We start from the raw sequence: 288,358 nt of genomic DNA on the forward strand, positions 1-288,358 counted from the left end.
CTTTGACAAAAAATCCATAAAAAAATGTCATCTGTGGAAGCCGTAATACTGTAAAAAGTACGACCAATCATTTTAGCCGACCCGGCTAAAATAACTGGATGGCCTACCTGCCTGTCAGCCTTCCATCTGTGCACAAACTTATCTCGTGCCCTCATTGGTCATGTGCGCGTGCGTGTGTTGGAGGAGGGGCTCTGTAAGGAAGTGGCAGATTTTCTCCGGTTGTATATTTTCTAATTCTAGCGATCTCGAGCCGGTTTCTCAAACTTACCTACCCTACCTTTAAGTTTGAAGTATTCAGTGGTTTTGGCAGTGAGGAATTTATACTTTAGAAATATCTGGCACACCCGGCTGAGCAGTCTCTGGATAGTTAAGGATGCATCAGTGTGATAAAAATAGATGTACTGGATTGTTGTGCTGCTTCTTGCTCATTAGTGAGCTTTTATTTATTATTATCTCATTTATTTAAAAAAATTGCTCTTTTTAAATGCCTTGTTATAAATACATGTTTTAAGGGGAATGTTTACAAAAAGTCCTGTTTACATTGATACATAAATAAGATACAATCTACAAATGATTATTATTTATAATTTCCAAGGAAGACATTTCAACTGGAAGACTGACAAAGACTCAGCTAACAGCCAAAAAATGTGCATAGCAATACAACATCGATGCATAACCATCTTAATAAGGCATTGGCACATTCAAGTTCAATCTAAGACACGAGGAGTGTAAAGCACTATAGTAATAAATAGTTTTCTTCTATTATTGCTAGTGATTTAAAAAGCAGTGTTCATCTCAGGACAAAATATCTACAACTCTGACCATGATTTATAACTTCCCTAGATTCGTTGGAATCAATAGAAATAAACATAATCTAGCCTCTATTCAAAGATGAATGCATATATATATATTTTAAATATAAAAACTTCTATTTTTGTAACTCATTGTCATCAAAGTTTTGATTAAAGCAAAAGTACTTCATAATCATTCTTTGAAATCAAGGTTGAGGGCTTGAAAAGACAAAGATATCACAAAAAAACTAAAAAAAAAAAGAAATGGAAAAGATTCAAAACATGTAAACACTGTCGGGGGAGAAATAAACAAACAAATGACACGCACAGGAGGAAGCGTCTCCAGCAGAGTGTGTAAGCTGCAGACGGCAACACTTTGCAGCAGGGTGGAGAAGGTTGGAGATGCATGTGTCCTCCAGTAGGGGGTGCTAACACACCTGATCATTCTCATCCATGCTCACACTGCTCTTACGACTGCTGTCCTTGGAGGTGTCGGGGGAGACGGACGAGAGCAAAGGGTCCCCCCCTCTCACCGGGGACAGGGTGTCTTCCATGAGGATGTCGTTGAGTTTGGAGCCCAGCTTGCCGTGCACGCTGTAGGGACCTTCGGGGTAGTTGGAGTGGCCGTCGTTCAGCTCCAAGGTGCCGGTCGGCTCTGCAGTGCAGTCTGGGAGGTGCTGGTGGTTGGGGTGCAGCGTGTACAGCTCCTGGCAACAGTCCTCCAGAGAGCGCTCCTGCTTAATGGACCGGGCCGCCAGTTCAGACGAGCAGAGCGCCGAAGACGTGATGACCAGACCGTGAGCCCGCGCCTGCATCTCCAACTCCTGCAAACACATAGACTCACAGTTTAGTCAGTGAAGTGTGACAATTTCTGCCATAATATCTTTCATATTTACACTTTACACAGGAAATAGTTTAGCTGAGGTGTACGTTTTGTTCTAAATCCTCCCCTGACTATGACCGACGAAGCCATCTTTCTCTCCTTTCTCCCTTTTTAAAAGCATGTTTTTCCCCCCTGATTCTAGACGTTGCTCTACTACCACTCTTTACTCAAATGTAAAGACCCGATACAATTATCTTAGTTACTGCACCTTAAATGCACAATGTGTTCATTCAATCGATTTCCGCTGAGCCGAATCCAACAGACCCTGATGCCTCCTGTCATGTGATCAATTAGTTACAAGAGTCTAAACAGACGTCTGCTTCCTCTCATTCGTGGCCTTTGCTGTCTGTTCCCTGAAGCTTGACTTCTTTCATAAAAGGGTAACAGTTTCTTCTGACTGTCTCTTTTTCACACATATATGCAACACATATTGTAGTTTTACTTTTACTATCAAATAACCTTGCAAATAGCATTGCGATAACCTCTATGATTGTACCTTCCGATCACTACACGTCATGAAGCTTTGTTTACCTGTATCCTCAACAGCAAATGACGATTAGCATGCTCGAGCTTCTTCTGGCGAGTCTCCACCTCTTTGGCCCTCTGCTGCTCCCGCTGTAGTCTCCTGATGTAGTCCACTGACGCCTTCAGGATCGTGCCTTTGTTCCAGCGCATGTCCCTGAAATCACAAAGGAGGCATTATCAGAGGTGGGAAGTAGTGGAGTACAAATACTTCGTTACTGTACTTAAGTACATTTATCTGGTATCAGTACTTTACTCCACTATTTATTTTCTGACGACTTTTTACTTTTACTTCTTACATTTTTAACACAAATACCTGTACTTTCTACTTCTTACATTTTACAAACAGGCTGGTTACTTTAGTTTTAATCTGCGTTTGGTGGCGTGATCATTATTATTTAGAGTCATTGCGTGCCTATTGATTTGAACACGATCCGTGTATCCATCATTTCCTGGTCTTCTCTAAAGAAAAGGGACCAATGAAAACGTTGTCATGTTGCCGTTGTTCAGCATCGAAACATTCATTAGCTAACAATGACATTATTGTTCTATTAATAAAAAGGTAGGTCAGTTACTCTTTAAAACAGATGGTAGTTATGGGTACTTTTTACTTAAGTACATTTTGAGGCCCATACTTCTTTACTTTTACTTGAGTAAAGAAGTTTAGTCAGTACTTCTACTTTTACCAGAGTATTTTTAAACACTAGTATCAACTTCTACTTGAGTAAAGTATGTGTGTACTTTTGCCATCTCTGGGCATTATGAGTCCATCCTACACACAGTCTCTTATATCCTTTAGATTTGATGTCAGACAATCGGCAATAAGCCATCTCTATTCAGAAAGAGAATCTGACAGAGACAGAGGAGGATAATGAGGAGGAGAAGAGCGGCTCCGGAGGTCAGAGAGGTGACCAGCAGTCAGAAGTCTGAGCTCTCTGCAGAACTGAGAGCAGCATCATACATGTTTACAGGGGAGGTCAGAGAGATCGCTGAAGAATTGAAGGTTGCAGGGGAAGTTTTGCAGTGTTCAAATCGATCTTTACTATACTAACCGGGAATGATCTGCATCCAAAATCGATACTGAGGTGTGTAGGTTGAAGCAGTTGGAAGCCTTAAGGGCGGATACACATCTTTCTGTCTCTGATTATACGATTGAAGAATTCAAACTTAAAGTAATGCATTTATAGTTGTTTTTGAGATTGTTTATGCAAACAAGTCCGTCTACCATTTGTTTTTATAATTATTCAGGTGTTCAGATTCAGATGTAAATGAAGGTCTCTTTGTAAAAGGAGGTCCCTGAGTTTGTGTGTGTGTAGGTATATGTGTGGGTGGAGCACACAGCTGGGGTTAAGCAAAACAACCGTGGGTGGAGAGACAAAACAAAAGAGGCTGCTGGGATCTTCCCAGAGCCACAGGCAAGGTCAGAGGGCAGAGGGAGAGTGAGCTTTAAGTGGAGCTTTAAGTATGCACACAGAAAGTATGATAAATATAGCCATAATCTGACCAATTAAATCATCATTTTGTGGGTATTTGTATTTTAGGTGTTCATTCCTTTAACCCTATTGTGATTTATCATTATGTCACTTGTATAACCAAATAAAGAAGTACAGTGTATAAAATAAGAAACTTACGGGTCATTGGATTTAGGAATTAAGGTTCCCAATTCCTTGATTCGATCGTTGATGTTAAACCGCCGTCTTCTCTCAACTAAAGGAAAGAAAAACAGAGGAGAAAAGGTCTATGATAAGCTGTCGAAACAACATCTGAAAATATATTTTTATAAAGCAAATAAGCATATGACACTAACTACATCTATTAGTCTTTTACATTTACATTAACAGAGTTATAATTAAGAGCATTTAAAGTGCAATTAAAACTCACTCTGATTATGGTTATCCTTCTTCTGCCTTTCCTTTGCCATCGCCCTAACTTCTGATTTAAGAAAAAAAGGTTTGATTAATGATAATAGTTTTAATTCAAATATAATCAACTGTGCAGCGCAAGTATAACACATGTGTTTAAAGATAATGAGCCGTACGCACCCCCAGGGAACCCTTCAGGACTTTGATAGTCGTCGTATGTTCCGCACGATCCAGATTTATCCAGCATGTGCATGAGGGCCGTGGATTGTGAAACTGTAATAAATGTTGTTTTTAGTATTAAAATGTGCAGAATGGATAGAAATACATTGAAAGACAGGTCAGTCATGCACACTTCCCACACAGAAAGTTATTTTTAAAAGGCTTCATTATGGTGTGCACTGAAAAGCAGAGCAACATGTGGGTTGTTCGAGCCATTATGTTCTCCATGCAAGAAAAGATTAATGGATGTATGTTTTCACAGATCTAAGATCTGTAGACATTGGATGTATTTTGATGACAGTAGCCCGCTGCTTAAAGGTCTCCTGTTATGCTATTTTTAGGCATATATTATGGGTCTCAGATATTAAAAAATATATAAAAAACATGTCTGTGATGTGTTTTGCTCAAAATACCAAACAGATCATGCATTTTAGACATCCCTCATATCCCTCTGTTTCAGGCCTGTTAGAGAACTGCAGGTTCAGGGTCCTTAGCATAACAAAAGAAAAAAGAGGAGGGGGAGCTAATGCCTGCTCAGAATTCTACGAGATACAGCTAAATGCTGCCGTGATTGTCATGTTCCAACCCACATCAAGGATTATTTCTGAAACAGTATGGAGCTCAAATGCTTTTTCTCTTGTGGGTTTACAAGGTGAGTTCCTTTTTTTATTTCCTGATTTTTTACACATACTCTCTCCAGTACAGGTTAGCTCTGAGTGTTAGTGATGCTTGCTAATGTAAACAAAGAACATATTACATCCAAAACACGTCAGGCATTCTTGCCGATAGCAACATTTCTGACGCAAATCTGGATCAGCTCCATTGTTCCCCCGTTTTTAGAGATTTGGGTACGGAGGAAAAGAGTTTCTGACACTTTGTGAGTTCCCTGACACACATATTTATGTATAAAAGACATCAAAAAGTGCATTTTGCATGATAGGTCCCCTTTAAGTTTTTGTTCAAGAATTGCTTTGGCTGTGCTGCTTACCGGAGTATTCCCTTTTGACGTTGGGCAGGTTGGCGGGGCAGGAGTTGCTGATGGGCAGACCTTGCTGGGCCATACCCTGATTACCATACAGGTCCATGAGGTTAGCATTCACAGGGATCTGAGGGGACACAGCAAAGACATTAAGCAAGGATCACCCCCCCTCCTCCACTGTATAGATAATAATCAGCATCACAAGATGAGCATGATGGGAAGGGTGGTGGCAGAAGACAGGGCCATTGTGCAGTCAACTTTAACATGTGTTGTTATAAGCAAATCAGTGTAATGACACTGTTTCAGGAATAGGTCTACATTTTGGGAAATTGACCTATTTTCTTATTGACTTAAGATTGAGACCTCTATAATGTGTACAGCAATCAGCTGATTAGCCTAGCTTAGTTTATCAACAAGACAGGAAACAGGGACACAGCTGCACTGGCTCTGTGCGAAAGTAAAACAAAATCTACCTCAGAGAATTTCTATAGCTCTCAATTTTGCACACCAATTAAAACTGTGAAAATTATAATTTTTTTAGGTTATGTGAGAGACTTGTCTTTTGGCGAGTGCAGTGATTTCATTGAATCTTCGGTGGTAGCCTGACAACCTCAGAGTGACGAGAAGACTCCAGGAAGTGTTCTCCAAAATGTGAGACTCTTTCTTTGTTAATTTGAGCAAACAGCTAAAGATAGTTTGTCTTGACTTTCTGTTATTGCAGAGATGTCAATTTAGCATTCAAAGGACTGTAGCCAATAAGATTGAGATTTAGTTGATTTATGTATGAAAGCTAATCACACACACACACACACACACACACACACACACACACACACACACACACACACACACACACACACACACACACACACACACACACACACACACACACACACACACACACACACACACACACACACACACACACACACACACACACACACACACACACACACACACACACACACACACACACACATACGTTAGCCATCTGAAGTCCTGGGTCCATCAGGCTGAGGATTTCATCACTGTAACTGGACTCCAGACTAATAATGTCATCAATGACATCATCCATCTATAAAAAGACAACATAAAAGGTCAAAAGACATACAGATAAGGCTGAGTAAAGGAACAAAATACATATTCTGTGTGTCATAATGAGGAACACAGTGAGTCACAAGCAGTCACCTCTTTCTCGCAGTTAGTGTTGAGGGTCAGTAGGGCCATGGGGCTGTTGGGGGCGCTGTTGCCCGGCCCTGGCGGCATGCCCCCGTGGTCCGAGGACTGGTTGTGGCAGGGCAGGCCCAACACCTGAGAGCCGAGCTTCCCCAGGTAGCGCTTCACCTGCTGCTGCTGCGAGCGCTGGATGTGGTACTTGGTAGGGTTCTCCAGGTGAGTCTGGACCTATGGGGGAGGGGGGGGGAGGGAAAGTGGAAAACAGGAAGAGATATGTGTTATTTACAGAATAGATAAGATAAGAAGTACTTTATTGATCAGAAGTGTCCAAACTGCGGCCCGGGGGCCATTTTGAATTGGCCCGCAGCAAATTCTAAAAGTATAATGGAATATGGCCCACACATGAAACTTGTGCTTTTCCTATATTGTGCTTCTTAAATATATATATAACACAGTATTCATGTTTTAAGAAGCCCACTTTTCAAATAAATTCTGTCAAATAAAGTTGAAAACATTTTCAAACAAATCTTAGTTGATACAAAAAAGCGCAATAACTGATTTACATAACAAGCTTGAAATACACCCTTCCTATTTCTCCTTATTATAAGCAAACTGAGGTTTCTGTTTTAAGGAATGAGCTGCCACCAAAAAAAATGAAACCCTATGGAAATCTGTGATGTAGGCATGTATTTTCTTAAAGCATATTCAAGTATCAAGCATAATTTACATTACATTACATGTCACTTGTTAGACGCTTTTTATCCAAAGCGACTTACATACTCAATACTGTGGACAATCTCCACAGGAGCAATTTGGGGTGAAGTGTCTTGCCCAGGGACACAACGACATGCTGACTGCAGTGGGGTTTGAACCTGTGACCCCCTGATCCGAACACCAACGCACCTTTACCTACATTTGATTAATGTTGTTAACTTATAACTTAACTTATGAGGCAATATACCTGACATGGTACAATACAAATTAAAAGAAATAAACAAGAAAGTAGAAAATATACATGTTGAATTACAAATGTACAGTAACAAAATATATAGATATAATATATAGATATTCAGTTTGGTTACAGATGCAACATGAGAAATACATTTTTTTGTCTTCGTATGCTTTCATTAGTTTAAAAAGTCTAAACATGTTTAGATATATAGAGAATAAAAAGGATAAATAAATATACCTCAAAGTCTGTATTGCACCGTACTAACTCCAATATTAAAATAGACTTGGCACAGAGATCAAATCCGGAGATGCATTATTCATTTTTCTTTTGAGACGCTTTCAAGTGATGTTATCTCAAAACAGTGTCAGTACAAAACCATTTCTACATTTGTTGTTTTTACGTATTCATATAGTCACTACATAATTTAAGTGACAAAAATAACACGCACACCCGTCTCTGCACTTCCCCGGTTATAGATACATTTGAATTCTGAGGATCATTAAATCCCACGCAGCATTAAAGATCCAGAAAAGCAAAAACAAACTTCAGAGAGTGTTTGTCAGACTGTCACACATTTTAAATGGAGCAGTGCTGCTGCATCCCAGATGAGTCTATATTTAAACCAGCTGTCTATTGCGTGAATCTCTAATTTATGGAATAACGACAGTAAAAAGTTCATCAATAAATATAGATACATAATAACTGTACAAACATGCATCAGCACTGACACTGTTTTTAAGATTAAGTCACATACTGTCATGTTATTTTTCACTTATAATAAAAGAAAATACCACAAAAAAAGATTGTTGATTGTAAACATACCTCATAAGGTTGGTATCCGAGCAGCTCAAGCATCATTTTAAGTAGAGTGATCCTTCCTATTTAAAAACTCCTTAAATTTCTATCTATTTCCTAACTATCTAACTTCTATCTAAACTAAGAAGTTCTGGAGCTGCTTCCCTCTCGCCTGCACAGGAAGACTAAGCCTTGCTGAGGAGAGGCACCACCAGCTCATCTTTTAAAGACAAGAAAGGTCATTAGTTATGCATATCAGGGAGGCACAATGAGCTTTTTCAAATGTGTGTTGTTTTATGTAAAATCTGAATTTATCACTTGATGTCAGGATGTGCTGCTAACAGTTAGTGTCTTTGTTTTGCGAGGCCACCTCTTTTACTGAAACTTGCCTGGGGCTGTTGCTTTGCCGCAGCCAGTTTTCTCTTTTTTTTTAACCCTGTGGATGCTAGGCAGTTCAACACAGCCAAAAAATAATAACGTTTTTGTCTGCAGTAGCTCGCCTCTAAATGTCATTTCTAATCAGGAACAACAGGCATAAACGTCTCAAAGCCAACAAATAAGAGGCTACTTTTATTTTTACGTTAATGTATTTGTTCTGCTTAAGCTCAGAGGATTTGGGTTTATTAACAGAGCTGACGGGGTCACAGGCTCTTGGCAAACTCTAAGCTACCGCTGACATTTCCTCTGCTTCTGTGAAAACCCTATTGGACTGCACTCTACAGATGTGGTTATTATATCTCATGGAGCCTGATCAAAAATAAATAAAATGCTTTGACACATCTATTTCTGAGCATGGATACTCAATATGTGTGAGAACTGACTGATCAAGATAATAATGTGACTCAAAACAAGTCCAAATGTGCGCTTAGGGCTGATCAATATATCAATATTATATAGAAGTTGTGACATGGACAGCATATGGTCTTACATTTTGGATAGTGTAATATGTTTTACTTTTTTAAAAGACTCTTTTACAGTAAAATTATGCATTTCTCTTATCTTACTCAACTGTTACAGAGGTTTTATAATATGTTATTCAATTAGCCATTGTCTCCAAATGTCATTGTGTAAATATTTTGTGATGGTACCAAACAACAACCATACAATATCGTCTCAATATCAATATTGGTCAGAAATATTGTAATTTCTCCATATTGCACGTTTGTAATGGTGCATCTGTGTATCCTTTAGAAAGTTTATGACCTGTCACACCTGACATATCTTTGATTGTACCTCTCATACAGTATGAATACATATTAGGACTAGTCAGGTCAAGCCAGGTTATCCGTCCTTATGTCTGTCTGTGACTATCGCATTTTTCCACCTCTCATCAGAACAGAGAGTCTTTCACAGTCCCTTCTCCATGCTCAGAGACAGTATCATTGTTCTGCAGGGGGATACTCATGTGAGAGGTGCGTTAACATTTATCACGTAGGTATGACGTCATTACAAGGTTGTAAAGCTGACACCGCTGAAGGGGACATATTTACAGCACGTCATCCTCCATTGAGAAGAACCATGTCACGCTTTGGGCTAGTTTGAAACAATGAGAGTCTTTAATGTTGCTCACTACAACCCTTTAGTCTTTACTTTGTTCTCATTATGGTGCTTAACTCCTCTGTATCCTTAATGATGATTATATTTCAAGGATCATTTCCATAGTTCCAATAAAGCAGACCTCTGTAAAGCCACAGTCACCACTGGCACGCAGGAATAATTTTAATACAAAATGATTTGCTTCTTACATTGTGGACCACCTTGGCGCTAAACCTCAAAATAGACCTAGGCTGCAGAGTATTTAAAAACCTAATCCTGATGGATAATACTTAAGCCATAAATAAGCAATCCAATTATTTGCATTCACATGCGTAAACTATGGCTAAACAAACAGTGAAGACTAGATGATTACTACTAAACTATAAACTACACTACGACTGAATTTGGTTGGAGTTATCTGGAACAAAAGTTGGCACAATTCCCAATTCCAATTTAGATTTCTCTCTCATGTTTTTTTTGTCGTTGTTGTTGGTATTATCTTTTCTGTTAATCATTTGGTCCATAAAATGACGGGGAAAAAGTTGTTATGTAGTGAGAAAATATATCTAAGGAGATAAAGAAAGCAGGTCATAATCACACTTGACCAAATGGAAACATGCAATATTCAATAACTTCAACATATTGTTAAATACCCAAATAGACTGAATAAGAGGAATTGAAAAGGTTATATATTATACTTTTAAGTCTAGACTGAATACAAAATAGGGATATAAAGTGTTGATTGTGGATTATTTTAAGGTTAATTACCTGTTAGTTTTGACTAAATCACAGCCATGACCACACAAGGCAATTATTCCCCTTTTAGTCAAAGCGGCATGTTTTAATTTGCAGTCAGCTGCTATCATCATAAAAAAATATGAGTTAGTGGAAAGCATACAAAAAGGAAATAGTTTATCTTGTCCGTCATCAGTTAGTTCCCGCCATGGATCCAACACTCGAGGTGTTCCCAATTGAGCTCCAGGATTACTGAGTATTCTGTCCGACTCTGTGTGAGAACAAAAGAGTAACCAGCAACATCAACTTTCCTGGTTTGACTCTGAAAACTTGCCAAAAACTGCATCTGACTTTGAAGACTTAAAGCAGGGGCATCCAAACTTTTTTCACCGAGGGCCACATACATAACAATATACGAAGGGCTGCGCCACTCACTAGAGGTATACTGCCTCATAAGTTAAGTTATAAGTCAGCAAAATCAATCAAATGTAGGTAAAGTATGCTTGATACTTGAATATGTTTTAAGAAAACAAACAGCCTACATCACAGCTCTCCATAGGGTTTAATTCTTTTGTTAGCAGCTCATTCCTTAACACAGAAACCTCAGATTTCTTATAACAGGAGGAAATATGAAGGGTATATTTCAAGCTTGTTATGTAAATAAGTTATTGGGCTTTTTTCTTATCATCTTAGATTTGTTAGAAATTGTTTTCAACTTTAATTGACTGAATGTATTTGAAACATTTGGCTTATTAACTCATGAATACTACTGTGTATGTAATATATGTTTGCATATATATTTGAGAAGTACAATATAAGACAAGCACAAGTTTCAGTTGTGGGCCATATTTCATTATATTTTTTTAATTTGCTAAGGGCCGATTCAAAAGGGCCCAAACAACAAAATAGTTTGGACACCCCTCACTTAAAGGCTCACCTCACGTCCTGCCTTATGGTAAACTGGTTAATTATGAGAAGTTAATCAATTCATTAATACAAATAAAGAGATGTGCAAACTCAGGTCTTCTTGGAAACTTGGAGTCATATTTTTTCCTGGTTCTTTCTTTGCAGTTTTGTGAAATACTCGTTAACTTTCTTTGGAAACCACTGTTTTGAATCCTAAAGCATTTTTTGTATGAATTGTACTGTATTTATGTACCCCACCCTGGGCAAGAACACACTGGTTCCCAACACTTTGGGTTGTTTTGTACTTTCTTTTATCTATTTATGACACCACTTATCACAAGACGAATGTTGAAAGTGTAATGCGTGTGACCTTAAACACCACAGCATTAGACACTTAGACATTCAAAGACTAGGGACGTTGAATTTCTTTTTTTTTTTAGCAGATGTGGTTTTCATACTTTACTATTTTATAAATAATTAAACAACACTGTACCATTTATCTTATGACCTGTTGTCAACCCATGCTATGAGGAACATTTACATCAAGATTTGTGTTACAAAGACCCTGAATCTTTCATTTCAACTTTGTTTGTGTGGATTTACAGAAGAAATTCACAAATCCGCACAATGGATAGCTGTTCATATCTAAACATTGAAAATGATTACAATGTACAAAGGATTACTTCAGGAGCCCAATACAACAGTCAATCTCTTCTCTCAGTAAGAATAGACACAAATATGTCCTTAAGGGCATTTTGTTCACAAGACAAAGCAAAAGGTGTCTCAATAAAAGAAAAGAAAGACATACAAGTTTGTCTCCTAATCAACATGACTGAGAAGGTTACGTTTGAAATGATTTGAAGTGAAATGGATCAGTCCTTTAACCAAAAGAAACATATCAATTGATGCTAAGCGATGGTTAATTGAAGTTAAGGCTTAAGGACATTCTGAAGGGGATTATTATATATGTTTTTTTCAATATTGAGCGATTAATAGAGAACGCTTCACTAGTTACGCAATTATAAAAAAGTGGTTAAAAATCATAAATTGATTCAGTATTTAATATTTTTTCTTTGCTGGTTAAAGTCTCTTAAAGACTTTCATTTATTTCATATGACAGTTAATGAGTGTTTTATTAATTTTTTTAAACAAAACCAGCAGTCTTAATACATGCACCTTGGGTTCTTTACATGTTTCACTATTTTCTGACTGTATAGACCAAATTATGAATGAATTAGGCCAAAAATAATGAGCAGATCCATTATGAAAATATCGTTAGTCATTAGTCATTCATAGTCCTAAAATAAACTAAACAGTAAATCTCTGACATTGACTTAACCAGCTGCATTTCGTTTTATCCCTACATTCAAATGAGCATAAGTGGTTTCTCAAGCTTGTTTTTGTCCCGAGGGATCTCCTAAATTATCACTCATTATTAGATGATCTCACTGCTCTGAGTTCGTTATCGCCCCCGGGGGGCCGCAGACCTCGGGGTGGAACATCCCGGCCTTGTCGATACATACTGTAGCTTTTGTGAGTATAACTTGGTCTTAGAGAGAAAAATGATCTGAGTTCAAAGACCCCGGCCAGTGTAAAAGGGTCCTTTTCATGGTGTGTTTACAAGAGTGGACACATTTGCACAGACTGGACTACTACAGGGTCTTTGTCACTGAACATACCGTATGTATAAGGAGTCTAAACATGCTGCTGTGTGTGTGTGTATAGCCACTGGTTTAACTCCTAGGTACATCTCTTATACCAATCATCCAGTTCTTCAGCTTGTTTAAGAGCCAATAGGCAGAATAATGTATTATCGAGAGATCTTAGCGCCAGCAGGTCTTGAACTTTACTTTGCCCAACTTCAGTAAATGTACTTGTTCGAAAATACACTGTTTGGAAATGTGACGTTCACTGCTAACTCACAGCAACTGCAGCCATAGCAAACAAGAAAGCTTGTTGTTTACCAGCTCGTTTTTAGCCTTCCACAGCCCCGAGGGCAGCGTCTACTTAACCCTCAAAAAGAGTCAGAAACACGCTGCAAAAACACACACAAAGCAGACTGCTGTGCTGCGAGAGGACGCCGGGTGAGAGCTCACAAACACTGATCTGTGTTTTTTTTTTGTATGTGCATGCTTTGGGCATTCCATGATGGTCCGACCAGGATACATTAACAAGAATGCCCCCATTTGCTACACGGGCTAGAAGAATAGGCCACTTTGTCTCACAGTTAAGCTGCTAACATGCTCTGTGGAAGCTGCAGACAACAACTGTGATGCTAATGTGAGCAGGAACATCACAGCAACCTGCTGTCTGCTGCAGCACCTGACCTATTGTCATGCTATTGTGCAAAAACACAGCTAATTACCAACGGAGCATAAACCTTGTGTCCTTAAATGATAAATGTTGTGGTACAGTTAGCATAGATGCTAAGGAAATAGGGTTTGACTATGTGGTTTGCTGGTTTACGGCTGTTGTATAACTAATAATACATAAAAAATGACTGTGACTAAATGACCAAATTAAACAATATTAGCTTATTTAAAAAAGCAATGCAAGTAACATTTTACTTTATGGTACATTTCAGAAAATGATTGCACTACAGACTACACTATGCACACTAAATATGTTAAAAATATAAAGCATAATGCCTTTTTCTTTTTTAAATCACAGATAACAAAAAGTGAATTTCTCGCAAATCTCATGTCATTAATTTACAAATCCAGCTAAATGAGATATCTGTGGGGCATCTTTGTATACTCTGATGTGTACTGGTCACGAGCTCCACCGATAGTATAATCCAAATGAAATGTTGTACAAGGGTAGAAGAGTACTTTGTTCTTTTCGTGGCACCATAAATCCTTTGAAAAAGAAATCATTTTTTAACCCTTTTAGGAAGTTATCCTACATAAATTTCAAAGCAGTGTTTTTTTTTTTTACTTCTCTTAAATATGCCGTGGAATGGAGGCAGTGGGGGCTAATTACGAGCATTCTTCACTGAATTAGCGTTCGGTGTGTGGTAAGGCTGTGCTCGCCTTCGTCTTGATCCCTTAACTGATCCCTTACTTAGTCTCCAGAAGGTCAGAGGTCACTTGGTTAATTAAGGGTCCAATCAGTCTGTAGATAAACTCATCTGAGCTTAATGTTTGCACTTTTTTAAAGTTCCAGCAGCTCCGCCTGGTACCCCTGAGCTGTTCGTGGACACTGCTAATCTACCCACAGACAGGGGAGTAGGTTAACCCAGCTCAACAGCGCCAAGCTTCAACGGCCTTTTCATTTCAAGGCCTTCAGTCAATGAAGAATGTCTGTAAGCTCTCGCTAAAGCAGAGAAATTACTCTAACTTGGTGTATTGTACACAGGGCGAGGGTTCGGGGTGGGGGGGTCCTAAACCTCTCAAAGAGCAGTAGATTATGGAGAGTAAGTAATGTTTATGCTTCAGAAGCAGGGCAATGTTTTCAATGGAGATACTGTATTTGTCCTTCTCTGCTGGCCCATGCTGCACACATCCAGGGTGATGAAAGAGGGGCTGAGCAAGCAACCATGAAATCTCTGGTTGTGTTGTGGATCAACAGAGATTACTCACTTTATCAGTGCTTTGTTTGACTCTTAATGTGAGGCTAAACAATTAGAACTTTGATGTATACTCTAATTAATTGAGCAGCAATGTGTTATATACCTGATCCCCAAAGAAGTCATTATTCACTGACAAGAAACTTTTTGCTGTGGTATGACAGTCAGATTTTTGCACCAAGTATTTCAAATTTGTAGCAAAAGGCAAAAATCCCCTTAAGTGTCATATATTTTTCCAAAATGGAAAACCTTGCATCCATGATTACACAGCTTTTTGAAAATAATGGTAGTGGAAATCAATGCAAAAACTGAAAGCTTCATTTGTCTCTTTCTTAGAAAATGGAAAACTCACAGGAGGTAAACACATGCACACAACAATATACGTGTGAGCATGTGTTCTCAAAACAAACGTCCTAAACATTTCCATTACATTTGTAGTAATGTAAAAACCAACTGCTCCAAAAAGGTACAAAACTGAATTTGAAGCAATTCACTTAAAAGCTTTGTCACTAACCCCTGCAAAAGAAACCAAACAAAAACGTTTTTGTGCAAATTACACACGTTTTTTATATCGATAAGCACTCAATTACATGAAAATCTACCATGCAGGTCAAAAAGATGTGACCGTAAAGCAGCAATAACACAGAAATCTGTGTCCACATGTTCACCGCCACACAACACATTTCTATCGATGTTTCAACAAGGATTATAAACTCTCTGAAAACACTTAAATAGTAGAAAAACTTACCAGACTGCCTTTGTAAAAATTATCCCTCAAACAAAACAGTGTCTACTCGTACAGAAAATCTCCACAGTCTCCTGTCCCTCGGACTGTGAGGGAATCAAAGCTATGAAAAGATGTGAATCTAGCTGAGCAAATAGGATTAAAGATGGCTAAATCCAAATGGCTGGAAGCACAGCATGCATTAAAGAGGAATTCTCTCAGGAAAGATAATCCCCATATACGCATTTTAACACACTTCACTCACTCCTGAGTTTTTTTACACACAGTCATAGTAAAACCACTATAGCCTGACTGTCCACACACACACACACACACACACACACACACACACACACACACACACACACACACACACACACACACACACACACACACACACACACACACACACACACACACACACACACACACACACACACACACACACACACACACACACACACACACACACACACACAGCATCTAATAATACAGCGCTGCCTGGTCCATACAGACTGTAACCATGACACATGCAACTTCTCATTCCAGACGTGGAAACTTTACACTGTATGAAATGTGTCAGCGTGCTAATCATACATGCTGACATATATTATTTTCCTACCAATGTTTTTTTTACCTTGAGCACCTCCATTGGCACCTGGGCAGCAGGCGGCAGACTGGCAGGGACGCTGACATTGATGGCAGGGGTCTGTGCCGCTGTGGTTTGTGGGTAATGGCAGGCCTCTTGTTTCTGCTGCTCCCGCCGCTCCTGCTCCTGAAGCTGCTCCCGCATCAGCTGCTGCCGCAACAGGATGCGTGATGTCATGGCGGAGGAGCTCAGCGGGGGCTTGGAGGAGCCGTGCTGCTCCGAAGGGCTGCCGCAGAAAGAAAAAAAGATGCCAGATGAATGAGCAGAGACAGCGAGCGATGTGGAGATAGTGATAACACAGAGAGGGTAGAGAGGGGTCAGACAGGGAAGGAGAGGTCAAGCAAACGAGACGAGAGAGGAGGAAGATCAGAGAGCAGCAGAGGTAGAAGAAGATGAAGGGAGAGCAGATGGAATAAAAGGTTAATATGAGCGAAGGGCAGAGATCAAAAACATCTTAACTGTAGAGCTGCAGAGATTTGATGATTAATTGATTTGGATTTGCTAAGATACTGAGTGAGCGTATATTCAGACTCTGCTAATCGGGGCAGGGATTTTAAAAGCACTAATGTCAAACTTTTGCAGGTTCCAGCCTGTCATGACGTTTTTGAATATTGGTTTGAGAAAAACAAGCACTTAGAAGACATAGCTATGGCCCTAGGAAATGTTGATGCTTTTTTTTTGACATTTAATGTATTATCAAGAATATAATTGGTAGATTAGGCCCTGTTTTTATGCTATTTCCAAGACATAGTACAATTAAACCACTCAGCATTCATTAAAATGCTATTTTCAACAGATAAACTTTCTGATTCTGAATCAGAAGCAGAAACAGGTTTATTGCCAAGTGGGTTAACACATACGAGGAATTTTCCTTGGTGTACATAACACAGTTAAATAAAAACAATTTAAACCTATTATAAGTTAAGATATGGGCAATTATTTACATGAAATCTGGATATACTATAAAACTACGTGCAGTATACTATTGCAAAGTACTTCTTCGAATAATACAATGAAATAAAATATGTACAGTATTGTTATGGAAAGTGGATGAGAGTACACAAATGTGCAAAATATTTGGAGGGTTGTGCAGAACTGGCAATACTTAGATTAAATAAATAAAAACAAGAAATACTTTGGATAGTGTGCATCGATGCAATGTAATGAAGATGTTTGAGAGCTCCTAGTCTTAAAGCTTTTTTACATTAGAGGAATTAAACCTCAACAGAAAAGAGGAACAGGTTTCATAAAAGGTTGCTTCAGTTTTCCCACTCTCTTAAATTTAGACGGCTGCTCCCCAGACAGAGTCCTAAAATAGAGAGGCTCTGCTGAAGCAGAAGTTGCCGGGATGAAGCCTTCATCGAGTGAGCGATCCTTTTGACAAATCTCAGTAAAACGTCTGGCCAATCCAGCTGTGCAGTAATCGCACTAATTAGCCAGTGGAGTCAAACACAGCTTCGGTCTGCAGCGTATTCACTGGGTGTTGAACCCTCAGCATACCATCATTCTCCCCCCAGTGCTGCACATAATCTCATTGTCTGATTCCACGCCCACTGAACCCTGAGCAAGAGCGAAAACACGCTACGGTGTAACACAACGCCACATTTTCTGACTGTTATCTACAGTCAAATAAGATTAGGTATTGCCCTTTAGCAGAGACATCTATCATTCACTCCTGAAGACAATGCTGATACAGATACATTGATTATTGATCCTAGATAAATCAATTAACAAGTCGTTTTAATGAGGGAGTTAGAAGCAGAACAAAGACTGGGGTTTTGTCTCTAAAAGTCCTGCAGCAGTTTGGGACTCTCAAATGTTTTTGTGTCAAGTTTCTTTGTACTTCCCCCGCTATAGAGAATCAGGTTTAGTGGTTATATGTATAATTCCTTTGTCTGTGTGACTTTATGCAATTGTGTTTCCTTTCATCAGTTTCAAACAAAAGTGATTGGATCTAATGTCAGCTTTTTTTTTGTTAATTTCCACTGCCAGAGCAGAAATCCTTTGATTTGTTTCTTTCTTTTATCTGTTTCACTGTTTGAGTGTTTGAATTTTACACAACAGTAGTTTTATTTCCTTTGCCCCCTCGTGTGTAGCTAGAAAAAACATAAAAAGTGAATTTCTTTCAAAAAGCCCACATTTTTTTAATGCAAAATATGATGATACGATATTTACTACATTACTTCCTTAATTACTTTTAATGTGGAAAAAGTAACATTTTGGGATACTTTAACTTGGAGTATGTCATTTCATTCTTACGTAGATATTCAAATACAAATCAGAGGCAAATAAAGAAATGACATGTTGATTATTAATGCAAAAATAAAATTAACAATACAATATGATCCCTCCCCTCGGTCATGAACCTTGGAGTGACCTTCACTAGCACTTTTAAATTCGACAAGCAGGTCAGCACCGTAGTAAAATCCTGCTTTTTTAAAATAAGACTATTGGCCAAAACCAAGTCGTATTTATCTTTTAATGACTTAGAAAGGGTTATTAACGCCTTTGTAACCTCGAGACTGGACTATTGTAACGCTCTGTATGTGGGTATGGACCAGGCCTCAATTAAACGCTTACAGCTAGTCCAAAACGCTGCTGCACGTTTGCTGACTGGCCACAAAAAGCGCGACCACATCACCCCTATTCTGGCCTCACTACACTGGCTTCCAGTTCGGTTCAGAATTGATTTTAAAATCCTTTTATTTGTTTTTAAAGCACTAAATGGGCTGGCTCCGGCCTATATAGCTGAACTGCTCCAGCGCTACACCCCAGCCAGAGCTTTAAGGTCTGCTGACCAGCTGCTGCTGGTAGTGCCCAAGACCAGGCTAAAAACCCGCGGGCACCGAGCCTTCGCAGCAGCTGGCCCTAGGCTCTGGAACACTCTGCCCCTCCATTACCCCATTCACACCAACGGTGTTTCAGGGCCGGTTTGGAGCTGGAGCTTGAAAAGCACCGGGTTTTCCTGTTCACACCGCAGCGGAGCAGCCTCTAAGCTCCGGAATCCGGTTCGTTTCGAGCACCAAAAAGTTGTCCGTCTAGAAGCAAGAACCGCATACGTCACGCTTACGTCGGAGGGGGGCAAGATTAACCTGAGCTAACAGTTAAGTCGAGTACGGCAAATAAAAGTTGTAACAAGCAGTAGTGCTGAGCAAAGTGACTAGAACGCAACCACACACTTGTAAAAAAAAAACACGCTTTATAAAGTTAGGCAACACTAACCAGGCTTCTTGTGATTCTGTTTATTTGTACCTTACTTTGACCATCCGTTCGCTGTTATTGATCATTGTGGAGAGCAGGCAGACGTTTTGTTTGTTATTATAGCAGCTATCGGATGGAATCAATACATGGGCTGCACAGGTTGTCATGTCCGACTATCACAAGTAGAATCATAATGAAAAATACGCCGGTAAAAAGTGCCTGTAGAAAACGGCTTAGCAAGTAGTCAGTTTAGCTTCGGTTGCTATGCTAACATCACCCATGTTATACCAGAGAAACTTTCATAACAGCGTTGTGATGCCAAACAGCGTCAATTCAGACTGACACCAAACAGCGTCAATGCAGACTGACACACATTCACTTAAGGGGAACTGGGGATATGTATCAGCTGCTTGTGTGACAGTCAGACAGTGAATACTTTAGAGCCGTGTGAGCTAACCCGGAGCTAACGGGAGAATACACTCCCGTGGAAGAGCAGCCAGCACTGCAGCGGTCGGTAAATGCCGCTGAAACACATTAATAAACAATGAACCACGGCACTCTGGAGAAAAGTATAAGGTTGGAGAAGTCGTTATTTAATTTAATCTGGCTTCGTATGATTAAAAGCAACACGATCATCGACCCGACGCAGTCCCCGGCCCGTTGTTGTTGTGAGGTGAGCTTCGTAAGGGGAGAAAATCAGCGACGTAAACTGTGACGTCATGACGCAGCAGCGGCAGCACCAGTCGGGCTCTGAGCGGTGTGAAAAGAGCCGGAGCTAAACCGAAGTATCGGTTCTGAACCTGAAAAGCTCTAGCACGGAGCTTGAACCGGAGTTGCGTTGGTGTGAAAGGGGTACATGTGAGGTCGGCCCAGACCCTAGGGGTTTTTAAATCTAAACTAAAAACACATTTCTTCTCTCTGGCTTTCTAGTTAGAGCGGAGCACGACTCCTGACTTTTCCGTGTGTTTTATTTTTATTTTGTTTTTAAGATATATCTGTTGTAATTTATTGTCGTTTATTGTGATTTGTAGTAATGTGATTTTATTACATGTACAGCAGTTTGGCTCGACCAAAAATCGCTTTTAAATGTGCTATATAAATAAAACCTGATTTGATTTGATTTGATGATGTATTATTATACTGAATAAAACTGTTTCCGGCCAGTTTAAAAAATAGTTTGAATATTTCCACCTTGACTAGCAGTGATTACAGTTATTTATAGCTAAATGCATCAATAATAATAATGCAATATTATAACATATATTTCTGAAATAATGTCTACTTTTACAAACTCTGATATTCACTATAATTAAAGCTTAACCCAGTGTAATGTCAATTAATGCTAGAAGCTCTGTTAGAACCATAGGTTAGAACACAAGTAATTGGATTACACAGGATGTAATTTGTCATAAACCAAGCCAATGGCAAATATAAATCAGTGAGCTGCTTTAAGCGCTAGAGGAAAAGTGAGGAGTTCATCAAAGTTATTATGATTCATAGTGTCGGAATAATAATATGCCTCTACCGAATGATGTGCCAATACATCAAGAAGATGTTGAGATATTTCACTAGATAAGTTAAAACTTTAAGTGCTGGTGGCACTAGACAAAATGTCAAGGATCACCAAAGATATTATTAATTATTATGTGGGCACAATGGATAACTACCATATGCAAGACTTAGATTTTACAGTTATAATGTGAACTTTCCAGTGCTCTCTGGTGGATCAAATATGTAATAGTATCACTGTTTTCCCTTTCCAGTAGTGTGTTATATAGGGGTTTCTTGCATGTAAATGGTCTGCAAAGGCTTGAATCCCAATTTCTCTCACACACACACACACACACACACGGCACACACACACACACACACACACACACACATACACACACACACACACACACACACACACACACACATACACACACACACACACACACCTGCCTGAAATGCCTTGATTGGACTCCTTTGTTTACTACCGCAACATAGTGACGTCACTATGTAACGTCACTATGTAACGTCACTATGTAACGTCACTATGTAACGTCACTATGTAACGTCACTATGTAACACTCGTTCTTCTATTGGCTAGCACTCCAACACATTGTACGTGATAGGCTAAGGGGCGGGACATCACAACAGAGCCGGCCAGCTAACCAATCAGGACAGACTGGGCTCTGGTTTCAGACAGAGGGTGAAAAGAGGTGCTGCAGCACAGGCAGTATGAGAAAAACAAAAACCTTTTTTAACATTAAAGCATGGAAATATGTCACAGTAGAGGCACCAAATACAAATATGAACCTAAAACTGAGCAGCATATGTCCTCTTTCATTATATTTGTGTTTTTTCCCTACTGGAATTTCTTGCCATGAAATCAGCTGTAATACAAATCAATAAATCTCTGATAAGCAGGTCAAATCAGGCATGTTTATCAATCGTCTCCATTTAAAAATAGTGTGTGTGTGTGTGTGTGTGTGTGTGAGTTAGTGTGTGTGTGAGTTAGTGTGTGTGTGAGTTAGTGTGTGCATGAATGACCAGAAGCCTGTCTACAAAGCAAAGCTCCACTTCCCTCTCTCTGTTCCTTCCTTTCGACTGTTTGGTGGCTTTTTGCCAAACTGACCACTGAAACACATAAAAAGCTCTTTTGTCCCTTTAAAAAAAATGTTTCTCTCGTGTGTGTGTGTATGTGTGTGTGTGTGTGTGTGTGTGTGTGTTCACTCCTCTCATGTTTGTGTATCTCGAAGGAGAAAAAAAAAAATAACAATGGCAGTACAGTGCTGAAGAGCCCCACCCACCCAACCCATGATTCCTCTGATTCGGCTCACTACAGCACTCCATCACACTCCATTATTAGCCAACTGTCAGAGCTGAGGCTTTGATGAAGGTATTACTGCCCAACAGCACTCAGGGAGATGAAGAAGCTTTGCATCCTGAGTGAGGAGAGGCTAAAACACAATGTTTAATGTAGAGAATGACGTCTGATCTCTGTCCAAACTCTGAGCTGGTGGAAAAATAAAGTGCAAAACAAAACAGACACCACTTATACTACTGCTGGTAACTGACTGGAGCTAATAGCGCTGTCTAATGGACACTAATGGTACAACAACAACTTCCTCTAAAAACTAATGGCAACACATTAAAACCATGTATTTACTGTTAGAAAAATCATTTTCAAACTCTTTTGTGATTATCCATTCAAAAAAGAGAGGGACACAAAATCTTTATTGGTTCTCAAAATCAATGACAAATGTAAACATTGTCTTAACTTAACAAACAACTTAAAATGATATTGATTATTAACCAGGACCAGTTTAAGCACCAACTGTTCAACAGAAAGCTCACTGCACGCGGAGAAATCTGCTGACGCTGTTATCGTATTTACTTTACATAGTTCTCTGCGAACTGTACATTTTGTGTATACTAATACAAAGTCATGCAAGCATGCAGAGACGCCATACTCACAAAGGGTCAAATGAGCAGGGTCTATGCACTTGCACTCCTACGGCCTCCATATTTAATTTTTTTTTTGCACCACCCGCCCTTGGAGAGCTATGAAAGTCATGCCGGTGGTGCAGCGCTGAAAGTGTGTCAAAGGTGGGAGTGTCCGGGGCCGGCCTGGACTCTCCAATCGCCTCACAGAGGAGAGGAGAGGAGAGGAGAGGAGAGGAGAGGAGAGGAGAGGAGAGGAGAGGAGAGGAGAGGAGAGGAGAGGAGAGGAGAGGAGACGAGACCACTGATACACACTGCCCATCAACTAGCTGATTTAAAACACACACACTGTGTCCCTTGGAGGCATGAGTCCTGACTGGTCAGTGGACGACGTGCAGCCAATCTGTAGTCACTGCATGTATCTCCAAAATGACAACTCTTTGTAAGCTAAAAGCAGTGGTGTTTTGTGATATGTGATAAAGGATTGGTAATAGATTGTGTCGCCCTGGTGTTAAGCAGTATTTACATTGTTACTCTACCTATTTTTCTATAAAGTGAAGATTTGTTTACCTACTTTTGATACATGCTTTGATAGAATAACTGTATGCTGTTGAAAAAACCCAAAAAACAAAGTTTAAAAAGGAAATAGATTGTGTCCTTTCTCACTGTTATCGCTCAGCAAATGAGATCGCAGAAAAGCTGTTCTGCAACTAGCTGTAATGAACCTTTCTTCTCTTGTTTGTCTCAGAGGCTGCAGGTGGATCACAGAGGAGATCAGGCCCTCCTGGCTGACTACCCCCCCCCCCCCCGCTCAGCTGGAACACAGCGCAGTGATTATGTAGCTACATGACGGTAAATTGATCCACTCTGGCTTCCCTGCTGATCACTACACCCCAGCGTGCTGCAGCTGGCATCACCCCGCAGGAGAGAGATATCCAGCACATCTGTGACGACAAACATCTGGATGCAACTGTTCATAAATGAAAATGGATTATATGGTTCAAACAAAACCAAACCAACATAGCATATTGTTATGTGCATTCTACAAAAAAATGCAACAAGTCTTGTTACTAGAGCAGTAGAGAATTTGACTTAAATTAATCAGTTTTTAGCTTCAGTTGCCAACTCTTCTTAAAGTCTAAGACATTTTATTCAAGCAAAATCCAAACATTTGTCTGAAGTAACAATACATTTAGCATATTTTGAGTTTTTGAACACCTTGTGTTGCAAGAAGACATCTGGAGACATCAAATACAAATGTGTCCAACAAATTAAAAAGTATGTTTGACAATAACAGCGATAACTAATAAGTTGCTCTTAGGGAAGTAGCTTAACCGGCCCCTGTAATAAACTAGCCAATTCAAACGTGCTACTACTACACAGTGCCTAACAATTCTTCTTGTCCAGATACAAATCACACAGTGTAAAATAAAGTACCAAAAGTACATACAGAAACTCTAAAAACCACATGTCTCTACAAATTGACAGCGCAGCTAATCTGAATCTATCTGAATAGATTCAGATTCAAGAGCAAAACTAAATTGGGTAAACTGTAAAAGCATCAGGAGAGATAATCAGATACTTTCCAGGAAGCCAGGACCACACAGAATAACTTGAACTTGCCGGGTCTTATTTTGTAATAGCATACCGCTCTGTACAATAAGTTTCTTCATGCAATGCGCCTCATACAAGTCATCCTCCCTGCTCCTCACAGTTGTTCCTGTCAGTAAACTCTCCTGAGGGCTCAGCTCTATCAGTGGCTTTATCTATTCCTAACTGCGGGAGGAAATTCTTAAAAAAGAATCCTAATACTCAGAATTGAATTCAAATGTTCTCTATGAAGCGCCATGAATGCAGCCCCCGGGGGACTATAGACTTGTGTAACTCGTGATTTCACATGTTTGCCAAATGCAGCGTCCTGCAGCTAACAGTGGTCAGGTGGTCTGGTGCTCCTGGATCACAGGTGCAAGGGGGCGTGGCCTGAAGAACAATAGGGAAGTGAATTGTTTGGTCCTGTGTTGAAGCAGAAAGGCTTTTGGAGATAGACAGAGGAGCTATGGATGATCTAGGCTGCACACTCGGCAGATGGAAAAGGCATTTGGATCTTTTTTTGATGGTATACCTTCATGTGAAGAAAAAAATGGGAGTCCTTTTTTTGAAGAATATTGGGAATATAGCAACTAGAGGACTTGGGATCAACTAGGCCGGACTCCTAATCAAGATCTATGTGCGGTAAATTTCAGTCTTTTGGGTTTTTTATGCATTTCTACAGCTCTTTATCTATACGTTTCATTTAAAAGGAAAACATACTGTATGGCAATTTTTTGTTTTATTTTACATTTTGGTTGGACTCTGCGGGCTCTATAAGGAGGCCTTGTTTGAGTTGAACTATCTTTGTTGTCAACCTAGTAGACATGAACCTAATGGTCGGGCAGGGGTTTGTTTTCTTAAAATGTTTTGTTATTTAACATTTAGTACATTGATTCCTAGCTTGTGTTGTTGTCAGCAGGGCTTTAAAGGCCCAAAATACTTTTTAATTTCCTTTTTAAATAAGGCTTTTTGGTCTTGGAGTTTCCTCATTTGGACATCTTCTTTCGAATTATATTTAACTATGCTTAAAGGTGGGGTAGGTAATTTTGGAGAAACCAGCTTGAGTGTGCTAGAATTTGAAAATACACAGCCGGAAAGAATCTGCCACTTCCTTACAGAGCCCCTCCTCCAACACACACGAACGCGCACATGACCAATGAGGGCACGAGATAAGTTTGTGCACAGATGGAAGGCTGACAGGCAGGTAGGCCATCCAGTTATTTTAGCCGGGCTGGCTAAAATGATTGGTCATGCTTTTTACAGTATTACGGCTTCCACAGATGACATTTTTGTATGTATTTATTGTCAAAGCACTTAAGATATTCATTGCTATCGGGATGTTAAGAGCATTCCATGGAATATAACAAAAAGTGTATCTCGAGCCGGTTTCTCAAACTTACCTACCCCACCTTTAAAACCCAATCTGTTTATTAAACAGTTGTTGGGTTTTTTGTATATATTTTATTAAATGCTCAATAGTGGAGGATGTGCTACCTCTCTTCACAAATAAAGCAACAGTCTTTAATCCTTATCACAACATTTCTGAAATGAATAAATAAGCCGATTTAAGTCGGTTTCTTAAGAAGAAATGACAAAAAAGTTGATCAATTGCTTAAACAAAGTGTCTTCTGTGTTGTGGTGGTCAAAACATGAAATTTGTAGACTTTACATTATTGGTTTCTAAGATATACTTCGCTTGTCATTGTTTTTACTATCTTCTGACATTTCAATAGATTAATTGAGCAAGAATTCAGCAGACTTAATCAATAATGAGCTGAGTTATACAGCCCTACAATATTTAGCAGGAAGCAGGATGTTGTGTTGGAAGTGCTGTTTCAGTGTTGTTGCAGTCCCTACTGGTCACCAACAGAGGCTGACAAAAATCACACATTTAAATTATTATTAATACTCTTGAAGCAATGCAAAACAATTCCAAAGTTTGTGAAAATGATCCAATGTGGAACTGTAAAGTGCTTCAAGAAGCCACAAGTAAAGGTTAGGACGCAGCAAAGTGATCCTAACTGCAGGACAAGTAGTGAGGACGGACTTTTACTGCAGCCACCTGTCTGTGTCATTAAGCTGCTGTCCCTATTAGCTCATGCCTGAAACCCGTCACCTTCAGACATCTCTGTCTACGATATCCCCTCGGGAACAAGCTGTTCCCAACACTGCACTTTCATAACCCTCAACCCACGATTCAGCTGTCTCTCACAGGCAGATATCACCTCATTTTATTCCCAAATTCATAATAACAAACCAGCATTTAAAGGCAATCGGGCACAATCTAATGTATTTGATATTGCAATATGTTCATATGAGGTCATCCAGGCAAACCATATGGAAATATAAGAATGAAACCTCAATATTCACTTAATACAGACAGATTTGCATGTATGGCAACCTGTCCAGTATCATAAGTAGTCATTGATCGATCATTTGATCACATTATCAGTCTTGATTGTTTATTCTTTGATTGAAAATGTCCTGATTGTGTGAATTTTAAAAGGATTGTTTTTTTAGCAAAGCCCTTGAAACTGTCTTTGTGTTTATATGGAATGAACCATTATTAACATTTTATTAAATGAAGCAAAGTTATTGTAAGATTCTAAGTAATGTATTATAGCATTTTTTATGCTGATTCAAAAGGTGTCACCCATCTATGTGAGAACATATCTGCTTCTTTTTTTATACATGTTGTGCTTTCTAATGCATTTTCCTCATGCATTAGAAAGCACAAGACTTCACTTTGCATGCCAAGTCAGCCAGAAAATAATGAGGCTTCAACTCTCAGTTTCAGAGTTAACACATCCACTGCTAAATATACATCTTATTCACACTGCAGTAGACTAGCTTCACTGTCTGTCTCACGTCTATGTTCGGCACAAAAAGACTGGCACATCGTCTGCAGCAGGCTGAGCGCTCTCTCAAACTGAAATAAGAACACAAATATGTCTTTGAAATGATTTTGTCACACCTCAGATTTTAAATTTGGAAACCACAGGGGTAATAATGACGGGATATGACCAATAATCAATGGAACTAATTATATCCATTATGCGCAACAATGTCTCGCAACACTGTCATCGTGACTGTGCTGGATCATCCTCATGTGATGGGAAGAGGAAGTGGGACGCCTTCAATCGAAACAACTTTTCAGACAACTTCACATTTTCCAAAGTAACTGGCATGAAATAATCTGTGATTCTTCGCTCGCACTGAGACTGGCTGCCTCTGCTGCTCTGCCTGTGACAACACAACACAACACAGCTCAGATTGTACGCGTAACAGTATAATGACATTTCACTAATCAAGTAATTAGTTTAAAAAATGCAGAACTGGGTTAAAGGGTAGGGCTGTGCGAGAAGACAGTTTTTTCTTCTCCGTGAGTTGGAGTTGTTGCTGAATTTAGAGGAACGTAGATTAACTCCAAATCTGCAACAAAAAAAAGTCTCAAGAATCAACCAGAGTCTACCAAACGTCTGTAATAAGAGCTCTGTCTGAAAACAATGGTGTACTGTCCTCTCACAATGAAGCCATGTTTTTCTACTGCTGAACAACCTCACAGAGACACGTAGATCCAAAAAAACAACTGATAATGAAACACCATTCTGTTAATAGAGGTATTAATCTCTCCCGTCCTCATCACTCCCATCAGCAACACAGCAAAGTGGTGAGTTTCACAACATCTGCGTTAGATCACAGCTGAAAAGTGTTGTGTAATCTATTAAAATCACCCAGAAAACAGTGTCATGCTTGATCGTCATCAGTCAAAATAGACTTGTTTTTTCTTAGTTAGTCAGTACCTACAAATTATTCTGGTATTTATCTATATTTAGAATGAACTTTGGTCAAAAGTCATTCATCAAAACATGACGTTATTACAATTGTCAGCTACTAAAAAGTGCATAAAATAAGTTGTATACTCTATTTTGGCAATAACTTTCATTTTCTTTCTTGTTAATTGAAGAGAGAAATCTTTCTGACAACTCTAAAGAACTGTAATTAACAAGAGTGATATCTAAGTGTACAAAAAGTCATATGTAAAAATGTAAAGTTGTGTTTTTACGGCAGTCTCGTCATCACTAAGGTGCTGGAATATGGATTTTGTTAACTTTGTACAGAGCCACACTAGCTGTTTTTCTTGTCTTTATGCTAAGCTAAGCTAACTGTCACCCGGCTCCAGAATTATATTCAATTTTAGGACATGAAAGTGGTATAAATCTTATCTAACTCAAAGAAGAGTTTCCCAAAACTGTGTCTTCAATGACTTCCTGAGACCCCTTGATATATATTAGTATTATTGCTTACACCATTAGCATCTGAACATACATTAGACAGCAATGTGCAATACTTCCAGAAAAAAGGTGAAAGGTCAAATGAGACCACAGAGACCTGACTCAGCCATTGCTGATTGTTTGGAGTGGCCTCAACAGCAGCTTTCTGATAAGTCTGTGTGTTCATGTCCATATGAACTTCTAATGTTTGTAACGTTTATTCTACAACAATGTTTGTTTTAGTCAGGATTAAGAGGCGACTCTCCAATGTTTACTTTCAGCATTGAATTTCCAGCTCTTCAAATAAATACATAGAAAGCAGACACTGGATTCAAGAGCAGGTTGTGTTAGGTTACACTTTTATAGCTCTATCCGCCTCTTAATAGTTGATATGAAATGTAAACATCTCGCAGTGTAGCTTCTCCACAAAAATATCTGCACATGTTCCACTGTAGATGGTTGTTATGTATCCTACGACAATTTACTAAACACAGTGACACAATATTATTTGACTAACCAGTTATTGGTAACCTACAGATTGCATTTGGCTATGAACATTTCCATCAAGAGGTAGGCTGTTTGTACACTTTCTTTAAAGTAGTAGCCATACAAACATCATCCCACCCATCAGCTTTATCAACACATCAGCAATGAGTGAAGTTGAGCAGGATCTCCTCTGAAAACTGACCTTTCTCTCCTCTACAAGCTAATATTTGAAGTAGATGTTGACAAGACAACACCCAAGTGTTGCATAACTTCATGCCAGCAGGATAACCATAAGGAATGGGAGTTGAATCCCGGCATGGAGATGAGCTCCAGTAACATCTGTGGAGAAGCCTGCTACATGCACGCACTGTGGAACAACAGCTCAGAACAGAATCTGGAGCCCAATTATCACCTAAACACCAAAACCGCTCCGGCGTGGGAAATAACTGTCTCAACAACTGACCTGTTTAAGAGTTGACTCTTCAATTCGTAATACGTTTTAGGCTCCTCTTGAAACTCCTCTCCAACCTCGAAGTCGGGAACTATTCCCGATTCGGACTGCATACTTGCAGATGTCAACTTTTTTATTTAATGGAAACGTCAAACCCCTGGAAAAAAACCAGACGGTGGATATTTGTGGCGCCGTCCTTCGCTCCGTACCGACCGCTGTCAGCCGCCTCTGTGCGGGACCCGGAGCTGTGTAGTCCTCCGCCGCAGCGAGAACCGCACTGCCAACGGGCTGCACGAGACCAACGAACTACGACTCCCAAGATGCACCTGGGCTGTCAATGTCAGCCTGGTTTTTATTGGCTACAACATGCGAGGGGGATTTTACACAGCCTTATTTGCTCAAAACGATAGTGTCGAAAAGTTTAAAACCTTTAATAATAAATGATAACAGCTGGTTAATGATGGACATTTAGACTTATTTTGGGTTACAACAATGCAAATGCTTCCTGCAGTTCCCTTTTTTTAATGATTTGTTATCGTTTATAGACCTCCTATAACGACTAACTGCACCAAAACAATACAAATATATATTTATAATATGACTGCAGCCTAAACACGTATCTACCTTATTAAAGTGTATTATCATCCAACATATGCCGGTTTAATTTTAGCATGACGATACAACATCAATACGTGATCAATTGTCATAATTATGCTCAATGCACCAAACATGAGGCTATATTTAGGCCATATAGTGACCTTGAAAAAAACCGCTTCATGCTAATGTAGATATCATGATCATCATAAAAAAGATTCCAATAAGATGACATTGCATGGCTTCACCACTTCACGTTTACTTTCTTAATAAATGAAACACTTCTGCACCAGAAAAGCACAAAATACTACATTCTTTAAATTATTGATAATTATTAACCTTAATATTGCATTTCTCTGATCGTCACAGCAGTTTAATCATGCAGGTATTTCCCCCAAATCCCCACAAACCTGGTGACTCTGTCGACCCTCATGCCTCGGTTCCCTCGCTGTGTTTCCTGTGCAGACAGACTGACCTGCCTCTGCTGCTCGTCTCGTCCTCAGACCCTCACTCTCCTCTCTGCTCTCCAACTTTGGTTTCCTCACTGGTTCCCATGATCCAATCCACCACTCGGGGGCAGTATTTGATAGAGAAGCCAGTGTTGTGGGCTCACTGTGGGGCACTTTCTATTACAAAATGGAAATTCTAGTTCAATATTTGCATTAGCTTCATCCTGCTGAACTGGTTTAAGTCTACTAATGCAAATATCATCCAAATGTTCTCCTGTTGGAAATCTCAGACTTCTAAATAATATAAAACGGAGCCTCAAATGGCATGCTCATAATTGAGCAACATAACTGGAATAGGAAACAGTTTACCAGTGTTTGTTCAAGATATTTTCTTTGCGCCGAAAGCTCAAAGCCTGTGAAATGCAAACAGAGTTACAGTGAGAGCGGGAGACATGATGCATACATGCGGGGCTTCACGTTCAGTCAAAAAAAGACACACAATAGACTAGACAACATATTATTCTGGGTGTTGTAGTTGGGTGAATAGCGGCACTGATTACAACGGGCCTCCAGCTGAGGGAGGCCCCCAGAGTTTATAGACTACAATGCCCTTTGTAATTACTCAAGTATAAGTATTTGATACTCCAGTTCAAATTGATCTGTCTTTGAAGAATGATTTTGTTGAAACTCTTGCAACATAAAAGATCCTTGGTCACCTTTCAACCCAGAGATTTGGACCCAGTGTTTGTGTTATTTTCTATACTACGAAACTAAAGCCTGTCCCCAATTTCCATAATTTACTTTAGCTCTTTGTTTCATATTATTATATGTTGTTGGTGTATCCTTTGTAGTTGTTAAATGTCATGTCCACACAGTTTTTGAAACTGACAACAAATCAGTTTTAAGGGTAAAACTTTAGCTTGATTTTTCTAACATTGGGTCAAAAATAACCAATACAGTGTTTACACACCGTCTCTTTATTTTGATGGGTTACTGACTGGTTTTTCTCATGTGTACTAATCTTAAATTAACCTAGTATCATGTTGATGCTATATTGACCTGAATTAGATTACAGCAGGAACAAACATGCCCTTTAGACATAATGGAAACAACAGGACGCTTCTCATTAAACATGTATCTGTGCGAGACAAAACCTATAATCATTCAACAGGTTACATGTGATAAGTGATTAGTCCCCTCACGTGCAATCATTTCCCACTAGCTTTTACAAAGTGCCACGAGAACATGTGCCAACAAATGCAGTGTTAGACAGACTGACAGTGAATGTCTAGCATCATGGTGGCCGTGTGCAATGAGATAACTGAACACAAACATAGACAATGTTGTGCAGATTTTAATGAGCAGTGACAGCCGATGCAAACAATGCTGGCTAATAAGGCAGAGCATTAAATGTAGGTCAACAAAAGCAGGGAGTGCAACAACAGTCCTGTTATCTTTTTTTGAGACGGCTGTCATGAGTGACATGCAGCCGTTTCCTACAGAGCATTTCCTGTATGTTGGACTCAAAACAAGATCCTGGATTGTGAGCAAAAGGTATCCTGTTGATGCAAGACATAAGGTTTCATGTTGACAGTTGTCTAATAATCAGATTGCCTTGAAAGAAATGGAGGAGTGGTTTTGGTCAGAAGTGAAAACTAATTCAACACCATGAATAGAATACTGCATTGTTTAACCTCAAGTTTGTTCCTCTTTGGAAAAATGTAAAACTCTGTTGTTAGAAGAAAGTTAAACCTGAAATACCTACTGTATATTCTTCTTTAAAATCTCAACTGGTAACTTGCAACATTTTCAAGAACAGAACACATGTGGTGGGCATATTGCTCAAAGAAAGCCTGTTTCTTTGTTTCTATTTCAAAACCTTGTCCCACAGTGTTTGCTTTTAGAGGCTTGTCCTTGTTTTCAAACTTTTCTATCACATGAAATCATTTTCCCATTAATAGCAGCAGTTTTAGATTCCATGTAAACAAGATTTGCAGCACTCATATTCAAAGCATTCCAGTTATGAGACCACAAAGTTATTCATTGTTGTTGTAAAACTCCCTCCGTTTCTATTGTTATGGATGCTGTGGGAGCATTTGCATAAAGCATCTGCCAATCAACATATGACTGTGATTAAATGGAGACGGAAAAGTAATTGCACACACATTCAACCATGCATAAAAAAACATAGACACAATGGCATAGTTATCTCTAATGGAGTAGTCATGAAGTGGATATTGCATTTTTGCTATTGTGCAAAATAATAAGTTCCATACAAACTTGCAAACTTTCATCAACTTTTGTAAACAATACCCTGGAGATTTATATAACTAACATGCAATAAAAATGAAAAGCAACCTACATCGACGTACATTCTTGATGGCTTGAAGCTTTTATTGTGAAATGTACAGTAAATGTTGATATTGCTGGATCTGATGAGAGTTTTACATGCTAGTTATTACAAAAATAACCCAGTGTCTTATACTTATCCCCTCAATGTATTACAAGTGCAACTTGCCATTGATTGTATAATGAAATTCCTAATGAGGGTAACGAGGGAATCCTACTCTTTTGTTTAAGAGAAGATTTTTTTTTGTAAGGAGGCGACTCAGAGGACAGATGGTTTTGGGGGATCTTAATGAGATACTTATTCATGTCTGATGTCAGAGCAAAGGAGGGGGGGGGGACTTTCTTTGCTTACAGACTACAGCATGTTAAATGTGGGGACATAACAACATTATTTAATTTATTAGTTAGTTTAATTGTTAAGTATGTTTGTCAGTGAAGCAATGGCTTACTATCTTAACATGTATTTGCGCAACATAATTAAATGTTGTTTCAGGGACTTTAACGAGTGAGTGTGCTTGCTTCTTTAGGCAATTACCAGAGGAGTAAAGAGTAAATTCTTGTGATGAATATTTTAGAGGCTCCGTCACTCCTCAGCTGAAATGAATATCACATGTGAAACACACACCAATGGGTTGCTTCTATAGTATTGTGTCTTTTAGATTGCATGAGTCAAAGATGTTTAATGATGTGGAACGATATATTTCCTTAATAATTTACCTGGAAGCAAGATAACAGCCACCAAACTTGTATTTTTAGTTTATTCTGCATATATCCTCTGCACAGTATGGTGTTAACAGTCATTTTTAAAACAGATTTTTTATTAAATATGCTAACGAACAACATGTTAACATCCTCCTGTAAACTAAATGTTGACTTTGACCCATATTTCAATTTAGGGCAACTGAGGTTAAAGCTGTAAAGCCTTATTAAAAATGGCTGTGTTTTTTGGCACATAAACATGTGGAAAATCAGCCTTTGAGTCAGGGAAATGCATCAAATAATTTCATTTGTCACTCATTTTCAATGTTCATTTATGAATAGTGATTTTCTTCCAGATGGTGTTAATCGTCATACACATTGTGATAAAATCATGTTTGAAGCATCAATGGTTACCATTTCCTGTGTTTTGTCCGTTATCTCACACGCTAAATCCTCAGCAGCTCACATTTTTATCACTTATATCCTGTTTATTGACACGGGTCAATAGTAAGGAAAGGAAAATCCTTTATGCAAATACTGTGCATCCAGGAAGGCTCAAACATACATAAAATTACCTGTTAGCTCAATTTTTGGAAATCCCCTTTAGCCTTAATTACCTAAAGTAAACACAACTTCATACAAACTTCATAATACATCTTCAAGAGATATAGGTCAAATAATGTAATATACTAGAGCACTGAGGTTGATTTTCTGTATGTACTTGCAGTAATTGTACAAATGTAGGTCCTATAAACCAAATAAAATAAAACTTAAATGTTGCAAGACATTCCCAAAGTCATTTTGTGAACACATAATTTTGAAAAAGTAAGAAAACAAAAAGATTTAGCCTGAAAATCGACACCGCTTCCATTTTCCCTGCCTTGCTACCCAATAATAATAGCCTGTAATTGTTCAATTTAAAGTAAGGCTAGGACTCTTCTAACCTTCTTTTTCCTCAAACTTTCCTCTTCTTTTCTTGTACATACAATAGATTATGGTGGCCAATAAGTATTTTAATGAAAACTCTGTCTACACTAATTACAAAGTCATTTGGGGGGTGCAATCTAAAGCAATTCCTTCTTTATTGTTGTTTGTTGATCCAATCTTGTGTTTCCTATTTGTTTGCCTGTCATATGGTTGGCTTTGACATCATTGTATTGGGTTGTGTGTAATGGTGACATTGTAATCATTTTTTAATTATACAGAAGCTTATATTTTTTAATAAGTTGTCATGGGAGCAACCAATAAGCATCCACATAACCAATAAACTGATGTTATATGATTCAACAAGGATTACAGAAATTAAATATTGAGTGCAACAGACATAGGCCAATGCCCCCAAATAACCTTTGTAGAAAATTCAGAGACCACAAAATCCACTTAAAGGTCACTATTGATCAGAGGAAACAAGGAGCCAATATTTAGGCCTGTCATAAGACAAATAAAACTGTTCAATACAATATATTGTGTACATGTAGTGTATTATATTATATGGGGATGCGGCGCCGCCTTTAGCCCCTCATGATTCATTATTATGAGGATTCAGTGAGATTCAGGCCGGCCGGCAGCTGCTGGATGAGAGGCAGAGGGAGGGAAGGAGGGAGCTAGGGAGGGAAGGAGGGAGGGAGGGAGGGGATGCGGGGCTTGTTCACATAATAGCCGGCGGGTGAAGGCGTGGTGAGTGTGGCTCAATACGAGTGTGTGCGCTACAGTAGTACCGGAGGATGAACATGGACAGCGGCTGCACGGCGGCTCCCCTCCCCGGCAAAAGCAGCTGGGGAGAAAGCTGAACGTGGAGAGATCAATATGCAGGGGAAGAGATATCTTATCAATACATAAACCGGATACAAGGAGTGCAAAGGTAAGGCGATATATATATGATGTGATGGAGCTGATTCAACCCGCCCCACTGAGCTGAGGGGAGACAAAGTAGACCGAGTCATGGACGCATGTGAACCGGGGAGGGAGCATGAATGAAAATTACATTGGGTTTGGCTCTCTGCAGCGACCGGCGTTTTTCCTCAGTAAAACGTAGAGAAGTGAGGCTTTATTTGACATATCTGTTATAGTCATGGGGCTCAGGTGGAAACCACCCTTATACAGTAGCCCATAGCACATTCATTGTTCTCCCTGCACAGTGGAAGCTGGCCCTGAGGTGGGCTAGTCTCATTAAGGGATGCTGTGGACAATACTGCTTGTATTTAACAGTGATAATGTGGGTAGTGATGTTAGATGGGATTATTAAATGTGATTAAGTGAAAGAAAAAGTAGTTTTATAAGCTATTTGACTGGTCTGATATGGGGATGCAGGTTGAATAAGACGCTGGTTTAGGTAGAGTGACATGGTGAATATGTGAAAAAAAAGCCTGGCCAAAGCATTACCTAATATTTATGTTTCTGATGTTTTATCATTTCCATTTTCCTATTTTGTATGTGATTTGTGACTACTGGTGATCAAGGCCAAGCATTTTTAGCCATGTCATACAAGAGCATAGTTGCAATAGTTTTAATAGGCAAAGGTATCCTCCCTTTTTACCTCCATGATTTGAATGTTAACTGCATTGTTCTGGCAGATTCTGCATATCCATTTGTATTCCTTTGGTAAAAACAAGGATGAGCCCTGCAGAGGTTGACACTGACCTCCTGATGTTATCTCTCAGTTGAAGGAAGAGACTCTTGTCTGTGTGTATTTAAAGCATTGTAAACAGGAATTGTTGTGTGCCTGTATGACAGACAGCGTGAAACTTTGTCACTGTGTGTCCGAGGGGATGTCCTGTAGCATTTATCACACACGTCAACTTTTTTATGGGAATTTTCTGACTCTTTTAGGGTCATCAATGTTCAGTTTCTGGCTAATTCCTTCAGTAGACAGCCAAATCTCAGCACCCAACTCAATATACTTCTTATGGACACACTCCTCTTGTCAGTTTGATAGCCTAAAGAGACAGGTGTCTGATGCTGCTGAAAAATATCTTCAGTTGGCAAACGTCCATATAGGAATCAAAGCCTCCTGAGACTCTCTGAGAAATGTGCTAAAGACGGTGAGGGAGAGAGAGATCTATTTTTGGACAGGCAAGTAATCGTGTAGTCATACACTTTACTCAGAGGGAATAAATCTGATATATATGATAAGATGAAAGCCGAGCAATGGAGTGAAACAGGTTGGCAGGTGAGGGTTTGTGGTTATAACTTTTAGTCTTGTGCAGCCTACCTGAGAATCTGGGGAATCCAGTTTCAACATATCAGCTGATCCTTAAGATATGATTAAGGTAAAGGCAATACATGTACATTCATTACATTCCTTAATATCCTTATGGTGTTTTTCACTAGGCTGCAGACACACTTCGTCCAGATCTTGAAATTTGGTCCTGTTCCATTTTCTCCACCCATTCACGTCCGTGCCTCAGTGCCTCAGTGCCTCAGCTCTGCAGAAAGTCACTGCAGTTCTCTGTAATGAAACGCTGCAGTTCTGTAATATCAGGAGTGTGAGTGGGGACAGCTGTGAAACCTAGAGAATGAGGGCAACTGGTGGCAAAGCTCTTGTGATTGCTTTTAGACTAGTGTGTGTGTTTTGAATCATTCTCTACTGCTTTCAAGGAATTTAAATTCTGCGCTGTGATGCTGCAGTTAGACTGTTTTGAACTCTTAAATCTGTAACCCAAGCCTCTTAATCTTTAAGAACTTTGATCAATCAAGTTGGAGAGTTTTTTTTCCGGATATAGACTGGTTTAAGAGAAAAATCTCCTTTGCTGCCATGATCTCCTTTGATGACACCCAACTCGGATTCCTGTAGTAGTTATACCTGATAGCTGAGAGGATGTCAAAGTTGTCACTGTTAGCATCTTAGCATTGTGCGTTGCTGTCTCAAAGTACAGCCTCACATATGGCTTTAATGTGTTAGTCTTGTTTATTAGAAATGTTGATCTGGGTCAAGATCCTACATTTTGAATTTCCCTGCAAACACCTTTACAGATTGATCAAGATTGTACTGACACTTAGATGTGTTTAATTCTTAGCTGCTTGAATTAAAATACACACATCTTTCCCTTTCCTTGATTATTTATCTTGTTTAAACACATTCACAATCGCTCAAAGCCATTTCTTACGACAGCAGCCCAAATTCGGTGACTTCAAACACTGTGCAGCTCAGAAGAAAAACACATAGGGATGGGAGCTTTAACTTTCCTTAAACAATCGTTTAGGCTGCCTTGAACATTTGTTCTTATTTAGCTTTTTATACTACTAGGAGTACGACCCTCCAGAGGCTGAAAGAAGCAGATTTGACCACTACTGTCACAATGGCTGCTGATAAAATATTATGGTCTTGCAGTTGTAGGACAGCCATGACAAAATATATCACAATGTCCTAGGGTTTTTGTGGACGTCCTTTTTCTGGGGTGTGAATAAGAACTGCATGATGACATCATTCGCATGAATCACTCCTCTGTGATGCCCGCCCTTGATTCACCGAGATACCTTGTTATAAAAACTAAATTAATATTTCTTTCAGGTTTTAATTTCTCCATAATATCCTTAGCCTCATTGCTAGCACGTATTTACCGGATATCACAAACGGACAGTCTGGTTCTCTTTTTAAGGAGATGATTCTAGACTGATACCTTTTGACCGCTGACAACATGAGTCATGATGAGATATCAGATGCGGTTTCAGATAAACCTGTGCTGTTTCCTTCAGCCCACAGCCTCTGTAACCAGGGCTTCTCGCTGTGTACTCGCTGTTCTGAGCACTCCTGCCTTTGGTGTTTTATTTATTATTTCTGGACTGCCAATACGCCTACTAATCAAGCATCCTGTCCTTGGGCTTCTTTTAAGAGAGCTAACATGTTCTTGCTTCAATGTGAGACCAAAAACAAAATGAGGATTTCAGTTGAATCAAGATAAAAAAAATAACCTCTTTGAACCATTATTGTCGTCATTAATCACCCTGTCAGGGGCAGAGGTCAGCTATCATTACAACATTGAAGAAGAACTGTAATATCTCATGTGACCAAAACACAGAACGTATGTTTCCCTTGATCAACATTGTATTGAGTATCATATCCTGTTATGGAGTTAAAAGGTTTTTATTTGTCTTTCTATGGGCTTCTTCTGTTTGGACAATGGTCTGATTCAGCCGCAATCTATTAATCGTTGAGTTTATCATTTTATCTTGTCAAAATTGTTAAGAATAATTGCTTGGGAATTTACAAACTGGAATACTTTGCATCTTTTTGTGATTGCTGAGAATGTCGTGCAAAGAACATGTAAGCATGGAGAAGCAGACACTGACTTGTGTGTGTGATACCAGCTTCATCAATAATGCATGAAGACGGGAAACTGAGATAAGACGGACTGCAGTCTGGACATGACATTTAACCAGCGTGACGTATTAAACACTGACAGCCAGTTTACTCAGCAGACAGAGAAATCCTCCTGTTAGCTCATGGACAACTCCAAGCTTGATTGGGTGCTATTTCTCATGAAATGGAAATGAACATTGTGCTTTTTGTAGGATTAACATCTCCACATAGTACCAGGCTAAGCTTTAATGAACATGAATACTCCTTGTTTCTTTTTTTAAGGGGGCCACATCTGCACTTTCCCCAAATCTCCATTGGGATATTTGACTGTACAGCATAACAAGCTGTCTATACGCCAACCTCAGGCTGCAGACCAGAGACGGACCAGCACCCTGCAGCGTCTCTGGAGAAACAATCACAGAGACTGACAGCTCTTTCATCTCCACCCTCCATGTCTCTTTTTCATGAAGGTTCAATGCTCGTCTTAACCCCACAGGGTCCAAGGCTGCCCTTTTGATTCAGGTTGAATAGGTTGTGTTTGGTTGAGTAACCAGTGCTGTCTGCTGTGCTGTGACCAATACAAGTACATCAGGAGATGACAAATGTAGATTTTAAGCAATAATTAGAAGAGCTGCAACGAATAGTAGACCAATCGATCAATAGAAAGCAACTATTTTGACACCTTACATGAAAACATACCAAATATTTGCTAGGTCCAGTGTGATGATTGGCTGTGGTTCTGCTTGACGCCCATTTTGTTTTATTTAGCGGCAACTAAAAGATCATTGACATCCACCTGCCTTTTTTTCCTTCTCTACATTCACATTATAATTTTTTACATTTGGATTGTCTGTGTTGTAGTTTTATTGTCTTTTTAATCTATGCACACGACACCTATTGCTGTACGTTCTGGGAGAGGTATCCCTCCTCAGTTGCTCTCCCTGCGGCTTCTTCCATGTTCCCCATACATGTTTTCGGGTTTCTTGGGAGTTCTTCCTTGTATGCTGCCATGGTCTAAGGACAGAGGGTGGTGTATGCTGTATACACTGTAAAGCCCCCTGAGAAAAATGTTTGCTGTGTGATATGTTGCTATAAATATAAAGTCACAGTCTTGTTTCAGCAAGCTATTTCTAGAGGTGTTTCCAGCCCGTTTCACTATACCTTGAATCGATTTAAACATAATCATAGGTTTCATCTTGTGTGTTCTAGTTTGTAATTATTGTGTCTTTATTATACTGCCAGTTTTAAATCACAGCCTGTAGTGGCGGCTGTGTTGTGACAGAGGAGCAGCAGGGTTAGGGAGGGTTGCTGGGTTGCTGTGTCAGATATAAATAGCAGTTCTTGTAATGATTATAGCCCTCAGATGATTAATAGGGTAGATTTCTAAAAAGCTCGGCCCCTCCTTCCACTCACTTCATCTATATTGCATGTACAACTCATCCCAGCTGAATCTGAGCTAATAACTGCTTTTGGAAATTCCTCAATGGGGCAAGCTTACTTAAAGGTAGGGTAGGTAAGAATGGAGAAACCAGCTTGAGTGCGCTAGAATTTGAAATTTCCAACACACACGAACGTGCACATGACCAATGAGGGCACGAGATACGTTTGTGCACGAGATGGAAGGCTGACAGGCAGGTAGGCCATCCAGTTATTTTAGCTGGGCCGGCTCAGATGATTGGTCGTGCTTTTTACAGTACTACGGCTTCCACAGATGACATTTTTTTATGTATTTATTGTCAAAGCATTTAATATATTCATTGCTATCGGGATGTTAAGAGCATTCCATGGGATATAACAAAAAGTGTTTCTGAAGTGAATTACCTACCCCACCTTTAAGAGGCCATTTTCTCCATATGAACAACTTCTCCATATAGAAAAAAACAATAATCCCGGCACCATCTAGTGGCCAATATATTTACTGTACATGCCAGGCCAGAGCCATGTCATGCTTATTACAGAGACGTATAGTGTGACCCCACCATGATGCAGTCATGACTAAATCAAGCTCAAATCAATGTAATAATACTCCTGGTGATTGTGAGCAGCAGCAACACTCCAAATGAATTGAACTCATTGAATGTTCACCTTTAATTTACATCATGAAAGAGAATTTACGACTGTTGTGAAAAGAAAGATGCATCATTCAGAGGTTGTAATTGACAAAGTGCTCGCTAAAAGATTACAGATGGTTTAATTTAAAGAAGTGACGGGGTGTGTCACATCCCAGTCAGGAAGCAGGGCAATTTGTTTAATCGATTATTAGTGCGAGGTGAGAAATAGATAAATGGGAAGTAGAGTGTATGTAGAGTAAAGCCTCTTTGAGTTGTTTCAATCACTTTAGTGCCTCAGGAGGAGGAAGTCAGAGACACCTGATACCCAGATTCAAACTCAATTTAGCCACAGATCAGCACACAAGTGATCGAAGCATCTTAAATGTCTCAGTAAACTCAGTAGCATATACTTAACCACCTTATATTGACCGCTTATGTTTCCTGTCTGACCTCCATTGTTCATATTAAGAAGCAGTAAATCCTACAGTGTGGTAAGCAGTCTGATCCTGCCTGCCCTTATTCAGTCAGCTGTTGATTTCTCATAACATTAAATAATCCACTGCTGCTCAAAGCTAGGGCCTGGCTGCTCAGTTAATGAACTGCATTGAACAAGTTGCTGTTTAATCCTGATCGTCTGGTGCCACTAATAATCTGGACCGGAGAGGTGACTCTTGTAAAAGGATGAGTTTTGGTCAGGGATGCGTCCACACCTGCACTCTCTCTTTCCCTGGAGAGGTTTACCAGGTACAGCAGCCGCCCCGTGCTCTCCAATAAGTTGTGATCAGCCTCATTCTGTCACATGAAAAGGCTTTTTAAATCTGTCTGAATTGTTTCTTTTTAGTTTGTGAGTAGGTTCTTTGTTTTGAAAAACTGCTTCAGCCTCAATCTGTCATTTTCTTTCCCTGGCTATTTGATTTATAGTGCAGACTGAGTGTCTTAGAAGTCAGGCTGAATCTGTGATGAAAATCGTTGTGTGAAGGGCACTGTGGTCAGAAATATCTTGCACAAGCAAACAGGAAAGCTTCTTGCTTCTTCATCTTGTGGGTACGAGTTACAGAGAACTGGCTCTCATCGATGCAGAGTTTAGTCAGAATCTGAGGTTGTGTGGTTTGGGCCCTTACGCAGTAATGCTGTGGATCTTGTTGTATAAATGTTAAAAGAAAAGAGTGTAAACTTTGCAATTATGAAGATATTAGCCATGGTCACAGAAGTACTCCGTTACAAGAGTCCTGTTTTTTAAAATCGTATTTATGTGAAATGTGTATTTCTATCAAATGTACTCTAGTATCAAAAGTAAATGTCCTAATCATTTAGAAAATGTTATGTGACTATATATTATATAATTATATGACTGTGATGATTGCATTCATGTCTGACCAGTATTTTAATTTCTGAGCTGTTGGAGGAGAACATTATATATCTTTGGGTAGTTTAATGTGTAGGAATTCATATTCAAAGTAAAGCTATCAAATTAAGTTGATCAAAATGTACAATGTTTCCCACTGAAATGTATGTGCAGTGAAAGTATAAAGTGCTGTGTTTAGTACAGTGCAAGAAATGTACTTTCATATACTGGATATTTCTTTGAATTACTGAACAGCTTGACAGACGGAAAGACTCAAAGTTAAATGTGAAAGGTTCAAAACTGTATAAATCCTTTCTCTGGTTGCTACGGCACCAAATCCTTAAGACAAAGGTTTTATTGTCACCAACAACATAAGTGGTTTTCTTTCTTTTCTGTATTTACCACCAAGGACTTTGCTCAGTTTGGCTACTGATAGTGAAAATTAACTCTTGGACAGATATTTAAGTGTAAGAAACCGGCTAAGGCCTGATATGTATCGGACAGCTTTAAAAAAACAAAACATAACCAACACTCGGGACCGTATGTCATTTTGCCTTGTGATGAGGAATCGTCTGCAATCTGTGTCACAAGATTTGAGCTTCCTCTTCCTCTCCCCTGCAGATGACCGAGGGCAGACTGTGCCAAGTGCAGCTGCTGGAGGACAGGAAGCTGGAGCTGCTGGTTCAGGTATGATGCTCCTTACTTAAAGAGGTTATAATCAAAGGTTTAACAACTGATCAAATGATGATAATGCGTAATGTGAAAATGGTTTCTGGTTTTTATAAACCCAGTTCCCCTAAACTCTAATCAGCATGTTTTATCTAATTAAAAAAAAAAAAAACGTATGTCCGCAACTCTGCTGTTATGAGGTGTGAGGTGTGTGGCGCAGTGGATAGAGCCTTGGTGTTGGGATCAGGGGGTCACAGGTTCAAACCCCACTGCAGTCAGCATGTCGTTGTGTCCCTGAGCAAGACACTTCACCCCAAATTGCTCCTGTGGGGATTGTCCACAGTATTGAGTATGTAAGTCGCTTTGGATAAAAGCGTCTAACAAGTAACATGTTCATTCTCTCTGTTCTCATAGCGTTGCTTTTTGTTGGTTTTTTATGAGCAACAAGCTATAAAAACAACGTTACACTACCTGCTCAGACCCAGACAGTATGTTAACATACTGAGTGTTTTGTAACTAAAACGCCAGATACTTCCCTCAAGAGTTGGTGGAAACCAAACCACAGATAAGAGCACAGAATATTGAACTTAATTCATCAGGTATCCCGAGATCACCAAAATGAATGTGAAAATTAGCAACTGTTTTGCTGCGTTCTGCAACTTCAACGATTTTTTTTTAATCGATAATAAAAAACGTTATTTGTTTCTATAGTGTAGTGTTGCCAAACCTCACAAACAATATATGTGGGCAACATGATCAGTTAGCGTATATAATGATCATTCTACAGCAAATCGTAGGTATGTGCGCTGTTGAAGTGTCCTTGAACATAACACTACATCCTCAATTTCTTTGCTATTGTCTGCACCCTAGTTAATCTTCCAGTCTCACTTCTCTTTAGACGGAAGCAAGCAACAGAGAAAATTATTTCCTCAAGTATTCACGTCACCTGTATCAAATCATTTGTACTCAGGATGCTTACCTAATATTTTGAATTACATTAGGTATCCTACTAAATCTAAATCTTCCTCCACAGCAAAGGCTGCTGTCGTACGAACTCCTCGACCTGGTGTCCTCACACTTCAACCTCAAAGAGAAGGAGTTCTTTGGAATTGCATTTTGTGATGACAAGTATGTGAATTATTGCCTACATTTCTTTTCAATGGTCTGAATATTTACAGATGTCCATATGTGCGTGTGTGTTTAATGCTTTCCGATTCTTCCGTCTGTTTGACTTTTGCAGTGGGCAGCGTAAATGGTTGCAGATGGACCGCAGAGTTCTTGAACATGACTTTTCCAAGAAGTCTGGGCCCATTGCCCTCAACTTCCTGGTCAGGTAATAATTGACTTTTCTTATGCAAATCACATGATCTCCAGCAGGGAGCACTATGTTGTTAACGTGGAGTAAAGCTGTGAGCTCTCAACACAATGTCCTGTCTGTCATGATTGTCAAACTCGGGTTTTAAAAACATTGACATTGGTAATTGTCAATCTTTTGCACGTGATTATAAATCCTCACTCTCACCCACACCTCACACACATCAGATTAGATTAAATAATCTTTATTCAAATTGTTTTATCACTTCAGCAGAAGGTTCACTAGACAGTAATATATACAGTACATATCAACAGCAGAAAAGTTATGCATCAATGGAGTATCTAAACATGAATACACAATATGAAAAATACAGAATAAACTAGATTACTCTATAATAAACCAATCTCCTACTAAAACATAAAAAATAGACATAGGAAAATCTATACATTACAAAAGTGTGCAAAATAGCTACATCACACAAACACATTCACTAGGCATGGTAAAGTTCAAATTGTGATTTTCTATATTAAGCAGCAATAACACCCATTATCTCTGTTTAACCTTTTAAATTGTTCTGCTTTTATCCTCCGCAGGTTCTATCTAGAAAGCATCACACAGCTTAAGGACATCACCACGGTGGAGTTATTCTTCCTGAATGCAAAATCTGCCGTCTACAACGTAAGTGTTTACCTCTTGTTTGTGAAGCCATGAAATAGACGCTGCTAGTTGCGTTTTAGCTCTCCGATGATTCACTGTCTGTGGACCCTCGCAACTCATCAGACAATAGCTGCAGGGCACGGTTTGTTAACTCTGCTGCCTGGAATGTAAACTACACAGAAAGAAAAAAAAGACACAATGTTTCAATTTGAGAATAAGCTGAGTTTCATGTTGTGCAACAGAGAAAATGTTCTATGTTTGGATTGAGAAAGATTTCTCCACATGGACTTCATTGTCTCCATCCTGTTAAAATTTTTCCATATCGATCTATTTTGTCTCTCAGGGGATTATAGAGGTGGAGAGTGAGAACGTCTTCAAATTAGCCGCAAATGCTTTGCAGGTTAGTGCTTTTAATAGTCTCATACATACATTAATTGCCACATCTTTTATCCCTTTATCTGATAAGATGTATTTATTTATCTCTAGGAGGCGAAGGGGGACTACACAAGGTAAGTGCATACTCTCAGCTGGGCAAGAGGTATTTAACAGCAGCAGGACATGTTAATAGAGAGCTCTTAGCGAAGGCATTCAATCGTCACAGCAGAAATCAATAGCAGTGTTATGTGAGGTTTACCACAGACTGCTAAGAAGATTGCACCGTGCAGCTAATGAATATCATAGTGCTGATAGAAGCCATGTATTGCAGAGCAGCGACGGCTTTAAATTGCAGAGAGCAGCTACCATCTGTGCTGATATTACACGTGTAGTGCTCAGAGGGAATACTGCAGGTCTTTGTGCAGGTCGCCACCTGGCTCTGACCAGCTGATGCAGTAATTTAGGAAAACAGACATCTTTGTTCATATGAGTAGATTCTTTGATATGGTTGCTGCCAGGCCTGAGCCCAGTGCCATTAGGGAAACTGAGGTTGTGTGTTACCTTTGGGATTTTAAATAGATTTTAAAGCCTTCTTATTTAAACCAAAGCTTTTTGACTTATATTTGCATTCCAGTGCTGCTTAGCCAAAGAAAGTAAAGGACTAACTAGTGCCGTACTAAAAGGATATTCCTGGCAATGTAGAGAGTGAAATGTACCTCACATGTAATTGATTGTGGTGGGAAAAGTATTCTGATCATTTACTTAAAAAAGGTGGCAATACCACAGTGTGAGAATACAGTATCAAATACTAAAAGTGCTCCTTGTGCAGATTGGATCCTAGTGTTGGTGCAGCTGTTTCCAAGTAGAGATTATTTGATCTACTATATTGGGCGGTTATTCTTAGCCCTTTCATATTATTTAAAGTAACTCCAGCTGTCAGATAAATGCACTGAAGGCAAAAGCTCACACATCTCTTCTGAAATATAGTGAAGTAGAAGTTTTAAAGTTGCAGAATATTAATATAATCACTTAACATGTGCTACAGTAGGTTACATACATTACAGGTTATGGCCTACTTTCCTGACAAAGAAATGTGGAAAAACAGGGATTGTCCACTCAACTTCCCAAATAGTTTTCACAACTATTTGTCTTCTCTGTTTTAGTGATGAAAGCACAAGAGCTGAACTGAAGAAGCTACCAACTCTTCCCACCAAAGTCCTCAAGGAACATCCGTCGTTTGCATACTGGTACGCTTTTTTGAAAAGCTTATTTGATATCTTGCCTATAACAATGTCTTTTATTGCAGGCCTGTAGATTACACTTCATCACTAAAGCAATAAGTGTATGGATGATTAACATTACATGCAGTGGCAGGTTCAGTTTTATGGAGGAAGTAAACTTCATTGAGCTAACTAGCTGAAAGTGTGTTTAATTAGTAGGGTTTAACGTAAGCCAGCTAGCCAAACAGTCCTCTACACACAGTGTGAGGCAAGACAACAAATAATTCAGAGGAGATAAAATATATGATAAGCAAGATAAATGTAGGACTGCTACAAGGACTTTTATTGCACTGTTTCATTAAAACCTAATTTCCCCCTGGGATTAATGTAGTATTTTACTTTATTTGTGACCAAATAAGTATGATTTCAATGTATTGATGGATTGGTGGTAAAGGGGAACATTTTAATTAAAAAAACGTTAATTATCTTTGTAAAAAACTGATTTGAGTTTGGTCAAATGTATAAATCTTGTTTTAATCTATTTAACTAACTATATTGTTTATCGATGTATTCAGTTATATTTTCTGACCACCGTTTTGCATGTTGTCAGTTACGGGGCTACATCTGTTTAAAGTGTGAAATTGTGTTGTTTTTTTGTGACAGTGAGGATCGCGTAATCGAACATTATAAACAGCTGAAAGGAGTCTCCCGAGGAAAGGCCATTGTTCAGTAAGTACTGAAGAAAAATGTGTATTTACTGCAAATGGTTCAACACCAGTGATTAGATGATGGATGTATTCGGCTTTAAGTTCATTAATCTTCCCCTCACCTCTATTAGCGCCCCCCTTCTCTCCGTGTCTCTCCGGCACTCCTTTTCTCATCATCTGATAGAAATCAATAGCTCCTCTTCAGTGAATCACACTGATTCACTGGACTGAGGTCAAACACCCAGTTTCGTTTTACATGTCCTAAGTAAACCCCATGCAGCTGTTCTAGCCTGTGCTTTTAACATCAATTGTTTTTGTTCTAGGTATCTGACGTTAGTGGAATCGTTGCCCACGTATGGCGTGCATTATTATGAAGTGAAGGTAAGTCTTCCGCCGTGATGAATGGGAAATGACAGCTGTTGCACTTGAAACTGAGTCAACCATCAAGCTGTGCTCTTGCCTCACAGGATAAACAAGGGATCCCGTGGTGGCTTGGAATCAGCTATAAGGGCATCGGCCAGTATGACCTGCAGGATAAATTGAAACCTCGAAAGGTAAACATTCCCTGCTGCTCCATCTCTAAAATGGCTGCTTTCCTTTTCCTCTGCTTCACTGATCTGACTGTGGACATGATAGCACAGGGGTAAGCTCTGCTGCTGAGCCTGGTGATTCACTGGCTCTAAATTCATGCATCATCTATTTTACCCCAACAAAGGATTGGCTTCAGCTGCTGCGGCAGACGAGGCCAGACTTGAACAATTGCGGCAAAATCTAGAGATCTCTGGCCGTTTGTTTTAATGAGTCTTTTTGCATAAAGTGTGAGATTCATACTAAGAACCTGCTTTTCTCGTTACATTGGTGTCGTTTTAGCATGTTAGCTTATAGCAGAAACACCCATGTGAGGGATCTATCTGCTATGTCCATTTTGTTACTCCGGTATCTGCAGGGTGCAGCAAAGCAGAAGTGGAGGAAAGTTCCAAACAATTCACATGAATCTACTAGCACTGTCTTCCTGTTCATGTCTGGTAATCGCTCGACATGGTGCAATCCATTTTTGTCTTCTTCCAAATAATTGTGCAAGCTGTGTGCAGGCAGCGGTGTGTGCTTTGAAGAGAAGAGGAGGGAGTGAGTTGGTGATGTCAAAGGGAAAGGGGCAGGATATGAGGCGTTATAATGCATGCTCTGAGAATACCTGAGGAGACAAGTCAGGAGCTGACAAGGAGTAGGGAACAAAGTGTGTGTTTGTGTTGACAGCAAAGGATTTAATAACTTAAACAGGACTGTTTTTCTGGTAAGTCTGCATACTTCTTTGCCGGGTTTAAAGTAGTACTGCAAATAGACTGAGCTTTTCTTAAAATAACATTTGTATGGTCATTTAAATATTGAATCAACAGTCAATCTTTCAAATTCTAATAGTAACACTGAATTTTTGTAAATTGTTACTGCGTGTTTAGCATGTAGCAGCATTGTGATACAATATACTTCTCAAAGCAGCCACATGTTGTATTGTTTTCTACGTGCTGGTAGTGTTTAATTTCCCAGACACACAGTGAGTCACTGACCCAAACAGGCTGTTCATATCTGGCTGTGTTCAGGGAACACCTGGGTTATACAGGGATAGACGCGATGAGCCATGGAAAGTGCTGTATACTGCGATGAGTCTTTGCCTAATGTCCCCTTGTGGCATTCTTTGCTGTCTAACACCTGCATTATTGCAGACTGTGCATGCCAGGAGGCACAGACCGTAATGACAGTTCATATTACAGTCTGGCTTTTTAAATGATTGTGGCTGAGCGAAAACACCTGCATTCACTAGTCTTTCTAACAGTTTTATTGCAGTAATGCTACTGATTGTTTAGAAATAAAATATGAATATTCACCAGGACTTAGGGCACAAAAAGATACATTTTAAAGCCATTGTACCTTACCCACTCCTCTACATTTCAGTTTGAGAACTACCGAGGCGAGCATATCTTCCATTTTCCTAATGAGATATTTTGTATTTTCACCCCCAGCTTTATCAGTGGAAGCAGCTGGAAAACTTGTACTTCCGGGAGAAGAAATTTGCCGTAGAAGTTAATGATCCACACAGGTAAGCATTAGGAGAGATAGTTCTTTGTTAACCTGCTTTTAGTCAAATATTCACTTGTTTTGCCTACATTTGTTTAGTCTCTTATTAGGTGTTTCTCTTCAGCTGCATCTAAAGAGATCAGTCATATTCATGTTACTTCTAGTTACATTTGGTTAAAAAATCTCAACCTTCAATCCTCTTCCGGTGTGTTTCTTGCAACAGGAGAGCAGTAACCAAGCGCACCTTTGGGCAGACGGGCCTACTCATCCACACGTGGTATGCCAGCCATTCTTTGATCAAAACCATATGGGTCATGGCTATTAGCCAGCACCAGTTCTACCTGGACAGAAAGCAAAGCAAGGTTAGTGTCATTCATCAGTCACTGCTTCATTACATTTGAAAATTACTTTCAATTTGTGGCTCTAATCTTTGGTGCAAACTCTGTGTGCAAATATACATTATGGTGCATATGTATATTTTCTACTTTCTTGTTTATTTCTTGTCTTTTAATTTTTATTGTACAATGCCATGTCTTTTTATGCTGCTGCAACACAAACATTTCCCAAATTGGGATCAATAAAGTACTATCTTATCTTTTTTATTCTTTTAGGGTAAATTAGTAACAGCCAGAAGTGTGGAGGAAATTGCCATGGATCTCACGGAGCACGGAGGAGCGAAAATCAACAGACTGGGAGACGCAGGCCTGAACAAAACCTTAATAACAGCCAGCAATGGCAGCCTGGTGTCTACAGGTTGGTAATTATATCACTTCATGAAGCAAGGGTCTATTAAGTTCATGTTTGTTTAACCAAAATTATTATTATCATCTCAGATCATATCCATGCTCCCAGGTATCTCTGATTTTAAAAAGTAAAGGTGTTATATTAAAAAGTCAGCTCACAGTGTCATGACATAAAGGTTATTTTCAGATGTAAGCTTCATGTTTGCAGGAATAGTAAGGATATTGTTTTCACAGGTTCTGCAGACTCTGAAATGAGTGAAGAACAGAAGAAAGAGAAACTCTCTGATCTGAGGAAAAAAGAGCAGGAGATCCAAGATATTCTGTCCAAGAAAACAAAAGAACTGAAGAAGATTTGCTTGAGAGAGGCGGTGAGAAATCATTTTGTATAACACTTCTTCTGCACTGGTGCTACATTTAACAAGGCACATACACGCTTTTCTAAACAACCATATCCATTTTCTCCCCTTATTAAGATCGATGCTTTCTGCTGTTACACTCAGTTCAATGTGTTGTAAGTATTTAAGGGAACTTGTTGTTTGTGTTTTTCAGGAGATCACTGGCAAGCTGCCGAAAGAGTATCCCCTCTCTTCAGGAGAAAGACCGCCACAGGTCAGACGGCGAGTTGGCACTGCTTTCAAATTGGATGACCTGTTCCCCTACAATGAGGTCAGTAACAGTTTTGTCTATATGATACATTTGACTTTAAAGGATGAACTTGGTGATATTTTACTTGTATTTAGTTGTCAACAATCCAACAAAATGATCACAACTAACAATGAATTTATTAACAATTAACTATTCTACTTGATATATCTTATTCCTCTTTGCCATGGTGCGAAGTTGTTGTCTATTAACGATTACAACTGCATTCATGAGCAATGCTGCACTGTTCTGGTGCTGCAAATACTTGCTTGCACCCCAACATTTACAGCAGAACATTTTTTTTAAGTAACATTTGCTCCAACTGTTTAAGGAAATTATGTTATATTCTCGTAAAATTGTAATTATATTTTCTTTTTGTATCCATTTTTTAAAAGATAAGTACTTGGAGCAATGTTAATTTAAGTCTCCTTATTACATTTTTTGACATTTATAAAATGTTCAAAGCACCTGCCTTGCCCCTTAAATTCTCAAATCTACTAATTTGCTCGACATGACATTATTGCATCTATAGTAATAAGAAAAATGTTCATAAATAACGTCAACTTTAAGAAATTACTAATTAAGGTCTTCACCTCAACTTGACATGGAGACCTAATCTGATTAACTTTTGAACCCATTTTAAATGAATAGGATAAAAAAAAAGTTGACAGTAGTAGTGTGGTTAAACTATGATTTACTCATTGTTATCTTTCGGGATTTGCTGCAGGATCCCATTCTGAGGAACCTGGAGAGCAGGTTTGCGCTGCAGCAGAAGATTGTGGAGGCGGCCAAGAAGCTCGCTAATGAAGGAGAACTGTGCAAAACTGTGAAGAAGAAGAGGAGGAGAAACTGTTTGGATGCCATGCACAAACTCCAGCAGATCGAGGATGAGATGAACCAGTACCGCATCAAGAAGGGGAAAAAGCCCACGCAGCGGGCCTCGCTGATCATTGCAGGTATGCTGCAGCTTGATCTGTGTTACGGATGATTAAGTTATATTCACAGTAAATGGAGAGAGTTATTTTCTCTTTTTCCAGATGAACTCGTCCGTTCAGACTGCAGCTCGCTGGCTAGTCTCCCGCTGGATGATGGTGAGTCAGACAACACACATTATGGTGCATTAAAATCAACCTGCTAGTATAATACATATCATTGAGACTACTTTTAAAAGAGGGGGTGTCAGTTTTGTTAACAGTGGGTTTCCTTTGTGTTCAGATGACTCGGATGGTGTCAGTCAGAGGCCACGCTCGCGGTCCGTCCAGGGTTCCCCTCAGCTCAGTCCGATGCGATCGCTGGGAATAGAATATGATGTAGATAGACGTGGATCTCCGAGGGAAAATCATCTAAACAAGAATCACAGCAGGTTTGGAAACGGATTTACTTTCCCTCTCGTGCGAAGTGTGTAACTTGTTTAACAACCTTTGATTTAATTGAAAGGCTGTTCTTAGAAGAAAGCAATGATATCACAATTTGGCAGGGTCTGTAATATTTGCCATGTCATGTTTGCAGCCTCATTCCTTTCGTCACGTCATACCTTTTTTCCTTTTCTTTTTTTTCTTTTATCCTCTCCACACCCTTATAGACTAGCTTTTGAAGGCCAGGATGCTTCCCACTACTACCAGAATCCAAGAGAGGTCTCCTCCACCCACAGTAGTCCATATAAAACCCTTCCCAGACCTCTTAGAGATCCACGCAGCATGCCTCCCACCCCGGTTATGACCCGCAATGCCTACAGCAGCAGCCAGCTCAGGTGTGATCCGCTGCGCCAATTTATTTCCTTTTTTTCCTTACCCTTATCCCCACTTCCCTCTAACCTTTACCCAAAGCTGTCATGCAAACCCCTAACCTTTATTTTGATGCATACATCCAGAAATGTTATCCATTAACTGTAGATGTTGCTTCTCCAGGTCCGAGGGGTCTCCTCATTGCTTCAGGCATCGCAGCGGGAGTCTGGAGTCGCAGCCTCGGCTAAAAAAAGATTCTGACTCAGAGAAGCCAGTTTTTATCTTGTCACCTTCCCACCGCAGCAACAGCACAGAGGTGTTGGAGGATTGTTCGTCCTACACCAGCCAGTCCAGCCTGGACTACTGCGGGGCGCCCAACTCCCACTACAGTACGCTCGACTCCCGAACCTCAACCATGCATCGTCTCCACAGGAAGGTGGAGGTGTATGGAAATACCGGGAGTATGCCCAACTTGGTCCAGAACCCCTCTGGTTCTAGTTACTCATGTGATACCTCATCACACTATGCACCCAGTGCCTACTATGTGGACATGGAGCCTTACGCTAACGGTGCCTACGTGTATGAGAATGACGTCGAGGGCCACTACAACGTCAACCCTTCCTACCAAATAAATGGGTATAACGGACATGACAGATACAGGACTTACAGCAGCGACCGGGCAGATAGTATTTCCCAGAATCCCTACGCTACAGTGAGGCCGCCGCGAAACAGAGAGGGGCCCAGGAACGAGCTGTTGGCTAAGAACATGCAGAAGGCCCTGGTGGCGGAGCATCTGAAGGGCTGGTACCACCGAAGCAAGGGTCCTGGGGTTGGAGGGAGGGGGATGCTTTATGATTTTGACAGCGGCTCTCAGCTCAGCCTGGGATATCAGACCATGCCAGCAGCTTTCAGCCACTCCAGCAGAACCACCTCCTTTTCTTCAGGTGAGATTATCACTTTGAGCAGTTTAAAACATTTACATGTATTGAAAATATTTATCGAAATAAAACCTGTTTCTGTTCTCTTCTCAAGTGCATAAAAAATGTATTTATATCTACTTTTTCTTTTTAACACAAGCCAGTAGGGTCTATGTAAGCATCCTGCACGTGATGCTTGTTTTTGTTCTATATACTCCCTTATCTAAATTCCTGCCTTAAAAATCAGCTAACATACTCAATACAATTGTAATTGTGTGTGTTTCAGTGGAGAGTTTCACTTTTTTATCGTTCAAAAGTTTCCCAAATTGGGATCAATAAAGTTCTATCTTATCTCTTTCCAGGATGCCAAGACGTTAAGTCTTTGACTGCGACTGTGTAAATGTAATTGAAAAACACTAGAGGCAAGAACAGTCATAGTCACAGTAGGAAAATCATCTTTGTTTTTAGGAAAGATAAGTGCTTGGTGGTTTATACTGCTGATCCACCAGCCCACAATATAAATATGCGGTAGGGCTATTAGTCGACTTTTTATTCAACATCAAAACGTACTGTCATGGCTGAGATAGTGTTTATTTGCTTAATACAATCTACTGTATCTATCAGAAGGATATTTTCAGAAACTTGTCTTACCTTCTTGATTTAAAATAATTAAGTGTACTGCACATTAAAACTGATTAAGTTAAGTAAACAGATATGAGATGCACAAATTGAACTTGTCATTTATTAAAAATTAAATTGGAAGATATTGGACTAACAAACAAAAATAAGTTAAGCAAGTTTTAGCACTATGTCATAAAATGTAAAGTCTCCATGTAAAGTGGCAGGCACAGGACTGTAATGACATATTGCAGCAGAATCTTGTGAAGGGCAAACAGTTTGTTTTGCAGTGGTGACATAAAGATAGATATAAGAGTGTTTCCAATAACAACAATTACTCCCAACTCCAACATTAGCTGAGTGTTTTTGCCTGTGTCTTGTTTGCAGTGTCCTCAGTGGAAAGCGCAGGCAACTGGCGCAACCAGTTGGCAGTCGGCCTGACAGATTACGAGACACCCGACACACCTCAGTACACACACCCTGCAGCGCCGGCTTCTCCGTACAACCGCAGTCCCTCACACAGCAGGTGAGTGATGCACTTTCCACACTGAGCTGTGGATGCAACAGGGAGTTAGTCAGTCACCAGGAATTAAGGGGATGTTTAGTTTAATTATTAGTGCAATGAAAGTAGAAGTACTGGTTAGTGTCTAAAGGATGCAATAATTAGCCTGCTTTTGTCCCTGTTGATGTTTAGCAGTAGGTACAGATGTCAGTTCCTCTCCTGTTTCCTGTAATGCATGATGCAGTTTGAGGCCTTTGTTTAGTGTGCTGCTCTGCCCTTGGATAAACATCACATTGTATTACTGTGTGATGAGGTTTTATCTTATGTAACCTGAAACTATTTAGGTAAATGTAGAGAATGTAATCATGAGGACCTTTCTTTCTTTCTTTCTTTCTTTCTCTCTCTCTTGACTTATGATTAATGCTCATGTGTGCAGATTTCCTCCAGAAAACAAAGTGTCTGAAACAATGCCTAAAAAATCAGAGTCAGTTGAGGTGGTTGGCTCTGAGGCCGCTAGTACAGATGAACCATCAGACAACCTTTCTAGCACTTAAGGGTGAGACCAGCGGACTGCTTTGTGTCGTGGTGCCAGTCATCTCCATTTGACATCCCATCTTCATTCGTGTGTCACCTGTACTGTAGCTTGTTTATTCAAGTCATCCACATTTTCATATTGTGGTTTCGAGATCACAGCACAGCATCGCATTTGCACAAAAATGTACCACTCATTATGTTGATGATCTTTCACCTGACAAACAACCCTCAGGAATGTCCTCTTCGTTCTGTATATCACATAATCAAACAATAAGAGTGAGCAGCACTGTGTGGCTGTGCTTCAGCAGAGCAGTGTGTTGAGTGTAATACTAACTAGCTCATTAGGACAAATACAACATGCTATTCAGAACATGTAGGCCTACTATTTATTGCGGTCACCATCTTATCTTAGCATGCTAACTTTTGCTAATTAGCACTAAACACAAAATAAGGCTCAGGGACTGTCATTCATTTTGCAGATATTTGCTCATGAAACCAAGATGTTGGGCATATACACTTTTTTCCCTGATGCATCACTGAAGCAATAGCAATTCAACTAGAAGGGGAAATGAATGTCAAGAAATATCACTGAAGGAGGACCCCTGGTAGTATAGGGAGTATCAGTAAGACTGAGTCCTAGCTGCAGCGGCCCAAGTTTGAATCCAGTCCTTGGAATAAAGCAGGAATGACAAACAAATATCATTAAATATCTGGACATTTCAACTCTAGGAAAGTTCAGGGGGTCACTTAAGTCACAAGGCCTTATTTTCCAAGGACAATAAAAGTATAAGGCACATTTTCATGGCAATCCATTTGTTGACATATTTCAAGCTGGACACAAGTGGTGTACTGACTCTTGCAGCTTAGCAAGGCTAAAATGTAACACACGTTCATGAACCCTAAATCATGTTGCATGCCATCACAAAGTAATGTGGACTTTTTGATGTATTGCATTTCCATTCCTGAGTTTTCTTTTTTTCCACAAACAGCAGTCACTCACTTCTTGTTTAACTACTACTCCAACAGTTGAGCTACAGTCAGTTTGACATGTTCTTTTCTCACTGCCTGCACAGATTTCACATGGATGGAAGCTACATGGGCATCCACTGAAGAGGACCAAACCAAACTTTGGCACAAACAAAGCCATGGCCAGCAGCACATGAAGGAGAAGAGGCTGAAACATAGGCTGTACACACACTTTTTGTTTCTGCCTAAACCCCGTCTTGGAAGATGTTTCGTCTGTTTTCGGCAGAGTCTATGTGTACGCTGTCCTCATGTTAAACCTCTGAACACAGTGATGACACTCTTGAATGACTTTTCCCATGTGCCTTGGATTGGATGGATTGTACAGGCAGATGAGAATGTGTCAAGGAACTTTAAGATGTTGCACAACCACACTGGATTCAAACCCTTTTGTGTTTTAAAGAGGAAAAAACAGGCGACATGGGTTTTTACTGGAATCCAACTCCATGTGGAACTAGCTACCGCATTATACAAAACAGTAGGTTATAGAATAAAATGTTTTTCACCACTTTCATCTCAGTAAAGTAACATAGTCTTAATTATAACATTCAAATAGAAAACGAACATGTTCCCAATGTGACATTACAAGAACCCATTATTATTAGGCTGTGTATTTGATGACTTAACATTTCTTCCTTTCATTTAACTTTTATTCAGATGTATTATGTCAATATTGTTTATAAACCATTTTGTCTTTGTTGGTGGCGTGATGTGTTTTGAAATGCATGGTAAGATTTTTTAAATTTCATTTACAAGAACTTCTTTTTATATTAACAGAAGACCACTGCCGTAAAAAAAACCCATATTCATGTCTCGTTTTCTCACATATTTGTACAGTCAGTGTGTAGTTACATGTTAGATGTTGTCATAAAATATTTTCCACTGGGAACAAGGATGTGAATAAATACATGTGACCGACAGACGGCTGTTGTCACCTTCATTGAGAGGTTTGTTTGGGGGGTAAACAACCGGGTCAGGTTCTGTTATGAGTAAAACCTTAAAGGCAGGGGCGTCGCCTGGACCTGAAAACATTCGGGGCTTAACCCACAGTGGCGGCGGCACTACAGTGGAATATTCTACTGCAACACTCCCCACACGCACACACACACAGTACAACCACGACTGTTACAATGAAGGCTCGATAATCAGCTCAAGGCATATAGGCAGGGGTAAAGTGGTATTTTTTATGAGTGGGGGGCTCACCTCCTCTAGGGGGGTCCGGGGGGATGCTCCCCGGGAAGATTTTTTTTTAAATATTGAAGTTAAATGCATCAATCTGGTGCACTTTGAGAGCAAAATGAAGAGATCTATGGATACCTCTCTCAACACCCATATGAAGCAGAACTGTAAACAGATGTACTTTTTCTTTATGGATATTTTACTAATCACTCCCCTTTTAAACTCTATTCTTGTTTTACTGCCATATAGTATTTCATAACTGTTTTTCCTTTATTCTCTTATTTTTTTTATAACTATAATGATCATATGAAGGTGTGCCGCGGAAATAATCTTTTGAATAATTTGTGACCAAACCGTTTGAGACCCACTGAGATAACTTAGACTAAAGTGAACTATATCTAAACACTCAGAGAGTCCTTTAGCTCACCTGAGTCTCTCAGTCTGAGAGGAGAGGACTCTCCTCCAGCTTCTTGTGGAACAAACAGCTCCTTATGTCCGTTAGTGCAGCTAGCAAACCAGATGCTAACAACACGGTCCATGCTGGCACCGGTCCCTCCCTCCCCCTCTCTCCCTCTCTCTCTCTCTATCACACTAATGGCGCTTTCCACCACACGGTCGGCCTCGGCCACGCTCGGTACGGCACGGTACGGCTTGGCCGCGTTGGGCCTTAACAGGGCCGACTCACTTCATGCTGCGCTTCCATTACAGTTTAGGAACTGCGGTAGTTACTATAGTAACGCAGTGTAGGCGGAGCCGTGACGTCATCTTCAACGAGAACCCCAGAAAAACAACACAGCCGTTAGCTGTTAGCACTCAGAGCTCACAGCTCCTTATATATGTTCAGAAACTCGACAAAAGTTAAACAAGTACACACCACAGACTGCCTGTGTCATGGTGAATACAGTCGCTGCTTTATTTATGTCTGTATAGGCCGTTGTTGTGAGTGTGGACGGTCGGAGCATATACTGCGTTAGCTTAGCCAATCTCCATCTAGAAAACACGCATTTTAAAAGGTTTTTCGCCTGCCGTCTGTCTGCAAACTTGCCAAAGCATTAATTCATGGTTTTTACTAACCGGTATCAGTATGTTGTTACTTCGGCATCATTTTGAAACGTGTATTACAATTAAATCACGGTCAAATATGTCCATCTTGTTGTAGTTGTAGCCCCCTTGCCAGCGATCCTCTCTCTAGTTTAGCATACTCAGCCCGACTCAGCCCTGTTTGTTGGCCCCGATAGAACCACAATTTTGTCGGGCCAGAAAAGAGGTGAAAAAGTGGCCCCGGGCCGGGCCGGGCAGTAACTAGGCCTAGTGGAAGCGCAACCAAAAACGGGCACGGCACGACACGGCACGCTTAAAGCGCGCTCCGCGCCATGGTGGAAATGCGCCATAAATGCGCTATTGCCACACACACACAGAGCCGAGCTTGAATGACACAAGCACACGTTTATTTCCATGCAACTCTCTGATCTGGTGTCATGCCTCTGTTGCATTCACTGAACACGGGAAATTACAGTGCTGCCGTCCTCTCTTGTGTCATGATGAGGTTCACGTAAAGCACGGTTAATGTATTATATTATTGAGGGAGAATTGTCCGGGGCTAGAGAAAAAACATTCAGGGCTAAAGCCCCGGATGCCCAGGCCAGGCGACGCCACTGCTTAAAGGTATAGCTAAACCTTTTGGTATTCACTTAGTTGCTGAGATTTAGATGAGAAAATCGACACCTATCTGTCAATCAAAATATGAAGCCAAAGCTAGTAGCCTGTTAGCTTAGCTTAGCATAAAGACTGGAACCAAAGTAGCATTTAGCCTGGTCAAGAGATAAGAATATTTTTCAATAGGTCAAACTCCTTTTATAATTTTACTCCTAGATTTGTATTTCTTGTATACATAATCTGTAATTTCATGGCACCAGGTAATTTAAACTAGCAACATTTAATAATAAATAATAATAATACATTTGATTTATATAGCACACTTTAAAAACAACGTCATCTCAAGGTGCTTCACAAAGCTAACTGTGCTTTGAGTAATGATCTAAATAAAACTCTGAGAGAAGAAAATGCTTTCTCTACAATGTTAGTATCCATTTCCCTATTGAGAAATGACTTCTTAATTACCGCTTCTGGCTGGATCTCATTTGTTTGTTGTGCAGCACTTCAGAGGTTATGAGATCTGGGAGACTGGGAGGAGCTGTGCTCGCCACCGGCCCCGTTTAAATGGTCCACCTGCTGCTGTCAATCCCACACTTTGCCTGAAGCAGCTGTCATCCCAAAAGATCCTGACAGCCAAGCCAGCTGGGAGCAGGGGCTGAAAGAAGAATGTAGTATGCTCACTGCTTGTATTTTAAATATCTTCCATGCCTTTCACAGCGTTTAATTTTAGACTCCACATGCGGCAGGAGCCAACAGTTCCTAGCTGAAGTCAAAGTCAGAGGCTTCTCAGTTCGCTCTGTTCTGAGTCATAGATTGGACATAAGATATAGGCTACTTCCTTTTTGATTTCAGTAGAAGAAAGAAGCAAATATGTCAAACAGTAAAGACCTTGAGGATCTCAATGAAGAGGATATTGATGAGGATGAACTTCTTGCTATGCTTTCGCCGGAGGAGCTTAAGGAGCTCCAGAGTGAAATGGATGTTATTATCGCCCCAGATGAGAGGGTACCGGTGGGCCAGAGACAAAAGGACCAGACGGAAAAACTTCCAACAGGAACGTTTGACCACCGATCGCTGGTTGGTTACCTCTACTGGGAGAAAGAGTCCAACCGTATGCTTGAGGAAGAAAGAGTGCCTACTACTCTGCTGCCCAGTGAGGTAAGAGGTCAACATCTCAAATGGTTGGGTGCAGATCAATTTAAAATATTAGTACTGACTTAAGAACCATACAGTCCCCTTTGTTAGATGTTAAAGGCAGGATTTCTAACTTGTGCCTGATGTTGTTTTTAATCAGAGAACTTTGAGGGAGGAAAAGAAAGAAGAAGAAGAAGACGTGGAGTATGAAGTGATAGAGGAAGTCATTGAGGAAGAAGTTGTAGATGGTACAGATGGAGAGGAAATTATAGAGGAGATCATTGAGGAAATTGTTGAAGTCGTTGACGAGACGGATGAAGCGGATGAAAATGAAAAACGAGTGGAAGAAGAGATAAAAACAGAAAACCATGAAAATATAAACAAGCATGTAGATCAACTAGACACTAACACGGAAAATGTATCGGAAAACAATACAGATGACAATCAGCCTTTATCAGACACAAAGGAGAAGACTGAGAGCGTAGCCCAAAGGCCCGGCACATCACAAGTTGAAGAGAAAGAGGAAATTAAAACTACAGACTCTTCGCTTCCCAAAGAGGCAGCAGAGGAGCCGGAGATACAAGAAACCAATGATAAGCTCCCGCAGAAAGAAGAGAGAACAATTAACAAATTAAATATACCGAAGCTAGCATTCAATAATATAAAAATGACATCAAGACCCTCAGGAAATGAGACAAACTTGGAGACGACTCTTGACAAAGTCCGCAACAACAACCCCTCTATCACTGAGATTAATTTAAACAACATAGAAAACATTCCCAAAGAGATGCTCTTAGACTACGTCAACGCTTTGAAGAAGAACAGACAAGTGAAAACATTCAGCATAGCCAACACCGGTGTGGATGAAAATATCTCTTTCCACCTGGCTAACATGTTACGAGAGAATCGAAGCATTACCACTTTGAACATCGAGTCTAACTTTGTAACCGGAAAGGGCATCGTGGCCATCATCCGCTGCCTCCAATTCAACGAGACCCTCACAGAGCTGCGTTTTCACAACCAGAGGCACATGCTGGGTCACCACGCAGAGATGGAGATCTCACGCCTGCTCAAGGCCAACAACACCCTCCTGAAGATGGGCTACCACTTTGAGCAGGCGGGGCCCAGGATGGTGGTGACCAACCTTTTGACCCGGAATCTGGACCGCCAGAGGCAGCTGAGGAAGGAGGATCAGAAGCAGCAGCAGGCCATGGAGCAGAAGAAGATGATGCAGATGTATGAGAACAGTCTAAACCTGCCTCCTGGTTTGCTTGAGATGCTCGGGTATGTATCGTCTATGGAACTCCTGCAGGAGCATGGGTTTGTCCCACCCTCGTCTGAACCGAGCAGCGAACATCAAAAGCAGCACGAGACAAAACAAGAGCCCCAGAAGAAGGTGAAACAAAACAGCACTCCCAAACAACCCAGTGCCGAACCAGCAGGCTCTTTGAGGGACGTCCAGCTGAAGAGGACTCCCAAGAAACGTGACCCTTTTCTGGACCTGGACCCGAGGGATAACAAGAGACCCCAGCCAGCTCATTTCCAACTGAAGAAAACTCACCGGGCGATGGATGTAGGCGATGGAGAGGTGATAGATGAGAGACCAAACCTGACTGAAGTGATTAAGACTTTGAAGCCCGTCCCTCGCAAACGAGAGCCAGCTAAGATTGACTTCACACCCCGTGATGATCTGCTGAGTGAAATTAAAAAGAGCAACGTGGCCTATTTGAAAAATGTGAGTATACAAGAAGTTGTAATGCGAGCTAAATTTGTGTTGATCAGTAATTTAACCATTTGAAAATGTACTGTTGACGGTGTTACATTTCTCAGATCAGATGAGTGTTTGCCATATGAATATATTCTCTCACTTGTTTTAAAGCGTATAAGTTGTTGTCTGTGTGTTGTTGTGTACACCTTCTGGAAATCTTAGTCATCTTTTTATTCTTTTCTTTGTCGCTGCTTGCAGGTGCCGCTCCCCAAAGAATTGGAATCGGCTGAAACAAGTCTCTTCTGAGGCTGAAACTTGCTACAGCTGTTGGTTTTCTTCACCATACTGTATGTTTATTTTACATATATCATATAGTTAACTGCAAAATAAGAGTGAAACCATACTTTTATTACACAAAAATAAATATTGGATGGTTGTTGTTCCACACTAAATACTGATGCTTTAGTTACTCATAAAAAAAGCTATAAATGAGTAAGAATGCCCCATATTAAGCTTTTGCCGTTGCTCATATATTTCTTGACATTGCTTGTTAAAATAAATGTAGGTTTATAGGTTTGTTTGATTAATGTTAGATGTATTCTCGAGCTATCCTGTTCAATATATTTACTTTTTGTTATAAAAATAATCTTCTCTTTGCCTGGGTTTCTCTTTCTTCCCTTCTTTTTCATTTGTATTATAAGGAATAGATCTGTGTCCAAAGTAAATGGATCCCCTGAGAATCATTGCCGTTTTCTATTTTTCAGATTTTAAAGGTAATTAGTCAAACTGAAATAAATGTGTATAATCCACAAGGGGATATTCATTAGCGTTATAAATAAGCTTTTAATTTCAGTAATATTCTACAATCTATCACTTTGTTTCTCACAGAGATGTAACCCAAATAAGGCGGCCAAAAAACTACTGCGTTTGATGTTAAATATATTTCTATATTTTTATACTGAGAATGAATAGGGACAAGAATGCAACATAAATCAGGTCATCTTTATTTCTCTATAGGACTGCCATGTTTTAAGTCAAGTTCTGTGAATTAATCATCAGTCAAGAATGAAACAGTTGCATAAAAACAGAAAATATATAATTTAGCATCCGTGTAACAATCTTCCTGAACTGCCATCTGTGAAAGTAGCACAAACAAACAGTTAATCTGCATATGTATAAAAGCAACAGGAAACTGCTCATACTTTCGGTATAAAACAAACACTTAACAGATTACAGATGACACACTGAATTTCGTTTTTCAAAACGAACATGGTTTTAATCCTAACAGGAAATGGGGAAAATAGGGCAATTTAATTAATTTAATATGATCGTATCCTGTAGCCATTTTATATATTTCCGCATGCCATATCATGGAAATAAAGACACATCAGAAACAACATACATGTACATATCATGACATAATAGTCAAACAATAAAGCTGCACTTGCCATTCATTTTTCAATATTGCATAGCTTTGATCAGAACACTCAGGCCAGCCTGCAAGGTCAAGAAGTGTGTACACACATCTTTTGAGATTAGGAATATTTAAACTTCCATGACCACATAATTCTGTCTACAAACAGGTCTCATATCAGTATTCAGCTCCTGGAGTGACACAATGGGAGTTATTGCTGTTTAATAAGCATTTAACAGTTCACTGGGTGAATCAAACATGCTTGCAAACTGCAAGCATCTGATTATTTTTTTAAACAAACACAATTGACACTAGACATTGTGTTCAGACATTCTGCTTCAAGTCAGTCGTCACGTGGAACAAAGTGCGTTGTGGACAAGGATAATGATGTGTTTTAGGAACATTTCTTTTACAAATTAATGACCTTTGGTAACTTTTTTTTGGTGCCCATTGTCTTTCAACATCCAATCCACGCTGTGATTGTGCAAATCATGTTACCATCTATCTGTGAGTAAAGTATAAGAGAATTAAGTAAACCAAAATGGATATAAAATATGGGAATGCCAACATCAGTAACATGACATGTTTACAGGGTAAAAAAAAACTCCACACATGGGACTATGCTAAGGAGGTTTTAATCCATGCTGTATGATACCGACTCCCCTTGGCACACGTTTGACTATAGCCTTAATCTTTCATTTTGCTTTCAAGGAAATCCTGAATCTTGTTCATTTTCTCCTCCTGCTGATCCAGGAGATCCATGATGATGCCCATGGGGGTCTTCTTCAGCCCAACACCCTCAATCTTGTTCTCCATTTTGTTCTTCATGTTGCGCAGTCTCAGAGAGGCATGGATCAGAATTACTAAATAAAAAAATAAAACATGTGAGGTTTTAGAAATACATTTCAGTGTCTCAACCTTATAGGATTTTTAACTGGAATACAGCTAAGGAAAATAGGAAAACAAAAATGTGATACTGTTGCAACTAAAGCAGGAGAAGGGATCAAAGTGTCTTTTATTCCCATGGCAGGCAGATACTGAACGCATGACATCAGCAAGTAAATGTAGTTGTGTCCAAATCAACAACCCATAGCAACCCCTCAACACAAGCCGCAGCAGGCAGGCCTCCTGGGAAGCGATCAAACCTTTTCACCTATCGGCCATGATGTTAGAGTGGCTACATTTGCTCTAATGATCCAACCAATCCATTTACTAAACCACCCTGCTGACTGCCTGACTCAAAATGTGTTTAGCAGGCTGAAGTAAACCCACAATCATTCATCTGAACGACAGTACAGCTCGATGTGTAATGCTGACTTTATTTTGCAATCTGTGTCATGTGTGAATGCCTGTCAGTAACACTGTACATGCCGTTCAATCCCTACAGTGAGTCAGAATGAGAGAGTGCTTGGAAAAACTTGTTCACCCACAGGAAAATCTCTGTTACTCATCCCTGTGTGAGCCACCATCTTCCCTAACAGTTTAAAGGTCCCATGTCATGGCCATTTCTACTGATCATAATTCCATTGTTGAGGTCTACTAGAATAGATTTACATTGTGCAATTTTCCAAACTCACATTGGTTTTCTCATACAGCATCTCTGTATAGTTTGTGTATTCACTCTCTGTCCTAAACGGCTTGTTGGAGCTCCTGCCCCCCCCTCCCTGTGAGCCCAGTGTGCTCTGGTCAGCTCGCTGCTACGAGGAGCTGACAGTGCGAGCTGGATTACTGGTGTGGTTTCCTGCTTGCTGCGAGACAGAGAGACATCGCGAATGGATGCGGGAAGGGGGGGGGTGCTGAGGGGGCTGCAGCAGCCCCATCTGCGAGGCTCCACTAGCACCCGCATCGCACCCCCAAACGCGGCGCACCTACAGTGTAAGCACGCCACAGTTTCGCCGCGCTGCGAGGCTCCACTATTACACCCCCCCCCCAGCGCGTCACATTTTCGCCGCTAAAAGAGTGTGTGTGTGTGAGGAGCTCCACTGATTGGTCCATTTGGACCAATGGGTCCATTTGGGTCGTCGTTACATCACTTAGTACCAGGAAGAAAAAGATAAATCTCCAACGAGGCGTTCTGGGGCAGCATAGACAGGTCTTTTCTGTGTTAGAGTTGTATTCGCTACAGGGTGTACTTTGAGGGTTTGTGACTTTGCAGACCGTTTACATGCAGAAAAACCTTCATAACACACAAGGGGACGGGTAATAACCGGAAAAGCATGACATGGGACCTTTAACATATAACATTAGCCAATGAGTGTTTGGGATATACCGTAGGGAACGAAGGTTATAATTTTAATCAGGTTAGGCCAAGCACTAAATCTATAATGATGCGCATTAGAGTGAATTAATATCTGTGTCACATCTGTTAAATGAATGTGTTGCGACGTGAATTGCTTGTAAAATAACAGGTGTCAAGCAAGGAATTTATTTGATGCCTTAAAGTTAGCAGATATTTTATATCAAAATCGCAGAGCATACAGAAGGAGAGAAAGGAATGTGTGTGTGAATACTTACGACTAAATCTAATTGTACAAGAGCCATGCCCTAAAACCACAAGAGGGAGTGTGTGGGAACCTAAAGAAAACAATGAAGAACTACACAGCTCAAAGTTTCCATGTTATATTTTGTTGTGTACTGTACGTGTCTTTTATTTCCCTGGTCAAGCAGCTACAGTAGAGGTTGTGGCAACAATGGCAAAACCCTTTTTTTCTTTCAACCTCAAACTTGCTCAATATTGATCTTGGAAACAGAATTGTTGTGTTGTCACATGACCAAAATTCCATATTCATATGGTAACAATTAAAAGCCATCTCAGCAAACTTGCACCATGGGAATTTATAAGGACACTAAATAGAGCATATATTTCATATTTATATAAAATGTGGGAACGTGAATGTAGTGCACTGCATGAGGAGGGCTCTCTGACAGCATTAATAAGATGTCTTCTTTGAAAACGTTTTTTTTTTTTTTTTTAAAGTAAACAACGTGACTTACACAGCAAGGGGAAGGTGATGCCAAACATGAAGACCAGGACGCCTCCACACAGCGACAGCAGGAAGTAGCTGGTGACCATTACACAGACGACAAACACCGAGGGGTTCTTCTTCTTGAAGTTCTTCACCATGACCTGGTTCTCTCCGGCCCACACTGAGCCCATGAAGACCAGAGCCACCACAGCTCCTCCCAGAAACATGCCAAATGGGTTCAGGAACCTGAATATTGTAACAGGAAAGTGGCATATTGTACATGACGGTGTTGGCATTGTTTTAATAGCACAACCTAGTGGTAACAATAACAATTGCTAACATCCGGACAGCTGTTATGAACCAAAAGAGGGCATAGGCCTGCATTAAGGCCTATACTAATCAATACATCATGATCTATTCAAAGACAATTACCAAACCAGCTTGAAAGATGCACAGAAAATAGAAATTCTTGAATTGATATCTGACGGTAGGAGATCCAAGATCCAATGTAACATCACCGTTTCTCAAACAAACTTAAAACCCCGGTAAGTAACATTTACTTTAATATACAGACTACAGAGACTAAGGGTGATCACTTGCAAACATCTGACGTAAGCTCAAAAGTTATTATTTAACTGATAGTTGATGCTACTGAATACGTGTACATTTAAAAAGAACATTTGCTATAGGCCTAGAAGAAGACATATAAAATATAAAGGCTTTAAGTGGGTGTGCCACAAAGATCGCCTCAACAATACAATAGTTACAGAAATAGCATGATGGGTGTGGTGGGTAAAAGGTATGCAGTTAAACACCCAACCATAGATGCTAGCTAGCCCAGCTAGCATGCTACCATGACTTACCCTACAATGAGGAAAACCACCACAGCCGCCGCGAAATAATTGGTCTGGTAGTACATCAGATTACTGATCACTCTGTTGTTCCACTTCGTTAAATCTCCAAACTCGGGTTTGGCGAACCGGTCCATCCCGGGGTAGAAATCATCCCACTGTCTGAGGGGTGCAAGCTCCATTTTGGCTGCCATGTCTTCAACGTGTAGTGAAGCGACTACAAGAACCTACCCACAGGAGCTAGCTGCGTAATATTTTTGACAGGCCAGCTGATCACCGTCTTAACAACAAGCCGTACTCTCGCTCGAAATCTCACGAGAGTTAAAGTCTCAAGCGTTTTACACTTGCGTTCTAGAATGCGCAGCTGCACCAATCAATGCAAAGACTTCCTTGATGATTACAGTATACAAATAACATTTAAAAAAGGGATTTAAGAAACAATAGCCGGAGTTGTTTATTTAGAAAAATACAATTAATACATTTAAAAGAACACTAATACAGGTTTATTTGTTAAAAAACATTTAACTTATTTTCAGTTATATATTTTAACATTAACGTAGGGGATGAACAATAGCAAGCTTGTTTATTCAGACAAATTACATTTAAAAAAATGGAATACTAAAATATACAGATACGTACAGGTTAATTAGTAAAAACAAGATTATTAGAGTTATTTTTAGGAAAATTGTTGATATTTAAATGTATTTAAATTCTTAAATGTAACCACGCCTTTTGTTAATACATACAATATTTAAGGTTTTGTGTTCTCTTTTTTTTCTTATTAAATCACTTTAGTTGTAGGCTATCAGTATTTTTTTATGGCAAAATGTAGCACACTTTTTATATTAAAAAAAAAAACAACATATTTGATTCAAACGTTCTGTCAAACACCTTGTGAACTCAATATATAATCTGACACGAGACCTTTACCTTAAACATGGACACATTTAAAGATCAGTTAGTTGGGTTCGAGTAGAAGAATACAATTGCTCCATATGGCCTTTGGTTCCTTTGCGCAGAGTGTGCATGTTTGACCCTCGGAAACATGGCAGACACAATCGAGGACATGGGACCGTGAAAGTATGGCGGATGCCGAGGAGCCGTAAGTCTCAATGGACTAAAAACATCATTTAATCGTAGTTTAACCCGCGCCGTTTGTCGTTAACCCGGCATGCTTGAACCCTGTTTTACTCTGTTCTTGCAGGGAGAAGAAAAGAAGGCGAATAGAGGACGTGACTGAGAAGTTAGTGACGAATGCTAAATAAAGGTCTCTGACTGGCAGCAGGTTTGAGCCGCGACTGCTGGGCCAGGAGACAAGTAAAATAAAACATTTCTGGAAGGGACAGCCTTAGAAACCCAGCTGGTTGTTTGTAAAAATGTCTCCGTTAACACAGCGTATCCATTCACAATACCAAACATAACGCAGACACCCTGCACTGCACCAATCCTGCATCCTCCTTACAAGGCACATCCGGAATAACAATCCAACTAAAACTTTGTACGAACTTCATACTACATACTAATCCTAAAAAGGTTTTGAGTATGTAGAGTGCAAAGCAAACTCAAACAAGTAAACATAACATTACAACATGTGATACAAAAATGGCCCACAATGCAATGCACAAAGTACAAATGGAGCAGCTATTTGCATTCTATGCTTGGAGCTGAAAGTGTGTATGAAACATCAAGTTCATAATGATAATGACAGTCCAAATATGCATATTCATGTGTGACAAGTCAGGTATTTACAATGTTCCTGTTGGTATAATCCATTAACTATATTGATTTCTTATTTTTTAAATGCAAGTATAGTTCATATTGTATTCAATTGGTATGTATTGTGGAAATGGGACAAGGCACCTGTTAATGAGGATTCTCAGGAAAATGGGATTTCTTAATAAACTCACTGCATTATCGTCAGTTAGTCATATCTTAATGAAGGGCGACTTTCCCCACACACATTTTCTAGAATATGATTTAGGGACCCCAAGAATATTGAATAAAAGATGAAAGAGGTGCCAAACAAATGGTGCTGTTTGTTTGCAGAAGTATTTATGACTATTTCCTATAGGATACAATCTTGTGGCCTCTCAATGCCTTGTGGTGGTCCTGACTAACATTTTGGGAACCACTATCCAACCAGACAGTCAAAACATCTAGGTTGTGTAATCTCAAAAGATTAAAGTTGTCTTCATTTAAATAACCAAACTATCCACAAAATAACAGTTTTAAAAGCTGCCAACTGCTTTCTTTCACACCCTTCTTCACACATCCTAGTTACAAATGTGTGTAATAAGTGGATCATGGCATTTCTAGAGGAATAAGTAGGCAGAAATGTACTGATCTAAGTTATGGTGCAAGGTCAGTATATCTCAGTGTGTTATGTGTCCAGAATGGCTGTAGTTGGAGGACACGGGGACGCTGGTTGCGACTGGGATGGCCGGTGGAATCATGTGAGGAAGTTTTTGGAGCGACCTGGACCGTTCACCCATCCTGACTTTGAGCCAAGCACTGAGGTAACCGAAATACTTTCATAGCAAAAGATCATAATAACCAAGATCAGTATTTTCATATCTTAAACTGAATCAGTTTAGAGTGAGAAAGCTTATATATTTACATTGTCTAGTGACAAAGATATTTCAAATCGCAGTATATTTTCATTTCTTTATTATTGTGGTGTTTCTTTTATCTCAGTCTCTACAGTTCTTGTTGGAGACATGCAAGATTCTTGTCATTGGTGCAGGAGGACTTGGGTGTGAACTCCTCAAAAATCTGGTAGGAAATACCTTATGTTAAATGGACTTACTTCTGAAGTGTAAGCTGAGAAATAAAATGTATTTGCTTTCTAAATCTTGTTGTGCTTTAGGGCCTCTCTGGGTTTCGTCTGATTCATGTGGTTGACATGGACACGATTGATTTGTCCAACCTCAACAGGCAGTTTCTTTTCAGGTAGGCTTCACTTCTATTTTCCTCAATATTACAGTTTTCACAGTAGTGTATTATTTAAGAAATGCATTGTGTGGTAAAAAAATAAATAAAATTATTTAAAGGTGGGGTAGGTAAGTTTGAGAAACCGGCTCGAGATACACTTTTTGTTATATTCCATGGAATGCTCTTAACATCCCGATAGCAATGAATATCTAAAGTGCTTTGACAACAAATCCATACAAATATTTCATCTGTGGAAGCCGTAGTACTGTAAAAAGCACGACCAATCATTTTAGCCGGCCCGGCTAAAATAACTGGATGGCCTACCTGCCTGTCAGCCTTCCATCTGTGCACAAACTTATCTCGTGCCCTCATTGGTCATGTGCGCGTTCGTGTGTGTTGGAGGAGGGGCTCTGTAAGGAAGTGGCAGATTTTTTCCAGCTGTGTATTTTCAAATTCTAGCGATCTCGAGCTGGTTTCTCCAAAATTACCTACCCCACCTTTAATGGTTTTAATAATGAAGAGTACATGATATGATTAGCTTATAGCCCTCGATTGAAAATAAATGAAAAATACCATGTCCTTTGCATCTGCAGCTGAGAGATTTAATCAATTTAAATCAAATTACATTAAGCGTCTCAAATGTCCTGTAATTAATAATAGTTTTTTGCATCCCATTAGGCCCAAAGATGTTGGACGACCGAAGGCAGAAGTGGCTGCCGACTTCATCAACAGTCGTATCCCTGGATGTAGAGTTGTCCCGTATCCTTTCCATCCACGGTTTTCACAGCTGAAAAACATATCAGATATAGTTTACAGTGTATAAAATATCTCGACTGTGGTATTTTTTCCTTATAAATAACATGCAGTCACTTTAAGAAGATCCAAGACTTTGACGAGTCTTTCTACAGGCGTGAGTGCTTTTCTTAAACAATCTATACTTCAGTTTAGTTTACAGAGGAAGTTTGTCAGAGGTTTAAAATGCTCATCTTTTCCCAGAGTTTCACATCATCGTCTGTGGACTGGACTCCATCATAGCCAGACGCTGGATGAACGGGATGCTGGTAGGCAAAATATTTGACCACTTTATATACCTCTGCATATTAGGAGGGTATTAGTGTAACTAGTGGTGAGTTAGATCAGTGTTGGGGATGTTACTTTGAAAATGTAGCAATTATGCATGCTATCAAACTATATTTAAAATTTGAATTACATGTAGTTCAGCACTCCCCAGCACTGGCAATGATTGACGTTACCTTCTCCAGATATCCCTCCTGAGCTATGAAGAAGGAGTCCTGGACCCCAGCTCCATCATCCCCCTGATAGACGGAGGAACGGAGGGCTTTAAAGGAAACGCCCGGGTCATTCTGCCCGGCATGACCGCATGCATCGACTGCACACTGGGGCTGTACCCGCCACAGGTCACTATTCGTCTTCTAGTTTCACATACAAATATTTGTATGATTAGAGAAAAAACAATTCTTCTGTTATTTGAATCATAAGATTTGTACATACACTTTCACATCTGTTGTTGAACTTGTCTTTTGGGGGGGAGACAGCATCTGTGGTGCACAGGAGGAGATATTTAACATTTCCATCTGCACCAACAGCTGTTAGTTTGGGGGGGGAGTATTCATAGCTACCACCAGCACAGCAGTGACTATTTAGCACTTCTGATCTTGTCAAAACACAAAAAAGAAACTGTAAAAACAGTAAGAAATGTACTTCCTCATGTAACTTTATAGTTTTAATATTGTAGCTGTTTGATTTCACTGTGTAGAGCAGCAAATGGGCTTCTACTGCTCCTATAAATGCATTTGTGCTTGACTTAAATGTCTTTCTCTCCACAGATTAACTTCCCCATGTGCACTATCGCGTCAATGCCTCGGCTACCAGAACATTGCATTGAATATGCCAGAATCTTACAGTGGCCGAAAGAAAAGCCATTTGGAGGTAAGCTCACATGTTCTTACCTGTTTTTAACAAATCTAATCACGTTAATTAACCTTCGATCTGTGCAAATTATTACAATTACATCACATAACAACTTACGCTAACTACAAGGGTATTTTCCTCAACCAGATACCAGCTTAGATGGAGACAATCCAGAGCACATCGCGTGGGTGTTTGAAAGAGCCCAAGAAAGAGCTGCAGAGTTCAACATTACAGGAGTGACATACCGACTCACTCAAGGTGAACTTGTAAATTAAAAGACAATCATTTATTCAATGCTAATGTAATAAATTAGCCAGTTTTTCCCTGATAATGTGTTTCATTAAAATGGACTACTCTCGAGTTCACAAGTATGTATAACTGCGTGCTGGAATTAAACGTGTGACTGTTTTTGTGCCACAGGAGTTGTGAAGAGGATCATTCCTGCTGTGGCATCGACTAATGCCGTCATCGCTGGTATGACACTCTGATGTTGTTGAGGCTTGCTGTTCAGACATGTTGACAGAAAGGAAATATATGAAAACATTGTTGACGTATCTTTGCTGCAATTTCAAAATAAGTAGGCCGTTGGCTAAGCCCCCTGTAGTTACGGATACTAATACTGTCAAGCTAGCTGAAATGTTGTTGTAAATTGATGCAGACATAAAACACGCTTCTTATATCTATGCATCAATCAAACTATTCCTTGTAGTTATATAAGGTACTATTTAAGTTAATTAAATAGTGCATTAAAGAAAGTTACACGGTTCAATTTATTCCTTTATTTGCTTGTGCAAAAATTAGTTTTTGACATGTGAAGAAGTCATTATTTGACAGGCCTGCTGTATCTAGTTACAGTTGTGGACATTTCTTTTTGGAGAAGACATTCAATATATATTGTACCAAAACAATTGCACAGTTCACACAACTGAAAGTGGCCCTTTGATGCTCATGTTCAGGTTTATATTAGTATTCTGTGCCTGACATATTTACATGCTTTAATGTTCAAAAAGTGCTTTTTTTTTCTCATACTGCCTGTGCTGCAGCACCTCTTGTTACCCTCTGTCTGAAACCAGAGTCCAGTCTGCTCTGATTGGTTAGCTGGCTGGCTCTGTTGTGATTGGCCAACCGCTTAGAGATCTCGCAAGCCAATAGAAGCGCTAGTGTTACATAGTTACGTCACTATTTTACAAAAAGCATAATAAGGCCTCTTTAATTTTGTTTGTGTTTTTCTCCATAGCTGCCTGTGCCACTGAAGTTTTTAAAATTGCTACCAGGTAAGAAGCAGAATTTAATCTCTCAGCCCAGTTGATTGGTCAAATGAACACCCCTTAACCTCAGATTTTATTTTTCAGCGCATATATTCATTTGAATAATTACCTGGTCTTCAATGATGTGGACGGACTGTACACCTACACTTTTGAAGCTGAACGAAAGGTTTGTTGTTGTCTCAATAACCGATACCACCAGTGACCATGTTGTCAGCAATCGTTGTATTCACTATGTACGGAGAATAATAATCTATTTGATCGGCAGGAAAACTGTTCAGCCTGCAGCCAGGTGCCTCAGGATCTCCAGTTCCCTCCTTCGGCCAAATTACAGGAGGTTTTAGAGTACCTAACAGAAAATGCCTCTCTGTAAGTATTTGGAATAAAACACTATACTACACTATATACTACACTGACTGATTAAACATTCATTCTTTACAGACAAATGAAATCTCCGGCTATCACCACAACTCTTGAAGGGAAGAATAAGACGCTGTATTTGCAGGTAATATACATACTGTAATTGAGTACCTGAGAATGCTGCTTGATGTTTTGTCAGCTACATTTCATTATAAACCACAATTAAATTACGAAAACATTTGTATTCCAGTCTGTTAAATCCATCGAGGAACGTACCAGGCCAAACCTTTGCAAGACTTTGAAAGGTAACCTGTATTATTCCCTGTCAGTCCTAAGTGAGTTGTAGCTTCTGACTATCTTTGAAACATATCATATAAAATGATTTGTCTCTCCTGATGCAGAGCTAGGCCTGTCTGATGGACAGGAGCTGGCGGTGGCAGATGTCACCACGCCCCAAACGGTTCTCTTCAAGCTCAATTTCCCCACCTGAACACTCAGCACTGATGTCAAAGTAACTGCATCCGAATGCAAACACCAGGTTTCTGTGATGTTGCAGCAGCACATTTGCGATGTAAACATTGACTGAGGTCTGACCTCCAGGATTGAATATGAAATCCTTACCGATCCTAACAGATTTCTTTTTCTATTTGTAACGTTGTTTCCTTGTTGATGTATATGTGCTGTTTTGACTTCTGTTCTAGCTATTTCCCTGTCAATCTAATGAGAATAATAATGTGCACTAATCTCTAATAAAGTTGTATTATTGTGGTTATAAAGGTTGCCTCTTTGCCAGATTGTTTGGTAACATCTGTTTACTTAGAAGCAATGAGGATAAGATAAGATAAGATGGACCTTAAAATTCACTTGTTATGGCAGCAACGGAATTGAAAGGATGCTTCACTGGTTATCTTTAATGTATCAAAAAAGCAATTAAACATAGGAAGTCTTATGTAAAGAACAAAAACACAAATACAAATATCCTTGTTACATTGAATTTATAAATCTTAAATGACATTAGTTTCAATCTTCTAATATGAATCACTTAGCAATTAAAACTATTTTATGAACAATTAATCTACTTTTCTAGTGAGACTTAATTAAAATAACAATGATACCTCAGTTTTATATTTACTTTGAGTGGTATGATTTGCTTCATTAGTGGGTTTGCAAAATTAAAATGTCATTCCGGTGTTGTGTCAAATTATGCACCCCCATCATGAAATGCCCCGCTTGTCACGGGAACGCGCATTTCTAAATGACACGTTTACACCTTAAAACGATGTTTAAAACGAAAAGTAAACGTTCAGGGTTTTTATTAATGGTCATTTTCAGACTGTGAGTTGTTTAGTGGTTGCTCATATAGTCTTGATTCTTGTGGTTAAACTTTTCGCTCCGTATTTGATGGTAGTGGTGTCGAAATTCATTCGTCACTTCCTTTTCAGTTTTTGTTTTTTTTAATCTATTTTTTTTGTTATTATTGTTACGTCCTGTCTGTATACACGTGCTTTACAATGTATTGTTTAATTTTACATATTTGTCATATAATAATCAAAATATATGTTTACAAATGTTACATAGTCTTTGTCCGCATATTTTTGCCACGTTATGCACCCCTTGCTCCATTCATTGGTACTAGTCCTACAACTATACCCTACAAAATGCTTGAGGGTGGGAATAATACAAACATCTTTTTGGGTGGGGTGCATTTTATGACAGGCCTGGTTATCACAATATGCCCCCCCTTGCTATCTTACATAATAAAAGTGTCACATTCATGAAACTTGCTCCATTCATTGGTACTAGTCCTACAACTATACCCTGAAAAATGCTTGAGGGTGGGATTAATACAAACATATTTTGGGTGGGGTGCATTTTATGACAGGCCTGGTTTATCATCCGAGTCAGAAATAAAACAAATATGGAGTGAGGGCTAGTCCTGCAATTGTCCAACACATTTACATACACACAGTATGTATGTTGAATGAAATAAAGAAATAAAGTGACATATTATCCATACTAAAATTGTGTACATTATCACACATAAAATAAACATTCATTTTGAAGATTAGAGTCCAGTGACATGGTAAGCAATCAAAGTCAGTGTGAACAACATGTCATATTCATCTTTAACCCTTGTGTTGTGTTCGAAAGCTGTTACCGTTCATGGTGTTCTCGGGTCAATTTTGACCCATGATTTATCTCCATCTCCAAAACACTCCAAAATAATGACTATCATCCAATATTGTTTTAACTCCATCATAACCTTTAAATTACAACAGGATTGTTTGGTCATTATTTTTGAGTGTTTTGGAGATGGAGATAAATCATGGGTCAAAATTGACCCGCGAACACCATGAACGGTAACAGCTTTCGAACACAACACAAGGGTTAAAGATGAATATGACATGTTGTTCACACTGACTTTGATTGCTTACCATGTCACTGGACTCTAATCTTCAAAATGAATGTTTATTTTATGTGTGATAATGTACACAATTTTAGTATGGATAATATGTCACTTTATTTCATTCAACATGTATTATTAATTACTGTGTGTATGTAAATGTATTGGACAATTGCAGGACTAGCCCTCACTCCATATTTGTTTTATTTCTGACTCGGATGATAAACCAGGCCTGTCATAAAATGCACCCCCCCCCCCAAAAAAAGATGTTTCTATTAATCCCACCCTCAAGCATTTGTTAGGGTATAGTTGTAGGACTAGTACCAATGAATGGAGCAAGTTTCATCAATGTGACACTTTTATTTTGTAAGATATTAAGGGGGGGCATATTGTGATAACCAGGCCTGTCATAAAATGCACCCCACCCAAAAAGATGTTTGTATTAATCCCACCCTCAAGCATTTTTCAGGGTATAGTTGTAGGACTAGTACCAATGAATGGAGCAAGTTTCATGAATGTGACACTTTTATTATGTAAGATAGCAAGGGGTGCATAACGTGGCAAAAATATTCTGACAAAGACTATGTACATTTGTAACATTTGTAAACATATATTTTGATTATTATATGACAAATATGTAAAATTAAACAATACATTTTAAAGCATGTGTATACAGACAGGACGTAACAATAATAACAAAATAAAAAGATTAAAAAAAACAAAAACTGAAAAGGAAGTGACGAATGAATTTCGACACCACTACCATCAAATATGGAGCGAAAAGTTTAACCACAAGAATCAAGACTATATGAGCTACCACTATACAACTCACAGTCTGAAAATTACCATTAATAAAAACCCTGAGCATTTACTTTTCGTTTTAAACATCGTTTTAAGGTGTAAACGTGTCATTTAGAAATGCGCGTTCCCGTGACAAGGGGGGCATTTCATTATGGGGGTGCATACTTTGACACAACACCGGGAACCTGAAGCAAACAAACAGGGTGTGTAATCTCACCTTTGCTGTTTGGCAAAGTGACAGCCAAATAATAATAATAAAAAAGCTGTTTTTCAAATGTTATCTTAAGGGGAAGGCATGACATATCTCGTGAGTGAGAAGATTACTCCCTCTGTCCGCTTTGTGACAGGATGTCGATCCGCACTTTAAGCTTCTTATGGCGCTAATGAAAGTGGCCGCACATTGTCCGGGGGACAGATGGTTTCTGTCTTGATTAAGTTTTAATTTTCCCGACGGTTAAAGCTGCCAGGCTCGGAGGGCACAGAACAACATATCTGTCACTTCACATCCTGTTTGTGAGAGTAGTTTCTGCAGGTAGAGCAGCTGAGGTGTGAAGCTGCAGGGTTTCTATGAACCGACGTGTTGGCTGTATCAGCTGGGGCGTTATATACCGGAGACAAGAGATCTAGCGACTTTTTTCCTCCCTCGTACTCTGAATTGGGAAAGAAAACTTCTGAAAATGGAGGATCATATCTACACTAAACTTTTGCATCCTTCCCGAAACGATAGTTTTATAGAGTAGCCCATGCATGATGCAAACCCAGAAACCGATGGAGGCTCCAGCAGTGGTTTATCATGCATATCAATAACCTGAACAGAGGTAAGTAGTTTCATATTTTTAAAATGAATAGCAATCACTGCCAATAGTCTGGAGAATGTCAACAGGCCCTGTGTTTATTTTTGATATATCTGATGTTCTAAAATGTTAAAAGGCTGGCAGAGTAACTTTGAATGGCATACTATTATCAAGCTCGAATAATCGTTATTATTTCAAGCTACATTCTTGACATTTTGCTGGTTCCAGCTCCTTAAGGGCAATCATTTGTGTCGCATGATTGTAAATCAAATATTTGTTTTGTTAGTTTCAAATGGCCTTTCTGCAGAGTTATTGATATGGACACAAATACTCTTTACCTGCAACTCTAAGCTATAGCCAATATATAACTGGTGTTAAGTGGTGAAAGAAATTCCTCAAGTAAACTGAGTGAGCAGTGATGTTTTACTCTGTCATCTTTGTCCTGCATTCATTATTGCTGCTTCAAAGTCAATGTCCCAGTTTTTCTGTGACTCATGTGGAATACAACTTGTTCTGGAGGGAGAGTTTAGCTTTGAATACAGAGCTGTTTTCAGCTGAAGGGATAATATGAGTCAGACATGAGTGCAAGCTACTCTCATCTGCCTCGGATCGGCCTTTTATTGGCATTTCTTTAATTTGCCTTGGCTTGGCCCAGTGATGTGAGAGTCATGATTGAGCAAATAGATGCAATGATTGAATGAATCATATCAGGAGTCGGGAGATATCAGAAGCATTTAAAAAGCCATATTAATTGACTTAATGGTCCCACATATTGGTCTAATTCTGATTGAGTGTGCATGAACCTCTTTCTCTGTGCAGGCGAGATGAAGCTGAACATATTGCCTCGACCATTACACTGGAGCCTCCTGCTCCTTTGTGTAGTAAGCCTCTGCAGCCAGCTTGTGTCCACTGGCAACCAAAGCTCCCGAGGACAGACAAGTGAGTGTCAGACCCAACCAGACCTGTCTCACCCCCTAAGGGTCTCATTATGGCTCCTGGTCACCACCGTGGTCGCCTAGTAGAGAACTTAGTTCAAGCAACGTAACCTGAAACCTTGTCATTAGACACAGAAGTCAATATGGAGGGTGTCGTTTTTTATGTTTAGACAGATCCCAGTAGTAAGACAGATAAGAAAATGAATGTAAAGGCCCTGTAAAGGGATTTGATTGACCACATACCTAAGTTATTGCAATCAAAGCAATGGTGGTGGAAGTATTTGTATCCTTTAGCTTAGTAAAAATAACCATAAAATAATGTGGAAGTACTCGATAACAAGTTAAAGTTAAGACCTTTTTAGGGTTGCCCAAGCAACCCAAATATATATTCAGTTATTGTTTTAAGGGTCCACAAGCTGGAACATTTTATGAACCACTGGTTTAATCCATATTATTCCATTGTATTTCATAAGCCTATGCAGTATTTTGTAAAGAGTACAATATTTATAACTCAAATGTAGTGAAGTAGTTTAGTGTTACATTAAAACTGAGATGTTTCTTTGTTTTGAATAATTACAGGTTCCATTTCTTTTCTTGATTGTAGTCTGATTTTAAACAACACTTTATTTATGAATCACCCTTCCATCCATGCAGGTGTTATTGGTCAATCAAGCACTTTAGGTTCAGCAACAACAAGCACGCATGAGTTTGATCTTTATCTTTTCTTTTACTTCCGCTTTGTTGCACCTCTTAATTTGGAAGGTCTCTTTAAGTGTCTCTGCATGAATCACCAGCGGTGTGATTATCACCAAAAGCATTTTTCTTTTTTTGGTAAAGTAATGCAGCAGCAGATGTTGGACAGATATTTCTGTTCATGTGGTTTATTTTTGTAGTTTCTCTTTTGTTAGATAATCTAAAACTAATCAAATTCAATTAGGTATCCGAACATGCCGATGGCTGCTAAAATGTTTTTACATTTTATATGGGTTTTAGTGTGACATGAGTGCTGATGCTTGTTCATCCACTTGGTGGCGCTGTGGCTTTAGAAACATCAACACTAGGGTTGAAGTACTGCTTTGCTTATCTGACAATCTGAACGAGTGTAACCATATTTATTTAAATGTAACAACTATCTAAGCCAAGAAAACGTGAGAACAATAATGTCATTTGTTCCGGCTGAAGTCACTCAAGTTGCCTCTACTTACATGTAAAGTAAAGTATGAGAAATTGTCACCTTTTCCTCTAAATTATCTTCTTCAGGGTCATCGCAGGAGAGGACAGGGACTTGTGAAGTGGTTGCTGCTCATCGTTGCTGCAACAAGAACAAAATTGAGGAACGCTCTCAAACAGTCAAGTGCTCGTGCTTCCCAGGACAGGTGGCAGGGACAACAAGAGCTCTGCCCTCTTGTGTTGAAGGTAATATTACTGGGACCCTCTTCTTCCTCTCTCAACCTGAAATACTCTGGCATGACATGAATATATTATTGTTAAGAGTACAGTCAGTTTCAGCAGAGTCCACTGATTAAGGGGCTTTTGAGAAGTTGACCTCTGATTGAGATGTATTTTTCCCCTGCAGTCTATGTTTTTACCAAACAAGTGTATTTTGAAGTCCTTTCTTTAAAGTGACCTTCGGCTGTGGTGTGATTCTCTCCAGCCTCCATTGTTCGTCAGAAGTGGTGGTGTAAAATGGAGCCTTGTCTAGATGGGGAAGAGTGCCGGGCTCTCCCAGACCTCACTGGATGGTCATGCATCTTTGGGAACAAAGTAAAGACCACAAAGGTAAGGCCAGCCTCGCTCTGAGTCACACTGTACGGAGGAAATAACACAAAATGGATTTAGTTTAAGGCGTGGTATTTATAGATGCTAAAACTCAGTCTTATGGTAAATCTTCTCCTTTTTTATTGCAACACTCTTGTGCAAAACAGGGCCGACAGACTTGTGAATGCTCATCATAACGCTTTATTTAGTAAGCTCTCCTTTAATGCCCGAAAGATTCCACAATCAGGCATAATCATTGCTCCCATTGGCCATATCAACCGTCTTGCTCTCTGCCAGGCACAGTTGGCTCAGAAACCCTAATTCTATAATCTTGTGAATGATGGGGCCAAGAGGACAAACAGGAAATAAGCTGTAAACTAATACTAAACAGTAAAACCCATGTAATTAAATCTGACGGCCAAAGGAAACCCCACTGTGTTTGGAAATGCATTTTCTTATAAATTGCCTTTTTGTTGAACTGTTTTATGTGTATGAATCCTGGGGGGAGCATTTTACAGTGAAACAGTGGAAAGTTAGCTCTGGCGGCATGCGGCCAGGGATCAAAGGATGCCCAGTAGTCATGCGGTGCATCAGATTATTCTACTGAACAGAAAGGGTTAGAACAGGGAAGAAGGGCTCAGTGTAGATACACTGGTACACGTAAAGGTCTTGCATCCAAATATTGAATTACGTAAGAGTGCAAAAGTATTAACATCATTATATACTTGAGGAAAAACACCCAATTTTGCTGAATTTCTGAATAATTTACAATATATAAAGTAATTATAGATATTGACACATTAATATGTTAATCACGTTAGTGTTGCAGCTGGTAACGGTGGAGCTAATGACTTTATATGCTAAATGAAATGGACATTTTATCATATCCCTCAGCTTAATTTAGTTTAAAGTATATTGAGGTTGAAATTAACGAGTTGTTGAAACTTTGTACTTTAATATGTTTTTGTTTTTAGGTGGCACGGTAGCAAGACAGGAGCCCAATCTAATCATTCGAAGCCTGTCCCGACCTGCTGCATCACCCTAACTAACACGGGACTCTGAGGACAGTGAACGCCCCGTCAGATAGAGCAAAGAACAATATAGATTTAATTAGATGAGCTTTAAACCGCAGGAGCTCATTATTTTTAATTTCCCTTTTGCTTTAAACACAATTTTGGTCGGGTTAATCCCACGGAGCGGACAATCTATTAGCATCTGACTTGAGATAAAATGTCGCAGCGCCCTTTCCCAGTCCAAACAGACAGCAACTGCAATCGTCTGTATCATTGTTTCAGTGCTTGATATGCTGGGCACATTGTGATGCACTCAATCAAAGTTTGGATGGACCTGCTGGCAGACACTTAAAAGAGAGATTTTGTGGATTTTCAGGAGGCAGAATGTGAATCCAGTTTGATGCTTGTGACTGTCTCTGTCGATCAAAGCAGGAGACCACAAATACTGAGATATTTATGATTAGCATTTGTAAACAATGCTTTTACTCCGAGCTCTGTAAAGAGGTCAGGTCCCTTTGGACTACTCCTTACCAAGAAGAGGCACTCTCCCAAGCACGCCCTCACACAACTACACACACACACGGAAAGGCTGCTTTTCGACTCCACTGGTTGGACAGGCCACCTGCAAGGCTGTGATGGCATGAAGCTCTGATGCAAAAACAAGGACTGTTTGAAATGCTAATCATGGGGAGAAAGGGGAGAGAGAAGAGGGGCTTCTTCACTGCTGAGAGTATTTACATCATGCTTTTGTTTGTCTCTCTAAACTGAGTACTCCTGTGGAGGGAACTTTGCGTATAGTAATGATGGGAAACATTGGAGATTCTCTGCCTTGAAGCAAATTGTAGACAATAACAGAACAGAATATTTACTGTTATTACCATTTCATCAGTTGTCTGAGTAATATTCCTTCTGGGCCCGCCCTGATTGCCTCTCTTTTATCTCTTGCATTTAGTCAGACACTTTGCATTTTACCTTTGCATGGAAGAGACATTTTAAAATATCACTAACACTGTGGCTGCAAATCATCACATCTGTGGCATCAGACTTGTATGAATGCCACATGCTGTGAGAGTTGAATGCAGCTGAATGCTAAGCAGCCTTCTCAATATTTACTAAATACAATTATACATTATGTCCTGGTGGTGACAAGATTCTTCCCATAGCTGTCATGCAGTGCAAGTCACTTAATGCTTGGCTTTGCTTTATGGACAACTTCAGTTTAATATTCAATATGCATGTCATCAAAATCATGTCATTTTAAGATTCATGTCATGATAGTAATGTGATTACTGGGACATTTTGAAAACTTCTCCTCTATATCAATTATGTCATTCACAAATAGAGTAACATGCCTTTGGTAATAAATAAAATGTTCTATAATGCGTTATAAACATGATTACAATGTATTCAATCTGCTTATAGCACTGTATACTTAAAATAAGCACTCATATTTACAATGATTTATACCAGTAGGCAAAATACATGATAAAGCATTTTATAATGACTTATAAGGTCAAGTATCATCATTTGTCATATTTACTGGTTAATCGCTGACGTTGTCCAGTTAATTCTATTTTTTATTACTAACCTAAAGCATACAATAACCCCTTATAATAACTGACAACAAGCTTGTTATGTATTTATGTATATATGAATTATATATGCCTGTATTAGTTCACTTAAAGCACATAATGACATAGTAGGAATAAAGACATTGTATTGTATAATACATTACATTACATGTCATTTGTTAGACGCTTTTATCCAAAGCGACTTACATACATTCAGTACTGTGGACAATCCCCACAGGAGCAATTTGGGGTGAAGTGTCTTGCCCAGGGACACAACGACATGCTGACTGCAGTGGGACTCGACCTTGCTACCCCCTGATTCGAAGTCCAGCACACTACCCACTGAGCCACAGCCTCCCATAATAACTGATTATAATGCGTAATGAAAATAATGCATTGTATTACAACTATGTAATTATACTACTCTATGAGCCTTGCACAATTAAATGTCAGTGAGCAACAATTATGAAGGATTATAAAATGCTTTATTATATGAAATGGTTATTGTTAAATAGCATTATGTAAAAGTCAAAGAAGATTATAGAGCAATGTTTATAATGCATTTTAGACATTTGCGTTATATAAAGTATAATGGAAAACTATTCATATAAAAAACTAATTATGTTCATGGGCTATGTAAGCTTCAGCATATCAATATGACTTTTTATGGTATTGTATGTACCCATCAGAAGCTTTGATCTGACAACAGTATTAAAACAGGAGATGATAAGATCAGGTAAAGTAAGAAGATGATGGTTGAACGTACTGTTTACAGAATACTTTGGGTATATTGAATCTGAACGCTGACTGAATATAATACTATTCATAGGGCTCACGCAATGATAAAAATCCTTGGTATATAAGGCAATCCATTTCAATCATCACAAATGACTGCATGGCAATAAAATGACCTTACATTTGAATTAACACCTCTCAGGGGCTTGGCAAAGTTACAGCTGTTGTGTTGTATGGCACCCTAAGGAGTGCTGCAATGACCTGTGCTTAAACCGTAATTACAGTATTGTTTCAGAACATCTGGACCAGATTAATTACTCAACATATCACTCTCCCTTTCACTGCGTAAATCATTCAAGGCCAGACATCATCATTTCATTTGTGAACTGCTGCTTTTCTTTGTCTTGTGTGATTGCTTGTTCAATAGCTTTAGGTTTTTGAGCGTCAGTGTGACAGAATAAGAAGGCTGAATATGTGACAATATTCAGACCATTCATTAAGAGTCATAATGAGAATAATCAATGTGGTTTTTCATGATTTGTCACTTAAGATTCTGTTCAGTTTTGGCAATGACGCTTCTCTTAAATGCAGGAAGGATGTATACACAAACTATGTACAAGCTATTTTACCTTCTTCATGCAAATGGAAAGAGAATTGTACTTTATTAAAGATGATTTTGGTTACTGATATAACTTCTCAGGCTTGACATTGAAGTTTACAGGGAGGGTTTAATATTTTACTCTAAGGTAAAGTCTAAAGTTTACTCTATTTCCCCGCTCATTGAACCATTCTCCATCTTGTTTTTATTTGTATCTGTAATGTACAGAAAATGCAAAGCTCATTAAAGTTGAAGGTCCCAAGATTCCCCGACTGGTAATAAAATCTAAGTAGATCTGGACAAAAAAAGCTTTGGAAAGAAAATAACTAAATCTGCTTACTGACTTTACAGAAGCTGCAGAAAAGATGAAATTGAAAGGGAAACCTTGATGTGTGACTACCATATAAGTACCATCCTTACTGTACACTGTGATTACTTTTTCACAAACATTGAACTCATTTGTTATTCCTGTGTACTGTAATGTATACTGTCATATTTGTATATTGTCTGTAACCTTTACTTGTTCAAATAAGAGATTTTGTTTTTAAAATTCTCAACAAGAACAAACTTTTGGGAACTTTTCTTATAAGGTAAAAATATGTTATGCCCCACTGGGGTTTATGTCAACGATGACAGCACCCACCCTCAAATGAGTGCCAATATTCCTAAAATACCCGCAGCACTCACAACTTTCATTTTCAAAGGAGCTGATGTGATATTTTTTAAGATGACTTTTAGATGTGTCTGAGATAAACTCTGTGATTTATACACATTTAAGGAGGTTCTCACAAAAGTTTAAGAAATCTTTCCACGCTGCTTGATTAGCTTTTAACTTTAAAATAACCTTAAATCCAGTCAAAAGAGCGTTATCTCTGTTAATCTGGACGAATTGAGAAGAAACCCTGTGAGAAACCCGTCATAATACATGACTTCAAATACAGAAATTAACTCCTACATTTGAACTGAAAGCAGTGAGATAATTAAGGTTGGAGTTATGAGATTCTCTTTGCAATGGAATAAGAACAATGTTTTACAGATGAGGCAGATGATTAAAGGGGCCCTATTATGCGTTTTGGGGTTTTTTCCTTCCTGCAGTGTTCTATAGGTTTTTGTGCGTGTAAATGGTCTCCAAAGGCTAAAATCCTGTAGTTCCCTCCACAGGGAGTTTCTCTCCCACACAATCCCCCCGTGCCTGAACCCCCCGGAGGAATGACATCACTATGTTACACTGAACCTGAAAATAAGCATAATAGGGCCCTGTTACATATCAAATTTTTCCTCATTTTATCCACAAAATAAGACCGAACACATTTAGAGAAAAGTTTGAACAATTTGATTAGATATGAGTCTCTAACTCCAAACCAGTGACAAATAACACATTTTGTGGCAGCTTATTTGATATCAGTTTGCAGGTGATATGTTGCAGAGACCCTTCCCTCTCTGGTGACTGTCTATTGGGGACAGTAGTTCATTTTCACTAATAGAAAATAAACTGTCCTGGGGCACATGAAAAACGTAATGGAAACACTGTTCAATTCCACTTTAACAACTTTTTCCTCATACGGAGTTGACACTTGTAATAAAATGTAAACACAATTCTCCTTGTCTCTTGCTCTCTCTATCTGTGTATGAGTGTGTGTGTGTGAACCAAATTAGCCTTTTTTTTACTGCAGGCAACTATAGGCGACTCAGAGCAATAGACTGAGAGTAGTTTGGTCATGGCTGAGGGGTTTCATCTAGTTGCTTTGGCATTATGTATACAAATTATCGTGTAAAGAAATTAAAAAAGTGTTGCTTCATTAAAACAGGAAGCTAACCAATAACACTCTAACGAACAAACATTAATTGGATTATATTAATGTTATCAGCTGCGTGTTATGTATTCATATGCATCCATGCCTTATGGCTGCATGTTACACTAATGAAAGAGACACTGTTTTCTGTACAGGGAGGCGAGAGACATTGGCAAAACTGCACTGAGAATCATTTTGTATGTTTTTTAAGATTTATCAAAAATAATTTCATGTTTTTCATACAAACTGGGATATCTTGAGCGAAAGAGTATAAAAGTAAAGGTAGGAGATAAAACTGAATGGCCTGTAAAGATCAAGGTTTTATTGCAATGTCGATCATAACAGCCAAACTAAAGTCACTTTGTTTGACATGAGGAGATTAACATTAAGTTAGTAAAATATTTTTTTACCCCAAATAAATAATTTGAATAATATTTAAAACTACACTACCGACAGAACTAAGTAACATCATATCTCTTAAGTAATTTTCCAAATATGTAAAACAGTGGTTACTGGACAATCAAACTTGCTGCCTGGAGTAAGGTTCATATCATTGTTTTTCATGCTCTCCGTGCATATTCGCTTTTATCATTTCTTATGTATGTGATTTTGTGTCGGATGCATGCATGTTAATGGATTTTTAAAAGGGCTTTTAACTAGTCCTATGTGTTTTATATGTGTTGCAATTGTGAGTCAATTGTGCTAATGTTTCTTAATCCATATGTGCTTTTACCTGGGTTTACGTGTTGCCATTGTGTTCATGTGTTTTTCTGTGCCTATGAACTCATGTATGTTTTGTTTCAATGCCATCAACCTGCCAAGAACTGCATATGAAAATGAGCCTCAATGGCTAAGTGCTCATGTTATTTAATATGCATTGTCGATTCTTAAATAAATAAATACAAAAACAAAAGAAAGATAAATAATTCCTAAATGTATTGTGTGACATTTTGGTAAATACATTTGTTTGCTTTCCATTCTAATGTTTGCTCTTTAAATATTAATATTTATCTGTCAACGTATGGTTATATGGGGGTTCATGTGCAGGACTATTTATTTTTCCTACTGTAGTCTTGTTACCAATAATAAGGTTGCCAGGCAACGAACGGAGACTCCAGGAAGTCACTGAGTTCACCATCTTTTACTAAATCTTCTTTAAAACTGAGGTTTTTGTACTGATTAAACAATCTGGGCACATTCACATCAATAGGATTAACACATTGTGTGGTTGCATTATTTACTCTTCTAAGGATTGGCCTTCATACCACTTCATCTCAAAGGGTTTTGAGTCTATCAATACACAATCAGGATTGAAGTAGTTTGAATCGTATTTAATAGTAGGGCTTCACAATTGTGATTGCGAAGCCCTACTTGTTGTTTTAAGTACTTTTCATCACAAATACCTCTACATTGGGTTAGGGTTAGCATTATTTTTGCCTCGTCTTGGTTAACAAAAGGATGATCTATTTTAAAGTGGACCTATTATGCTATATTGGAAAAATATATTGTAGGGCCATACCTATGCAAAACATGTCTGTGAAGTTTTTTGCTTAAAATACCAAACAGATCACCCATTGTAGCCATGCCTCATACTGCTCATACCCCTCTTTCCTCTGTCCTTAGCTTGAAAAAAAAAAAAGAGGAGGCGGAGCTAATGCCTGATCAGAATTCTACCGGAGATAAAGTTAAATTCTGCTGTGATAAAACGCCATCCTGTTCTAAACCACATCAAGGATTATTTCTGAAATAGTATGGAGCTCAAATGCCTTTTCTCTTGCGGGTTTATCACAAGGTGAGTTCCTTTTTTTATTTCCTGCTTTTTAAACACATGTGCTCTACAGTACAGGTTAGCGAGGCTTGCTAATGTAAACAAAGACGAGATTACGTCCAAAACACGTCAGGCATTGTTTCTGATAGCAACTTTCTGTGGGTCCGCTGCCGATTTGACGTCATATCGGCAGCAAATCTGTATCGCTCCTTGTACCCCCGTTTTTAAAAGATTTGGGTACGGAGGAAAAGAGAAAGGGTTTTATTTTCGGACGCTGCGTGAGTTCCCCTACAGACCGGGGAACGTATGTATAAAATACATCAAAAAGTGCATTTTGCATGATAGGTCCCCTTTAAATAAGCATGTCTTGGAATCATAGACTGTATATATAAAGCTTGGAATGCACCCACGAATTTGCTTCACCGACTAATTAAGCCACACCCAGCGTGCATCATGTTTAAATGCTCGTGTTGGATCAGCCAGTCATTTGAAACATGTACCCCCACTTTTCAACACACTTTTACCCACGTTTTGAGGTGATTTCTACCTTTACTCAGTTGTGTGCAAATAATCCCTGATGCTCCTGCAGAGCCTTTTTTTGGGTTTAAATTATTGAAAACTTTCAGGAAATCAGCGGGTCGGTGGCGTGGACTGAATTTATATTAATTTGAGGATGAACGAGCGGAGAAGTTAAACCTGGAGCCCACTGTGGAGGACCCCGCGGTGCACGAGCCTCACATGATGCTGCAGACAGGTGAGTACAATAACAAACTCATCTAAAGTTGTTACTCACTGTTCAGATGAGAGCATGCCTGTTAATGTGTGTGTGTTCTCGTGTGTATATACAGTGATGCACCTGTGCCAGGTGTGTTTCTTGCTGTGTGACTGTTGTTGCACGCGCTGTGAAGTTTGTAATGTTTACATCTTTGTGGCCATGTTTATGTATGCTGCTGTTTATGTGGCCTTGTACTGCTTGGTGGGCCCGTCCGTTGCACTTCTCTTATTTGTTGGTGATTTTTATTTGGTCATAGTTTGTGACTTAACTCCTGTAAGGCTTCACTGATTGTATATTTATAATTGAAAGTCTTTTTTCCATAGGCTGCTGAGTGCAGTATATACATAATTACATTGTATTGTTGGTTTGGACATGAAGACTCTTGTTGCTGATGTTGTCCCACATGTGTAAATTGACATTTAGTGCTATTCTTTTTCAACATTTGTGTGTTATTGGATTTAACATTTGTATCATGTAATCACGAAAAAGTATTTACTATGAGCTCATGTTTACTTTACATAGTACAAAATGTGCTGTAGTTCTCCCTTTGGTTCATGTTCACATGATATGTCAGTTGTATACAGTATGAGAGCAGGGTATCTGTTGCTATTCTTCTGCATTTTACCCAAAAGTGAACAAGCAATTTTGTAAAGCAGCATCCCTAAACTTCCCAATAAGAAACCTATCACTCTAAATATTTGCAATGCTGTCACTGATAGTAAACATTTCTCCTCCACTCTATTAACATTTTATTGAAACCATTTTAATGAGTCTTGACGCTACTTTCGTCAGTCTTGATTGCTACTTTCTTACTTCATTGTGATGTCAGTGTCTCTATTTAAGTGTGGAGAAAGTCGGTTAAAGCATGCATGCGATCCAGGTTAACAGTGTCAAAATAGACACGTATTTCTAACCTGCTAGAAGTACATCTGCTGCTTCAACAGTATTTGGCTGATGTTTGCTTTGGCTTGGTTGTAAATGAGAAAGATAAGCTGTAATTTCCTTGCAAGTCTGTGTGCATAGCCTAGGAAGTAATTGTTACACTAGAATATTTCATTAGTCTACATGTTGATGAGCAGCCTGCTATTTTTTCTCTCTCTCTCAAAGGCATTGCAAACTCAAATGCTTACCAGCATGCTTTCATTTTTTAAGAGGAAAACAGAATAAAGGTGTGAAGTCCTCTAAACGTGTACATGCCCTCAAAGGGTGCAGTTCAGCACGGGCCATGTGTTCACCCTTAAGATCAGGCCAGCTTAATTTCCTAAACTATTTTTAAAGTGTCTTTTATGGGTAATTGTGATGGACTGTCAGTTTCCATTAGAGTCAAGTGTAAAGAATGAGGCCTTAGCAGTAAGAAAGAAAATAACCCACAGCAAGTCACCACAGTCTGGGAGAAGGATGGGAAATGAGTCGCTCGCTGCTCATTTAACGTCCTTCGCCTCAAAGGATGCCGCTCACATTGTGTCCTTGTCAGCCATGAAACAAACAAATTAAAATCTTATGCAGACCGTTTATTGGTAATGAACACAATAAAATCCCTATCTTAAAATGTTTTAAGGATAGTCAGGGAGTTCTTTAAGTATCTTCTAAAGGTACAAACCTGTTTATATTCAAGGCTGAGACATTAGAAACCAAACTTGAAGTTCTTTTTTTTAGCAGCACTAAGTTCAACTCCATTTTTTAAGAGACAGGATTGTAAGCCAGCAATTCAAATATACCAATAATAACAGTGCACAGCCCACTAACTCAGCCTGGAGGCATTGTCATGTCATGGTGAGTGTGTGTTCAGCTCCTCCAAAAAGCTGAAGTATAATACCCAACCCAATACCTGTAGTTATTGTGTATTTTATGCTGTGTTGTTCACAATGGCTTGACAAAAGGCAGGGGGAGCTCATCTTTAATTCAAGGCAGTCTTTCTCACACAGAGATAAATCCTCTTCCCAATTTTAAGAAGAAGTAAAAAAGCCTCCAAGTATTCATTTTTCTGCTTGGCAATTATTTAGCCTACCTGTATCATCTGCAATTTCAGAGAAGGATTCCATTTTGTGTTTCCCTTAGACATTTAGCTAATGCTCTTACCTAAAGCAACAATGAGTTTCTTAAACTAGTCCTCTTTCAAAGTAGCAGCGTTCAATCCCACAACATATGGAGGACACACTCTTGTCACAATGATTTCCAAAATATCACTTCAGGTTCACAGCAGGTCACATTCAAATTAGCACAACAGGAAACTTAACATTTTGTTGTATTTTGTCTTCATGCTGAAGTGTGATTGCATTATAAAACCAATTTTAGCTCTCTGATTTAATTTACACTCACATTCGTCAGCACGAATATCTGTAAGAAACGTCCCCGCAAAAACACAACATGTCTTCTGAGCGCCTCCGCATTGGTTTGACATGACTTGATATAAGTCGGTGCAACAGACACTGTGCCGGTGTCATTGTAAATCTGTCTATGCTTGCTTTGTGTGATCAAGTTGTTATTCCTTTGTGAGGACCTAACGGCATGAAAGGCCTGGCGTTCTCTGCATGAATCATTTAGATGAAAGCCTGAGGAGGAGGGGGGGGAAAGGAGCATGAGGCACCTGATGTCAACTTTAATTAGAATCCAGTTTGGTCTGCGTTACCTTGACTTTAAAATCTCAGAATCCTGCAGGGGCCAGTGGAGACAGTTCTCGGTTACAGGGTGTGATTAGACTGCTTAATCATTACAATTGCTTAATGCCTCAGAGAACTACTGCAAAGAGGAGTCACTGACTTTTATCACGTTGAATGCTTTTTATGCACCGTATATATGCAAACATTGCCGTTTCTTATACATAAATCCGACGCAGATCCACTGTTTGCCTGCATTTCCTTTTATACACTACTAATGGATCTAAGCACCAAGGCATATTGAGCATGGATCTTCTCTCAAGCAGATAATTATCGATGTGTGGGAATTTTTCTTCTTGATACGATTTATTTCAACACTTAAAGATAGGGTAGGGTAGGTAAGAATGGAGAAACCAGCTCGAGTGTGCTATAATTTGAAAGTACGCAGCCGAAAAAAATCTGCCCCTTCCTTCAGACTTCCTTAGAGCCCCTCCTCCAACACACACGAACGCGCACATGACCAATGAGGGCACGAGATAAGTTTGTGCACAGATGGAAGGCTGACAGGCAGGTAGGCCATCCAGTTATTTTAGCCGGGCCGGCTCAGATGGTTGGTCGTGCTTTTTACAGCGCTACGGCTTCCACAGATGACATTTTTGTATCTATTTATTGTCAAAGCATTTAATGTATTCATTGCTATCGGGATGTTAAGAGCATTCCATGGAATATAACAAAAAGTGTTTCTGAAGTGAATTACCTACCCCACCTTTAACACCTTATCATCAAATCCTGTTGCTTTAAGTTGCACCATGATGTTCATGGAAACGGAGGAGAGACTTCCAAGTGCAGAGAAAGGAGCATGACTAGACTGTGTGAGTGTTTTGAATGAAATATGTCTTCCGAACAAATCCACAGGAGCCTCAATTCCCAGGACGTCCCTGGTGCATCATAAAAAGAAGTCAGGGCACATCACCATCACTTGTGTCTTATTTCTCACTGTTCAGCAGCTTGATGTGAGACATCAGAGCCTACAGCGGCAGCCTAGAGAGCCACTCAGAAGACTGACAGAAAATGAGATGCTGCTCGCTGCCATCTTGCACATATTATGCTCATTTAGCAATCCCATGTTGGACAGGAAACATTATGTCAAAGGCTAGTTTGAATTGCAATAGCCTGAAGCAAAAGAAAGCACGACCTAAACAGCATTTTCATGTATTCATGCAGCCGCTGCGCCTTTGGACAAATGTTGTAATTTCAGTACAATGGATGATGGAAAGTGTTCTGTAATTTGGCATCTGTGTTTATGCTGCACATTCACAGTCCAGTCGAGGCCCACAGACAGCATGTGCAACGACTGAAATACAGCAAACATTGAATACTTGGCATTCAGATGCCTATTCATTTAGTATTAACCATTAATACAAACACACATTTTCATTACAGCAGAACTTGGTTGTGTCTCCTCATTTTGGTTTCTAACTGATTCAAATTCACAAACTGTATGGTAATTTATGGGGTGAAAATGCCATAATGACAAGTAGTAACTATGCAATTTCACTGTAGTTGCCATGCAATAAAGCTTAACATGTGTTAAATTGAGAGAAAAACTCCCCTCGCACGTCCAGTTTAGGCACTGATCAACTTGCTTTTGTACCATATTTTTCACAGTGGGTTTCTTTGATAAGTCTTTCCTTAAAAAAAAAAAAGACATACTGGTTTTGGGGTTTTGATATCATTTAATCTCAGCACTCCATGCGTCACTTTGATTCTGTCAGACACAAGAGCGCTGCCTGTGCAAACTGATTGTGAAAGGTTTTTAAACGTTTTGTTCTTAAAAAGGAAAAGATTTACAGCAGCATGTTGTATCTTTAGAGTTATTTCCGTGACCCCTACAGATTCTCCTGTTAGCCCAAAATGTCCAAACGATTTCCCAGGGGCAAAAACTAACGTCTAATCCTATATTTCTATAGCCTGTGGAATAGACTTAATGTATGTTCTTGCAAAGACTAGAACATCATGGGTATAAATACTGAACCCAAACATTGGTTTTGCTAAGGGTAACCAATTTCTCTCTCCAGGCGTTTAGCAACAATAAATTTGAAGATGCAGCGTTGTCTGGATAATGGATGAAAACATAATGCTTTGGGCTTTCTCCCTAAGGTTTGCACAATATCGAGTTCCTCGACATGGAACCAGGAATTTGAGAACTAATGGGAGCTGTCATTGTTGAAATCACTGTTTTATATAAGTTAAACTGACGCAAGTTAAAATGTCACTCACAAGAACAATGGTAGATGCAAGAAAAAGCGATAAAAGAAACCTCTTCAATGCATAAATAAACTGTGCCATTTTAAACAGAGGCTCTTTATTCCTGTTCCAGGCTTTCTTGACGTTGGCAGATCATTGGTCAGATCCAGCTAAATAAATACTTTAAAACCAAATTAGGCATATTTCATCCATATATTTATCTAATGAATAGTACAAGTTCTGCATTGCAATTTAACTGACAAACAGTGCTTGGAAACAAAGCTGAAAATAAGTGGACAGTGGGAAATAATGAAATAAGTTAAAGGTCCAGGAAAAACTTTCATTTCTCCAGAAGATGGATGTCACACAGCACCAGCAGTTACCCAGAATTCCTCCTGGAATAATTCCAGAGGGGCAGAGGCTGTGAAAGCTCGGGCCGGCATCCCACTGCGATACTACATCAAAGAGTTGTAAATAAAGGAGCGAGTCCATTCATCTGTGTATAATAATTTTTCGCTCGATATACCTGAGTGTACAGCAACTCCAGTTAATACACTTGGTGTCTGGCTCTAACGTGCAGCTCTGAAATGGGGGGATGTTTTTGGTAATTATGATTTAATGAATAGTTTAAGGTTTAACCCAGATGTAGATTACAATATTGAGACCACTCTCATATGTGTCTTTTTAAAAATAAAGCTACAGTCCTATAATACACTTGAGTATGCTATAATTAAACACAATTAAAAATACTGCCAGTCTCATACAAAAACTTCAGCTCTTGTGGACATTTACCTGCATGTTTTCTAGGAATATATATATTTTGTATATCTTACCTCTACCACATAAATGACTGTTTAGTACGGCTCTGCAACAAGGCTGGATATGTATTTATTCCCTGCTAGTCAATAGGATTTTTTAAAAGAGGTTTATTTTAGTTCAATTGAACACATGATGTACATGTGAGCTTTATAAGTGTTAGTTGGCTAGCTTTTTATGCCTGTCTCATACATGACCCCACGACCATTGCTGGGCTTTGAAGCAAGTCCAAACCGTGAAGTTACAACTTAAGGATCCTTCATGTGATGCCTGGCCCCAAAAATACTTTTTCGCTTAGACCTATACATTGGAAATAGGTGGGTTTTTTTTTCTGGGTAAATCAGCCTTCCATTATGAACACTCAATGGTTCAATTTAAATCATCAGTTCTTTTTAAAGTTGTTAAATTCACTAATGGGTCAATCCATAGTTATTTTCCTCTGCATAATGAAGTGCTGTTGACGCGAGCGAGCCAAAATGAGCGGTTGGAACTACACAGACATGAGAGTGGTTTTAATCTTCAACTTTAATATTAAAGTTCTTGTTAAAGGAGCCCTTATATGCTCTTTTTCAGTTTCATATTTGTATTTTGTTTCTTTACTGTGACATGTTTACATGCTTTAATGTTCAAAAAGCTCTTTATTTTTCTCATACTGCCTGCAGCACCTCTTTTCACCCTCTGTCTGAAACCAGAGCCCAGTCTGCTATGATTGTTAGCTGGTCGGCTCTGTTGTGATTGGTCAACCGCTTAGAGATGTCCTGCCTATTAGACTATCTAGTATGATGTGTTGGAGCGCAAGCCAATAGTAGCGTGAGAGTAATATATGGCGCATTTCAACTACAGCGCGGTTTAAGCGTGCCGTGCCCGGCCCGTTTTTGGTTGCGTTTCCACTAGGCGTAGTTCCGGCTAGTGGGTACTTTTTCACAGTTTTCTGGCTCTTCAAAATCGAGGTTCTTTCCGGGCCAACAACCGGGCTGAGTATGCTAAACTAGTGAGAGAATCGCTGGCAACTACAACAAAATTAACATATTTTACCGTGATTTAATTGTAATACACGTTTCAAAATGATGCCGAAGTAACAACATACTGATACCGGTTAGTAAAAACCATGAATTAATGCTTTGACAAGTCTGCAGACAAGACGGCAGGCGAAAAACCTTTTAAAATGCGTGTTTTCAGATTGGCTAAGCTAACGTTGTATATGCTCCGACCGTCCACACTCACAACAACGGCCTACAGGCATAAATAAACCAGCGACTGTATTCGCCATGACACAGACAGTCTGTGGTTTGTACTTGTTTAACTTTTGTCTAGTTTCTGAACAGATATGAGGAGCTGTGAGCTCTGAGGGCTAACAGCTAATGGCTAATGGCTGATGTTGGTTTTGTGTTTCGCATTGAAGATGACGTCACGGCTCCGCCTACACTGCGTTACTATAGAATCTAGATAATACCCCAGTTCCTAAACTGTAATGGAAACGCAGCATAAAGTGAGCCTGGCCTAACAAGGCCTAATGTGGCCTAGCCATACCGTACTAAGCCGAGCGAGGCCCTGCAGTGGAAAAGCGCCAATAGTGATGTCACTGTATTGCGGAGGTAAACAAAGGAGTCCAATGGAGGCGTTTCAGGCAAGACGGGGGTGTGTGGGAGAGAAACTCCCTCTGAAGGGAACGTTGGGATTTTAGCCTTTGCAGACCATTTACATGCAGAAAAACCTACAGTATTTAACACACTATAGGACAAACCTAAATTTGTTCCTTAAATGTTAAAACTACATTTTTAATGAGTGTTTTGGCTATTTTAGCATCAATATGTAATCATAGTATTGTATAATTTAGCACCAGTGGCAGTGATGCACTTAGAAAAGTTACAGGAACATTGACTTTAATGAAACTTCAGCACATCTCAGTTAATGGCTTCATATTTACAATATCATCATTTGAATGATTTGACACAAATAAGGCATTTCAAGTATCGAAAACAACCTACAGTACTGGTATCACATTTTTGGTGAATCAATCATTTCGAGTGTAGCTGACATGTTACCAATTTCGACTGGTATAGCCATTTTAAGAGGTGATTTAAAGGCATACAAGAACCATACAAACAAAATGATAAACTGTACAGAATCAAGACACACAAGCTGTATTTGTGAAACGTCTTACTAACAATGCCTCTGTTTTATCTTAATATCATGTCCTTAAACTCATCACACTTTGGTGGTGTTGGGTTTTGTGGGTAACAAGAGGGAATATCAAGAATGCATTCAGGTATTTCAGTGATCTTTTTCCATCATAAAGTTCATGTAGACAAGAAAAGGACAAACATTTTATGTACAATATTTTTCCCCTTTACAATAAAAAAGAAAAACCTGAGGGCTGTCGACTACTGTTCTTGCTCGTCCCATGTCCTTTGATGTATTCCTCTCCGTGTTGGCGCTTCATAGTGATTATCTGTCTTATTGATATCTGAGGAGAGGCGTCAGATGCTCTTCTGATATTAATCCAAATGCACAGACATTCACGTTCCATCTCAAAGTTTGAAAGAAATGATGAAAATATATTCATTACAAGGTTACGATGAAGTTCCCCGCGGGCATCTTGGAGCGTCAGTATTTTCAGAAGCCTTGAGCAGGATGTGCTTTATGTATTCTACAGCTTTTTACACTTTAATCTGAGAAGTGTTCACATTTCATAATGCAACAATAAGTTCATTGTCTTTGTGATAATTGGTCCTGTGACAGTGCTGAAACGAGAAAGAAAGGCATATTTAAGTTATGAATATATATAACAGAAATTATAAAAATGGTGTCCCCTTATACAAAGCTTAGCAATATAGACATTTGAGAGAAATTAATTAGCTTACGAGGTCCCGGTATAAATAAGAGGCTGACCTGCTGATTAACTTTTCCACCAAAGGCGTTCCCTCGAGTCCTTTCTGCAATCTGTTAATATGTTGATGTTGTGTATGGCTGAGTGTTCTGACAAGAGAAAAAGCAGGAGGAAATTAAGGGGTTAGAATGCGTTGTTAACAAGTCAATCGGCAGTGAAATTTGATCCAGATACTGCTTTGTTTAGGCCACAGCGAGTGTTGAGCGCTGTGCATTTTTCTCGCCCACTCCTTTGCCATAACGTCTTATTTCCCGCGGTCAAGAGAGGTTATCTTACCCTTGTGGTTTTGATCTTGTTGCCGGCGTAACACATCCAGCCTGAGTTGTCAGGGAGCGTCTTGCATTCCTCCCCCTCCAGGCAAGGCTCCATCTCACACCACCACTTCCCAATTACTATGGATGCTACAGGCAACAAAGACAAGAGAAATGGTGATGCAGGTGCCTTTCACCCTAACAGAGTGCAAAACCATATAGCACGAACTGGCACTTCTCAGATAGATGGCTGTTAGGCGGAGTTGTCTATTGATAAGATGTCATGTTAAATGCGTCAGTAAGTAGATTTTCTGTATATGTCACATGTATGTGCTTTAGACAACTTGTAACAAAAGCAAAATTGGTGAGTATTACAATGTGGTTTCTCTATTCATTGCAGTTACAAATGAATGCGGTGGGTGGAACTAGGGTTTTCTTTCATTGAGTGAGTGGAAAGGTAGGTGTGACTGTGACTTGTGACTGTGACTTTAATGCACGCCACATATCTGCCGTCAGGAGAGAAAATTGCCTTAAATACAGGGTAAGTAGACAGTAAATGGTTTGTAATGTGTGACAGAGGAAAGGAAACTGTCGGAGCCGACATCGAGCAGCCTCCTATTCCCCCGGTCCGCTCAGAGATTTCAGTAATATTTGCAAAAGGATTCAAGATAAAAGCTGCAGGTGAGGTTTTCCTAAAGCCAATATGTGCTTTAGTTGTGTCAGACCCAAACACCAAATCCATTTCTTACAAGGGATTGATTCTGCGCTGCAGACATTTGTCAAAGCAGGTGGAAAAAACATGAAATATCTACAAGGAACATATGTAATCAACAGCCGCTTTTCTCTGCACCTCTTTGCTTTATTTCTGTTCTCCTCCCTGAGGTGTGCTACATTCAGCAGTTTGACTGTTGGAGTAAATCTTACCCCTGCAGATACCTTCTGCTGTCTGTCAGCAGCAGGGTTTGATTGTGACATTATCCCAGGTAATGTTAATCTTATCTGGGACAAGGCATTGCATGGCTGACTTATGTTTTTTTATTCCAACAAATCTCTGTGTCTGTAGAAAACATAGCAGATTCGACTGTCAGGATTTCACTTTTTGTATAATGCATTCTGTGTTTAGTTGAATCAATGATAACAATTGAATCATGTGTTTTTCTTCTATGTGGCAAATGTAGTTTCTCATGCAAACTTTGGACAGCATTATAGTAAAACAAATAGTTTCTGTCTGCTAAAATACTCACCGTCGACACATGAAGGTCGGTTCCTCGTGGTTCCCGCCACCTTCCCCGGCAGACAGGAACACTTGACCGTCTGTGACCGCTCCTCAATACGATTCTTATTACAGCATCGGTGAGCAGCCACTACTTCACACGTGCCTCCCTCTGATAAGAAGAAAAAATGATTTCAGTCAGATGTCTTGGGATGATCAAACAGGGCTCTCTGAAAACATCTAGACCCCTCAATGTGTAGACAATTGTGGCTAAACTCATTGTAGGCTGGTGTCAGTGGTCAAAAGTACATTTACTCAAGTCCTGTACGTACTTCAGTAGCCTACCACTTAAATATACTTGTGCATTATCACGTTTATTGCAAAAGATTTAATTTATTACATGTTACAGTACTTGTTACTTGTTACTTTATATGGAAATATTTTAGTTTTTATTCATTCATTTAATGTCCGATTTATGTAATTGAACGCTGAATATGTATGAAGTTTGAGACAATATCAATTATTTAATTAATTAGATGGGCATTTTTCAGTTTTTGTAAACTCATTAATTATAAAAAAACTGGTGTATTATTTGGGCCTACAAATAATTGGTACATTGGTAAACTATGGTTACTCGTATAACCTTTTATACAATGCAGTTCTCACACAGAGACATTTTCCCTCTTCACTTTTCTGAAAAATCCAAGAAAATCCAAAGATGAAATGTTTTTTGTCTTTCAGTTACTTTTGTAGGATTTTTATTTAAACACATTTAGTGTGTCAATTTATATTTACATTGCAGTACAATGACTTTTTATAAAAGCACAAGGTCAGAATACTTCTTCCTGTTTCTCCTGATCAAATATCTGCTTATAGTTGTGATCACTTTTAAATCTTAAGGCACCATAATGTTTGTCCTTTATCTACAGTGGGTATATTCAGAAATGCTTTATTTGCAACTCGAGCAGCAAAAAAACTGTTATAGCTGTACACAAGTTTGCTGTAAACAATAATAATAGTTCTTTACACTCTGTGATCGAGTTAGACCCCTGCAGCTTGTTGAATGTTGATGAAGAGATGTGTGAGAGCAGGCAGAATAAATCTATTCTCAGGAAGAGACGCCTGCTTCAGGGTTATCATGAATATGAACACTGGCTCCATCACGCAATTATCACCGAGCTACTGGCTCTGCCCTGAAGGCTAAGAGGACTGGACTGAACGGACTCAACCCACCTCCACCGCTGCCCCCCCCCCCCCCCGCTGCGATCAGACTCTCCACATATGAGAGTTTTGCAGCAAAGGGCCATCCAACAATTACATACACCCGTCACAAGATCAAGGAGGTTGTAGAGAGAAAGAGCAGAGAGGGACGAGAAGTAGCCAGTATTTTGGCAGTCAAGAGATTTTCAAGTCATGTTTGACAATGAGCTGTGGGTTTGTGGAATGTTTCATGGCCGGATTTGCATATATCGCTTTACTTCATTTGAATATTTTTGGTTTGTGGGACCCTCCTGTTGTTGAGCAGTTTCTTTGAAGTAGAAATGCAGTTAGTTAGAACAACAAACATTATATCACTGCGTAATTTAATCAATAAAAAAGCCAAGTGGTGATATTATTTAGTTTTTAGTTTACCATTCCCCTAATAAGCATTTCAAATTGGCATATATACAATGAATAACGCACAATTACATAGTATTTCTTAGTATTAAACGTTATAACTTATTTTATGAAGCATTCATAGCTGACATTATGGAGAACTTCACTCCGTTGTAATCCTATGAAATTGTAATAAGTAATTGATGGTACTGTTGTGTTTCTATGGAGAGATGGGTGCAGATTGGCTAAGTGGAAGCGATGACCTTGATGTCACGTAACGCTCAAAATAATCGTTGAGAGCTGCGCTCATGATTCTTGCTGACCTTGACGAGCAACCAATCCGATAACAGCTGAATGAAGCAGCACAAGCTAGCAGGGATTGTAACCTTAGAACAAAACATAGTAGCTGTTTTTACCACGAGGCCCTGTGCCCAACCTCGCAAAGAGCTAAACACATATCATTTAAATGCAGCTTTTTAGTCCAAAACCCAAGGAGTACTATCGTATATAATGACAAAGAAATAAGTGAGGCACCAGAACTATTCAGAACTATTTTCATGTCAATCAACTGACCAATAAATTGACTAAATATATATATTCAATGTTTATTTACTGCCTACAAATGTTGAATGGGAGCTATAAATTAAGCGTTTTCATTTCACGCATCCTGTTTTTATTTATTTGCCAAAACAACAGCTTGCCATTGTGGAGACTGTTTTGTTTCATGAAAACACAGTATTTGTTCAGCCCACAGTTTTTAACCAGCCAAACTAAGCCATGAAGTAGATTAAACTCAGAGGGGACAGGGAGCGAGAGTCGAGTGTCAGTTTCTGGATATAATTGAACCATCATCTGAGCTCCTGTGGGGATTAACCAACAGGGCCCCACTTGACCTGCTTGATAGAAGTAGATCAGGGGCTCGTCTCGCACTTCTCTCATTCCTACCACATCTCATTTTAGGAAAATCTTCTTTTACGTCTGTAAAACGTTGACAGAAATCAGATTATAATAAACTTTATTGTAGTTCATGTAGGATTCAGTGTTACTTCAGAGTTGATAGCTTAATGAGGTGAATGACAAGGAATAAGAAACAGAACTAGTTTCAAGGTGTTCATAAGATAACGCAGTTTTAAGAAGCGTAATTATTAGCCGAATTTCCACACAGCAGATGAAAATAATTCAGAAAGCATGTCTTTTTGATGCTCCTTGCCAAGTATGCCGTTGTCATGACTTCTGGCTCTTTATTTCAGAAAACATCAACAGCCTTTGGTTTAAAAATGAAAAATATCCAGATCTTGTTTCTGGTCCTTGAGACTGTTGCCTGCTGTCTAATGCTCTCAACAAAAGGGCATGTCTGCACAACGTTAATCGTGATGTACCAGTGGAAGCAGTGGGGCATCATTTGAAAACAACAGCCCACAGGGGTTTGTTCTTCTTAATGCTTCTCCTTAATTACGTAAGACAGCCCTAGATTTCTCTTTGATCTATTAAAAACACACTACGCAACTGAATTAACTTGCATTGCTTGTTACTAGCAAACAGGGCAAAGAATCGAGATACTCCTATATTTAGAAATCATCACCTCCGAAGAATACATTAAAATGAAATAAAAATGCAAATCAGTGTGCATGGTGTTGCCAGCTGGCAGGTGTACTGGGTACCTTTTTTTAAACAAAAGCAATGCAACACGGATGAGCAGTCTTCGAGTTCACCCATGGTTTCAGCCCGCGAGTACAACACGCTTCATGCTCCGAGACCCCATCTTTGCATTATAAATATTTCAGAGGGCGATGGAGAATAACATGGGTGGAGATGAACGTGCTCATCAGGTAAAGGCTGAAGCCATGCAGGGGTATAATTGTTTTCTGTATTTCCATTTCCATTATCAGTGACAAAGTCAGTCTCCCAAACGACAGATTCCGCTTGTGAGTATGTGTGTGAGTGTGTGTGTGTGTGTGTGTGTGTGTGTGCTTGTGTTCTCTCTCTAGCAACATTTTTGATTGACAGGGAACAAGGGTCCCACAGAAATTGTCCTCCAGAGGGGCCAGAGGTCACACAGGAGCAGAGGGTTTCAACTGGAACTGCTCTGTTTTTGTTGCCATGCTCTGTGCTCCTGCCTCTTTATTACTCTGAGGTGGAAAAAAAGAAGACCGCATGCAACCTGCGACCAACAGGGCGCATCTAATTTTTAAAGGCAAAAAGAGTCATAACTGTGTGCTGCATGAGGCAGAAGCTGTCGTGATATCTGTGGATTTTTTCCAGGTGTTTATTTCATATGATGATTTAGTTTCTGTGCTGACATCTTTCTGTTTTATTTGTTCTGGCTGTAGGAAAAATCCTCCTCCACAAATGTTAGTTTTGCAGCCCTGGGTCCACATGCTTTGACTCAGATTAGACTTGACTTGTTCTTTGACCATGTGGGTTTGTTCATGAATTGTAAGATTGAATGAATTGCCTAGAGATGTCATGTCCCATTTTTATGAATTAATATGAATAGTGTCATCTTAATATTTTTGATAAATTGAATTGCATTTGAATTGTAAAGTGCTTGGCTCCAATTGCATGTTCTTTCAAGAAATACTGGAAGACATGAACAAATTACACGGTTTTGTTCATTTGGTTTCTGCGATATTTAAATTCCCATGGTAGTGGAAAGGAATACATGATTGTGACTTTTCTAATTTGGTTCAATCTAAAAAAAAAAACACTGGATCTTACATTTCCCATTATGCAATTAAATCAAGACTTTCATATGATTCACCACTTCCCCCTAAATGCCCGGTTCTTCCACTGTCTCCACAGACATACACTTTATAAGAGGCAAAGCATTGAAGAGAATAGAAAAGAGGACCCAGACTGACTGAGAGGCTGACAGCTTGTGATTGCGTCAGGTGATGAGAAAATTACTGACTTCAATGCAAGTCATTCATTCTTGACCAAGGAGACGGCCGTGAAGGAACTATGACCACAGGGTTTCTTTGTGATATTTCTAGTTTAACTCAAAATAACTTCATGTCATCTCAATTCATATCATCATGAATAACAGTTATTCTATAGGCGTTTAATACATACAGTAATGCAGTTATAATGTTAAGTATACCAATCCCACCAAAAGCTACATGTTGTAGCTGATGGAGTCAGTTGATGCACAGTACATACACTTTTTAATTGAATTTGTCCATATCATGACACCTTATGCTTCTGCTCCACTACATTTCAGTAGGAAATAAACGTTTTATTCGGCTAGATTTATTTTACATGTTGTATTTCTTTTTTTCTCAGGCATACATTTTCTTCTTATCAAGTTGTGCTGTACCCCTTTCATTTTACTTGAAGTGCAAATCAATTCATTTCAATTACTTTTTTCATTTTCTAAAACTCTAATGAAATGATGTGCTTTGAACGCTTTTGTTTTAAGATACATTTTGTACTGTAAAAACACATTTATTCAAGCCATAGTTTTTATGACCCTATTGTGTTCAAAATTGTCTAGTTTAGGACTTACACATTTATAGCCCAGTCTGCTCTGATTGGTTAGCTGGCACACTCTGTCGTTAATGGTCAACCACTTAGGCTCGTGGTCGGGACATCTCTATCACATACAATGTGTTGGAGCGCTAGCCAAAATAATTGTGAGTGTTACATGATGTCACTATGTTATGGAAGTAAACAAAGGAGTCACATGGAGGCGTTTCAGGCAGGGCGGGAGTGTGTGGGAGAGAAACGTTTGGATTTTAGCCTTAGCAGGCCATTTACATGCACAAAAACTTATCAAACCCCAGAAAGCATTACAAGTTCCCTGTAAGGCAACAGAAATAATAATGTAATTACAGTTTTACTTAATTAATTACATTCCAATGCAGTCCTTGTTAATTGTAAGAATATTATTTACAAAAGTGTAATAGCACTTGTAATTGTGTACCCCAACTGAAAGGACTTCAAGGACTTCTCACTTTTACCCCTCACTTATTTATTTTAACATCCAAGTCCAGACCCCCTCTGCTCACAAATATCATGTGATATGATAGAAACTTCAGAACTCCAGCTACTAAACAGACCCAGTGGTGAGATTGATTTCATGACTACATCCCGTCTGTTTTATATTTAACTTTTAGGAAATAATTTGAATTGTAAATGTAGTCGAGGAAGCAGTCAGCTTTAAGTTAAAGAAAATCCACAAATAAACCTTGTGTTGAGTTTGTTTTTCTAAAATGCTCTCCCCAAGGTCAAGAATGAATAAATTACCTCAATAGCAGGCCTGTCTAATGATGTTCTCATCATCTGATGCTATAGCAGGCTGTCTGACTCTCATGTCTTACTGTAACAACTCTGGAGCTTAGAAAACATACTTAAATAATTTAACGGTGGACACTCAATATCCTATACGGGTGATACCTATTTTCAAAATATGTACATTGCTTTCCAACAAATATGTAAAAGTTGCATTTCTCCTCATCTTGTACCCATTTTCCTGTCTGTCTGGGCCTTCTATTTTATTCTTTTGATGCCTATCATCATTAAATGACTTATGTTCTGTCTGCAAATAAAGATGTAACACTGATGACAGTTGCTGTTCTAACGGTGAGAATAAAATAGCTTTTGTAAAACCTTTACAAACCCTGTGGCACACAACACAACTTTTCACAGAGGGATCGGCTTTGTTCAAGTCTCTCCCATGGAAATGTGTCAGAGCACTTAACTGTAATGCCATTATCTATACAAATGACAACACCTGGCATCAGTAGTCCCTCAGCTGCTGGGTGGAGACCGAGTGCTGTTGAGTCGACCGTCTCTGGCACAATGACTCACGCTGGAAGCCAACAACGCTGAATCAAAATCGGATGAGTTATGGACAGCAAGCCCGAATGAAGGGAAATGCTGTCAAACCATGCATGACATGAACGCGTAGCGCCAATTCAGAATTTCAGTGAATCTGCGGTTCTGCCTGCCTAATGAATGTGAGCAGGGTTCACGTGGGACCAGTAAATGACTCTTCAAACGTGATGTAACAGCCATTGCACAGAGGAAAATGGTCAGTCCATCTCAATAGAAATGTCAGCATGCAATAAGTATGCAATGACTCGCTGTCTGCTGTAATGAGCCCAGATTGTGTGGTTGTCTCCGGAGACTCTGATAGCAAGTATACCGTCTGAAAAGGCAACTCTCTTCTGCCATCTGTCCCAGGCGTGCGACACGGTGTGTGAATGAAACATACTATTTGTGCAATTTATAGAGGGATTCTGAGCATCCATCATTTGGGTAACAACTAAAAATCCAAGTGAAATATGTGCTTTATTAAATGTAGCAAATGACAAAAAGGATAGCAGCGAGAGTAGTCACTGTTGCGCTCGATATACAAACCCGATGGAAAGCCTAAGGGACTCAATTTAGAAGGTAACCTGCCTCTCTGGAGCTTTGGATCCCAATGATTGGCAGCCACTGGCAGTATTTGCACATCCTGTACTCAATGTGCGCGCTTGCACACACACAATGAAGTCCCACGTGATGATACAACCGATGAACTGTGTGACATTTGAATACTGGTGGTCTTTATAACCTGCGGTAAATTATTTTGTATCTAAAAAGTCATTTACAAGCAACAGCAGGCTCTAATTTTCAAACCACAGCAGTACGTGTTTTAAAGCAGCATGCCTGTCACCTTTTTTAATGGAAAATGCATCCAAGGTGACCCATAATAGGCTCCACTTTTTCTGTGCATGCTCTCTGCAGACATCCAAGCCAGCAGGCTACAGCAGTTGTGTCGCTGACAGGAAAACGGAGAGCCAGATTAGAGGATGTCAAATTAATGCAGTTGGGAGACAGTGAGAGGTACAAAACATGTGACTGCATGGTGTCAAATTGAATGAATTTTTTTTCTCTACTTTCTGTGAAAACATCTGAAGGCCCCGTAATACTGTTGTTATTCCACAAATAAATGCTGCGGTGAAAGTGAGTGACATATTGCTCGATAAACTGCGAGGCAAATTTGTTTTAGCGCTGACAAAAATACAGAGGACTTGTGTGTTATCGTAAATGATTGCAAAACGCTTGAGCAAACTTGAAATGTTTAGAGAATTAACAATTCTTGGGAAATAGCTAAGGTGTCAACACGTGAGGATATTTATACTTTAGAAACTAGATTTCTTGCTTTATTGTAAGTGCTTTGACTTGCTTGTGCACATGTATTTGTTGGAGCAAGAGTATGTGCTTGCTGGAGAGAAAAATCTGAACAATTTTACAAAGCATAGAAAACTACCAATTGCTACTCTAAAAAAAATCACTGTCCATGACAAATAAAAAGAGAATATCTTGAAATATGGCTGGCGGTTTTGACAGCATGTCACACAAGGAGGCTGCAAGATTGGTCCTGTGCAGTGGGCCAAAGATGGGTGATACTCTATTGAAATGCAAAATGACTACTCGCAGAGCAGAGCTTGTGTTGTTTTAAGATGCATGAAAACTGCATGGAACAGAGGAAGCAGAGAGTAGTGAGGATTTGTTTTTGCATATGCATGTATGCCTCAAAGGCTGTCGTGTGTCTGTTTCCACACACAACACAGGCCCAGAACACTGAACTTCTGATCCTGATCAAAGGCATTAAAGGCTTTTCTGACTCAAAACAAGGGTCTGCAGTAGTAAAACTTCCATGGTTATTTGGTTTTTATGTTTGAGATCTGTGAGCATTGACAATGGTTTACTGTGCAACAGCAATCACACGGCAGCTTTCATGTCCATTGAACACATAAAAAAGGCACATTTGATCCTCTTCTAGCACGTATTCTGAGTTCTGGGGAAATAACAATGTAAACCATGTCTTCCGTCAGTGTGATGTCATTCATTTTTAAATGTCAAGCTGTTCCTGTCCTTCGTTTTAGCCTTTTTTTCTCTGACTGGAAAACGTCCAGAACTGGTATTTAATACTTTTTGATCGCCTGTGCTGATGAAAGAGTTACATTCAGAAAGAATAATGGAAATGAAGATGGAGTCGGAGTTAGAGAGCCTTTAGAGAACAGCTGCTAGTCTCTGATGTGACGGCCTTCTCACTGCCTGCCAGACAATCTGCACAGGGGGCAAATGTGCCTTCAACATGTAAACCGTGCCATAATGCATAATACAAAGGCTAAACGACCTTCCATGCTGTATGATGTTCTCCAAAGGGTTGCTGGTGACGATGGTGAACACCTGCAAACTGATAAAGGGAAGGCAGGGTTTTGTACTTATTCAGTGTGATGCAACACTCTCTGGAGTGTCAACATTTAATCACATCTTCCTGCTCTTAAGGCAGGTATAGAACATGTGTCACTTTATGGTGTACTATTTACAGCACGTTTTAAAATGTACAGATTTATGTGATGTGTGACTATATGGTATCTGACTGTAATGGGAACTTATCCAATTGTATTTATTTGATTTCATTTAGTAATTTGATCTTCATATTTAGACAAAATATATTTTCCCATATTTGACCCCCATTACTCCAATCTCTCCTGGAAAGGTAATGCGATCCTTATTGTAAATACGCCACAAGACATATGGCACACAAAGGAGATGTTAGTGCAGGGGAAAATCCTGCAATAGAGCCTGATAAACCCAATATTAATTACTTTGCTGATTTCTACCCTCCCCCCCTGGAACCAATTAGTAAGTTGAGATGCTTCTTTTCAGTTTAATGAGGTCTAAGTAGTGATAATGAATTTCATTTTCCTGCCAAGCATTTCAAATGGGCTAAGGCATATGCCATATGAAATTATATCTCAAGCAATTCCCATTCTGCAAGAAGTATTTATTTCTTTGAGAAAAATCTGAAATAAGGAAAATGGGGCACATTTTTACCGATGCAGAAAATGAATTAATAGTGCTTTTTCTTCACGCTGTTGTCATTTGGGGATGGTTGGGTATTGATCACGTGACATTTCTCAGAATTGACAGACCTAGTTTTAGATCGATACAAAAAAAATGAATATATATACATCTCATAACTAGGTTACCATATCTTCAAACTTGTATCTAAATCTTGTTATAAATGGCCAACAGGGAAGTGACAGAAACCCAGTTTGTGTTCTAAAGAGCTGCCACTCCTTAAATATTCTCCACAAAGGGAGAAGGATAAGGCTAAAAATGAGGTCAACTTGTTTTGTCTCTCGAAGAAAAGGAGGCAGCGACCTTTGCCCATTTCAGAGAGCATATTTGCAGGAACAAGCCTCAGAATACATTAGACATGAACTGTCTGATACAATATTTACAGTGGGGACACAACGCTATCATTAGTTTAACAGTAGTTTTTGTTTCATGGGGGGAAATGTTTAATTAAAGAGGAGCCGTGCTCACACATGAACCCGCAGAGGCTTGTGCAACCACTGACATCTGCAATTACTGTGAAGTGTGGTGACGGTGGGATCCTCTCCATTGTCAGGGCTCGTTTGGAGATAGAAGTGGTTGGATTGTTTTTTTTTCTGTTATTAACAAGAGAAATTTGAAGTGTTCTCATTGTGTAGGGAACAGCATTCACTGTAGTCTGTTATCCAGTCATTCGGTGGGTTTATCGCTGTGACTCCACATGTAGGGCAAATATACACAGTCCACGTATGTATGGTGCTGTATAGTGCTTCAGATTAGTGGTTTTCACCCTTTTGTCATTGAATGCGCTCAAATAGTCTTCTTTTGCTTAGGAAGGTTCCTATGTGAAATGACCCGGGAGTATCCGAGTGGCAGCCATGATAAGAGCTGCTCGTATTCTCCTTGGTGCTTCAATGCTTCGTCTCTTATCTCCTCTACCATGAGGTACACTTGTCCATCCTTTACGAAAGGAGAGGAGAGATTGCCGTCCCACAATTCCCTGAAATAACATTATGTAAACATCAATAACATTTGCAGTCGCATAATTACCTAGCCAAAGATTCTCTTGGAAAAATTGTTGTTTTTTCCTTAAAAAAATTCTCCTTCACATCTTTCCTTGACCTCACAGCGTTTTGCATAGAGTTCAAGGAAAAGTGGTTTGGAAAATAGATAAGAAGGCGTTTATCTTTGAGTATTTGATTGGTTTCCTACAGTAACAATGACTTCTAGCGTCTGCACAGATTATCTTATTTGTACAACCATTTTGAAAAAAATACTACAGGAATTCCTTGAGTATAGTTTGAGCATTAGGCATATTAAAGCTTAAGTGCTTGCAGTATTCTTGTGAATGTAAATCCTCACAAATGATTGCATTCATTGTAAATGACTATGGATACTATGGAAGCCTGTTTGCGCCACAGGAAAAAAATATATTGACTTAGCTATCTCAATATATTGACTAGCTATCTCAATATATTGACTAGCTATCTCAATATATTGACTAGCTATCTCAATATATTGACTAGCTATCTCAATATATTGACTTAGCTATCTCAATATATTGACTAGCTATCTCAATATATTGACTAGCTATCTCAATATATTGACTAGCTATCTCAATATATTGACTAGCTATCTCAATATATTGACTAGCTATCTCAATATATTGACTTGGCTATCTCAATATATTGAGTTATATATATTTTATTGAAACAATTATGTCAAATACAGAATAAGGCACATAGACATCAATGTTCATCATATAAGCGGTACAACTTTATATTAAGGTACACAAATTAACCATCAACTAGTTGTTAATTAACATGCATATTAGCAGTATATTGGCTCTTTATTAGTCATTATAAAACACTTATTAATGCCTTATTCTACATGACCATATTCTACAAGTAATATGCCCTTACAGTAGTTGAGAGTTTTTCCTCAATAACCCTCTAATTAGTCCTTATTTATTGCAAGTAAGGAAGTTGTTGTACATGAGCTTTGGTCTTAATATGCTCTCCTCAATATGTCTAAATAACTCAAAATTAGGTATTTCTATCTAAGAATATGTTCCCTATTTTAAAGTGAAGTCTTGTTCATAACCAATAAGCTAGTCATTTGACTCTAATGGCGCATTTCCACTACACGGTCGGCCTCGGCCACACTCGGTACGGCTCGGTACGGCTTGGCCGCGTTGGGCCTTAACAGGGCCGACTCACTTCATGCTGCGCTTCCATTACAGTTTAGGAACTGGGGTAGTTACTATAGTAACGCAGTGTAGGCGGAGCCGTGACGTCATCTTCAATGAGAAATCCAGAAACACAACACAGCCGTTAGCTATTAGCACTCAGAGCTCACAGCTCCTTATATCTGTTCAGAAACTCGACAAAAGTTAAACAAGTACACACCACAGAGTGCCTGTGTCATGGTGAATACAGTCGCTGCTTTATTTATGTCTGTATAGGCCGTTGTTGTGAGTGTGGACGGTCGGGGCATATACTGCGTTAGCTTAGCCAATCTCCATCTAGAAAAACACGAATTTTAAAAGGTTTTTCACCTGCCGTCTGTCTGCAGACTTGACAAAGCATTAATTCATGGTTTTTACTAACCGGTATCAGTATGTTGTTACTTCGGCATCATTTTGAAACGTGTATTACAATTAAATCACGGTCAAATATGTCCATCTTGTTGTAGTTCTAGCCCTCTTGCCAGCGCTCCTCTCTCTAGTTTAGCATACTCAGCCCGACTCAGCCCTGTTTGTTGGCCCCGATAGAACCACAATTTTCTAGGGCCAGAAAAGAGGGGAAAAAGTGGCCCCGCGCCGTGCCGCGCCGGAACGAGGCCTAGTGGAAGCACAACCAAAAAAGGGGACGGCACGACACGGCACGCTTAAAGCGAGCTACGCGCTGCAATGGAAATGCGCCATTAGTGACCTGAACAGGTTCCCTATTCTAAAGTTGCCTCCTCTTCACACTTTGTAAATACATTATACTGATCATACTGTGTGACCTGCTTGTATGCACTTACACAATAGGTGTACTGTTCTCTCTGTGTTGTACTGTCTCAGTGTGAACATAGATTAAACAGCCAGCCAAACTCTTTTGAGAGCCAGGGAATGAGCAGCCATGCTCCTTTATTGACTTATTTGCAGTCCACTGACATTCAAACGGAGTGAAACTATAAAAAAAGAAGTTACAAGGCACTTAATGATCTCATACATGCAAGTGTAACATACACAGATTACTTGTAGAATATGGTCATGTACTGTAGAATAAGGCATTAATAAGTGTTTTATAATGACTAATAAAGAGCCAATATACTGCTTATATGCATGTTGATTAACAACTAGTTGATTGTTAATTTGTGTACCTTAATATGAAGTTATACCGCTTATATGATGAACATTGATGTCTGTGCCTTATTCTGTATTTTACATTGTTTCAATAAAAAAATATATATATAACTCAATATATTGAGATAGCTAAGTCAATATATTGAGATAGCTAAGTCAATATATTGAGATAGTAAGTCAATATATTGAGATAGCTAAGTCAATATACTGAGATAGTAAGTCAATATATTGAGATAGCTAAGTCAATATATTGAGATAGCTAAGTCAATATACTGAGATAGCTAAGTCAATATATTGAGATAGTAAGTCAATATATTGAGATAGCTAAGTCAATATATTGAGATAGCTAAGTCAATATATTGAGATAGTAAGTCAATATATTGACTTACAGGATTTTTAATCCTTAATGAAATTGAATGTAATGTATTAAAAGCTGTCAAATTACGTGCCATCTGTGACGGCACCTTTCACGATGTATTAACAACGCTTAAACAAAGTTGTAATACTGTGGATATTAGGTTTAACAAAATAGACCTACTGGGCTCAGGACCCTTAGACCAGTAGTGGAACGTTTTACATGTCTTTATACAAGGGACCCCAAAAAGGCAGAAAAATACCAAATGGAGGAGCACAGAGACCCCAAAGCAAACAAAGAGTGTACGTACGGCATGATGCTGTTCATGTCAAAGACACCTCGTTTAACATGTGTGTATCAGACCCATTGTTTTATAATCTGTCTCAAACCCAAATTCATATGCTTCTGTCTCCAGTCTCTTACTTGAGATTTCCAGAAATTATAAAAATAAACAACATGAACAATTTGGAAAAAGCAGCTTTTGTCAATTTTGCATCACAAAGGGTTTTTTGTTTTGCTTTAATTTTTTACAATGAATATAGTTAGTACATAGTAAATGTATAGTTCATTATCACCCAGATTCAGGGCTTTAAATGTGGGTCTTTACATATTTGTTTACTAATCTTCCCTTCTTTAAATCTATACCCTCATTCATGGTTTATCAACCCGCCCCCGGTCTAATGCAGAGACACAATTCACATTAATAAATGTTTTACACTAATTACCCTAACATCATCATTACACTTTTATCAACATGAAACATTTATGTAATACATAAACTGTGTTAAGAAGCCTCATTTATTTTCAGCTACAGATAGTTCTTAATGTTCTGCAGGCTCAATAGCTTTCCAAAATATTGTTTATTACGAGCAAAAGCTATTATTTATCCTGCAGTTTGCACACAACAAAAATAATAGTACGTGTGCTGAGCTTTTTTAGGACTATTTTGGGATTAAAGCAAGCTGAAGGCTTTTATCAGGTCTCAGGGTTTTCAGAGTCAACTATCCTTCAGCTATTTCAGCTGTCATCACTACATATTTAGAAAACTGCCACTAAACAAAACAAGGGGAATTAAAATCTCGCTAATGACCCCAAGAGGATACTCTGCTTCTTCCACCCGGAACAAAGTGGTTTGAAATGATTAACTAATAATGTCATACTGAGGGAAAATGTGTTCAGCTGTTAATAAAAAGCAAACATATCTTAGCTACAGGCTCAGCTTTATGTGCAGTCATGATAATTTGTTTTGGCCAGGGGGTGCAATTCATGGTAGCAGTGTGCTAACATAAATGAAAGTTTTAACATAATGTGGATTGTAACATTATATTTCCCATCAGCTTTTGTGAATTAACATTTGGTTTAGAAAGTAGCTCACTCTATCATGTTATGCAAATAATTACAGCTTTAGTAGTGGAGAGTAACACATATTGATATAGCACTAATAAAGATGAGTGGAGATTTCTTGCTGAAAGCCTCTAAAGATATGTAATGAAAAATGGTATACATTATGAGATTTACGACAGGGGAATAGGGTAAAGAATGTTTTTAGTTTTTACCATTATTAATAGTAGTTTAGTTTACAAGAAATCCCAGCAATAATTTGTAGCTTAATTGGTGTTAAAGTGGCCCTATTATGCTCATTGCAGGTTCATATTTGTTGCATGTGTCCATGCTTTAATGTGATGCAGCCCCTCGTTTCACACTCTGCTCTGATTGGTTAGCTGCTTAGAGATGTCCCGACTCTTAGCAAATCACGTACAACGTGTTGGAGCACTAGCCAATAGAAGCACACGCATACAATGATGTCATAATGTTACAGATCTAAACAAAGGAGTCTATTCAAGGTGTTTTGAAGGCAACAGGGTGAGTGGATCCACATGCACAAAAACCTATATAACACACAATAGGAAACTTAAAACTCCAAAAAGCGTAATAGGGCCCCATATAAAGGGAAATACTACAGTGGAATTTATGCACATTTTAATAATACATATCACAAGTCAATTGCTAACATTGGGACAATTATTTTTTATTATAAGTGTTATGTTTGAAAATCCAAATAAGTGATTATCTAATGCTAGCTTTTAGTCAAATTAAGGAAATCTACAGACACAAAGAGACAAAGTGACCAATAAACAAATCTTTCCAAAGGTCTGACCAAACTCTCAACATTTACCAGTGAATAAAAAAGTGACACTCCACTGTATTTGGATTTGGAAAGAATCCAACACATGTATAATGGATATTTTATATAATTGTTCCCCCTGTGATTGTCTGTCTGTGATACAAGCTGTGAACTCTGTCTGCGGTTAACACGCATTTTATTAATGCTGGGGGATTCTGGATAAGACAAGAAACAGCTGGTAGTCTTAAGACAGAAGCTGGCTGATTAATTGAGCTGTGGGCCACAGAAATTCATTTCGCATATAAGCGTTGTGACCACAAGCCATAGCCCCTGCACAGAATTGGCTGAAAGACTTCAATTAAACATGCTGTTTAAACAAATATCCACAAGCTTGGAGGAGCTCTCTCTTATGAATAATTCATAGCCTAGAAGAGGAAATAAATGGGAAATACTGAAATATGTAAAACCTATTTGTAGCCGTGAGCATACAGCAATAATTAGGGCACTGATTGTCCTCAGATTCATTTACTTAAGAATTTATTTTTCTTTCAGGGCTAACCAAGGAAATGACAAGAATAGTTTATTTCTGGTAAAATATACGATGCGCTGGCAAAGTAATTAAGCTGTGCTCCCTTTACTTCAGAGACTACAAAGCAAAGGATATTCACTTTTAAGAATATGGAGGAAGTTTCGAGTATTTATTGGGGCTTTGACGTCACAGTGGCATGTTTAACAACATCAGGACAATGTGAATTTTGAGCTCCAGATGTGGAGAGGCCTCGGGCGGAGGCTGCACGCCACTTCCCATTGGCACTGCAGCAGAGCAGCAATGACACTAGTGTGAGCATGGTTGAGAGGAGGGCTAGGGGAGGGGAGGAGGAAGATGTATGTCAAAATAATGTGCCTCCAGGATGCATTATATAAGGCTATTATATTGTCAGTGTCTAAAACAGTGCATAGAGGATACAACCTTTTGTTTGTGACAGCTGAAAATCCATTTTTCACGTTTGTTTCATTGTGAGCTTTACCAGCGAGTGGTTTCTTTTGTTGCAGCGCACTGAAGGAAAAAAAAAAAGCCCTGATCCTCTACTCCTCATTAAAGCTCCTGAAAGGGAGACATGAGGGATTTAAATGGTATTTTCGCTCTGGAAAGAAATACAACTATAGGAGCACCCCCTATTCTAGAAGAAAAGTGATATTAAAGTTGCATAATGTTAAAATTACACCCATGTTGAAAAAGGTACATTTTTAAGAGTGGCTGAGGAGGGGCTATAGCTGCTATAGAGGACTATCACAGAAGATAACAGTGTGAGGCGAGAGGAATACAGTGAAATGGATATCACACAGAGTTAAGTATTTATGACTTAAGTCTGAATAAATTATAATATACAGTGGATACTTACAAGTGAGTTACTTCTGCTTGTATCCCCGCTTCTGCTGCTCTGCATGTTATATCATGCTGGTTCACTCGCAGCTACACTTTTACAGCAACCGCTAAGTAAGAGATTATCCGCACAGTGTTGAGAATCGTTGACCTCTCTGTTATGAACAGGTTGACCTCGCAAAGCCGATTGTTGGTGGGAGTGAGTCCACGAGGGAGCAAGGCCACCTCAGGCAGTCTCAATGTACTTTTTTCAGTATTCTGTGTTATCACCTGCGCATGAAGCAGTGCATCACGAATGGCACAATTTCTTCCTCAGGATAGAAAAGACTGCTGCTCAACACATTCAGCTCACCTTTGTTCTCTCTGCAGCGTGTTTCATTCTTTGCTAAATTTCATAAAACTGAGATTGTACTCCTGTAAAAAAGTGTGATTTGTTTCTGCTGCAAAGCATGTTTTCATGTTTTCAATAGTTGGATCAATGGATGCAGTTAGTAGGTTTTATTTTGTCTAAAACATTGATGTTCTAAACAATGAGAATCCTCTTCCTGTGATTTCCCCCGGACGCGTTCAGGGGTCGAGAAACGCATGACCCCAAAAGGAACATCTCCGCCCGGCACTTTACGGATGCATGACAAACACAATCTGTTTTTCTTTTGTGCACAGTTCACGGTCTTTGCACCAAATAAATGCAGCACCTTATGAATCATACCGCAGAGAGCAACACAGCCTGTACCAGGAAGGCAGAGAACAGCCATAAGCGTATCTGAGAGAGTGGCAGGCAGCAATCTGTAAGTAGAGCTGTAGGCTGGAAAGCAGGCTGCCTTTTCCGAATCACTGAGCACACACAAGCATCTACTCAAGGGTCATCCAGCTAATGGACTTATGGACACGCATTCTTTGCAAAGCGGCTGTCAATATCTCAGTCCGCGAGTGGAACCGTTGCCTAAATGCTGTCAAAAGAAATAATCACAGAGGATTCGTTGGCAGTGAGCAACACAATGCTGCTGATAAATCTGTAATATTCCTGTCTTGTATGCCTTTTCACGCTACAGGTGTTTTCATTTCCAACTAATAATTTATCCTGAGGTTGTGTTTGTTGACAGAGTCTGAACGTCAGGTCGCAATTTAGCTGTTCCCCAAGACACTCCAGGTGATTGAATTGGTTTTCTAAAAAACATCCTCCAATAGATCTAGATGTATATTGGCAAGGACACAAGTGATCCCTCGGCCTCTGTAATCTCGATTTCCGCCGGTAATACCAGTCACCGTGAACTTGTGGCATTTCGCTGCCTTTAATGATTGGCCCAATGGTCTGCAACCAATGGCCTTCTTGCCACCAATTCATGACCCGTCAACCCCAATCCTGCCACCAATCCAACAGGCACACAACACACAGCAGAGAACAAATCTCCCGGTGTCAGAATCAATCCAGACAGGCTTCCCATCCTCCTCTCATAAAACTGGCATCTCATTTATCCAGGAGTGAGGAGTAGCCATACTATGGTAAATCGAATGACAGGGTATTTACACTTTTAGTGGCAGAGGCTCCTGAAGGATACAAATCGTTCACTTTGAACCATTTTTTTTCCAAAGAGGAACCTGAATGCACATTTAAAATATGAATTCCATTTCTGTTTTGGTGATATAAGAACACTTTCTAGAAGATGTGTTAATTGTGAGTGTATTAGAGTACTTTTTCTTGCTCAATACATGTGTGCAGACTTGAGTAATTGTAAAAATGAAGGTATTGGAACAGGAAGTCTTCTGACTCACTATATTGAGAAGACCCCTTGCTGATATGCTGGAGGTGCACCGGCACATAGAGGAAATAACAGACACCAAGGACCTGCATGCTCATACAGCTCCTTCTCCCTTTGAAGTTCTGACAGCTTTCGGCTTCCTCTCCTCTGTTGAATCCTGAGATCATAATTATTTACCATAACCACGGCACACATCCGTCTGATGAAAACAAAAGTTCGACCGCAATGATTCGGTCATATTCTATTCAGAGCAATTTCACAGGGACAGCAATCGCACAGATCAAATTGAGAAGGAGCAGTGTAGCATGAATATCAACGGTAATCGCTCAAGAAGGAAAGCACAAAGGCAATTATTGTCTATCTTTGTGATCTTCAGAACAGAAATCATGCTATCAGGGCCACATCTTAATGAAAAATAGCCGGTGTATAATGTGTTTGTTAAATAATTGGTTGTTTGTCTAAGCTTAACAGCTAATATATCAAAATGAAAGTAACAAATAAAAACCCACAGCGAAATAAAGTCTCGTTATTTTCTCCGAGCTTGTGACAATCTAATTAAACACATGAGCAACCACACCCAGGATGCTACAGCACCAACAGTACTCAAGGGGCGATGGCAGAAACTAAAGATGATGACACAAAATAAATATTTGCTTCTCATTTTGATGCTTTTTAAGACACTTGTAGTACCTAGAGAAAGAAGGGGGGGGGGGGGGGGGGGGGGGGGGGGGGGGAAGCAGCAGAGGACTCACCGATCATGTGAATGGTGGTTCGACCAGGCCGCGTCCCATGGTGCGTTTGGATGGTGTCGTAGAAAGTGGCCTGACACAGCTGAATGGCAGTCACACTGACCCAGAGGCACAGGCACATCAGCCAGGACATGACAGGACACATCTGCTAAGGACCGAGTCAAACAGAATACATCACGTTCTCATCATATGACCTTAAACCCCCCCCCCCCCTAAACATGCTCACACACACTTCTGCAGTCGCTAATAAAATAAATGAATACATTTCGTAATTTTGCACAGTTAACTTCTGTCTATAATTGGTCTTTTAGTCATCGGAATTTATCATTTGCATGGTTATATAAGTATGACTTCTTCACTGTTTCTTCTTCCTAGTTTGCCCTGTCTTGTCCCGGAGCCACAACGCTGCAAATGTGGAGTGATCCTTGGGGAGTTTTTTCCCCATGCAGCAGAGATTTCCCCTGACAGGCTGACTCCCTTCAACTCCTGAGCTGTGCTCCTGCCTCAAAACCTAAATCAAACTTAAAGAAAGATAAGAATTTGCGAGCAGCTGGCTGCCGAGGCTTTTCTGTAACTGTCAGAATAATGTGACGGTGACACAGCGGTAATGGGAATCAAAAGCCTTGTAATGTTTTCACCATGCCGTTTAGAAAAAAAAGAAAGAAACCGAACAGTGAGGGATGCTTGTGGTCATATAGGAGAAGGGTGGCTGTGATGGAAGTCCATGAAGGAGAAAATAAGTGTTTCAGCCCTGAAATCATTCTCCATTTATTCACAGCAGCAAAACAATTTACCATCATTTTAAAGGCTGTACTTCCTACATATATATATATGTTATATATGTATATAACATGTATTTCTTCAGGATATGATTTAAAAATCATGTTGAATTTTTCCAGGTGCATAAAAACTTGGAAAAATAACGTACAGCCTCGACTGTTAAGGTGATAAAAGTAGTGCGTTCTCCAGATTAAACTCCTGATTGCAGAATACTTTTTAAGCCCTTTTACATCTTCAATGTACTTTTAAGTAACACTAAAAAAGAATGGGAAAAAGCTAAATGGATGATCAAACACCTTAAATTAAATTGCAAGACTTTTAAAATCTGAGTTATTCTAATGTAAATATCAACAATTGGCTAGAGAACATATTGTGCATATTTCAGATTTAAATTCAAACTGATTTATATACAAAATGTATGATTTGCCAGTTTCCTGCAAAAGAGGTACATCTCTTGACAATGACATGATTCATTTTTTTGCCCCGAGTGTAAAAAAAGAAGAAAATCTTACCTGAGCAACCCAACAGAGAGAGTATAAATATCTCAACAGAATGACATAAATCCATCCATAACGCTGCTCATGATGATACCATCCAATAACTCTGAATTAAGCTCGAGGAGGGAACTCCAGTGACTCTGCCTCCCTGCTCCTCACTTTGATAGCAACAGTCCCGTGATTCAGAAATGACCGTCAAGCCGGAGTCAGAAAATAGATTTACAGCTCTTTCAATTCCACCTTTGAAATATCACTGCTTCCCCTTGATGATCTGCTCCCACTGACACTGAATTCATTTGCCCCTTCGCATTTATAGGCACATGCAGAGTGCTCCTTAATTAACTGTAGTGGAATCTCTTCTTTCACCGTCTGCATCCTTCCAGTGAGAGGCAGCCTCTGAGCAGCGGCTCTCGCTGAGTCCCCCCTCAGCGAGCACTAAGAAACAAATGTTCCCGTGCAGCCTGGCTGTGTGTAAAGACTGTATCACATGTCTTAAAGCCAGACTGCCTCTGGATTAGATGGCATGGGAGGACTCCACCTGATCATATGCTTCTGACAAATGCAAATCAGGGAAACTGGCACCACTCACAGCGCTGTGACCACATGATTAACAATTATTTACATTTAGAATGGATTGCTATTTCTCCCACGGGGAGATTTCCTTTTATTCTTCTTCTTTTTTGTTCTACTCTGCACTACATGAAGACAACTAAGAATGCTTAATATTTTGATTAAGGATTGTTCCAAGGAACTTGTACAACAAAGTCAGGATGATGTATTTCAAGGGGAGTAGACGTAAAGCCAAAGTCCGTAGCTTACCTTTGTTGTTGTTAGAAAAAAATACATTTATGAAAGAACATGTTTTAACAAGCTGAGCAGAACAGAAAATTGAAAGTGGCTTGAAATAATAATGTCCTTTTTAACTGCAGGTAATCTTCACCTATAGATGGGGAGCTCTTCCTTGTATGATGGAGATGGAATGGTGATCGTAGCAAAGAAGGAGATGCGAGTGCTGTTATTTCGAGTAAATCAGCGGCAATCTGTATGTGCAGGAAACTGCTCAATCATCCCACTTCCTCGCCACCTTCACTACATGGTGAGCCCTACTTTTGCATTGTGTCTGTGAGTTTTTTTTTTTTTTATCACCACCATGCAGAACATGCCCAAGGCCTGCAGCTCACACTGCCATCTCTACAGCATAAAGACTTCACATTTTATTGTGATGCTTGCTCAGCAAGACAGGGTGCATTCCCAGTTCAGGAAGGAGTGAAGAATACCCAGAGAGAGAAGAACAGCAAGAAACTGCTCGAGACGTAGGCTCTCTACAGCACGGCATTACTGTCTCAGGCTTTGGCAGGGGATTTGGGACATAGGAGGAAGCCAAATAGCATAAATTGCTGAGTTGTTATGGGCGGAAAAATAGATTCTGAAGATGGGGTAATATGTCTATACAGATAAGTGTTTTACACTAGCAAAAGTCAACTGTACAACACTAGCTCTGACCTTTTAGAGTGTGTTTAATTCAACGTCTAAAAATATGTTCCTGATTGAGATTCCCTTTTTTTACACAGAGGGCTGCAACTATTATTTTCATTATTGATTGATCTGCAGGCTTTTCTTCATTAATCAATGTTCAGTTTGGTTTTTAAAATGTCAAGAAATGGTAGAAAATGCCAATCCCAGTTTCTCAAAGTCCAAGGTGATGTGTTTAATGAATGGAGGGATTTTCAGACAATAGCCCCCTGCGTAGATATGCACAGTCCCCATCATCTATAATAGGAGCAAGACATATTTTGTAGTTCTTAAGCCTCTTTTGTAGTCGTTTTGTGACCCTTGTACACATCACTGTTGTGTGTGTGTGTGTGTGTGTTTCTTCTATTTGTTGTCATTTTGCTTCTCTTAGCGGTTGATTTGCCCCGTTTCGTAAAGGTTTTGAGCATCTTTGAGTCTCTTTGCAGCTGTTTTGGTCTCTTTGTATTTATTTGATGTTTCTCTATGGTCAGTTTGAGTCTCTTCCTGGTTGTTACGTGTCTCTTTGAGTGACATTTTGTAGTTGAAGGCCAGGAGGGGCCCTGGGCCTGTGTATGGTAGGCCAGTTCAGTAATCCATCCATGTTTAAATCTCTTGTTTCGTCAGTCCAAGCCCTAAAGATATTCAGTTTTATATAATGCATAACACGGAAAGCAGGAATTTTGTATTCATTATTACATTTAATATTTTTTTAATAATAGATTATCTTAATAGTTGCAGTTTTTTTTCCGATTATATGTCTGTATTTTGCAGCTCTATTTGCTTATAAACTAATTTTGTAATGATTCCAATTCTGAAAAAAATGAAAACACAATCGCCACTGAATCTACATCTATCATTCTCGCAGTGCAACATACCAATCAAACAGACTTTTTTTCTGACCTGCAGACCACCAGTTTCTGTCGAAAGCAGGTTCATGCACTGCTGATTCAATGGACTCCTCCCTGAGAGGTTCTGACGGCTGCTCTCTGGAAGGTAACCCTGAAAAAAGGGGGATGTTTTTTTTTTAAAGAATGTTCACAAGAGTTGTCTCCTGAATCTAAAATGGTCAGTACAGACAGCCCATAAGCTCCCAAAGGCTTCTGCCCTGAATGTTACATACCTACAGTGATGAGATTCTCAGGGACATATCCAAAGCATCGTGCTTCTTTCTAACATCTGCAGGAAAACAACAGAATGTCATGTATTTTACAAATAATGGCAGCAATATGGGTCTACTCTTAACGCCTGTCTGATTCCATGTCAAATTTCCTTTCCAAATAGCATGCCTGCAAGATAAGGTGTTGGTTGCTACTTTAAGCCGAGGGTGGCTAAGCAGAGTAAAAATGTCAATAAATCGTTGTGTTTTGCTCAGGGTGGGAGAGCAGGAGATGTTTCAAGAAAAACTATGAAGCAGTTTTCTATTTCGCTCCCCCCCTCAGCTCTGCCTTCCCTCGAAATAAGAGGAATTATAAAGGTTTAGCTGCCCTTAAAAAAACATCTGACATTTTACGATGATATTAATGTTGATTACAATAACAACATTCCCAGGAGGCCGGTTTTTATTAGACATAGAGAACATGCCATAATGTAGATCATGTCATGCATCATCACACAATGCCTTTTGAACAAGAGAAGAGGAGGGGGGGGTTCTTGTAGATAAAAGTCATATATTTCTTCAGGCACCCCTGCTACAATTGTAGACATCCTCACATACACCTTCCGTTAATACAGGCTGTTTGGTGGCACAGCTGTGACAAGTGGTGTGAAAACAGTTTCAAAGATTCAGCAAAAGGAGAAGATAATATCTTTCTGTTGGTTTAACAACTCGAATATCGCTTCTCTGAGATCAATACATCACTGCCAGGAAATTACTAACAGTGGAACAGTGAGGGATCCCTTTCAAGTGATTCATTTGCATTTTCATTGAGTGTTTTTGTTTTCTGAAGCATTCTCGGCTCCTTTCTGGAAAGGTCAATGGGAAATGGTTGGTGTCTACTTTATCAGCAAGAGCCAACTCTCAAGTTCAGCCAAGTAAGAAATAAGATTATCTTTATAGAAGGCGGTGTGAGAATCTGGCCTTTGAATCTAATTCAGTAGAGTATTAATGTCTTAGTGGGTAGAATCAGCCCAAACTGCTATTAAAATAGCTGAAGTCTTGAGCGGGAGGATTTTCAATTCGCTGAGCCCCTCATGTTTAATGCAAATTGAGTGTCTCACCTTTTAAATCAGTTGATCTTAACATTTAATAGATTCTTTAAGGATATTAATCTTTTCCATTATATCTTTGTCGTGGATAAGAGTGAGGCACATTTCTCTCAGGCTATACAACTCATTAATTTTCCAGACACAAACCTTTCTACACCTACTGTATGGTGTGATATGAGAAAACTCAGTGGAAGAAAGCACAATAAAACAGTTTGCCAATGTAACGCATGCCTATCTGTTTTTAAAGCATATCATTTAAAACTGGAAATGTATTCTCTCATACATTATTTCCTGCTTCAGATTGACATTTACTGAAAGCTACGCTATTTGATCCGAGTGTTAAGCCAAATGTCATTGCATGCGCATTATGGCGAATTTCAAATTAACAAAAAGGAATACAGTAATGCAGTGTCAGGCAGAAAAATATGGCGCTAGCATTTCAACACAAGTAGCCATTCTTCTAGCCCAAACTGCTGATGACAGTCTCCAGAGAGAGCAGATGCTGTTGCCTTCTGGCTCTGGGCTTCACCGTTCCAGTAACTGCCTCCGTGCCCCCTGAGGTTTGTGACTGTAAAACCAGCTCTCTCACGGCATCCAGGTGATGAAAAAACACTCATACAATAGGTGGCTTTTCCCACCTTTTGAAAATGTCATCAGCCGTCAGCGGTTATCTAGGTTAAGTGCTCGCGACTATGTTAATAATCAAAAATGCATGTAAGCCAAGTGGAATGTGCATTTGTATGTCTTTGAGTCGGCTATGAGAACAATAAATGGGGGAGATTACAGCTTTTTTGAAGGATTTTGAAAAAACTGAGAACATCTTTTTCTCCTTAAAGTCAGACAATCAATCATTTTCATTGCCTTTTAGTCTGTCCTCATCTCATACGGTTGACATGGCGCATTGAAGTCATGTCAGCTCCATCACATCACATGACAACACTGAAATTGTGGTTGTTCATGTAATTGAACTTGCCAGTCAGTCTCCCTCTGATGCCGGTATTCATCTCCTGAGATGAGAGCACAAATGCCCTCCAGATGTTTACATTAGCACCTGAATGGCATGAACATAATAATTTGGTCATGTTCCTGTAACGGCCGTATGTTATACGTCAGGGATGCACACACCAGATAACACTGGTGTAAATATGCCTATATTCTGTTTTCTGATGCTGCCAAATACCAAGCTTTAGTTGGAAGACTGGACACAGAATTGCAAACCCTTATTAATACAAGGAAAGAAGATTGTTTTTTTGTAGTATCAGGTGACTTCAGGATGAAATCAGTAAGAGAAAGGCCATACATGTATCTCTGCGGTCTTGAAGGGATTCAGCAGAAATCTCAGTCTAACCCTCCTGACAAGGTGAGAGTGTCTCATGCAACCTTTTGTGGAAAGCACTCTGCACCACAAATGGACCCCGAATGGATTGATACTTGTGGTTTTCACTCTAAAGACGGCTCATTTGGGTTTACTATGGACACCCCGGCACACTCCATCCCAGTAGAGTATTTGTTCTTGGCTGAATGGGACTTGAATAGCTAGATAAACCTCACCAGCAGAGGTCGGCTTTACTATAAGTGAAAATGTTATTTCTGTTATCTGATTGATGTGTTGTCAAAAACTGATAGATGGTAATGTGAACGCTCCTACAGATGAAGGATCCTGTGTTTGCTGACTGTGGAGACAATATGATGATTTCTTCAAAGATAAGCATGTATTAAAGGATGACCTTATAGGTGTAGCTGTAATGTTGGCAAGCTCAAGAAAGCCTCTCCATTAATAATTGCACGCTTATTCCACACAGTGAATAGCTTTTTTAAAACCTGGTCATAATGTAAGGTGAACATAATCCCCTCTAGGCACACATTTGAGTGTATTGAAATAGTCTCAAATTAAATGTTCAAAAATCATATTCAACACATTAGTGGTGAGTTTAATAGCCTATTTAAAAAAGAGATGATAAAACGCAGATGATATTTGACCGTGTCTTTTTCTTTTTTTCCGGGGCATTACAATTTCGAGGACACGTGAACTGGCACTTAATTTGACAGCTTGGCTTTTTAAAAACGTTTCTATAAAGACTTCTTCAATGCTTTCTTGCACTGGAAGAACAAAGAATTGTCTACTTTTGAAAACGTTATAAAACAACATGGGTAAATAGAAAGGTTCCCTACAAAGCCGTCTGCACAAGGGGGATTAGAAGATAGTCCAAGTGAGAGAATTACTGGAAGTCTTTTTTTCTTTTTTTATATATTTTCCTCCGCTGCTCAAGTGAACTTAATTTCACCATTACTATGCTCACTTTTTACACCCAGAAATAATAGGAAAAGAGCTAATATAAAAACTGAAATTGTGTTCTTTCCTCTGTAAAGAGAGATGATTGCATATCAAGTTGGCTGCTAGAAGTACCTCCTGTGTATGACTCCTGTGTGGTGGGAGAGGAAGCATTTTTCTTCCAACCAATGGAAGAGTGAGTCAGGTTTATGACTATGGGGAGCAGAGGGTGGCCTTTATTTCCCTGAGAAGAGTCATTATATTGCCCTGCAAATTTATGGCTTGCTTCTGGAGAGAACCTACCAGCAGAGTGCCTGTCATTTCTCTTACTATCTTATGCATTATTGATAAGTCTATGGTCCTATCATCCATTGTGTGCTATTGCCATAACTCAACAGCAGAAAACAACCTATACAGTATACAGTATATGTGTAGAGTGAGTCTCTGTTTTGTTCTTCCTACTGTATTTTACATCACTTTTTACGAGGCCTTTCACCTGTTGGAGGTTTTATGACGATGACAGGTAGTGTATCAATGACTTTGACCACACTTAAAGAAAATACATCATACATCATAACAAAAACATATTCTTTGCATTTGTAACGGCAAACATCAGAGGAAATATTTAACACACACAGACACACACAAAATCACCTTAAAGAATTCCCTGATGATGCAGAATTGTCATTTGAAGAAAGATAAATAGTTGGCTAATCAAATGAACGTCAGTGTCACAAACCAGTTTACATGACCCTTGGGTTCACATTAAATTTGACGAGACACAGACGATGACTTGAAACAGACGTGGGATATAATGAGCATAATAATCCACTGCAAGCAGCTCAGGATTCAACACAAGGCACAAGAGTAGTTTCTTATTCAATAATTCAGGTAAACCGGGCTAGGAAAATGTATTTCTTTTATAGTCATTAAAGGTGCATTATGTAAGATATGCCCACATGCTCCAAAGAAATAGGCAGAGTTTCACCTCTACTGCTGAGTCCATGAAATCAAAATATACAGTCATCAGTTGTAAAAGAAAAACAGCAGGGCAGGTATAAACGAATTGACGAAACTGCTGAAAATCTAAGAGGCGGTTAAAGTAACACTCATAATCTTTATGTGTAATGCAAGCTTTTAGTTTATGGTGGCCATCTGTGTTAGCCATCTTAATGTGCCACTAACAGGGAGCTGAACAGATCTGTGTACGTTTTGTTTATTGGCTTGGTTCCAAGGTGCCAGAGATGAGAGAACGAGTGTTTCCGTCGCTGTCTACTAGCTGTGAAGTGGTCGGCGTTAATGCAAGACGTTTTCTCGTTTCTGCCTCTTTGGATCTAATCTAAGAAACCAATTATCATAATGCAACATGGAGGTATTATATGGGCAACTCTTTTTCTGAGTCTTCTGGTCTCAGGGCAGACTTGCGCTACACTGACTCACTACTGCTTCTTGGGAACAAAAGGTATTACAAGACAGCTAGTTGGTTCTAATATCAGATATCTTTGCAACACCTTAGATATACATCTTTGACACAACGTCATAATTGTTGCATCTTCAGATTCTGATGACAATATTGTTGTTGTTTTTGTTTGAATGTTTTAATTTAATATTCTGTTCATATCACTATTGCCTCTTGAGAAAACGGCTGGTAATACAATACAAGACCAGCCAGGGCTAGTCAGTTAGCATGCTAATTTCAATAGATATCTTGGTACACCATAAAGATATCTTTGACATAACATCAACACTATAACAACTTCACATTCTGTTGATGCTGTTGTTTTTTTTTCATATTTAAATGTAACATTCTGTCCATATCAATATTACCTCTTGAGAAAAAGATGGTATTTCAACACAAGACTGTCCGGGGATAGTCATGCTAATTTCAGTATATCTCTCAAACACATTACATAAACGTCTTTGACATAACGTCATCATTGTCACAAATGTCCATTCTGTTGATTTGTATGTTTCAAATGTATATTCTGTCTATATCACTATTGCCTGTTGAGAAACAGGTATAAGGTATAACAATGCAAGAGTCAGCTAACATGCTAATTGCTGTAGATATCTCTGCAACACAATATATAAACGTCTTCAACATGACTACATTATTGTCAAATCTTCACACTCTGTCAATGTTTGTTATTTCTTTGAATGGTTTAATTTGTAATACTATACTAATCTTACACATTGCAGATTAGCAATTAGCAAAAAGCAGCTTTTTGAATTATACAAACATAAATGAGATATTTGTATTTGATTACCACTGATTATCATGTGCAAATGCTAATGGGCTGTGAGAATAGCCCACTGCATGACAATAGCCAGAAGAACAGATTAATTGTGTAAGTATGCTTTCATTAATATGTCCTGAAAAATGGTTCCTATTAGCTATGTACTCAGCAGGAACATGGGGAGAGAATAAGAGAATCATGCTGTTAAAGTAACAGCCTCTCGCTACAAAGGATGCCGTCCTTTGACTCTGTCCTTCACCTGGCCGTGAACGCTGTTCAAAGAGAAAAGCAAGAAAAAAGAACGTCCAGGCTCAGACATCTTTCATTTTCCTTCATCAAAAGTGCCAGTAAATCTGCCATCTTCGCACATATGGAAGCGCATAAATTGTTGCTGTATGTATCGGCTGTGTGCAACTACACACGCACTTATACATCAACATCACTGCACAGTACTAGACAAGTTAATCAGCGATGCTTTATTTGGCACCTCCCACATGTGCTACCTCTTTCTCTGGGTCTCTTTCTCCAAAGCTCCCCTCAGTGAAGGACCCTTCAGACCTGCAGCAATCATCCTATTTAGACAGCTGAGAGGGCTGCTTTTTGAAACATGGTATTGTATAATGCAGCCTGCGCTTGCAATCATGCTCTTCACTTTCCTATGATGAGGTTAATGTCAGCCTTTTGTGTATATTTTGCTTATTTGCTTGTTTTTATATAAGCAATTTAAATCAACTGCATAACAGGTTGTTTTTAATTTTATAGTATCCGAACATGTTTTCCCATAAGTCAAATGATTACTTAATCACATTGGCCTTGTTTTTTGTTTTACTGCCAAAGCATGCTGTAAGATTTTAAATCATTTTCACATAAACTGTACATATTGAATATTTGATTTCCCTTATTTGATAGTAACATTTTAAGCTGTTCATGTGGCGATGCATCCTGAGCAACAGTAACAGAAGACTTTACAAATGTGTTTATTAGCTTCCCACTTTCTGAAGCTTGGCCAATCCATCACCACTGAACGACCTTATGAATACATTTCAATACATTAAAGCTGATTGGCTGCACAGGAGTCAGTTTGTGAGTTATGTGGTTTGTCATTCTGTTGCATTAGCTCTTAACTCTTCTCCATTAAAAAGATAGATAATGCAACTGCTTGCTGAAGAAAATCTGTGTCGAATAATTCATTGTGGTGTAATTTTCCACTTGAGAGAAATAAAGGAAATAATTTTGGATTCTTACTTTAGGCTTCAGTAGAGCTTACAGACTCATTGCAGAACCAACAAATAATAAGAGGTTGATCATTGATTTGTGTTGCCTGGCAGGAACAGGAATGATGGAAACAAAACAAAGAAATTAGGAGTGTTGAAATGATGTGGAATAAATCGTACACAAACACAGAGATGTCCTTAATAATTACATTACATGGACTAATGCATCTAAAGCGGCAACCAATGCGGCAATAATATCCAATCAATACTTTAAATAACTTCTTAGATACCCAACCTGCTGCAGTGGGGTTGCCTCCGAAAGCAGTTGTTACAGATTTCTGTATGCTTTGCTGGTAAAGTAGATCCAGTGGCAAGGAAATACTCAGTGTCATTTAACACTTTAGTGGACACCAAAACAGAATTGTGAAATTTGACATCAGTTACAGTACAGAGTCCAACCACAAATAAAACAACTGAACTCCAATGATAGACTGATTTTAAATAGGTATTAATTAAATTAAAGCAAAACGTACATCAATGTACAGTTTGAAGATTAAGCTAGCCATTTTTTACTGTTACTGTATCTCATCACACTGAAGGACACTTTTTCTAACCATTTAATTGATGCATTACTGGAACTATGGCTTTATTCAAAATACGTTGCTTTAGAAAGATCCTGTTGCTTCTTGTGTGAAATATGAAGTCAACATTGTAATTATTTTCATAAGGCAAAGGGAACAAAAGGTGAAAGAACTCACTTGATGAACGCTTCTTTAATACCCAACACGTATTTAATATAGATGTACATTTGGCTGATGACAGTGTGTTCATTTAAGTGAGGACAGAGTGTTTTTTCAACGCAGAGTTTAAAAAAATAAAGTGTCTAATTATGATTATGATGTTTTATGCCATTCTGCACATAGAGTTCTGGATCTCAAGGTTTAACGCATAATGTAATTTCAGCCCCTAGGGGTTTCTCAATCAAACAAATAAAAGATGGAGTTTGGTGATTTTATTGCATTCCTTCATCGTTCAAGAAGTTTTTATTAGGAGCTGAATCATTTGCATTACAGTATGTCACCATTTCTAAAACAGAGATTGAAACAGTTTAACACTGAATACATTAGGTTCACTTTGTTTCTTTGAGGCTGTTTTGCTGCTTGCTGAGCTTGTTCTTCTAATAGCTTAAGATTCAGAACGCCTGTTAAAATGTTTAGTTAAGTGTATCGAAAAGAATGTGGCTTGGAAACATTTGTGGAACAATTTATATCTAGTTGTAGGTGCGTCGGCATGTTTTACATATAATATGTTATAACCATATTTCTACAAAAACCTTTGTCTTAGAACAGCTTCATTGGATTTCCTTATCTTGCTTTGTCAATGAGTTATTTAGAAAAATCCTCATTGCTGTGCTGCTTTAATTAAACGTATTCCTGTTGTCTCAATTAGGCTTATGTTTCGTTTTTTAAGCAGAAGTGACTGGATAAATACAGCTTAGAGGTGACACTGAAATAACTAAACAACTCACTGTCTCTGTAAATTAGTGATGTGACGTTCGCGAACGATCCGATTCTTTTGAACGGCTCTTTGGTACGAACGAAGGGAATCGAGTCCTACTTGGTGAGAGCCGTTCTTTTTATCGTTGGTTCACTGCCTGCCATAAATCCACTCGCCTTTAAAGGAACTTGCTTTCCTGAATGCAAATTTGACATAGATGATGGCATAACGCATGCTGCTTGAGTAGTAGTTTGGCTGAGAGATGTAGCAAGTTATACATTTTTCTGCGAGTAAAAGTAGATTTCTGGCAATACAGTCAATCATTATCCTGGTGAATATTTCGCAGATAAACCTATTAACCCCGCCCCTTAAAAAAAAAACGGCTCTTTTGAACGGCTCTCGGAAAGGAACGGAGCCATAACGGAGCCAGACTATACTTTCAGGGATCATTTCTATAGTTTTTTAAGCGCTTTGAGCACCAGGAAAAGCGCTTTATAAATGTAATGTATTATTATTATTATTATTATAAGATCCGGCTCCCTTCAAAGAGCCGTAATTCCCATCACTACTGTAAATCTGCTCTTATTAAGACTTAGTTTAAGCATAAGGTTGGTATTGGTCTTTATTTTTTATTGTCCATCAAATATACTGTCCCCAAATCCCTGTTTTAAAAATAATTGGATTTTATGCGTGGACAGCGTTATGGTAAAGATCTGGTTAGGTGTAGTCAAAGACAACACTTGGTTATGGTTTCAGGAAAAGTGTGTTTGGCTCAAATCATGCTTTATTTAAAGGTTAAGTGGAGCTTTGTTGTCATGGTGGTATAATACACAGTTGAATAAGTTATTGAATAATCCTGGTCATGCGTTTAAAGCAATGTTAAGTTGGTATTTTGTTGAGCTCAAATTCCTCCATATGCTGACTTTGTCACGCTATAACCTCCCTATCTACACCTACTTTAACTACAGTAGCTGCTATGTTTCCTTTTTTTTGACCAGCTCTCGTAGATTTCACAGTAAGTTTGTTAGTAGTTTTCTGTTTATTTCTTTAATTTAACTCTTGACTATAAATGTCTTCTTTCAGGACTGGGCAGTAGAGGTGAAATGTTGCCACACATTTCTTTGAAGGATGTGGCCAGGCATTACGCATTGCCCCTTTCAAACTGATATTGATTTTGTAAGTGGACCTTGTTTTGAGGTGGCTAAAATACATTTTGCTGCTGCCCCCATCCACAGCAGTAGAGGCTCTCCTGCTGGCACTCCTGTCTGCTTCTCCAAATGAAGGCTTGTCGCCTGCCATCCACTGTAATACACTGACAGAAGTACCTCATACAACCCCAATCCAATCTGAACTTTCCCTTAAGTCTGTCAATTGGGCCTGTTGACAATAACACAAATATGAAATATCAACAGCTTTATCTTGGGTTCAATATTTGTAGTTTATTTTTAGTCCTTTCTATTTTTGAAACCCACAAACAAGAACACAAGATTTTGAATGACTTTCTTTCCAACTGCTATTGACAGCTTCTTTTGCAACAAAACTGTTACCACACTACATGAAACCCGAAAATAAATCCATATCGTGTGCTGCACACAAATGTATCCCTTTTCTATTGTCATTTCCTTCTGAGAGAACCCATCGGCTCCACTTAAAGTACATTTTATTGAGTTGTCCATATGGTTTATAGGTTTCTAAATGGCTCCACTTCTCTTTCGGAAAAAGAATGGGAATTTAATCACACACCTTTGGCGGGCTTAGCGAGGCAGCTGCGACAGTCAACAACCTCGTCATGGCAGACTCAGGAGAGACTGCCCTTGAAACACAAAGAACTCCTGATGACATTGATTCCCTTCAGCTACTGTAGTGCTTGTTCTTAGTTACAAAGGACACTGTGCTCAAAATCTTTTTAGCTCAGACAAGCGACAATACAACGACCATAGTTCTCTCTGGGCATCAAAATAAGTCATTAATGCAAACCACATACCAAGAAACGGCCGTCATCACCGCTCCCTGCTCATCAACAATTTTGGTTCAGTGTAATGATACATTTAATTATTCTGGGTCCCTGCCAGAAAATCGGCAGATGACACAATTTGGTAACAGAATCCCAGTATTACAAGGTTCCCAATGTGTAATTACACAGCTGTTATGGGTGAATCAGGTACTGTATAAAGGCTTGCAGTTGATTTGTGCCATCATGTTTCATCCTGCTTTTCATTTTGAGGCAAGGACAAGCCGATACGCCTCAGTAGCTCTTATAATTATTTCTGCTCCTCTCCCTTTTCCATGCCCAGTCTCTCTGTCATGCTCTCAGTCTCTGCACAGGCCTGGGTGTCAATCCCCGGGGACATGACGCTGGGATGCCTATCTCAGGCGTCTGCAGATGGGGATTCGAAGTGATCTTACTTTCAATACTATTTTCCAAATCAAGACTGAGGAATTAAATGAAATCGTACAATGTTATCTCTCCAGTCGAATTTGGTCACTCAAGTGTGCTGCCCTGATATACTGATAACACAAGCCACTTACTTTTTATCATCCACATGCCACAGATTACATTAGAGACTGCGTGTGTGCACAATGTGTAAATGCTACAGTGCCTGCGGATAGTTTGTGTCATCCAGTCCTTTCAGCTCTTCAATCAAAAGTGTTTATGTAGCAGTGTAATTCAGTGTGGTATTCAAAGGATAGATTATAATCCACAGGACAATCCCTTGTATTCTTCCTGTAATATGCACACAACAGCTCCACCGTCCCCAGACATGCAAGCTTTAGTGGTTGTCTGTGTTCACCAGATAAAGAGGAACAATGGTTCTAATAGGCAGCTGAGAGTCTCCACAACCAGTGTTTCAGCGGCGCACATTTGTTCTCACAAAGGCTAAATGTATTTTGAGTGGCAGATTAAGGATATTGGTCAGGGGCTGTGCATTGTCAACTCTGAAAAGTGGGGTAAATGTGTGTTTCGATGATAATTCACACATTCTTATGCTCGACGGCGGACTGAAAAGCCGTAATGTTCTCGGTTTTGGGAAATGTGTTCCACAGATTGTTAATTATGGGCAACATAATCTCATTAAGTCCCTTTTGCTTTGCGACTCAATTTCCTTTACAAGAATTAGTCATGATTGAGTACTTTAGGGTTTTAACTTCCTCTTTTGTTCTAGTTGAAAAAATGACTGTCTTCATAAGAGCCTGTTATGTCCAATTTGTATTCCAAAGGGATGCTTGATGTCCAGCAGCAGCAACAGAGCGCTGAGCGGGGTCGAGTGTCTGTAATACCAAGCGGTCATGGCGCGGTAAAGAAATAAACATTCAGAAATGGTTTTCATTCAAAGATTGTTGAGATTCACTTTTCTAGAATGGGTTCAGCTAGAATATTTTCCCTCTAAAACATCCTATATGTTTTCAGTTCAACACAATAGTGGTAGAAGAAGTATTCATATCCTTTACGTAAAGCTATGCAATTATTAATAGAAAAGTATAAAATGAAAGGAGTCGCTCATAGAGATAAACCTATAGGCCTTGCAGCTGTCCCTGGCTCTTTGAAATTTAGCTCATATTTGGTAGATTAATTTTATTTTTTTTAGCTGCTTGGCTTAGAACTTTATTGTTCTGGTTCACTCTCACTGCTTTCATACAGTAGGGTTGTTTTCAGTTAAAGAAGCTCTTAAAAACCCAATGAACACAACCAGCTCATCACCAAAGAGCAAAAGTACTCCTTATGCAGATTAGCTACTTTAAGATTTGTTTGAATTATATGTGTATATTAGATTATACTTATTATTATTATTATTATTATTATTATTATTATTATTATTATTATAGATACATTAACATGTGAACAGTGGGTTCAGGCTGAACTATATAACATGTTATAATGAAATACACTATGAGGCAGTTTGGGCATTAAACAATTAGTTGAAGAAACAATAACAAAAAGAATGACTGTTTCCAAAATATGGTTAATTATTTTACTGTATATGTTTTATCATCTTTTTAAACTATATATATTACGCTTTTTGGACATATTTAATTTCAATAATGGATTGTGTTCCATGAGGAAGTCATATGTTATATACACAATAAGCACATTGCCTTAGTGTTTATTTACCTGTAGTGAAATCATGATATTTCAGCAAATTAGATGCTGAAATAACTAAACAAAAATTCTACTTGAGTGACTTTATATATTTCGTTTCCACCTCTAATGTTCTTACAAGACAAACACAATGAGCACAATCATCTACAGTATCTGAGCGTTTCGTACAACATGTATCCCTCTTCTGACTCAGGCTTCCCTCCAGGGATTGGAGACGCTGAAACATAATCAAAATGTCCTTTGTATTTCCCTCTACACATTCAGATGTTGACTGCTTTGCGCTACAGAGAATCTATTTTTCTAAAACATCTAGAAAATACGGATAATTTTACACCACATAAATATCAAGGTGACCATGATCGATGTTATAGTTGCTGTTTGCAAAGATTATTGATTTTGAGAGTAGGGTACTCTGTGCCTTGTGTTCTCCAAATGATCTCAGTAAATCTTGTGTTTCATCAGGGGCGACAGTTAGTTAAGGCACACTGCAGGACACAGTGTCTGTCTCTGGACGCTGTGATTGAGTCCTTGAGAATCTCCTTGGATAGAATGACATGGCAATTGCTCCTTTGTCGACGTGCCCCGTGTATCCATGTTAGCCGCCCCGGCTATTGATGTTTATTTTAGACTAGCGATGTGTCATTAATAGCTCGGTCCACAGGGCCGATGAATAAACTGTTAAGTCTCTGGTATTCACATGACGTTGACTTCCCTCCGAGTGCAAACATTATGAAGACAGATTAGTTCTGCTGCTGTGGCTAAAGAAGATTAGCAGAGATTATTAACAAACATGTGGGATTAAGTAGTTTTATCACTGTTTTATTTATACAGACCGCACCAAGCATGTGGTTAAGGAGGGGGTTAAACTTGGGGTTCAGCTGCAGCGTGGATAAAAACATCAGGTCTCTAACGGTAGCGATAGTCATCGGTAGTCATCGGTAGTCATCACGGGGATTGGACGCAGAGCTGCCTGGATTTAATCTTCCTGGTCCCAATTAAAGTCAGATTTACACACATCAGTCACAGTTCATCACAGTGATTACGCTCAAGCTGTGCAGTGAGGATGATACAGAGTTTAAGGGAAGTGCCACTAATTGGAGGTCTTCACTATCTCACTTTGAGTTCACTGATTGATATTTTCTATTGGATGACAAAGATTACATATTTGTCACTTAACTGAATAATCACGTTGATTCCAATAAAAGAAATAATGGGCATTTGCTTACACTAAATGATGGTTTAGTCGCAAAATGCATATACTCTCTTTTTAAACTGACATGTAACCACATTTGTATTTGTTGTTGATATTATATATATTTTGCAGTTTTTAGTATTGTATGCACAAAGTTACTAATTGACTGTGTACATCTACTTCATTTCTGTATTAAGTACACATTTGAAATGTCTGTAAATTTATTCCCATTTTATAAGTATGTATACCTTTAAACCACTACATTGTATAGGGTATTATTGTACTTTTTACTGCACTTCATTTATCTGACAGCTACTGTATACCTTCTTCATAGGAAAGAAACATGTCACATCCTGAAGTTTACAAATAGTGTTTATTGTTAAAAGTTCACCCAAAACAGTAATTTTTTAATGTCACTTTGAACTCTGGGTAATTGTGATGGCCATTTTCCACTATTGTCCCACATCTCACAAAACCACACACTAGAAGACGGACTGATGAAAAGAAAAAAAACCACAATATAAATCCATAACGAAAATAATCAGGATTTGATGCCATATATAAAATAGTCAACCATCAGTCAAATGAAACTTAGACAATAATGCATGAGTAATATTAATACAGCAATATACTTAATAATAGCATATACAGTATATCATTAGATAAGGGCTATTTCTCAGCAATAAGTGCTTTGGATACGTTGGGTACATTTGCTGATATTAAGTATATACTTTTACACAAGTTACATTTTTAATACAGTACTTATACTTGTAATGGCACATTTGTACAGCGTGTCGTGGTACTTTAATTGAAGATGTGCACACTTCCTTCATTATGGCACTTGATGTATTTACAACTAAACATAAGATGCATTTGTGGCGGTTTTAAGGTCAAACTTGACCTTGTTGTGTCTAAAACTGAATCAAAATAACCACTTTGGTTGAATTACCCAACAGTAATATATTTTAGTTGATTGAAATGAAACCAATATCCAAAGAACAGACCACCCAAGCATAAGCCATGAACTTGCACAGTGTATCTGATTTTCAGATAATGTTATCTAAGGTTATAAATTAACGTATTGATTACCTCATTTAAGCAATTTTCGTCCATTTGAAAAGGAAGTCAATATGCACCTTGCAGGGACATGATAAGAATGGATCATTTAAGCATACATCCCTAATAATGGCATTGTTCTTACCCTGAATAGCTCCACTTTGTATCTTTTATTGCAGGTGCTCAAGGCCTGGCTCTAAGGAGCTGAAATCATGCAGTGTGTTAGAATATAAAGTCTGACCTGTGGTGGGATGATGCGACCTGATGTAGGATCGCACATCGGATGTTTCTCAGCCGTCAGATATTTTCTCAACGGCGTCATGGATGAGGCAGAATAGTTGATTTTGTTTTAATAAGTCCTTCACAACACACGTAAGCTAAATATGTATCTGCAGAGAAACAACTAAAATAGAATACTGAAATATTTAAATATTTGTAAACCCGGCCTTTGGCTATAGTATGATGAATGTGCCTGTGTTACACTTGTCTTTCTCTGCTCTTCATCAGTAAGGGTAGATAAAAACATTCAGTTATTCACCGGCACGTGCAAATGTTTTGGTTTTTAAAAAAAAGAAACCTATTTTAATAAATGCGCACACTGTTCCCAAGACTTGTTGGAAAGTTAGATGCTTAAACATGTTCATAACCTCACACTGAATGTGTATGTCTGTACTAAAGTGATGCAGAAGTAAAACAACTTTCCAGATCCCCAGGGCACTGAAAACATATTTTACTGTCCATTAAAACTTGAAGAATTATCAAAAGTGGGAGTTACATTTTAGGACAGCAAAAGGGGATTATAGGGAAGGTATTTTAAGAGAGATAGTGTGTAGACTTAACCACATAAATTGAATTTTCTCATACTTTAATTGCTTTGCCCTTGGCGACCCATTCATAACAGCAGCCAACCCATGGGAGTGTCGCAACCCAGACTTGGAAAGCAAAGCTGTAAAGATCTAACCCTTAAATGATCATCCCTGATGTTTAATTGCAATTTAATGCAGTGTAATAGCAAAGAGGTGCTGCACCTTGAGTTCTCATATGGTAGTGTCCAGTGCCATCTAGTGGTAGTAAGATGACGATAGACAGTGGTGATAAGGCTCTGAGTTGTTAGGTTTTACTCCTTTTATTTTATCCGTCCCTTCGGAAAATACTTTATATTCGGCCACTAAAGAAGCAAAATAATAAGAAACTATATTTGTTTATAGAACCATTATTATAATTGCATTGGAAGGGACTGCAGCATGTCTGTGATTTATGAACAAAAGCCATTAAATGTACAGTTGGCACTTGATATAACCACTAAAATGCTATATGCTGAGCTGTGTGGAAAAGGTCCGAAGACTCCAACAACCTCATCAAAAATAGAGAAAAATAATTGCTATCAATAATACCCCATATACTGCATTTCCTGCTGTAAAGCCTGCAAAGTGTTATCTTTCTACATCCACTAAAATAAAATCATACTCAGCATTTTCATCCATCTGTTTCATGCTTTGTTTCCCCATCCCGAATCATTTTGAGTTGTACTGCCTCTTCACAAGTCCTCAGCTCCGCAGCCACATCCTGCCTGAGCTCCTCGTCCAGTTTCTTGTAGTTGTAGTAATGCATGATGAAGAAATATATGCCAGGCACCAGCATAAACACTCCACACGCGTAGTACATGTATTTGTAATCCCCATAAATATCAACCAGCGCCCCTGAAAGAGAAGATGCACACATTGAAGTTACTTTTTTTTTGTTATCCCTATTTTTGTATTGATTTATAATCTGAATTTCAAACGTATTTGTCTCCATAGTTTACAAACCTGACAATGGTGGTCCAAGAAGCACCGGTCCACACTCAATAATAGTGACAAGTCCAACTGCACTGGAGAAGCGTTGAGGTCCTACCAGGTCCATCAGAACTTCAAAAAGCAGAGCAGAAAGCATCCCAAACGCAAAGCCAAAGAAGACCGCATAAACAACCTTACCTGAATATCCAGGTAACAGTGGGCAGACAAGGTGGCACACACCGTTGTAAAAAACGGCAAAACTGAAAAAGTATTGAATCCGTGGCCGAACCCACTTGGTGTTACCAAGGATGCCAGTAATCGGTCTGATGAACATGTCAGTTAGAGCAAAAATAGAGAGTAAGAAAGCTGCTGAATATTCATCGATCCCTTGATGTTTGGCATATGGAGCCAGAAAGACCACAGGCGCGAAAAACCCAAAAAACAAGACAACATTACCAACGAGATAAATGAGGAAGCCCCGGTGTTTGAAAAGCGAGAGATCTATGAACGTTTCCAGACAGCCCTTACTCTGGCTCTCATCTTCGTTTTCTTTACTCAGAAGTTTGTCTGACTGTGTATTTGCTTCTGAAGAAGCAACTTTCTCAGCGGCTTCCCCGTTGCACCCCGCTGGTTCAGCCTTGGGTTTGGGTTGGGCATGTTTATTGACTGGTCTCATCAAAGCCCCAGCTATACAACAGTGCAAAACAATGCCTCCTAGGATGAGAAAGCTTCCTCTCCACCCAAAAGTATCAAACAGCCACTGATTTAGAGGCGCCAGAGTGAACAGAACAACTGGACTTCCTGTCATGGCGAGCCCGTTGGCCAGAGGTCTTTTGATCTGGAAGTAGGTTCCTATGATTGTCAGCGATGGCTGTAGGTTGAAGGCGAGGCCAAAACCTATTGAAATAATACAATAGAATCAAATGTAAAGACAAACATTGAACACCTACATAAATAAATTACGTTTTTTGTATCAGCAGCAACTCTATCAAAGCTATTTGTTGACATTGAGTGTTACTTCTTTTCTAGAGAGGAATTCAGATTTAATGTAAAGTATAAACAACATCTTAAAAACTGCACCACAAAACCATCATGTCTACCTTGAGGGGTTCACATTTAGCTAATCTAAATACATCGTAGTTATTGAATATTATTTGGAATAATGTGGGGTTTAAAAAACATAAAGAATGTCCAATCAAGATAAATCAGTGTTAATATAAATCAATTATTATTAAATAGTTAAAGGCTTTTCTGAGACAAAACTACACAATTACTTTGGTAAATGCAAACAAAATTGTTTAGAGCTGACCTGATAAGTTGATTAATTGAATTGTCAAATGATGTATTGGTATAGGTTTTGATAATCTATTAGAAGTTTAAGTAACTATTAAAGAAAAGTAAAATGCCAAATATTTTCTGAAACAACTATTTGAAGATTTAACGTTGGATTTAGGGATTTGTTAGAGACTTTTTCAATATATTTTTTACATAATTAATTATTTAATAGAAAGTTATTTGCAGATTAATCAGTTATGCAACAATCATTATTTGCCTGTATGTCCTTTGGAGTCTTTTACCTTTTTATTTTCTAAATTAAGTCATGCAATCCACCCAAGATCTGCATCACAGTTGGAGGATCATCTCAATGAGATTAGGGTTTTAAGTCTGCAAAGTTTGTGTACTTGCTAGTATTAGCAGGATCATGTGTTAAGGCGTACAGTACATGCAGGCACGTGAGGATTTTCTACATGATTTAGACTTTTTTTTTTAAAGACAAGGTCATATCGTAATGCCCTGCGGCACCGTTTCAACAGGACATGGATATTTCATTGTGACCTAAGTAAACATTTACGCAGTGCACAGAATAGCACAAGTTAACCCCCAAACTGGACTGACCCTGATACTCATAAAACTCCTGCATCCTCCTGTGTCAGCCGGTGATAACAGGCCAACACAAAGCAAACATCAGAGGACAGCAGAAACCTCTAGTAAAATTCCTAAAGATCTAAATCAACTAAAGCTTATTTAACATCATGAATTAGTCAAACGAAAACAAAACTTACCTCCAATTATTCCAACGCAAAGGTACAGATGCATGATAGTTCTGCCAAAAGACGCAAGGATCATGCCAGTGCTGACCAGGAGCCCACCGACCATAACCACAGGTCTGCTGCCATAGCGGTTCACAAGTACACTGCTCACAGGTCCTGTAGAGGGGAGACATTTGTTATTCCTTGGAAACTTCTTTCCTTAAGTTGTACAGCACGAACGCATTATCTGTATGGTTTAATAAATTACCAGCAATGTCAATTTACATTTTTAAAGAGGTATATGATTGCAACTGACCTCCTGCATACATAGAAGCGAGCATGACTGAGGACAGCCAGGCAATCTCACTGTAGGAAACTGAGAAATATGCCTGGATCTCCTTAAAGTAGATGGTGAGGGACTTTGGAAAGGCATAGGAGAATCCAATGGAGATGAAAGCGCCAAAGACAACGACCCATCCCCAGCCTCCATCTGGTGGTGTGTAGCCCAGTTTGCTTTTTGCTGCAGGAGGCATGTTTGGTCCGACTGCTGAATAGTGGAAATGGGTAAAAGAAGTGAACACAGAAACAAGTAAAAAGAAATGCACATTTGAAAAGCTGTTGCTCACATGATGCAGTTTCTAAAATGTTCTACATTTCACAAGAGCTCACCTCTGCTTGATCCTTAACACTGTGTTGGCCAGGCTATGCACCTTGTTGTTGTACAAGGCTGTGGCTGCCTCTGAAAGACCCTGCTTTAAGGCCTCTGATCTCATCACGTGCGCATGCATGACAAATAAGACTGACCATACATGGAAAAAGCAATAACCCTCCTGGAGTAAAAAGTTATTTTTTTAGCATTCAAGAACAACATAACTCCCTTGAGCCTCAGCAACAGATGTGCCGTCAGAGCCTTGTGGGACTTGTGGTCGTTGAATACTAACAAAATAAGCTGTCTTGTGTCTTAATTAAAATGATAATGTGCTTATATTGAATTAGATATTACATTAGACACCCATTTCGTCGAGTATATATAAAGAAAGCCCCACTGTCCTGTTTCAGTGTATCAGAAGAAGGATGATGAAAAGAAGTGTATATTTGGCAAATAAGGACATTCTCATACATCACAAGCTAATAAACAGATGCCCCTTTATTTTATATATCTTCAATTAGCCAATAAACAATATCTCCTGTGAGTAATTGTTTTTGGGTAGGAGTTCACCTTTGTTCCACTGACATGGCTTAGGAAAAAGCCGCAGAGTGGGACCTCTCGCAGCGGTTTAATACCCAGGAGTGACGTAGAACTCACCACGCCTCTTCAGACATAAACCCCCCTGGTCTGCTGCATGGTCTGCTGCTGCTCTCCCAACATTGATTTACATTTTGGATTCAATTTAACTTTCTCTCACTAAATAAGTAAATGTGAGGAAGTGACATTTACTTATGAGCGTTTGTTCTGAGCAACCTCAGCGTTTGACCTCTGTTGCACAATTGCGTGTTGTGTAACACATGCATAGGTTAGCTATTGTTAGCTAACTTACTGTATGGTACAGGTAGATATAGCAGCTTAATGTTTAGCCAGTAGTTGTTATTAGCAAGTTCGATGATGTTGTTTGGTAGGTTCCGTGTGTTTGCTCATGGTTCCCCGATGAGAGCATGTTTAACCAGATTACCAAGTTATTTAAACTCAACAGTAAGAGTGGCTCCTGCACTCTGCAGAATTCAGCATCGCACCTTCAGCTCTAAGCCTGCAGGTGTCAAGGTAAGCTTCTCTCTTTGTTATTATATAACTGTACAGAAAAAACACAAGCATTAATTAATGAAGGGTCTTCTTTCATAAGAGCTTAAGCCAGTAGCGTAGGCAGACATTTACTTTAGGGCGGGCCTGTATAAAATAGGGTGGGCCAGCTTTTTCCAGGGGGGAAAATGACTTTAAGGTAGGCCTGGCCTATAATAATAATATATAATAATGCCCATTGCCAAGCATCGTTGTAGCATTTCCCTCCGAATAATGGTCGAAGACTTGACTGATGATATGAATTTATTGAAATCTCCAATATCAACGTAAGAGCTATAAAGACACACAAATAACAAATACATTTAGGCTCCATCCGTATTAGAATCACTTTAGCATACTACCAAAAGTTAACTGTAAACAGACAGCAAAGCTACAAAACAGCATACAAACGAATTAGGACAGAACCTACATTTTTATATTATAGTTAATACCAACTATGTGCCTCTTCGGGGGGTGCTAAACTTAAACATAAACTTTATCCTTTACTTTCTCCGTCTTTATAATGTAGATTAATCTCCGCTCCTTTTCTCCGTCATGTTGTTTCCATAGCAACAACAACTTCCTATCAACAGCGTAAACTCGCCTTCAAAATAAAAGCATCTAAATAACACAGGAAGTTAACCTAAATTACATTTAAGACATATTTACTGCAACTAAAGTAACAAAAACAATGTAATATCCTTTTCAGTTTCACAGAACAGAAATTGGGTTATTTACTCTTGTATTGCACTAGGTAACAGCAACAATAGGCTGTAGCATTCAAACCTGCTCATGGTCTTGCAGTGGTCCTCGCTTTTTTTTCAACTCGATATTTGTTCACTTGAATTTCACTTTGTATGCTTGGATATTCTCAATGGGTGAATACAAAAAATTATAATAATAATAAAAAATAAAAAAATTACACCGAAGCTTTCTCAGGGCGGGCCAATGAGTAAACTGGGCGGCCCTATGGTGGCTATGCCACTGGCTTAAGCCATCAGTGCTAATGCTTTTCAGGAACCATTTCGTTTTTCACGAATGTAGCTAATTAACTAACTAATTCATTTGCCAAAATTAGCAGACGTTGAATGGTAAAAGTGCCCAGTTGAGTTTTTGTTTGTTTGCTACATAAAAACAACCACCCTGCAACTATAATAGTAGAAGACAAGAATCAAAGTGAGTACAAAAGTAGCAAAGTGGTGCGTCTGGAAAAATCCAAACGGTACCGCGTGCACCGATTAATGACAGGTTTAGTTATGGACTTAGATATGTCTCATAATTATTTGTGTGAACATTTCATTTCATTTCAAACCTTTATTTATCCAGGTTGTATCCCATTGAGATCATTGATCTCTTTTTCAAGGGAGACCTGGTTCCACATTAAAATAATTTGTGTTTAAATATGTGATTTGTAAATGTAAAACACCATCCACAAATGCATTTAAAAGATTTGCAATCTCACAAATAAATTTGCAAATGTAAAACGGATCTGCAAATACGCAAAATATTTTTACAAATAAAAAAAAGATCTTTGAATATCTCTTTAACATTTACAACTTTCGATCAGGCATTTGTGAATCCATTTTGTATTTGTCGAATCTCTGCTTGTGGATCGTCTTTTTACAGCCCGTCCACGCGGCGGCGTGCGTTGAAGCGTCAATGCTTCTGCCCATTCACTTTGAATGGGGTGATGTCACACTTTGCCGAACTGCATTGTGGGAGCGTCGCTTCGCTTTGCTCGCGTTGCTCACTTCAAAAGTTGAGCAATGTTCAACTTTTGAAGCTTCGACGGAAGCGTCAGCCAATCAAATCATATGCCAGTACAAGCTCTAGCCAATCAAACCGCGTGCTTTTGTGTCCGGGGCGGGAGATTCATGTGATTGGTTGTTGATCGAGCTTCAGACACGCCCGCCGGCAAGCTTCAACGCATGCCGCCGTGTGGACGCTGCGTTACACACACAGAGTTTTGAGACAAACTTGCCGCCGGTCTCGGCTAAAATCTACTCGTGTCACTCGGTTATTTTCGGAAACCACGTAATGGCCTGCTGATGACGACATTTCCACATGGTTTTCAAAGTAAGAGCATGATGGTTTGTTTAATGCGCTGTTTTTTTAATGAACAGCGGAACGTTAGATGCATTCTTTATCACCATCATCATCATGTTATAGTGATACAGTTAGTTTGTGTGAATCTGTAGAAAAGCATTTTTCCTGACTTATTTTTTTTTAATTTGGTGATCATTTCAGCTGTGTTACAGCTTTTGGCATGGAATTTTGTAAGAAGTCTTCTTTTGAGTCAAATCTTTGAAATCCATTGTCTCTTACATGTTTTGTATACTCTCGTGATGCATTTTGCACCCTTTGGACACCTTCGTGGCAAAAATGTACACGCCCCAAAAAACTGCTATTAAATCATCATGCATCAATATTTGTTTATACTTTCTTTTTCATGAATCACTTAAACAACTTCTAATGTGCTCAAAACTACCAAACATTCAATCATTTTCAGGATTTTAACCCTTCAAATGCCTGTTTAATTATTTGAATTATTTAATTTCTCTTAAAAAAAAACACAAAAAATGAAATTGATTCAATATAATAATTAGTAGGGGGATGGGGCTTTGGTGGTTATTAGAGTCTTGGATGTATCAAAGATTAGCAACAACATTGATTTGACTGCATTATTATTGTTTACGCAGTATCAGATACTACCTCTGGACACCTTCGTGGCAAAAATGTACACGCCCCAAAACTCTGCTATTAAATCATCATACATCAATATTCTTTTCTACTTTTTTTTCATTAATCAATTAAACAACTTCTAACGTGCTCAAAACTAACAAACATTCAGTCATTTTCAGGATTTTGTGTGTGTGTGTGTGTGTGTGTGTGTGTGTGTGTGTGTGTGTGTGTGTGTGTGTGTGTGTGTGTGTGTGTGTGTGTGTGTGTGTGTGTGTGTGTGGTGTGTGTGTGTGTGTGTGTGTGTGTGTGTGTGTGTGTGTGTGTGTGTGTGTGTGTGTGTGTGTGTGTGTGTGTGTGTGTGTGTGTGTGTGTGTGTGTGTGTGTGTGTGTGTGTGTGTGTGTGTGTGTGTGTGTGTGTGTGTGTGTGTGTGTGTGTGTGTGTGTGTGTGTGTGTGTGTGTGTGTGTGTGTGTGTGTGTGTGTGTGTGTGTGTGTGTGTGTGTGTGTGTGTGTGTGTGTGTACACAACCAGCACGCACCTCCCCTCCCTCTCCGTGTATATATGTCTGTGAGAATCTGTAAGCATGCACGGATCACTTCATGGGTAAAAAAAGGCCATCTTTTGACGGATGTGTTTGATGTGTCTTTGAAGAGGTGCTTGATTACTCAAAAACAAAAAACAACTTTTAGTGTGTTTATGCACCTGGCTGCCAAAGATAAACAGTTGCTACCACCTGAGAGAGCACCAGGTCACATGCTGCAGGACCTGCCGGTCTGCTGCTGGAACTGACACACACACATATACACACACACCACTCTCGGGGCCCCCTGGTAGTGACACGGCTCCATAATGTAACTGGCAAACATGTAAGAATTTCATGCATCGGCCTACAGTGGGAAAATGTTTGAATCTGGTGGAATAGAGTAGAAATACCAAATATCACTACTTTTCTTTTAAATGAAATGCTGACATTACAAAATGCATGGTTTTATACTGCAATGGCAGTGAGATCAAAACATGTGGTTTTGAATGGAAGTCAATGAGGCATTTTTGGCCACGAAGGTGTCCAGCTCGCTCACTCGTGCGCTCGTGCCACACACACAGAGCCGAGCTTGAATGAAACACCCAGAAGTAGGCTACTTGTACTGTACTGTAGCATATCATTTTCGAATCAATCATTTTTCAAATTATGATTTTCACATATAACAAAACCCATACATTTCTTGGGGTTGCTTAGCAGTTGCTAGGCCAATTGTTGGTGTTGCTGTAAAAGGACACGATGAATATTATAACATTTAATGTAGCCTTACTATGAAGGCTGACCTAAATACTGTGCTTTTCTACAGATTACCTTACCACTGCACTGGTAAGGTAAAACTAGGCCGATTAATAAGATGTGAAGTGCTTTGTAACTTTGACCCGCTTAACTGAATGCACAAAAAACAATGAAGAAAGTTGAACCGTTGAACCAATAAACTAACACAAACTAACTGTATCACTATAACATGATGATGATGGTGATAAAGAATGCATCTAACTTTCCGCTGTTCATTAAAAAAACAGCGCATTAAACAAACCATCATGCTCTTACTTTGAAAACTATGCGGAAATGTCGTCATCAGCAGGCCATCACGTGGTTTCCGAAAATAACCGAATGACACGAGTAGATTTTAGCCGAGACCGACGGCAAGTTTGTCTCAAAACTCCGTGTGTGTAAAAAGACGGTCCACAAGCAGAAATGTGAGATCCACAAGCGCATTTTTGATCGACAAATACAAAATGGATTCACAAATGCCTGATCGAAAGTTGTAAATGTTAAAGAGATATTCAAAGATCTTTTTTTTATTTGTAAAAATATTTTGCGTATCTGCAGATCCGTTTTACATTTGCAAATTTATTTGTGAGTTTGCAAATCTTTTAAATGCATTTGTGGATGGTGTTTTACATTTACAAATTACATATGTTCACACACATAATTATGAGACATATCTAAGCCCATAAACATAGCTTTAACACCAGCAGAGAAACGACATGTTCAAAATAAATAAAGCAAAAGCCAAACGTCACCTTTATAAAAGTTGTGAATCTGGAGCACCGGCGCGTGCAGAGCCAAGCAGCAGCGCGTCCTGTCCTGTGAAACCGTATTAACTTTAGCTGAGTGGCTATAGTTTACAGTGACATGTCATGTTCCTTAGGGGTCATCAGAAATACAAGACCCAGCTACAACCGTCAGAAGTGACAGCCGTGACTCGTTAATACAAGTGGAAATATAAAGTTGCAGTGTTACATCATGCTAAATATAGCGCAGCTTTCTAATAACTGACTCAAACAATTACCAACCTGAATGATGACCTACTGAGTCATACTCAGTCATGTGTCATCATTTTTTACTGATGGAAAGCTATCAGGGTTTACATTTTCCTTTATTGACACGTGTCCTACCTTTAGTGTTCTTGATTATGTCATTAGTAAAAGTTATCATCTGATTAGCGATATGCAAAATATAACTTTTTTGTATTTGTGATATATCTATTTTCATCTCTTATTGTGTTTAAATGTTCTGTTGGGTTCAGGGAGTGTACAGTTTTCCAAGTAGGATTCATTGTTCCCCTTATAGCATTGGTTGTCAAACAGTAATAGGATCCCTTTTAAAACAAAGATGGCTAAAACACTTTGTAGTACATACTATGAACCTGGACTGGGTAACATAGTGATATAGTTTTTCAAAAGTATTGTTTTCCCTGAAAGCAGTAAGTTACAAAAGAGGGAATTCAACCTCTACCAGCTGGAAATCTCTTTTCTCCATTATTAACCAATGTTCTCATGTACACTTGAATGAAAGAAGTATTCTGGGTTGAAACTAAAAACAATAAACGCAGTTGTCATATATTGCTTACTCTGTTTCAGGTGCTGTATGATGGGCAATGTCCCTTATGCGTCAAAGAGATCTGGTTCCTTAAGTTTATGCAGACAAACAGGCCTGAGAAAGTAGATTTCATCGATATCTCCCTGCCAGACTATGATGGAGGGAAATACAAAGGTGTCAGCTACGAGATGGCCATGGAGGAAATGCATGTGATTGATCAGAACGACAAGGTAAGCTTATGTTCAAATGGCTTTCTTTTTTGTTGCATATTAGTATAAATCTAGTGTTATGCCGTCTGGCTAACCTTTTTTGTTTTGGCAGGTTCACCGTGGAGTCCCAGCGTTTTCAGTCATGTACAGTACATTGGGCTTAGGCTGGGTGGGTCGCTTCTTGATGTGGTCACCTGTGAGGCCCTTCGCGGAAATCTGCTATGAAGCCTTTGCCAGAAATCGCTTAAAGTGGACTGGACGTGGGGAGGAGTGCCAAACAGGACGCTGTGAGAAGAAAAAATAATGACTCCTGAGTACAGAAAAAAATAAAGTGTATTTATATATTTAATTTATCCTAAAGAAGAACTGGATAAATACAATATGGTTTGTCCTCTTCAACCATCATTGTATCACGAACCTATCTGTAAATGTTTAAGACTGTTCTTTGATGAAGGGAAATATTGGGTGCCTTATTAAAAGTGTGTGTTGTGAAGCCAATGCAACATTATTTGACTTGTAACACTCTACGTTTAATTAAACATACTTTCATCCATGATGAAAACATTTACGAATTTACAACCGTAATAGATGTTTATATTTGAAAACAAGGAAAAACGTAGTTCTACAGGCTATTATGTTAAGCATTGCATCTGTATCCAGAGAAATATGACAATAAAGAATACAGCTAATTAAAGAAAGGTTGACACAATCTAACTATCAGTTATTCAAACTTGTGTTCTCATCCTCCAAAACTCTGCGCTTTGTAACTCAATCTTCTAAAATGAACATTGGTATATTGATAGCATAGAAAACATGACGGTGGAGAGAATTTCTCTTCTACAGAACAGAGAAAAATCGCTGAAGCAAATTGAGATACATTTTCTGTTTCACACAGCCTCTTAGGTCAGTTGGTTTCAAGCAGATAGAGAACCGAAATGTCAGGAAGCTGCCACTAGATGTCATTGTCAGTCTGAAATAATATATAAAAGCCCTAAGAGTGGAATTGTTTCTCATGAATTGTGGTAAGCGGCAGGCATGCTTATTGTCCAGATAACATTTGACCAGTTCAAAAGGTGTTCAGATCAGAAATCCTCTATTAGTCCCACAGCAGGGACATTTACATCCTTTCAGCAAAAGTGGCATAGCAGGTACAAATTGTTTTTGGTTTATCGCCGTGAGTTTGCAATGCATAACAGCATATGCAATCAAAGGTTAAATGAGTTGTAATGTTGTAAGGCAGACACGTTTGATTTAAATACATTTTCCATTATGTTATCTTTTCCACAACAGCAATCTAAATGACTCAAAAAAAATTACAGGCTGCAAATCACTGTATACTGTGCACAGGATATTGAAACATACATGATAATAAAATACATATATATATTAGTCCAACAATAACTGCAGGGTACAGTTATGTTCTTATTACAGTTGGGGAAACAGAATAACAATGGGCTAACAGTGTTATGGAAATGTAATTTTGTTGTAATTCTTCATTTACAAATGAATGGCTATAACTACTTATAACTTCTGATGTAATACTCGGCTTTAGGAAAGCACAGTAAGCTAAATGTAAGTACCCATAGTTTCAACTCTACTTTTTAGGTTGTAGGCTAATCTAAAACATTATGCATTTTATTAAAAACCACTACAGACTTGTTATTCTTTTGTATCACATGTTGTGGCCTAAACCCAGCTCTAAGGGGTGTGTGTTGTGACGTAAGACGCCAATAACATCATCAGACTGAGACCCTCCCTAATGTTAGCCCTGTGCTTCCACGCTTGCAGTCAACAGTGACAGCACATGACATAAAGCCTGTGCGGACTAACAGCTCATTGGTCATGCTAGTCCGCCCCCCAGCCCAGTTCAACCAATAGGATTAAAGCATTGCACGGCAGAACGTTTCAATGAGAATCAAAACAAGGAAGACATCGTGGTTCTCACTGTTTGTCAAAAGTGGTGTGCTGGATTTAGAAAAAACATAGATTTGCTTGAAGAGGAATGTGAAGACAGAAGAACTTGGTGTTGCATTTCAGGTAAATCTTCAGTGTGAGCCTTTATCTTTCATTTATTGTCAAGGTTAGAGTCGCTAAGCTACTTTGGTTCATGACCTTAACCTACTTAAGTGGAAACAATGTATGTGCATTGCCAAGCTGTTTCTATTTGTGAAGGCACCACCAAACTTGTATTTAATGCACTTTATTTTATAGTCATGGTGTTCACTCATATACTGATCGTTTATCTGTGTTCTTACATTTCCATATCACATTGCAGACATAGTAGATAAATGGGCAGAAGGGAGAGAGTTGTTTACATGTCATGTTCACTGATTTATTTGCTCTTAGGTTTCATGTTACATTTATAATGGGACACAGTTCTAAGAAAAAGCTGCAAGTGCAAGGTTATAGTGTAATATAATGTTTGTAGACAATCAGCTCACCCTGAAAACACACACCGTTACAAGTGACTTTTGCTCCTAAAAGAGGAGATATCGATAAAACAATTACCAATGTTATTATCTGAAGTGTGTGGTTTTACAAGCTCATTCATTTGTTGAAATATCATGTTCTTTATACATTATTGGATTTAAGTTATTGTACATGTAGTTTTACATGGAGAATGCATAACTTGATCCCCAAACTTTAATTTAGTGCCACCAGCAAGAAGACATTTTTTGTTGTCATTGAACTGTCACTGCAATGTTTGGATCATGAAATATTCAGGAATGTATGTTCCCCTAAGGATGAATGGTATTAACTGTTATTCCTAGATTTTTTATCAAGGACCAACACATTCAATTTCAATTATCAGCCTCAGCAGTACTTTGTTTAATGCTAATTAGCAAATGTTAGCATGCTTACAGGCTAAACTGAGATTGTGAACATGGAAAACATTAAACCTTCTGAAAATCAACATGCTACATTGTCATTGTTATTGTAATGGAGCTTGTTAGAATACTGACATTAGCAGATGTTCAAAGGATCACTTTGGCAATATAGTGTCATAGAGCTGCTATTATGGCTGTAGACTTTTTCTAATGCTTCTGTTTTGTGTTTTCCCCTAGATTCCTGTTAAAGACAATGCTACAACATAAATCAATGCAAGCTCAAGAGTGACATTTGATTGATTGCTGGGCACCACATCAGGTCAAACATGGGTCGCTACCTCGGCACCAACTTGTGTTCGAGTTCTGTGAACAAGACTTTGAGATCATACTGCAAAAGTAGGTACCTAATGAGCCTTCTTAGAAAGTACCATTGTCTCGCTAGAACACCGCCCGGCCTTGACCTACACAGATATTCACTGCTGACACATCCGCATCCATCAAGATTCACAAAAAGAACTACTTTAAAAAATGTAATCCACAGTGATACAAGCTCTGCCTCTAACAACTTCCTCAGAGATTTTACCAAAGAGCTTAATCATCTCCAGGTTGTGCGTTTTTACTCATCTTCCAATAGGAATACATTGAAACCTGAAGCTCCAATTGGGATCCTGGAAGAGACTCAGAAGAGTTTTCTTTTGAGTTCACTGGGAGGACGTTTTGGTCAATCATTTGAAAGATTGTCCAGACACATTAACATTTATTTCAAGCGAAAGGATGCTGAACCTTTGGCTGAAAATGACAGCCTTGTTGCCATTACTCCAGAACATCTTGGCAGATCACAGAGGCGTAGTATAAGTCAACGGGCGGCCAGAGAGCGAAATATATCGGAGGGCAAAGACACAACGCAGCCCATCAAAATCACAGACACACAGGAAAGCTCAGGAACAAGTCCTTCCACACAGGACTACTCTGGACTGCAACTATTTCATATCAGCTCTTTGGCAACCAAATTTGGTGAGAGCTACAGTTACGTTGCTAGTCACATTAACTCAGTATTTCCTGCAACAGCTCAAATGCAGGACAATTTGGAAACCATGTCTTCCACTAGGACAAACAGGAGGCTGGACAAGAGACAAATGCAAAACCCTTCCATCAAAGAGTCTAAGGAAGCTGAAATTCCTCAAGTCCAATCAGGTACTAATCAGGCAACAGTGGAACCAACCAGTGTCTCCAGCAGCTGGGAGGAGAGCTACCAACACTATGCAAGACACATCAATACTTATTTTGGTGCCAAGGTTACCAGAAAAGAAGACCATGATCTGTATAGGAGAGAACACATTTCTGTACAGCAGAAAAGCACTTATAAAGAACCCTTTTCAACACGGTCTACCTCACAAACTCAAAGTGCTTTGTCACAACTGGTGCCAGACGAACCTGCCATCGATGAAACTGGAGGCCTTTTCCACAGCAGCAGTAATACCACCAACTTTGGGGAGAACTACTCCCAAACAGGCGGTTATATCAATCAGTTTTTCTTTGGTCAAAGTAGAAAGGGTGAGGGTGAGGACATTGAAAGTAATCTCATAACGCCATTGGACCTTGGCTCTGCTACATCTGAAAGACCAAAGACTGCTTCCTTTTTAAACTACCTTCGACATCCCACAAGTGCCATCCCTGACTTTCTGGGTTCTTTGACCAAGACTCGTAAACCCAGACCTGCTATGACTTCACCGCAGCCAATGATGAATCAAAAGGTAAGTTGAGGTGACATGTTTAGTTATGTTTCAGTTAGAAACTGAACATATACAAAAAAGGAATTGTTGTCTAAAAAGCTGCACACTGTGTTTCAAATATCATGCTCTGACATGCCCTTCTTTAAATTGTATCGCATTGCTGGTGCTGTTACAGAAGCTACAAATAAACCAAACATGTTTGCATGTACATGAGTTTAATCTCTGGTTGCATGTTCTCAGTTTGTCCTGAGTCGGAGGCAGGCAGAGGAAATGGCACGAGGGTTTATTGGCACTCTGACCCAGACTTCATCTCCAGAAGATCTTACTGCCTGCTTGGCCGCACTCAATGAACACCTCATCTGTTACCCATCATGCAAAGCTGTAATGTGGCAGGTGTGTTGGAAGTAAAGCAATCACATTTACAAATGTTTAACAATCATAGTTTGACCTCAGTAAATTCATAAGGTTTGTGTCCGTTTTACAGGAGAAAATTGCAGTCACATTGTTGAGGAAGAGACGGACCTTCAGCGATAATGAAGAGCTTCAGAGCGCCTTGAGAGAAAGCATGGCGCTAATCGGCTACATGGATCCAGTCAAAGGTCGTGGCATCAGAGTGCTCTCAATCGATGGTGGTGGCTCAAGGTAAAACAAATGAAAGATTTCTAATGAATGAGGGCCCTGTCACATTACAGAGTGATCAGCACCAGAACAGCAATGTATGATTATTTTCAGTATCTAGAAATCCCTTAGTGTACTTCTCAATAATAGGTTGGAGTAATTTTTTTGTTATGTCCAAAAAACACCATAAAATAATAACAAAATGTCCATCAAGTCTTCAAATTGCATGTTTCATCTAACAAACAGTGATATATGTATAAAATAATTGTTTGTATAGTATCGATTAATCAATTCATTGTTTTATTATAACCCAGAGCACTCTTTACGATGGTCTCGATCTTGTACTTTTATACATACTCTACCTTTTCAACTCTTATATAATACATGTCATATTTTGTCTTTTTCCAGAGGTGTGGTGCCTTTGCAGGTATTAAAGATACTGGAGGCTGAGACAGGCAGGAAGATCCACGAACTGTTTGACTACATCTGTGGAGTGAGCACAGGTAACAAACATCAGAAATACCAACATTATGCTGTTCTTACAACATCTCAGTTCTTCAGCGTGTATCTCACTGGTGTTCTCTGCATGTCTTTACCTAAGGTGCTGTTCTGGCCTTCATGCTGGGTCTGGCTCATTTCTCTCTGGAGGAGTGTTCTGAAATGTACCGACGTTTTGGCTCTGAAGTGTTTCGGCAGAACCCGCTTGTTGGCACCGTGAAGATGGGATGGAGTCACTCTTATTACAACACTGAGACCTGGGAGAAAATACTACGGTATTCAATGAATATATGTTAATAACATACACACTGAGTTAAGTAAATTATCAACATATTAAAAAAATAATACAACCATGTCTGAATGCTCTGTTTTTATCCTGATTAGAGAAAAGATGGGAACTAGAATACTTATCGAAACGGCCAGAGATGAGTTGAGTCCCAAGGTAAGACACCATGGTGGTGGATTTGATTCAGTTTTACCATGAAAGCACTGATGATTTAATGTTGGATTAATGTTGCCTAAAATGCTAAAGCAAAGCCCACTACTGTGAGTTACAGAAAACATTTACAGGATTTGTTTTGCTTAAAGTTGCAGTTCGCACAAGTTTAGATTTTATTTGTACAGATTATATTGTTGGCATCTTTCAGGTTTCAGCAGTCAGTGCAGTGGTAAACTGGGGTACAAGTCCGAAGGCCTTCATCTTCCGCAACTACAATCACAAACCAGGCTCTCTCAGCCGCTATGCAGGAGGCTCAGCCTGCCAGATGTGGGAGGCAGTGAGAGCTTCATCAGCTGCCCCAGGATACTTCCAGGAGTTTCCTTTACAAAGTGACATTCACCAGGTAGGAAACTGTTGTAGTTCTGCATTATTTTATTCAGGATTTCCGTGAAAGTCTCAAAATGATACAACTAACGATAGAGAATAATTGTGGTAAATGTGTGATAAGGGAAAAAAATACTTTAGGTAGGGAGGGGGCAGAACCTTCTTTCACTTTTAAACAACAATACTTTTCCTACATTACATTGTTCTTTGGTATCTGTTTCAATGCAAGCTTTAAGTACATGCATCATTTAAGATCCTTAACCTCATTTGATGTTAAGTGGGAGCTATGCCCATTTTCGAAAACTTGTCCTGTACACTTTTTGATTCTGTATGTATTCATAGGATGGAGGAATAATCCTGAACAACCCCTGTGCCTTGGCTATCCACGAGAGCCGTCTATTGTGGCCCAACCAGCCCTTCCAGTGTGTGCTGTCCCTTGGCACCGGCCGCTTTGATAATGTCAAGAGGGGACCGGCCACCTCCACCAGCCTGAGGGCCAAAATCAGCAACCTGATCAGCAGTGCTACTGACACCGAGGGGGTCCACACCCTATTGGACGATCTGCTAGCTCCAGACGTGTACTTCCGCTTCAACCCCATGTTGAGTGCTATGGTGTCCCTGGATGAGAGCCGGCCTCAAGCCTTGGACCAGCTGCAGAGAGACACCCACAACTACCTGGAGAGAAACCGGCCCAAACTGGCGCGGCTCTGTTTGGTGCTCGGGGCGGAGCGTTCAGCTGCTAGCAAAACTAAGGACTGGATGAATGAGAGGGCCTGGGAGATGAAGCAGAGATGGGTGTGAGTAGGCACAGTATAGGGTATGTCTACACAAAGATGCGTAACCTGTGCACAGATGGACGTACGAACAAAAAAACACCCGGATGTACTGATTCAATTTGTTCAAGACCTCAAATGTGTTGCTTCAACTCAAAGGTCGTTTTAGCCTCGTTAGCACCAGGGAAATGTCAGTCTGCAACTTTGTTCACCACTTTTGGCCAGACTGATATTTCAACTACTTTTAGTTAAATGGCTGCTCAATATTGTGCAAATATTCATGGTTTGTAGAAAATGGAGCCTATTGAATTTAGTGAGCCTTTTTTTCCTCCTTTTAACACAACCATAATGTGATTTTGAGTGAAATGCACAGAAAATGTGTGCAGACTTAGTGGCAACGTCCGGGTCCGGAAGGTGAAGACATTGCAGTGCCTTACACCTGCATTCTTTATAATGACCAGCAGGGGGCGACTAGTTAAAACAGCAGTCTGGTTAAATAGAAGTCTATGAGAAATGACTTCACACTTGATTTATTACCTCAGTAATGATTTTCCGGGTCTATACATTTCATAAGTGTACATGAAACTGTTGTCATATCTTTATGCCTCAACTCTATTTTCTATTTATCAGCACTGCAAAAAAGGGTTTTCCTACACACACCTTTTTGTCTTAGGCATTTTTCTGTAAAACTTATAACATGTGCTGAACTCACTGTTACAAAGCCAGCTATTTAGACAAATTGTATTAAGTTAATATCTACTGATCAGTAGAACAACTTAGCTTTGAAGTTGTATAAGGAATGTGTCAAGTTTATAAGACAACCTCCAAAGCAACAGGGAAGCCTTGACGACTTGTTGAGATAGACACACAGAACAAATATGCACAATTAAAAAAAATATATATATATATCTGTATGCACTTTTTAACAAAGGTATGTTTAACATGCACATGTGAAATAATTCAATATCCCATTATTAATGGTGCACTTATTAGTGTTGTGGAATGTAATATTAGCTATAAACTATACATTTTCATGTAACATTACAGCTTATGTTTGATGTGATTGTGCTTGTGGCATATGAGTATTTATTTAAAAATAAATTAATATTTATGAAGACCCTTTTCATTGTTATTAAAAATGTTTTCCTTTACTAACTGCTTGAAACCATCACCACGTTTTGAATACTCAACCCACTGTCACCGTGGTCTTGGCTAATAATGTACGATTTTATCAATGAGGGAGAAGCCATCCAATCATTTGAATGTGACGGGTTAAATCTACTCCATGTGTGTGGAAACTGTGCCCTCCCTGTCAACAATGGACAGACTTTGTTCCAGACAGAAACGCTTTGTGTGAGAGTGTGTGCTTTCGTGCCAGCCAGAGTGGAGATACAAGGTCAGTAACCCACCCCCCTATCTAACACACTCTGCAAATCAACAGCACAAATGAAAAAAAGCACAACAAAAGAAAGAGAGAAGGAATTCTCTCTTAGCAAGCTGCAGTCGATCTAAACCTGATCCACCAACTAGTGCATGACATTTCACCAGTTTCATTTCTTTCCCCATCATTGTGGAGATGACGTCATACTTCTGTGTGGATTTCACAATGGTTTTATTATTATAGGCTCAGGCCCTGTGACCCAAGCTTGGGCCACGTGAGTCTCTGTTATCCCGCCTGTCACCTGCTTTAAACTGATGGTGGGACACAAACAACAGAGCGGCTGGAACAGGTGATGATGATGATGATGATGATGATGTGAATCTACTGTGACAAGATGAGAAGAGAGTAGGAGTCTGCTTTCACTGCAACAAGTGGAAAAAGGGATCAAGGAGCAGAGAAAACACTTAAACTTCACTCAAAGGTAGGACCCCAAACAATTACTACATTCTGCATGTTAATTACAATTGTTTTAGGATATAAAGCAATAAGTATTGAAGTGGATCAAGACATTTTAGAGTAGCATTGAATGTGACGCCATGCGAAGGAGTGAGTTATTTCTTGCAGCTGTCGCTCAAGACGGCTATCAGTGGAAGTCCAGGTTTTAATGATGTCATAGTCTGGGTTGAGAAGTGGGATGTGTCCACAACTCCATCAGCAGATTTGTATGAGAGTGAGCACACGCTTGTTAAGCTCTAACACCTGACATTGAGACGACTGGCATACATTTGCATCACTTTAGCACTGTTTCTATAAAAAAAAACGGCATTCCTCCTGTAGGCTTTTCTCAGCTGAATGGCCATGACTGTTTCCTCCTCTGAGGATATGCATGTGAAAGTTCAAATTAAATGTCTTAAAAAACGTAGGATAGGTTGTTACTGGTATTGAACATTAACAATTCAGGGGGTGTGAGTGCATTTGACTTTGTGAACTACGTATCTTGCTTAATAATGTTAAGAAACAAAATCAGTCTTCTTATAATCTGGGCTGACTATTTAAATGTCATTGATTAGTTCACCACTTTTGTCCAAACTGAAATATCTACATGAATGTAATGGATTGTGATCAAAATGATTATATCATAATCCTCAAATGATGAATTGGACTGAATTTCCTGTAGCGTCACCACAAGTTGGATGTTTGTGATTTTGACTGAAATCTCTTAACTAAAAAGATTAAACCTTTTTTCGACATTCATTTCCTCATAGGAATCAGATAACCTTATTTGTCTCAAGATGAATGGGAATAACTTTCAAAAACCCTTTACATTTCCTTATTAGTTCCACCATCATATCAACATTTTAATTGGTCCAATACTTTGATTTATGACCAGATAACTTCAAAACCACTGAAGTTACCCTCAGTCTCAGATTATTTTTAGTTTAGTTCTTATTGGCAATGTGGATATGCTAACACATTAAATAAAAATGATAAACATAACATAAATATAATAAAAAGGATACTGTACCTGCTAGACATTAGCATGTTGAAATGAGCATTTAGCTTCACGCGTTGTGACTAAGCACAGTCTCCACTAGCACAACTTCTTCTATTTACAGGATGTTTTTGAGATAAAGGTTGGGTTTACTCCTACCTAACCATAAAGTCTGAATCACAAGTTTGATAAAGAATAATGTTTTGACTGTGTCAGTGGTGATGACTCAATGTAGCACAGTGTCCTGGAGTGTCTCTCCAGCCTCTTCTTGTTCTCTTCCTGATGCAGTGACGTCAAAGTGCAAATGATAGGTGCTCCGAGTCTGAACAGGCAGCTTGTGCGGTCGAGTTCTCCCTCCCACATGCCATCTGCTTTTAGCCAAACCCTGGGCACACGTGCCAAAGGAGACCCGCGAGCATAGAGACCTTCTTGTCATCACTGAGCTGGCTCTGTCCGCCTCTCGGCCTCTTCACTGTGCAATCTGGTGCATGGCACTGATCACTGCTCACTGCCAGGCCAATGTATGGGGAAAAAAGCCCATTCTGAGAGCCAAGAAGCTAAACATGCCACTTCTGCTTTTGTTTTCCCTGTGAGTCAAGTCAGCTTGTCAGTTGTGAACACAGAGGAGGGGATCAGGGCCAGAGGATGCAGAGCCATGAGAGTCTTAATGATTCACGTCTCAAGTGGTCAGACACTCTTTCCAATGAGCATCATATTTATCCTAAATTCTTGAGAATAAAAATCTTGTTGACAAGCTTAATTTAATCTGTAGGCAGAGCTATCTCATTTTATACCCCCTCCTTCCCCAGCACCGAGCTATTGTTTAGCACATCAGCTGGTTTGTATAAGCAGCCCCGTGTGGATGCCTGAGAGCCCACACAGGTCGGGACTCTGTCGAAAGCAGGCTTTTGTTTAACTATAAAAGCTTCTCCTGTGACTTTGGCCTGTTTCTAGAAAAGAAAACGGCTTTCCTTCTGTAGGACTTTCTCAGCCGAATAGCTATGACCTGTTCCTCCTCTGAGGCATGTGTATGTGTGTGAAGATGTCAAATGTCTTACAAAACATAGATTAGGTCCTAATTGGTATTGAAAATTCAAAATACAGGAGGTATGATAAGGGAGTTTAAGATGTGTAATTTCCCATCAGAGAATGTCAAACTCTTGTTTAGAAAGATGTCCTTCCATTTTTCAGGACTATTGCGCTGGAGTCATGTGACTGTCACCACATATCTCATATGTGAAATTAATATGAGAGAAACAAACATTGCTTTCATACTCTGTTCCCCGGTTCTCTCCAGTCAACAATGAAGCCCACATTTTGATGTCATCAAAACCAACAGGAATGCTCTTGTTGCTTCGATAGATATGCATCAGGCTGAAATGAAAAGCCATGCTCTTTTTCAGTACAAATCATATAAAAGTCCCTAACTGTGGAATTAATAAATCCTAACTTTTACAGCTTAAGGACTTCAGTTTGTTAACTGTGTGAACAAACTTTGTGACTGTGTTTGATTGAGAGGGATTGTTCAGACAGGCTCATGGGAGCTGGGTCAGAACAGTGAAGGGATGTGGGTGAGGAGTAGGTGGTGTATGGCGCTCATTCATTATTCATAAGCTGGGTAGGCATGAGTGTAAGTGGCAGTGACAGAAACTCTATTACTGAAGTGTATCAACTCCTCTAGGGTTCTTGAGCTGATTTTTGAGGCTTTAATTGGTATACTGCACAAACAAGAATAATTTGGATTTATCGCTGCATTGGGGAAGCCACAGAGATGGGGAGGAGAGAGCCCTGATTTGACTTTAAATGAGAGAGGTAGGTACTGACAACTTTTTGTTCTAACACGACTTGTGGTTCATTGCATATTACCACCAGTATTAATATGGTGAAAGGAATTATAAGACACTTTTTACTCCTGTTGATAATAAGCTGTGTGAAGATAATATGATACAGCAGTGTGATTTAAGTTGTTGAGATGTCAGTGGTGTAAATAATTAAGTACATTAACTTAATCATTCTACATTTTTAAGGTACTTGTACTGTGGTGTTTTAATTTGATGGGACTTTATTTTTATTTTCCACTACGTTTAAAAAATGCTTTTTTTCTCCATAGCATTTACAGTAGTTTTGTCAAAAACTGTGAAAATGCTTCATTTCATTTCAAACCTTTATTTAACCAGATTGGTCCCATTGAGATCATAGATCTCTTTTTCAAGGGAGACCTGCAGCATATAGGTTCCACATGAAACATAAAACAATAAAGGACATCATACATTATATTTACAGGATACATTTACATAGTTATAGACATTTACAAGTACCCATAGTATCAACGAGCATTTCATTTAGCCTAGCTTTAAAAACATGCAGAGGAATGAGATTGCTCAGTTTCAATTCTTGCTGAAGATTGTTCCAAGCAAGTGGAGCTGCGCACATAAAAGCTGTCTTACCTAAGACAGTCCTTGCTCTACATCTAACAATACTACATCATGCGATCTCAGACAATAGCTGCTTGCAACTCTCTGTGTTATCAGAGAGCAGATATAATACGGGAGTTTACCCAACAAAGCTTTATAAATAAACGTGTACCAATGACTGAGCCTCCGTACAGTAAGTGATGGCAAACCTGCCTTGGCATACAGGGTACAGTGATGTGTAAGTGCTTTACAATTTGTGACAAATCTCAGTGCACTGTGATAGGCGGCATCTAACTTGATCAGGTAATGGGCAGGTGCATTCATATAGATCAGATCACCATAGTCCAGCACAGGTAAAAAGGTCACAGTGACTAGCCTTTTTCTGGCTTCAAAAGAGAAACAGGACTTGTTTCTGAAAAAGAAACCTAGCCTAACCCTCAGCTTTTTAAGCAGGTTATTGACATGAAGTTTAAAAGTAAGACAATCATCAAGCCAGATACCAAGGTATTTATAACAGGCAACCACTTCTAGTACTTGTCCTTGCATATAAATTACAACACATTATTACATATTGAACAACTGATTTCCAACTGTTTTGTTGTATGGCCTCATACTCTGGGTCAAATGTTTCACAAAGTGTTGAAAGGTTCACCTAATAGTGATGCCCCTCTATCTGTTTGTCTCTCAATGTTTATTCAATTATCCAATATGTAACAAAAAGAGAAAGCTTAGAAATAAATTACAAAAAGTATACATATTTATGTAGCAGAACCTTGTTACTCTTCTTTTTCTCCAATGAATCATCTCAAGACTCGTCATATCGACCTTGGGCCTCGACTAACAAACTGCATTAATTAGTTAAAATATTCACACCACAACAAGAAACAGTAAACATCACACTTTTGTGCATGTTTTATAACAAATTTAATTTGAATTCATATATAATGGAACAACTATCAGAGGATCAATTCTTCTTCAGAATGAGTGATTTTACTTTTGATAACTTTATTTACATGCTGATAGTATGAAGAGCTTACATTTGTTGTAAGAAATTGTGTATTTTCGCAGTATTGACATTCATTTGAAAGTATTGTACAGTAGATATCTTCTTTTTTCATTCATGTTGTGAACAGCAGAGTTGGTGAAGTAAATGTTCCTGTGTTTCCATGCTCTGTAAAGATGGGGACACTGGTCGAACCAGCGCTGCTGTTGCTTCTATGGCACAGTGTTTGGGCTTTTGACATCCCTCTGGAAGGTGAGTGTGTAACTAAAATTGCACTTTGTAATTTGTGATTTATCTTGTATTACCATTGACATTTCTAATACCCTGAGCTGATTTATTTCTCTGTCTGCAGTGAGGCAGCCCCCAACCATCCTAAGGCAGTCAGTGAAGGATCATATTGTAGACCCTAAGGACACCATGGTCATAGAATGTGAAGCCAAAGGAAACCCTCACCCTATGTAAGAGCTTATATAGCCCAGTGAACTGTGGTATTTATATCTGCAACACACCTCATTGTTTGTTCCTGTCTTTCTTTACAATTTCCTGAAGTTTCTCATGGAGGCGTAATGGGAAATACTTGAACGTGGCACGTGACTCTCAAACATCGATGCGCAGGCGCTCAGGGACGCTGGACATCTATGCCTGGAACAATCCAGAACAGTACGAGGCCGAGTATCAGTGCATCGCCTCCAATGAGTATGGATCGGCATACTCCAGCAAAATCAGACTACGACTATACAGTAAGATCAGTATTGGGGCTGTAAGGGAATATTTGTTTGTTGCTATTTCTTTATATGCAGCACTGCACAGTGACCTACTGTTATTCAGTGACACTACATAGGTACAATAAGGTCTTTATTTTTCTCATACTGCCTGTGCTGCAGCACCTCTTTTCAACCTCTGTCTAAAACACAGCTCAGTCTGCTCTGATTGGTAGCTTGCCGGCTCTGTTGTGATTGGTCAACTGCTTAGAGATGACCCGCTCCTTAGCCTATCACGTGCAATGTGGTGGAGCGCTAGCCAATAGAAGCACAAGTGTAACATAGTGATGTCACAGTGTTACGAAAGGTAAACAAAGGAGTCCAATGGAGACGTTTCAGGCAGGGGGGCAGTGTGGGGAAGGTAAACTCACTGTCAAGGGAACTTTGGGATTCAAGCCTTTGCAGACCATTTACATGCACTAAAAACCTTTATAACATACTACAGGAAAGGGAAACCCCCTAAAACGCATAATAGGGCCTCTTTAATCGTTTTTGGACAACAATGGAGTCTATGGTCCATAAACTAAGTCAGGTTCCAGCTCCAGAGGCAATACATGTCAGTAGGTTCAACTCATAAACACATTATTATACGGTAGTTTATTAACTGCTCACACATCTACCTTTTGTAGGAGCTCCTGTGTGGCCGAGGGACATTCTGGAGCCATTGACGGTCAGCGCTGGCTTGCCTCTGGTCCTGTCCTGTGACCCGCCACCAGGCCCGCCCAAACCTGAAACCTACTGGATGTCCAGCTGTAAGTGTTCCACCATAGCAACAAATTATTCAATGAAGCCTTATTATGCCTAAACAGGGGGACATTTTAATGAAATGCCAAACACCCAAGCTATTTTAAAGCTGTTGAAATGCTTCTCCAGTACTTGTTTTTTTACACCTTGTTTTATTTCAGGCTCGTATGCGAGACCATTCAACTGGCCCATCCAGACGGCTACCCCCACCATGCAGCCCGTGCGGCCGGACCGCAGGATATCCATGGGAGTTAACGGAGATCTGTACTTCTCTAACATCCTGTTCAACGACTCTGCTGTTGATTACTGCTGTAATGCACGCTTCCCATACAGAAATGTCATCCAGCAGAAGATGCCCGTTGTTGTTAAAGTTATTACCAGTGAGTATGACTGTCTGTCCACCAGAACTTGGCATTAATTCAATATGAGAAGTCTTTAAATGGATTGTGATGAAAAACATATGACAAAATATTGTGATAAATGATTTTGTTGTCTAAATTGGTAATCAAACGCTATTAAATCAATATAGAAACACACCAGGTCCAGGCTTGAGTTGAGTTGTAACGGTTTACACTCACATCTGCTCTGTTCATCTACTGTATACTACCTTGACTACTAAACAAACTGACACTAATAACATTCATTTGTAATGTCTTTTTACTATTCAATCCCTGTGGAGTTGTGGTTAGTTTACCTATAAACGGGACCTTTTGTTTTATTCCAGACTATATCCTATAAAAGACTACTCGTTGGCTCCAACTAAACATACTAACTGTGGTGAGTGTGGGCTCTGCTTTAGCTCTCATCTCTTTTTTTCTGAGTTAACTTGGTTCACAGTCACACAGGGTTAATGAATGCTTGTGTTACTAGTAGTTCTGGTTTGTTCCTCTGCAGCTCGTACAGTGGCCGAGGCTGCCCCCACCTGGCTGTCTCCCACCGGCTCTTCCAGCTCCATACTGGTCCTGCAAGGGGAAGAACTGCTCCTGGAGTGTATCGCTGCAGGAGTGTGAGTGTCACCCAAAGATCACAAGACATACTGTCGCTGCAGGCCTTTTATTAAAAATATAATATTCAATGCAGCTGTTTAAAAGAGCCAGAGTGTTTGTTCAGTTTCTCTTTAGTATGTCTTGACTTTGAATTCTGAAAGCCTTGTTTATCTTCATCAAGGCCAACTCCTCATATTACGTGGACCAAGAATGGTGACGACCTGGGAGTGACACCACGAATGAGAGTAAGAAACTTCAATAAGATGATTCAAATCCCAAAGGCCTCTTTTGATGATGTGGGTGAATATGGCTGCACTGCCACCAATAAGCTTGGATACATAGAGCACACAATAACCGTCAGGGTCAAAGGTAAGACATACTTTCAGATATGTTACTGACTGCACAATAATGTGGAAAAAACTAAAATTCTTCTGTCTGACAGCCGCTCCTTTCTGGCTGGAAAAGCCCACTGATTTGGTCTTGGCTCCGGAGGAAAATGGACGCCTGGTGTGTCGTACTGATGGCGCTCCTCGTCCCACTGTCAGCTGGTTCATCAACGGGGAACCCATTGAAAGTATGTGTTTTAGAGATCATCTATCACTATCACTATCACTATCTTTTTGTATGTATACATGATTAACCTTTAGTGTTTTTTTTCTTCTCTAGCTGCTACACCGCAGGCTAACAGACAGGTCTCAGGAGACACACTGAATTTACGCAGTGTGACCGTTGAAAACACTGCGGTCTACCAGTGCAACGCTTCCAATCAGTTTGGCTACTTAATGGCCAACGCTTTTGTTAACGTGTTACGTAAGTGACCACTCTTTGAATAACATTTACAGTGTCAAACATTGTTTTCAGTCAGCCATGAGTTGTGGAAGATTTTGAAATGTATACCAAGGGTTCATCAATTTAATAAATGTTTTAGTCGTTCACACAAATACATGTATACGTTTATACCTTTTGATGACAAAACGTTTATGTTAAAAAAAACATACAGGTTTGAATTTTGTTGTACTATTGTTGTATTTTAGATGCAACGCCGCGTATTCTCGGTGCCAGGAGTGACCTCGTCAAGGTGATAGAGGGAAGACGTACCCTCTTAGACTGCCGCTACTTTGGCTCTCCAGTGCCTGAATTGCGATGGTGAGAACACACACTGTATGACATTTAAATGCAAATAGTGTGTTTACACAACTGCTCACAGCTCGTGTGTTTGTATGTGTGTGTTTATGGGTCTGCTCACACAGGTCCAAATATGGACAGGGGGCTATTGAAGGAAATCGTTTTAGGACGCTTGGTAACGGGACTCTGGAGATCAAAAGCACACAGGTAGAGGATCAGGGAACCTACGTGTGTATAGCCAGCAACGTCGCAGGAAGAGATGAGAGCCAAGTCCGAATAGAGGTCAAAGGTGAGTGTCACACTGTTTCATATGAATAATCCTTTAATTTCTTTATTTATGTGATCTATATTGTTTGAAACCCCTCTTCTCAGAGCCCACTCTAATTGTTACAAGACCACAAAATATGAAAGTCATGCGAGGAACAGATGTGCGCTTTGAGTGTGAGGTAAAATCAGATCTCACTACTCCTGTCACAACCACCTGGATGAAAGACAAAAGACAGGTCACTCTTGGCTGGAGGTACGTCTTTTAGTTTATCAATTCTATTAAGGTACACACCAAAAGACCATTTTTGTTTTTGTGGAAACCCTTGACAATTATTATTCTCTTGTTACCTCAGACTCTCTCTGGATGAATCGAATCTGATCATTACTAATGTAATCAGAGGCGACGAGGGCAATTACACTTGTGTCATCAAGAGTGAACTGGAACAGAAGTCTGCCTCAGCACGCCTAATGGTGATGGGTATGCCATGCTTATATTAAAAGACATTTCAGCAACCATGAGACATGTTCGGCTCTTTGTTTGTTCACATATTTTTCTTTGTAGACCGTCCAGATCCTCCCACTAATTTGGAGCTGTCAGATCCATACGAGCGCACTGTAAGACTCAGTTGGACCCCTGGAGACAGCAACCACAACCCTATAACAGGTAAGATCTGAAAAACCCTTTAAGCATTATTGTTTTGAGGGAATTCTCGTTTTATTTACCAGACATTTTCTCCATTTATTGTTTGCTACAGAGTACTTAGTGCAGTTTGATGATGATGACTGGTTGCCTGGCAAGTGGAAAAACCTCTCGACGTACCCAGGGAACCTCAACTCTGTCATTCTTCATCTCACCCCGTTCACCTACTACGAGTTTCGGCTCGTCGCTATTAATGACATCGGAATGAGTCGCCCTAGTCGTCCATCTACGCGCTTCCAGAGCAGCGGTGCACGTGGGTTTCATTTTCCTGAAATTCATTATTGTTATCAGACACATTTAAGGCTAGCAAAATATTATGTCTAACATATAGCACATTTATTTTATATAAGTATATTGTACTGTATGTTGCACAATTGCAGGCCTGGTTCTTTTCCAACAACTAGACTGTAGCTTGTAATGTTGAGTTTTACCTTCAAAGCTACTGATCTCAACTTTGCATTTGTTTCCCTGTACAGCTCCAGATATAGTCCCAAAGAACTTGAAGGGTGTGGGTACATGGAGGAATAACATGGAGATCAGCTGGGAGGTAATTAACCCATCAAAAATGTAAAGTTACAGTCTCCCCTTCATCATGACTGTTGAATATTTTCCTTTACAATGAAATCGAACTGTGCTTTCAGTCTCTGAGCTACAGAGATTGGAACGGGCCCCATCTGAAGTATCTCGTGTGGTGGAGAAGGAGAGATTCCCGAGAGGAGTGGAAGAATGCCACCACTAAATGGGTGAGGTACTACATCTACGATGCTGATACCTTCACTCCTTACGAGATCAAAGTGCAGGCTGTCAACGACTTCGGCCTGGGTCCAGAGTCTCCTGTTGTCACTGGTTACTCTGGGGAAGACCGTAAGTACTCAAATCCTGCACTTTGCGATATAGAAAGGACGTTTGACTTGCCCTTCTGTAATTACATCATCTCATTGCGCTCTCTTCTTCTGCAATATTTATATATATATAATATTATATCATATTTGCAACTGTTTACCTTAAAGAATACGTCTTACATTTGCCTCAAAGTAGTGCCTATTTATTTTGCTGTTTTTTTTTTTATGTTGTGTTTAATTTTGATGGACACTTGACATTTATTTTCCTTGAATTGTTTACCCTCCTATTAGTTATTCCCTACTTTTTAATAAGAAGCTGTTCAATAACCTTTTTTCCAATAGGTTATTTGTTAAAGTATACACTTCTATGTTTACAGTTACTACAACTGTAATCTGAATCTTAATCAACATGGTCAATCATGGTTTGAGATATCTACACAACTCAGTGTGATTTTAACACTCATCTTTTTGTGTATTTTCTGTTCACATTTTGGCTGAGTTTTCCTTCCCATCACCTCTTTGTGTTCACTGATAAGCAATTACCTCTGTCCTCCTCAGGTCCCTTAACGGCACCCCTGAACCTGAGAGTGTCTGAAATCGAGAGCACTCAGGTGACTTTGCACTGGGACTCTGTGACACGCGGCGATATGCAGGGAGAACTGAAAGAATACAAGGTGCGTCTATTGGGAATTTAATATTTTACTTATATCATATTATTAGATTGATAGACGACAATATACCCTTATGTTATAGGGCAAATGTACGTCATCGGTGGATTCCACTGTTTATGATGGCAAATCAAATGACTTCAATGAGCTAGATAACAGAGCTTGTTTATGTTTAAGTGTGGAAAGTAGTAATAACCATTTATGTATTGCCTTGTTGAGGCTGTAAAATAAGGGCTAGACTAAGGTCGGGGTCAAGATTACAGTTTAGTTGAAACTGAAAGAGATGAAGAGACCCAGACAATGTATAATCATGTGACCGAAGAGGTTGGATTCCAAATCACTGTAAGCACTGAGTTTAATAATGCTTCATTAAGCATGAAATTCACAATATTATTATATGATATAATATATAAATTCACAAAGAACTTGAACTTGATATGCTTAAGACACAAAACCATATCCTGATAGCAAACTCAGGATCAAACTGTTATAAACACTATAACACTTAATGAATAATTGATTATGTAAAAAGACATTCCCTAAATGAGACAAAATGACAAAATTCAATACAAACAGGTATTTAATATTCACTCCATGAAAATTCATTGTATTGTTTGTTATCTCATATAACACTTCTAAAAAAATAATGGTTAATTTTAAAGAAGCCCTATTTTGCATTTGGGTGATTTTCCCCAGTCCTGTTGTGTGTTATTTAGGTTTGTGTGCATGTAAATGGTCTGCAAAGGCTAAAATCCAAAGTTCCCTCCAGAGGGAGTTTCTCCTCCACACTGCCTGAAACGCCTCCATTGGAATCCTTTATTAACTTCAGTAACATGGTGACATCACTATGTAACACTTGCACTTCTATTAGCTAGTTATCCAACACATTGTACGTGATGGGCTAAGGGGCGGGACATCTCTAAGCGGTTGACCATTCACAACAGAGCCGGCCTGCTAACCAATCAGAGTAGACTTGGCTCTGGTTTCAGACACGCAGTATGAGAACAAATAAAGACCTTTTTGAGCATTAAAGCATGTAAAGTGTCACAGTAGAGGCACAGAATACTAATATGAATTATTATAGGGACTCTTTAAATGTTAAAAGCGGAGCCGATAGTGTTACTTGACAAAGAGAAAACCTTTTGAAGATAAAGTGTCGTTTATTGGCATGCAGAAGTTATTTGACCAAATAAATAATATGCAATGTTATAAAACAAATCATGAGCATACATAAAAATACCTTTTTAAAATACCTTTTTAAAAGACAGTGTGCAGGAGTTCATAATGAAAATGCTCAGTGTGTTGCTTCTCATCAATCAGGCTTACTTCTGGAGGGACAGCAGCCTGCTGAGGTGGCAGAGAGTCAACAGAGGGATGAAGTCTAGATCTTTTTTAGTTAATGATCCGGAGCCGTCGGGGGTCCTAACTGAACTCATCCCCTATAGCAACTACAAGCTGTATATAGTGGTGGCCAACAATCGATATGAAGGGCCGCCCAGTAATAACATACACTTCTCAACGCCGGAAGGAGGTAAGAAAAGTCACTCATTAACCATCCAAAAAACAAGAGCAAAAGCACATTGAAATCATGAATGAATGTTTACTTCCAAAGTTTATGTGTGCTGTCTCCTGCTGTGTTTTTGTCTGTAGTACCATCCACTCCCACATCCTTTAGGATCCAACAGCGACATCTTGACAGTATTTATGTCGACTGGGACCTGCCAGCCGAACCCAACGGTATCATAACTGGATATTTACTCAAGTATCAGACAGGTACGTCATCCAAGCCTCAGGAACATTCAAATCATTTAGCATATTGCCTAGAAGAAACAGCAACCTTTAATAACATAAAACAAAGCTGTTAATTTCACTGAATCTGACAAATAACACTTCGGTCCCTGGTAGCACATAATAGCACAATTTAATATGCACTCAAAGACCAAAATACCACTGAAGTATGTTATAGAAAGGTTAATGAACACTTGTGTGGGCCCTTTCCGAGCAGGTAAGCTACATAATGGTGTTGTTGTGTGCACTCTACCTGCATCAAGAGACCTCTAAGCACACTTGAATTCCCACTCTCTCCACAGTGAATGCCTCCAGGGGAGAGGAGGAGCGGGTTGAAGAGTTCACTCCAAATATAACAAGTTTCTCACTCCGGCGATACGACCGCTACACCCGATACAGATTCTCTGTGGCCGCACAAACTCGGCTCGGGATAGGGGACTGGCATACGGAGGAGTCACTGCATTACACCACAGAAAGTAAGATCAACACATATGATGGCCTGCCACATAAACACATGTAATGATGGCCTATGTATTTACATTTGTTTGTTTATGTGTGTGTCTCAGTATATGCACAGGATCAGGTGGACATCACCACTCAGGGCTGGTTCATCGGGATAATGTGTGCTGTGGCTCTCATCGTGCTCATCCTACTCATCGTCTGCTTCATCAAGAGGAGCCGAGGGGGGAAATACCCAGGTACAGCGGTGATACTTTATATTATATTACTTTATAATGTCCATGAGCAACACACTGTTTCTGATTTTACAGTGTACTTTGCTTTAATTTCAGTACGGGAAAAGAAAGACATTTCATTGGAACCAGTGGATGACAAAGATCAGGAGGGATCGTTTGACTACAGGTAAGCATTACAGCAGACAGTTGCTGGAATAAACACAAATAAAAACACATACTCAATGCAAACTTAAAGGTGGGGTACGTAAGTTTGAGAAACCGGCTCGAGATACACTTTTTGTTATATTCCATGGAATGCTCTTAACATCCCGATAGCAATGAATATCTTAAGTGCTTTGACAAAAAATCCATCTGTGGAAGCCGTAATACTGTAAAAAGCACGACCAATCATTTTAGCCAGCCCGGCTAAAATAACTGGATGGCCTACCTGCCTGTCAGCCTTCCATCTGTGCACAAACTTATCTCGTGCCCTCATTGGTCATGTGCGCGTTCGTGTGTGTTGGAGGAGGGGCTCTGTAAGGAAGTGGCAGATTTTCTCCGGTTGTGTATTTTCAAATTCTAGCGATCTCGAGCCGGTTTCTCAAACTTACCTACCCCACCTTTAACTGATGGAACAAGAGAACAAATATTTTAGCACATCTTATTTACCAAACTGTTTTCCCCAAAACTTTTTTATTTTCCAAATTGTGTTATATCTTGTACTATTTTAAAATATAGTAGTATGCTAATACTCAACACTGAATATATAATTTATCATTATGTTTCCTATAACAATGTACAGAATAATTATTAAAAAATGACTTATATTTGTGCATTTACATCCATTTGCTCTGTAGCTGTGCATGAGCTGTGTGTTTGGGGATTTCAATCTTGCAACCCTTATGTCTGGTGCACAGGTACAAATCAAATCGGATGACAATATTTATGGCCTTATTTGTGATAACTCATAATCATATTATTTTCTGTTTTTTTACCTTTCTATTTACTCTCCCTTTTCTATCTAAACCTTTATTCCCTCCCAAACCTCAACCCTGCTCTTTTCCCATGAATCACTCAAGGTCTCTTGAAAGGTAGGAAATACTAAATATTGACACGTTGAATGCATGGGTTGTTATTTATTCATTTGTAAATGCAGTGTGTACTCTACAGCCTTACAAGTAGTTTATTTATAGCAGAATATTTGAACTGTTTCAATCATGTTATGAGTGGATCACATCAGTCCGGTTCTGAAGTCTTTACACTGGCTTCCAGTCGACCAAAGAATTGATTTTAAAATACTATTGCTAGTTTTTAAATCACTAAATGGCTTAGGACCGAGGTATATAAACGATCTCCTGCATAACTATGAACCATCCAGGGGTCTCAGGTCCTCTGGGTCGGGTCTGCTCTCTGTTCCAAGAATAAGAACTAAACATGGAAAAGCAGTGTTTAGCTATTGTGCCCCGACAATCTGGAACAAACTGCCCGAATCATGCACGTCCGCTGAAACACTTCCTATTTTCAAATCCAGACTAAAAACATATCTATTTGCCGCTGCTTTTAATTGAGCTGTTCATACTCACACTGCAGTATGCCTTTTATTCATGTATTCTGTACCGGCTGTGTTTATTTATTTATTTCATTATCTTTGCTTTTTTATGCCTGTTTTTAAATGCCATTTAATAATGTGTTTATGCTGTATTTATTCTTGAATGTCTTTTGTTTTTATTTTGTAAAGCACTTTGAATTGTCGCGTGCTGAAAGGTGCTATATAAATAAAATTGCCTTGCCTTGCCTTGCCTTGGATGATCAATGATATGAGATAAAGTAATTATTAACAAATAATGATCTAATACAATCTCTCTTCATATTTTAGGATAGCACGTATCTCCACTCTTCCTTACCCCCGACGGTACGTACAGTACATTAAAATGTTTAATGTTTTTAAATGTTAGGGTTTATCCTTTCTGTCTTCCTGTGCTGACATAATGCACTAAGATTAGGGTCGGTGTGATATGGAAAAATGATAATGATATTGTTGACCCAACACCTCAATATTGGTATTGTGAGAATTTTATATGGGTTGCTTTTCCCAAATATTTTCTAAATAATAGTCGTTATAGATTTAGATAATATTAATTACAAAATTCAAATGAAAGAGCAGCTGGACAGTCTGATAGGTTCAAAATGTAACATCTATTGACTGAAATGCAATTTAAACCCAGGGGGAAACACTTATGCCATATTAAGATATCAAAAATCTTAAAATATGTGCAACTCCGCTTGTTTGGCGGAAGTGTACAAATGCGAGGAGGTAATTCTAGTTTGCATTGTTTTGTAGAGAGGAGGAAAGAGGGCTTCAAAGAGGCCAGCCGTCTATAGAAGCGATAATGAAGCGATCAGACAGTGATGACAGTTTGGTGGAGTACGGCGACGGAGGCGAGATACAGTTCGACGAGGACGGCTCTTTCATCGGCCAGTACACAGGAACCAGGAGAGATGTCAGGGAGTTGGACTTTGGAGGAAGTCTGGAGCTCCACTCTCCGATGAATACCATCTACTCCCTGGCGTAAAACTCAAAGTCGAACTACCTTTCTCTTTTTCAGAAGACTTTGCCGTGTTTGTACCAGCCACCTTTAATTAAAACGTTGGGGTGCTTGTTGTTTGTCAGCAGGAGGGAACAGCTGGAGCCTGAGGTGCTGTAACCCTCAGACAGAGCGACTTTCATGCATTTAAAAAAAGAAAATGGTGGAATATTTGGGACAAAACTAGAGATGAGATCCTTATTCATCTGATGGAACGCAAGCTATATGTTTTGTGATTCATTTCTTGTAAATACAACAGCTGTGTGTTGTGTGCATACGCATGAGTTCATGTTCAGTTATCCTCACAATGGAGAAACACTGGCTGCACATCAGAGAAGACAGAAGTGGATCAATTTATCATGTTGATAAAAGACGTTGCCGAGACCAACTTAACTATTTTTATTGCATATTTTTCTTCAAGCTAATTTCAATAATGACATTTGTGTGTTTGAAATAGGGGCAGCAAACCATATTTTAACAATCATAGTGGATTTGGATTGCATACTTATTTTGTATGCATTAGTTTATGGTGTAATGTGAGAGTATAAAGGTGTGGTCGGTGATAGGTGAAGGACATGTCCAGGAATCATCTGCCACTTGTGCTCTGCTCGAGGGCAAGAGGTAAAACCAATATCAGGAATCAGCAAGCAGCCATAAACCAGCGCTAAAATCAGCAGTTGCTCTTGTTTCTCTTTGAACCTGCTTTAAACTCTAAATCATAATTTTTTATGTCATCATTTAGTTTATTTGACCCCTAACATCATCTATGTATTACTACAGTTATGTCCTATATGTAAATAAAGTGGAACATATTTATTTCTACCATGTTTGATATGACTCCTGATGCTAAATGCAGCTACTCTATAATAAACCTGATAAGGAGGTTATTCAATCTTCTTTAAATATAATAACTGGTTTTGAACTGTTTGCAGGTGTCTATGTGTAAACCCTCAGTTCATAACATTTGGTGAAATATCAGAATCCCTAATTTGATTAAAAGGTCCCCTATTATACTGTTTTTCATCAATATATTATAGGTCTCAGATATATACAAAACATTTCTCTGAAGTGTTTGACTCCAAATACCTTACCTTGGTTGGTGATTGACTAATGGTTACACAAGCCAAAAAATCGTTATGAAATCATAAAGTGGCCAAAATCTGATCAGCTCATTTTCAGACAGGTTTTTATATAAATGGATCAGGACAAAAAGTGAGTGAATCTTTTTTCCTGAAACTTTCAGAATCTCTTTACACGGAGGGGACACATGTTTATGTATACAATTCATGAAAAAGTTGATTTTGCATAATTGGTGACCTTTAAAAGTTCAAATGAATAGTTACAGGAAATATACCACACTTATGTCACTGCCAACTTATCTTAGCATCAAGACTATAAACAGAGAGTCCGCTAGCCTGGCTTGTCCAAAGGTAACACTTCCCATTATGTATTTTATGACAATTATTACTGTTTTACAAGGGGATACAGGGTCCGGACTATTTATTGGCCAACTGCTGTTGTTTCGCTCTGTTTGCAGTGTTTGGGCTAAGCTAAGCTCAGTAGCTGCGGCTGTAGTTGCATACTTAACATACAGATGTGAGTTGATGTTTCTCATCTATATCTCTCGTTCTTAGAGGGAAATAAGCTTATTATTCCAAATGTCTCTCAGACTGTTGCTGCATGAATTTGTCTTGCATACAATACACTGTAAAGCCACACCTAGAAAAAAAATCTATCTTTCAATCTTTTTGAACTCTGGTCATTTTGCTGAGATAACCTGCAGTTACGTCATCAGAGATCATATAGTTTAATCGTAAAGGACATCTTATCAAACAACCATTGAGGTTTATTAGGCCTCTGATATGATACTTTAGCCCCTGATATTGAGTTTTTATTATTGCAAACCCTCTGATTAGAGGAGGGAACGACCGAATCCTAAAGTACAGATTAACATGCAAGGCTTTTCCTTTGCGTTTCTAGTTAATGCAAAGTAAAGGAGGTTTAGACAGCAAACGGTTCTATTCATGACTAAGAATACAAATATGCACGGAAACAGTATCTAAACATCATGCTTTTAGATTGTGCAATGATCAGCCTAGGTATATATCAAATAGTCCTGTAACTGATACTGAAAGGTCTTGTAATGCACTGTTACCAAAAAGTGCTATCGTTTTTCAATCTTGTAATTGAAATGTAAAACTGTTGCTGGTAACCACTTAAAAATGTGAGCATTTGCTGATTTCCTCACTGTGGATTTCACAAAACAAACATGTAAAGACAAAACTTAGAGCTATGGAAGAAAAAAAAGATTGGCCATGTTAAAAAGAAGTTTGACATTTCATGGATGAACTGATTGATTAATTCAGCAAATCATCAGGTTAACAATCTAAGACAAACAAGAGCAATTTACATCCATAATTACCCTTTGAAACCATTGTAATCCTGAAGTCATATAAAATACAACGCATCAGTTTATACTTTTATCAAGTTCATCTTATCTGCATGAATTGGTCAGCTGTCCTGATCTGAGACACTTTACAGAGGCAAGTTTAACTTTAATGCTCTGATCTCGAGTTATCAGACAATAAAAATTGATATGACATTCAAGTCAAGTCACGGAAAGCGGCTCTTTGCAGTCTAATATGAATTTTACAGTGACAATTATTGTCTCTCAGGAGTATTCATGTCACCTCACTGTCACGTAGCCTTTGTCCCTTTCTTATCACGTCTATAAAAAGGACTTCCAGGAGGATCCAAGGAACATTCAGCCGATCGACTGTGAACCGGTAAGTCAGGAGCACACAGAGATTTTAATAAACTACATTTACAGTTTAACGTGTTCAATTGTCAATGTTTACATTTGATTTAACTAGTGCTTGTTTAAATGTATGTTTTGTTTATTGAACTCCACCTGGGGAATGATTGCAACATTTCTTTTTACCCGAGTATTACAATAAAGATAATTCTTCTGAATACATGTTTTGCTATGTGCGGAAAATACCTCCTACAGTAGTAATGACTTTATATGGTTAACTAGATATAGTTGGCAACTATAATGCAAAATTCATAAAACACAATTATTTTTTAATTGTTTCAGCTCTGTGAAATAGGCTCAGCGGACACAACATGGCTCGTCTAACAATCTTAGCCGGTAAGTTTTATTATTTCAATTTTGTATTAATTTAAAGACAGTGATTGTGTGCAGAACATTTTGGAGAAATAAAACCTTTTTTTTTCCTTTTAGGGTTGTCCCTTTTGATGTGTCTCCAGTTGGGTATGCATTCATTATATAACTCATATAACTTTATAATACATGTACATTCAGAGGTGGGAGAAGTACTGAGATATTATACTTGAGTTAAAGAAGTACCAGACTTTAGGAATACTCTGTTACAAGTAAAAGTCCTGCATTCAAAATGTTACTCAAGTAAAAGTACAGACATATTAGCATCTAAATATACTTAAAGTACCAAAAGTAAAAGTACTCATTATGCAGATTGGCCTGTTTCAGATTAATATATATTAAATGTTTTGATTATAATTATTGATGCATTAAAGTGTTATTAAAACTGGTAAAGGTGCAGCTGGATTTAATTATTTGTATGCTGCAGGGTAGCTTGTGAATGTCATTTCAGGTTTAAATAAAGTTAATTTAAGGGTTGATTATATTTCACACTATTAACCCAAATCTGTGAAGTAACTAAAGGTACAAAGTACATGTAGTGGAGTAAAACTACATGATTTACCTCTGAAATGTAGTGGAGTAATAGTTGCATAAAATGGAAATACTCAAGTAAAGTACATGTATATCCAAAATGCATTTAAGTTCAATACTTGAGTGAATGTACTTAGTTACTTCCCACCTCTGTGTACATTGCTTCTAAATAACTTATTCTAAATATATTCTCCTCTCTCTAATAGTGTCTTCAACCAAACTGGTGTGCTACTTCACCAACTGGTCCCAGTATAGACCAGGTGTCGGCAAATATTTGCCCGCCAATGTGGACCCCAACCTCTGCACACACTTGATTTACGCATTTTCAATCATCAGCCCTTCCAACGAACTGGCCCCCTATGAGTGGAATGATGATGTTCTCTACAGATCCTTCAATGAGCTGAAGAACAGGTGAGTTATTAATGCAGGACCAGTAATATATCCTGCAGTCTTATCAGCTGTTATTTAACAACAGCTAATCACATCGGCAGGTGGGTGGAAGTTACATGGTGTTTAGTGTGACTGGTTAAGTGGTATCCTTCAGTCTCCATATGACGAAATTGTCAAAGACTAATAAACGGTTAGATGTATTGCAGTGGTGAAACGTTAACTGAATGGACAGAAAGTAACAAGAAACACCTACAAACAAAAGAAGATAACAAAATAAAAATTGGCAATAGCAAATATAAATACTAAAAGCAAAGAAAGCGTTTTAAGGAGAAACTTGTAGCAAGTGAAGTATGAGATCATGAGTAAAAGGCATATTCCTGTACATGCACTTTTACATGTAATGCACATTGGGTTGTGTGAAATTATCATGGGCATTGTTTCATGTCATTAAGTATTTGTACATATAAAGAGTGCTTCTTTGACCTTATCAGCAAACGGAACGATCTTACCTCCTCTTTCACTAATACATTTTATCTTCATCTCTCACAGAAACCCTAGTCTGAAGACTCTGCTGGCTGTCGGCGGGTGGAACTTCGGATCATCACAGTGAGTTGTCGTAGCAACTTAAAATCAGCTGCTGTCTAGAGAAAATGATGAGTTAGGCAAATATGCAAAGAAAAACAATATCGATATAAAGCCACTCTTATAGGGACACATCAAAGGTCCTTTACATGACAACACAATAACATGTGATCCAGGATGGTCGCGCTATGGCAGTAGGCAAAACTCACAGCCTACAAAGCACAGTTGGGTGTCGTAGCTACTCCCCTAGAGCAAATGTCTTCCTTTGTCTTTCGTCCTTCCTGTAGTGTCATAAAACCCACATCTGTTATCAGACATACATTTACATGCCATTCCCAGGATACAGCAGTTACATTTAATTAGGATTACACTGTATTAAGCTTTAATACCACAATTGCCATAACAGAGTCCACGAGGAATCACAAAGCTGTGAAACTGCTTTATCTCATATAATAACAAGAACATCATGAACAGTGTTGCTATAAGTTCTTTTACATTTACAGATTTACCATCATGGTTTCATCCAAGCCCAACCGCCAGAAATTCATCCAGTCTTCTATCAGATTTTTGAGACTGCATGGCTTCGATGGGCTGGATCTGGACTGGGAGTATCCCGGAGCACGAGGCAGCCCTCCAGAGGACAAGAGGAGGTTCACAGTCCTCTGCCAGGTCAGTATGGAAGACCTCCCATAGCAGCACTAATGAAATAATCCCACACAGAGGTGGAAGAAGTACTCAGATCCTTGAGAATTTGTACTTGAGTTTATTACAAATTATATGGTCTGAAAATATCCATTACAAGTAAAAGTCCTGAATGCAAAATGTTACTTAAAGTAGGACTACAGAAGTGTTTTCAGCTCAATCAGCTTTCACAGTATTTCATTTGTATACAATATTAAATTATTCTGTTTTTATCACTAACACTAGCATTTTGGGGGATTTTAAGGTTGTAGTTTGTCAATATGGTGCCAATTTTAAAACACTGCACATTAGTAGTACAGCTGAATTATATCACATTGTGCATATCACGTACATGTCAAAAGTAACTGTTTAAGTGGAGTTAACGTACAATATTTGCCTATTAAATGTAATGGGATAGAAGTATAAAGTAGCAGAAAATGGAAATACTCAAGTAAAGTAGAATTATGTCAAAAATAGTAATTAAGTATGGTATTTGAGTAAATGTACTTAGTTGCATCCAGCACTGATCCTGTAGAATGAAACATCAAAATAGCACCCTGATTTAAGATACTACACTACAGCAATGTAATATTATATTGTACATTATCCTCAACTATTTAAATCTTGCTTTTAGGAATTACTCGCCGCCTATCGAAAGGAATCCACTGAAACCAGAAAACCACGGTTGCTGCTCACAGCTGCAGTGGCTGCTGGGAAGGCAAACATCGACAATGGATATCAGATTGCTAAAGTTTCAAAGTGAGTTCCAGTGACGGCGAGTCATTTAGCTTCAAAGTTGAAACCAAATAAATGGTTTATTTGTTGTACTATGTGACATCATGCTTGTGTTACAGGTTTTTGGACTTTATAAATGTCATGGCTTATGACTTCCACGGAGCATGGGACACGTTCACTGGTCACAACAGCCCTCTGTACCGTGGCTCTGCCGATCAGGGCGAAAACATCTACTACAATGTGGTGAGTAAACTCTTTGACAACATGAATGTGTCATCCTCACTAATCAGAAGCTGAATACTTATATGTCCTTGTCTTTTAACTATTAAAATGTTTTTGTCTCACAGGACTTTTCCATGAAATACTGGAGGGACCAAGGAGCTCCTCTTGAAAAGCTCTTAATCGGTTTCACTACATATGGACGCACATTTCGCACAACAACAGCAGGTAACGGTGTTGGAGCACCAGCCAGCGGAGCAGCCGCTGCCGGGCCCTACACCAGGGAAGCTGGGTTTTGGTCCAACTATGAGGTCAGTCAAAGTTCAATGAAGAGCAACACTGAAACACAATTTCATGATTAAATTAACTCAGTGCAGATTTAATTAGTACAAGCCCTCATGAATATATGTCTAAAAGCATGTGGAGGATGTTTAATTACCACTTCCTTCCATTTCTACAGATCTGCACTTTCCTCAATGGAGCCAGTGTCAAGTGGATTGATGATCAAATGGTGCCCTATGCCGTCAAAGAAAATGAGTGGGTTGGGTTCGAAAACAGAAGGAGCTATGAACTCAAGGTAATAAAAACATATCTTCCTCCACATCTCATTGAGATAATGAACAAGATAAAAGTAGCATATAGATATACCACTCTACCACTACTCTCCAGCTATGCACTACAGTAGGAACAGCTGATGACAATGAGCACAGCACAGACAGATGTTAATGCCTTATATTGAGCTGGAGGTGGCACTGTAACTGGAAACTATTTATTTTGGCAAACATTACAGGTTTCTTGCATTTTTGCTTCAGAGAAAAACACTACAAAGCAGATCAAGCTATAATTAACAGTACGGTAATCACAATTATCACGCAGTAAACTGTGTGTCCTCTGCAAGTCAATCTCTGCTCAGATACTAATATACAAGCAGGGTTACATTAAACAAGCTTTAATGGGGAAACAAGAGAAAATCTTGTACATTCAGTTAATTATCAAAAGATCTCGGATCATTTTTTTTTTGACATTGCCAGACAAATATATTGTAGTTCAAACATGTGGCTTCGTTAATTAAACCCTATTCTGGCATAAGGTCTTGATAAACCTTTCAGGGCCTACAATTGTGCAGGCAAATAACGATTGCTCATGTATCATTTTACCTTTTAACTGCTTTATTACTAAAATATTCTTATCTTTGGAGGCAAGGTTATCTCAAATAATAGCCTCTGTGTTTTCTATTTATGTTTGAGGGTTCATGTGATCAGACACGTATTCACTCTATGAATAAAAATACAAATCATATCGTTTAAAATAACAACATTTGCATTTTAGACTGAAGAACTCTCTATAATTCATATTCCATAGGCAAAGTATATAAAAGATAACAAGTATGGAGGTGCCTTCATCTGGTCTCTGGACCTGGATGATTTTGCTGGACAGTTCTGTGGCGAGGGAAACTATCCTCTCATCAGCTATCTGCGCTCTCTTATGGATTCAGGTAAACAAATATCTCAACATTTCACTATCTCCTTAGGAAGTACTGTACAACCTTCCATAATGTCTTTAATTTAAATGTATTGTTTTTCTTCTTACTAGATTTCCCACCTCCAGTTCCTGAAACCACACTTGCACCAGAGATCGCTACAACCCATCCCGTCGTAGGAAACCAAACAACTTCTGCCACTGCTCCTACAACTCACACTACCAAACCCACCACCACTCCCACCACCACAACTGCCGCTTCTGGAAGTTTTTGTGCCGGCAAGCCCGACGGCCTCTACAGAAATGACAAGAAGCCCGGCACCTTCTATCAGTGCTTCCAGGGAAGAACATTCCTTCAGCATTGCCCAGCTAATCTCATTTTCAGTGAAAGATGTAACTGCTGCGACTGGCCTTAAATGATGCATTAAACAGAAAGGCTTCTTTTATTTGGTTAAATGGTTATTTGGTTCTTTTATTTGGTTAAATGTGTGTATACAAACCTCAGACTGCACAACACTTTACTTGTTATGCTCACTGTGAAGGAACAGGGTAAGCCCTATGAGAAAAAGGTTATACATCAAATGGGGGGTTAACCCTTTCATGTAGTGTTATAGGCTGAAATACCAAAGTTCATGCCAGAGGGAGTTTCTCTCAACACACTCCCCCCCTTGCCTGAATCTCTGTGTGAACTCCTTTGTTTTTCTTCCGTCACATTATTAAGTAACACTCGTGCTTCTATTGGCAAGTGCTCCGAATGTGATGGGCTAAGAATATCTCTAAGCGGTTACAACAGAGCCAGCTAGCTAACCAATCAGAGCAAAAGAGGAGCTGCAGCACAGGAAAGTATGAGAAAAATAAAGCCCTTTTACACATTAAAGCATGTAAATATGTCACAGTAATAGCACAAAATACAAATATGAACCTGACAATAAGCATAATATGTCTTCTTTAAAGTATTTAAAGAGATAAAGATGGGTAAAAAAATCAACAAGTGACAAAAAGTTAACTCTAGTTAAATGAACTTCAAATCAAAATAAATTGCCTTAATCTCCAATTCCAATATGATGCTGCCCTAAGTCAATGGCAGGGGAAAGAAGACATGCCTCTTCTTTAGGTGTGGCTTTCCATTTATCCATGTGTATGTACTTAGGCTGGTAGGATTCAGCATCATGGACTGTATTTACTATATATCGCTTTATTCAGTCTTTACGGCTCTTCAAAGCCCTTCAAAGTCAGCATTCACACATTCACACACATTCTTAAAGAGGATGCAGGGGCAAAGTGTCTGAGTGTCTTATTTTGTGATGTCAAATAAAATAACATAACCTTTAATATGCCTGGTGAAAGCTTTGGCTGGTAGTAACAGCTGCCACAGATAGCATATTAGGTATTTATTTGAAGTAAATGCTCTCCAAATAATATGGAAACCAATTTGTTGACATGATTATCTTACCATTGCAGTCTACTTTCTACTGCATTGTACATTGAGACACAGAATTGGCTTTTAAACGCCTCTCTGTTTGTACAAAGGAGGATTCATTTTCCAGCAGGAAACTGAATGTTAAGCCCCATTAAAAAAAAATCACAACATCTGCAAGAAACAGCGTCTGAGCCTCTGAGGGCTTCTTAACATTTAAAAACCTATTAATGTGTCATACCCACTTAACGGGAAGAAACTCAGCTATCAGACAATATTAACCATTTTTAGCAAAACGAAACATAAGGGTAATAACAAAGGCTCTGAATTAGCCCTGAGCGAAAACACACTAAGCACAGAACTCACGTTACAATACCCTTATTACTTATCGTATCTGCACAAACATGATATCGATTAGCAAGCTGAGATTGCACAGATTCGACAGGTATTAGTATCATTACTGACCGATCCGAACTCGCGACATGAGAACCTAACAAAGACATCACACCACGTAGCATTAGGTAGCCAACACGGCAATATGTCTTACCTTTGTTGTTTTCTGATCAAAAGTTGTCTTTAATGGTATTAAAACGATAAAAACACTGCTGAAGGTTAATCCATAGGTTCTATTTCGTATATGGCTTCGCCCTCTAAGGCTATCGCTATTGGGTAATCCCCCTGCGCACCCGCACAGCACTGAAACACTTGTAGTCCACGCCCGCCCGCAAGGTGGGCCCCACCCTCGGGCTCCCTTCCGGTATAAATAGGAAGGAGGCCCGACAATCTGCTCCCTCTTTTCTTCAGCACCCCGTTACTGAAGCACAAGAGACACTTCAAATTGCAGAGTAAACATGGGTGACAATTGTGTGAGAGATTGTCCCTCATGTGGCTCTGGGTTCATAATGAGTTATGACTAGCACACAGTGTGTGAGTCCTGCCTGGATTCACATGCTGTGTGCCCTCCTCGGCCGGGGGGAGACGGGCACAGTGGGTGCATGCACCTGCTGTGCCCGTCTCCCCTCGGGCGACAGGAAGCGGAGAGCGGACGCTCTCGCTGCTGCGGCCGAGGAGGACGATTGGCCCATCCGGGCTTACGAGCCCGCAGACGGGGGCCTCGTGTCCCTGGGGCCGAGTGCCGGGCAGGAGTCGTCCGACTCCTGCCCCGCCTCCCTCCACGGTTCACCGTTCAGTTCTGCCGAGGCAACCGCCTCGGCGTCAGGCTCGCCCTTCTGCGGTTGCGGGGGCTCCGTAAAGCCCACGTCTCCGCTCCTCCGCCACCCCATAGACAGGGTCTCCCGGCGGCGAGTCAAAGGGGAGTGAGGCTCCCCCACTCCTGGTCTGCTCAACGAGAGCCTCCGAGGAAGCAGAGCCGGTTCTGACGTTCTGGGGGGTGCTGCCTATAACCTATCGGTTAGTAGGGGCTCGTTGCAAAAGCAGAGTTCGCTAATTACGCCGGCTGCCACTAATCTGTTGATTAGTAGACAGCAAGGCTCGCTGCAGGAGCCTGTCGGTTTTAACCTATCGGTTAATAAACTGCAGAGCACGCAGCATTCCTCTGTCCGAGATACGTCTCCTACACACGGTCATAATAAACCCATGAGCGCCGTTGTAACGCCTCATGTGAACAGCACTGCATACACCTCCACTCATCCCCTGAGCGCGTACGCCTCATGATGAGAGCCGGAGTGACACGCAGCGTGTGGAGGCTCCCTCACAGCCCTTTCGCTCCAGGCCCACCTTGGGTTGCCTCACGGGCAGCGGCGGCGAGGGCTCTGACGTGGCTCGTCGCCATGACGACCACAACACATCTTGAGCATGTGCGCCCGCTCTCAGAGTGTTTCTCAGAGTGGCAGCGCGTGTGTCTGATGGACAGATGGACGAGCAGGCTGGCTGATCAGCAGAGGGTGCACCCTGCAGTTTGCCTCTCCCCCCCCCCCACAGTTCAATGGGATACAGGAAACACTCCTGCCATGACAACCACGACAACCACGACACATCTCGAGCATGTGCGCTCGCTCTCAGAGTGTGTGTGTGATGGACAGATGGATGAGCAGGCTGATCAGCAGAGGATACACCCTGCAGTTCGCCTCTCCCTCCCTCCCTCCCGCCCCCCACAGGAAATTCCTGCGTTTCTCTTTTCAGGGAATATCAGACCAGACAATCGTCTGCTGTTTGGATGTTCCCTGGCTCCTCGCATTTTTTGTGTAGAGAAGGCTGGAGCCACTACACAGAGGAGGGATGAGAGTGAGGTTTTTCTCTGGACGACCTGCTATTTGCTGGCTCGCTCCAGGGAGGAAGTCGCTTTACAGACGTTACATCTCGTATCGCATCTGTCAAAGCCTGGGTTTCATAATGAATTTGGAGAAGAGCTGCCCTCTCCCCTCTCAGACATTCATTTATCTGGGAGTGGAATTAAACTCAGCCAGCAGAGCGCGGCTCTTGCGGCAGCGAGTGGAGGAACTGCAGCTCTCCTCCGGCGTGTCACAAACCCGCACAGCCCTCTCCTTGAAGCAGCTGCTCGGCATTGGCGTCAGCTGGTCACGTGGTGATCCCCATGGGTCTCCCCCACAGGAGGAGACTCCAGAGGTGGGTCATTCGCTGCAGAAGCCTGCTGTTTTAACCTATTGGTTTATAAACTGCATAGCTCGCGGCATTCCTCAGGAGGGATGAGAGTGCTGTTTTACCTGGACGACCTGCTATTGCTGGCTCGCTCCAGAGAGGAAGTTGCTTTACAGACGGTACAGCTCGTATCACATCTGTCAAAGCTGGGTTTCATAATAAACTGGAAGAAGAGCTGCCCTCTTCCCTCCCAGAGTATTATTTACCTGGGTGTGGAATTGAACTCAGCCCGCATGAGAGCGCGACTCTCACAGCAGAGAGTGGAGGCACTGACAGCTCTTCTCCGACGCGTCACACCTCGCAGCGTGGTGACAGCCCTCTCCGTGATGCAGCTGCTTGGCATGATGGCAGCTGGTCACGTGGTGATTCCCCTGGGTCTCCTTCACATGGGGAGACTCCAGAGGTGGTTTATTCGCCTGCGCATCGACCCCGTGCGACAGAAGAGGCGCATGGTGGCCATCCCTCCTTCCGTGGGTTCAGACTTAACCTATTGGAAAAGTCCCCACGTCCTGTCAGCGGGTGTGCCCCTGGGCAGAGTTACGTCACACATCTCGGTGTTCACAGACGCATCTCTCTCAGGGTGGGGAGGAACGTGTATGTCACAGGCAGTGGGGGGACAGTGGCCGGCTCACATGTCCCTCCACATAAACGTGCTGGAATTGCTCTCCGTACGGAGATTAATCCAGTATTTTGCCCCGTTGCTGCGGAATCAGCATGTGTTGATTCGCACAGACAACAAAGCCGCGGCAGCCTACATCAATCGCCAGGGCGGAGTACGCTCAGCGCAGCTTCTGAACACAGCCAGGCCGCTGTTGATCTGGGCGCGCGCACACTTGCTCTCCATCAGAGCAATGTATGTTCCCGGCGAACTGAACAAAGGGGCAGACCTCATGTCCAGAGGAGGTCCTCGCCAGGGGGACTGGAGCCTCCATCCCAAGCTGGTCTCCCAGGTATGGAGCCGGTTCGGGAGAGCAGAGGTGGATCTGTTCTCCGCACGTGGGAACGCGCAATGCGCCCTCTGGTTCTCCCTGAAAGCGCAGGACCACCCCCCCCTGGGGGTGGACGCGTTCGCACATCGACCATGGCCCAGGGGACTGTTGTATGCTTTCCCACCAGTCCCGCTGATCCCTCGGTTCCTGGACCTAGTGCAGGAGGAGCGACTGTCAGTGATCCTAATTGCCCCGGAGCGCACGGGCGCTTCCTGGTTTCCATGCCTACAGCGTACGCTGTCAGGCAGACCTTGGGAAATTCCGTGGCGCGGGGACGCTCTCTCGCAGGTGGAGGGAGCGATCAACAGTCACCCTGTGATAGGCCAGCACTTATGGGCATGGCCCCTGAACGGGAACACTTAGAGGGGCTGAGCCTCTCTCAAGATGTTGTACGGACCATTCAGGGAGCCAGGGCCGCGTCTACCAGAGCGTCCTACACAGCCAAGTGGACAGCTTTCCAGCGTTGGTGTGTAGAAAAAAGCCTGGACCCCATTACGTGCCCCCTGCCTCACGTGCTGTCATTCCTCCAGCTGTTGTTGGACAGGAATTTGGCTTTCAACACAATCAAGGTGTATGCTGCTGCCATATCATCTTGTCATGTGGGTTTCGGGGTCGGGACGGTGTTTAGTCACCCCCTGACGAAACGTTTTCTGCGAGGAGTACGGAGACTCAGACCTGTGTCACGCGCACTAGCGCCTCAGTGGGATTTGGCTTTGGTGTTACGCACACTAAGCAAAGCCCCATTTGAACCTTTAGATCAGGTTCCCCTTAAGATGTTATCAGCCAAAGTAGTACTACTTTTGCCTCTAACATCAGCAAAAAAGGGTGAGTGATTTGTCTGCTCTCTCTGTGGCTCCGTCATGCCTCCGGATCCAAGGAGATGGCAGTTCAGCTGTTTTACGCCCTAACCCGGCTTTTATGCCAAAGGTCATCACAAGCTCTTTTAGGTCAAGAGTGATCACCCTGGATGGCTTCTTTCCCCCTCCTCACAGGTCGGAGGAAGAAGCCACGTCTCATCTCCTCTGTCCTGTGCGCGCGCTGTCCTGCTATGTGGCGCGCACGGCTGCCTTGCGCCGTTCTCAGCGCCTGTTTGTGCATCACAGAGAGCGCTCGATCGGGCAGCCTCTGTCTGCACAGCGGCTGTCACACTGGCTGTGTGAGGCTGTGTCACAGGCATATGTCTCCTCTGGGGTGGATCCCCCGGAGAACATCAATGCGCACTCCACCAGAGGAATTTCCTCCTCCACGGCTTTGCACGGAGGAATGTCAGTGGAAGACATTTGCAGTGCTGCATCTTGGTCTTCTCCCTGTTCGTTTATTCAATTTTATTTGAGGGATGTCTCCCATTCCTCTCTGACACACCCTGTGCTGAGTGTCCTGTCAGAGTGAGTGACGTCAGGGATCCAGCTGTGCGCCTTTCTCCTGCCTCGGCACATGGAGAGTGGCCTGTATTTCCCTCTTATGAGAGGGACGTCCCCCTTTTTCCCCTGACACATTTCGTACGGAATGTCTTGTCAGAGTGAGTGATGTTGGGGACCCAGCTGTGCGCTCTCCCGCCTGTCTGCACGCAGAGAGCTGCTATTCCCCCTCCTTTCTGTCACTGGGCAAAGTGTGACCTTCGTCTCTACTTTCTCACAGCGGCAGGTATGTATTATTCCCAGCCATTTACATTTTTTTACTATGTTCAATCTGGATTAACTTTAAAAAATTTAAAAATGTATATTGATTCTGACTTTTCTACATTCAACTCACAGGTTTGTCATTGCTTTGAGAAAAAAGATTATTAATTTACCCCTTTTAGAAGGGAAGTTATTGTAATTTGTTCTGGGAATGTCATTTTAGAGCCTGAGACCTGAAGGACCAGGGTACGCAAAAATCAGGAATGCAGGTTGAGGTGCAAAAATAAGGATTTTATTTACCCAATATATGTACAGTTTTAAGATGGGTAATAAAATCAATTAGGTTTAAACAAAAAGGTGTAGATATAAACAGACACAATCTAGCATTTAACGCATAAACAAAACGTCACAAAAATGGGTGACATCCTGTGTGCTCTTCTGCCCAAGAGCAACTCACATACCCCCCCTCATCTCCACACTGCAGGAATTTATAGCACTACTGGCCAGTCCATTGTTGCGTGCAGGGGGAACAGGCTCTAAAAACGGGTGGCTTACATGGAGTGGCCTCTTTAAACACCCCTCAGGGTTTGAGAGGAATGGTGTAGTCCAATTAGCTGACACATCTATAAAGGCAGGTGTTTTCCATCAGCTCAGCCTTTTGCCAGGAGCAAGGTGAGCTGTAAGCAGAGATGGGGTCGTTACTAAAAAAAAGTAATATATTACATATTACATATTACTTTAAAAAAAGTAATATATTACACTACTTCGTTACTCTCTACATAAATTAACTCGTTACTTTACTCGCAGGGCCGGCCCGCGCCTCCCTACAGGCAGATCACGCAGACTGCTAAAGTTTCAAATGTTCTCTTTAGTTCAGTTTCCATTGTCCCATAAGACTGATCCAGATAGCTCTGACCATGGCTGTCCTCTGTCTCCTGCTATCTGTATTTTGCGCAGTATATCTCTGAACGATGCGATGGTGATTCCACTGTGCAAATGGGCAACATTTTCTCTACTATGAAGGATGCTACAAGCCTGTCCATCTCTGCTTTGGTTACCGGTTTGCTGCTTCGGAGACGGCGGCGCACTCACAACATCCTCACTCTGGGTTCGGGGGTCCTTAGCTATTAGCTTCACCTTAGCATGTGTTCTTTGCAGGTGTTTGTTGAGGTTTGACGTGGTGTTTACAGCAGTGGATAACAGCTTCTGGCCTGGACACAGTTTGCACCTCACCGTCACATTCCTGTCTATTCTTCGGACGAACTCAAAATAATGGGCATACCTCCACCCCTCGAAAGTTATCACTGACTCAGCCATGTTTATGCAGCACTGCACGTGGAGATGTGGACGCGCAGATTACGTACATATAAACCTGCGGCGGAAACCCCTCTTGTCTGTCAGTGTGATTATGACTGATTTCATAAAAGTAACGAAGTAACGCGTGTCAGGGCAATGTTAGTAACTGTAGTGTGATTACTGAATTATAAAAGTAACGCGTTACACTACTCCGTTACCGACAAAAGTAATATTATTACAGTAACGCGTTACTTTGTAACGAGTTACACCCAACTCTGGCTGTAAGACACTGACAATAGGATTACACACAACACAATTAACAATAGATATTTTAAACAAGATTGCGTGCACTCAATCTAGCAAAAATAAAGCTGTTTCAAATCAATGTGTCTGTCTGATGTAAACAAAAGCATAACCTTTAGGATGTGTGTTCGTTTGTGAGGCTTGTAGCCCTCACTTAAGACGTTAAGAAGTTGTGTCACTATTGACTAACATCTCTGTTCTGTGAGATGCTTAGCTGAAGGATATTGATAGACCACAAAAGATCACCCACAGATTGCTGGTTTGGCATGTGACAAATGACCTTAAACAGCTTATCTTATTTGACATGTATGGCGCAACAGCGTAGAGTCTAAAGTTGGGACATACTCTTTCTAAATTCCTTCCTGGTTGATGATTATCACTGTTTGTGTAGTTTTTCAGGAGGAAATAAAAGCTACTCAGTGCTCAGTATTCGGAAAGATCTCATCCAAGCACAACCATGAATCGGCTGATTCTGATTGCAAGTAAGGCCTTACGAAAAGCATGACGTGTTTTTTACTGTTTTACCTGATATTCACTGACTATTTTTGCTTTGAAGGTCTCTGTCTTTCCCTGGGCAGTTTGGGTGAGTTCACATTTGATATTAATACTGAACATATTTGGTAGCAACTTAACAAAGTGTACTTGTTGAATGTGAAGTATTAATGAATCTCCAATATTAACGAAACAATAGTAGTCTCCTCCAGACTGGTGTGTTATTTCACCAACTGGTCCCAATATCGTCCCGGCCAAGGGAAGTTTATGCCTCAAAATATTGATCCAAACCTGTGCACCCACCTGATTTACGCCTTTTCTGGTATAAACAATGCGAATGAGTTGGTCACCATAGAATGGAATGATGATCAACTCTATAAATCCTTTAATGGACTCAAACAGAGGTCAGTTAAACAATGTTGTATCTTTTCCTTTTTTATCTCAGTGAAATGTTGCAGGCAACTAAATGTATATATTCTCACAGTAATCCAGACCTGAAGACACTCTTGGCAGTCGGAGGCTGGAACTTTGGAACACAAAAGTGAGATATTTAGCAAAACACAATAGCTAAAGATCACTGTATTGCACTTCCTCAAAATCATGTTTTATTTCCCTGAAACTTATACCCAGATTCACAACAATGGTGTCAACACAAGCTAACAGAAATGCATTCATCCAGTCTTCTATCAAACTACTGAGAACATATAGTTTTGATGGACTTGATTTGGACTGGGAATACCCCGGTGCAAGAGGAAGTCCCCCGGAGGACAAGCAGAGATTCACGCTGTTATGCAAGGTCAGATCACAAATGACTGTTTTGGTGCACAACAAGTTGTGTTTATTATGAACCAAAATGGACTTCTCCATGATTTATGGTGTACAGGAACTTTTCGAGGCGTATCAGGCTGAGGGAACATCAACTGGCCGGCCGAGTTTAATGATCTCTGCTGCTGTGTCTGCTGGGAAAGGAACCACTGATGCTGGCTATGAAATTGCGGAGATTGCGAAGTACACCAACATGTGACTCAACACATTTTCCCCATCAAGCTTTCATCATGTTTTGGTTGACTTAATCTCACATGATTTTCACCAGGTACCTGGATTTTATTAATGTGATGACGTATGACTTCCATGGCACCTGGGAGAGTGTGACTGGACACAACAGCCCCTTGTACAAGGGATCCCATGAGACCGGGGACAATGTCTACTTAAATACTGTGAGTACAGAGAATCATATTTTATCTGCATCGCAAATGTAAAGATGATATTCAATGTTAATGCAAAATGTCTCTTAAAGTTTCTTTTTTCAATGCACATTTTCAATTTGCATTCAATTTAAAGCCACGCCCATGCCAGTGTACAATAAATTAAATACATAAGTATTGTAAAACAGATTTTAAACTTGGCTGAGGTGGACATGATGGCATTCATAAATCCAACAAAGCACAAAAGAAGAAAACATTGAAAAATAATAATTTACTTGTAGCATGTTTATATAAGCATCAGATCTGTGTTGAGCGATGAGGAGACTAGTGTCCCTCATATCATTACAAGATATTTCCATTTCATTTAGCTTTGTTTAAGGTTTTACAATAGTCAAGTCATTGTCTTCTACAATGGTTTGATTTGAACTAGATAATAATAAAAACTGTTCATCTCAATGAGCCCAGCTTCTTCTAGTAAAAGTAGAAGATGGAAACGCCATTCATTTGCATTATCTGGCAGATTTCTGAACATTTCTGTTAAAAAATTTGGTTGGAAACTGTCCATTTCTTTTTATACACATTTTAGGACTTCGCCATGCAATATTGGCGGGACAACGGCACACCTGTCGAAAAGCTAAATATGGGCTTTGCAACATATGGCAGGACATTTCATCTGTCTACTCAATCCAGTCAGGTTGGAGCGGCAGCGAGCGGTCCCGCTTCTGCTGGGGCTTTTACAAGAGAGGCCGGCATTTGGTCCTATTATGAGGTGAAACTGGAAACAATTACATGAATGTAACCCTCAGTCTTTGTTGTATTAGTAAGTCTATGTTACTGATTACATTTAACCCTCTTTTCAGATTTGCACTTTTCTTGAAGGTGCCAGTGTTCAGATGATTGAGGACCAGAAAGTTCCATATGCCGTCAAACAGAGTGAGTGGGTTGGATATGACAACAAAGAAAGTTTTGCAACTAAGGTATTCCTTCTTTTCTACAAAAATATTTATACCAAATATGTCTTTCAAGTTAACAAAAGTTCAATGTCTAGGTGCATACATTATTAAAGTGTTTCTGTGGCTATTTATTCAGGTCAGTTACTTAAAGGAAAACAGATTTGGAGGAGCTTTTGTCTGGGCTCTGGACTTAGATGACTTTAATGGGCAGTTCTGTGGACAGGGAAACTATCCCCTCATCAGCTCCCTCCGCTCTCTTATGGCCACAGGTAAGTAGAAATGATATTTTGCAAGTGAAAATATGTTGACAGTTTATAACTTCTTATTATTGTTTCTACAGATCCTTCTCCCGCTCCTACTGGAGAAACCGCCCCAAATCCAGTGACTCCGTCTACAAACCCAAATAAGCCTCAGCCCACCACTCGTCCCACCCTTCGCACCAGCCCTCATCCCAAACCAGATAATTTCTGTGCTACAAAGCCTGGTGGGGTTTATGCCAAACCTGATGCCCCAGGATCCTTCTACAACTGTGGTCACCAGGATCATGAACTGCCCGGCTACTCTGGTCTTTAGGGACAGCTGCAAATGCTGTGGCTGGCCCTAACAGCTGGCACATTAATTTATGTTACAGAAGGTGTGATAGCTTTAGTGAATATGAAAGTTCATTTTAAAATAGAACTCAGGTTCTTGTGAGACTATTCACTTTTTATTAAATTGAAGATCTACTGTAATTAATTCCCATTAATTACTTTTTTCTGTCTTAAACAGCTGATTCAACCTTTCTCTAATAGATTAAACACACAATTGTTATCCTCAAACATGACTTCTGGGTTTCTTTTCATTATACTGCAACATAAAATATAAATGTCTATAAATATGCGATTTCTTGGTACAGAGTGGGGTCCAGGTAGAGACGGTAGGCAGGGCTCAGGCAGGATTACTGCAGGAAACAGGAGTTAGACAACTGGAATAAACAACTAGGGAACATGTAAGAGTCTAGAGCAGGGGTGGGCATTTTACGGCCCGCGGGCCACATCCGGCCCGTTGGCCGGCCTTGGCCGGCCCGTGTGAGGTTGATCATAAATTATAACATAATGAAAAAAAACAGCAACCTTTTCAAAATAAAAGCAACACAGCTGTATTGCTTGCATGGCGTAAATACTTTTCTAACTGTGTTGCTTTTATTTTGAAAAGGGCGCTGCTGTTTTTTTTATTTATTTACGTAAACGCTTATGCCGTGAACAGCTACGAGTGATGCTGGCCGGCTAGTCCTCGAAATGTCCGCTAAGGGAAAAAAAAGAAAGATCGATACTGAATGCCGCGTTTTCAACAAGACATGGACCGCTAAGTATTTATTTACAGAAGTGAAAGGTAAAGCTGTGTGTTTAGTTTGTGGTGCGCAGGTCGCTGTGTTCAAGGAGTACAATTTGAGTCGCCACTATGCTATCAAACACGCAGATAAATACAAGAACCTGTCTGAGGAAGAGCGGGCAAAGGGGTCGGATGCTTTGCTAGCTAAGCTGCAAAGCCAACAACACATTTTCACAAAACATTCCACATCCAGAGATGCAGCTGTCAAGAGGAGTTATGTCTTAAAAGTTAACCGTTTTCGGAGGGAGAGTTCATAAAGGAGTGTTTGTTGGACACTATGCCCGGAGAAAAAGGAGGCATTTGAGAAAGTGCCGCTCTACATAACTACAGACTTCAAAATCACGGAGGAGCTGGCAGCCATGCAGTCAATGAAAGGGACAACAACAGCGAGTGATTTGTTCACGGAGGTAAATGCATGTGTGTAAAAAAGTTGGGACTGAAATGGGACAAGCTGGCAGGCGTGACAACGGATGGTTGTCCAAATCTGACAGGGAAAAATGTTGGACTATTGAAGAGAATGCAGGATAAAGTGACAGAAATTAACCCTGAGCAGAAATAGGTATTTTTGCATTGTATTATACATCAGGAAGTGTTGTGTAAGTCAGTGTTAAAAATTAACCATGTTGTTGATGTTGTAACTAAAATAGTTAACTTCATCAGGGCAAGAGCATTGAATCACAGACAGTTTGTTGCACTTTTGGAGGAAAGTGAGACTGAACATCGTGACATACCCTACCATGCAGCTGTCAGGTGGCTCAGCCTGGGCAAAGTGCTGAAAAGAGTATGGGACCTGAGAGAAGAAATTCAAGACTTCTGTGTGAAGAAAGGAAACGACATCCCACAGCTTTCAGATGCAGACTGGAAGGCAGACCTTGGTTTTGCTGTAGATGTGACTGCACTAATGAGTGAACTAAATGTCAAACTGCAAGGCAAGGGCCTTTTTGTACATGACATGTACAGTGCAGTGAAGGCTTTCATGAGAAAGCTGCAGCTTCTCTCAAGCCAAATGGAGGACAACATTCTCACGCACTTGCCAACACTGAAGGAAGCCACACCATCAGCTGATCACCTCCAGAGGTACTCATCCATGTTAGAAGCACTGCATGGTGAGTTTTCAAGGCGATTTAAAGACTTCAAAACAGTTGAGAATGAAATGAACATGATCTTTTCCCCATTTACATGCCATGTGGATGATGCACCCAGTGATGTTCAGCTTGAACTCATTGACCTGCAGTCTGACACACTTCTGTCAGAGCACTTTAGGTCAGTCTCACTGCCTGAGTTTTACTTTTCCCTGAAAGAGGAGAACTTTCCACACATCAGGAGACGTGCTCAGAAGATGATGGTCCTCTTTGGATCTACCTACATATGTGAACAGACATTCTCAGTGATGAAGTTCAACAAATCCAGATACAGATCCTCTATCACTGATGATCACCTCTCAGCTGTCCTTCGCATATCCACCTCAGACATTGAACCAGATTTCCGTGCACTTGTTCAAGCCCAAGACAGACTGGATTTTTCTCACTGAACAAGTAAAATTAACTGAAAAACAAAAATCAAAAGCACTCATTTCTTTTTGTATAAAGCTGATTCATTTCTTATCTTTAACATACTGTAAAACACCTTTTCAGTATTGGTATATTGAGCAGAATTAAGTTCAACTTATTTTTGATTCGGCCCCCCAACACAGCTCGAGTTTCTGAAGTGGCCCCTTGTAAAAAATAATTGCCCACCCCTGGTCTAGAGCGTGACCGACTAACTGTGTAGCAGATTCTACGATCTGATAGCTTTTTGGAGAGTCGGAGCTAAAGCCCAGCTGATTGGGATTGACAGCAGCTTTGTTCCTGACACCTGCACACCAGATCTCCCCCATGTATTCAAGCAGAGACACACAAACGGATACAGAGGGGGGGGAGGCTAGACAGAGGCAGAGGGCCTGACAGGGCATCTGAAATGAATTTAAAGAAGATTTCTCCTTGCTTTTCCACCAGCTGGTGGCTCCCTAGGTCACCGCCCAGCTCAGTTTTGCGTACATACTGGCGTGGAACTAGTGGCCCTGTTTAAAATACCAAAGATTTTTTCCAACTTACACAGCAAACTGCTGCATAATTATAGTGGCAATCAGTGACTAGGCTGTTGTTGTGGGAAGTTAACCTTTATAGTTGCACCCTCATTAAATGATGCATGACATTAAAATCTGTCTTCACATACTTTTGCTCACAAGACAGGTTCAACGGAGTGTGTTTGTCATGCGCTTGCTTAGATGTGTTTGGTGCCCATAAGCTATAAATAAGTAATGATTTAATATAATTGCAGGGGTGTGGCAACATACACTGGTGGCATTTTAGTTAAAAAACAGTATGCCATAAATTACATACCAGCCTAGGTTTGTCCTTAATCACACCCAGTGAGCAGAATGTCTTTACACGCATGTTTGTCCTCGTATCTTCCCAGCTGCACTTTAGGTCCGTTTTTCCTGTAATCCACACACACGCACAATGTAAACACTTGTTTAAGTGAAGGGAAAAAGGATCTTGATCCGGGCCCGATACACTGCCTGAGTCCCTACGCAACTTCCTCAAGCTGCCGCTCACCTGCAGCAGAGGCAGATCTCCTCCATTCCAAACTACAGCAGCAAGGCATTATTTCAGGTCCAGGCCTATCTCTTCACCAGCTCCGCAGGCTCGCAGATCAAGCTACAGGTGGCGTTCCCCAGCTTGAGTCAGCGGCTCCAGCTGGCTACCCGCAAACCCGGATGCGGGAGGAAAAAAGGACAAGAAAGTCGGGCTCCACGGAAGCTCCTCTGGCTTAACGGCCCGTCCACACAGCAGCGTTAAAAAATCTTGGAACGCTTCTGCCCATTCACTTTGAATGGGGTGACGTCACTTTGCCTCACTTTTCGCCAAACTGCATTGTGGGCAGCAGAGCGGAGATTTTCAGGATTTTCAGGATTCAAAGTTGAGCAATGTTCAACTTTTGAAGCTGAGGTGGAAGCATCAGCCAATCAAATCCCGTGTATGTAAATCTGACAGTCCAAGCGCTAGCCAATCAAACCGTGTGTATGCTGGGAGAGACATACCGCAGGTCATTTCCTCATATTCCAAAAAATGGAGGAGAAATTAGCGGTAGGGAATCACCCGGTGCTTTATGACCAGTCCCTATTTACCTACATACCGGGATATAAACCGGAGGAGCCAGGCATGGAGGGAGGTGGCAGAGACAGTGGTAGGTTTTCGCCTGTTTGGGGAGTTTATATCCAGTTTACTTCGGGATTTTTTGCTTCGTATGTCGGGGGTGGGAGATTCATGTGATTGGTTGTTGGTGCCTTGCTCGCAAAAAATCCCCAAGCTTCAGATACGCCCACCTCCAAGATTTTTTTAACGCTGCTGTGTGGACGGGCCGTAATGGAAAATCTCCCCGGCTCGCTCCAACGCTCACCATAGCAGCCGCCCCCGGGTAATAGCTCGATCAACACCCTGCATCTCTGGCTTACTTCATGCAAACAATTGACGGCGCAGGCCTTCAGTCTCCGGGCATCACCGGCATCAGGGCCGCTCAAATCATCGCATGCGAAGCTTCACCCCATCTCCGGTTTCAACCATCACAGCCCCTCCCGTAGGTAGGGCTTAGGCCTACATCCGATAGCAGCTACATCTCCTCCCGGCTAGTAGTTCGCACCGGACAACAAGTTGCCGTCATTAGCGGCTAGCAGTTTCACTGCACAGCTCCGGGCTCTCGCCCCCTTCTGCCTACTGCTCATCAGCGTGTCCATGTTATTTCACTTGTGTGAACCAACAACATCAATTTACGTCATCTACGTCAAAGATCTTCTATTCTCACCAAGATGTTACATCCCCCTTCTTTTGAAAATAAAGTATTGCTGCATATCAAATTACAATCATATGCTTTAAAAAAATATATATATATATATTATATATATATAAATTGAAGTCTAAGGCACTATATCAACCACTTGCGCATAAGTACTGTATCACTGAGGGAATATAAGCTGGTAAATCAACATTTAGTTAATTCTTCTGCAGTATAACCTTACATTCTAAACGGAAGAGCTCACCTGTTAAACCAAAGATGTTTTGCTCTGCTTGCAGAGAGTCACCCCCCTTTTCCTCGACTACGGTTGGGAGCTGATATGACAACGGTACAATGCTTCCTCTTTCCAGCACGGATGATTATGCAATCAAATAATTAGCGTGCAGGCCAAGGCTAGCCCTCCAAAGCAGATATTAATTTCGGTCTTAACGTTCCCACTTATCCTTCCCAGTGGAACTCCTTCAGCCTCAGGTGGGAGTCAAGTAAAAAAAAAAAAAAAAACACAACGCGTGCACCGGCTACATGGGTAAGTAATATTAATAGTTGCTCTCCTCAGTCCAAATCACCCACTGCTCAGGGAGATCCCCTCATGCGTTGCCATTTACGCCATCTAGGTTCAAATTAGGGCTGTCAGTCGATTAAAATATTTAATCGCATGATTGTCCATAGTTAATCGCAAATTAATCGCACATTTTTTATCTGTTCTAAATGTACCTTAGAGGGATATTTTTCAAGTTTGTAATACTCTTATCAACATACGAGTGGACAAATATGCTTTATATGTTTGTTTATTATCATTTGAACAATGACAAATATTCTCATGAATATTAAACACAACAACCTCTGAACATTACAAATATTCGCCTCAATTCAACCCGGAACCTCTCTCATACTGGAGACACTGTGATGGATGCAAAATGCTAATTCCAAGCCCTGGAAAAGTTATGGAAAACAATATTTTTCCCAAAGTTTTGGAAAAGTCATGGAAATGTAACTAAAGTTGCATCAAATATAATTTATATTTGATCTAATCGCCGAAATAGTAATACTATAATGATAATAAATACTGTATCGTATAATGAAACGTAAAATGGCATTTAACTGTCGAGGTATTTTGCTGGTGAGAGATTTGAGTTGTTTTAGCGTGTAGAAGCTAGCAAGCCAACTATTTGATTTGTTTTAGATAGGCACAACATGTTTCATATGCAGACCTTATTTTCCTGTTCCATGTTAAAATAAACCATTTTCAGTGGTGTCATGGAGAAGTCATGGAAAAGTCATTGAAAATCTTTGGTGAAAAAGTGTATGAACCCTGTTTAAGTCAAGTGCTCGGCGCAGTTGTCGGCGAAATGTCGCTCCTCTGTTTTCATTGAAACAGCTCCTTATATCCGTTAGCGCAGCTAGCTAGCACTAGATGCTAACAACAACATTAACACGTAAGGTGTGCCTCGCTCGCGCCACACATACACACACCCTCCCGGGTGTTAACGAGTTATTAACGCGTTAACTTGACAGCCCTAGTTCAAATACAACATTACATAACATTGTAACACCGCTCAACTGGAAAGAAGAGAGAAAGAAGAAAGAAGAAGAGACTCCTTTAGGAGCACGGCGTTCCTAAATCAAAGAGGAACTATACGCTCAGTCACACACCCGGAGTCCTAGGTATCACACCGAGCTTCATAGTAATGAAACGTCCTCTTAACGGAAAAACTGCCGTGCATCCACAATAACGTCAAGCTGTATTACAGCAAATCATCACTAACGGCAGTTGCTCTCCCTCACCGGGCAACTGTATATCGCCATGCGGATAATCATTGGCACGCCATCATCTCCCGTCTTCTGGACGTGGCGTCCGCCGTCCTTACAACGATCGTGCATTTCCCCGACTCTTTAGGATGTGCACGGCACATCCTTTGTTTTGGGGGGATTATCTGCAGGGTGAGCGAGTCGCAGGTCCCGGGCCCACTCACTAGCGACTCTTTCCGACACGAGATCAACCGCCATACCGGCACGCACAGATTTCCACCTATTGCCTTACACATTCATAATCATACCTCGTTTGGTTTCTACCACTAGCTCTCCCTCCATCATTCTCATTTCAGATGATATCGAAAAACTGTCCATAATCACTTAAGGCGAGACACGGCAGGCAAAAACATCGTTTTTCCTGCACTGGTCAATTTTGAGATTTTGTGCTATTTTGATTCCATAACATGTTTTCTTTCAGGCTTTTGGAAGGAAAACGTACAAAATACACATTTAAGTGTTTATTTTACTATAGTTTGTCTATTTGCGTCTGTAGATTTCTCCTACATTCACCAAAAGTTAGCATTCTAACGTAACATAAAGTACCGCGATCGCTGTTTGCACCATGTCTTCAGAGGTATCGTTGGAAAGCTCCGTTTCTCCTGCACAATCTCATCGGATCCAAATATGGTCATTTCCTTTGTATCAGCAACCAATCGTGAAAGTGCAAAGGGGTCTTAAACCAAGAAACAAAATCTCATTGGCTGGTGTCAATTTCTGACAACGTGATTCGTTCAGATGCGTCACGTGGTGTGCTAAAGCACTTCCTGGTTAGCTTTCCGCTCGAAATTTAAATCTGAAAATGGCAAAATAACGGAGAAAAAAACATTCACAGAGAAGACGACAACAATTGTCACTTGCACAAAGCAAGGTTATATAAAAAACAAATGACCCCGAACATGAAATACCTTCACGGAGTGCGTCGATGCGCAAGCTATCATCCAGATAACAGGAGGGTTTAGCTAGCGTCACACTGCAATCTTTAAAGGTCGTTTTCTCAAAATGAGTTTTTTCTCCTACTCTGAGTTCGAGATTTCCACTTCAGTAGCAGTTACATACACCAAACCTTCCAGTTATATTCCTATCAATATTATGAAGGCTTTTACAGAAGGGTTTGGTCATATATAATTCATAGCCTGAATTATATAACATTTTATACCTAAAAACATGGTGAAAATTGATATTTTAGGGCTGTTGACAGTATTTTCTGATTTATGGAGTGATACAAAGAGATATCCAAAATCCCTTCTGTAAAAGCCTTAGATACTAATATGACTACAAAATGAAACAATAATTTTGATCCTGGCTTTATCCAAAGTTCAGATTTCGGTTCCTGAAATGTGTTAAAATATGCGCATATTTCATGAGATAATGGTTCATTTGGATATTTAAACATGCTATTTCAGAAAACTTGTAATACAAAAAACAATTGCCTTATTGTAAGTAATTAACTGGAGAAATTTTTAGCTGATATCTTTAAGTTAAAAAGATTACCCTATTCACCTGGGGTGTCTCGCCTTAAGCAAGCATTATAAAAATTGAATTATCCCCAAACATCGGGGCAGTCCTTCTAGGGTAGGTGCAGCTGCCTCACCTCCCTATTCAAAAGCTCAGTGTCGGCTATCAAAGATCTCTAAAGCTTACTTCTGGTAAGATCTGCATATAACTGGTGGTGGTGTCAATTACCATATTCAAATCCCAACAATCAGCTGTCACCATAGTGCTCCCCATCATTCGTTTATTTTGTGTCTACTTTTTTTGCTTCTGTTTTATCATGCTCTGTTGCCTCTTAGCATTTTTTCTCAAACCTAGTTCACAGGTCATGTTTCATTAATTACCTAAGTGCAATGTCATATTCATGCCGTGCGTTTGCACTTCATTCAAAGTCACTGTTCATGCTCATGCGCATTTCATGCATCTGACCCAGGAAGGGTCTGCGTCTCAGGCTTGTTTATAAGCCGGGATACGATATCCATGCATCACCGTACTCAAGCTAACGGCTCACATGCATTACGCTGCCTACACCTCCTTCACTCACCCGGACATCAGCTCCGTGCTGGCAATCCAATAATCTCTCAAGCCTTAACTCGGGTAAATATGCATATAACTGGTGATGGTGTTTTATAGCATATCGGCATATCACTCATCATGTCACTGTCTGTACATAAACACGCGTGACATTCCATGTCTCATTACCCATGCTAACAACCATGTGCATTTCAATTCTGTATACTCATCATTGTCTCATTCTCTTGCTAAAACCCATGTGTCATTCATGCATTCGACCGGAAGGGTCTGGGCTTGTGTCAAGTCAGGATATGATCAGATCATCCATGCATCATAGTAGGCCTACACCCCAGCCCATCTCATGTTTAACTCCCTTGCATTTCATGCACTCATAGCCGATTAATATTCATTTCACCATCCCCTGCTAAAACCCCATGGCATTCCATGCACTCTAAGCCCGATATATATTCCGAGTCTCCTTCCCCTGCTAAAACTCCATGTGCATTCCATGCACTTACTCTAAGCCCGATATATATTCCGAGTCTCCTTCCCCTGCTAAAACCCCATGGCATTCCATGCACTCTAAACCCAATATATATTCCGAGTCTCCTTCCCCTGCTAAAACCCCATGTGCATTCCATGCACTCTAAGCCCGATATATATTCCGAGTCTCCTTCCCCTGCTAAAACCCCATGTGCATTCCATGCACTTAGTCTAAGCCCGATATATATTCCGAGTCTCCTTCCCCTGCTAAAACCCCATGTGCATTCCATGCACTTACGCTAAGCCCGATATATATTCTGAGTCTCCTTCCCCTGCTAAAACCCCATGTGCATTCCATGCATCTCAGCCATCTCATACATTCATGTGTCCCTTCATGCTTTATCCTCGACCAGGGCCTGGCTCGGTGTCGAGCCAGGCTCTAATTCATGTGTCATCGTTCGGCTCTAACGAGCTGAAGGTCCGTTCCTTTAGAGTAACTCCACTCTTAATGATATGCTATTCAATAAACTCTTCTTCTCTCCTCCTGTATTACTCTCATCATATCCCATAGATCTCTGCATCCAGCCCATATGGTAAGAAACCCGTACATTTCATTCCATAATACTATTTCGTTTTGGGGGGTTTCATCGGATCGGTTCTACCTTCCCGAATAATACTTCCTGCACAACGGGGCCTAATCGCCAAAATTACCATTGCATTAATTTGTGCATCTGCACAATAAATATGTATTATTACATCAAAACCGTCTCTCCTGATTGAATAGTCATTATACACGATGGGCCTAATGGGGAAACATGTTTTTTCTCTTTGTGTTCATATCCACATTGTTTTATTATTCCGGGAGTACCAATTGATTGCTGTGATACTAATATTTTTTCTCATATTTGCTGGTAAGAGAAAGTTTAACAAGCACTCTTAGTATGAATACACATTTTCCTTTTATAGTTCACAAGTTGTATTTAGGGAAACACAACTTTTCAATGTCATTATGGATTATAAACAACATTGGAAGATATTGCTTGTTTCAGATTTTGAATGCTTTCAAATACTGCTTTTCGATGCTTTAGCCGTTCAAGTCTTTGATAACACCACCACTGATAGTCTGGTAAACCACACTATTCAACAGCACTTCAATTTCACCACTGCTGACGTAATTCTTCAAGTCTTTTTTGGTGGCGTCTTTTTAAAATTATTGGGCATGTGCGAGAGTATTTCAACACGGCATAACACCTGCGCTTCTGTTTAGGAGGCGTAACCTATTCAAATATTTTTTAAAAGCAGCTGCGTCTGCAATTTAGTATCAAATGGAATTCATTATTCAGCCCATTTGGGTAACAGCAGATTTGGATGTTCTTCTCAAATGTTTCTCTTGACATAAAATCAAGAGTTAATAAAAGACACATTTAATAATATTTTGCTGCATGAGGCCAAAACTTCTTATTGATCACACCTCACCTTTCCCTTAACTGCAGTCCAGATTTGTTATGCTCTAGCGCCAGGTGTTATGTTGCAACATTCAGTGCAGCAGATGCAGTGTTTAGAAAGTTATATCCAACTCTAACTTTTGAATACTTTTACACATATTGATTTTGATGCAACATTTACTTAATGTTTTCACTTGTAAACTATTCTCTAAATACAATTTATTGTATTCCTGGTGGCACAATCTGCCATTTTAAACAAAATGAAATGTGAATTGTTGAAACTAGTTGGCATACTCACTGTCTGAAATGTCAGCATATTTAATCTAATCTAGTCAAAGTGTCTTAAGCATGCATTCTTTTGAATAGCCGGAGCATCAATTGTTTGCATATAATGTTCTTATTGTACAAAAAGATCCTATTTCCATTTGCTTTACCTCGTCAGTGAACATTTCCTGATGAGTTTATGGTCTCAATTGCTTTTTTGCAGTTTTTCTCAAAACAGCATAATGTTTATATTGTAAATTATGTTTGTGTAACCTATGTGCTTTAGAGCATGGCTACCTTGTCAATAACAGGAAGCTTCCACTTGGTGTTATCTAAACTATGTCGCAGAGCCAGTATTCACGAAACTAATCCACTGTAATTAGTTCTGCTCCAACGCCTGTGGCTATTGCCAATTTGAATAATTACACCTTACTACTTTAAAAATACCTGCCACAAAAAAGCTTTGTTTCCTAGCGAAGCAGATGTTGTCATAATAATTTGGGTAACTGCTGTTATTTGGCTTTTTGGAATTGTATTTGCTATTGTTGGTGAGCTCTTTATTTAAATTATTGAATTAAACAATTTGATCCCCCACAACCAGATAGAGTAACAGATATAGTAAAAAGAAATATCTCATTACCCTAGACAAATATAATCTATTCTCACCTTGTTGATATGTTATTGTAAAAACAATAATGATTTTCTTCCATCTATCAACCTCTTCCTCCAGGCTTGTGTGTTGCTGTAAGAGGGAGGCTGAAAATAGAGAGGAAAGGAATTACGTTTTCAGATATCAATCTGAACAAGTGTACCCATCTGATCTTTGCCTTTTTCTACATTACATAACAACCCTGAGTTAGTCCTCCCCAGCAGTGTGAGTGACATACAACATTGACAGTCCTTTATTTAATCAAAACCAAGTCATACAGTGCTTGCCATGTAAATAAACCCCTTCACCTTTTCCCTATTTTATTATGTTGTCCTCCAACTGTCCAGATCCTCCTCGATAATCTATACTCAATTAATCAATATCCCATAATGACAAAGCGAGAAGAAGATTTACGAAATCTTTGCAAGTTTACTAAAAAATAAGGAACTTAAATTTTATTTATATAGCACATTTTTAAACGATTTTTGGTCGAGCCAAAGTGCTGTACATATAATAAAAATACCCTACAGTAAAGACACTTTACAGCAAATATTTTGCACAGTTTGTGCAGAATATCAGTATGAGAAAACGACACCTTCTGTCCTTTAGACAGTAAAATAGTAGTCAACCCCTTACTCAGTACCTAGTTGAAGCACTTTTGGGACTTTTAGCCATTCTTCCGAAGTTCTTTCTAAGCCACTCATGTTTTTTCATGGCTGTGTGTTAAGGGTCATTGTAAAATGTACACTTCTTTTTTTATGCTTTCTCTGATCATAAAGCAGTGATCTTTCAGGTTCCTCATTTCTGTTTCTGCCTCAAACACATCTTTTGATATCAACAAAAACCCAAGTCTTTCTGTAGCTTAAAGTTGTTTTTCAATATCTTCTGCACAAAGACTTTGCATTGTTTAGCATCAGTCGGATAAAAAATAAAAAGTCTAAATCTCCCTCTATGCCATCTCTTGTGTCTTCAAAGTATTTAAGTATTGGAATATCCTCCATGATGATGGAGGGGAAATCATAAAGTAGAATAATAAAAAAGCACCACCATGATGGTTTTGAGTACTTTGTCAGGTGATTATAATTATGTCTGCCTGTCTTTTGACATATTTCTTCACTATAAAGTGTCAACGGTGCAAGATCTGGTCACAAAACTTTACAGGTTTGTAGTGAAGGTTGAGTTTAAATGTTCTTTTATTAAAAACATTTATAATTCTGAGATTTAAATCTGGGTATTTGCTCTCAACACAGCTTTGAGTAGCTCTGAGGCCTGTACTACGAAGCCAGATTTTCCTAACCTGGATATGTTTGAGTTAGCCGGTTGGCCCAATCCAAAACATACGCGCTCTCGCTAAGCGGTCCTACGACGCTGGTTATCAAGTGGATCGCTCAAGCCAGCCGTGTCCTATCTAGTTAGGTGCGCGTTCACATGAAAGAGGTGGTATTTGGAGCATTCGACCAATCTCAAACATGGACAAGCGTACTGACAGCGCAGCGTCATACTTCCTGAATGAAAAGTGAATTAATATTAGTCAAATATGAAGAAGTTAAACTTTAAACATCCATGACTTAAACACTTTATCCAGGATAAAAGCCACATAGCTGGTGAATACAGCTGGTAAAAGAAAAAGCGTTTGAATGCGTACATTAACAGGTTTATGATATCACTGCCCCGTCCAAGACACGAGTGGATCTGACTTTAATTACATTTGACTCGAGTGTTTCGTCAACTTAATATGTTGCTTAAAATAATACTTCTGCATACAGTATGTGACACTGTGAGTGTTGCACGGCCAGATACGGCTCAAGAAGCTGACTCAAATAAGGAAATATATGATACATTATGATGTGATATGATATGAATGATAATGGGACTCATCGACGTCTGCACTCACAGTGCCGCGGACTGTACGTAATGTTACTTTGATCCGGTTACTTATGTTGTGGCAGATATTTAAGTAAGCTTTCTTAACGCTAATGTTATAATAGTCAGATTGCTCTGAAGATGAGAGGGGATATTCTATAAATGTTCACGTTCACACAGTCAGTTGATTTTTGCCGGCCGTCTTTCCTGCAACGGCAGTTTTTCTGTATTTCCTCTATCCTGTAATATGAGTTGATAGCTTTAAACTCCGCACACGGAGCTCTGATTGGTCAGCAGGCTGTGCTTTCACTGAGTTGATCTCTTAGGTTGCGGTCGAATAGTCCAAAAATCAGCTCCTAAATTCTAACCCTATCGTCTATTCCTATCGTCTATCCCTTGACCTCTGAGTGAAACGTCACGGGGTTAAGGGATAGTGGATAGGAGAATTCAAAAGGATTTAGGAGAAGAGACTGCGGTACTTTAGAGAATCCGACTGCACTTTCACTATCCGACGTGTTTATGATGCGCCAGCAGAGGTCATAAATGTGCGTCTGCTGCTGTGGGGAAACTATGGAAACTACAGTTTTCTATACAGCGGACTACAACATGGATGTTTAATAAGAACGAGGGACTACTGTAAACTCATCTAGAGACTCTGCACCGTGCTCTGATGATGTTGTTTTATGCTTTATGAACGGGGACAACAGAGAAACATATTCTTCATGACCAAAGTTGGAATTGAAATAAAAAAGGAAAGTGAAACTTATGCTACTGTGTTACCTTTTATACTGACGGTATCTCGGCACCGAAACCGTAGTTTCGGATACACACCGGTGGTTTCTGACTTGGCTCGTTGTCAGCCGGTAACCAGCTGTCCAGATATTTCAATAGTATGAAGCTGCAGCCTCGGAGGCTGCACTCCTCTCAGGACCGCACTCGCAGGACCGCACTCTCAGGACCCTAGTTGTTTTGCAACATCGCCACCTAGCCGATTGGATGACCGCAAAAGTACAACCAGCGAGTATTGAGTCTCATACACTGCGAGTCTCTTTAGACATTGTAATGCTTGTTATTAACCATCTAAAAATGCATGAAAATATGTTTCTCTTACTGAAATTACATTATTATTATTATTAACAACAAGTTGTTAATATGTTTTTGATTTTTAATAACAAATGTATTTTGTATGTCAGATGTAAAAAGATAGTCTTTTATATTTGTCTTATCAAATTTGACATACAACATAAATATATATATATATATATATATATATATATATATTGTAGTAATAATGATATAATCTATTTATAATTGTAAATGTATATTGTATGTAGACATACATTTAGATGTATATTTTGTTAAAAGAAAACTGTTAATTTAGTTTTTGGGAGAAGGGGTGGGGTTAAATAAGTGTAAACTCCTTTGAATCAATTTGATACTGCTTATGTTTCTACAGTATCATAATTCTCTTGTTTAATTTCATTATTATATATATATTTTTTATTGTATTACACGTTCGAAATAAATCAAATCAAATGTGTCTTTGAAGAGGTGCTAGATTACTCAAAAACAACTGTTAGTGTGTTTATGCACCAGGCTGCAAAAGATAAACATGCAATTTGACGAGAGGAATTTCAGTGCAGAATACATTTTTATTTATTGGGCACTGTGGATTCTTCACTGGGGTGAGGCGGGGTCTGCTGTTCCCTCAACCACCAGACAACAGCTCCAGCTGCAGTACCCCGGGAAGCCCTCTTCTGAGTAAAAACCCTGTAATGTTCCTCGCCGTCCACTTCCCCGGTAGCCTGTGCCAACGTCCTTATACAGGTTGTCGCACTGAAAGCACCTGGAAATTTGGTAGGCCTTCCTGAATTCCTGTTTGTGTCCCTTTGAGAAGACATTCCAGTTGACGACACCTGAAGTAGAATGTCATAAGAAAATTACAATTCAGACAGAAAAACAACAAAACCTGACCTTACTCTTAGTCAATCAACTTCATAATATTCTAACCTACAGAATAGGCCGACATAATAACTGACTAAAACACCTCATGCAATATTACAAAACATGTCAAAATGATGAGACTGTCTGATAAACAGTAAACAGGCAGTCAGCACAGTTAAGATTATTTACAATGAATTCAAATAGTAATACAATGACTATTAAAGAAGCATTTACACTGAAGACAGAACTTAGGCTACTGCTGATTTAATGTAGCGGACAGACAGATCATATTGACATGCTTTTGTCATCCTCTGAAGTTTAATTAATTAGCTGACTATAATTAATGATCAGTGTTGGGAAGTTTACTTGTTTAAATGTAGTAGGTTACAGATGACTAATCACCCTGTTAAAAATGTAATAAGTAATGTAACTGACTATGTAACTATTTGTATTGATATTCTAATGTTAATTATGGTTATTTTATGTTTTTTGTGAGTCACTAAATAACATAACCATAACATACGGTTTCATTAAACAAATAAACAAAAAGGCTAACAGTTGGTTTTGCAGCGAGCCATCATCATAGGCTAACAGATGACATTTAGCACGTGTTGCTTGTATTGCTGTCCAATTGAATACACCAGAATAGTTGTTAACTTCAAACAAACAACATAATTCACATTACTCACACTCTTACTGTAATTAGTGATTAAATCAACAATTAATGTAGGACACCTAGTTGGGCTTGCCAAAATCACGCTACAGTTTCATTAAACAAATAATCAAATATACTAACGAAGCTAATGCTTTTGCTAATAATGCTTTTGCCGAAAGCTATAGCTAACGTATAATTGTTTTTAGTGCCTTTAATACCGTTAGAAGCTATCATAAGCTAACAGATGTTTGTTTGTATTGCCTTAAGACTATCATAGTTAATGTTAGCTAATCACACTTCATTTCAAGACACCGGAATTCTTATTAATGTTAAACAAATAAAACTTTAAAAGCACTTCACACTACTCACACTCTCTGCGTTGTCGTTCATATTCATGTCTCCTGCTCACTAGGTGGCAATGTTGCAAAACAACTAGGGTCCTGAGAGTGCGGTCCCATGAGTGCGGTCCTGAGACTGCGGCCTCCGACGCTGCAGCTTCATACTACTCGTTTATTCACGTTCTTCAATTACATTGACACTGGGTGTTTCTCAATCGCGAGTACGCTTGCTTGGTAGCACATGTCTGCCCAGCATCTTGCTTCAGAAGCGAGGCAAGAATACTTCCTGACATTTGGAAAACAAAGAGTGGAACAGGCTAGCAAGTGTGCAGGTGTGCGTCATATGAGAGGCCCCGCCTTACATCTTCCGCCACAGATTTGGGGAAATTGGTCCGTGCGCAAAGCATTGTGGGGATTTTAAGACGGCGGAGTCTACTCATGTGCAGCCTCGATATTTCTCCAAACGGAGTACGCCGGGCTCGGTAGATTTCCAAGTATGCTGGAGATTGGAACAGTACTTCGGCGGCACTCGATGACGTAGTATGCTTGAAATAGTGGCTCTGCAGCAGCTTTACTCGCGATTGAGAAACACCCAGTGTATTGAATACATACAAACTAGACACTATTCCTTTTCTGACCACTTTCTCTATACTTTCGTCCAGTGTTGTAGTCAAGTCACCAATTCACGAGTCCAAGTCACTCTCGAGTCACCACTCTTCGAGTCCGAGTCCAAGTCCGAGTCACCAAGGGAGAGTCGTAGTCGACTCCGAGTCCAAGTCCGAGTCACCCAAGGAGTGTCCGAGTCGAGTCCGAGTCCGAGTCATCATTACCTGTGTTCAAGTCCGAGTCCAAGTCCGAGTCACCCAAGGAGTGTCCGAGTCGAGTCCGAGTCCGAGTCATCATTACCTGTGTTCGAGTCCGAGTCCAAGTCCGAGTCACCTAAGAAGAGTCCAAGTCAAATCAGAGTCACAAGTCTTCATGTATTAATCTTCGTGGATATATGTGTTGAAATGTAGCTGCTCCTCTACATTGCTTTTATCCTGTCATGTTATATTAATCTGTCTATTGAACTGCTGTGAAGCCAGTTTGGCTACAATTCTTGTAATAGGTGCTATACAAATATAAAGCTTATTACTAATATTAATATTATTATTATTATATATAAATAAACTATGTTTAAAATGAGTTACCTTTTAGAGAAGTGATTATATTTGTATGCCAATATTTTTCTATGGTAAAGTTTTCGTTTTGCACTTTTATTTTGATAGTAATAAGATCGGGACTCTTATTTTGAAGGAACTTTTACCGGTTAAATCGGTTTACTGATAAAGATTTAGCCCCAGAAAGCACATGGCTACTTAGCATGCAAAATGACGTCATTCTGCAGCCTATATGTCTGAACTCGATGTTTAGAGTAATGTGTTACGGAGCCTTCTCTTCAATATTGTTTCCACATAGAGCATTTTTCGCTGCTCTTTTCCAATGTGGAAGCAGAATGTGTGAAAGCATACAGCACGATGCGGGGTGTGTCTCTAGACATCTTTAGACTGGAATAGCGGGGCCCAGTACGTGAACTCGCCTCGCAGCCGGTGCACACGCCAGGATAGAGGACATCAGACTCCATAGAAAACTTGCTCGAGTCCGAGTCCGAGTCCAAGTCGGAGCGTCAATGTACAAGTCGAGTCCGAGTCATCGTGGGGGGGAAAAATTCACGAGTCCGAGTCCGAGTCCAAGTCAGCGTACGTGATAATTCACGAGTCCGAGTCCGAGTCCAAGTCATCGTGCGCGAGAATTCACGAGTCCAAGTCCGAGTCGCGTCAATCAGTGCGCGAGTCCGAGTCGAGTCACGAGTCCCGAAAATCGGCACTCGAGTCCTCCATCTCTGCTTTCGTCTCTCTCTTCATACCTCCGCACTTCGCCTTGGCCATCACATTTTTCACACACCAGACTTCCAAAAACCCACAACCCCTTGCGGCTGCTACTCTTAAAGTGACAGGCCAAGCCTGTAACACTACCCCCACTCTGGATGATGATAAAACAACCCTTAACATCACTCCAGCATGTAAACATTATAAAAGGAAAGCATGAAACATTAATGGCAACACATTCCCCACAATAATCCCAATTTCCCACAGTCCTTGAAGGTGTCTTCCTTGCTGTGGAAACAGCTTGAATCATGAGGCAATGTCCATAAAAATGTCCACGAAGCATACTGCATAGATCCTTTTTTTTTTTAACGTTTCAAAGGTGAATAAACACACATACTGACATGTACATAACATACTGTGATGTAGTTAATCAACCCAGTTAAATTCAACACTGTGTGACTTCACTCTATATATGATGTGGCTCTTAGGCATTACAATTGTACCATCTGTTTGGTTTCCCTAACAGAGTTGGGTGTAACGCGTTACAAAGTAACGCGTTACACACTTTGTTACTTTTATCAAATCAGTCATAATCACACTGACAGACAAGAGAGGTTTCCGCCGCAGGTTTATATGTACGTAATCTGCGCGACTTGCACGTCCACATCTCCACGTGCAGTGCTGCATAAACATGGCTGAGTCAGCGATAACTTTCGAGGGTTGGAGGTATGCCCATTATTTTGAGTTCGTCCGAAGAATAGACAGGAATGTGACGGTGAGGTGCAAACTGTGTCCAGGCCAGAAGCTGTTATCCACTGCTGTAAACACCACGTCAAACCTCAACAAACACCTGCAAAGAACACATGCTAAGGTGAAGCTAATAGCTAAGGACCCCCGAACCCAGAGTGAGGATGTTGTGAGTGCGCCGCCGCCGACTCCGAAGCAGCACAAATGACCGGTAACCAAAGCAGAGATGGACAGGCTTGTAGCATCCTTCATAGTAGAGGAAATGTTGCCCATCGCATCGTTCAGAGATATACTGCGCAAAATACAGATAGCAGGAGACAGAGGACAGCCATGGTCAGAGCTATCTGGATCAGTCTTATGCGACAATGGAAACTGAACTAAAGAGAACATTTGAAACTTTAGCAGTCTGCGTGATCTGCCTGTAGAGAGGGGCGGGCCGGCCCTGCGAGTAAAGTAACGAGTTACTTTATGTAGAGAGTAACGAAGTAGTGTAATGTAATATGTAATATGTAATATATTACTTTTTTTTAGTAACGACCCCATCTCTGTTCCCTAACCAGTTACATCCTGCATCAAGTGTCAAAGCAGTAAAACAGTATCCACATTACTCATTACCACAGGCAACTAAATGAAATAGAGCCACAAACTGTGGATGTATAACAATATAATTAAATACCTTTAGCTTAAGAGCATAGAATTACTCTGGAACTTTTTTTCCTTTACTGAGTTAGGAACAAACCTGCTGACACCCTGACTCAGGTTAAACTTTAACAAACCCTAGTGACTGACCCAGTCACCTAACATGTCAGGAACTCTGCGGACTCGCTGGGGTCTCTGTAGAGGGGTGGAAATCCGTAGGGGACCACTGGCCGGGGCCCTGGAAGGGCGCTGAGTCCGAGGAAGTCTGTCATGAAGCCAGCTGCTGCTCGGCGTAACTGGCAGTGAAGAACCTGGGTCCTCGAGGGCCTCCACAGCTGGATCCTCTGCGTCTGATGGGGGGTCCCACAGGTGGAGAGGCCCGATGACTGTGTCAGATGAGTTGAGGTCTGGCTGAGGGGGCGGCACCTCGACAGGCGCCCAGGCTTCTGTGTCTTTGAACACCCAGCTGTTGTCTAATGGGGTCCTGGAATAATAAGGCTTGAGCTTGTCATGGTGGACAACTTTGACTTTGGCTCTGGGGCTCTTTTTGAGTCTATAGATCAGGTCATCCAACATGCCTACAATGAAGTAAGGGCCCTCGTAGGATGGCAGAAACTTTCGTACCTTGTTTTTAACCCTTTTGGTGCCTTTAATCAGGTGCCAGACTGCATCTCCCACTTTGTGTTGGGTTTGACAAATGTTTTTGTCATACTGTTTTTTAGCTCGCTCAACAGATTTCCCAAGAGCTTCTCGTGCTAGCTGGTGAGACAGCTCCAGACGTTCTCTCAGTTTCATGACATATTGAGGGGGGGTGTTAGTGTCGATATTGTCATTGTCAGGTGGCAAACCAGCGACCAGGTCGACTGGCTCAGTGACTTCTTTTCCAAAAAGCATCATATTTGGTGTCAATCCGGTGGAGCTGTGTCGAGTTGCTCTATAAGCCATGAGTGCATAAGGCATCATGAGATCCCAGTCCCAGTGACATCTGTCTGCAGTAGTAGCCAGGATTTTCTGCAGAGTGGCATTAAAGCGCTCTACCTGTCCATCAGACTGTGGGTGAAATGGGGTAGTTCGAGTCTTGTCAATCCCCAGCAGCTCGCACATCCCCTGGAAAACAGCTGACTCGAAATTTGTGCCCTGGTCACTGTGCAAGCACTGGGGAGCTCCGTACCTACACACCCACTCAGAGGCGATCTTTTCTGCCACCGTGGATGCTTGCTGGTCTGGGATTGGATAGGCTTCTACCCACTTACTGAAGTAGTCTTGCACTACTAGTATGTAGCTATTGTGTCTCTCTGTTTCATTTAAAGGGCCCATCACATCAACTGCAATCCTCTCCATGGGGGCACCGACTCGCACCGTGCCCATAGCCGCTCGAGGAGTATTCTTCGGGCGAGCTTTAGCAGCACAGCTGGGGCAAGTGCGGCACCAGAGTGTGACATCGTCCTTCATGTTATACCAGAAATATCTGGTTTGCAGGCGTGTGAGAGTTCTTTCTACTCCAAAATGGCCTCCCACAGGACCATCATGCATCTGCTCCATCACTGAACTGCGGTACATATGAGGCAGCACAATCTGGGGGTAAAACGTTGTTCCTTCAGTGCTATAATATTTCCTCATTAGCACTCCATCTTTCTGGTTAAGTCTATTCCACTGTGCCCAGTATGATTTGGTAGCGGGGCTGAAGTGGGCTATGTCTGCATATGGCAGCCGGCCTCTCCCTTCATCCATCCACTTTTTTACTGGTGCAATGTCAGGGTCAGATTCCTGAGCCATTCTCAGCTGTTCTTGAGTCCACCCAGAGAATAAACTGGTGTTGGGAATATCACTCACCCAGTTGATGCTTGGATTTAGCAGGTCATAGTTGTTATTGTTGTCACTGCAGGCATCCTCTACCCCCACTGGAGGAAACTCCGGCTCAGCTACCCCCACTAGAGGTTGCTCTGTGTGAGTATATATGGCAACTTCAGCTGTACTGTCTGTCAGGTCACACTGAACCCCCTTATGCTGGTGTCGCTCGCTGTCATGCTCTGGCACTGTGCAGGGGCACGACTCCCTGCAGGGCCTCCTGGAAAGTGCGTCTGCATTTTGGTGGTGTCTCCCCGGTCGATGAACCACCTGAAAATCATACTCTGCCAGCTTCTCTAGCCAGCGGGCCAGCTGTCCCTCTGGTTCTTTTAACCTGGTTAACCAGCGCAGGCTGCTGTGATCAGTCCGGAGAGTGAATGGTCTGACAAGCAGGTATTGTCTGAAGTGACAGGCAAACTCCACGCCTGCCAGAAGTTTACGTCTGGTGGTGCAATAGTTTTGTTCTGTGGCTGACAACCTCCTGCTTCCATAGGCTAGCACCCTCTCCTCACCCCCCTGGATTTGGGAGAGGACTGCTCCGATTCCCCAGTCACTAGCATCGGTGTCGAGAAGCATCTCGCCGCTGTCAAGGGGGTAGCCTAGGACAGGAGCTGTTGACAGTCGTCCTTTCAGCTCTGTGAATGCCTCCTGGCATTCCTCTGTCCAATTAAATCGTGCATACTTTTTGGTCAGCTCGTGAAGAGGTTTAGCTATCGTAGCAAAGTTTTCCACAAAGCGTCTGTAATATGATGCCAGGCCCACAAACTGACGTACCTCAGAGATGTTACGAGGCGTAGGCCACTCTGCCACTTTCTTCACCTTCTCTGGATCAGTAGACACACCCTGGGCTGAGACAATGTGGCCAAGGTAACCCACCTTCTCCCGGAAAAGGCAGCACTTTGACGGTTTCAGCTTCAGGTTAGCTCCTCGTAGCCTGGCGAACACTTCACTGAGCCGGCTTAGCATTTCGGAACCGTCCCGCCCCAGGACGATGATGTCATCGAGATACACCAAGCAGGTCTCCCACTGCAATCCCACTAATACTCTGTCCATTAGCCTCTGAAACGTGGCCGGTGCATTGCACAGTCCAAAGGGCATGACGTTCCATTCAAATAGCCCCTTGCGAGTGCAGAAAGCTGCGGCTTTGCGGGCCCTTGGTGTCAATTCCACCTGCCAGTAGCCTGAAGTCAAGTCTAGTGTACTGAAGTACCTGGCATTGGAGAGTGTGTCCAGAGTGTCCTGAATACGTGGCAGGGGATAGGCATCTTTAATAGTCCTTTCGTTAAGGGGTCTGTAATCCACACATAATCGCGGGCTTTGGTCTTTCTTCCTCACCATGACAATAGGTGCAGCCCAGCTGCTGTTGCTGGGACGAGCTACACCAGACTCCAGGCTCTGCTGTACCTGCAGATCTGCAGCAATCTGTTTGTCTCTGGCCATTCTGCATGGCGGCTGCTTCACAGGCTGCCCAGGAGTAGTCTGTATGTCGTGCTGCACTAAGCTGGTGCGGCCAAGGGCAGTGGGCCCGGTGGAGAAGACATCACCGAACCTCCGTAGCACGTGAGCTAGCCCGGCTCTGTCCTCCTCAGACAGGTGAGCACAGCTCTCTGCATACATGTCCTGTAGATGACTGGGCACAGATATAACAGGAAAGTCATTGGGGTCTGATGTTACTGGGGACTTGGTCGGATGGAGATCCACTTCTCCCAACACCTCCGCTGGCTGAAGAACTCCGACCACCACCCCTCTCTTCAGAGTAACAGATGCAGGACCAGGATTGTAAATCCGCATGGGAATGTTGGAGGAATGCCGGGTCTGTACAACAATGTGGGCTGCCAGGACGTGCTGTCTCTCAACAATGCCTTTAGTGGGGGTCAGCATCATATCTTTGTTAACAGCAGAGCGGAGGCGGGCAGTACCAGGCACCACATACTCACACCCCGACTCCAATACTGTTGTGCGGGATACCCTGACGAGGTGCACTTCAGGCTGTCTGCTGGGTTTTGAGCGAGGCACTCTCTCACCGAAGAGGGTGATTTCCCTGCGACCATAGTCCAAGTGAGCATGTGACTGCAGCAGAAAAGGGTGCCCCAGGATAACCTCTGTATTTTCAGCTGTGTCTGCCATAATAAAGTTCACATTGGTTACCTTGCTTCCGGCTTGAACTGGCAGGTTGACTTCCCCTCGGACAGCGATGCCCTCGGGACCGATGCCTTGTAATACTTGTACGATGGATGGCTGGATTTGAGGCCTCGTTTCAACAGGAATGGCGTTGAAGTGGCGGAGGGGGAGTACATTCCTCCGAGCGCCAGAGTCGAGCAGAGCACACAGTTCATGTCCCTGTATCAGTATCCGGATACTCATGTCATCATCAGAGCCTTTATTGCATGTGACCACCGTACCTGAGTCAGGAGCTGGAGTGTTATTAGGTGCATGCTGTTTGCGTTTTCGGGAAGAGGGACAGTTCCTTTGTATGTGCCCCACACCAGAGCAGTTGTGGCAGATGACTTCTCTAGAGTTCATTTGTACAGGTTTAGCTCTGTTAGGCGACCACTGCTGGTTAAACCTCGGTGCTTTACTCTGGGTGCTAGCGGGCTCCGCAGCCCAGTCTTCAGCCACCCCGAAAGCCACCATACAGGCGGAAACATTAGCATTTTCGTGCACCATAGCTGCCCTGGGTCTCCGCTCTGCAGCATTGCGATAACCAGACTGCATTAGCTGTGTGACGGCTCTGGCAGCCCGTCTGGTGGCTTCATACCTGTGGGCTATCTCGTAGGCTCTAGCCAAGGTGCGCGGCTTATCCTCCAGTAGTCTTGGGTTCACTTCTGCATCGGCAAGGGCGTTGGTGAAAATCTCCACACTGATGACGTCCTGCTCCGGCTCATTACGGTCAGCATACACAATTGAAACTTTTTCATAGATGTCGTCTCTTAACAGGTGCAGGGCCTCCCCCGGTCCTCTGACTCTCTGTCTCAGTTCAATGCCTATGGCAGCAGCATGCTCTGAACACGGTCCGTAGGCCGCCTCAATCTCACTCACCATCCGCTGATAACTCCAGCGAGTAGATCTGGGGTTCTTGTGGATGATGGCAGCCGCGGGTCCAGTCAAGCTGAATCTGAGATGCACAGCCATAGTCCTCTCTGACCAGTGGTTAGCCTCAGCACATCCTTTAAAATGGAAGAGGAAGTCTCTCCACGAGCCAGCCCCATCAAACTGGCTTGGGCGTAATGTTGGTATTCTCTCTCTGTGTCCACGGTGTTCATCTTCATCACTTCATCACACTCACACTGGCCAGGTGCGGTCCCACAGTGCACAGCTGAGCATGTGTGAGCTTGTACTTTACAAGGCAGTGTGGCAGGCTGCTGCATACAGGGTGTTAATGGTGACACTGGCGGCTGAAGGCACTGTGAATGAGCTGAGTAACTTGGGATGGTCGGCATAGAGTGGCTATAGTCCATGGAGGTGAAAGGATTAGCTGGTTTAGCTGAAGTTGATACCATGCTCATTAAACGGTCACATTTTGGTGGAAAGGGGGTTAGAAACTCACTATTTGGCTGTGCTTGCTCCTTTGTCGGCATGATGAAAGGGTTAGTTGGCGCCAGTGATGGTTCTGGCGGCGTGGCGTAGCTTGCGGCTCCGGCTAGCGTTAGCTCCATGCTAGTCAGAAAGGGGTTGGTGCAGTCCCCATACCCAGTATAATCCATAATTGTCTGGTCAAACATGTCCACCTTACTTTGACCAGCCTCATCAATATTCACCAAGAATGGATTAGAGCTTTTCCGTGGGCTTTTTCCGTTAGCTGCATCAGCTTGTCTCAGTCTGTGATTAGCATTAGCGTTAGCTCCGAACACTGCCATTAAATCCACTCCACTCTTCTCCCCCGTAGAAAAAAAAAAATCTCGGACGAGCCCCCAATGTTACCTTTTATACTGACGGTATCTCAGCACCGAAACCGTAGTTTCGGATACACACCGGTGGTTTCTGACTTGGCTCGTTGTCAGCCGGTAACCAGATATTTCGAGGGGAAAAAGGATGAAGACGATGCGTTCGGGTGCCGTGGGAAGAACCTCCGTTTATTCACGTTCTTCAATTACATTGACACTGTATTGAATACATACAAACTAGACACTATTCCTTTTCTGACCACTTTCTCTATACTTTCGTCTCTCTCTTCATACCTCCGCACTTCGCCTTGGCCATCACATTTTTCACACACCAGACTTCCAAAAACCCACAACCCCTTGCGGCTGCTACTCTTAAAGTGACAGGCCAAGCCTGTAACAACTGTATGAAAAGATCTTAAATAAATACAAATGTATTTATTATAAACGTTAGTCCTTAACATCTATCACTGTGTATATCACCATTCAAACATATTTTAAAAGTTGAACAAACCCCACACAGCTCAGTAAAGCAGGGTTGCCAACTCTCACGCATCTGGCGTGTGACACACGCTTTCACTCTCAACCTCACGCTCTCACGCTGCCCAAACTATTCTCACGCCAAAAACAAGAATACGAAGACTAGAAACGGTTTTGAAAACGTTTGTCACGTAGTGATCGTCTTCCCAATAGAACATCTTTGATAATGTCTTCTGGGCAATCAGAATCACGATAACGGCGTGGTGTTGTTGCTGGAAGTCCCGACGGAGAATACTTTTGCGGTAGTACATCTCTAGACATCGATACAACATTACGTGTTGATAGAAATCAACACGTAATGAAATAAGACCCCACGGTTTGATGATTGATAGTTGTGTGGGCTGTCTTTCATTTTGACACACAGAACAATGGGGGCTATCCACCCTTATCCACAATGTAAAGTAATTCACACAGCCTCTTCCCTCTTCGGAGCAGCACTGCTGCAGCAGGTTCAGCTTTCAGAACAAAGTAACAAAAAACTAATATGGCATTCATTTTTTTAAATGTGTAGTAATAGATTTATTTATTTTTCTTCTCAAGAGAGTACCAGAATGTGTATTTTATGTTAGTATTTAAAAATATCTCCTGGGGGAGAATCCCCCCAGACCCCCTGCAGGGGTTGGGTTTTCAGCATGTCAACTCTTTCACCTGTGGGGAAATTGCAGGATTGGCTCCAGGTCGCCCTTTTTATTTACTACAAGACAAATGTGCCTTTTTATTTCATACAGTTCAATTTGGATTGAGACAGACAGGGAAATAATCTAAACCTCACGCGTGGCGTTTCACTTTCGGGGGGAGCGTGTATGTAATTACATTGCAAATACTGACTTGAGCCCCACCACTGTATGGGTTAGCCCTACCATAGATTACCCAACAAAAATACTCTGGAGTGCATGCGCAGATCTAAAATCCAGTAGAAATGATAAAAAAGTAAAAGTCTGCTGCTTATTGTTCTACTAGGCCAAAATAGAGTCAAAGAGTATATGAGAGTGAGAGTGTGTTAATTAATATATTTGGCAGTTTGGAGTAAGTCTGTAGATTTGTTTGTGTGTGTGTGTTTCATGTATAGGCCTCTCACGATAATTAATTTTGTTGGATACATTTTCCCGGAAATTATTGCGATAAACGATAATATTGTCGGCACCGTTGTATGACCATTTTAGACCACTGACATAATGATAATATATAATAATAATTCAAGTACATCCTTTCAAACTGCTAGTCACATCCTCATGTAAATGGCAATTTATCGCGGTCAGAAAAGTTATCGAGTTCATTTTTATTTATCGTACGATAAGTCAATTAATTGCTTATCGCGACAGGCACACAATAAAACAGTGGAAACAAACATGTTTGACTTTCATTAGTGAATGAAACTGTGTGCCCTTTATAGTCTGTGTCCATTATTGTGTATTTGTATATATTGTATATATATCCTATATATATGCTAAGGTCCCGCTGCTGACACGATAGCAGTCATTTTGTGCGCATATGTGTAATTAAACCGAATTAAACCCATGATATCAAAATCTCACTCCAGCCAGGTACCCAAAGTTGGCAACCCTGAATAAAGACTGTGAAATGTTGACTTTATTTGATCATTTCAGTAAAAACTAACGTTCATATTTCTCTTTTTGATTATAATACTGATGAACGTTCAAAACAAAGCACTTTGGCAACTTACCACATACGTTTTAAAATGCTTAATAAGCACCGTAACTTTCATGATATAATTTCTCGTTCATAATCGGTTGTTTCCGTGAATGGCCAATTGTTGTGTGACGGCAAATGCGGCTGCCGCAAGGCATTGTGGGGCAGCATTTTCTCATCTCCTTTAGGTTAGGGAGGTCCAGTGGTTCCTAAGCTAAAGGAGGTTATAAAGGAAGTTTGAAACCTCCTTTCCTTTCATTTAGAGAATTCGAACGGCACTTATCATGGCTGCCACTGAGGGACTTCCGGGTCATTTCACTCCGTTAGGAAGGTTCCTAAGCTAAATGGACTATTCGACCGCAACCTTAGCCTGCAACCTAACCTCCTCCCGAGGAGGTTAGCCGCTCAGCATAAGTTACCATGGAGATCTAGCCCGCTAAAAAGAGAACCAGCGTCGTAGGACTGGAAAGCCCAAGTTTTCCCTGAAGTCAGCCGGCTAAGCGAAAATCCGGCTTCGTAGTACAGGCCTCTGGTCTCTAATGACTTCTTAATGCTTGCCAGTTAACACATGCCTGTACTCCTTTTTACATTTTCTTTTACCTCAAACTTTGTCCTTGTACACACACATATTTTCATTAACCCCCTGAACACTTTGTTTGCATCAATGATGAAGATCTTTACTGGTTCATCTTGTTATGACCTGGGTGGTCATAACAAAGAAGAAGAACATTAAAATAATTAAACAAAATAAGCTAAATTAAAGGATTAACTTAAAGGTAGGTAAGAATGGAGAAACCAGCTGGAGTGCGCTAGAATTTGAAAGTACACAACCGAAAAAAATCTGCCCCTTCCTTCAGACTTCCTTACAGAGCCCCTCCTCCAACACACACGGACGCGCATGTTGTAGCAATTTAGCACTCACACAACAGGAAAGAATGAAACAGAGAGGAATCAATAAAACACAAACACAGATATAGCTGATCAGTAATTATTATTTAGTTGTTGCAACAAACAAACAATAATGGGGAGTACATCACCTGCTGCCACAGCAGCCAATCGCGGAACTGCCCCCCCCGAATACAAGAAACACAGGGCAGATATACTTTTCTAAATGACACACGAACATGTTCCCTCAACATGTTTAACGCACACACATTGTCAGTTCTCCTGAACTTGGACATGTTCCAACCTTATACAGTCATATATGTTGCATCCTCTGAGTTCTACATGATCCCAGATTTCATGACCTTATTTAGCAGCTACCACACATGCCAATGTATACAACTGCTGGTGAAGAGTTTCAGCTGGTTGCCTATAGATGGGCCTCCTTCCAGCAAACCAAATGAACAACACACCGTCCACTATACTGTTGCTTAATACCATGTGACATTAATGAATATACCAGAAATACGCTGTAATAAACATTCTGCTATAACACGCACATGACCAATGAGGGCACGAGATAAGTTTGTGCACGAGATGGAAGGCTGACAGGCAGGTAGGCCATCCAATTATCTGCCGCGGGCCGAGGCAGATAATTGGACGTGCTTTTTACAGCGCCACGGCTTCCACAGATGAAATTTTTGTATATATTTATTGTCAAAGCATTTCATTCATTCATTGCTATCTGGATGTTCAGAGCATTCCAAGGAATATAACAAAAAGTGTTTCTGAAGTGAATTACCTACCCTACCTTTAAGTTATTAAAGTAAGTGATTTAAATATCAGTAAAGTCAGAAAGGTGTGTGTGAATGAGTGGAAGATGTCTGTGTGTGTGTTGAAGTGCATAGCAACAAAACAAAGAGCATAGGCAAACTAATTAAACCAAAGGGTAGGGGAGGAAAACTGCCACACCCTCAGGTATTGTCGTTTGCAGAGAGCACAGACAGAGGAATGACACAGCTCACTAGTTGAGAACAACAAAGCATTCATAAAGCAATTTACAATAAACAATGAGCCTTATTACACAAATCGAAAAAGGTTGGTTCAGCCCTTTGAGTAGTGAACTATAACCAGATAGAGTAACAGATATAGAAAAACATCACTGCAAAAGGGCCCAAAGTAAGATAACAGCAGATCAATAGGAACTTTTTTTTGTATCCTCAATATATTCAACATGCTAAAATGAACCTTAATGATAATCTGGTGATCCTAGTAACTTCACAAACTATAGTTTTATATCCCCATTCTTCTGAATTATCTTTGCAATACATTCAGTGTATCAGGGTAGAGAAATATCTCATTACCCTAGACCAGGGGTGGGCAATTATTTTTTACAAGGGGCCACTTCAGAAACTCGAGCTGTGTTGGGGGGCCGAATCAAAAATAAGTTGAACTTAATTCTGCTCAATATACCAATACTGAAAAGGTGTTTTACAGTATGTTAAAGATAAGAAATGAATCAGCTTTATACAAAAAGAAATGAGTGCTTTTGATTTTTGTTTTTCAGTTAATTTTACTTGTTCAGTGAGAAAAATCCAGTCTGTCTTGGGCTTGAACAAGTGCACGGAAATCTGGTTCAATGTCTGAGGTGGATATGCGAAGGACAGCTGAGAGGTGATCATCAGTGATAGAGGATCTGTATCTGGATTTGTTGAACTTCATCACTGAGAATGTCTGTTCACATATGTAGGTAGATCCAAAGAGGACCATCATCTTCTGAGCACGTCTCCTGATGTGTGGAAAGTTCTCCTCTTTCAGGGAAAAGTAAAACTCAGGCAGTGAGACTGACCTAAAGTGCTCTGACAGAAGTGTGTCAGACTGCAGGTCAATGAGTTCAAGCTGAACATCACTGGGTGCATCATCCACATGGCATGTAAATGGGGAAAAGATCATGTTCATTTCATTCTCAACTGTTTTGAAGTCTTTAAATCGCCTTGAAAACTCACCATGCAGTGCTTCTAACATGGATGAGTACCTCTGGAGGTGATCAGCTGATGGTGTGGCTTCCTTCAGTGTTGGCAAGTGCGTGAGAATGTTGTCCTCCATTTGGCTTGAGAGAAGCTGCAGCTTTCTCATGAAAGCCTTCACTGCACTGTACATGTCATGTACAAAAAGGCCCTTGCCTTGCAGTTTGACATTTAGTTCACTCATTAGTGCAGTCACATCTACAGCAAAACCAAGGTCTGCCTTCCAGTCTGCATCTGAAAGCTGTGGGATGTCGTTTCCTTTCTTCACACAGAAGTCTTGAATTTCTTCTCTCAGGTCCCATACTCTTTTCAGCACTTTGCCCAGGCTGAGCCACCTGACAGCTGCATGGTAGGGTATGTCACGATGTTCAGTCTCACTTTCCTCCAAAAGTGCAACAAACTGTCTGTGATTCAATGCTCTTGCCCTGATGAAGTTAACTATTTTAGTTACAACATCAACAACATGGTTAATTTTTAACACTGACTTACACAACACTTCCTGATGTATAATACAATGCAAAAATACCTATTTCTGCTCAGGGTTAATTTCTGTCACTTTATCCTGCATTCTCTTCAATAGTCCAACATTTTTCCCTGTCAGATTTGGACAACCATCCGTTGTCACGCCTGCCAGCTTGTCCCATTTCAGTCCCAACTTTTTTACACACATGCATTTACCTCCGTGAACAAATCACTCGCTGTTGTTGTCCCTTTCATTGACTGCATGGCTGCCAGCTCCTCCGTGATTTTGAAGTCTGTAGTTATGTAGAGCGGCACTTTCTCAAATGCCTCCTTTTTCTCCGGGCATAGTGTCCAACAAACACTCCTTTATGAACTCTCCCTCCGAAAACGGTTAACTTTTAAGACATAACTCCTCTTGACAGCTGCATCTCTGGATGTGGAATGTTTTGTGAAAATGTGTTGTTGGCTTTGCAGCTTAGCTAGCAAAGCATCCGACCCCTTTGCCCGCTCTTCCTCAGACAGGTTCTTGTATTTATCTGCGTGTTTGATAGCATAGTGGCGACTCAAATTGTACTCCTTGAACACAGCGACCTGCGCACCACAAACTAAACACACAGCTTTACCTTTCACTTCTGTAAATAAATACTTAGCGGTCCATGTCTTGTTGAAAACGCGGCATTCAGTATCGATCTTTCTTTTTTTTCCCTTAGCGGACATTTCGAGGACTAGCCGGCCAGCATCACTCGTAGCTGTTCACGGCATAAGCGTTTACGTAAATAAATAAAAAAAACAGCAGCGCCCTTTTCAAAATAAAAGCAACACAGTTAGAAAAGTATTTACGCCATGCAAGCAATACAGCTGTGTTGCTTTTATTTTTGAAAAGGTTGCTGTTTTTTTTTCATTATGTTATAATTTATGATCAACCTCACACGGGCCGGCCAAGGCCGGCCAACGGGCCGGATGTGGCCCGCGGGCCGTAAAATGCCCACCCCTGCGCCTAGACAAATAGGGGAGGGAAGATGAAGCAGTAAAACCACCTGCAGATTTTGCTTTCAATTAGTGGAATAAATAGATCAAGTGATGCTAACAGGTTAGACATGTTTGCGTTTCAGATCTGTTTTAAAGTACAGGGTTATATCTCGGTCTTTTAATCCAGATCTAATCATTACAAATAACGAATAAGTCGTTTCTGGCTCCATTTCCACTTTCACATGCCTTCAAGTGTGCTAAAGTAGTAAAATAAAGTTTGCCATTTCCTCTGTTTTTTCCCTGCTTGATCAATAATTATCTATATTTACTCCAATAATGCTTATAATAATTCCTCTTGCTTTGATAAATATAACAACATATCATCAGTATTTTATCAACATATAACATTAGTTTCGGTCCCATTGCTTTCTGCTGCTGCTCATTACGACTATAATTGTGTCATTATCATTAAAGCTAAAAATGTGTGCAGGTGTGGTGGACCTTTGTTCAATGTGAATGACTGTGTCATTAGATGTGACTCTCATGGCAACGCTGCTGTTTCCACTAAATGCAGCCTGTTCTCTACTAACGTGGAGTTGACAATGCATCACAGATTTTAATTAACCACTGGAAAATCTTTGTTTGCATCAGTGATGCTGATCTAAACTAGTTCATATTGATACAACCTGGATCAAGTTGCCATAACAAAAGGGAAGACACCATATGGACTGATAAATGTGTACCAGATGAAACCAAATGAAATGTTTAACTTAAGTAATTACCGTATACGGAGTGTGCATATCAGTAAGGTCAGTAAGGTGTAATGTGCATGAGTGAAAAACAAAGAGCTTAGGCAAATTAATGAAACCAAATGAGAGAGAATCAAACTGTTTCCAAAGGTTACTGTTGCTCCGTTGTTTCCGCTAACTGAGGATAGCTTCAATTTCCAATTTGTTTTGTTTTGCCAAGTGGGTAATTCACTTTAAAGTAATTTGCATATACTTGTTTCCATCAGTGTCCAATTGCATTTATAAATTATCCTAACTTTCAGCAGTCAGCAGATTAAAGATAGGTCTTTAAAACTTTAAAGGTGAAAAAAGGTATAAACGTAATAAAATAAAATAAAAATATCAAACAGCAGCAAGTGTATATATACTTATCTACAGTAGAAAATTCAGGAAAAGTACAAGAAAAGCATCTTATCAATTGCGACTTGAAAAATTACCAATTTAACTTTTTCTACCTTTTTTATGCTTTTTACTGTGCATTACTGAAGGGACTCTGACTAACTGACTGATTGATTGATTGATTGATTGATTGATTGATTGATTGATTAATTGATTGATTTGCATTATGTAATATTATTTTAGCTTTGTATCTTGTTAATTCTGTTTTGTTAAATACCATGGATCATGTTTAACATTAGAATAATAACAAAACTCAGAAAAAAGCACTTATGTTTTAGGGTTTGATGATTTGTACTGAGTCAGCAAGGGTTTCATAATCTGGACAGTAACTATACCTTCAATAAGATTATCTTTCATGGTTGAATTGTATTTGGATTAATTAAACTGTATAAGGGAAAAGGCTCACCTAAATTAATTTTTCTGAGAAATGCAGACAAGATCAGGTCAACCACAAATGTGTCTTTTCCTTGCAGCTCTAAATTAAGCCTCAGTCATTAGTTGGTCAGATCTGAATAAATGGCCAAATCTACCAGCTCATGATTGTTATTCAGAGGGAAACTTAGCATTTTAGTGCAGAGGGGAAACTCTTTGTCTCAGGCATAAGCTCTTTTCCCGACTCTGCCGTCTGATATTGGTGTTTGGCAAGAGTTTTCCACATAGCACTTCTTGGTTTATCATGCAGTGATAGTTAAAGGTGGAGTGCAAGTGCACAAGAAAGAGAAAAGGCCATAGATGTATAGAGGAAAAAAGGTACATTAAATCTGGAGAGTAGAGTTTGTTTGGCTGTTAAAGGGGACCTATCATGCAAAATGCACTTTTGTACGTCTTTATACATGAATATGTGTCCCCGGTGTTCCAGGGAACTCACCAAGTGTCAGAAAACACAACCCTCTCTCTTTTCCTCCATACCCAAATCTCTAAAAACGGGGCTGCAACGGATCTGATACAGACTGATCCAGATTTGAACATTCCTCTGACGTCAGGACGGCGGAGCTGACCTATCAGGGGAATGAGAGGTTGCCGTGGCATGGTAACAGCATGGTAACACGACGCTCGTAACTCGGCCTCCTCCTTTGCAGGGGGGCATGGTCAGCTGCAGCGCATGCAAAGACAGGGTGGAGGAGAGCAAAATAGAGCGAAATGAGGCATGGCTAAAATGCATGATCTGTTTGGTATTTTGAAAAAGAAAACGTATAAATATACCTTAGGTATGGCCCTACAATATATTATTCAAATATAGCATGATAAGTCCACTTTAAATTCAGTTGTTGAGAAATAAATCCTCCACCTTGCATCAATAAAAGAAGCAGGCCCCTCAATATTTAGTACATGTGCATGTGTTCCTCCAAATAGAAACATGACATTTTACAGTACTTTTTATTTGAATAACTGCCTGAAGCGTGCAGTATACAACCCCAACATGTGACACGATACTCTTCCACAGTTGTCATTAAAGCCAACTTTTCGTGTGTGTTTGTTTGACCTAAAATGTAAGGAGACATGCCTCATTTGTTCCGTGCATGTTACCTATTGTAATGTCATACGCAGCTAATACGTCATCAGGAAGTTAATTAGCAACAGTGAAAACTAACCTTTTGATGTATCATGCCAGAAAAATGAAATTGAAACAGTGCAGTAAATAACCCCACCCTCTGCCAACTCTTTAAAACCAGCACAGTCTGAAACCAGTCAGTCATTCATCAGATACAGTTGAGATACAGTACATGCTTCCTTCACCTTGTGTTCGTGAGTATCTCTTTTATTCTGATTTTATCAAACCACATGTTTACTTCTTTCTTAGTTGCTATGTATATATTTCTTTACCTGCTCAATTTTTTAAAACATTTATTGCAAATATTTGTTGTACATGTTTTGATTTTGCATGTTATACCAAGTATTTACGTGTTTTATTAACCCAACCGCAGTTTGTTATCATTGCTTTATGTCGCTGAATTTACCTATTTTTTTGTCAATTATCTTTACTCACAAGTTATACTGTATAATGAAGAAATGTGACTTAAAGGTGGGGTAGGTAAGTTTGAGAAACCGGCTCGAGATACACTTTTTGTTATATTCCATGGAATGCTCTTAACATCCGATAGCAATGAATATCTTAAGTGCTTTGACAAAAAATCCATTAAAAAATGTCATCTGTGGAAGCCGTAATACTGTAAAAAGCACGACCAATCATTTTAGCCGGCCCGGCTAAAATAACTGGATGGCCTACCTGCCTGTCAGCCTTCCATCTGTGCACAGACTTATCTCGTGCCCTCATTGGTCATGTGCGCGTTCCTGTGTGTTGGAGGAGGGGCTCTGTAAGGAAGTGGCAGATTTTTTCGGTTGTGTATTTTCAAATTCTAGCGATCTCGAGCTGGTTTCTCCAAAATTACCTACCCCACCTTTAATTCAGACGTGACATTAATGATATTGACTCTCTTACTGTATATGGGGTTTGAGGTTAACTTTAAAATCTCCTTATAGTGATATTTAATTACACTTTAAATGGCAACAGATTGTTTTTTGGTTTTAAAGTACACAAACAAACAGTTTTTAGTCAATAAGACAGGTTGGCTTGAAAAATGAAATAATTTATGTTACTCTGTATTTCCTGCAGCAGACACACACAATTGTTTGAAGAAAGGATTTTGTCCTTGACAAAATATATAGTTTAGTTATTAAACTGCACAGGTCTGCCAATTTAAATTCTGATTTACTGCAGATACATTTTTATTTTTTATTATTAGAGTAAATTGTTATTTTTATTATTGTACTTACATTTTTGCATATTTATATTTCTTTAATTGTATAAAAATGTTTAATATCCTGTTGTGTTGGGTTTAATCTGACAAATGTACTACTTTCATCAATCATACATATTGTGTTTTACATTTGATTGCCTCAAGGCCTTATATCCTCCACAGTAGGCTTATGAACATACAGCTATTTATATGTATGGGTTTGAGGAAAATAAAATAACGTTTAATCATATAAACTACTGACAACATTTCTCTCTGTTGGAATTCAACAGAAACTGAATGGAATGGCTGCCATGCATGTAGAGATAGAGATTTAAGAAACATTTGGAGTGGTCTCTTGATTTTTTCTAGAGCTGTATTAAATAACTGATCACCACTTTCATTGAATTTTGAGTGGTTTGGTCCACTTTGTAACACCTATGGTGCTTCTGGTAAAAAAATGAATGGAAAAGAATAGGTAACCCTAGATTATGTTCATCCAACAGAGTACACACCCAAATCGACAATCGTGTTTATTTTGCAATACATTTTCAGTGTCTATTCTTTGTATATTCACTGCAGTTATTAACCAGTATCCTGAGACATTTGACTTAAAATGGTGTTAAATACAATTTGATGATGATAAATGGTGTTCATGTTAATGTAGAGCAGTTAAAACAGACCGGTCAAATTTGACTGTGAACTCCAAAGGTAAGGGGGGTGGAACAAACACGAAAGTAGGGTTGGAATAGTTACAGATTTGTTCCTTTTTTTTCTAAATACTTACCTACTTAAATCTTCTTTTTGTGTTTGTGTATTCACCATATACACCAAAGCATATTTATAGTTTGTTCAACAGTGAGGATTTGTTTGAACATGGCTGTATATTAAAACACATTTCGTTCTATTTCTTTTCTACATAGTGACACCATGTGCAAAGTCACTCTAACTGCAGGTAAGGCATTGTCAAGTAACTTTTTACTCAAAAGGGGCAGTGAATTTAAGTTGGTTTGCTGTGTTTACAGCAAATCATCTTATTCAGAAAAGGCACTGGCAACTCTTTTCAGAAACATTGTCATCATTACTTTGGATTATTCTCACAAAACCCACAAGTTGATCCAGAACACATATTGATGTAATTCCATTTACCTTAACTGAATTTAGCTGTTGAATGATAAGAGTGTAACCTTGACAAAGAAAATGTTAAGCACAAGATTAGAAGAGTGGGAATTTTTTGTATTATATGTTTTTATTTGGATCAACTCCAATACTTACCTTTCTATCCTTTTGAAGGTCTCTTTTTGATCATCACCAGCTTGGGTAAGTTTATAACATGCATTTTGTATAATCAATCCTAGAAGTAATGGTAGCAATGAAGATAAATAATGTACCTCAACTAACAACTCTTGGTCAAGTAAACTGACATACTTGATGTTCTTCTGTCTCTCAGCCTCTTCCTCCAGGCTGGTGTGTTACTATAACAGCGAGGCTGAAAATAGAGCGGACTACGGGAAGTTCACAATTTCAGATATTGATCCGAACAAGTGTACCCATCTGATCTATGCTTTTGCCGACATCGACAACCAAAATGAACTGGTCCCAAGCAGTGCGACTGACATACAACGCTATCAGTCCTTTAATGGACTCAAAACCAGGTCCGTTTTTTAGCATTTAAATATTGTGTTAATGTTGAATTTTGTGTTTGTAATCAATTATTACTGGACTTTTATTTTCACACAGAAATCCAGCGCTCAAAACCCTGTTGGCAGTTGGTGGCTTGACCTTTGACACACAAAAGTAAGTTACTTTCTTGGTTTTTCTGTGACAATGCAAATAAAATTATTAGCAGCTCTTGAATTTCCCCATTCATGATGTATTGGTGTGCTTACATTTATTTTAGCAATTACATAATAATCCAAATAAACACTTGAAATTAGTTCAACAGCTATATTTATGATTTCTTTAATTGACATTAGCTTTAAAAAACCACTGTGGTTCAACTGTTTACCAGATTTACTGCAATGGTGGCCACAACACAAAACAGAGAAACGTTCATCCAGTCTGCTATTAAACTACTGAGAGAAAGTGGGTTTGATGGCCTAAACCTTGACTGGAGGAACCCTGGAGAAGCTGGAAGCCCATCACAGGACAAGCAGAGTTTCACAATGCTTTGCAAGGTCAGATCTTGAGTTTCTCTCACTACATAGGTATATGAAAATATCAGTTTGTTATCTAAACCGAGACTGAACCATTCTTCTTGTATAGGAGCTCAAGGAAGCATTTGTGTCTGAAGGGAAAGCAGCCAACCGTGACAGCTTAATCGTCGCTGCTAGTGTCTCTGCTGAGAAAGCAACCATCGATGCCAGTTATCAAGTCCCACAGATTGCCATGTAAAAAATAAATATATGTATCTCTTTGCATTATACCCAAGATGACCTATTTTCTTGTTTTTCTGAATGTGATCTCTTCTTCTCTTTATCAGGCACCTGGATTTCATTAATGTGTTGACATTTGATTTTCACGGCCCCTGGGAAAGTGTCACAGGACATCACAGCCCCTTATACAACGGATCCCACGACACAGGAAACAAAACTTACTCTAACACTGTAAGTACAGGGATTCATACGTACGCTGCAAAAAAAAAGTTATTTTAAGAGACGCTTTCTCATTGTATTTTGTTATTTTAATCCACATTTTAGGACTATGCTATGCGGTATTGGCGAGACCAGGGAGCACCAGCACAAAAGCTAAACTTGGGGTTAGCGGCATACGGGAGAGCTTTTGACCTCTCCACTGCCTCCAGTGATGTTGGAGCACCAGCGAATGGTCCTGGTGAAGAAGGATGTTACACTGGGGAAGAGGGATTCTGGGCTGCTTATGAGGTAAATTGCAACCTGTGAATGAAATACATTTAAATCAATCACTTTATTATAGCCTAACATATTCGACAGTATTTGGTGTGACACATTTCTGATTGAAAAATACATTGTGACATTTGATCCTTCTGTACAGACTTGCCTTTATCTTGATGGAGTTACAACCGAGCTGATACCTGATCAGAAAGTTCCATATGCCACCACAGAAAATCAGTGGGTTGGATTTGACAATGAAGACAGCCTCGATATTAAGGTAGGCAAAATACTGCAGTTAATCCTTTGAAAACGACTGCTTGTGCTCAAATCTGGTTAAAGGTCCCCTGTTATACTCTTTTCAACAATATGTTCGAAATATTCTGTTATATTCAAAACTTTTTTAGTCTGATGCTTCGATTAATTTTAAACAGACCGTTCAACAAAAGGATACCCACAAATGTAGTTTCATTTAAATATTGGATTGTTCTCTCTTAGTAAGAAACCATTTTCAATAAAATGGTGGTCTTACCTTTACTTGAAGATGAGGTCCATGCGCCTATCCTTCTGGACAAAAATCTCTTACTTTTTTATAAAAGTCCTCCTTATCTTCTTGTAGTTTCAAAAGTTTAGCTTGTTGTTTGCGTCTACCGTCTGTAGAATAACAGTAGCAACTAAAACCTGTGGGCTCACGTACGCCCCCTTCAGTGCGGCAGAGTACTGTCTGCCTCACCTTGTGTCTTTTTACTGTGCTTTTATGTCACATCAGCAAGACTAAATATGTTACACAGTGACACACATACATACATTACACACATTAGCTAGGCTATGGAAAGTCAGTACGCATAGTAAAGTCTCTGTAAACATTATATTGGCGACATACAGAGTGATAGCAACAGGCACGCGCCAAATGCACACGCTCAACCTAGTTTGCGAGGGATTGCGCAATCCGAGGTGAGGCTCAGCTCGTCGCTGCCTCAGCTCGCATCTCTCACCGTATACTGTAGGAACAGAAAATACGCCATTTCATCGATATTTACTATAAAATTGATCGAAATGATTGGAATCATACAGAAAATACATTTATAGCACAGACCAGTGGAGAAATATTAATATTTATTTCATTTTATTGTTATTTGTATTTTTACTTTTCATGAAGACAGGTGAGGCACTGCCTCACCTGCCTCCCCTGACCGCACGTCCCTGCTTTAAATAGACATTTTGTCTGCATGGCATCAACCCTTAAAGTGTTTTTTCTTCATCCTCCCAGGTCAGTTACCTAAAGATGAACAACTTTGGAGGAGCATTTCTTTGGTCTCTCGACCTGGATGATATGAATGGAGAGTTCTGCAGAATGGGCAGCAATCCCCTCATCAGCCATCTGTATAATCTCCTGGTTCCAGGTAATTAGAACACAAAAAATGTCTTTACATCCTTTAAGAAGGGAAGGTTTAACGTTTTTTTTTAATTAAATGCCATTAACTGTATTGTCATAATAACTTATTTACATTAATATAATTCAATATGAAGAAAGCAAATGAGCTCCCTTTTAATCTCAAAGGTCATGCTATGTAATATCAAAATATGATGGGATGTTAACGTGGGGTAAAAACAATAACACAATAAATGATAAAACAAAATATTTTTGGGTCCTTTCTTCTAAAACTCCAGCAACAACCGATAACACAACTACTCTCAACCCCCCTCATACTACTATGACAATGCCGACAACAACTCCACCTGCCACCAAAACAGTGCCTATGACAAAGACCACCCCACATACACCCACAACAATGCCGAAGACCTCAACAACTCTCCCTACTATGAACAAAACAATGCAGACAACCACAAGAAATGTCCCTACAATCATAAGAAATGTCCCTACAACCACAACTCTCCCTACCACAACCACAACAATGCCAACGACACCAACAACTGTCGATACAACTACAACAATGAGCACATCAACAAAACTAAACCTTGCTGTATCAACAATGCCACCTAACACAACTACACCACTGCCTACAACCATAACTCGTCCTACCACAACCAAAACAATGCCTACGACCAAAGCAACTTCCCTTACTAAAACCACAGCAATTCCTACGACCGCAACTCTACCTACCACAACCACAGAATCGCATACGACCACAATGCCTACGACCACAATTCTACCTACCACAACCACAACAATGCCTACGACCACAACTCCATCTACCACAACCACATCAATGCCTACGACCACAACTCTACATACCACAACCACAGCATTGCCTACGACCACAATTCTACTTACCACAACCAAAGCATTGCCTACGACCAAAATTCTACCTACCAAAACCACGACAATGCCTACGACCACAACTCCCTCTACCACAACCGCATCAATGCCTACGACCACAACTCTCCCTACCACAACCACATCAATGCCTACGACCACAAATCTACCTACCACAACCACAAAAATGCCGACCACCACAACTCTACCTACCACAACCACAGCATTGCCAACGACCACAATTTTACCGACCACAACCACAAAAATGCCGACCACCACAACTCTACCTACCACAACCACAGCATTGCCTACGACCACAATTCTACCTACCACAACCACAAAAATGCCTACGACCACAACTTTGCCTACCACAACCACAGCATTGCCTACGACCACTATTCTACCTACCACAACCACAACAATGGCTATGACCACAACTCCCTCTACCACAACCACATCAATGTCTACGACCACAACTCTACCTACCACAACCACAGCATTGCCTACGACCACAACTCTACCTACCACAACCACAACAATGCCTACGACCACAACTCCCTCTACCACAACCATATCAATGCCTACGACAACAACTCTACCTACCACCACCACAGCATTGCCTACGACCACAATTCTACCTACCACACCAATGCCGACCACCACTACTCTACCTACCACAACCACAACAATGCCTACGAGTACAAATCCCTCTGCCACAACCACATCAATGCCTACGACCACAATTCTACCTACCACGACCACAACAATGCCTATGACCACAACTCCATCTACTACAACCACATCAATGCCTACGACCACAAATCTACCTACCACAACCACGGCATTGCCTACGACCACAACTCTACGTACCACAACCACAACAATGCCTACGACCACAACTCCCTCTACCACAACCACATCAATGCCTACGACCACAACTCTACCTACCACAACCACAGCATTGCCTACGACCACGATTCTACCTACCACAACAATGCCTAAGACCACAACTCCCTCTACCACAACCACATCAATGCCTACGACCACAACTCTACCTACCACAACCACAACAATGCCTACGACCACAACTCCCTCCATCACAACCACATCAATGCATATGACCACAACTCTACCTACCACAACCACAGCATTGCCTACGACCACAATTCTACCTACCACAACCACAACAATGCCTACGACCACAACTCCCTCTACCACAACCACAACAATGCCTACGACCACAATTCCCTCTACCACAACCACATCAATGCCTACGACCACAACTCTACCTACCACAAACCACAGCATTGCCTACGACCACAATTATACCTACCACAACCACAACAATGCCTACGACCACAACTGTACCTACCACAACCACAACAATGCTTACGACCACAACTCCCTCTACGACAACCACATCAATGCCTACGACCACAACTCTACCTACTACAACCAGAGCATTGCCTACGAGCACAATTCTACCTACCACAACAATGCCGACCACCACAACTCTACCTACCACAACCACAGCATTGCCTACGACCACAATTCTACCTGCCACAACCACAACAATGCCTACGACCACAACTCTACCTTCAACAACCACAGCATTGCCTACGACCACAATTCTACCTACCACAACCACAACAATGCCGACCACCACAACTCTACATACCACAACCACAACAATGCCTACGACCACAACTCCAACTACCACAACCAAATCAATGCCTACGACCACAACTCTACCTACCACAACCACAATAATGCCGACCACCACAACTCTACCTACCACAACCACAACAATGCCTACGACCACAACTCCCTCTACCACAACCACATCTATTCCTACGACCACAACTCTACCTACCACAACCACAGCATTGCCTACGACCACAATTCTACCTACCACAACCACATCAATGCCTATGACCACAACTCTACCTACCACAACCACAACAATGCCGACAACCATAATTCCACCTACCACAACCACAACAATGCCGACCACCACAACGCTACCTACCACAACAACGGAAATGCCTACAACCACAACTCTACCCACCACAACCACAACAATGCCTACGACCACAACTCCAACTACCACAACCACAGCATTGCCTACGACCACAATTATACCTACCACAACCACAACAATGCCTACGACCACAACTGTACCTACCACAACCACAACAATGCTTACGACCACAACTCCCTCTACGACAACCACAGCATTGCCTACGACCACAATTCTACCTACCACAACCACAACAATGCCGACCACCACAACTCTACCTACCACAACAACGGAAATGCCTACAACCACAACTCTACCCACCACAACCACAACAATGCCTACGACCACAACTCCAACTACCACAACCACAGCATTGCCTACGACCACAATTATACCTACCACAACCACAACAATGCCAACGACCACAACTCTACCTACCACAACCACAACAATGCCTACGAGTACAAATCCCTCTGCCACAACCACATCAATGCCTACGACCACAATTCTACCTACCACGACCACAACAATGCCTATGACCACAACTCCATCTACTACAACCACATCAATGCCTACGACCACAAATCTACCTACCACAACCACGGCATTGCCTACGACCACAACTCTACGTACCACAACCACAACAATGCCTACGACCACAACTCCCTCTACCACAACCACATCAATGCCTACGACCACAACTCTACCTACCACAACCACAGCATTGCCTACGACCACGATTCTACCTACCACAACAATGCCTAAGACCACAACTCCCTCTACCACAACCACATCAATGCCTACGACCACAACTCTACCTACCACAACCACAACAATGCCTACGACCACAACTCCCTCCATCACAACCACATCAATGCATATGACCACAACTCTACCTACCACAACCACAGCATTGCCTACGACCACAATTCTACCTACCACAACCACAACAATGCCTACGACCACAACTCCCTCTACCACAACCACAACAATGCCTACGACCACAACTCCCTCTACCACAACCACATCAATGCCTACGACCACAACTCTACCTACCACAACCACAGCATTGCCTACGACCACAATTATACCTACCACAACCACAACAATGCCTACGACCACAACTGTACCTACCACAACCACAACAATGCTTACGACCACAACTCCCTCTACGACAACCACATCAATGCCTACGACCACAACTCTACCTACTACAACCAGAGCATTGCCTACGAGCACAATTCTACCTACCACAACAATGCCGACCACCACAACTCTACCTACCACAACCACAGCATTGCCTACGACCACAATTCTACCTGCCACAACCACAACAATGCCTACGACCACAATTCTACCTTCAACAACCACAGCATTGCCTACGACCACAATTCTACCTACCACAACCACAACAATGCCGACCACCACAACTCTACATACCACAACCACAACAATGCCTACGACCACAACTCCAACTACCACAACCAAATCAATGCCTACGACCACAACTCTACCTACCACAACCACAATAATGCCGACCACCACAACTCTACCTACCACAACCACAACAATGCCTACGACCACAACTCCCTCTACCACAACCACATCTATTCCTACGACCACAACTCTACCTACCACAACCACAGCATTGCCTACGACCACAATTCTACCTACCACAACCACATCAATGCCTATGACCACAACTCTACCTACCACAACCACAACAATGCCGACAACCACAATTCCACCTACCACAACCACAACAATGCCGACCACCACAACGCTACCTACCACAACAACGGAAATGCCTACAACCACAACTCTACCCACCACAACCACAACAATGCCTACGACCACAACTCCAACTACCACAACCACAGCATTGCCTACGACCACAATTATACCTACCACAACCACAACAATGCCTACGACCACAACTGTACCTACCACAACCACAACAATGCTTACGACCACAACTCCCTCTACGACAACCACAGCATTGCCTACGACCACAATTCTACCTACCACAACCACAACAATGCCGACCACCACAACTCTACCTACCACAACAACGGAAATGCCTACAACCACAACTCTACCCACCACAACCACAACAATGCCTACGACCACAACTCCAACTACCACAACCACAGCATTGCCTACGACCACAATTATACCTACCACAACCACAACAATGCCAACGACCACAACTCTACCTACCACAACCACATCAATGCCTATGACCACAACTCTACCTACCACAACCACAACAATGCCGACAACCACAATTCCACCTACCACAACCACAACAATGCCGACCACCACAACGCTACCTACCACAACAACGGAAATGCCTACAACCACAACTCTACCCACCACAACCACAACAATGCCTACGACCACAACTCCAACTACCACAACCACAGCATTGCCTACGACCACAATTATACCTACCACAACCACAACAATGCCAACGACCACAACTCTACCTACCACAACCACATCAATGCCTATGACCACAACTCTACCTACCACAACCACAACAATGCCGACAACCACAATTCCACCTACCACAACCACAACAATGCCGACCACCACAACGCTACCTACCACAACCACAACAATGCCTACGACCACAACTCCAACTACCACAACCACAACAATGCCTACGACCACAACTCCCTCTACCACAACCACATCAATGCCTACGACCACAACTCTACCTACCACAACCACAGCATTGCCGACCACCACGACTCTACCTACCACAACAACGGAAATGCCTACAACCACAACTCTACCTACCACAACCACAACAATGCCTACGACCACAATTCCATCTACCACAACCACAACAATGCCTACGACCACAACTCCCTCTACCACAACCACATCAATGCCTACGACCACAACTCTACCTACCACAACCACAACAATGCCTACGAGCACAACTCCCTCTACCACAACCACATCAATGCCTACGACCACAACTCTACCTACCACAACCACATCATTGCCTACGACCACAATTCTACCTACCACAACCACAACAATGCAGACCACCACAACTCTACCTACCACAACAATGGAAATGCCTACAACCACAACTCTACCTACCACCACGACAGCATTGCCTACGACCACAATTCTACCTACCACAACCACAACAATGCCGACCACCACAAATCTACCTACCACAACCACGGCATTGCCTACGACCAAAACTCTACGTACCACAACCACAACAATGCCTACGACCACAACTCCCTCTACCACAACCACATCAATGCCTACGACCACAACTCTACCTACCACAACCACAGCATTGCCTACGATCACAATTCTACCTACCACAACCACAACAATGCCTAAGACCACAACTCCTTCTACCACAACCACATCAATGCCTACGACCACAACTCTACCTACCACAACCACAACAATGCCTACGACCACAACTCCCTCCATCACAACCACATCAATGCATATGACCACAACTCTACCTACCACAACCACAGCATTGCCTACGACCACAATTCTACCTACCACAACCACAACAATGCCTACGACCACAACTCCCTCTACCACAACCATAACAATGCCTACGACCACAACTCCCTCTACCACAACCACATCAATGCCTACGACCACAACTCTACCTACCACAACCACAGCAATGCCTACGACCACAATTATACCTACCACAACCACAACAATGCCTACGACCACAACTGTACCTACCACAACCACAACAATGCTTACGACCACAACTCCCTCTACGACAACCACATCAATGCCAACGACCACAACTCTACCTACCACAACCACATCAATGCCTATGACCACAACTCTACCTACCACAACCACAACAATGCCGACAACCACAATTCCACCTACCACAACCACAAAAATGCCGACCACCACAACGCTACCTACCACAACAACGGAAATGCCTACAACCACAACTCTACCCACCACAACCACAACAATGCCTACGACCACAACTCCAACTACCACAACCACATCAATGCCTACGACCACAATTCTACCTACCACAACCACAACAATGCCGACCACCACGACTCTACCTACCACAACAACGGAAATGCCTACAACCACAACTCTACCTACCACAACCACAACAATGCCTACGACCACAATTCCATCTACCACAACCACAACAATGCCTACGACCACAACTCCCTCTAACACAACCACATCAATGCCTACTACCACAACTCTACCTACCACAACCACAGCATTGCCGACCACCACGACTCTACCTACCACAACAACGGAAATGCCTACAACCACAACTCTACCTACCACAACCACAACAATGCCTACGACCACAATTCCATTTACCACAACCACAACAATGCCTACGACCACAACTCCCTCTACCACAACCACATCAATGCCTACGACCACAACTCTACCTACCACAACCACAACAATGCCTACGACCACAACTCCCTCTACCACAACCACATCAATGCCTACGACCACAACTGTACCTACCACAACCACATCATTGCCTACGACCACAATTCTACCTACCACAACCACAACAATGCCGACCACCACAACTCTACCTACCACAACAATGGAAATGCCTACAACCACAACTCTACCTACCACCACGACAGCATTGCCTACGACCACAATTCTACCTACCACAACCACAACAATGCCGACCACCACGACTCTACCTACCACAACAATGGAAATGCCTACAACCACAACTCTACCTACCACAACCACAACAATGCCTACGACCACAATTCCACCTACCACAACCACAACAATGCCTACGACCACAACTCCCTCTACCACAACCACATCAATGCCTACGACCACAACTCTACCTACCACAAACACAGCATTGCCGACCACCACAACTCTACCTACCACAACCACAACAATGCCTACGACCACAACTCCCTCTACCACAACCACAACAATGCCTACGACCACAATTCCACCTACCACAACCACAACAATGCCTACGACCACAACTCCCTCTACCACAACCACATCAATGCCTACGACCACAACTCTACCTACCACAACCACAGTATTGCCAACCACCACAACTCTACCTACCACAACCACAACAATGCCGACCACCACAACTCCCTCTACCACAACCACAGCATTGCCTACGACCACAATTCTACCTACCACAACCACAACATTGCTGACCACCACAACTGTACCTACCACAACCACAACAATGCCTACGACCACAACTCCCTCTACGACAATCACATCAATACCTACGACCACAATTCTACCTACCACAACCAGAGCATTGCCTACGACCACAATTCTACCTACCACAACCACAACAATGCCGACCACCACAACTCTACCTATCACAACCACAACAATGCCTACGACCACAACTCCCTCTACCACAACCACATCTATGCCTACGACCACAACTCTACCTACCACAACCACAGCATTGCCTACGACCACAATTCTACCTACCACAACCACAACAATGCCGACCACCACAACTCTATCTACCACAACCACAACAATGCCTACGACCACAACTCCCTCTACCACAACCACAGCATTGCCTACGACCACAATTCTACCTACCACAACCACGACAATGCCGACCACCACAACTCTACCTACCACAACAACGGAAATGCCTACAACCACAATTCTACCTTCCACAGCCACAACATTGCCTACGACCACAATTCTACCTACCACAACCACAGCATTGTCTACGACCACAACTACACCCTCTTCGACTTCTATTCTTAACTTTGATATAACACGCTGTCAAGGAAAGAAAGGGAAGAGATTCAAATATAAAGAGGACCCCTCTAAATTTATTGAATGTGTCGACGGGGGAGCCGAACTAAAGGATTGCCCCACTGGTACAGATAAAGCTAACACAATGTGTGATTAAATAATACATCCTCTGCCAAAGCTGCACTTTTCAGTTATATGTGGCAAAATAGTCAATTATGGTTTTTGCTTGTTTATTTTTTTGCTGTCCCTAATATATTCAAAAATATAATCTCGACACCAAACCTTAATGCATTTGGTCAGAGACACTTTTATAAATGTACCCCTGCATGTTAAGCTTAGCAATGTCCTCCCTCCATTAATATAAAATATTATCTTTTATCTTTATTTATAATTAAAGGGGACCTATCATACAAAATGCACTTTGTGATGTCTTTTATACATGAATATGTGCGTCGGGGAACTCACGCAGCGTCAGAAAATAAAACCCTCTCTCTTTTCCTCCATACCCAAATCTTTTAAAAACAGGGGTACAACGAGCAGATACAGATTTCAGAAACAATGCCTGACGTGTTTTGGACGTAATCTCGTCTTTGTTTACATTAGCAAGCCTCGCTAACACTCAGAGCTAACCTGTACTGTAGAGCACATGTGTTTAAAAAGCAGGAAATAAAAAAAGGAACTCACCTTGTGATAAACCCGCAAGAGAAAAAGCATTTGAGCTCCATACTGTTTCAGAAATAATCTTTGATGTGGTTTAGAACAGGATGGCGTTTTATCACAGCAGAATTTAACTTTATCTCCGGTAGAATTCTGATCAGGCATTAGCTCTGTCTCCTCTTCTTTCTTTTTTTCAAGCTAAGGAACCAAAATCTGCGTTTCTCTAACAGGGCTGCAAAAGAGGGGTATGAGCAGTATGAGGCATGGCTACAATGGGTGAACTGTTTGGTATTTTAAGCAAAAAACTTCACAGACATGTTTTGTATAGGTATGGCCCTACAATATATTTTTCCAATATAGCATGATAGGTCCACTTTAAGTAATCAGCAACTTCCAGTCTATATAAACCATCCTGATCTTGTTTTTTTTTATGGCATCTATTAATCTGTTATACTTTACTTAACTCTCACCCTACCAACACATTTAACACGTACAGAACAAGGACTACTGACTTCAATAATATCTACTGTAAGAAACAACCATCATCTCCAAACTTATATGTTCTTTACATTTGATAAGAGATGTCATTTATGTCTTAGAAAGAGATAATGTGTGTTTGCTGCATCTATTTGTTTGTCTTCTTAAAAATGATTAATCAACTGATCATTTCCATGGAATCCTGCATTGAATGCAATTGGGGACTTTTGACAAAGCTACTCTGAGTCAAAAGTATATATATTGGGTTTGTGGATACCCCAGTTGGTAGAATGTTGGTTAATCTAATGCATATAAACAGTTGCATGGATGAGTTTTTTTTATTTAATTTATTTAGCCATTGCATGAATGAGTTTGTTTTACATAATGACACAGTTGTTGCATATTGTTTATATTTACTCTTATACCTACAATTAATGCAAATACATATGACTACATTTATCATTTAATAAAATGTATAATTAAAGTAAAATATTGCCAAGATGTATTTTGCCCATTCTGTTTAATTTTGTTTTTTGCTTGGTTGTTAAATGGTGTTTGTTTATCTATCAGCCATTTATTAAATGAAGTGGTCCTGTAGAAACAAGTGGCATAACTTGCACTCATGAAAGCTATTAAAACAAAGATGGAGCAGAACTTGTTAAGTCAAACATTGCTTGACATCAGAGCCACCTACTGAATCAAACTACTCTGCAATGTAACACAACCTTATAGTGGGTTTAAATCAATTGTGAAAAGACCTGTCCTGAGACAAGGGTTGATGTTTTTCATTCATTTTTCTTTCCTACATTTGTTGGGCCCATAATGTAAAAATGCTTATACAGCTATTTTGAGAGAAATAAAACCACAGTTTATGTTGAATACTACAAGACCAATCAACCATACATGCTCATTATGACTGCATGCTCAAAAACTATAATATTGAGTTTCTATTCTAATAATAATAATAATAATGCATTTTATTTATAGAGCGCTTTTCTTGAAACTCAAATACACTTTACAGAATAAAAAATCATAAAAACATAATTAGAAAAACACACTTAAAATATATAAAACACAACATTAATTACAGATTAAAGGCAGTTCTGAAGAGTCTATTTTAATTTGTGATTTGAACATGGTGAGATTGGGGCAGTCACGGATGTGTTTGGGGACGGAGAAGGCTCATATCAGTTGTTGATATTGATGAATTGCTGTCGATTTGTGAGGTATGACTGTAGCCAGGAGAGTGGCATGGTGTGGTTGATGGTGTCGAAAGCTGCTGTTAGGTCGAGAAGGATGAGGATGCTGAGGTGTCCAGAGTCAGAGGCGAGAAGGAGATCGTTGGTGATTTTGAGAAGGGCTGTTTCTGTGCTGTGTTGTGAGCGGAAGCCGGATTGAAATGGTTCGAACAGGTCGTTGGAGTTGAGGTGGGCCTTGAGTTGGATGGAGACTACACGTTCTAGTATTTTAGACATAAAGGGCAGATAGGATATGGGCCAGAAGTTGATTCTGACATCTGTTCCGTCAGAACTACACACATAGCTGAGCACATCATCAGTTGTTTTTTGTTTTTTTTATGCAATCTTTTGTTTTTTCAATGAACCAATTATTTGGTATATTACTTGGAATATAATGGATGGATGGATGGACCGACGGACGGATGGATGATGACGATAAGTAAAGACGTTTTTAAATGTGTGTCTTGTGTTTTAAATTCAGATTTTTCAGAGCTATGCTATCCTATGCTAAGGTCTTACCTACCTTACATTGACATGAAACTGCACTTTGGCAATAATTTGATGCCACATTTCTTAAATGCAACAGACCTCAATTTGTTATATTACAGCAGTTGCCAGTCTGTGTGTGTGTCAATTATGTCAAGTGCAAACAGAACTTTTTTTGTCTTTATTAAAATACTACTGTATATAAATACTTGTACATGCTACAGAAGGGAAATAGGGAGCCAGAGAATTCTCCTCTTTTTCTCTTTTTCCCTCTTTTTTCTTCCTTTTTCTTCTTCCCCCTTCTTCCCCCTTCTTCCCCCTTGCAAGACTATTGTTCCCCAGCTTCGGTTTCATCCCAAAGGCCATAAGAATGTTAAACACCTGAACTTTTGAAAGAACATACATAACATGCATCTGTTTGCAACTCACATATATCATATATATCAATATTCCAATTACTGTAAATAGACTATTCTGCACAGTTTCTATCATATTCTGTTTCTATTATATTTCATTTCATTTTATTTACTTTTACTATTTTATCTGTTTTATTGTGTTGCACTGTTGGAGGAGCCTGTGACCTACGATTTTCATTGTCATAACTACACTGTAGGTATGCACACATGACAATAACAGGTGTGCTGAGTTTGTTTGATTAGTCACCTGAAGGTGAGAGGCGGAGGTTAGGCTGCTTTTACACGGGAACGTTTGCGTTTATGCACAGTATGCGTTTTCAAAAAAGTCTTCCGTTCACATGCATTCGTTTCATTTAACGTGTCTGTTCAAACGAGACCGTGGAAACGCTGTAGTACATATGCCGGGACTGTAAGTTGCGCTGTACTTCCACACGAGACCGCTCGAAAGCGCTGGACACGCTGTAGTACATATGCCGGGACTGTAAGTGGCGCTGTAACTTCCGCCACAAAATACACCAAAAGCAGCGAAGAAGACCCCGGAGCAGCCGAGAAGAAGTACCCCTCAATGCAGTGCGCAATGCCTCAAATGAGCTCAATAGCCGCGTTCACACCGGAGTACTTTTCACCGTACTTTTCGCGTTTAGTTCCGTTAGTACCCCTTATGTCGCGTTCACACCAAAAAGAGTACTTAATCTCGGGAACTTTTACCCCCATTTTTAGTGCCCGCTGAGAGATCGTACTTTCCTGTGGGAAAAAAGTGCCCCAGTGCTGATTGGCTGGGCGAATTGCAAACCACGCCCCGTACAACTGTGAAATGTTGTGTAGAGCCGCCATTGTTTTTCCTCGCTACAAAAACCCAGCGCACCGACGGAGAGTAGTTTGTTTTTGAAAGCAGTTATGGCAAGCATCAAGAAATCATCGGAGCGGAGCAGTTCAGTAGCTTTCACTCGACCTGGGAATCGTGCACAGCGCCACGGCATACCGGCTAAAAATAAAGAAACTCAGGCAGGACTACAAACAAATTAAAGACTATTATAACAAGAGTGGTAACGACTGGAAGACCAGTAAATGGTACGAGCGCTTGTATGCTCTGCTAGGCCACAGACCTTTTCTCCCGGACAGCATCGACCGATGGTGTGGGAGGCCGCTCAAACGGCGGATTCAGTGGCCAACGATGACGACCACGACGAAGGTAAAATCAACTACATGCACTGGGGTTTTAATCTGCACAATAATGGTCTCAGATGTACTTTTATTTGCTCAGTAGATCAAGCTAGCCATGCTAGGCTGAACTGGCTAACACCGACCCCGAGCTAGCTAATAACATCTAGCTAGCTAGATATTCTCGGCCGCTATGAAAACGTTTTGACTTGTGAATAACTGTGCAGTGTTTCTGTAATTTGCTTCACTAACTCATGGCACTAATCGTGTGTTTCAGGCGAGGATGGACAACTCTCGGGATTGGAAACAAGCGAGCTTTGCCTTCCAGATCACAGCGCTTGGTCGTCCCCCTTACCAGCAACCAAACGCAAAGGTACACACACTGTAACTTTGTCTTGAAAGAACGTTACGCATCGAACTGATGTTCACAATCATGTTTATTTCCTTCTTGGTACAATTATGAAACAGCGTGAAAACGTATTCGCCTAGACCGGCATTTACAAATGTTCGCGCCTTTTTACTCTCTCACAAACATTGTAAACATCCGGGCTAGAGGTCACATGACTTCCGGTAAGAAAACTTGCCTCAACAACATTAAACAAAGTTCAAGCATACATGAAGCACTCTTCAAAACTACAAAACAATAAAGAAGGGCACTTTGAGCGGCAGCTACACACACACACACAGACACACACACACACACACACACACACACACACACACACACACACACACACACACACACACACACACACACTCAGTGTGTGTGTGTGTATATATATATATATATATATATATTTTATGCTATTTGATCCTATATTATCTTCTACTATACACCTCCATTGTGTACACTGTCTTGTCCTGGCCTGCACCCTGTCCAATGTTGACTAGTAAACACATTCCTAGTATGTTGTAAAACTACATGGCGACTAAACAGATCTTGTATCTTGCTTATTTTCCCCTCTTAGGAAAGCGGACACGGGATGCGAATTTCTTTGACACCGTCCAGGCGTTGGAGGACCGGTGTGCCGTGGTGAAAGAGTCGATGCACGGGGATCAGATGGTGCTGTTCACCAAGGCCCAGGAAACGGAGGACAAGATGCTCACCAGATGGAGCACCAGGATGAAGTGTCGGTGCAGGATGAGGGACAAACCACTTTTCAGAATGGGTTTATATTATTGTTATTACTGTTATTATATAGTCTTGATACAACTGACACTTTATTTTATATTGATAATGTTAATTTACATGTACAACTTCTATTTTATTTACATAAAAAATGTGAACTTCTATTTACTGTTATGTCTTGAGAGTGCAATAAAGAAAACCTACATGGCGATTAAACAGATCCTGTATCTTGCTTATTTCTCCTGACACTTTATCTTTAGTGACCTGTGTATTATCCTATACATCACATGTAAGTGATTATTCTGATACCATCATGTTTCATCGGTTATAAACTGGCGAAGCTTAATTTGTCATTCATTTATCATCAATGTTGCAACCTTGTGGAGGAATGGCAGGGGCACATACACAAATATGATAATTTATATCATTTTAAATATTATTTGACCTAAAACTAAATGTTTTTATGATTGTCCTCTGAGGAGGACATGGGGATTTGCAAACTTTTAATTCCCCCCCCCATTTTACACAACACAAAATGGAGTCCACTATGGGCCAAAACTAACATGTAGGTTTCCATAGTGTTTATGGCAGACGGATGCAGTGGGTCTCAGGAAGATATATAATAAATAATAAAGGTGGGTTTGCTGCTGAGCCTATTTACTGTGCATACAACACACCTGGCACAGTTTATTGTTATTATATTGCCACACTGTACACTATTGTAATGTTGCCTGTCTTGACTGGAAAATAAAAGAGAGAAACAAAAGCACTGTACAAAAGATCAGCTTTATTGTCAAAATGTTTACAATGTACAATTTACACGCTGTTCAGATGCCTCATAAGGGCTGTGCGCGTGTCTTGCCCCCCCAGCCTCGGCAATGGCTGGCCCATCAAGCTGGGTCGCCGGTAAGGCAGTCCATTCGTCCCTGTACTCATCATTACTTTCACAAAGGTTATGTAATATGCAACATGCTGCCACCTGGATTTTGATCTTGTCCATCTTGCAGTCGTTTCTTTTCATCAAGCACCGCCACCTGCCCTTCAGTCTGCCAAAAGCGTTCTCCACCACCACTCGTGCTCGGCTTGTTTTGTTATTGTACGCAAGTTGCTCAGGCTGCATTAACTCAGTTACAAAGCTGTATAACAAACAGCACAACTTCAGTCGACTCCATCTCCATCATGTCTGAGGTCGGAAGGTAAACAACAGACGCCTAATGTACAGCGAGTGGGTGGGCGTCGCAGTATACGCGGGAAGTTTTTCTTCTTCTTCTTCTCTTGTTTTGTAGCGCAGGGGTTTTCAAAGTGTGGGAAGGTGAGCCTCCCCTCAGAGAACATAAGAACAGTCGCGCCCCCCTCACAATTATTATTGCTATTATTATTATTATTATTGTTGTTGCTATAATGCAGGGGTATTATTATCCAGTGGAATGCCCTTACCTACTGGCCTAGTTAAATCAAAGTGGTTACTTATTTTTGTCTGGGCAGTGTAGTTTTACACACCATCTTATTTGACTTTCTCAGGGCAGACCCCCACAAAGAAAAAAATATATGTACACACGTAAGGTCATCATCTTAACAGTTTTTTATGCTCGAGTCATCCGTGAGCAGAGCATCAAGTTGGCATGCCTATTACGGCTGAATGCGGCGATTACCATCTTGTTCAGCAAAACGCCTCACAAAGTATTAAGATCCAAAGCTTTAGTGCGTTTTGATTCAATGCTGAGTACAGCCAAACGTGACAGTCTCTTCTCTGTCATTGTAGACCGCAAATACCTCATTCCTTCCGTGTACTTGGGTCCGAATGCTTCTCGTTTTCTGCCGCCCGTTCAATTGAAATCGCCGCCAATCACATTTCCTCGCTCGCGCCAGGGTTACAAGGCTCGCGTCTTGTGCTGCATTCACTTGCACTCGGACATCAGGGATTTTCTCTGATAAATGTCCGATGAGCCACAACTTTTATTTCAAAACAAAGCTGCCAACTGGGGTGGCCAGACGCTGTCTCCTCTCTCACTTTAGGTAACTTCACTACAAATCGATCCATGTTGCCGCTCGCATAAAGTTAGCTGAAGTTAACGAGCTAGATTTCACTGTTTCTCTTTATTTTCTTCTCACGCTGCGCCTCCCCTGAAGCTCTCTGGCGCCCCCCAGGGGAGGCGCGCCTCACACTTTGAAAACCGCTGTTGTAGCGGATTGCAAACAACTTTAAGGTGCATACCGCCACCTACTGTACTCGCCGTGAAGTGGTTTGTGGCCTGCCAGTAAAGCCAAAGCAGAAGAAGAAGAAGTGACGTCAGCGGCTCATTTGCGTAATCTTCCCTCAGGGAAAAGTACTCCGGTGTGAACGCGATCTGTACTAAGTACCCTGGGGTAAAAAGCGCCGGGGCTCTGAGTGCCGGAACTAAGTACAGGAAAGTACTTGGTGTGAACGCGGCTAATGTGGGCGGGAGCTCAACCTTTCTCAACCTTTGAGGCACATGACGTCCCGACTCCCGTGTTGTGTACTTACCCAGTCACAAAAGTAACATATTATATCTTATATTATTAATATATATATAATTCTGATGTCTGTGGTTATTTAAACATTCCCTGATAAACGTTATTTCAGCGTCAATAAATGAGTGTTAATCCCAGTGTGTTTAGTGTACAACATCACATGTCATTTCACCTTCAATTCACGGTTTTCACAACGTTAGCCACATGCTAATGCTAACCGGAAATGAAGACCTTTCAGAATAAAAGTGTTAAGTTAATAGTAGTGTGAACTTCCGTTTTTTTCAGAATAAAACTGCTTTAAATTAAAACCCTGTATTTAATTTAAATTACGTCATATCAACATTGATTTTAATTTCTTACAGTAGGAGAGGTTTTGGGGTTTGGGAGGGAGGAAGGAAGATTAGGATTAGGTAAAAAGGTAGGGAGTGGTTAGGGTTAGGATGGGGGGAAGGGAAGGGTTAGATTGAAGGGAGGGAAGAGAACTGCTACCGGGAAACAGGATGCAACGCGTCATCTGTGAAGCTCCACCCACGTTGAGCTCCCGCCCACATTGAGCTCATTGAGGCATTGCGCACTGCATTGGGGGGCTTCTCGCCGAGAAGCCCGGAGCAATGTTGCCATGGCTACCCTTCTGTTTATGCCCCGCGGTGGATTTAGCAACATGTAGTATTTCATGTAATTCTCCATGTCCACTTGTTGCTGATGGTTGTGGTAGAGGAGCTGTAGATTTTCCACTAACATCTGTAGCATGGTCGAGCTGTAGATGTTGTACTAACATCTGTAGCATGGTCAGTAGCAGTAGCACTAGCAGTAGCTACTGACAGTAGCTACTGGCCATGCTACAGCAGTGAGCAGCAGAGGCGGGGAGAGGTGGGGCTATCGTTATTTTTTCAGGAGGCGTATAGAGGCGATTACACGGACTCGTTTGACCCCCCAGAGAGTTTTGTTTGCAAATCTATCCACCTTGGGACCCGTTATCGTTTGTGGGGTCCGTTTGTTACGGCCTCGTGTAAATAATAGGACTATACGTAAGAGAAACTATGCAGATACAAGCCGTTTCGTTCTCGTGTAAATGTGGCCTAGTCAGAGACAATTAATGATGACACCACAGGGGCATCAGAGCATTAAATAAAATACCTAATAAAACAACCCTTTTTGCTTCAGTATTAAAACTGCTCAGTAGCTTAATCAGCCAGATAAAACATTGGGCAATTGAACACTCTACATGTAATGTTTTTATATTCTCTGAAGTAAATATGTCAACAGATTTAGCTGTGCACTACAACTGTTAGCTTATTGCTATCCTATCATATTGTATTGGTGTGTGTTTTATTACTATATCAGCCCCATTCAACCCATAAGAGGTGAAAACACCATTTTAACCAGTAAGCCCACCAAATAAAAATCTTTATTAATCTAATGTATGCCTATGAATGTTTTTTTCTTTTGCTCATGTTCAAGTAGTCCCTATGGTTTTTCTTAACTTAATCTATTAAAGGGGACCTATCATGCAAAATGCACTTTTGTACGTCTTTTATACATGAATATGTGTCCCTGGTGTCTCAGGGAACTCACCAAGTGTCAGAAAACACAACCCTCTCTCTTTTCCTCCATACCCAAATCTCTAAAAACGGGGCTGCAACGGAGCTGATACAGACTGATACAGATTTGAAATTGTTCTGACGTCAGAAACAGGGAGCTCTGCCTATATGGGCAACTCTCCACCTATCAGGGGAATGAGAGGTTGCCGTGGCATGGTAACACCATGGTAACATGACGCTCGTGCCTCGCCCCCCTCCTTTGCAGGGGGGCGTAGTCAGCTGCAGCTCATTTGCCACAGAATCAGCCCTTGCAAAAACAGGGCTGGAATACAGCAAATAGAGCGAAATGAGGCATGGCTAAAATGCATGATCTGTTTGGTATTTTGAAAAAAAAAAACTTCACAGACATGTTTTATAGGTATGGCCCTACAACATATTATTCAAATATAGCATGATAGGTCCACTTTAAATGTGGCACTGATATATAGAGTACTTGGCATCTACATTATTTTTGAAATGTATAGATGCATTTAAATTGCATAATAAACTACCTGGCCCCTCAAACAAAAATGTTTTCTGACCAAAATCATTCCTCCCAAATGTTTAAATAGTGTGCAATTCAAACTTTACCTATAGGATTGGATCAATTGGAGGTATTTTTTCATACTTGAGTCATGTGTGTGCTGGATGGATGGACGGATGGATGGTGACATGGAAATACTTAAGTAAAGTACAAATATCTATGTGTATATTGTACAGGCTGTTTTATTTATTTACACAATAAAACACTGTATTTGACTAATTCAATTGACTGATGAATGAAAGTGAATGATAACCTGATGTTGGTTTTGAATGAATAGTTAAGGGAATATTTTGATGATTACTTGAGGGTGACAGAGACTGAGATGCTGTGTTTACAAGAGGAATCACAGAAGTAGACAACTTTAGATTAGTGTAGAAACAGAATACTATACTATACATACTATACAGTATAATAGCTGTTCATATAGAAAAACAGCACCTGCATGTCATTCAAGTCAATGCTTTTTAATTCAGTGTTATCAGAAGTGAGTAATAACACCGAGGTGGTACAGCAGGTGTTTCTAGCCCAATTGGGTGTGTGTGCAATTTGCTTGGTGGTTTGACATTGTTTCAGGACATGCCTTTTTTTAATGATACTGCTGCTCATTGTGTGAGTAATTGCTTTACTTTGTCATTGAAGCTAACATTTAGTGTGGGTTTGTTCTTGTATGTTTATTTTTAATCCCTGTGCAATTAGACATGCCTTACATGACAATACTAGTCTTGCTGCTCATTTTAAATAATTATAACCCTGCTCTTTACATGCATTGTTACTTTGTCCATGAAAATTACTGTAATTTGACATACTTTGCGTCACATCATGACGTTGTTTAAAACATTTGTTAATGACAGGAACTAAGGAATCACACAATGACCACAGCAGGTTGGAAATCATACCTCCTTAACTCTAATTCTGAACCCAGAAACTTCATAATTAACTCCATATTTAAATGTGCCGATAACACAACACTATTGGGGCTAAGTTAGAAATATGTTTCTTCCTCAGGATGCTAAAGCCGGCACAGCTCTCACAGAAACTGCTTTATATTTTCTAGGGGGCACTAATGACAGCATCTTGAGTAACTGCAACACTGTGTGGTATGCAGTTGCGAGCAGAAGGACCAGCTTTGTGTGGTGGAGGCAGCCCACTGAATTGTCACCACCAGCACACAAACAGCCAAACACCAATAGACTGTTGAACAACTTCTTTCCCAGAGCTGTGGCCTCCATCAGAAGATGTGACACACACACACATCAAGGACTGTAAAATGCACACTTAAAATTGGTGACACACACATAATTATGGAAGACTGTGGCACACCCCCCACACACACATCGGACACGGCCCTTAGAGACTTCTACAAGAGATATACATTATGAAAACACAAAGTATGAATAAAATATGAACTCTTTTTGCTAATACTTTAACTTTCACCTCTGTAAGTTATTTAATTATTGCTACTTGTATTGCTGCTTAATTTAAATTAGTTTTACTACATTAAGAGGAGCCTAAACAAATGTTGCCGTATAAAGATACTTTTTTTTCTATCAGCAACTGGCCAGGTGAAAACATTTTGATTCATAATGCCATTGAAATACCATGTTGTTGTAGAAAGTATTTTGAAATGTCATTTTCAAAGTAGTTCAATAACAGGTGGACTTTCTTTATGGCTCATACCAGACTTCCAAGGATGGGGGGTTTTAGGGTCTATGTTTAGGGTTTTAAGATCTTGGAAATTACATTTTAAAATCCCAAGTTTGAGTCTGGATGGAGAGATTTGATACATATATGTTTCCTCTTTGAGCTAATTTCACAAACATTTTTACTACAGGATTATTGCAATAATGTATTATTATACAGGGCGATATTTATGTGTTTGGCAACTAACAACTACAGTAGGTATAGGACAGAGTTACACGCAAGAAGATAAAATGATTACAAAACAAAGAAGGGCTGCTGTGTAGTTTACTGCTTCATTTTGCTGTTCTTTAACTTCTTACTTTGTTAATTTTACAAAATGAAACGTTGTATGGAGGTCTGATTCAGTTTCAGTTTCTTTCGCCGGTCAAGATGTCCGTTAAAGTTGAAATCTTCCGGACAAAATTAGAATTGCTTAGAATGTTGTCTACACCCTAGATATCTGCCACACCCTTTCAGCAGTCTACTCATTTTAAAAACAGCACTGACTGAATTTTAGTCATCGGTCACACATGCAGAGCACCCAGCACACAGTTAAATGTGTTCTCTGCATTTAACCCATCCTAGTACCAGGAGTCTAGTACTAGGAGCAGTGGGTAGCTATTGTACAGCGCCCAGGGAGCAATGGGAGTAAGGGGGGGAAGGGGGATGTCCGGTGCCTTGCTCAAGGGCACCACGGCAGGGCAGGAGGTGAACTGGGACCTCTCCAAGTAGCAGTCCACACTCCATATTTAGGTCTGGTCGCAGACTTGAACCGGCGACCCTACGGCTCACAGTCCAAGCCCCTACTGACTGAGCCACTGCCGGACCAAAAGTAGATGCTTCTTTCCCCATAACATATGTAAGTCTCTCTTGCTTTTATTTTAACAAATGTTCAATGATGTATTCGTTGTTGTTGATGTATTGCTTTGTCTGCTCAATTCTTCAAACTAGCTAAACTAATTACACTATTCTTTTAATTGTGATGTACCTAATGGTATTGTCGTTGTGTGTTTTACCAGTTACTTTTTTGTCTTAAAGACATAGGAAGTTCATTGATTAAACTTCATTGATCAAACCTTGTCATTCAGCTCAGTCATGATCTAATTACATCTGCAATGGGATTAAAACACATGACAAAAAAGTAGTCTGATATACAAGCAAGAGTTTAACTGACACAGATGTAAAACACTGAACTGTATTGAAATGAGGATTGTGTGTTGTAATACTTGATGAAACGTAGTGAAAATGTTATGGGTCTGGGAATTTCTTTTTAATATTCCTCAAGCAGGTACTTGGTTTGACTTTTATAATTACTCTATTAGTAATTACCATCCTGCTACGCAACATATTCTTTTTGACAAGAAAAGAGTCTCATTAATCTGGACAGCACTCAATCATAACTCTATGCTATGTGGTTGTGTCTGATTTGTGATTCAAGTGGGAAACTGAATGTCATTATCATCTCCAGTGTCCTTAAATGGCTGAAATACTCTTGGGACCATTCTGTAGTCACTTGCTGATACCTTTGGCTTCACTACTAATCTTTCAGAAAAAAATGACTGTTTCGTAAAATCTGAAAGCTACCATCGCAAATATTTGTCAAAAAATGTATAAATAACTGTACTGAACTACAACTTGCTAAAGATGTGCCATTTTCTGACTTTTGACAACAGAATCAGGATTTGTCTGAAAATCATGTTGTTTTTGTTTTTTTTACCTGAAAATGTAACATTGTTTTTCATATTTCTGCTTTTCCACATAGTGACAACATGTGCAGGTTCACGCTCACCACAGATAAGACACACTGGTCAAGTAAATGTTTCAATTGAAGGGTCAGTTAATCAAAAATAAAAATGCAGGATCTAACAATGCAGACATTTTTGATTATCCAGAGTAAAAGTTGCCGTGGACTTTTTTTTAAATACAGAAAATTCTATTCACCTTCAATATATTGGGATTACTGTAGTACATTTCTGTAATGCTGGAGACTTGTAGAAAATATTAAGAAAATCTGTGTATTGTTTTTATTTTATTTTGTGATTTGGGTGTATTGCATTGTTAACAGTAATTTTTAACCGATGCTAACAAGTCATTCCTTTTGAAGGTCTCTGTTTGATCATCGCCAGCTTGGGTAAGTTTATAACATGGATTTATCATAATTAACCGTCTTAATAACAGAAAAACGATAAGATACTTACTAAAAAAAGATTGGTGAAAAAGGATGTTTTATAATAGATGTCTTCAAAAGCTAATTAAAAACATCATGATTGTCTTCCATCTCTCAGCCTCTTCCTCCAGGCTGGTGTGTTACTATAACAGCGAGGCTGCAGATAGAGAGGATGAGGGACAGTTCACGGTTTCAGATATCGATCTGAACAAGTGTACCCATCTGATCTATGCTTTTTCTGACATCAATACCCAAAACGAGCTGGTCCCTAGCAGTGGGACTGACATACAACGCTATCAGTCCTTTAATGGACTCAAAACCAGGTCAGTGAAGACCCTTTGGATGGTCTGCAAAAGTTGTGCAAAGATGTTGGATTTTTCTAGACAATAATAACTAAACATATTTTTGCTTTCACAGGAATCCACTGCTCAAAACCCTGCTGGCTGTTGGTGGCTTGACCTTTGACACACAAAAGTAAGTCACTTAATTATTAATAATAATATAATATAATTGATAAAGAAAAATGTGAGCAACCTTTTTTAAATGTTGGTACTTTTTTACCTACCATGAAACTTTATTAAGTAAATGTGTTGATGTTGGGTGTTTGTATTAAATCCATGCAAATGAAATGCGACCAATTTTAATCACTTAAAGGAAACCTATCATGCTATATTTAAATGATATATTGTAGGGCCATACCTATATAAGGTATATTTATACGTTTCTGTTTTCGAAATACCAAACAGATCATGCATTTTAGCCATGCCTCATTTCGCTCTATGTGTTGTTTGCTGTCTACGGGTCTGATTCTGCTGACCACGCCCAGGAGAGGTGAGCCGTGCTCTGATCAGCTGCTGGGCTGTCAGAAGAGGGGGAGAAAAAGAGATCTCCGTCCTCCGTGTTTTATTATATAGAGTCGTTATTCATTTGTTTTAAAGCTCAATAAATAACAAAGAAGACCTTTGACCGGCACTTTTCTAATTTTGTCCGAAAGATTTCAACTTTAACGGACATCTTGACCGGCGAAAGAAACTGAAACTGAATCAGACCTCCATACAACGTTTCATTTTGTAAAATTAACAAAGTAAGAAGTTAAAGAACAGCAAAATGAAGCAGTAAACTACACAGCAGCCCTTCTTTGTTTTGTAATCATTTTATCTTCTTGCGTGTAACTCTGTCCTATACCTAATGTAGTTGTTAGTTGCCAAACACATAAATATCGCCCTGTATAATAATACATTATTGCAATAATCCTGTAGTAAAAATGTTTGTGAAATTAGCTCAAAGAGGAAACATATATGTATCAAATCTCTCCATCCAGACTCAAACTTGGGATTTTAAAATGTAATTTCCAAGATCTTAAAACCCTAAACATAGACCCTAAAACCCCCCATCCTTGGAAGTCTGGTATGAGCCATAAAGAAAGTCCACCTGTTACTGAACTACTTTGAAAATGACATTTCAAAATACTTTCTACAACAACATGGTATTTCAATGGCATTATGAATCAAAATGTTTTCACCTGGCCAGTTGCTGATAGAAAAAAAAGTATCTTTATACGGCAACATTTGTTTAGGCTCCTCTTAATGTAGTAAAACTAATTTAAATTAAGCAGCAATACAAGTAGTAATAATTAAATAACTTACAGAGGTGAAAGTTAAAGTATTAGCAAAAAGAGTTTATACTTTATTCATACTTTGTGTTTTCATAATGTATATCTCTTGTAGAAGTCTCTAAGGGCCGTGTCCGATGTGTGTGTGGGGGGTGTGCCACAGTCTTTCATAATTATGTGTGTGTCACCATTTTTAAGTGTGCATTTTACAGTCCTTGATGTGTGTGTGTGTGTGTGTGTCACATCTTCTGATGGAGGCCACAGCTCTGGGAAAGAAGTTGTTCAACAGTCTATTGGTGTTTGGCTGTTTGTGTGCTGGTGGTGACAATTCAGTGGGCTGCCTCCACCACACAAAGCTGGTCCTTCTGCTCGCAACTGCATACCACACAGTGTTGCAGTTACTCAAGATGCTGTCATTAGTGCCCCCTAGAAAATATAAAGCAGTTTCTGTGAGAGCTGTGCCGGCTTTAGCATCCTGAGGAAGAAACATATTTCTTAATTAGCCCCAATAGTGTTGTGTAATCGTCAGATTTAAATATGGAGTTAATTATGAAGTTAAGGAGTTATGATTTCCAACCTGCTGTGGTCATTGTGTGATTCCTTAGTTCCTGTCATTAACAAATATGTTTTAAACAACGTCATGATGTGACGCAAAGTATGTCAAATTACAGTAATTTTCATGGACAAAGTAACAATGCATGTAAAGAGCAGGGTTATAATTATTTAAAATGAGCAGCAAGACTAGCATTGTCATGTAAGGCATGTCTAATTGCACAGGGATTAAAAATAAACATACAAGAACAAACCCACACTAAATGTTAGCTTCAATGACAAAGTAAAGCAATTACTCACACAATGAGCAGCAGTATCATTAAAAAAAGGCACCCAATTGGGCTAGAAACACCTACTGTACCACCTCGGTGTTATTACTCACTTCTGATAACACTGAATTAAAAAGCATTGACTTGAATGACATGCAGGTGCTGTTTTTCTATATGAACAGCTATTATACTGTATAGTATGTATAGTATAGTATTCTGTTTCTACACTAATCTAAAGTTGTCTACTTCTGTGATTCCTCTTGTAAACACAGCATCTCAGTCTCTGTCACCCTCAACTCAAGTAATCATCAAAATATTCCCTTAACTATTCATTCAGCACCAACATCAGGTTATCATTCACTTTCATTCATCAGTCAATTGAATTAGTCAAATACAGTGTTTTATTGTGTAAATAAATAAAACAGCCTGTACAATATACACATAGATATTTGTACTTTACTTAAGTATTTCCATGTCACCATCCATCCGTCCATCCATCCAGCACACACATGACTCAAGTATGAAAAAATACCTCCAATTGATCCAATCCTATAGGTAAAGTTTGAATTGCACACTATTTAAACATTTGGGAGGAATGATTTTGGTCAGAAAACATTTTTGTTTGAGGGGCCAGGTAGCTTATTATGCAATTTAAATGCATCTATACATTTCAAAAATAATGTAGATGCCATATACTCTATATATCAGTGCCACATTTAAAGTGGACCTATCATGCTATATTTGAATAATATGTTATAGGGCCATACCTATAAAACATGTCTGTGAAGTTTTTTTTTCAAAATACCAAACAGATCATGCATTTTAGCCATGCCTCATTTCGCTCTATGTGTTGTTTGCTGTCTACGGGTCTGATTCTGCTGACCACGCCCAGGAGAGGGGAGACGTGCTCTGATCAGCTGCTGGGCTGTCAGAAGAGGGGGAGAAAAAGAGATCTCCGTCCTCCGTGTTTTATTTCATAGAGTCGTTATTCATTTGTTTTAAAGCTCAATAAATAACAAAGAAGACCTTTGACCGGCACTTTTCTAATTTTGTCCGGAAGATTTAAACTTTAACGGACATCTTGACCGGCGAAAGAAACTGAAACTGAAACTCTGCCGCACGGTCCCCTCGTTCCTTGGAAGAGGCGGAGAGGTGGGTGTTTGTCATCTGCTGGTGGACTAACCGGAGAGAATTACAGTGCTTGCCTCGACGGGGAGGGATTGCATTGCATTAAAGCAGCGGGAGCAAACGCTTACCTCGGGGAGGGAGAAAGAAAGCCACAGCGGAGAATAAACAGAAGGGTAACCATGGTAACCGAGTCTTTTTCGCTGCTTTTGTGGCAGACTACAGCGCCACTTACAGGCCTGGCATATGTACTACAGCGTCTCCAGCACTTTCGAACGGCAATGGCCGTGGCTGTCTCCTCCTGATTGGTGGAGTTGGCCCAATAGCCGTAGCGCCACTTTCCTGACGTCAGTAAAGTGTTCAAATCTGGATCAGTTTTTATCAGATCCGTTGCAGCCCCTTTTTTAGAGATTTGGGTATGGAGGAAAATAGAGAGGGTTGTGTTTTCTGACACTTGGTGGGTTCCCTGGAACACCGGGGACACATATTCATGTATAAAAGACGTACAAAAGTGCATTTTGCATGATAGGTCTCCTTTAAATACCTTTTTCTTTTAAGCTGATGCACGCTTAGTGCAAATAACTTCTCTTTTTAATCATCATTCATAATTACGAGTGAAAGACATGCTCACTAGACCATTTGCCTCATGTCTGTTTATTTGTCTTTGCAAATTGCTTAGTGTTTGAGCTATTAGAACAGAGCGCCTAAATGCAGTATGTTGAGTGTCTTCATGAGAGCATTGCTTTATTAAACTGTTTACCAGATTTACTGCAATGGTGGCAACAAAACAAAACAGAAACATTCATCCAGTCTGCTATCAAAATATTGAGAGAAAATGGGTTTGATGGGCTAAACCTTGACTGGAGGAACCCCAGAGGAGCAGGAAGCACATCAAAGGACAAGCAGAGATTCACAATGCTTTGCAAGGTCAGATCCTGAATTGATCTTACTGTCTATAGCACATATGTAAATATCAGATTGTAAACTAAATGTAAACTTAACCATGCTTCTTGTGTAGGAGCTCAAAGAGGCCTTTGAGTATGAGGGGGAAACAATTAACCGTGACAGCCTAATCATCTCTGCTCGTGTCTCTGCTGAGAAAGCAACCATCGATGCCAGTTATCAAAACCCACAGATTGCCAAGTAAGAATGATATCATGTATCTCTTTACATTACCCATGATTACCTGTTGTCTTTGTTTTTCTGAATGTGATCTCTTCTTCTCTTTTTCAGGCACCTGGATTTCATTAATGTGTTGACATTTGATTTTCACGGCCCCTGGGAAAGTGTCACAGGACATCACAGCCCCTTATACAACGGATCCCACGACACAGGAAACAAAACCTACTCTAACACTGTAAGTACAGGGATTCATATGTACGCTGCAAAAAAAGTTATTTTCTCATTGTATTTTGTTATTTTAATCCACATTTTAGGACTATGCTATGCGGTATTGGCGGGACCAGGGAGCACCAGCACAAAAGCTAAACTTGGGGTTAGCGGCATACGGGAGAGCTTTTGATCTCTCCACTGCCTCCAGTGATGTTGGAGCACCAGCGAATGGTCCTGGTGAAGAAGGATGTTACACTGGGGAAGAGGGATTCTGGGCTGCTTATGAGGTAAATTGCAACCTGTGAATGAAATACATTTAAATCGATCACTTTATTATAGCCTTACAGATTCCGCAGTATTTGGTGTGACACATTTCTGTTGGAAATGTTGACATTTTGTAACCCTTTTGTTCAGACATGCCTTTATCTTGATGGAGTTAAATCCGAGCTGATACCTGATCAGAAAGCTCCATATGCCACCACAGAAAATCAATGGGTTGGATTTGACAACAAAAAAAGCCTTGACACTAAGGTAATCATTTATTTAATTCAAACTATTAATCGGAAAATCCTTTACAAATGGCTGGTTGTACACAAATCTGGTTAAATAGATAGTTGGTCCACCTGGCCTCAGCTTTTAAAGTGTTTTGTTCCTCATCCTCTTAGGTCAGTTACCTAAAGACTAACAACTTTGGAGGAGCATTTCTTTGGTCTCTGGACCTGGATGATATGAATGGACAGTTCTGCAAAATGGGCAACAACCCTTTCCTCAGCCACCTGCATAATCTCCTGTTTTAAGGTAACTACTGTAAACACAACCGTGTCCATCCCATCCTCTAATGAGGAGGAGATTGTATGTGTGTATTTTATTCACTGAATACATGTGGTTACATTTAATTATGCAGAAAAGTAAATGGGTTCTCTTCCTATTAAGTCGGAAGAGATACTCTGAAAGAAAATTCAATATGATGACAAATGGTGTTAAAGAATTTATACATTTGTATGACTTATTATTTTAGGTTTTCCTGGCCTTACCACTACAACTCCCCCTGCAACACCCTCAACCAATTAAACACCTTCTGGAAACGGCTGTGTTGGCCGAACGGGGCACTTCCCTAACCCTGAAGATCCAACAACTTATTACTACTGTGACAATGGGCGAGGTCATCTCCAAAAGTGCTCAGCAGATGTGGTCTTTAAAGCGTCCTGCACGTGCTGCACAAGGCCCTAAAGTGTTACACATGAATCATTTTACCGCGCAAAAGTGGTATCATTTATTTTTCGAAGCAAATGGGGAGAATTGTCAAAAGCTGTTATAATTACAATTTCCTGTTATTAATCACCATTAAGTTAATTTAAGAAAACATAATGTAGGCCTCACTGATATACTACACTTAACAATAAGAAAGCGTTTACATATTTTACTTCCTCCTCTTTTCAGTTACCTAACAATAACAATACAATCAGATCAGGGAACAAATCTAATATTTAAAAAAAGCATACCAGTAGTAAAAAAAACAGCAACAAAAAAACCTAAATGGCTAAAAAACCTAAATGGGTCGCTAAATATACTTTGGCGGCCGTTAATATACCTGGGCGGCCCGCCCAAGTAAAGTCTATGTGTGGGAAACCCTTTACTGTATATGTTAAGAGTAACAATGTTCTTCGATCCATGTCCATCAATATGCAATTATGTCCATCAATATGCAATTATTATTGTTTATCAAGACATAATACAAGCATGTTGTACTGTGTAAATACAGTTGTATTCATGTTGATGTCTGTTATTGAAGGTGTACCTAAACCAGCTGGGTGTGTATGTTCTTGTTTTTCTCACTCCTAATATTCAAACTGACATGCCTTACCTAATTATGTGGTTATTGTATATCTATATAATTGTTGGTGTATCTAACCCTGTTGTATGGGATTTGGTTTCTATTCAGCAACTGAGTGATTGCCTTTGTCCTACATAAAGACACAAATGTTTCCTATAGCAGGTATTTATGTAATGAATGTCTTCATGTGAATAAATATAAATGAATATCGCTAAATTAATGAGTTAATAAAAAAAGAAATACCTTAACTTATCAAGACTAAGATTTCCACATCTTGTTTGTCCGGATCGATTTTTCTAATTCAAAAGACACATTCAACAAAAACAAGCTGCCTCATGGAAAATACATTCAAATGAGAGAACCAGTGCAAGCTACTGCATTTTGTCTACAAACAATTACAAAAATGACTTCCTGTAATATGAAAAAGCTGCTTATACTGATATTTTATATATGATAACACCCTTGTCAGCAGCACTATGTTGTTTCAACAGTTTTAGCTCATTTCATGTTTCTTTATTGTCAATCTCAAAATATGTTTGTACACACAGAAAGATCAAAATACTGTTTCCCACAGTTCTGAGGTATAAAATAACACATTAAAATACAAGAACACTCAATGCCTGCTCTTACAAAAAGCTACAGTACTATCCTTTACATTACATTACATTTCATGTCACTTGTTAGACGCTTATATCCAAAATCATGTTCAGCTTAAGTCTCAGCAAAACTCACGACATTTCTGGAGCCTTGTAGACCCAGAAAACTCTAAGAACATTCACCAAGCAGCACTGAAAATGTCTGCTTTATTTGGTTCTGTTCTACATACCTTTTGTGAAGCAGCCTTTTCTGACATGAATGTCATGAAATCTAAATACAGAACAAGACTGAGTGATGAACATTTAAATGACTCTATTAGAGTGAACCTAAGTGGGTACACTTCAGCATACACCTCTCTGGTGGACTCCATGCAGTGCCAGTCATCTCACTAACTGTGAGAAAGAGTGAATGCACTTATTTTACCATAAGTGCCATAAGATGCTTGTAAGGTGGTGATTAAGGACATTTATGTGAATTCTCAGTGAAGTACTTACTATGTGGGCCATAATAATATGTGAGACATTTTCGTTTTCTTGGACCTTGATGTGAAGTTAAGATTTGTGATAAGCTTAAGGTATTGCAATTTCACACGTGTACAAAAGTATAGCTTAATTCAACTGATGAGGGCTATGTGAATAAATGTAAGCGATGTGATGCAAGTAGCTCTTGGCCACTTTCATTTTTTCAAAGTAGCTCTCAGATGAAGAAAGGTTGGAGACCCCTGCCCTAGACAAATAGGGGAGGGAAGATGAAGCAGTAAAACCACCTGCAGATTTTGCTTTCAATTAGTGGAATAAATAGATCAAGTGATGCTAACAGGTTAGACATGTTTGTGTTTCAGATCTGTTTTAAAGTACAGGGTTATATCTCGGTCTTTTAATCCAGATCTAATCATTACAAATAACGAATAAGTCGTTTCTGGCTCCATTTCCACTTTCACATGCCTTCAAGTGTGCTAAAATAGTAAAATAAAGTTTGCCATTTCCTCTGTTTTTTCCCTGCTTGATCAATAATTATCTATATTTACTCCAATAATGCTTATAATAATTCCTCTTGCTTTGATAAATATAACAAAATATCATCAGTATTTTATCAACATATAACATTAGTTATATCTCTCACAGGCTCCGCCCTCTACTGGACACAGGCTCCGCCCTCTACTGGACTCTATGGGTACTACCTTATACTACCTTCCCACTGAGACTTCTATAGACGTAGCCGGCCCCGGGCGGGCCTACCTGAATGCGCGCGCATCACACCATATAAAAGGAGGCCTCGCCTCCTGACTATCATCCTTTTTCTCTTCAGCAGCGGAAGTGATTCCACGAGCTTCGAGACGATTGAGAAAGAGAGAGTAAAGTGTAGGACCTGCCCGAAATGCCCGAATCTAATTACCCTTCTGCTTCACGTCCTTGGGGCCTGACCACGCGGTGGGTAATATGGGCCCGACGCTGACATGCCCAGACTGCCAGATGATCCCGCGGCTCACACGAGAGCATCGTGGGCAGCACTTCCTGGCGAGGGCTACCCCGCAGGAGGAGTCGGTGGATCTGGAGCTCGACGTCGTGGACGTAGGCGATTTGGGGAGCGAGGTCCAACTCTCAGGTTTGCGCGGATCGATTTCCCGGCGGTGATGACTCTGGTGGCGGAGCGTGTGGGCTTACTGCTCCCCCCACCGCTGCCACCGAGGCCTGTAAACCGCCTGAGATTTACGGCCCGGTGCGTCCGGCGCAGCCGACCTTCGTTTCGCCCCAGCTGCCAGAGGTATGGCGGTGTGTGGAGGCGACATGGCAGCAGCCATTTAAAACGAAGGCCCCGATAGCCGCCATGGCGGGTATCGTTAAGGCGGTGGATCGCTCGGACACGACATGTCCAGGTGTGCCCCCCCCCCTCGATGAGAGCCTGGCGGCCCATCTGCTTCCGCGGCTGGTTGGGCGGAGGGTAAACGTCCTCTGCCCCCGCTGCCCCGGTACCGAGACACCTGGAATATCTGGATAAGTTGTTCAAGCTCGGTACGCAGATGGCGGCTGCGGCCGATAATCTTGGCGTGTTGGCGTCTTCCTGATCACCCCTCAGGCAGACGCCCCCGCCCTCCCGTCTCAGGACGAGAGCGATTATTCGGACCACGCTGTTAGTCAGATGAGTAATCTGATTTATGGCCACCGCAGCAGGGCAGATGATTTCCCTGGCCACAGTGGCGTCTCGTCACGTGTGGCTAGGGCTCACGGCCCTATCTAAGAAGGACAGAGAAGATCTCCTCGGAGCCCCCGTGTCCACGGAGGGGCTCTTTGGGTCGGTCTCCTCGGTCACCCAGCGCTTCAGCCGCCTAGAGGAGGAGAGAGTCCAGCTTAGCCGCTTGCTATCGATGGCTCCTCCTCAGGCCCCGCTACGTGCCCCCCTCGCGTTGCCATGCAGGGGAGGGAGCGTAGTGCGACAGTGAAGCGGAGGGAGAGGCGCCGGCACGGGGGTCCCGTAGCTGCGGCGCCCTCCACCTCTACGGCCCACCCCGTGGCACCGGCATACCGGCAGTCACGGGGAAGGGCTGCCCAACCGAGGCAGGCTCCGCAACAGCAGAGCACCCCGGTGGGGAGCTCCATCTTCGCGGAGTTAACTGCCTATTTAATGCCCAGATCCCTGTCAAAACCTTTAAAATAAAGATGGTGTTGATCTGTATCCAAGTCTGAGTGTCCTTTGTTTCCACAATACACTTGCACATGTTGATGACTGTACAAATTCCCCACTCGCCGCCCCAGCTATAGCTCCCGTTAGGGAGGAGGCTAGTGGGAGTGCGCAGATGAGAGTGATAAACCGCAGGCAGCACTGTTATAGTGCGGTGCGGGTACAGGGACATTATGGCCGACGTTTTTCTGTTAGAAAACATTCTATGTTTGAAGCTAAGACTCCAAATAATGCTGTTTACTATAGTGATAGGGGCTGCATTATAGCAACGCCCGCACTTGTAAAGAGGCACGTGGCGGTGCGTTCAGGGGCCTTAGTAAAACATACTACGCCTGTAAAAACTCCGGTTAATGCTGTTTTCCATAGTGAGGAAAATAGCATTATGACAACGTGCGCCCCCCCCCCCCCCCCCCCCGAGAGCGGGCCGCGGTGCGTTCATGGACAGAAGAAGCTCAGATTAATGCTTCTTTCTCTCTAAGAGAAAACAGCATTATGGCGGAGCGCGCGCTCTCACGGGAGCGTGCCGTGGTGCGTTCAGGGACCTCAGTGAAAAATCTTCAGTTTTTTTCTCTGAGTGGAAACTGCATTATAGAAAAACGGCCCTTTCTGTGTCAGCCCCCCATGGGTCAAACTTCCTTTTATGGAGGGTTTGACGGCGGAGTGGGCCACCAGAGAGTACCACAGCGTCATAGCTGCGGCTCCGCAGCTGATTGCGCATCCCCTAACACAATGTTATGGGGAATGGAAACTCAGCTGTGTACTGACAAGGTGGATGGACAGGACGCTGAAACGGGGTTATTCACTCCAGTTTGCAGCATCCCACCTCCTTTTATGGGCATGCGAGAGGTAAATCTGTCTTCCCAGGAGGAGATGGGTTTCCTCTCAGCAGAGATTCAGGCTCTGGTGCAGAACCAGGCTGTGTCTGTTGTGCATCCTCAGCACAGAGAGAAGGGTCTTTATTCCATGTATTTCCTGGTTCTCAAGAAAACAGGGGAATTCAGACCTATTCTAGATCTCCGGGGCCTGAATCGTCATATTTCCAGTAGGAAATTCCGCATGTTAACTGTGAAACAGTTACTAGGGCTTGTGCAGCCAGGCGATTGGTTCACCACCATCGACCTGAAAGACGCATACTTTCATGTGGAAATTGTTCCAGAGCACAGAAAGTATCTGCGTTTTGCCTTCCAGAGAATAGCCTACGAATACAACAGGCTGCCATTCGGTTATTCCCTATCCCCACGCACATTTAGCAAATGTGTGGCCACAGCGCCTCAACCGCTGTGCGCACACGGCATGAGAGTTTTCTTTTACATAGACGACCTCATAGTCATGGCTGGGTCCCGGGAACAGGCAATGTTTTGCACAGCACAGTTGATCACACACCTAACCAAATTAGGTTTTGCGATCGATTGGAAAAAGAGCACCCCCATACCTCGCCAACAGGCGTTGTATTTGGGTGTGGTGCTTGATGCAGACGCGCTGCGTGCCACCCTGTCAGAGAGCAGACGTGCGCCCCTTCTCAGGGCGGTGCACAGGCTGCGACAGGGGGCAACAGTGACAGCTTTAACTGTCATGCAGACTCTGGGTCTCATGGCGGCTGCTCACATGGTGGTCCCGCTGGGGTTACTACATATGCGCCGCCTGCAGAGGTGGTTCTCCAGCCTGCGTTTGGAGGCACAAACGACGGCTGGTGACCTTCCCTCCCCCGATCAGTGGAGGGCAACCTCCGGTTTTGGGGGTCTCCGGACCACCTCCGGAGGGGGTCTCCACTGGGACGGGTGACCTCCTACATCACAGTGTTCACGGACGCGTCCGGAACAGGATGGGGAGGGACCTGCCTGAAGAGGGCTATAGGTGGGCGCTGGGCTCTGACAGAGTTTCGACACAGCAACCTCCTAGAGCTACGGGCAGTAGTGTTAGTCCTCCGGCATTTCATGTCCCTAATTCAGGGGAGACATGTAATGGTCAGCACCACAGTGGCTTATATCAACAGGCAGGGCGGAGTCCGCTCCGCCTCCTTGTTGACCACAGCGGAGGAGCTGTGGTTATGGGCCTCAGATGTGGTGTTATCTCTGAGAGCCCTCCATGTCCCGGGACTGGAGAACAGAGGGGCCGACCTCATGTCGAGGGGCGGCCCCCTGCCAGGCGAGTGCTTCACCTGGAGGTGGTGAAGCAGGTCTGGGCCCAGTTCGGGAGAGCAGAAGTGGACCTGTTCGCCAGCCGGCGCAACAGCCACTGTGCCCTGTGGTTCTCCATGGCCCTGAGCGACGACCCACCCTTGGGGGTGGACGCGTTTGCACACGAGCCATGGCCAAGGAAGCTGCTATACGCCTTTCCACCGCTGCGTCTCATTCTCCCTCTCCTGGGGAGAGTGAGGCGAGAACGTCTGGCAGTCATTCTGGTGGCACCGAATCGCGTCGGGGCTCTGTGGTACTCAGAAATGACACAGATGAAGGTGGGCCAGCCCTGGGCGATCCCCCAGTTCTGGGGGGCGATGTCTCAAGGGGCAGGTGCAATCGGGGCGTTACCCACTCTGGGCCGTCCTCTTCAGGCTTGGCTCCTGAGAGGGACAGGCTGAGACAGGGTGGATTGTCTGACAGCGTTATTCAGTCTATCCAGGCAGCTAGAGCAGAATCCACCACAGCCTGTTACAGGCCAAAGTGGCTGAGATTCCAGCATTGGTGTGAGGAGCGGGGAATGGAGCCCCTATCTTGTGAGTTGGGCTCTATTTTATCCTTCTTACAGTTACTGGTGGACAGAGGGCTTGCTCATTCCACAGTGAAAGTGTATGCAGCAGCCATCTCGTCCTGTCATGAGGGATTTTGGTGGCAGGTCAGCCTTCTCTCATCCACTGATGTTGCGGTTTTTACAGGGGGTCAGGAGGCTGCGCCCGGTAGTGCACTCCTCCGCCCCACAGTGTGACCTGCCGCTGGTGCTCGAGGCTCTGGTCACGGAGCCTTTTGAGCCTCTTGAGCTCTCCTCCCTGAAAGCACTGTCGTGGAAGACAGCGTTGCTACTTGCCTTAAAGTCAGCCAAAAGAGTGTCCGTGTTAACCGCTCTGTCGGTGCACCCGAGCTGTTTACTGATTCGGGGTGACCAGAGTGGGGCGCCACTCAGACCGAACCCCTCCTTTGTGCCCAAGAGCCTAAGGAGTGCGTTCAGGTCGAGGGCTATTCAGTTGGGGGGTTTTAGTCTTCCACCCCATGGTGGGGCTAGGGAAGCAAAATTACACCTCCTCTGCCCGGTGCGCGCGTTGGCATATTATGTAGAGCACACAGCTACCCTGAGACGCACTGAACAGCTGTTTGTGTGCTTCGGGGGCGGGGTGACTGGAAAAGCTCTGTCCAAGAAACGCCTGGCAGGCTGGCTTTGCGAAACCATTGCACACGCCTACAAGCAGGCAGGGAGAGCCTGTCCCATGGGGGTCCGTGTGCACTCCACACGAGCTGTGGCTGCATCAACAGCCTTATTCAGCGGTGTGAGTGTGGAGGATATATGCACGGCGGCGTCTTGGTCAACGCCAGGCCCCTTCATTACGTTTTATCCAGTGGCGGCCGGTCCATAGGGGCGCTAGGGGCGCCGCCCCACCTCTTCCCATATTAAAAAATAAAAATAAAAATAAAAATAAAAATAAAAAATATATTTAAAAAAAAATATATTTTTTTATTTTTATTTTTAATGAACAAGGTAAATATTATATAATTGGTATCAGTAAAATGTATAATCTACAATGAAATCTCGTTTAAAATTGTGTTACGATGTCTAAAGTTACTGATAAGTCACATGTTTCCTGCCTGGCCTTGGTGTACCTTCTCTCGTCTGGGCGCTAAGAGAGGAGCCCTCAACCAGTGCAGCAGCAGCCATTAGCAGCTGACTGTTGCTATCTGTAACGTGTAAACTATGCAGCGAAAACATAATTTCAGCCAATCAGCGTCGTCAAATATGATGGTCACAGGGCTCCTACGTGAGCGCCCGGTGCAGTCTGTGAGTTGTTTGGACTCGTATCCAAGGAGACAAAACAGGAAGCTGTCATACACTCTGGAAGCTACAGCTAATGAAAACTCCGTTTTTGATATAAAAATGGAATTATGGATCATCAATCATTTTTCAAAGTGACAGACACATTGGATTAACCTATGGATTAACCTTCAGCTGCGTTTTTCTCGTTTTTGATCAGAATTGTTATTCTGCAAAAGGTGAGCATATCTCCATGTTTTGCTACCTAAAGCTACGTCGTGTGATGTCTGTATTTGCTTCCCCTGTCGCGAGTTCTGATCGCTCAGTGATGATACTTATATTTCTAGAATATGTGGAATCTCAGCTTGTAAACTTGTTTGTGCATATCCGATAAGTATATCGATTGATTTATACCTAGAGTGCGTTAGCATTTTTTCGCTCAGGGCTCATTTAGACGCTTCTTGTGAGACTTGTGTTTTTTTTCGGTAAACATGGTTCATATCATCAGTTAGATGCGTTTCCTCTGAGTAGGACACATGAATAGTTTATTACATTTTAAGAAGCCCTGAGACACAGTTTCGTGAGAAAAAAAAAGGGGGAAAAAAGCCCCTTAACAGGTTAAATGGGAATTAAATCAGTGTTCCCAAAGCCCCGGTGTTCTGCAGTTTGTGTGGGCCTACTGTACTGTTGCAAAGTTTATGCTGTAGAAACTATGTCCAGGACAAGGTGTTTGGAAGTTTTGGAAGATTCATAGCTAACCACACTGAAGTTATGGAGGTATTGATCAGTCTTCTCATATTTTTAAGCCTCAAATTGTCCTTCCTCCCCCCATCTAACATCACCTGCCATGACTCTCATGGCAACGCTGCTTTTTCCACTAAATGCAGCCTGTTCTCTACTAACGTGGAGTTGACATCACAGATTTTAATTAAAGGTGGGGTAGGTAAGTTTGAGAAACCGGCTCGAGATACACTTTTTGTTATATTCCATGGAATGCTCTTAACATCCCGATAGCAATGAATATCTTAAGTGCTTTGACAAAAAATCCATAAAAAAATGTCATCTGTGGAAGCCGTAATACTGTAAAAAGCACGACCAATCATTTTAGCCGGCCCGGCTAAAATAACTGGATGGCCTACCTGCCTGTCAGCTTTCCATCTGTGCACAGACTTATCTCGTGCCCTCATTGGTCATGTGCGCGTTCCTGTGTGTTGGAGGAGGGGCTCTGTAAGGAAGTGGCAGATTTTTTCGGTTGTGTATTTTCAAATTCTAGCGATCTCGAGCTGGTTTCTCCAAAATTACCTACCCCACCTTTAATTCAGACGTGACATTAATGATATTGACTCTCTTACTGTATATGGGGTTTGAGGTTAACTTTAAAATCTCCTTATAGTGATATTTAATTACACTTTAAATGGCAACAGATTGTTTTTTGGTTTTAAAGTACACAAACAAACAGTTTTTAGTCAATAAGACAGGTTGGCTTGAAAAATGAAATAATTTATGTTACTCTGTATTTCCTGCAGCAGACACACAATTGTTTGAAGAAAGGATTTTGTCCTTGACAAAATATATAGTTTAGTTATTAAACTGCACAGCTCTGCCAATTTAAATTCTGATTTACTGCAGATACATTTTTATTTTTTATTATTAGAGTAAATTGTTATTTTTATTATTCTACTTACATTTTTGCATATTTATATTTCTTTAATTTTATACAAATGTTTAACCTCCTGTTGTGTTGAGTTTAATCTGACACATTTACTACTTTCATCAATCATACATATTGTGTTTTACATTTGATTGCCTCAAGGCCTTATATCCTCCACAGTAGGCTTATGAACATACAGCTATTTATAGGTATGGGTTTGAGGAAAATAAAATAACTTTTAATCATATAAACTACTGACAACATTTCTCTCTGTTGGAATTCAACAGAAACTGAATGGAATGGCTGCCATACATGCAGAGATAGAGATTTAAGAAACATTTGGAGTGGTCTCTTGATTTTTTCTAGAGCTGTATTAAATAACTGATCACCACTTTCATTGAATTTTGAGTGGTTTGGTCCACTTTGTAACAGCTATGGTGCTTCTGGTAAAAAAATGAATGGAAATGAATAGGTAACCCTAGATTATGTTCATCCAACAGAGTACACACCCAAATCGACAATCGTGTTTATTTTGCAATACATTTTCAGTGTCTATTCTTTGTATATTCACTGCAGTTATTAACCAGTAGCCTGAGACATTTGACTTAAAATGGTGTTAAATACAATTTGATGATGATAAATGGTGTTCATGTTAATGTAAGAGCAGTTAAAACAGACCGGTCAAATTTGACTGTGAACTCCAAAGGTAAGGGGGGTGGAACAAACACGAAAGTAGGGTTGGAATAGTTACAGATTTGTTCCTTTTTTTTCTAAATACTTACCTACTTAAATCTTCTTTTTGTGTTTGTGTATTCATCATATACACCAAAGCATATTTATAGTTTGTTCAACAGTGAGGATTTGTTTGAACATGGCTGTATATTAAAACACATTTCGTTCTATTTCTTTTCTACATAGTGACACCATGTGCAAAGTCACTCTAACTGCAGGTAAGGCATTGTCAAGTAACTTTTTACTCAAAAGGGGCAGTGAATTTAAGTTGGTTTGCTGTGTTTACAGCAAATCATCTTATTCAGAAAAGGCACTGGCAACTCTTTTCAGAAACATTGTCATCATTACTTTGGATTATTCTCACAAAACCCACAAGTTGATCCAGAACACATATTGATGTAATTCCATTTACCTTAACTGAATTTAGCTGTTGAATGATAAGAGTGTAACCTTGACAAAGAAAATGTTAAGCACAAGATTAGAAGAGTGGGAATTTTTTGTATTATATGTTTTTATTTGGATCAACTCCAATACTTACCTTTCTATCCTTTTGAAGGTCTCTTTTTGATCATCACCAGCTTGGGTAAGTTTATAACATGCATTTTGTATAATCAATCCTAGAAGTAATGGTAGCAATGAAGATAAATAATGTACCTCAACTAACAACTCTTGGTCAAGTAAACTGACATACTTGATGTTCTTCTGTCTCTCAGCCTCTTCCTCCAGGCTGGTGTGTTACTATCAAGGTTCAAGGTTCAAGGTTCTTTATTGTCAATCTGACATAGCTACAGAGTAATTATGCAGTTGAAAATCTTATGTCACAGGCTTCTCCAACAATGCAACATAATAACATAACATAATAACAATAAGAGCAAGAGCAATACAAAAATAATAATAGTTATAAAAATGAAATAAAGTTATGATGTGGAATAGTGCAGTATGAGTCTATATACAAGTTATTGGAATGATATATATATATTAGGTATTAGATACATACTACTGAGTAGCAGTTGAATGTTTGAAGTTGTTTCAACAGTTCAATTTTTTAACAGTCTCACTGCCCGCGGGAAGAAACTATAACAGCGAGGCTGAAAATAGAGCGGACTACGGGAAGTTCACAATTTCAGATATTGATCCGAACAAGTGTACCCATCTGATCTATGCTTTTGCCGACATCGACAACCAAAATGAACTGGTCCCAAGCAGTGCGACTGACATACAACGCTATCAGTCCTTTAATGGACTCAAAACCAGGTCCGTTTTTTAGCATTTAAATATTGTGTTAATTATGTTGAATTTTGTGTTTGTAATCAATTATTACTGGACTTTTATCTTCACACAGAAATCCAGCACTCAAAACCCTGTTGGCAGTTGGTGGCTTGACCTTTGACACACAAAAGTAAGTTACTTTCTTGGTTTTTCTGTGACAATGCAAATAAAATTATTAGCAGCTCTTGAATTTCCCCATTCATGATGTATTGGTGTGCTTACATTTATTTTAGCAATTACATAATAATCCAAATAAACACTTGAAATTAGTTCAACAGCTATATTTATGATTTCTTTAATTGACATTAGCTTTAAAAAACCACTGTGGTTCAACTGTTTACCAGATTTACTGCAAAGGTGGCCACAACACAAAACAGAGAAACGTTCATCCAGTCTGCTATTAAACTACTGAGAGAAAGTGGGTTTGATGGCCTAAACCTTGACTGGAGGAACCCTGGAGGAGCTGGAAGCCCATCACAGGACAAGCAGAGTTTCACAATGCTTTGCAAGGTCAGATCTTGAGTTTCTCTCACTACATAGGTATATGAAAATATCAGTTTGTTATCTAAACCGAGACTGAACCATTCTTCTTGTATAGGAGCTCAAGGAAGCATTTGTGTCTGAGGGGAAAGCAGCCAACCGTGACAGCTTAATCGTCGCTGCTAGTGTCTCTGCTGAGAAAGCAACCATCGATGCCAGTTATCAAGTCCCACAGATTGCCATGTAAAAAATAAATATATGTATCTCTTTACATTTTACCCAAGATGACCTATTTTCTTGTTTTTCTGAATGTGATCTCTTCTTCTCTTTATCAGGCACCTGGATTTCATTAATGTGTTGACATTTGATTTTCACGGCCCCTGGGAAAGTGTCACAGGACATCACAGCCCCTTATACAAGGGATCCCAGGACACAGGGAACAAAACCTACTCTAACACTGTAAGTACAGGGATTCATATGTAAACAGCAAAATAATATACATATTTAGAGATGCCTTCTCATTGTATCATGTTATTAAAATCCACATTTTAGGACTATGCTATGCGGTATTGGCGGGACCAGGGAGCACCAGCACAAAAGCTAAACTTGGGGTTAGCGGCATACGGGAGAGCTTTTGATCTCTCCACTGCCTCCAGTGATGTTGGAGCACCAGCGAATGGTCCTGGTGAAGAAGGATGTTACACTGGGGAAGAGGGATTCTGGGCTGCTTATGAGGTAAATTGCAACCTGTGAATGAAATACATTTAAATCGATCACTTTATTATAGCCTAACATATTCGACAGTATTTGGTGTGACACATTTCTGATTGAAAAATACATTGTGACATTTCACCCTTCTGTACAGACTTGCCTTTATCTTGATGGAGTTACAACCGAGCTGATACCTGATCAGAGAGTTCCATATGCCACCACAGAAAATCAGTGGGTTGGATTTGACAACAAAGAAAGCCTCGATATTAAGGTAGGCAAAATACTGCAGATAATCCTTTGCAAACGACTGATTGTGCTCAAATCTGGTTAAAGGTCCCCTGTTATACTCTTTTTCTACAATATATTATACATTAGGTCTCAGATATTTACAAAACATGTCTCTGAAGTGTTCGGCTCGAAATACCAAACAGATCATGCCTTGTAGCATCCCATAAACCCCTCTGTTTCAGCCCTGTTTAAAATAGCTGATTATGTGTCTGTAGCTTTAAATACAGATGAACTGCCTCTCCCCACTCTTTCAGAGTCAGTGTCAGATTTACAAATATTATTATATTTTTACCTCAATCGAAATATTCTGTTATTTTCAAAACTTTTTTAAAATTAATTTTAAACAGACCGTTCAACAAAAGGATACCCACAAATGTAGTTTCATTTAAATATTGGATTGTTCTCTCTTAGTAAGATCCCATTTTCAATAAAACCTTTACTTGAAGATGAGGTCCATGCGCATATCCTTCTGGACAAAAATCTAGTGCTAGTGGATCGTCGGAGCTGTTAGAACTGATAGCGCCGGAGCCTCGCAGCAGGGAAACTGAAACTGTGGAGCGCCGCATTTGCGCATAAGATTAATTGCGCCGCATTCGCACATAGCTCGTCCGCCATATGAGGCCGCCTCAGCAAGGTGAGGCCCCACGCAGTCTGCGTGATCTGCGTGTAGATACATACATTACATATATTAGCTAGTCTATGGAAAGTCAGTACGCATAGTAAAGTCTCTGTAAATTATTGGGATCATACAGAAAATACATTTATAGCACAGACCAGTGGAAAAATATTAATATTTTTTCATTTTATTGTTATTTGAATTTGTACTATTCATGAAGACAGATGAAGCCTGACCGCACGTCCCTGCTTTAAATAGACATTTTGTCCGCATGGCATCAACCCTTAAAGTATTTTTTCTTCATCCTCCCAGGTCAGTTACCTAAAGATGAACAACTTTGGAGGAGCATTTCTTTGGTCTCTCGACCTGGATGATATGAATGGAGAGTTCTGCAGAATGGGCAGCAATCCCCTCATCAGCCATCTGTATAATCTCCTGGTTCCAGGTAATTAGAACACAAAACATTTCTTTACATCCTTTAAGAAGAGAAGGTTTTAAGTTTTTTTTAATTAAATGCCATCAACTGTATTGTCATAATAACTTATTTACATTATTATAATTCAATATGAAGAAAGCAAATGAGCTCCCTTTTAATCTCAAACGTCATGCTATGTAATATCAAAATATGATGGGATGTTAACGTTGGGTAAAAACAATAACACAATAAATGATAAAACAAAATATTTTTGGGTCCTGCCTACGACCACAATTCTACCTACCACAACCATAGCAATGCAGACCACCACAACTCCCTCTACCACAACCACATCAATGCCTACAACAACAACTCCCGTTACCAAACCCACCACCACTCCCACCACCACAACTGCCGCTTCTGGAAGTTTTTGTGCCGGGCAGCCCGACGGCTACTACAAAAGCCCGGACAATCCCGCCAACTTCTATCGGTGCTTCGAGGGAATAATATTCCTTCACAGTTGCCCAGATGGTCTCATTTTCAATGAAAGTTGTAGCTGCTGTACCACAACCACATCAATGCCTACGACCACAACTCTACCTACCACAACCACAACAATGCCGACCACCACAGCTCTACCTACCACAACCACAACAATGCCGATGACCACAACTTCCTCTACCACAACCACATCAATGCCTACGACAACAACTCTATCTACCACAACCACAGCATTGCCTACGATCACAATTCTACCTACCACAACAATGCCGACCACCACAACTCTACCTACCACAACCACAGCATTGCATACGACCACAATTCTACCTACCACAACCACATAAATGCCTACGACCACAACTCTATCTACCACAACCACAGCATTGCCTACAACCACAATTGTACCTACCACAACAATGCCAACCACCACAACTCTACCTACCACAACCACAACAATGCCGACCACCACAGCTCTACCTACCACAACCACAACAATGCCTATGACCAAAACTTCCTCTACCACAACCACATCAATGCCTACGACAACAACTCTACCTACCACAACCACAGCATTGCCTACGACCACAATTCTACCTACCACAACGACATCAATGCCTTCGACCACAACTCTATCTACCACAACCACAGCATTGCCTACAACCACAATTCTACCTACCACAACCACAACAATGCCGACCACCACAACTCTACCTACCACAACCACAACAATGCCTACGACCACAACTCTACCTACCACAACCACAACAATGCCGACCACCACAACTCTACCTACCACAACCACAACAATGCCTACGACCACAACTCTACCTACCACAACAACAGCATTGCCTACGACCACAACTCTATCTACCACAACCACAGCATTGCCTTCGACCACAATTCTACCTACCACAACCACATCAATGCCTACGACCACAACTCTATCTACCACAACCACAGCATTGCCTACGACCACAATTCTACCTACCACAACCACAGCAATGCCGACCACCACAACTCTACCTACCACAACAACGGAAATGCCTACAACCACAACTCTACCTACCACAACCACAGAATTGCCTACGACCACAATTCTACCTACCACAACAACATCAATGCCTACGACCACAACTCTATCTACCACAACCACAGCATTGCCTACGACCACAATTCTACCTACCACAACCACAGCAATGCCGATCACCACAACTCTACCTACCACAACCACAACAATGCCTACGACCACAACTCTACCTACCACAACAACAGCATTGCCTACGACCACAACTCTATCTACCACAACCACAGCATTGCCTACGACCACAATTCTACCTACCACAACCACATCAATGCCTACGACCACAACTCTATCTACCACAACAACAGCATTGCCTACGACCACAACTCTACCTACCACAACCACAACAATGCCAACCACCACAGCTCTACCTACCACAACCACAACAATGCCTACGACCAAAACTTCCTCTACCACAACCACATCAATGCCTACAACCACAACTCTATCTACCACAACCACAGCATTAACTACGACCACAATTCTACCTACCACAACAATGCCGACCACCACAACTCTACCTACCACAACAACGGAAATGCCTACAACCACAACTCTACCTACCACAACCACAGAATTGCCTACGACCACAATTCTACCTACCACAACGACATCAATGCCTTCGACCACAACTCTATCTACCACAACCACAGCATTGCCTACGACCACAATTCTACCTACCACAACCACAGCAATGCCGACCACCACAACTCTACCTACCACAACAACGGAAATGCCTACAACCACAACTCTACCTACCACAACCACAGAATTGCCTACGACCACAATTCTACCTACCACAACCACAACAATGCAGACCACCACAACTCCCTCTACCACAACCACATCAATGCCTACAACAACAACTCCCGTTACCAAACCCACCACCACTCCCACCACCACAACTGCCGCTTCTGGAAGTTTTTGTGCCGGGCAGCCCGACGGCTACTACAGAAGCCTGGACAATCCCGCCAACTTCTATCGGTGCTTCGAGGGAATAATATTCCTTCACAGTTGCCCAGATGGTCTCATTTTCAATGAAAGTTGTAGCTGCTGTGACTGGCCTTAAATAAATATATGATGCATTAAACAGAAAGGCTTCTTTTATTTGGTTAAATGTGTGTATACAAACCTCAGACTGCACAACACTTTACTTGTTATGCTCACTGTGAAGGAACAGGGTAAGCCCTATGAGAAAAAGGTTATACATCAAATGGGGGGTTTACCCTTTCATGTAGTGTTATAGGCTGAAATACCTAAATTCATGCCAGAGGGAGTTTCTCTCAACACACTCCCCCCCCTTGCCTGAATCGCTGTGTGAACTCCTTTGTTTTTCTTCCGTCACATTATTAAGTAACACTCGTGCTTCTATTGGCAAGTGCTACGAATGTGATGGGCTAAGGGCCGGATATCTCTAAGCGGTTACAACAGAGCCGGCTAGCTAACCAATCAGAGCAAAAGAGGAGCTGCAGCACAGGAAAGTATGAGAAAAATAAAGCCCTTTTACACATTAAAGCATGTAAATATGTCACAGTAATAGCACAAAATACAAATATGAACCTGACAATAAGCATAATGTGTCTTCTTTAAAGTATTTAAAGAGATAAAGATGGGTAAAAAAATCAACAAGTGACAAAAAGTTTTAGGTCTTTAGGTGTGGCTTTCCATTTATCCATGTGTATGTACTTAGGCTGGTAGGATTCAGCATCATGGACTGTATTTACTATATATCGCTTTATTCAGTCTTTAAGGCTCTTCAAAGCCCTTCAAAGTCAGCATTCACCCATTCACACACATTCTTAAAGAGGATGCAGGGGCAAAGTGTCTGAGTGTCTTATTGTGTGATGTCAAATAAAATAACATAACCTTTAATATGCCTGGTGAAAGCTTTGGCTGGTAGTAACAGCTGCCACAGATAGCATATTAGGTATTTATTTGAAGTAAATGCTCTCCAAATAATATGGAAACCAATTTGTTGACATGATTATCTTACCATTGCAGTCTACTTTCTACTGCATTGTACATTGAGACACAGAATTGGCTTTTAAACGCCTCTCTGTTTGTACAAAGGAGGATTCATTTTCCAGCAGGAAACTGAATGTTAAGCCCCATTGTGAATCACAACATCTGCAAGAAACAGCGTCTGAGCCTCTGAGGGCTTCTTAACATTTAAAAACCTATTAATGTGTCATACCCACTTAACGGGAAGAAACTCAGCTATCAGACAATATTAACCATTTTTAGCAAAACGAAACATAAGGGTAATAACAAAGGCTCTGAATTAGCCCTGAGCGAAAAAATGCTAACACACTTAGCACAGAACTCACGTTACAATACCCTTATTACTTATCGTATCTGCACAAACAAGATATCGATTAGCAAACTGAGATTGCACAGATTCGACAGGTATTAGTATCATTACTGACCGATCCGAACTCGCGTCATGAGAAGCTAACAAAGACATCACACCACGTAGCATTAGGTAGCCAACACGGCAATATGTCTTACCTTTGTTGTTTTCTGATCAAAAGTTGTCTTCAATGGCATTAAAACGATAAAAACACTGCTGAAGGTTAATCCATAGGTTAATCCAATGTGTCTGTGTCACTTTGAAATGATTTCTGATAATCCATCAGCAATAAATCTAGTTTTCTAATCTAGTGGGCAAACTGCGTGCGCATAGCTCTAATTTCTCAATGGTAACGTGTGTGTGTATGTGGAAATTCCCCTTCGATTCTATTGGCTCTAACGGTTCAAAAGAGATGTCAATCATCGAAATCGACCAATGGGTTCCAGAGACACGGCAAATACACCCATTTCTATCCAAAAGGTGTTTCTTTTTGCTAAACCTCCCTAAAAAGGTCAAATGTCACTTGTTTTGCATCAATCTTGATACAGGGTACTTATGTTATAGTTTGGATTCCTAAAGCTTTTAGTCTACTATCCCAACATTCAAGGGTGGTTTTCAACTATAAGTAATGGTTTATTTTTGGACGGACACTATCATTTACATCTTTTTACTATGTTCAATCTGGATTTACTTTAAAATTAAAAAAATGTATATTGATTCTGACTTTTCTACATTCAACTCACAGGTTTATCATTGCTTTGAGAAAAAAGATTATTATTATAAAAAGGGGTGGCTTAAATGGAGTGGCCTCTTTAAACACCCCTCAGGGTTTGAGAGGAATGGCGTAGTCCAATGAGCTGACACATCTATAAAGGCAGGTGTTTTCCATCAGCTTAGCCTTTTGCCAGGAGCAAGGTGAGCTGTAAGACACTGACAATAGGATTACACACAACACAATTAACAATAGATATTTTAAACAAGATTGCGTGCACTCAATCTAGCAAAATAAAGCTGTTTCAAATCAATGTGTCTGTGTATGTCTGATGTAAACAAAAGCATAACCTTTAGGATGTGTGTTCGTTTGTGAGGCTTGTAGCCCTCACTTAAGACGTTAAGAAGTTGTGTCACCAGTGGCGGCCGGCCCATAGGGGCGCCGCCCCCCCTCTTCCCACATTAAAAATAAAAAAAATTAAAAAAAATATATTTAAAAAATATATTTTTTATTTTTATTTTTAATAAACAAGGTAAATATTATATAATTGGTATCAGTAAAATGTATAATGTACAATAAAATCTCGTCTGGGCGCTATGCACAGCGCCCAGACGAAAGTGCAGCAAGTGCAGCAGAAGCCAACTGTTGCTATCTTTAAACTATGCCGCCGAAACATAATTTCAGCCAATCAGCGTCGTCAAATCTGATGGTCACAGGGCTCCTACGTGAGCGCCCGGTGCAGTCTGTGAGGATCCAAGGAGACAAAACAGGAAGCTGTCATACACTCTGGAAGCTACCATTAGCAGCTAATGAAAACTCCGTTTTTGACATCAAAATTGAATTATGGATCATCAATCATTTTTTCATAGTGACAGACACATTGGATTAACCTATGGATTAACCTTCAGCTGCGTTTTTCTCGTTTTTGATCAGAATTGTTATTCTGCAAAAGGTGAGCATATCTCCGTGTTTTGCTACCTAAAGCTACGTTGTGTGATGTCTGTATTTGCTTCCCCTGTCGCGAGTTCTGATCGCTCAGTGATGATACTTACTGTATATTTCTAGAATCTGTGGAATCTCAGCTTGTTAGCACAGTTTATGCTGTAGAAACTATGTCCAGGACAAGGTGTTTGGAAGTTTTGGAAGATTCATAGCTAACCACACTGAAGTTATGGAGGGATTGATCAGTCTTCTCATATTTTTAAGCCTCAAATTGTCCTTCCCCCCCCCCCCCTCTAACATCACCAGAAGTCATAATTTAGGGGGTATTTTCTCAAAAAAATGCCCCCTAGTATTGTTTGATCACCATTTCCACAGCCTCACCTAAAATATTTTCCACCAGCCGCCACTGTGTGTCACTATTGACTAACATCTCTGTTCTGTGAGATGCTTAGCTGAAGGACTACAAAAGATCACCCACAGGTTGCTGGTTTGGCATGTGACAAATGACCTTAAACAGCTTCTCTTATTTGACATGTATGGCGCAACAGCGTAGAGTCTAAAGTTGGGACATACTCTTTCTAAATTCCTTCCTGGTTGATGATTATCACTGTTTGTGTAGTTTGTCAGCAGGAAATAAAAGCTACTCAGTATTCAGAAAGAGCTCATCCAAGCACAACCATGAATCGGTTGATTCTGATTGCAGGTAAGGCCTTACGAAAAGCATGACATGTTTTTTACTGTTTTAGCTAATATTCACTGACTATTTTTGCTTTGAAGGTCTCTGTCTTTCCCTGGGCAGTTTGGGTGAGTTCACATTTGATATTAATACTGAACATATTTGGTAGCAACTTAACAAAGTGTACTTGTTGAATGTGAAGTATTAATGAATCTCCAATATTAACGAAACAATAGTAGTCTCCTCCAGACTGGTGTGTTATTTCACCAACTGGTCCCAATATCGTCCCGGCCAAGGGAAGTTTATGCCTCAAAATATTGATCCGAACCTGTGCACCCACCTGATTTACGCCTTTTCTGGTATAAACAATGCGAATGAGTTGGTCACCATAGAATGGAATGATGATCAACTCTATAAATCCTTCAATGGACTCAAACAGAGGTCAGTTAAACAATGTTGTATCTTTTCCTTTTTTATCTCAGTGAAATGTTGTAGGCAACTAAATGTATATATTCTCACAGTAATCCAGACCTGAAGACACTCTTGGCAGTCGGAGGCTGGAACTTTGGAACACAAAAGTGAGATATTTAGCAAAACACAATAGCTAAAGATCACTGTATTGCACTTCCTCAAAATCATGTTTTATTTCCCTGAAACTTATACCCAGATTCACAACAATGGTGTCAACACAAGCTAACAGAAATGCATTCATCCAGTCTTCTATCAAACTACTGAGAACATATAGTTTTGATGGACTTGATTTGGACTGGGAATACCCCGGTGCAAGAGGAAGTCCCCCGGAGGACAAGCAGAGATTCACGCTGTTATGCAAGGTCAGATCACAAATCACTGTTTTGGTGCACAACAAGTTGTGTTTATTATGAACCAAAATGGACTTCTCCATGATTTATGGTGTACAGGAACTTTTCGAGGCGTATCAGGCTGAGGGAACATCAACTGGCCGGCCGAGTTTAATGATCTCTGCTGCTGTGTCTGCTGGGAAAGGAACCACTGATGCTGGCTATGAAATTGCAGAGATTGCGAAGTACACCAACATGTGACTCAACACATTTTCCCCATCAAGCTTTCATTATGTTTTGGTTGACTTAATCTCACATGATTTTCACCAGGTACCTGGATTTTATTAATGTGATGACGTATGACTTCCATGGCACCTGGGAGAGTGTGACTGGACACAACAGCCCCTTGTACAAGGGATCCCATGAGACCGGGGACAATGTCTACTTAAATACTGTGAGTACAGAGAATCATATTTTATCTGCATCGCAAATGTAAAGATGATATTCAATGTTAATGCAAAATGTCTCTTAAAGTTTCTTTTTTCAATGCACATTTTCAATTTGCATTCAATTTAAAGCCACGCCCATGCCAGTGTACAATGAATTAAATACATAAGTATTGTAAAACAGATTTTAAACTTGTCTGAGGTGGACATGATGGCATTCATAAATCCAACAAAGCACAAAAGAAGAAAACATTGAAAAATAATAATTTACTTGTAGCATGTTTATATAAACATCAGATCTGTGTTGAGCGATGAGGAGACTAGTGTCCCTCATATCATTACAAGATATTTCCATTTCATTTAGCTTTGTTTAAGGTTTTACAATAGTCAAGTCATTGTCTTCTTCTACAATGGTTTGATTTTAACTAGATAATAATAAAAACTGTTCATCTCAATGAGCCCAGCTCCTTCTAGTAAAAGTAGAAGATGGAAACGCCATTCATTTGCATTATCTGGCAGATTTCTGAACCTTTCTGTTAAAAACTTTGGTTGGAAACTTAGACTTCTGTCCATTTGTTTTTATACACATTTTAGGACTTCGCCATGCAATATTGGCGGGACAACGGCACAACTGTCGAAAAGCTAAATATGGGCTTTGCAACATATGGCAGGACATTTCATCTGTCTACTCAATCCAGTCAGGTTGGAGCGGCAGCGAGCGGTCCCGCTTCTGCTGGGGCTTTTACAAGAGAGGCCGGCATTTGGTCCTATTATGAGGTGAAACTGGAAACAATTACATGAATGTAACCCTCAGTCTTTGTTGTATTGGTAAGTCTATGTTACTGATTACATTTAACCCTCTTTTCAGATTTGCACTTTTCTTAAAGGGGCCAGTGTTCAGATGATTGAGGACCAGAAAGTTCCATATGCCGTCAAACAGAGCGAGTGGGTTGGATATGACAACAAAGAAAGTTTTGCAACTAAGGTATTCCTTCTTTTCTACAAAAATATTTATACCAAATATGTCTTTCAAGTTAACAAAAGTTCAATGTCTAGGTGCATACATTATTAAAGTGTTTCTGTGGCTATTTATTCAGGTCAGTTACTTAAAGGAAAACAGATTTGGAGGAGCTTTTGTCTGGGCTCTGGACTTAGATGACTTTAATGGGCAGTTCTGTGGACAGGGAAACTATCCCCTCATCAGCTCCCTCCGCTCTCTTATGGCCACAGGTAAGTAGAAATGACATATTGCAAGTGAAAATATGTTGACAGTTTATAACTTCTTATTATTGTTTCTACAGATCCTTCTCCCGCTCCTACTGGAGAAACCGCCCCAAATCCAGTGTCTACAAACCCAAATAAGCCTCAGCCCACCACTCGTCCCACCCTTCGCACCAGCCCTCATCCCAAACCAGATCATTTCTGTGCTACAAAGCCTGGTGGGGTTTATGCCAAACCTGATGCCCCAGGATCCTTCTACAACTGTGGCCACGGCGTCACCAGGATCATGAACTGCCCGGCTACTCTGGTCTTTAGGGACAGCTGCAAATGCTGTGGCTGGCCCTAACAGCTGGCACATTAATTTATGTTACAGAAGGTGTGATAGCTTTAGTGAATATGAAAGTTCATTTTAAAATAGAACTCAGGTTCTTGTGAGACTATTCACTTTTTATTAAATTGAAGATCTACCGTAATTAATTCCCATTAATTACTTTTTTCTGTCTTAAACAGCTGATTCAACCTTTCTCTAATAGATTAAACACACAATTGTTATCCCCAAACATGACTTCTGGGTTTCTTTTCATTATACTGCAACATAAAATATAAATGTCTATAATAAATATGCGATTTCTTGGTACAGAGTGGGGTCCAGGTAGAGACGGTAGGCAGGGCTCAGGCAGGATTACTGCAGGAAACAGGAGTTAGACAACTGGAATAAACAACTAGGGAACATGTAAGAGTCTAGAGCGTGACCGACTAACTGTGTAGCAGATTCTACGATCTGATAGCTTTTTGGAGAGTCGGAGCTAAAGCCCAGCTGATTGGGATTGACAGCAGCTTTGTTCCTGACACCTGCACACCAGATCTCCCCCATGCATTCAAGCAGAGACACACAAATGGATACAGAGGGGGGGGAAGGCTAGACAGAGGCAGAGGGCCTGACAGGGCATCTGAAATGAATTTAAAGAAGATTTCTCCTTGCTTTTCCACCAGCTGGTGGCTCCCTAGGTCACCGCCTATATATTAGGGCTGTCAAGTTAACGCGTTAATAACGCGTTAACGCAAAAAAGAATTAACGCCACTAATTATTTTAACGCGATTAACGCATGTGTATTTTTTGTCCTCGGCCCGCCCCGTAGTTTCAGAGCGCATCGAGTTTAAAATACCATCTACAAGCTGATGCTTACAGCCCCGCACCTGCCGCCCGCTTTGTGGCAGACCACACTTCCACGCTCACCGGCAGGCCCGGACTGGCCCATCGGGAGGACCGGGAGGGTGGTGGTGTATGTGTGGCGCGACTCGCGCGAGCGAGGCACACCTTACGTGTTGTTGTTGTTAGCATCTGGTGCTAGCTAGCTGCGCTAACGGATATAAGGAGCTGTTTCAATGACATTTCGCCGACAACTGCGCCGAGCACTTGACTTATGCAGGTAGCCAGACAGTGGGACATTGTACGAAAAGTCAGCACACTCAGCACGGATAGTGCGCGCAAACATGATTGCAGCGTCCCAGGCAGCTCTCCACATTCTCTCTCTCTCTCTCACTCACTCACACACACACCCCCACACACACACACACCACACCACCACACACACACAACACACACACACACACACACACACACACACACACACACACACACACACACACACCACACACACACACACACACACACACACACACACACACACACACACACACACACACACACACACCACACACACACACACACACACACACACACACACACACACACACACACACACACACACACACACACACACACACACACACACACTTTGTATTGTATTATTGTATGAGAGAGGTTCCAGGTTGAATTGAGGCGAATATTTGTAATGTTCAGAGGTTGTTGTGTTTAATATTCATGAGAATATTTGTCATTGTTCAAATGATATTAAACAAACATATAAAGCATATTTGTCCACTCATATGTTGATAAGAGTATTACAAACTTGAAAAATATCCCTCTAAGGTACATTTAGAACAGATAAAAAATGTGCGATTAATTTGCGATTAATCGCGATTAACTATGGACAATCATGCGATTAATCGCGATTAAATATTTTAATCGACTGACAGCCCTAATATATATATTATATATATATATATATATATATAAATTCAAGTCTAAGGCACTATATCAACCACTTGCGCATAAGTACTGTATCACTGAGGGAATATAAGCTGGTAAATCAACATTTAGTTAATTCTTCTGCAGTATAACCTTACATTCTAAACGGAAGAGCTCACCTGTTAAACCAAAGATGTTTTGCTCTGCTTGCAGAGAGTCACCCCCCTTTTCCTCGACTACGGTTGGGAGCTGATATGACAACGGTACAATGCTTCCTCTTTCCAGCACGGATGATTATGCAATCAAATAATTAGCGTGCAGGCCAAGGCTAGCCCTCCAAAGCAGATATTAACGTTGCTCTTAACGTTCCCACTCATCCTTCCCAGTGGAACTCCTTCAGCCTCAGGTGGGAGTCAAGTAAAAAAAAAAAAAAAAACACAACGCGTGCACCGGCTACATGGGTAAGTAATATTAATAGTTGCTCTCCTCAGTCCAAATCACCCACTGCTCAGGGAGATCCCCTCATGCGTTGCCCTTTACGCCATCTAGGTTCAAATTAGGGCTGTCAGTCGATTAAAATATTTAATCGCATGATTGTCCATAGTTAATCGCAAATTAATCGCACATTTTTTATCTGTTCTACATGTACCTTAGAGGGATATTTTTCAAGTTTTTAATACTCTTATCAACATACGAGTGGACAAATATGCTTTATATGTTTGTTTATTATCATTTGAACAATGACAAATATTCTCATGAATATTAAACACAACAACCTCTGAACATTACAAATATTCGCCTCAATTCAACCCAGAACCTCTCTCATACTGGAGACACTGTGATGGATCGTTGGCATATATGCTATATAGGCATATAGGCATATATGCTCGAACGGGAGCTGCCTGGACTCTGCAATCATGTTGCGCGCACTATCCGTGCTGAGTGTGCTGACTTTTCGTACAATGTCCCACTGTCTGGCTACCTGCTTTAAGCAGGGTTCTTACGGTCATTAAAAACCTGGAAAAGTCATGGAAATTCAAAATGCTAATTCCAAGCCCTGGAAAAGTTATGGAAAACAATATTTTTCCCAAAGTTTTGGAAAAGTCATGGAAATGTAACTAAAGTTGCATCAAATATAATTTATATTTGATCTAATCGCCGAAATAGTAATACTATAATGATAATAAATACTGTATCGTATAATGAAACGTAAAATGGCATTTAACTGTCGAGGTATTTTGCTGGTGAGAGATTTGAGTTGCTTTAGCGTGTAGAAGCTAGTAAGCCAACTATTTGATTTGTTTTAGATAGGCACAACATGTTTCATATGCAGACCTTATTTTCCTGTTCCATGTTAAAATAAACCATTTTCAGTGGTACCGCTGAGAAAGAGTAAATATTTTGGTCATGGAAAATTAGGTAACGGTCATGGAGAAGTCATGGAAAAGTCATTGAAAATCTTTGGTGAAAAAGTGTATGAACCCTGTTTAAGTCAAGTGCTCGGCGCAGTTGTCGGCGAAATGTCGCTCCTCTGTTTTCATTGAAACAGCTCCTTATATCCGTTAGCGCAGCTAGCTAGCACTAGATGCTAACAACAACATTAACACGTAAGGTGTGCCTCGCTCGCGCCACACATACACACACCCTCCCGGGTGTTAACGAGTTATTAACGCGTTAACTTGACAGCCCTAGTTCAAATACAACATTACATAACATTGTAACACCGCTCAACTGGAAAGAAGAGAGAAAGAAGAAAGAAGAAGAGACTCCTTTAGGAGCACGGCGTTCCTAAATCAAAGAGGAACTATACGCTCAGTCACACACCCGGAGTCCTAGGTATCACACCGAGCTTCATAGTAATGAAACGTCCTCTTAACGGAAAAACTGCCGTGCATCCACAATAACGTCAAGCTGTATTACAGCAAATCATCACCAACGGCAGTTGCTCTCCCTCACCGGGCAACTGTATATCGCCATGCGGATAATCATTGGCACGCCATCATCTCCCGTCTTCTGGACGTGGCGTCCGCCGTCCTTACAACGATCGTGCATTTCCCCGACTCTTTAGGATGTGCACGGCACATCCTTTGTTTTGGGGGGATTATCTGCAGGGTGAGCGAGTCGCAGGTCCCGGGCCCACTCACTAGCGACTCTTTCCGACACGAGATCAACCGCCATACCGGCACGCACAGATTTCCACCTATTGCCTTACACATTCATAATCATACCTCATTTGGTTTCTACCACTAGCTCTCCCTCCATCATTCTCATTTCAGATGATATCGAAAAACTGTCCATAATCACTTAAGCAAGCATTATAAAAATTGAATTCTCCCCAAACATCGGGGCAGTCCTTCTAGGGTAGGTGCAGCTGCCTCACCTCCCTATTCAAAAGCTCAGTGTCGGCTATCAAAGATCTCTCAAGCTTACTTCTGGTAAGATCTGCATATAACTTGTGGTGGTGTCAATTACCATATTCAAATCCCAACAATCAGCTATCACCATAGTGCTCCCCATCATTCGTTTATTTTGTGTCCACTTTTTTTGCTTCTGTTTTATCATGCTCTGTTGCCTCTTAGCCTTTTTTCTCAAACCTAGTTCACAGGTCATGTTTCATTAATTACCTAAGTGCAATGTCATATTCATGCCGTGCGTTTGCACTTCATTCAAAGTCACTGTTCATGCTCATGCTTCATGCACTCTAAGCCCGATATATATTCCGAGTCTCCTTCCCCTGCTAAAACCCCATGTGCATTCCATGCACTTACTCTAAGCCCGATATATATTCCGAGTCTCCTTCCCCTGCTAAAACCCCATGTGTATTCCATGCATCTCAGCCATCTTATACATTCATGTGTCCCTTCATGCTTTATCCTCGACCAGGGCCTGGCTCGGTGTCGAGCCAGGCTCTAATTCATGTGTCATCGTTCGGCTCTAACGAGCTGAAGGTCCGTTCCTTTAGAGTAACTCCACTCTTAATGATATGCTATTCAATAAACTCTTCTTCTCTCCTCCTGTATTACTCTCATCATATCCCATAGATCTCTGCATCCAGCCCATATGGTAAGAAACCCGTACATTTCATTCCATAATACTATTTCGTTTTGGGGGGTTTCATCGGATCGGTTCTACCTTCCCGAATAATACTTCCTGCACAACGGGGCCTAATCGCCACAATTACCATTCCATTCATTTGTGCATCTGCGCAATAAATATGTATTATTACATCAAAACCGTCTCTCCTGATTGAAATGGAGCTCAGCGCAAGTTCAACCAGGAAGACCGTCTCTACTCATTCATGTATTTCTATTCCCATGTTATTACTCTCTCTCC

The 288,358-nt window shown here is 40.4% G+C and overlaps 16 protein-coding genes and 1 pseudogene across 27 annotated transcripts; 13 read left to right on the plus strand and 4 right to left on the minus strand.

Moving 5' to 3' along the window:
* Positions 1-211: 211 nt before the first annotated feature.
* LOC117479370 (microphthalmia-associated transcription factor-like) lies at positions 212-30,797 on the minus strand. 3 transcript variants are annotated; one of them, XM_034126312.1, is made up of 10 exons: positions 30,733-30,797; positions 16,286-16,523; positions 6,445-6,660; positions 6,239-6,331; positions 5,266-5,383; positions 4,239-4,331; positions 4,078-4,128; positions 3,828-3,903; positions 2,206-2,353; positions 212-1,615 (listed from the first exon to the last, which is right to left on the minus strand). In XM_034126312.1, the coding sequence occupies exons 1-10, from the start codon at positions 30,753-30,755 to the stop codon at positions 1,220-1,222; spliced, it is 1,452 nt and encodes a 483-aa protein (XP_033982203.1). In that variant the 5' UTR covers positions 30,756-30,797; the 3' UTR covers positions 212-1,219. The 3 variants fall into 3 exon arrangements, with proteins under 3 accessions (XP_033982203.1, XP_033982202.1, XP_033982201.1); XM_034126311.1 differs by lacking the exon at positions 30,733-30,797 and adding an exon at positions 29,741-29,950 and having other exon boundaries at positions 4,078-4,125; XM_034126310.1 differs by lacking the exon at positions 30,733-30,797 and adding an exon at positions 29,741-29,950.
* Positions 30,798-35,498: 4,701 nt separating this feature from the next.
* Positions 35,499-57,150, plus strand: LOC117479540 (FERM domain-containing protein 4B-like). The gene is made up of 23 exons (XM_034126576.1): positions 35,499-35,680; positions 43,136-43,201; positions 44,217-44,311; positions 44,424-44,516; positions 45,092-45,176; positions 45,499-45,555; positions 45,642-45,664; positions 46,694-46,777; positions 47,414-47,479; positions 47,781-47,838; positions 47,925-48,011; positions 49,473-49,549; positions 49,751-49,889; positions 50,139-50,280; positions 50,505-50,638; positions 50,820-50,936; positions 51,640-51,868; positions 51,950-52,003; positions 52,128-52,275; positions 52,495-52,662; positions 52,820-53,580; positions 54,559-54,697; positions 56,281-57,150. Exons 2-23 carry the CDS (start codon positions 43,136-43,138, stop codon positions 56,315-56,317), a joined length of 2,859 nt encoding a protein of 952 aa, XP_033982467.1. The 5' UTR covers positions 35,499-35,680; the 3' UTR covers positions 56,318-57,150.
* Positions 57,151-59,841: 2,691 nt separating this feature from the next.
* lmod3 (leiomodin 3 (fetal)) lies at positions 59,842-62,545 on the plus strand. The gene is made up of 3 exons (XM_034126609.1): positions 59,842-60,223; positions 60,360-61,934; positions 62,166-62,545. The coding sequence occupies exons 1-3, from the start codon at positions 59,936-59,938 to the stop codon at positions 62,211-62,213; spliced, it is 1,911 nt and encodes a 636-aa protein (XP_033982500.1). The 5' UTR covers positions 59,842-59,935; the 3' UTR covers positions 62,214-62,545.
* A 345-nt stretch (positions 62,546-62,890) lies between these two features.
* On the minus strand, positions 62,891-67,445 carry LOC117479474 (PRA1 family protein 3-like). The gene is made up of 3 exons (XM_034126434.1): positions 67,151-67,445; positions 66,316-66,533; positions 62,891-64,184 (listed from the first exon to the last, which is right to left on the minus strand). Exons 1-3 carry the CDS (start codon positions 67,330-67,332, stop codon positions 64,009-64,011), a joined length of 576 nt encoding a protein of 191 aa, XP_033982325.1. The 5' UTR covers positions 67,333-67,445; the 3' UTR covers positions 62,891-64,008.
* LOC117479473 (NEDD8-activating enzyme E1 catalytic subunit-like) lies at positions 66,575-74,893 on the plus strand. Of its 6 annotated transcripts, XM_034126428.1 has the most exons (18): positions 68,183-68,240; positions 68,343-68,381; positions 69,531-69,654; positions 69,833-69,913; positions 70,005-70,087; positions 70,748-70,828; positions 70,936-70,979; positions 71,066-71,130; positions 71,332-71,487; positions 71,917-72,019; positions 72,149-72,259; positions 72,422-72,475; positions 73,239-73,275; positions 73,354-73,435; positions 73,535-73,635; positions 73,708-73,771; positions 73,877-73,931; positions 74,028-74,893. In XM_034126428.1, the coding sequence occupies exons 1-18, from the start codon at positions 68,221-68,223 to the stop codon at positions 74,114-74,116; spliced, it is 1,389 nt and encodes a 462-aa protein (XP_033982319.1). In that variant the 5' UTR covers positions 68,183-68,220; the 3' UTR covers positions 74,117-74,893. The 6 variants fall into 6 exon arrangements, with proteins under 6 accessions (XP_033982323.1, XP_033982319.1, XP_033982321.1 ...); XM_034126432.1 differs by lacking the exons at positions 68,183-68,240; positions 68,343-68,381 and adding an exon at positions 66,575-66,832; XM_034126430.1 differs by lacking the exon at positions 68,183-68,240 and having other exon boundaries at positions 68,343-68,455.
* Positions 74,894-77,365: 2,472 nt separating this feature from the next.
* Positions 77,366-82,635, plus strand: LOC117479475 (chemokine-like protein TAFA-2). The gene is made up of 5 exons (XM_034126435.1): positions 77,366-77,649; positions 78,445-78,564; positions 79,821-79,976; positions 80,215-80,339; positions 81,293-82,635. Exons 1-5 carry the CDS (start codon positions 77,625-77,627, stop codon positions 81,302-81,304), a joined length of 438 nt encoding a protein of 145 aa, XP_033982326.1. The 5' UTR covers positions 77,366-77,624; the 3' UTR covers positions 81,305-82,635.
* A 13,473-nt stretch (positions 82,636-96,108) lies between these two features.
* Positions 96,109-119,080, minus strand: LOC117479359 (chemokine-like protein TAFA-1). The gene is made up of 6 exons (XM_034126288.1): positions 119,035-119,080; positions 117,746-117,887; positions 98,617-98,757; positions 97,398-97,522; positions 97,124-97,210; positions 96,109-96,975 (listed from the first exon to the last, which is right to left on the minus strand). The coding sequence occupies exons 2-5, from the start codon at positions 117,885-117,887 to the stop codon at positions 97,178-97,180; spliced, it is 441 nt and encodes a 146-aa protein (XP_033982179.1). The 5' UTR covers positions 119,035-119,080; the 3' UTR covers positions 96,109-96,975; positions 97,124-97,177.
* A 16,521-nt stretch (positions 119,081-135,601) lies between these two features.
* Positions 135,602-140,807, minus strand: LOC117479358 (monocarboxylate transporter 2-like). Its single transcript, XM_034126287.1, has 5 exons — positions 140,778-140,807; positions 140,425-140,655; positions 140,142-140,285; positions 138,112-138,975; positions 135,602-138,003 (listed from the first exon to the last, which is right to left on the minus strand). Exons 2-5 carry the CDS (start codon positions 140,639-140,641, stop codon positions 137,780-137,782), a joined length of 1,449 nt encoding a protein of 482 aa, XP_033982178.1. The 5' UTR covers positions 140,642-140,655; positions 140,778-140,807; the 3' UTR covers positions 135,602-137,779.
* Positions 140,808-141,437: 630 nt separating this feature from the next.
* LOC117479539 (uncharacterized protein At5g50100, chloroplastic-like) lies at positions 141,438-148,347 on the plus strand. Its single transcript, XM_034126575.1, has 3 exons — positions 141,438-141,867; positions 147,471-147,659; positions 147,751-148,347. The coding sequence occupies exons 1-3, from the start codon at positions 141,709-141,711 to the stop codon at positions 147,940-147,942; spliced, it is 540 nt and encodes a 179-aa protein (XP_033982466.1). The 5' UTR covers positions 141,438-141,708; the 3' UTR covers positions 147,943-148,347.
* Positions 148,348-149,568: 1,221 nt separating this feature from the next.
* On the plus strand, positions 149,569-155,988 carry LOC117479444 (calcium-independent phospholipase A2-gamma-like). Its single transcript, XM_034126391.1, has 9 exons — positions 149,569-149,675; positions 150,704-152,220; positions 152,440-152,592; positions 152,684-152,841; positions 153,226-153,320; positions 153,419-153,590; positions 153,700-153,757; positions 153,963-154,157; positions 154,481-155,988. The coding sequence occupies exons 2-9, from the start codon at positions 150,793-150,795 to the stop codon at positions 154,937-154,939; spliced, it is 2,718 nt and encodes a 905-aa protein (XP_033982282.1). The 5' UTR covers positions 149,569-149,675; positions 150,704-150,792; the 3' UTR covers positions 154,940-155,988.
* Positions 155,989-159,564: 3,576 nt separating this feature from the next.
* On the plus strand, positions 159,565-173,252 carry nfascb (neurofascin homolog (chicken) b). The gene is made up of 27 exons (XM_034126717.1): positions 159,565-159,596; positions 161,378-161,453; positions 161,554-161,659; positions 161,751-161,941; positions 162,592-162,714; positions 162,868-163,086; positions 163,601-163,712; positions 163,874-164,061; positions 164,135-164,266; positions 164,359-164,502; positions 164,727-164,838; positions 164,943-165,106; positions 165,190-165,337; positions 165,438-165,562; positions 165,647-165,748; positions 165,840-166,037; positions 166,261-166,331; positions 166,426-166,648; positions 167,185-167,300; positions 168,615-168,825; positions 168,945-169,067; positions 169,385-169,558; positions 169,649-169,780; positions 169,874-169,943; positions 170,836-170,847; positions 171,633-171,668; positions 172,098-173,252. Exons 1-27 carry the CDS (start codon positions 159,588-159,590, stop codon positions 172,327-172,329), a joined length of 3,549 nt encoding a protein of 1,182 aa, XP_033982608.1. The 5' UTR covers positions 159,565-159,587; the 3' UTR covers positions 172,330-173,252.
* Positions 173,253-175,090: 1,838 nt separating this feature from the next.
* Positions 175,091-180,604, plus strand: LOC117479436 (acidic mammalian chitinase-like). Its single transcript, XM_034126380.1, has 12 exons — positions 175,091-175,127; positions 175,439-175,492; positions 175,586-175,615; positions 176,263-176,467; positions 176,996-177,052; positions 177,532-177,697; positions 178,344-178,468; positions 178,564-178,687; positions 178,792-178,974; positions 179,124-179,240; positions 180,026-180,158; positions 180,257-180,604. Exons 2-12 carry the CDS (start codon positions 175,468-175,470, stop codon positions 180,556-180,558), a joined length of 1,467 nt encoding a protein of 488 aa, XP_033982271.1. The 5' UTR covers positions 175,091-175,127; positions 175,439-175,467; the 3' UTR covers positions 180,559-180,604.
* Positions 180,605-188,701: 8,097 nt separating this feature from the next.
* On the plus strand, positions 188,702-191,865 carry LOC117479438 (acidic mammalian chitinase-like). 4 transcript variants are annotated; one of them, XM_034126381.1, is made up of 11 exons: positions 188,715-188,867; positions 188,942-188,968; positions 189,077-189,281; positions 189,362-189,418; positions 189,508-189,673; positions 189,761-189,885; positions 189,971-190,097; positions 190,669-190,851; positions 190,943-191,059; positions 191,172-191,304; positions 191,376-191,865. In XM_034126381.1, exons 1-11 carry the CDS (start codon positions 188,843-188,845, stop codon positions 191,606-191,608), a joined length of 1,398 nt encoding a protein of 465 aa, XP_033982272.1. In that variant the 5' UTR covers positions 188,715-188,842; the 3' UTR covers positions 191,609-191,865. The 4 variants fall into 4 exon arrangements, with proteins under 4 accessions (XP_033982275.1, XP_033982272.1, XP_033982274.1 ...); XM_034126383.1 differs by having other exon boundaries at positions 189,080-189,281; positions 189,971-190,096; positions 190,668-190,851; XM_034126382.1 differs by having other exon boundaries at positions 189,971-190,094; positions 191,376-191,864.
* Positions 191,866-228,062: 36,197 nt separating this feature from the next.
* On the plus strand, positions 228,063-242,573 carry LOC117479432 (acidic mammalian chitinase-like). Its single transcript, XM_034126376.1, has 15 exons — positions 228,063-228,087; positions 228,426-228,452; positions 228,583-228,787; positions 228,873-228,929; positions 229,144-229,309; positions 229,398-229,522; positions 229,615-229,738; positions 229,832-230,014; positions 230,145-230,261; positions 231,252-231,384; positions 231,751-231,940; positions 232,874-233,066; positions 233,719-234,030; positions 235,501-235,812; positions 242,478-242,573. Exons 1-15 carry the CDS (start codon positions 228,063-228,065, stop codon positions 242,571-242,573), a joined length of 2,265 nt encoding a protein of 754 aa, XP_033982267.1.
* An 11,114-nt stretch (positions 242,574-253,687) lies between these two features.
* Positions 253,688-260,205, plus strand: LOC117479433 (annotated as a pseudogene).
* Positions 260,206-270,618: 10,413 nt separating this feature from the next.
* Positions 270,619-276,827, plus strand: LOC117479434 (acidic mammalian chitinase-like). The gene is made up of 14 exons (XM_034126377.1): positions 270,619-270,643; positions 271,139-271,178; positions 271,497-271,679; positions 271,768-271,824; positions 272,039-272,204; positions 272,293-272,417; positions 272,510-272,633; positions 272,727-272,909; positions 273,040-273,156; positions 274,102-274,227; positions 274,761-275,240; positions 275,549-275,586; positions 276,095-276,477; positions 276,604-276,827. The coding sequence occupies exons 1-14, from the start codon at positions 270,619-270,621 to the stop codon at positions 276,825-276,827; spliced, it is 2,271 nt and encodes a 756-aa protein (XP_033982268.1).
* Positions 276,828-280,400: 3,573 nt separating this feature from the next.
* On the plus strand, positions 280,401-283,488 carry LOC117479435 (acidic mammalian chitinase-like). Of its 2 annotated transcripts, none has more exons than XM_034126378.1 (11): positions 280,401-280,493; positions 280,568-280,594; positions 280,703-280,907; positions 280,988-281,044; positions 281,134-281,299; positions 281,387-281,511; positions 281,597-281,720; positions 282,307-282,489; positions 282,581-282,697; positions 282,810-282,942; positions 283,014-283,488. In XM_034126378.1, the coding sequence occupies exons 1-11, from the start codon at positions 280,469-280,471 to the stop codon at positions 283,277-283,279; spliced, it is 1,428 nt and encodes a 475-aa protein (XP_033982269.1). In that variant the 5' UTR covers positions 280,401-280,468; the 3' UTR covers positions 283,280-283,488. The 2 variants fall into 2 exon arrangements, with proteins under 2 accessions (XP_033982269.1, XP_033982270.1); XM_034126379.1 differs by having other exon boundaries at positions 280,410-280,493; positions 280,706-280,907.
* The last annotated feature ends 4,870 nt before the right edge of the window (positions 283,489-288,358 follow it).

This window comes from Trematomus bernacchii, unplaced genomic scaffold (assembly GCF_902827165.1).
Source record: "Trematomus bernacchii unplaced genomic scaffold, fTreBer1.1, whole genome shotgun sequence".
Taxonomy (NCBI): Eukaryota; Metazoa; Chordata; class Actinopteri; order Perciformes; family Nototheniidae; genus Trematomus; species Trematomus bernacchii.

What these genes read in the sequence shown, in the direction of transcription:
- LOC117479438 (XM_034126381.1), top strand. Translation starts at nt 188,843, where the DNA reads ATGAATCGGCTGATTCTGATTGCAA. An exon ending in TCTTTCCCTGGGCAGTTTGG is followed by an intron (nt 188,969 to 189,076) that starts GTGAGTTCACAT and finishes ACGAAACAATAG; the next exon opens with TAGTCTCCTCCAGACTGGTG. An exon ending in ATGTCTACTTAAATACTGTG is followed by an intron (nt 190,098 to 190,668) that starts AGTACAGAGAAT and finishes TACACATTTTAG; the next exon opens with GACTTCGCCATGCAATATTG.
- LOC117479370 (XM_034126310.1), bottom strand. Translation starts at nt 29,841, where the DNA reads ATGCAGTCCGAATCGGGAATAGTTCCCGACTTCGAGGTTGGAGAGGAG. An exon ending in ACACTAACTGCGAGAAAGAG is followed by an intron (nt 6,332 to 6,444) that starts GTGACTGCTTGT and finishes GTCTTTTTATAG; the next exon opens with ATGGATGATGTCATTGATGA. An exon ending in CGTCAAAAGGGAATACTCCG is followed by an intron (nt 4,332 to 5,265) that starts GTAAGCAGCACA and finishes CATTTATTACAG; the next exon opens with TTTCACAATCCACGGCCCTC.
- LOC117479539 (XM_034126575.1), top strand. Translation starts at nt 141,709, where the DNA reads ATGATGTTGTTTGGTAGGTTCCGTGTGTTTGCTCATGGTTCCCCGATG. An exon ending in CTAAGCCTGCAGGTGTCAAG is followed by an intron (nt 141,868 to 147,470) that starts GTAAGCTTCTCT and finishes ACTCTGTTTCAG; the next exon opens with GTGCTGTATGATGGGCAATG. An exon ending in TGATTGATCAGAACGACAAG is followed by an intron (nt 147,660 to 147,750) that starts GTAAGCTTATGT and finishes TTGTTTTGGCAG; the next exon opens with GTTCACCGTGGAGTCCCAGC.
- lmod3 (XM_034126609.1), top strand. Translation starts at nt 59,936, where the DNA reads ATGTCAAACAGTAAAGACCTTGAGGATCTCAATGAAGAGGATATTGAT. An exon ending in CTACTCTGCTGCCCAGTGAG is followed by an intron (nt 60,224 to 60,359) that starts GTAAGAGGTCAA and finishes GTTTTTAATCAG; the next exon opens with AGAACTTTGAGGGAGGAAAA. An exon ending in ACGTGGCCTATTTGAAAAAT is followed by an intron (nt 61,935 to 62,165) that starts GTGAGTATACAA and finishes CGCTGCTTGCAG; the next exon opens with GTGCCGCTCCCCAAAGAATT.
- LOC117479358 (XM_034126287.1), bottom strand. Translation starts at nt 140,641, where the DNA reads ATGCCTCCTGCAGCAAAAAGCAAACTGGGCTACACACCACCAGATGGA. An exon ending in TTGCGTTGGAATAATTGGAG is followed by an intron (nt 138,976 to 140,141) that starts GTAAGTTTTGTT and finishes TTATTTCAATAG; the next exon opens with GTTTTGGCCTCGCCTTCAAC. An exon ending in TCTTGGACCACCATTGTCAG is followed by an intron (nt 138,004 to 138,111) that starts GTTTGTAAACTA and finishes CTTCTCTTTCAG; the next exon opens with GGGCGCTGGTTGATATTTAT.
- LOC117479435 (XM_034126378.1), top strand. Translation starts at nt 280,469, where the DNA reads ATGAATCGGTTGATTCTGATTGCAG. An exon ending in TTCAATGGACTCAAACAGAG is followed by an intron (nt 280,908 to 280,987) that starts GTCAGTTAAACA and finishes ATATTCTCACAG; the next exon opens with TAATCCAGACCTGAAGACAC. An exon ending in GAAATTGCAGAGATTGCGAA is followed by an intron (nt 281,512 to 281,596) that starts GTACACCAACAT and finishes GATTTTCACCAG; the next exon opens with GTACCTGGATTTTATTAATG.
- LOC117479359 (XM_034126288.1), bottom strand. Translation starts at nt 117,887, where the DNA reads ATGTGTCCTGTCATGTCCTGGCTGATGTGCCTGTGCCTCTGGGTCAGT. An exon ending in CCGACCTTCATGTGTCGACG is followed by an intron (nt 97,523 to 98,616) that starts GTGAGTATTTTA and finishes TGTTGCCTGTAG; the next exon opens with CATCCATAGTAATTGGGAAG. An exon ending in ACAAGATCAAAACCACAAGG is followed by an intron (nt 97,211 to 97,397) that starts GTAAGATAACCT and finishes TTCTCTTGTCAG; the next exon opens with AACACTCAGCCATACACAAC.
- nfascb (XM_034126717.1), top strand. An exon ending in GAGTGTATCGCTGCAGGAGT is followed by an intron (nt 163,713 to 163,873) that starts GTGAGTGTCACC and finishes ATCTTCATCAAG; the next exon opens with GCCAACTCCTCATATTACGT. An exon ending in CCAGTGCCTGAATTGCGATG is followed by an intron (nt 164,839 to 164,942) that starts GTGAGAACACAC and finishes CTGCTCACACAG; the next exon opens with GTCCAAATATGGACAGGGGG.
- LOC117479436 (XM_034126380.1), top strand. Translation starts at nt 175,468, where the DNA reads ATGGCTCGTCTAACAATCTTAGCCG. An exon ending in GAAGGAGCTATGAACTCAAG is followed by an intron (nt 179,241 to 180,025) that starts GTAATAAAAACA and finishes CATATTCCATAG; the next exon opens with GCAAAGTATATAAAAGATAA. An exon ending in GCGCTCTCTTATGGATTCAG is followed by an intron (nt 180,159 to 180,256) that starts GTAAACAAATAT and finishes TCTTCTTACTAG; the next exon opens with ATTTCCCACCTCCAGTTCCT.
- LOC117479475 (XM_034126435.1), top strand. Translation starts at nt 77,625, where the DNA reads ATGCATATCAATAACCTGAACAGAG. An exon ending in TATCAATAACCTGAACAGAG is followed by an intron (nt 77,650 to 78,444) that starts GTAAGTAGTTTC and finishes TTCTCTGTGCAG; the next exon opens with GCGAGATGAAGCTGAACATA. An exon ending in AAGCTCCCGAGGACAGACAA is followed by an intron (nt 78,565 to 79,820) that starts GTGAGTGTCAGA and finishes TATCTTCTTCAG; the next exon opens with GGTCATCGCAGGAGAGGACA.
- LOC117479540 (XM_034126576.1), top strand. Translation starts at nt 43,136, where the DNA reads ATGACCGAGGGCAGACTGTGCCAAGTGCAGCTGCTGGAGGACAGGAAG. An exon ending in AGATTTGCTTGAGAGAGGCG is followed by an intron (nt 50,639 to 50,819) that starts GTGAGAAATCAT and finishes TGTGTTTTTCAG; the next exon opens with GAGATCACTGGCAAGCTGCC. An exon ending in ACCTGTTCCCCTACAATGAG is followed by an intron (nt 50,937 to 51,639) that starts GTCAGTAACAGT and finishes GATTTGCTGCAG; the next exon opens with GATCCCATTCTGAGGAACCT.
- LOC117479474 (XM_034126434.1), bottom strand. Translation starts at nt 67,332, where the DNA reads ATGGCAGCCAAAATGGAGCTTGCACCCCTCAGACAGTGGGATGATTTC. An exon ending in GTGGTTTTCCTCATTGTAGG is followed by an intron (nt 66,534 to 67,150) that starts GTAAGTCATGGT and finishes TACAATATTCAG; the next exon opens with GTTCCTGAACCCATTTGGCA. An exon ending in CATCACCTTCCCCTTGCTGT is followed by an intron (nt 64,185 to 66,315) that starts GTAAGTCACGTT and finishes TTTTTTATTTAG; the next exon opens with TAATTCTGATCCATGCCTCT.
- LOC117479434 (XM_034126377.1), top strand. Translation starts at nt 270,619, where the DNA reads ATGTGCAAAGTCACTCTAACTGCAG. An exon ending in TCTACCACAACCACATCAAT is followed by an intron (nt 275,241 to 275,548) that starts GCCTACGACAAC and finishes CCACAACAACAG; the next exon opens with CATTGCCTACGACCACAACT. An exon ending in TTCTACCTACCACAACCACA is followed by an intron (nt 276,478 to 276,603) that starts GCAATGCCGACC and finishes ACAACAATGCAG; the next exon opens with ACCACCACAACTCCCTCTAC.
- LOC117479432 (XM_034126376.1), top strand. Translation starts at nt 228,063, where the DNA reads ATGTGCAAAGTCACTCTAACTGCAG. An exon ending in TTTAATGGACTCAAAACCAG is followed by an intron (nt 228,788 to 228,872) that starts GTCCGTTTTTTA and finishes ATTTTCACACAG; the next exon opens with AAATCCAGCGCTCAAAACCC. An exon ending in GTATAATCTCCTGGTTCCAG is followed by an intron (nt 231,385 to 231,750) that starts GTAATTAGAACA and finishes CCTATGACAAAG; the next exon opens with ACCACCCCACATACACCCAC.
- LOC117479473 (XM_034126428.1), top strand. Translation starts at nt 68,221, where the DNA reads ATGGCGGATGCCGAGGAGCC. An exon ending in ATAGAGGACGTGACTGAGAA is followed by an intron (nt 68,382 to 69,530) that starts GTTAGTGACGAA and finishes TTATGTGTCCAG; the next exon opens with AATGGCTGTAGTTGGAGGAC. An exon ending in GTTTTTAAAATTGCTACCAG is followed by an intron (nt 73,276 to 73,353) that starts GTAAGAAGCAGA and finishes TTTATTTTTCAG; the next exon opens with CGCATATATTCATTTGAATA.
- LOC117479444 (XM_034126391.1), top strand. Translation starts at nt 150,793, where the DNA reads ATGGGTCGCTACCTCGGCACCAACTTGTGTTCGAGTTCTGTGAACAAG. An exon ending in AGCCAATGATGAATCAAAAG is followed by an intron (nt 152,221 to 152,439) that starts GTAAGTTGAGGT and finishes GCATGTTCTCAG; the next exon opens with TTTGTCCTGAGTCGGAGGCA. An exon ending in ATCGATGGTGGTGGCTCAAG is followed by an intron (nt 152,842 to 153,225) that starts GTAAAACAAATG and finishes GTCTTTTTCCAG; the next exon opens with AGGTGTGGTGCCTTTGCAGG.